At 45.4% G+C, this 266,044-nt stretch overlaps 7 protein-coding genes, 1 non-coding gene and 1 pseudogene across 12 annotated transcripts; 3 read left to right on the top strand and 6 right to left on the bottom strand.

Annotated features, from left to right (window-relative positions):
• The first annotated feature begins 55,381 nt into the window (after nt 1-55,381).
• On the top strand, nt 55,382-128,649 carry DNAJC11 (DnaJ heat shock protein family (Hsp40) member C11). Its single transcript, XM_043994270.1, has 16 exons — nt 55,382-55,513; nt 76,309-76,438; nt 78,890-78,963; nt 88,441-88,542; nt 117,250-117,378; nt 119,239-119,361; nt 120,007-120,080; nt 121,454-121,643; nt 122,780-122,865; nt 123,180-123,296; nt 124,101-124,256; nt 125,027-125,096; nt 125,953-126,010; nt 126,105-126,247; nt 126,674-126,803; nt 127,030-128,649. The coding sequence occupies exons 1-16, from the start codon at nt 55,442-55,444 to the stop codon at nt 127,053-127,055; spliced, it is 1,680 nt and encodes a 559-aa protein (XP_043850205.1). The 5' UTR covers nt 55,382-55,441; the 3' UTR covers nt 127,056-128,649.
• LOC122752151 lies at nt 87,785-87,891 on the bottom strand. Its single transcript, XR_006355947.1, has one exon. It is a non-coding gene; the product is annotated as a U6 spliceosomal RNA (small nuclear RNA).
• A 148-nt stretch (nt 128,650-128,797) lies between the features above and the next one.
• Nucleotides 128,798-143,143, bottom strand: THAP3 (THAP domain containing 3). 2 transcript variants are annotated; one of them, XM_043994271.1, is made up of 5 exons: nt 142,993-143,143; nt 133,913-134,105; nt 131,805-131,867; nt 130,373-130,477; nt 128,798-129,966 (listed from the first exon to the last, which is right to left on the bottom strand). In XM_043994271.1, exons 1-5 carry the CDS (start codon nt 143,064-143,066, stop codon nt 129,676-129,678), a joined length of 726 nt encoding a protein of 241 aa, XP_043850206.1. In that variant the 5' UTR covers nt 143,067-143,143; the 3' UTR covers nt 128,798-129,675. The 2 variants fall into 2 exon arrangements, with proteins under 2 accessions (XP_043850206.1, XP_043850207.1); XM_043994272.1 differs by lacking the exon at nt 131,805-131,867.
• A 10,006-nt stretch (nt 143,144-153,149) lies between these two features.
• PHF13 (PHD finger protein 13) lies at nt 153,150-159,860 on the bottom strand. Its single transcript, XM_043995842.1, has 4 exons — nt 159,471-159,860; nt 156,100-156,201; nt 154,281-154,815; nt 153,150-153,697 (listed from the first exon to the last, which is right to left on the bottom strand). Exons 1-4 carry the CDS (start codon nt 159,507-159,509, stop codon nt 153,471-153,473), a joined length of 903 nt encoding a protein of 300 aa, XP_043851777.1. The 5' UTR covers nt 159,510-159,860; the 3' UTR covers nt 153,150-153,470.
• Nucleotides 159,861-160,712: 852 nt separating this feature from the next.
• KLHL21 (kelch like family member 21) lies at nt 160,713-191,713 on the top strand. 3 transcript variants are annotated; one of them, XM_043996172.1, is made up of 5 exons: nt 160,713-160,763; nt 172,627-173,691; nt 177,999-178,404; nt 187,163-187,235; nt 188,009-191,713. In XM_043996172.1, the coding sequence occupies exons 2-5, from the start codon at nt 172,671-172,673 to the stop codon at nt 188,312-188,314; spliced, it is 1,806 nt and encodes a 601-aa protein (XP_043852107.1). In that variant the 5' UTR covers nt 160,713-160,763; nt 172,627-172,670; the 3' UTR covers nt 188,315-191,713. The 3 variants fall into 3 exon arrangements, with proteins under 3 accessions (XP_043852107.1, XP_043852108.1, XP_043852106.1); XM_043996173.1 differs by lacking the exon at nt 160,713-160,763 and adding an exon at nt 171,849-171,935; XM_043996171.1 differs by lacking the exon at nt 160,713-160,763 and adding an exon at nt 172,268-172,331.
• Nucleotides 191,714-214,044: 22,331 nt separating this feature from the next.
• ZBTB48 (zinc finger and BTB domain containing 48) lies at nt 214,045-226,580 on the bottom strand. 2 transcript variants are annotated; one of them, XM_043990434.1, is made up of 11 exons: nt 226,463-226,580; nt 222,846-223,538; nt 221,936-222,177; nt 219,045-219,156; nt 218,397-218,489; nt 217,767-217,853; nt 217,220-217,374; nt 215,478-215,614; nt 215,130-215,294; nt 214,585-214,673; nt 214,045-214,402 (listed from the first exon to the last, which is right to left on the bottom strand). In XM_043990434.1, the coding sequence occupies exons 2-11, from the start codon at nt 223,536-223,538 to the stop codon at nt 214,106-214,108; spliced, it is 2,070 nt and encodes a 689-aa protein (XP_043846369.1). In that variant the 5' UTR covers nt 226,463-226,580; the 3' UTR covers nt 214,045-214,105. The 2 variants fall into 2 exon arrangements, with proteins under 2 accessions (XP_043846369.1, XP_043846370.1); XM_043990435.1 differs by having other exon boundaries at nt 222,846-223,568.
• Nucleotides 226,581-228,885: 2,305 nt separating this feature from the next.
• TAS1R1 (taste 1 receptor member 1) lies at nt 228,886-238,617 on the bottom strand. The gene is made up of 6 exons (XM_043991163.1): nt 238,433-238,617; nt 236,503-236,809; nt 233,644-234,402; nt 233,149-233,361; nt 232,663-232,783; nt 228,886-229,817 (listed from the first exon to the last, which is right to left on the bottom strand). The coding sequence occupies exons 1-6, from the start codon at nt 238,615-238,617 to the stop codon at nt 228,886-228,888; spliced, it is 2,517 nt and encodes an 838-aa protein (XP_043847098.1).
• Nucleotides 238,618-240,278: 1,661 nt separating this feature from the next.
• NOL9 (nucleolar protein 9) lies at nt 240,279-265,394 on the top strand. Its single transcript, XM_043993854.1, has 12 exons — nt 240,279-241,307; nt 243,900-244,119; nt 245,768-245,895; nt 249,151-249,289; nt 249,428-249,524; nt 250,890-250,987; nt 253,273-253,434; nt 253,545-253,833; nt 256,932-257,043; nt 258,152-258,329; nt 260,977-261,110; nt 261,947-265,394. The coding sequence occupies exons 1-12, from the start codon at nt 240,279-240,281 to the stop codon at nt 262,055-262,057; spliced, it is 2,697 nt and encodes an 898-aa protein (XP_043849789.1). The 3' UTR covers nt 262,058-265,394.
• On the bottom strand, nt 246,674-247,446 carry LOC122746898 (annotated as a pseudogene).
• Nucleotides 265,395-266,044: the final 650 nt, after the last annotated feature.

Consider the following 266,044-nt stretch of genomic DNA (forward strand, 5'->3'; position numbering starts at 1 on the left):
ACTCAAGACAGCTGACCAATAGTTGTGGCGCCGACACGGAATATTTCCTCGAGGCCGGGACGTAGCTTTTGGATTGGGCGTTGCTACAGTGTTTCCCAAGCCGCCCAGACCAATCAAAGGGGGTTCCCGGAGCTCGGGAACGGAGAAGGGAAACCCCGCCCCTCAGCGTGACCGTCACGGGGAAGGCGCGCGCTCATTGGCTGGCTGGGGCTTTTCCCGCGTGCTCCCGGGGCTGAAGGACGTTCCCGGGGAAACCACTCTGGGAGCGTGGGGGTCCCGATGGTGGCGGCAGCGCCGCGCCGCGCCGCGCCGCGTCGCGCCGGGGCGGGGTTCTCCGGAATCCCGCGGCGTGTCGGAGCCAGACCGCCGAGGGCGCGAGCGCGGGCGCGGGCGCAGCCGGGGCACGAGCTCCGGCCTTAGCCCGGCGGGACGTCGTGGGCCAGTGGGCCTGTGGGCTAGCGGGCTCGGCCCGCCGCCAGGAGGCGCTGCCGCGCCACGCTCCTCTGTCCCCCCCCCCCCCTCCCTTCCCCTTCCCCAGGGGCGCTCGTGTCCTAGGCTTGCTAGAGTGTAAGCTCCTCGAGATCAGGCTTGATACTCGATAGATGTGGGGCAGTGACTAGAGCCCCGGCCCTAGGGTCAGGAAGACCTGGATATCCATAACCAACCCAATCACAGCTGCCATTGATTTGGAGCAAAGCGGCATTTTAAAAATGTGCTCGCGTTCCAGTCTCACAGTTACCTCCGGAGGTTTATGATACCCATTTTACAGATGAGGAAACTGGGGCGCAGATGAAGAGACTTGCCCAGGTAGCAAGTGACTGAAGCTGGATTTGAACTGGGGTCCTCCTGACTCCCAGGGCCAGGGCTCTCTCCACTTTCCATTCTGATATGTGGCCCCAGGCGTGTCATTTAACTGAGATTCAGTTTTCTCTCCTCTAAAAGGAGGGGATTGGACTAGATGACCTCTGAGAACCCCTTCTCAGTTCCCCACCTTTTCTAAGGGTCTCCCCTGTGCCCCAATTTTCACTGGCCTCTGGCCTCCAGCCTTCCTTCTGTTGGTCATCCTGTAACCGCATCCTCATCGCCCCCAAATTCCAATGCTCCCTCTTCAACTAGCCTCACACTGTCCCCTCTGTTGTCCTCTGAGCACCCTCCTTTTGTGGTCACCATAGGCTCGCTCCTTCACTTCCCACCCATTCTAGCAGTTACCTTGCACACCTTACTCCCTCCTCACCTCGGACCACATTCTATCACCTGTGGCTCAAAGCCTGCTTCATCCTGGCCCTGTCAGTGGTCCCATAGCAGCCCCTCTGACCCGGATCTATTTGTGGTACCCTCCCCCCCAGCTATGCTTCCTCCAACGTACATCCTCTTACCCCCAAAGGTTTGCCAGTCTTTCCCAAGGCAATTAGCATACTCCAACTTAATTTAGTTCAGGCTTTCCTTGTAACCCAAGGAATAGGTGACTCATAAGCCCCTAACTTACTGTGAGGCAAGAAAACAAAGTAATATATCAGAAAATTTAACGCAGTACACTTAATTTTAAGAGTGAGCCAAGGAAAATGTAGGCATTTACTTTTTTTTTTCAGGGCAATGGGGGTTAAGTGACTTACCCAGGGTCACACAACTAGTAAGTGTCAAGTGTCTGAGGCCAGCTTTGAACTCAGGTACTCCTGAATCCAGGGCTGGTGCTTTATCCACTGCACCACCTAGCCCCCCAGCATTTACTTTTTTTGCGGGGGAGGAGGGGGAGGCAATTGGGGTTAAGTGACTTGCCCATGGTCACACAGCTAGTTAAGTATCAAGTGTCTGAGGCCGGACTTGAACTCAGGTCCTCCTGAATCCAGGGCCAGTGCTCTATCCACTGTGCCACCTAGCTGCCCCCAGCATTTACTTTTTTTTTTTTTTTGGTGAGGCAGTTGGGGTTAAGTGACTTGCCCAGGGTCACACAGCTAGTAAGTGTCAAGTGTCTGAGGCTGAATTTGAACTCAGGTCCTCCTGAATCCAGGGCCAGTGCTCTATCCACTGTGCCACCTAGCTGCCCCCAGCATTTACTTTTAAGAAGGAAAAGCCTCAACTTTCAGAGTTTATAGTGTCCACTCCATCAGTTGCAAATATTTTCCTCAAAAATGAATTACCAAACTATATTGGGAGCTTTAATTATTTTTCTTTATTGCAAGGGAGAGTTTAGTCAAAGAAATGAGGGAAGCCTCTTTCCAAAAGTGATTGTAATATAAAGACAAAAGGCATCGATAAAACATTTTTTAAATGAAGTGGCAACCTAGAAAGGTTAACTTCAATTGCACAGAAGAATCCTGAGAAATAACGCTTAGGGTGGTAAGTGCATCCAGCATGAGGGAAAGAAATGAAAACAGTCACAAACCCTCTCTGAAAATCCTTGCAACCTCAAGTAAAACAGTAAACACAGCAAATGTAGAGAATCCTAACTGCAAGGTGAGATGCCAACATATGGCACTTAAAATCAAAACACCTACCACCTTCAGAGCCACTCAAACATAATGCAGGTGGGCAGGTAATAGAGGGAAGAGAAATGAGGCTGCTGACTCTGATAGTTAGAAAAGGAGGGGAAATTGAATTGAAGCAGTTTTCCATCCCCAACTATGTGGATGTATTTCTTCTCTTGTAACAATGAGAGCAGCTCTTTGTACTGCATATATTTGTTCCCTCCCCACCGTTAGTGAGAGTTAGCTGAATCAGTAAAAAAAAAAAAAAAAAAAAAAAAAAAAAAAAGAGTCCCCTTCTAGAAATTTGGGTGCTAGGGCTATACTGTCAATGTGTATTTAACTTCAAACCATAATGATAAAAAAAAAAACCTCCTTTCTAACAGCAGATCATCTATGGTTTTTCCCCCTAGTCTCCACATGTAGAAATTTCTCAACTTTTCCAGAAATAAAGATGTTCCCCAAAATACTACATAAACTGCCACCCACAAAGCTCTTGTTTTTAGCCTTAATGTTCTTTGAAGAATGAAAGAGATCGTCCAGAAACGATCACATGGAGGTGAATAGTAGTAATGGTTGGATAAAATAAGGTTACATTTATCACCTAAAAAGGTTTTTTAAAGTTCTCTTCTAGTGATCTCTGCAGTAACATTATTATCATCATTATTGATGAGGATCGTAATAAAGTTGTCATTGGATTTATTGCCATAAATTGCAGATTGTCTAAACCAGTCTAACTAAATTGGAAGAAGAGGAAACTGTGAAGTGAACCGATGTGTTGTTTTTTTTCTGGGCTAGAATGTGTTCCAGGCACTATGCTAGGTGCTTATGGGACTAACAAAAAGTACAAACTCCCTCCCCTGACAGGGCGAACAATCCAATAGAGGAGATAATAGCTAACATTTAAATAATGTTTTAAGGTTTCCAAAATGCTTTACAAACATTATCTCATTTGATCCTTACAACAACCGGGGATGGTAGCTGCTATTACTGTCCCCATTTTAAAGATAGGGAAACTGAGAGAGGTTCACTCCATCGCCCAGAGACACAACAGCTACTTTGTGGCTGAGAGGGGATTTAAATTCAGGTCGCCCTGATTCCTATCCCATCGCTCTGTGCACTATGGCGCCCCCTGGCGCCTGTAACGCAAATAATACAACTACAAAATATTTCTCTTCGTAGGTGATCTATGTGACGTGCTATCGTCAAAATAAAATTACCACTTCGAATCATAGATTTCGGGCTGGAAGGAACCTTGGAGATAAAACCCCATCATTTTGATAAATTAGGAAAATGGAGACCAGAAAGAATAAGGGACTTAAGTCCAAGGTCGCATAGATAGTAAACAATATATAGCTAGAAACTGACCCCAGGTCAAGTGGCACAGTGGATTGAGTGTTGGGCCTGGGTTCGAATTTGACTAGCTTTGTGACCCTGGGCAAGTCACTTCACCCTGTGTGCCTCAGTTTCCTCATCTGTAAAATGATCTGGAGAAGGAAATGGCCAAGAAAACCCCAAATGGGGTCACAAAGACTCAACAACAGCCTCCAACTCCAAATCATTTTCCACTGCCTCACTTGACAGACAAAGTTTAGTTGATAATCCTATCGGAATTTTGAGGCTCTGGACTTTAAAAGGCAAGTACAGTCTGTTACTTATTAGAACGCTCTCCCACCTAACCTAGTTTCTGAATAACACAGTCTCCAGGATCTCCTAAGGGTAATCAGGGTAACGAAGGACCTTGAATCCAAGTTATCTGAGGAAAGGTTGAGAATGTTGAGCCTGGAGAAAAGGAGACTCAGGATGAGACAGGGTAACATATTCAAAGAGCTGCCCGGCTGAAGAAGGACTATATTTGTCCAGTTCAGTCCCATAGTACCGTGGGTAGAGGTTGTAAAGAGACTAATCTAAGTTTGATGTCAGGAAAAACTTTCCGTTAAAAGCTGTCCAGAAGTGAAAAGGTTGCCTCAACAGGTAATAGATTCCTCCCCACTAGGGGTCTTCAAGAAGAGTCTGGGAGACTATTTCCCAGGTATGTCATAGTAGAGAATTCCTTTCAGGTATATATTGTAACCATTGAGGTCCCTTCCAACCCAGAAAGGCCTTCAACAATCTAGGGTCACTTACATGACCTCATCTGAAGTCTTAAGTCATCTGAGTAAGACTTTAGTAGAGGAAGACAAATATAAAACATGAAATAACAATAAAAAGAATTGCCATTGAAAAGGTTTTATGAGGGTTTACAAGAAAGAAAGATCACATCTAGTTGGAGGTACCAGGGAAGATTTCATGAAGGTCATGATGGGTGAGTTTTCTTCATCACCCCTCATTGTTTTCATTCCTACAAGGGAGAGTTCCATTAGAAGGAAGATAGGTGGGAACTAGGAAGGAGAAAATGAGGAAAAAGGACCCAACAGAGACCAAAGGAAGAGGATATAAAGGCTTAAAGGTGAAAGTATGCTTAGAGAAAACAAAAAAGACTACTGTGCATTCCCCAATTGAGAAATGGTCAAAGGATATGAACGGGCAGTTTTCAGATGATGAAATTAAAGCTATCTACAGCCATATGAAAAAAATGTTCTCAATCACTACTGATTAGAGAAATGCAAATTAAAACTACTCTGAGGTACAACCTCACATTTATCTGATTGGCTAATATGACCAAAAAAGGAAAATGATAAATGTTGGAGAAGATGTTGGAAAATTGGAACACTAATGGACTGTTAGTAGAGCTGTGAACTTATCCAACCACTCTGGATAGCAATTTGGAACCATGCCCAAAAGGCTCTAAAATTGTGCATACCCTATGACCCAGCAATACCACTACTAGCTCTAGATCCCAAAGAGATAATAAAAATGGGGAAAGGAACCACACGTACGAAAATATTTATAGCTGCTCTCTTTGCAGTGGCAAAGAATTGGAAATTCAGGGGATGCCCATCAGTTGGGGAATGGCTAAACAAGTTGTATTATATGAAGGTAATGGAATACTATTGTGTTGTAAGAAATGATAAGCAGATGGATTTCAGAAAAACCTGCAAAGACTTACATGAATTGATACTGAGTGAAATGAGCAGAACCAAGAGAACATTGTACACAGTATCAACAACATTGTGGGATGATCAACTGAGATAAACTTAACTCTTCTCAGCAAAACAAGACAATGCCAAAAGACTTATGGTGGAAAATACCCTCCACATCCAGAAAAAGAACTGGGGAATCTGAATGCAGATTGAAGCATACTATTTCCACTTTTGTTATTGCTTTTTTTGTGATTGTTCCTGTTTATTCTTTCTTGCATTTTTTTTTCTTTTTCTTCTGATCCTTCCCTTACAACATGACTAATGTAGAAATGTTTAAATTGAGGCATCTAGGTGGCACAGTGGATAGAGCACTGATCCTGGATTCAGGAGTACCTGAGTTCAAATCCGACTTCAGACACTTGACACTTACTAGCTATGTGACCCTGGGCAAGTCACTTAACCCCAATTGCCTTGCCAAAAAAAAAAAAGTTTAAATTGATTGTCATGTATAATCTATATCAGATTGCTTGCTGGCCTTGGGAAGGGGGAGGAAAGGAAGGGTGGGAAAGAAATTTGGAACTCAAAAAATATATATCTTTACATGTAATTAGAAAAAAATAAAAGGGGAAAAAATACAAAATAGGGGCTTAAAAAGTCTGCTCTCAGGCCATGGAAAAGAACTTGGGATTATTCTCCAGGCTGCACCCCAGATTTATTTCCACAGGACTTTCTCTACCATGCCATAGAAACCTCTTCATCCTGGAAGCTCATTCTATCCCTGCTCACTCAATCCATCCATCCTCACTATCTAGCCTTGTGACCTTTCCCTCTGATTAGCTGATTCTTCCCAGCCCCTCCATTTTAAGGACGAGGCCCGGCCAATCCTGTCTTCCTTCCAGATTTCCTTGCCTGCATCCCAGTCAAATACCTTCACTTCACAGACACACAAACACACACACACACACTTTTATGTCTTGCCTTGTCCCATCAGAATGTGACTTCCTTGAAGTCAGCTATTATGTCTGTATTTTCACATAGTAAGCTTGTTGACTTCACTCATTTTTAAGGTCACACTCTGGGCCTCTACTTCCCTCTATGTTTCAGCTTTGTGATTTTGGAGGTCGTAAGGTGGAGAACAGAGAGGAAGATTATTTCCAGCTTTCTTAAAACAAACCATTATGAGCCCTTTTGGTTTCTTTTATTAACATTTGCCAGATATTCTTTGTTATTCCTATCATTGCCTCTTACAAACCTTAATTCACTATCTAATCTACCTTCCTCTTGCCTCCCTCCATTTACCACTTCACTTGAGCATAATGTTATAACTACTCTTGGCAAGAGACAGTCTTTAATTTTGTAAAGACCTATCAGGTCAAGGTAAATATAAACCAAAGATATTTAGGTCTAATGTCCTTGCTCAGCTCATTTGGAATAGAATTCTTCCTATCTCAGAAGCCTAAATTTTCTGGGCCAGCAAATTGTTGATGATATGAAGTCAGTCAACAGCTCTGTTTGCCCAGCACTCCCTTTACCTGCTCCTCTAGTAAAATAGGTCCAAAGGGGGCGGCTAGGTGGCGCAGTGGATAGAGCACCGGCCCTGGATTCAGGAGTTCCTGAGTTCAAATTCGGCCTCAGACACTTGACACTTACTAGCTGTGTGACCCTGGGCAAGTCACTTAACCCCATTGCCCGTGAAAATAAAATAAAATTTAATGAAAAAAAAAAATAGGTCCAAAGACAGTATCTTTTGCTTCTCTCTCAGTTGTGTCAACAAACATGACACTGTCCCCATAATAGAAGTTGCAGAGGTTGTTGTTTAAATCATAATAAAAAAAAAATTTAAACCTTTCAGGGTAATCCAGCAGTTGCCTAAAAATGTAATAGAGTGCATTTATTCTCTAGAGAGCTTAACCAGATGCTCCACATATAAACTAACTCCAATCATTTCTTGATTTTCCCTATAAAATTAGCTCCTTTCTCCTTCAAGATGTTGTTCCTCTAAATTGAGGCAGCTAGGTAGATAGAGCAGGGCCTGGAGTCAGGAACACCTGAGTTCAAAGCCAGCCTCAGACCTGACTAGCTATATGACCCTGGGTAAGTCACCACCTCCGTCAGCCTCAGTTTCCTCAACTGTAAAATGGGGATCACAATACTATCTACTATGAATGGGTTGTTTTAAGGATCAATGAGATAGTATTTGTAAAGCACTGAGCATAAAACCTAGTACACAGTAGGTGCTTAATAAGTGTTCGTTCCCTTATCTGTGACCAGGGTTGTGCTTCAGCCAAATCAAATTGGCTTCTGGGAACAGCTTGTTCATTTTCAGTGTAAACATTCATACCTCAGACATTGCCGAACCAGGAATCAAGGCTTGATTTATTATTCTGTTCATTGTCTAGACTTGAGAAAGTAATGGAGAAAATATTAACAATGCAGATTAAATTTTAAAATTTGTCTTGTCAGTCAGTGAATAAATATTTCTTAAGGGCCTACTATGAGCCAGGCATTATGCCAAGCACTAGACAATTGCATTTTTGTTTGTTTGTTTGTTTGTTTGTTTGTTTGGGGGTGAGGGTGGAGCTGGATGTTAAATATTTACCAGCATACCCCCTGTCTATAACTCAAAGTATTCGCTGCCTATGACAATGAGATCTTGAAAGCATGACCTGAACCCACCTCTCCCAGATTCCCACTTTACCTATGGGCAAAATACCTGAATCCAATGAAAGCTGTATGCTACATTGTCAGCAAATCTGGGGTTTCCAGGAAGGGTGGAAGCTGAAGACAACTGATTTCTGTAATCCATAAGGGGGGCTTACTGAGGCTCCTGAGCTTTCCCATTGTGCCTCTTCCAGAATTGGGGTGGGCAATCAATTTCTTTTTCTTATCCAAATTCTAAGCACAATTTGAACTGTAGAATGGAGCAAAACAGTATGTTTTCATGGCTTTTACATGTTCTCTGCTATGCACATGGTGGGTACTGTTAAGTCATAAGAATAATGTTAACTATAATAATTTTCCCCCTTTGGGAACAAAGCTTGGCTCTCCCTTCTTATTAGAGAGAAGCCCATCTACCTCCATGTTTCACCCTCGGGGAATTAGATTGGGTGCATGGCCACTCTTAGAAAGAGAACTCATTCTTAGAAGTAAATAGCATAATCAAATATGGAGTCTTTGAAAGGGATTTCCCTCATTTATTAGAGGCCAGGCCATGAAAAGGCCTGGAGTTATTGTGAAAGGTCTTATTACTTACTTTTTAAAATTATTGCTATGGTTTTATTATTCCTGTTTATTACTACTATCATTTTATTATTCCTACTTAATAAATGCTTGAGAATAAAGCTTTACTAAGTGCCTAGCCTTTCTGGGAGAGAGTAAAGGCAGTAATCTTGCACAGCCCTCCCTCACTTAAATTCATTTCAGTGCAAGTCATGACAGATGTCACGATCCTCTTCCAGAACCAAGGACAACAAACAACACCAACCACCCTTTCTGGGATTCTTCACCCATTTAAGTTCATTCTCTGAAAAGTTCAACCTGAAATAAGATGAACCCAAAGATTTCTCAAAGGGGAGTCTTCTTCAGTGAGGGTGGAATTCTTTCTTTTTCTTCTTGTCAAACATAATCACTCACAGATAAAGTCAATTTACTCTTTTGCCTTACTACTGGGCTATTTCCTTTCGCTGGCTGACTAACGTTTTCTAGGGCAGGTTGAAATTAATCATTCAGCACCCTGAGATTTTTCAGGCGAGCGGAAAAACTGAAGCTTGGAAGCAACAAAATCCACAGTTCAAGCTGTAACTATGAAGACCTCACATTTGAAAAGATTCGTGTAACTAACTTAGAAAGGACAATTTGGGGGATTTCTCTGAATAGCCCACGATCTCAAATGTTTCCATTATAGAAAGTGGGAGGTTGGTTCATTTGTTACCTAAGTAGAAGCTTTGAGTATTAATTATTCCTGACCTGGCAGCCGATTAGACCCACTAAGTGCCACTCGATGTCAAGGAAATCCACCTCTGGATTCTCCCTAATGCCCTTGGGGACTGTAACGATTGGAATAACGCCACCTGCTGGATACTTACTGTAGAAGAGTTCTGCCCATGAAGGGAAGGTCTTTGAGGGCAAGACCAGGAGTCAGGAAGTGACGCGGGCTAGTGGGAGGAGGAAGGAAGAGACTGGCGCTCAGTCTCGCGCTTTTTTTTCCTGAGGAGGCTGGTGGAGAGCGGAGCTAGAAATGTGCTCTCCCTTTAATAGTTAGGAATCTAGGCCTTTCTCTCTCTCTTTACCAAATTCTTATTCTCCTTAATAAATGCTTAAAAGTCTAACTCTTGCTAAAGCTTATAATTTATTGGCGACCACTCATTAAATAGTTTAGACAGTTTAGCTAGAATTTTAGCCCTTAACAGGACCCCCAAGGAAATACTCCAGGCCTCCTGTTTGAATTTGCTGGCTAGGTAGCTCTAAGGACCCTAAAGCTTTTTCCCTTATTTGGGCATTTTGAGTTTTTATCCTCCTGGACAATGTTTTCCAGACAATAATTTAAACCCACATGCTCTTCCTTCCAGAGCCTGGCGTCATCAATTTTTAATTGGTCAAACGTTTCCCCTTCTCCAAAGAGAATCCCACTTCTGGATCCTCAAGACCAATGGGCAGGAAAGGCTTTTCCCAGGCCCAGCTCAGCATATCCGGCAATGTAAACAGGGCTCCTTCAGAGGAGCAAATCGGGCCAAGGCCCAATGCTTGGGCTGGCCAGCCAGCGTACAAGAACAGATGTCAAGGGATATTGGCTGCAAAGAGTATCCAGAAATAAAGTAAAATTGCCCTGTCCTTTTAAAAATGGAAAATGCCTTGGCAGGGTGATATATTATTTGCCTGGTTGCATTTTCTCTCTGTCTCCGTCAAGGATTGAAAAGTACTGGCACTTCTGCCTTCTCAAGCGGAGCTCAGTGGAACTGGACCACATCTAATGCCTGCGCAATGCAAATGAAGATGGAGACTGTTGTTTCCTTTGGTACGTGTGACTAAATGCTCAGAGGGGATATTTTCCTTCGGAGCCTCGGAGGATGAAGCTTCTTTAAAAATACCTGTTGGCTTCCTGTTTTCCTTGACAACTGAAGTTGTTCCTGAGCTAGAGACTAAAGCTGGGACAGCCATGATGGATGTCTTCCTCCGAGAAAGAGAACAGAGAAGAATACTGGAGCTGTGTTTGCAATGATTGTTAGAGTTCTTCAGGTAATCTAGAGGGCACATTCATGGTGGGCATTTTGCAATGGTCATCTCTGATTCACCTTCCAAAAATCCAAGAGCCACATCTGAGATTTTTATGTGTTGTTTTGGGGGATTTTCCTCTAATGAAATGGATAAGGTGGGGTCAAGGATTGGCACTTCTTTTCTCTGACCAAGAAGAGTTTTTGGCTTAGGAAACTGGTGGAGTTCACTTGTTATAGAAGGATAGAGATACACATTTTATTGATTGGCCCAAGGAAGAAGACTACTTAACCATTAAGTAGTTAATCATTCAGTCCCTATGCCTAGTCTTTCCTGCCAAGACTTATGAGATTTTAACATTGGCAGAGAACTGCCCATCTACATTGATGTTGCTAGAATCTGAGATCCTCTCTGTACCAAGAACACCTCTAAAGCCAGGATCATATACATACCAAATCAGCCCATCTGAGAGCCACCAAAAGTCTTTAGCACCTCTTGATAATGGTTATTTATGGTGGGTTCTTTATAATGATGATCAAGATGATTATAATCATCCTCAGTTAATATTTCTTGAATGCCCAGTTTATTAGGTACTATCTAAAATGAGAAGGAAAAGCAAGACAAAAAATTGCATTTATATAGTATTTAAGGTCAACTTCATTTATTTTTAGTTACTTTAGTAGATCTGTGATTGAATATGTACATGTGGGTGCTACAGATTGGAACCTATCCATATCTTCTCAACCTGTTTGACTTTTGTCTATGTCCTCTAGTAAAGCCTCCACCAATATGGCAGAGACTTATTTAGACCTTGTGACCTATACATAGGATCATCCATCAATTATCCTTCACTGACCACAACCAATACAAATCCTTCTTATCTTCCCTGATATCCTTTATGCCATTTCTCCTGCATAATCCTTCCTTGTCAATGTGCTACTCGTGCCCACCACCTATCTCTCCATGGGCCTTTTGGGTGACCTGAAGCCTTAAGTCTCTTGAGACTGTGGATTTTCTCCTCCCCTTTGAAGAGAATATGTGTTCAAGGTAGGTCTTTCTGTTTCTAAGGATAGTGAACAGAAGATCATTACAAAGAGTGAGTATAGAATAGTTGGAAGAGGCCTAGATTGGGAATCAGGAGGTCAGGATGATTAATAATGATAATGATGACTAACATTTATATAATGCTTTATAGTTTGCAAAGCACTTTTCAAATATTATCTCATTTGGTTCTCACAATAACACTGGAAGCCAAGTGCTATCATTATTTCTGCTGTACAAATGAGAAAACTGAGGCAAACAGAGGTTAACTGACTTGCCCAGGGTCACATAGCTGATGAATGTCTAAAGCTTAATTTGAACTCGGGTCTTCCTGACTCCAGATACAGCTGTGTAATTCATTCTGACCTACCTTTCTGTCTTTAACTTCTAGATTACTAGAAGTATAAAGTATTAACTTTATACAGGACAGTGTACACCAGACCTGGAGTCAGGAGGACCCTGGATAAGTCACTTAACTGTGTCTGCCTCAGTCTCCTCATCTATAAAATGAGCTAGAGAAGGAAATGGCAAACCATTCCAGTATCTTTGCCAAGAAAACCCAAATGGGGACACAGAGAGTCAGACATGACTGAACAACAACAGATTTTTTTCTACCAATGAAGATCAAAACCCTTCTGGTCTTTAGTCATCGTCTCCATGAGTTATCATGGCTTAAAAAGTAATTGATCTGTGGCTAACCTGGTGACCTCATCTCTGAGTCAACTTTTCTGAACCTCTTTTTCTTTATCTATAAATAAGTAAGTTGGAATAAATGACCCTTCCAACTCTAAATCTTTGATACCATGAATCTTCCTGAACTTAAGTAGGCTGATCCTTGAATGAGACACCGACCAACCATTGATCTCCAACTCCATACTTGAAATCTTTCAATTTGATACAACCCACTAGATCTTGTGCCCCTCTGGAATAGCCTGAAATAACCTAAAGCCACCTCCACATCATGAAATAGCATCAGAACAGGGTTTTAGTGGAGGTTTGAAAGTTAATCGTTAGCCATTCATTGAATCCTGAGCACACATTTCTCTGGTCTGGCTATACATAGCCAGCCAAAACCAGAATCTGATTCCTGTGAAAATTCGCCTGTTCCCTGGATAAAGAAATCCTCACCACCTGAGTAAAACCTAATTTTATACATTTTGTAAAATATGTACCAATATGATGTCATGGCAGATCCACATAATAGGATACCTGCACACTTGACTGTCCCTCTATTTTCAGAATGGATACTTTGCTTTGTTTTTCCAAATAAAGTCCTGTAGCTCTGATTACAAATGAAGAAATGACATGCATTAACTTTCCATTCAAAGCAACAAGCATTAGTCATTTATTATGTGATGGATATAAAGACAATAGAGAGATATAGTCCCTCCCCTCCAGGATCCTTTATTCCCCAAGGGAGAGACAACATGTATGTGTGTATGTGTGTATGTGTGTATGTGTGTATGTATGTATGTATGTATGCATGCATGCATGCATGTACGTGTGTGTGTCTGCCTATATGCATGTGGTGTATTGTATATGAATATGTATATGTAAATGTGTGTATACACATGTGCATATACATATATAAATACACGAGTATATGTACATATGTGTAAATAAAAATCATTTGAGGACAAAGTACAAACAACCAGGATGAGAAGATTCCTTAGCAAATAGCATCTGAGATGGCCTAGGAAGAAAGCTAAGGGTGACTTAGTTTATTAGTTCCCATGTCACTTAATTTGGGAACCAGGATCCATAAGGGATCCATGGGTAGAAGATCTTTGAATTTGGTTTTTGGATTTTGGGGGGGGGGGATGGGGAAATGGGGGTTAAGTGACTTGCCCAGGGTCGCACAGCTAGTAAGTGTTAAGTGTCTGAGGCCGGATTTGAACTCGGGTCCTCCTGAATCCAGGACCAATGCTTTATCCACTGCGCCATCTAGCTGCCCCGAATTTGGTTTTTTAAAATATTTTAAACTATATTTCAACATACTGGGTTTCCTTTATAATCCCTTATTTCCTTTATGATTTCTTATTTCATTTTGTGCATTTAGAAACATTAGTCTGCAAAGGGGTCTGTGGGTTTCCTCAAACTGCCAAAGGGATCCATGACACAGAGAAGGCTTTAAAAATCCCTGCCTTAAGTTTTCTGATGAAGAAACCAAAGCTATCTATTCCCATATGAAAAAATGCTCTAAATCTCTAATGATTAGAGAGATGCAAATTAAAACAACTCTGAGGTACCACCTGACACCTATCAGATTGGCTAAAATGACAAAAAAGGAAAATAATAAATGTTGGAGAAGCTGTGGGAAAATTGGAACACTAATCCATTGTTGGTGGAGCTGTGAACTGATCCAACCATTCTGGAGAGCAATTTGGAATTATGCCCAAAGGGCGATAAAGCTGTGCATACCCTTTGACCCAGCAATACCACTTTTGGGTCTTTTTCCCAAAGAGATCATGGAAGGGGGAAAGGGACCCACATGTACAGCTGCTCTTTACGTGGTGGCAAGGAATTGGAAGTTGAGGGGGTGCCCATCAATTGGGGAATGGCTGGACAAGTTGTGGTATATGAATACGATGGAATACTATTGCGCTATAAAAAACGATGAGCAGAAGGAGTTCAGAGAAACCTGGAGGGTCTTGCGTGGGCTGATGATGAGTGAGATGAGCAGAACTAGAAGAACATTGTACACAGTAACATCAACATTGAGTGTTGATCTACTGTGATGGACTATATTCTTCTCACCAATGCAATGGCACAGAAGAGTTCCAGGGAACTCGTGATGGAAGAGGATCTCCAAATCCAGGAAAAAAACAAAAACAAAACTGTGGAGTATAGATGCTGAATGAACCATACTATTTCTTTTGTTTTTGATGCTGTTGGTTTTTTTCTATTTTGAGGTTTTTCATCATTGCTCTGATTTTTTTTCTCTTATAACATGACTAATGCAGAAATAGGATTAATGTTATTATGTGTGTGTATATATATATATATATATATATATATATATGTATATATATATATATATATGTATATATATATATATATATATATATATATATATATATAACCTATATCAGATTACCTGCTGTCTAGAGGAAGGGGGAGGGAGGGGAGGGAGGGGAGGGAGGGAGAAAAATCTGAAATTGTAAAGCTTGTATAAACAAAAGTTGAGAAGTATCTTTACATGTAACGAAAAAAAATTAAATACTTTATTAATTTTTTTTTAAAAATCCCTGCCTTAGAGGATGAAAGGACTCTAAAAGGGTCCCAGATTCAGAGGTGAATTTAGACTTTAATTCAGCCCCTTCAGAGGGGCTTACCCAGAGCCACACAACCACTGAGCATCTGAGGCAGAATCTGAACTGGGCTCTTCCTGAGTCTGAGGCGGGGACTCTCTCCACTATAAGAGAGGACCCTCATTTCCTAGCTTTCTGCAAGGCCTGGGAATCCCGCCTCTGTGGTGTTTCCTACAATCATCTCCTTTTTGTTCACCTCTCCCCCGACTCTAGCTCATCGCTTCTCATCTAACATTGCCCCCTATTTTCTCCCTAACTCAGGTACCTACCAATCTCTATACAATCAAGTCAATCTACCTAAACCACAGTACCACCCATGTGATACAACTCAAAAACTCTCAATAGCTCCCTATTGCCTGCTGAATTCAGTCCAGATACCTTAACTGAGAATTTAAAGTCCTCTATGATCTCATCCCAACCTACTTCTCTGTTTTTATCTTCTAATAATCCTTTATAGGGGCAGCTAGGTGGTGCAGTGGTTAAGAGTACCAGGCCTAGAGTCAAAAAGACCTGAATTCAAATCCAGCCTCAGGTACTTGTTAGCTATGTGACCCTGAGCAAGTCATTTCACCTTGTTTGCCTCAGTTTCCTCATCTGGAAATTGAGCTGGAGAAGGAAATGACAAATCACTCCAGTATCTCTGCCAAGAAAACCTCAAGAGGGGTCACAGAGAGTCAGACATGACTGAACAACAATACTTTAAACAGACCTTAAGCCAAACTGAATAAGATGTGCCTTTGAAAATACTTTTTTCTTCAGCCTGGAATGCCTCCTCTTCCATCTCCACCTGTCCAATTCCCACCCATCTATCAGGGCTGAGCAAAGATGCTGTCTGCTTCATGAATCTTTCTCTAAGCCCTTCAATCACTTGGTTTTTTTTACCTCTCATGGCAGTTATATTCAGCCTTCTATCCCCCACGCACGTATGCCCATCTTGCCTCTTTTAGTACTAATAATGACTGGCATTTACATAGCACTTTTAGTTTTGCAAGGCACTTTACAGACTCTCATTTGATCCTCACAACAACCCTGTGAAGTGGGTGCCACAAATGTGATAATCTCCATTTTACAGATCATAGGTCTAAGAGTCAAAAGGGACCTCAGAGGCCATCAATCCAGCCTCTCACTTTACAGATGAGGAAACTCGGGCGCTGAGAAGTTCAACGACTCGATCATTCCCCAATAAAGAAGTAATCCAAAGATATGAACAAACAGTTCTTTAAAGAACTGCAAACTTTTGACAAGCACAGGAAAGAATACTCTAAAATATTAATAATAAGAAAAGTGTTCATCAAAACAAGACTGAGGTTTTACCACACACTTAACAAATTGTTGATGATAAACAAGAGATGAGAGTATTCAATGTTGGAGGGATTTTGAAAATATGGGTCTGCTAATACATTGTTGGTGAACTTGTGAATCCTGCACAACCATTCTAGAAAGCAATTTGGAATTGTACAAATGAAGTGACTGAAACGTCCAGAGATTCCATTGCTAGGCACATACCCTAAGGTAATCACTGACAAAAAGAATGGTTCCATGTATTTATAACAGCACTTTTGTGGTATCAAAGAATTAGAGACAAAGTAGATGCCTCTTATCTGCAGAATAGCTAAACAAATTGTGGTACAAAAACATAATGGAATGCCACTGTGCTTCTAGAAATGATGAATATGATAAATAAAACGAATCATGGAAAAACTTACATGAACTGATGCAAAGCAAAATTAAAAAGTCAAGAAAACAATATAGCTCATGATTATAACAATGTATACAGGGGGCAGCTAGGTGGCGCATGGATAAAGCACTGGCCCTGGATTCAGGAGGACCTGAGTTCAAATCCAGCCTCAGACACTTACTAGCTGTGGGACCCTGGGCAAGTCACTTAACCTTCATTGCGCCAGGGGGGGAAAAAAACAATGTATACAGAAAGAATGAAAACCACAAAACAATTTAAAAATGAATATTGCAAAATTATAATGAACAAAACAGGCCTTTGTTGTTGTTTAGTCATTTTCAGTCATGTCTAAGTCTTTGTGAATCCCTTTTGGGGTTTTCCAACTCATTTTACACATGGGGAACTGAGGCAAACAGGGTTAAGTGACTTGCTCAAGGTCACTCAGCTGGTAAGTGTTTGATGCTGGATTTGAATTCAGATCTTCCTGACTCCAGGCCCAGAACTCTATTTACTGCATCATCTTGATGCCCTGGAAGACACTTCTTCCCCACTCCTTTGCAGAGGTGGGATGTCTACAAGTGTTGTAAGCTGAATATGTTTTCAGAGTTTTTTAATATATTAATCAATTATGCTGACTTTTTCCCCTCTTTTTTGTCTTTAAAAATGTTATTTGGTCTTTGGGATAGCTCTCTGGAAGGAGAAGGGAATGGATACTAGAATAAGCTATGATAATATAAGAAAAAAAAAGATACTGGGGCAGCTAGGTGGCACAGTGGATAAAGCACTGGCCCTGGATTCAGGAGGACCTGAGTTCAAATCTGGCCTCGGACACTTGACACTTACTAGCTGTGCGACCCTGGGCAAGTCACTTAACCCCCATTGCCCCGCAAAAAAAAAAAAAAAGGAAAAAAATCTGGCCTCAGACACTTGACACTTACTAGCTGTCACTTAATCCTCATTGCCCCACAAAAAAACAAAAAACAAAAAGATACCAATATTTTTTTAATGTTTTTGTTGTTGGTTTGTTTTTCTGGGGTTTTTTTAATGAGGCAATTGGGGTTAAGTGACTTGCCCCACACACCTAGTAAGTGTTAAGTGTCTGAGGCCGAATTTGAACTCAGGTACTCCTGACTTCAGGGCCAGTGCTCTATCCACTGTGCCACCTAGCTGCTGCCCAATATATATATATATATATATATACATACACATACACACACACACACACACATATATATATATGTGTGTGTGTGTATGTATATATATATATATGTATGTATGTATGTATGTATGTATATATAGTTTGTTTGTTTGTTTGTTTTGGCAGGACAATAAGGGTTAAGTGACTTGCCCAGGGTCACACAGCTAGTAAGTGTTAAGTGTCTGAGGCCGGATTTGAACTCAGGTACTCCTGACTCCAGGGCCAGTGCTCTATCCACTGCGCCATCTTGCTGCCCCCCCCAATATATTTTTAAAATATAAATTACAAGGAACAAGGTTGTTTCCAAAGAAAAGATATGAGAAAACACTTCACCCAACATACACATCTTTGCAGAAATAGAGGGTCCAAAGCTCTGGAACACTTCATATATTACTATATTTTCTTGATATATTGGGGTTTTTTACTGATTTTCTTTTCATTTTTCTTTTTTAAAAATCCAATGATACAAAGATGACTTGCTAGGAGGGAGCATGGGAGGAATAATGAGAGAAATGTAGGTGATATAAAAGCAAATTATGTCAATAAGAATTTATTTTTAAAGAAATGATCATATTTAAGTAGTAGGTACCAACGGTAGGATTTGAACCCAAGGCTCTCCAACCAAGATTAGAAAGAAAGCAGAAAGAAGGAAACAATTTTTACAATCAGTGTTTCTGATAAAGGCTTCATTTCTCAAATATATAGAGAACTGAATCAAATTTATAAGAATATAGGTCATAGGGCAGCTAAGTGGTGCAGTGGATAGAGCACTGGCCCTGGAGTCAGGAGTACCTGAGTTCAAATTCGGCCTCAGACACTTGACACATACTAGCTGTGTGACCCTGGGCAAGTCACTTAACCACCATTGCCCCGCAAAAAAAAAAAAAAAAAAAAAGAATACAGGTCATTCCCCAATTGAGAAATGGTCAGAGGATATGAACAGGTACTTTTCAGAGGAAGAAATCAAAACTGTCTATAGTCATATGACAAAATACTCTAAATCACTGTTGATTAGAGAAATGCAAATTAAAACAATTCTGAGGTACCACCTCATACCCATCAGATTGGCTAATATGACAAAAAAGGAAAATGATAAATGTTGGAGAAGGTGTGGGGAAATTGGAACACTAATGCATTGTTGGTGGAATTGTGAATTGATCCAATTATTCTGGAGAGCAATTTGGAATTTTGCCCGAAAGGCTATAAAACTATGGATGTCCTTTGACCCAGCAATACCACTACTAGGTCTATATCCCAAAGAAATCACACACACACACACACACACACAAAACAAACCAAGATGACATCTTTGGGGGCAGCCAGGTGGCGTAGTGGATAGAGCACTGGCCCTGGAGTCAGGAGGACCTGAGTTCAAATCTGGCCTCAGACACTTAACACTTACTAGCTGTGTGACCCTGGGCAAATCACTTAATCCCAATTGCCTCAACCCCCCCAAAAAAAAAAAGAAATCACAAAAAAAAGGGAATGTACCCACATGTACAAAAATATTTATAGCAGCTCTTTTTATGGTGGCAAAGAATTGGAAATTGAGGAGATACCCATCAACTGGGGAATGGCTAAATAAGTTGTGGTATGAAGATATGTGAATATTACAGAATACTATTGTGCTATAAGAAATAATGAGCAGACTGATTTCAGAAAAACCTAGAAAGACTTACTTGAACTGATGCTGAGTGAAGTGAGCAGAACCAGGAGAACATTGTACACAGTAACAGCAACATTGTGCAGTGATCAACAGTGATAGACTTAGCTCTTCTCAGCAGTGCAATGATCCAAGACAATTCCAAAAGACTGATGATGGAAAATGTTCTCTCCACACCCCAAAAAAACAAACAAACTGTGGAGTCTGAATGCAGATCAAAGTATACTATTTTCACTTTATTTTGTTGGTTTTTTGTTTTTTCTTTCTTTTGGTTTATCCTTTTTGTTCTGATTCTTCTTTCATGACATGACTAATATAGAAAAATGTTTAACTATATATACATATATATGTATATAAATATATGTTATATATATATATATATAACCTATACCAGATTTCCTTGCTGTCTTGAGGAAGGGGGGAAGGAGACAGAAAATTTGGAACTCAAAATCTTACAAAAATGAATGTTGAAAACTAAAAAAAAAAAGGAAAAGTACTATTTCTTTTTTTTCCTTTTTTTTTTTTTGGTGGGGCAATAAGAGTTAAATGACTTGCCCAGGGTCACAAGGCTAGTAAGTGTCAAGCGTCTGAGGCCGCATTTGAACTCAGGTACTCCTGAATCCAGGGCCAGTGCTTTATCCATTGCGCCACCTAGCTGCCCCTCAAAATACTATTATAAAAAAGAAGAAAGCTGTCAGAGAGAAGACAATGTTATCCTATGTAAGCCCTTTAAGGGTTAAACAGTGAACTGATTAAAAAATAGAGTTGGGGCAGCTAGGTGGCGCAGTGGATAGAGCACTGGCCCTGGAGTCAGGAGTACCTGAGTTCAAATCCGGCCTCAGACACTTAACACTTACTAGCTGTGTGACCCTGGGCAAGTCACTTAACCCCAATTGCCTCACTTAAAAAACAAAAAAAAAAAAAAATAGAGTATACCTGTACATTTTCTGAAGTAAGTAGGAAAAGGGCCTCCCATCTCACATTTGTGAAACAAATTTAGCAAACCTCCATGTGGATTGGCAGCAGGTAGGGTATAGATAGGACACATACTCTAAGGACTGGGTACTCGTTGGCCAGCCCCCCATTACGTTTATAAAATGAATGAGTTATTAAATATAAGTAATTATTCAGGGATTTTTTTCTTTAAACCAGGAGAACTAAATAGAAATTTGATAGAGAAAAAACTTCCTTACTTTCTATTACATTGTAGACATTTTATCATCTGGAGCTTTTTTTTTTAATGTGTTAGTTCTCTATTCTTATTTAATATTATTATTGATTTCATGATTATCATAAATAATAGTTAACATTTAAATAGCACTTTAAAATTCACAAAACCCTTTCCTCATAACAACTGGATGTAGGCAATAGAAATATGATGATACCCATTTTGCAAATTAAGTCAGGCTCAGAAAACTAAATAATTTATGCAATGTCACACGGCTAGTAATATCAAAACCAAAACTAGAACTAAGTCTTCTACTTACCCAAACTTACTAACCCATACTTGTCTCAAATATGCAACTTTCTGAGGTCCTATGACCTACTATCTTCACCTGGACTCTTTCCAATTTATACTTGTGTTCCTCACCCCTGGATTATAACAGGCTTTCTACCACTTTCTACCACTTCACTGTCCTTACCATGGCCTGGTTTCCCTTAATATGAGCCTCCTTGTTTTTTGCCCCTTCTCTGGCCCAACCTCATGGGACCTCTCATCCTTAGGTAGCGAGTTCTCATGTTCCCTTTTGTCCCCTTGAAAAACCTCCTTTCAAGAAAAGAGCTGACAGATTCATCCTTTGCCTTTTTTCCCCCCATCAAGATAGACTTCCTGAGAAGTATATGTAGTCACCTGGAACCAAGTTTCTCTCTAGGGCAGCTAATTCCCACTCTAAAGGCGCTTCTCCCTTCCATTGGTGCTGTCTAACTGGAACCTTTCCATCATGGCACCAGCAAACTGTCATCACACTATCTAGTGTTTACTTTTAATTTGCTCTGAAACTAGTAGAGATGAGAACAGCTACCAGATGAATTTTAATAATTTGGTAGCCAGTGACTTTTATCAGAGAACTGGAAACCAGCCAAACGACTGTCCTATTATTTCTTGATTATCACAATCTTAATTCAAATTCGGTGCATGTGCTGGAGGGAGAAAGGGAAGGGTTGATTTAGGTTTTTCTTTACTGTACGTGGGCAGCCCTACCTCCGGCTGCTGAGTATTCAGAACACAGATGTGTCAGAAGCTGGAACTGTCACTAAGTGAGTAATACAAACCCTTTTGCGGTGGAAGATATTACTGGATAATCCATTTGCCTTCTAATTTCCAGTCAAGGTTGGGACGGAGGGAGAGGAGAGGGAGAGGAAGTTAAATACTAGAAAGTTTGAGGGGAAAACTTTCTTCATTGTGGTTCCCTTGTAGATGCTCTGAAGAGCTTCCCAAATATGATTTCACCCTGAGTACTTAATAGGCTCAAATGTAAGTTGTGCCGCATGCATCCAGTTATTCTGTCATCGGTATCCAACCCATTACATATATACGGTTGCCATGGCAAGCATCAAAAAGCCAGATAACTTGCATAATTCTGAATGGCTATGATGACAATGTTGGATCCCCCTCCTTTTTAATGTCAGATGCAAAGTTTCATGGCAGACAAAATAGGAGTGAAGATGCAAAATGGTTATTGGGGGAGGGGTGGTTTAATAGGTAATCAGAGTAGAAATAAAAGGGTCTCATTATAGGTTGAGCATATTATGTACTTGAAAAGAAAAACAAGAGCTGTATATAATGAAGACCTACAGTTTCATGTATGATCCTCTCTTGCTCATCCACCATGTATATGGGAATGCCTGTTCTATGTGTTATTTGTTAAGTTCAGAATAAAAATAAAAATAACAATTAAAAAAATTTAAGAGGGATCTTTGGGGATGTTTCTGTGGCTAGCACCCTTTCTGGCACACAGTGGGTACTTAATAAATGCTTGCTGGTTGATTGATTATAACAACAGCAACAACAAAAAAAAAAAACTAGTTGCCTTGGTGTAGTGGAAAGAGCTCTGGATTTAGAGTCAATGATCAGAGTTCAATCTTAGCTTTTTCCCATTTCCTAGCTATATGACCCTGAGCTTCAGTTTCTTAATCTATAAAATGGGGGAAATAATTCCTATCTCACAAGTCAGGCTACAAGCATTTATCAGGCAACCGCCCTGTGCTTCCTGTAGAAGGTGGGATTTTAGCTGAGACTTGAAGAAAGCCAGGAGGCAGAACTGAGAAGGGAGAGCATCCCAGGTATGGGGGACAGCCAGAGAAAATACACCAGAGTCTGGATGCAAGGAACAGCAAGGAGACAAATGTCAAAAGATTGCTCAGTCCATGGTGGGGAGTAGAGCATAGAACTGGAAAGACAGGAGGGGGCAAGATCTGAAGGGCTTTTTTCTTTTTTTGTTGTTTTTTGTTTTTTGGGGCAATGAGTGTCAAGTGTCTGAGGCCAGATTTGAACTAGGGTCCTCCTGAATCCGGGGCCAGTGCTTTATCCACTGCAGCACCACCTAGCTGCCCCTCTAAAGGGCTTTTTATTTTATGTTTGATCCTGGAAGTGATAGGGAGCCACTGGAGTTTATTGAATGGGGATGGTGGAGGGAGTTGACATGGTCACACCCAAGCTGTAGGAAGATTAATTTGACAGCTGAGAAGATGAACTGCCTTGAGGCAGAAAGACCAATCAAAAGGCTATTGCAATGGTCCAGGGATGAAGTGATGAGGATCTGCACCATGGAATGTCTCTATGGGAAATCTATCAGTGCCTCAGTCAATCTAGGATGATCAAATGAGACCATTTACCTTTAAAAAGAATTTTGTGAACTTCAACATGCTACACAGGTATTAGCTATTATTACTATGCTAACTGCCCCTTTGGCTTAGTGACCCTTAATGTCTCAGGATGGGTTCTTTCTGCTAGGGAATAAAATTTTTTTAAAAACCTTGCAATTAGCCAAATTTACAGTTTCAAATGCATAATAACATGATAACTTTTTTGTTCAATGAAAGTAAGCAATAAAACCCACAATGCTTAAAGCCACATAGTGTCCCTTCAAAGACAATCAAATATATCAGACGCGATCATTTGTTCAGACAGATATAGAGGTGCTTTGCAGGGGCGGGGGGGGGGTGTCACAATCTCCTCCCTGCCCCCCCCAATCCAAATAGCTTGAATATACCATAGCTTGTAAGATACGTTCTTAGAATTTAAAGAAAAGCAGAAATGGTCTGGAATTTTAACTAGGCTGTGGGTGCTGAGTCAGCATTTATGTAATAGATCATATTTTCTTCATATCAGCCCTCAGAGGCAAGCCACGGTGCTGTTCTCCTCCAGGTACAGAGAGGGAAATCGTTTGCCCAGGATAACCCAGTGAGTCAGCGGCAGAGACACTAATAGAATTCCTTCCATTTCCACTCCATTGCTCAGGCCCTACTTTCTGCAGGTAAAAATCACTCCAGGTTACAATGAAGAGACTAGGGAAAGGAATGCCTTTCTTCTCAGAGAGCTCTGCTCCACCAGGCTATAAACGAACCAGTGATAAGGCCCCATTCTGCATTCTGGTGGGGACTGCCTGAATTCCAATAAATGTCAGACAGGGGACTCTGGGAGAAACAGCACATTGTCTATAAGGCCAATATTCCTCCTCTAGCCGTGCCATCACCTAGACTTCCATGGCAATCTAGTATCCAGTTGACAATTAAGTTGCACTGAGAAATATGTAATAAGAATCTATTGTAAGAAGGCAGAGGTGAGATTTTGATCAGGGTAGCTCCTGATTCTTCCAAGGAGTTCGTCCAAACAGCAAGATGAGATTATAGGACATAAACCTTTGTTGGAAGGCATATGAGGGGCAATTTCCCATGGAGAGGGTAGAAGTGGCCATTGGCACCTGGCTGAGCAGACCCAGAACTTCTGGTTGGCTTCCTGTGACTCAGGCTGCCTCTGAGATAATTGGCTGCCTGCCACTCAGGGGGACAACCTCCTGGGGAGGCAAATGCTTTTCCATACAAGCTGAGGGACCACTTTGTCCTCCTTCAGACTTTGTTTTCACCTCTTCTTATTCAAAAAATAAGCCTGATTTCATTAAAGGAGAGACCTTGAAAAATGAATAACATCCTATGCAAACCATACTCGTTAAATAATTTTCAAACTGAAAGAAAGAAAATAAAACCCAAAAGCTAAACCTATCCAAAAACAAGTGTGTGTGTGTGTGTGTGTGAGAGAGAGAGAGAGAGAGAGAGAGAGAGAGAGAGAGAGAGAGAGAGAGAGAGTGGGGGGGGGTGCTTTTTGAGGGAGTGATATAAAGGGAGGGAGAGAAAATCCATTCAATTATACACTCTCCCCGCCACGCCTCCCCAGGGAACTGGAAATGGAAGGAAATGGATGCCTTGGGGAGAAGCATGTGGGTGTCTCCTTGCAGGTGATCCCAGGTAAACTGAGAAGAGAAATCCTGAGAACCCACTTTCCCCACCAAAGACAGAGTGGCAACTGAGGCTCTGATAGATTTCCCATAGAGACATTCCATGGAGGAAGCAGATTACATGTGTGCCCACTTAGCCTGGAGGAGAAGTTATTAGATGATTCATGAGCCCCAGACTCCTGTGTAGAGGACGGCAGATTGTAGATTCTCCAGGTGCTGTCATCCTGGCGTATGCCCTTTTAGCCAGAGAAGGGAATCTCTCTGGGCAGTGCCAGCTTTGGTGGGTGGCTCAGAAATAACTCCAAATTTGAGAACTCCCAAGTTTGAGTGTTGGGGGAATGGATTTTTTAGAGAAAGGAGGGAAATGTCCTAATGCCACCTGCTCCTTGGAGAAAGAAAAGGATGGTCTATATATTTTCTGAGCAGTGTCCTACTTGGAGAGCAAAAACAGGGAGTTATTCAACCTAGGCAGGTCCAATAAAAAAGGAGTTGCTTCTTCAGTAGCCCCAAAACATGTGTCTGCCTTCTGAGAGAGTCCAAACCCCAGGGGACTGTTACTTTTGAAGATGGGGTATAGGATCCTATGGGAGGGACTGGGATCCACAAGAGTGTCAAAGGGAAACCCTGAGGGCAAGCCCAAATTCCATTCCCTCCAGATTGGAAATGATGTGGTAGATGATGTGAGTGTTTATGCGTTTCTTATCTGTTTGTTGGCTCCTCTGAGTCCCTTAATTCTTCTGCCTTTTCTTTGGGGTAAAATTAAAATTGTCCTCATTTATTTGCCCTGCTACCTTGAGTGACTATAAAGTAGTTGGGACCCTATTACCCACATTTGGGGAAATCTAGACATGATCCAATGCTAGGTGGCGCTGCAGTGGATAGAGTGCCAGGCCTGGAGTCAGGAAGACAACTTCCTGAGTTCAAATCTGTCCTCAGACACATACTAGCTGTGTGACCAAGGGCAAGTTGCTCTGCCCAGGTTGCCTCAGTTTCCTCATCTGTAAAATGAGCTGGAGAAGGAAAGGCAAACCACTCCAGTATCTCTGTGCACTATCTGCCCTGGACCACAGATTACACCACCATTTGGATGATGTTACTGCCTTCCTTTGAGGAAAAAGGACAATTCTTGGGCATATTTCTCCGAATCCGCTCAGAGGCAACATGAATTCATGGGCAACCCATCCATATCTTGGTTTCAAATAGTTGTGCTAAAGCATGAGGCTACATAGATGGAATCAGAAAACACCAAATGGCTTTTCTTATTCTTTGTTCTTTTCCTCTTAAAGCATTTGGTTAATTCTTTTTATTTCCTTCCTTGCTTGTGGGACAATTACCACCTGACTCCCCCCTTTGATATTATGAGCCTCTTCAACTCTAGCTATCCAGTGGACAGACACATAGTCACACCTTCCCATCTTAGTAGAACCTGCCAGAGTTGGTGTTTCCCTGGCATAATCTTTAAGAAGTCTAGGTCATCTCATGATCAGACATCTAGTAAGACTTGGAGGTTTGATATCAGAATCTAACTAAAGCAATTATACTGTGAAGGAAGCAAAGCACAGTTTCTCATTAGTAATGGCAGGATGCTAAAGCAAAGCACAGACCAATCTGGACCTACAAGTAAGCACTTAAAAACCACCACATGTACAAACCTCTCTTAAGGGCCTTTAACCAGCCCCTCCCAACTGGAGCCCCTGCTGCTGCTACCTTGGGAACCAGTGCAAAACAAAGAAACAAAAACGTGGGAGTTTTGAGAGAATCTTTGAGTTCCAACTGAGGGTGTGAAAAGCAGTGATGGAAGGAAGGAAGGAAGAGAGGGAGGAAAGAATGAAGGGAGGGAGGGAGAGAGGAAGGAGAGGGAGGGAGAGAGGAAGGAGAGAGGGAGGGAGGAGAAGGAGGGAAGGAGGAAGGGAGGAAGGAAGGAAGGAAGGAAGGAAGGAAGGAAGGAAGGAAGGAAGGAAGGAAGGAAGGAAGGAAGGAAGGAAGGGAGGGAGGGAGGGAGGAAGAAAGGAAAGAAGGAAGAAGGAAAAAGGAAGGAAGAAGGGAAGGAGAGGGAGGAGAAAAGGAAGAAAGGAAGGAAGGAAGGGAGGAAAGAAGGAGGAAGGAAGGAAGGAAGGAAGGAAGGAAGGAAGGAAGGAAGGAAGGAAGGAAGGAAGGAAGGAAGGAAGGAAGGTAGGTTCCAGGCACTATGCTAAGCATTGGAGATACAAATACGATCAAAAAGGAAGACAGTCCCTGCCTTCAAAAAGCTTACATTTTAAAGGGGGAAGGCAATACACAAAAGGGAGCTGAAAAGCAAGCAGGTAAGTAGGATGTGATAAACTTCCAGTGGAGGCCAGCCTTCATAGAAATCTTCTTTTCAAAAAATATTCCAAATTTCCACTTTGCTGCCCAAAATTCTATGTTCATTTGAGTTAATAATCATTATCTTTAAAAAATCCAAATGCCTGTGGGTGGGATGTTGGACCATTCATCATTTACACCTTAATATGAATTAGCGTAATCAGCTTGCTCTACCACCTGAGAACGAAGGTCCATTGCCCTGAAATGAGTCTTAGGGCAGCATAATATGGGGACTGGGGACTGACATCCTCTGGAGGGGGAAGAAGGATGTAGATCTGGAAGTGGAAGGACGCCAAAGACAAAACCACCTAGTTCAAAACATTGCCCAGGGCCAGCCCTTTGCCTACCAATGGAGAAAGAAACTTCTTTTCATCCTTTTTCTCCACATTGCTTGGGAGCAGGACAAGCTAGTTTTCTCATTACTATAGTTTACCTACACTTGTAAGTAAGTACATTTTTATGGTCTGACCTGGGAAACTAACTACTAATCACAATATTATTTCGTTTTTGGTTTTTTGTTGTTTTTTTTTTTGAGGGGCAATGGGGGTTAAGTGACTTGCCCAGGGTCACACAGCTAGTACGTGTCAAGTGTCTGAGGCTGGATTTGAACTCAGGTACTCCTGAATCCAGGGCCAGTGCTTTATCCACTGCACCACCTAGCCACCCCCACAATATTATTTCAATGAGCAAAAAGGTTCCACGTTCCAAATAATAAACTTTAAAATAAACTTTGGAGACACAACCTTTCTCCCAGTTGCAGACCACCTGCTTGCCCTCTAGGTCACACACAGCTACTTAGAAGGGGTGTTCTGAAGATCAAATTAGATAATATATGTAAAAAGTGCTTAGTACAGTATCTGGCACATAGTAGGCACTTATTAAATGTATGTTTCCTTCCATCCCTACACACACACACACACACACACACACACACACACACACACCCTAGCCCATGATAGGGATCAGTTTCCTAAACATTAAGCAGCATTTTCTATAAGACATCTGATTTCTGGCAGATAACTGTTAACAGCACCTACAACCCATTGTAAAGATTTCCTCAAGTAAGTTTCCAAGTAGGGAACTCTACTTCCATTGGCTGGAATGGTCTTAGAAGCCACCTGGATTTTTCTTGTCTGTTTCTGAACAACAGAGTCAGAACTAACCCTTCCCTCCCTCTACCCCCACCCCACCCCCAGAAGCATCTTAGTCACCAAGTGAAAATGAACAGGTAACATAAAAAGTTAAGAAGGTGAGAGAACATTATTACTCTTGTCAACAATAAAATCTGCTGCTGATCTTCAGTTGTGAAGACAGGCGCATCAATTATTTATAGAATACAGATTGTTAAATATTAAATACTTGAGCCTGGGACAGTGTGAGGGTAAAACTCAGAGTGTGAACTTGTCAAAATCGTAAAAATGGTATCTCTGCACAAGGGTGGAATGCACCTACATTTATTGCTTCTTTTATTGCACTATAAATTAAGGGGAAAACTTATGGTGTGTCATTTTCAAGTTTTAAGTGATATGCATTATCTTAGTGACAGCATCTGTCTATATTTAACTCTGCTTAGCAAATAGCTACTGGCCCACTCGTCAAGAACTATTAACTATTTATGCTGGGCAAGTAGTGAAATATAATGAATTCATTTATTTTACTCCCCATGTACCACTTAGGGAATAGGTGGGCTAGTTTTTTTAAAAAAATAAATATATGTATATACATTATATATTTGTGCATGTATATATTTATGGGCTAGTAAATTTTTGTAGTTACTTGCAAGTCTGGTTTAACCTTTACCTAAAGATTTATTTTTATGCAGGCAACAATACTTCTTAAAGGCTCCTAAAAGTCTCATTTCGAAGCAACTGATTTTAATATTTACATGATACTGACGTCCTTCTGCTTACCCTTGTTTGCCACTGGCTAAATTTTTCATGCAAATTTTAAAATTTGAATGACCAACTCTTACTCCAGCACATAATGTTAGAAACCAGAATATCCCAACATCCATTCAGTTTGTCCCTGAGGGCTCATAGCCTCAGGGACCTGATTTACCTCCCATAATAAAAGATGTCTTTTGTTTCTCTTCTTACACAGTTTATTTGTTCATCTACTGTTTCTCCCTCAAAAATAAAATAGTAAAATCTTGAACTAAGCCTAAAGACATCTCGAGTCTGGGACCCACTAGTCCCCCCTCTCCAAATACAAACTCTGCCTGCTGGGGTAGGTGGTCGGTCCCCTGCTTGATCTATGGACTTAAGGATATAAATTATGCATGAAATTAGCTCTTTTTCAAATTGCTGCTAGAATTATGAATGTTTGCATTAGCTTTAAGATTTTGGAGTGAATTCTGTAAAAATCTGCACTTTGGTTAGGAGGCAAACTTGCGACTTCATCTTATAACAATTTAAACTTTGATTACATCCTTTCCTACTCAGGCACTCCACAGAGATATTAAACACAGAAGTTAATCTAGCCTGCAGGATGAATAATTAGTCAAAATCATGGAAAAGCCATTGAAACTTAGCAATGAAATCAATATATTGTTTTTATAGTGCACTTTCCCTCTGGGCAGTTCAGAGTATTTCTACCAACATGTATTCATTGCCTTGCCTGTCGGGCCCTGCTGAAATTGAATTCTGGTTGGAATTATTCTATTCATTTTAAAGATAGGAAAACTGAGGTCGGAATATCATAGATTTAGAACCATAAGGAACTCTTGAGATCTCCAAGTCCAATTCTCTCATTATTTTTTTAACAGATGAGGAAACCACGGCATAGAGAGGTTACATGACTTGTCCATGATCAAACGGCTAGTGGAATATGAACTCCACATCCAGGGTTCTGTCCACCATTGCTCGGAGGGGTCAGGTAATCAGGGGAGAAGAAGGAAGAAATATTAGGAAGGAAAAGCAGGAATGAGATGGGGGAAAGCACAAGCACAGAAGAAGCTGAAATGGCATCACTAAGAAGCATTTAAAAGACAACAATTTACTAGGGGGGTGATGATGATGATAATAGCTAGCATTTATACAGTGGCTATTATGTGCCAAGCACTGTGTTAAGCACTTTACAAATATTATCTCACTTGATCCTCAAAACAACCATGGGAGGGAGGTGATATCATCATCCCCATTTTACAAATGAGAAGACTGAGGCAAACAGAGGTTAAGTGACTTGCCCAGTGTCACACAGTTGAGAATGTACCCAAGAAGTTGGAGTTGGTGACTAGGGAAAGGGGAAAATCCAAGAAAGTAATGATGTCCTGGAAACATTGATCCTTGATTTTTTGTTTTGTTTTGTTTTTACAGGGCAATGGGGTTAAGTGACTTGCCCAGGGTCACACAGCTAGTAAGTGTTTAAGTGTCTGAGGCCGGATTTGAACTCAGGAACTCCTGACTCCAGGGCCGGTGCTTTATCCACTGCGCCACCTAGCCGCCCTGATCCTTGATTTTTTAAAAATTGAATTGTCAAGGCCCAGTTTTCTCCAGGGCTGTTCCTGTCCTTGGTGCATTCATTGAAAGCTGCTTCTGTTTCCTAGTAGCTGCTGCGGCTGCTGTTGCCACCTCCCCACCTATTCATGGGCAGGAGTAGTGAGTGGCTACTTCGCTTTTCTTGAGCCAGTCGAGACAGGGAAGGATGTTTTGTTGTAATTGGAATGGGGAAAGAAATTACCTTTAAAATGATTTTTTTAAATGTTTTACAAAACTATTTATGAATAGCCTTTTGTTCCCCAAGGCAGAGAGTACACTTGGGAGCAGACAGGGAAAATGCACAGAAAATGCAAGAGAACAGATTTCCCTAGGATGGAGGCTCAAATATCCAGCACGAATAACACTCACCTACTTCTCTAAAGCTTTCCAAGGAAGGAAGGAAGGAAAGGAAAAGAAAGAAGGAAGGAAGGAAGAAATGTGTAGGGTAATTTTGTCCCAGATCTTTCCCTCCAAGTCATGAACATAATAGATTTGACTTTTTACGTTGTGTGCCCCCCTAAGAAGCATAAAAGAAAGGTTACACTGGCATGCAGCTAAAAAAGAGTTTAATTAATCCCAAAGTGTGTGCTTCATTTGGAAAGTGCATCACAAAAGAATCCTGTGTTTACTGAACTAGATTCTTAGGGCCATTATGTCTCCACCAGTGACAAGATTTTTCTGAGGGAGCGTCCTCCCTTGTGGTCAGGAAGGCATTGCCGTTAAAAATAAGATCTACACAGGGAACAATGATGAAAGATGCTGAAGAGGTAGCCACTCTCCCCTTGGCAGAAGTAATTGGTGCCCTGGCATTTGTGGAAAGATGCCTAACTTTTCATCCTGCAGACTTCTAAGTTCTCCTGTGCTGTCTTTGCCAAGCCTGGCAACTAGCAGGAATGGACCAGGGGGCGGTCCAGAATTCAGCAGCTGAGTGACAGCACTTCTGCCACCCTGGGTCTGAGAGCAACTGCTGCCACACACCCCCATGTCAACAGATCTTGGCCAATCAGAAGCTGGCTTCCTCCCATGATGACAGACCAGTAGAATTGTACTTTTATAAACTGTGACTGATTAATTCAATTAATCACTAATTAATTGATTAATTCAATCCAATAAGCAATTGTTAAGCATCTACTAGGTGTGAGACTCAGTATAAGATGCTGAGAAACAAAGATAAAAATGGAACCATCTCTGCCCTCAAAGAGCTTACATTCTATTGAGGGGAAACAACATGAATACGGATAAGTAAATACAAAATAATTCAAAATACTTTTTTTTTTGGTGGGACAATGAGGGTTAAGTAACTTGCCCAAGCTCACCCAGCTAGTGTCAAGTGTTCTGAGGCTGGATTTGAACTCAAGTCCTCCTGAATCTAGAGCTGGTGCTTTATCTTTTTTTTTTTTTTTTTGCAGGGCAATGAGGATTAAGTGACTTGCCCAGGATTACACAGCTAGTAAGTGTCAAGGGTCTGAGGCCATCTTTGAACCCAGGTCCTCCTGAATCCAGGGCCGGTGCTTTATCCACTGTGCCACCTAGCTGCTCCTGTTCTTCCTTTTAAAGAAAAACAACGTATTTTGCGGCAGCTAGGTGGCACAGTGGATAAAGCACCGGCCCTGGATTCAGGAGGACCTGGGTTCAAAGATGGCCTCAGACCCTTGACACTTACTAGCTGTGTAATCCTGGGCAAGTCACTTAACTCCAGGGAAGATCATGTAGGAGAAAGGAGCTAGGGTTTTTACAAGGTATGAAGGGAGAACATTCCAGAAATGGAAGACACTGTGTGTGCAAAGACTTGGAGGTGGGAGATAAAAACTGGTATTGACAACAACTTAAAATGGCCTATTGAGCTAAAAAGGAAGGCACAGTGGACTGGTGTTTCTGTTGCTAAGATGCATTAGGATTTCATTCTCACTGACATTAGCTTTATTCTAGTTATACAGGAACAGCTTAGAACTGTAGAGAAGGGGTTCATTCATGGGTATCTGAGGACAAGTCCCCAGTTTTTCTAGTGACTGGCCCTGCCCATGAGCAATGACTGTGAGTTTCTGGCCAACACAAAAGAGGAAAGAACTAAAAATACTTATTGGTCACCCTGCCAAAGCTCTACTGTGCTCGGAATGTACCAGACCAACATGATATAGAATTTACTGAGAATAAGAGGAATTTGATAAAATGTTAAGACAGAAGTCCTTTCATTCCCTCAATTTCTTTTTCACTGGGTGGTATCAAGGAAAGGGAAAGGAGCTCCCAATGCTACAAGAGACAGTTCTCAGGGGCAGTTAGGTGGCTCAGTGGGGAAAACACCAGCCCTGGATTCAGGAAGACCTGAGTTCAAATCTGACCTCAGACACTTGACACTAGCTGAATGACCCTGGGCAAGTCACTTAACCTCCATTGCCCGACCAAACAAACTAACAAAGAAATTAAAAGAGATAGTTCTCTAGCTCTTCTCTATATCTCACTCCCCCCATCCCAATCAGGATTGCAGTACCATAAAGCAGTGAGATGGGAACCACCAAAAGCCACAGTGGTTCCTCTTCCCTGCTCCTACTTTCCCACTTCAGCCCTAGAGCTGGTTCATTCTCCTGAAAACTTGAGAGAGGGAGAGTCAAGTCCTTAGTACTTCCTAACCCAGAGGAGCTAAAATCCAAGACACAAGGAAATGGATGGGAGGGAATAAGAAATAGAGGAGAAAGGGAACATAGACGCAGATAAAAAGACATACTCTGCACAAATGAAAAGACACAGAGTAAACAGTCTAGCTAGCCAGCCAGAGAATGTGTGGTAGAGACACTTCTGCACAGATAGGGTCTTAGTTTGCTCTCTAGCATAAAGTACTTAAGTGCATTGGGTAGTAATGTGGAGGTGGGAACTATCTATAAAGGACAAAGAAAAGAAAGATCCTATGACCATATTTTGCCCATAGTTCTTTACTTCCTTCTCTCTGACATTGCCCATGGCACTTTTTTTTTTTTTGGAGGCAATCAGGGTTAAGTGACTTGCCCACGGTCATACAGCTAATAAATATCTGGATCTAGATTTGAACTCAGATCCTCCAGATTCCAGGACCCGCGCTCTATCCACTGCACCATCTAGCTGCCCCACCCATCTCTCCTTGTTGGCATTTGTAGTATGGGTGGTAAAGTATGGCAGTGACATCCAAGGGTTTTTTTATGTTGTTCTCTATATGGTAACAGTAATAAAAAGTCCCCCAGGCACTGAATAATGGGACAGAAGTCCCTTGGACACTTCAATAATGAAAAATGAACCTCCCTGTTCTCAGATACTAAGGGATGGTTTTGTACTAAAAATGGCAGGAGGTTCCGCTTGGTCAGAGGTGGTCCAAATCAAGGTACATATTAGTGCGATTAATAAAAATGTGTCTGTGACATGTGCCCACATTATTCTTGCTGGAATCTCACTAGTACTATATTGGTACTCTACTTTCCTGAAAATTAAAATTCAGTGAATTAACTTTAAAAAAAAAGCTTTAAACGTCAGTGATAACCTAATGGATTTATGCCAGATTGTTAGAATGGGAGGAGGGGAGTAGGAGGGAGGAAGCATCAAAGCTAGATAATATGTATCCATAGTTTCCTGTGGAGACAAGATGCAATAGACAAATCATCAAGCCCCCCAAATAAAGGCTGATAATAGAAACTGTTGCCAACTCAATCTTAACTATGGCTGTAATCTCAGCTCCACTATTATCAAATCTGGAATGGTGCCAGTGCATAATGTATTATAACTATACAGTAAGTTATTCAAATTATGATCATTTCAGTAACCATTTTTTATGAGAAAATAAATTTTAAATAATAGCATTTTAAACTTTTTATGGTTACATTTGTCATGTGACCTGGGACAAGGTATATTTTTGCACTAAAATGGGGCACGTTAATTATCTCCAAAGTAACACTCAGTAACTTAACATAACTGGGATGAAAGAACAGGATGTATAGAGGAGATACTTTTTCTGCCATAAATGCACAGAGATGAACAGACAGGGACAAAAATATAAAGATAAAATAGTAGTCCTGAAGGTCAAAGATCAGTCCCCCCAGGAGACCAGGCAGCAAACTACCTGAGTGACCTTGGCCCAGTTGTTTGGCCTCAGTTTCCTTATTTGTAAAATGGAGAAATGGATTAGATTCCTTATGAGGTCTCGTTCAACCTTAGATCTATGATCTTATGATCCTCACTTGTCTTAAACCCTGAGGTTTTCATCCTGTGGTCCTCTCAAGAGTGAATAGAGTATCTTAAAATGTTATATATGTACCCCTTTGACCTTTGCAGAAAAAAGAAAAAAATGATGAGACTATTTTATTATAATGAAGCCTCTACATTTTGCAGTAGTTCTTCCATGGTAATAAAGCAGAGCACCCCAAAAGTTGGTCACAACTGCTTTCAGAGACACCTGGGGAAGACTTGTATGAAGTGATGCAGAGTGAAGTGAGCAGACCCAGCAGAATCATTTATACAATAATAACTATATTGTAAAGACAAAGAATTTTGAATGACACAGTGATTAAACAGAATTCCAAATGACTCACAATGAAGCATTCTGACCACCTCTTGACAGAGAACTGATAGACTTCAGAATGGAAACTGAAAAATATATTTTGGGCCCTGGCTAATGCGGTTATTTGTTACAAAGGTGTGGGTTTTTTTTTTCTTTTTCAGTGGGGAAGGTTGGGGTGGGAGGTAAGAGAAAATATATTTTTGTCATTTAAAATAATAAATAAAATGTTACAAGGAAGAAAAAATCTGGTCACCCAATTGGTATAATATCACCCAACTGGAAGTGTTGCCAAGACCTCAGGGCATGGAAGGGGCTTCTTCCAGCAGAGTTAGAATAAAATGCTATCCCAGAGGGGAACTAGATAGCCAGAAGACCAGTAACTACATAACATTTTTTGCACCTGCTTAGGGAGAAAGAGAAAAATAGATATCAGGATTTAGTATACACTCATCTACCAGAATTAAGAATTTGAAGTTTAGGGGTAGCTAGGTGGTGCAGTGGATAGAGCACCGGCCCTGGAGTCAGGAGTACCTGAGTTCAAATCCGGCCTCAGACACTTAACAGTTACCAGCTGTGTGACCTTGGGCAAGTCACTTAACCCCAATTGCCTCACTTAAAAAAAAAAAAAGAATTTGAAGTTTAAAGAATCTTAAGCTTAATCATTTCTGCAAGCCTAGCAAGGGCTACACTAAGGAAACAATGAAAAATCACCAACAACACCTGGAACCCCAGAGGGTAATATCCCCAGTGCCTATAACCAGTTGAAGTTCATGCTTTGTGTAAAGATCAAATGTAATTATTGTTTAATAAGCACAGGGTGTATTTATTACACTTCACCACTCTCCAACCTCTTCTTCCATCTATCCCTTCCTCCTCCCACCAAGAAAAGGTTTATATAGGAAGCTTTATACAGACTAATTTAATAGGGGGTGAGATCCAAAGTGTAGTTATTACACACTGAGAATTATAATAGCAAAAACAATATCTATGGCAAGTGATCAAAAACATAGGAAATCTATAGAGAATCTTTGATGAAATACAGTCATTGAAGTAGATGATACTGGCTTATGAAACTAAATATGGAAGGAGTCTCATACGTAGTAGAATTATATATGCTGAAAGAATAAGGAAATTTATATTTTAGCACAAAGCTCATCTCTGCCAGGATAAATGAATCTACCTCAATTCCAGAAGAATACACTCTTTTTTTTCTGAAAAGACCCAAGGATCTATGATCCAGAAAAAAGCTGGGAAAGAAAAGACTTGGGTATTTACTACAGGGAGCTTTTAGCATCAAGCACCTAGAAGAGCTCTCTGTATGTACTTACTGAATGCCTATTGGTTTTGTTGATACTCTAAGCCTTTATATGAAGATGTAATGAGTATAACCAGGGGACACCCTCCTCCCTTCCCCATGACCTCTTGCCAGAGATTACACTCATTACAAGAGAATAGTTAAAACTGGAGGAGATGGGGGTGGGGGAGATTTACAATAGAGAAGGACTGGACACAGAGAGACCAAGTAGCAGACAGTGGCAGTAGTTGAAGTGTCATCTCATAAGAGTCTGGACTAGGATGGGGCAATAGGAATGGGAAGAAGCAGAAGGATGTAAATTACACTCAAGTATAAGCAACAGAACCTAGAAAATGATTGGATGCAAGGAATAAGAGAAAGTGAGGAGTGGATGGAAAGCACCAAGGCTTTCAGCCTTAGGAGACTAACTGAAAAAATAATGTCATTAGCACATACTGTGAAGTCAGTGGGGTTTAGGGAAAAGATGATGCGTCTGATTGGGGCATATTGAGTTAAACGTGGGGGCAGCTAGGTGGTGCATTGGATAAAGCACCAGCCCTGGATTCAGGAGGACCTGAGTTTAAATCTGCCCTCCAACATTTGACACTTACTTGCTGTGTGACCCTTGCCAAGTCACTTAACCCTCATTGCCTTGAGAAAAAAAAATAGTTAAAGGTGTTGACCACTAGAGACATGCAACAGACAGCCGGCAGTTTGGGTCTGGAGTTCTGGGGAGAGATTGACTAGAGGTAGAGCTCTGTATGCCATCTTCATAGAGACAAGGGTTGACACTATGAGAATGGATGAGACTATCAAAGGAGAATGTCTATGGAGGAGAGACAATGAAGGACAGAGGTTTAAAGAGAGTCTGCATTTAGGCAGTGGGAGGAGGAAGTGGAAGGAAGCAAAGGAAGCAAAAAATGCTGTGATCAGAGTCAGAGATGACATTACTATTATAACAAAGAGAATGATTGAGAGGATAGTTTTGAGGTCAGCAGAAAGGAGCTGGAAATGATGTCTTGGTAAATTCATTGATTTCAAAATTCCTGACCAAATCTAAGATGGCAAGTGTCCATATCTGTCTTACATATGAAAATAAACTATGATTCCTTTGTACTTAGAGAGAAATAATGCAACAAGAAACTTTACATAGGCATTATAAGAGCCGCTTCTGATGAATTGGAAGATGCAGTGTATGTATATATTACGTTTTAGAAGTCTCACTTTTGGGGGGAGCTAAGTGGTGCAGGGCACCAGCCCTGGATTCAGGAGGACCTGAGTTCAAATCTGGCCTCAGACACTTGACACTTAGTAGCTGTGTGACTCTGGGCAAGTCACTTAACCCTCATTGCCCCACCAAAAAAAAAAGTCTCACTTTTTAAAAATTGAGCTTATTCTTGGGGATTCTCAAAGTTCTAGGAAACAGATGAAATTAATACAAGGTTTGTTTACCTATTTCCTCAACAAAGTCATTTCATTTTTTTTTTTTTAGTTCTTAGACATTTCAAAAAAGTCAGTAGCTTTTTCCTTCTGAGATACTACTCTTGCTGATATAACTAATGGCTATCCAGCAGAGTAAGAATTCTTAACCCTGCTTGTGTTCTGGAGCCCTTTGGCAGTCTGGACCCCTATTGGTCCTGCCTATAGACCCCTTTTCAGAATGTTTTTAAATGTATACCAAAAAAAACCAACCCAGCTCAGATTATAAAGAAAATGAATTATATCGAAATAAAGATGCCATTTTTCCCCATGCAAGCCCACCAGTCCGTAGAAATCCATCCATAGATACCTTGGGCTAAGAACCCCTGCAATAGAGCATGGAAATCTGTGTGTCTTTTCCCCCCAGTGACCAGGATTTTAACAAGATCTATGAAACTGTTAAGTCATGAGCTGAGCTTTAAAGGACAGGTAGCCCATAAATTGGTTGAAGAATAGGAGTACATTTGTAGAATTACAGAAGCTTGGGTCAGCTGGGTGGCACAGTGGATAAAGCACTAGCCTTGGATTCAGGAGGACCTGAGTTCAAATTTGGCCTCAGACATTTGACACTTACTAGCTGTGTGATCTTTGGCAAGTCACTTAACCCTCATTGCTGTCATGGGAGGATTATGGGCCCCGGTTACCCCAACAATTCTCTGGGGGGTTCAAGGAACTTTTTCCTTGAAACCTCAGGGGTTTTCCCTTGAAATCAAGTAGGCCTCTCCTTGAACTCAATCAAGGACACACACACACTCATCTTACGGAGATAAGCGGCACAGATCGAACTGAGCATACTCCAGGACTATCACCCTACATTCCAGTCATCCTAAGCACCTGGATGAGGTAATCCAGGAGAAGACCACCTGGAACCGCCCGTCAGCAGACTGTTTAGACCCATCAGGACAAAGTTGACACCCACCACCAGATCGCTCACGAGGGATTCCTCCTACCCCAGTGCAACTCGGGAAGACCACCAGCCCCTCACCCAATAAGAGACTCTTACCCACCCCATCTAAACGCTATAAAATGGCACCCCACAAGTTATCTGGGGAGGAAAGCATTTTGTTCTGGCAAAACCTTCCTCCCGGCTGGTTTCTCTTGTACCCCAGTAAACCTGTTCTTTTATTCCTAATTAGGTCTTGTGTGAGAGTGTAATTCTTTACAGAGGAATCCTAAGGACCCACATGCTTTCTTCTATTGGTTTCTCCCCCATATCATTGCCCTGCAAAAAAAAACAATTTTAATTTAAAAGAACAAAAAAGAATTACAGAAGGGAGCAGCTAGGTGGCACAGTGGATAAAGCACCAGCCCTGGATTCCGGAGGACTTGAGTTCAAATTCGGCCTCAGACATTTGACATTTACTAGCTGTGTGACCTTGGGCAAGTCACTTAACCCTCATTGCCCTGCGGGGAGGGGGGGGGAAGAATTACAGAAGCTAAGAATCAGAAGTGACTTCAATGAGCTGTCTAATCCAAGCTGGACCCAACTAAACATCTCTTCTCCAACACCTCTGAGAAATCATCCAGGCTCCACTTGAAAATCCATAGTGAGGATCTACCTACTTCTTCCTAAGGCAACCGCTCTCCTTTTTGATAGTTTTCTTGGGCAGCTCTCCTCCCCTCCTTGAGGAAGGGCCACACTTCCCACCCCCCATGATATTATCAGGATAGGCCATTTCCATTGAGAATTGGCAGCAGTTCTATAACTTAATTTTTGCAATTGGTAGTATTAGAGAGTTACCTGGAATACTGGGAACATAGGTGACTTGACCAGGGTCACAAAGTCAGTATGTGTTGAACACAACTCTTTCTTACTCTACTACATCATGCTGCCCCCCTACTTTATACCAAGTGAAAATATGGCTCTTTGTAATTTCTGCCCGCTCTTCCTTTTTCTGCCCTTTGAAGTTAAGCAGAACAAGTCTAAACCCACTTATAGTCATTTAAATGACTGGAGATGGCTATCATGATTCCTCCTAGGGAATCCTCATCTGCATTTCCTAGCATTTCCAAGATACCACCTCCACCCCCAACTTTCTAACTCCAGCCCCTCTGTATATTTTGTCTTCCCCTGTTAGAATGTTCTGTGAGGGGAGGGACTTACTTGCAGACTTGTATTTGTATCCTCAGTATGTCATGTATTTGTACATATGTCCTCAGATACAATATAAGCTCCCTGAGGGCAAGACTATTTCATTTTAGTCATTGTATCCTCAGAGGCTCAAATGGTGCCAGACACATAATAGGTGCTTAATAAATGCTTTTTCCTTCTTTTATTCTCCATGCTAAACATCCCCATTTCCTTCAACAGCATGAGCAAAGGCATGACCTCAAAGATGAGCAAGGCAAGTTTGGAACACTGAATCAAACTGCCTCATGGGAGGGTCTATACTCAGAAATGCTGAGAGACAGGATTTGAAAGGTAGATTAGGGCCAGGTTGAGCAGAGCCTTGAATGTCAAATTAAGGAATCCAGAATTTATCCCATAGACTGTGGAGATTGGCAGGGCAGGCACTGGAGAAAGCACAATGTAATGAAAGTTGCATTTTATAAAGATCAGCCTGCCAGTGATATGTGGATTAAAATGGGAAAAATCTAGGAATGGGGAGACTGGTTAGGACGCTATTGCAAGTCACCTAAGTAGGAAGACAAGACCAATACACATTTGACAAGTAGCTAAGAGATCAATTGTGTGGTGCAAACTGATTACAGTTTCGAAGAAGGGCGAGATCTGTGTGGGAAGGGGTAGGGAAGGTTTCCACCAATCAACAAGCATTCACTAAATACTGATTATTTGCACGTCACTGTGCTGGGTATCTAGGATATAATGACAAAAGTGAAATATCTTCCCTCAAGGAACTTATTTCCTATTTCAGGAGACTTGTAAAAATACAAATATATAGAAAATAAATAGAATAGAAATAGAATAAATAAATAAATAAATAGAAACTAAAATAAATAAATACATAGAAAATAAATACAGAGTAATTTGAGGGAAAGCACTAGAAGCTGGGAGGGTGGAGCTCAGGAAAGTCTACATATAGAAGGTGGCATCTGAACTGAGGTGTGAAAGGATGTCGAGAAGTGGAGGTGAAGAGTGAGTTCATTCCAGTCACAGGGGATAGTGATTGCAAAGGCATGAACATGGGAAGTGAGATGTTGTGGGTGAGCAGGAGCAAGATCAGTATGGCTGGACCAAGGAGGGCAGGAAGAGGAGGTTAAAAAGTTAAGTTGGACATGGGCCAAATATATAGCTCTGGAAGGTTAAAGAGGTAAATTGGAGCCTACCCATTGCAAAGCCAGAGGATTTTTTCTCTGATCCCAAAGGTAATAGTGAGTCATTGGAGGGGAGCCATTGAGTAGGGAAGCCATAAATAAACAGACCTGTCCTTCAGACAAACCACTTTTGTGGCTGTACAAAGGATGGATTGAAGTGTTGTGGGAAAATAGGGTAGGGGGTTTGGGATAGGAGTAGGGGTTGGGGTTTGGGGTCCTTAGAAATTCCTCTTTAAAGAATTACACCCTCTTGCACACAAAACCAATGGAATAAGATAATAGTTTATTTAGGGGCTGGGGAAGGGAAACCAAGAGAGAAATCCTTGGACTTCTTCTCATGGGGAGAAGGCATGGCACAGAACGTGGCTCTGAGATACTAATCTCTTCGAGCAGGAAACAGGCAGATACTTTTATAGAGGTCCGATGGTGGTCTGATGAGGTGATTGTCTGACTGTGGAAAGTTCCCCTATTGAGGGAGGACCATCCCCGACTGGTGGTGGCTAGGGGAGTTGGGTGAGGGGTGACTGGGGATCTCTCAAATCATCTCTCTTCTCCTCCTGGCACAAAGGCAGCAGCCACACCCAAACTTATCTCCCCAGGGGTGAGGGAGACTGGAATGAAGGGTGATGGTCCCGGAGCTAGCTCAGTCCTGATCAGGTTCCATTTATCTCTTTACGTGTGTCTGTCCTTTGGTTTAGTTTCTCAAGGAGGAGGTTCTTTGATGTACCCCAGAGAACTCCTGGGTGGCCTGGGCCCATAACAGAAGTGGGGAGGAACTTGAGGCAGAGAGACCAATTAGAAGGCCATTGCAACAGGCAAGGTGAGAGTTGATAGAGGCCAATTGTATGATGATGGCTGTGTGAATGGAGGGAAGGAAACAGATGCAAGAGAAGCATAGATGGCAAGATTTGGAAACTGATTGGATGTATAGGGCAAGGGAGAGTGAAGAATTCAAGATAATGCTAATGTTGAAAACCAGGGTGACTTGGAAGTATGGTCTTACCTTTGATAGGAAATGGAAAGTTCAGAGGAGAGGTGGGTTTGGAGGGAAAGATAATAATTTCTGTTTTGGCAGCGTTCAGTTTAAAATTCCTGCAAGCCATCCACTCTGAAATGTCTAATAGACAGTTAGAAATGCACATTTATTCTTTTCCCTGAGATAGTGTCAAAGAAAGCAGTTGTCCCCCCTCCCACAAGACAGAAACCAAGTCAAAGGCATTGAAGGCTAAGAAAACAGTGTTAAAGGCCATTAAAACAGGAAAGAAAAAATAGAGAAAGTCCAAACATCTTCCACCTTTTGTCTACTCAAGGCATTTCAACTTCCCAAATATCCCAAATACCCTTAGAAAAGTGCCCCTAGGGGGCAGCTAAGGTAGCACAGTGGATAAAGCACTGGCCCTGGATTCAGAAGGACCTGAGTTCAAATGCAGCCTCAGACACTTGACACTTACTAGCTGTCTGACCTTGGGCAAGTCACCTAATCCCCATTGCCCCACACACAAAAAAAAGTGCCCCTAGGAGAAATCAGATCAATCGCCATGCCATTAAGTTTCCCTTGAGTCTGCCTGCCACGAGGAAGATTTAGGACTAGCACCATGGTCTTCACTGTGAATGTCAAAGCCAACAAACATCAGATCAAGCAGGTTAGAAGGAAGCTGTATGACATTCAAGGTCAATACACCAATCAGGCTTGGGAGAGGGCCCATGTCCAACTTGCCTGCTTTGGATGTTGCCCACAAAACTGGCATTATCTAAAGAGTGTCTACCTAGCTACTCTACATACAATAACATTTTCCAATATACCTATAAAAAATGTAGACTTATATGACTGGAGCCCAGGAAGGAGACTAGAGCTAAATATATAGCTCTGGAAATTGTTTGCATAGAGATGGTAATTGAACCTCAATGGGGCTTTACCCAGCTCACCTAAGATGAAGAACACCTGTGTGGGAAATCCTAGGGACCTGATTCTGGAAGAAGATATTTTCTGTGTTAGCCTACCGCTTTGTTGGGAATTGCCACTATCCATTGACTTCATAGCCAGAACTGAGTTCATATCTTAATCTACCTAACTGAAGAGCAGTCATTCTCTCTTTCCAATGGCTTCCAGGAGTGAAGCACTTATGTGCTCTCAGTAGGCATACCAAGCAATAAGCTGGGTAGGGAAGAGCTACCTTCCCCTCATCTTAGGCCTTTTGGCCCCAGAAAATTGTCTTGGGATTGTGGTCTTGTTATGTTTGTCCTTTTGAGTTCTAGGTGCATGGAACAGAATCTAAGACATACAAACTCAAACTATCGAGACCTTGGAACCCAAGATTCCAGCCTGGATGTTATAGCCAGCCCAAGGGGAGATGGGGCAGGGGGGAATTGAACTTGGACTTTGGTGGAACTAATGTTGTGTAGGAACTGAGCTAAATCATCAACCTAATCCCCTCCTCTCCTAAAGGTCTAAGGTGGTGTAGAAAGGATTTTGCCCCACCAAGTGCCAGGGTCAGAGGAATGTTTGTTCTTGCCATCTCTGTGAAGCAAATATTCTTTTATAAAAGCTAATTCGACTGTGGTTAAATGGAACTGGGGTGTGCAGACCCCTTAAAATTGGAGGAACACAACTGATAGCAACTTGAGTCAGAGATAGACCTCTGCAAGATACAGACACTGGAAACCCCTGAGAAAGGGATAGAAGTGGCCTTCAGACAATAGGAGCCAAAACAGAACTGAGGAAATCACCAAGTGAGGTAGAATCAAAAGAGCAGAAGGGAAAAGGAGGAAAAGGAAATGGAAAGATGCCAGGACAGAAGAAAGTAGACCTTAAATATTGAGAATGTATTTGGGAGCAAAACTGGAAAAACAAGAGTCAAAAATTTTAGGGACCATCCAGAACAATCCATGCCTAGACAAGAATCCCTATTACAACATATCTGACAAATGACCTTTGCATGAATACCTCTAACGAAGGGGAAGTCACCATCTCCCAAAGCAGCCCTCTCTACCTTTGGAGAGCTCTACTTGTTTTTCATGATATCAAGCCTACATCTGCTTCTTTAACACTTCCACTGACTACTCCCAATTCCATTGGAGACATCATACATATATTTATCTAGAGATATAACCACAGTAATTACTACTTTAGCTGGCAAACCCAAGGAGAGTCCCCAAGCAAAAGTGAGCTTCAGAAAGTACTGTACTCACTGCTGGGTTCTTTTTTAGCAAAACCTACCAGCTTGGATAACAACTCCATCAGCAGTATTATCTTTGAATAGGGTAGACTGAGCTACAAATAAATCGATCCTGAAGAACTGCCCAAACTGAATGCTGAGAAACCAAAATGGCACGGAAAACATTTCTGATGATTAACCTTTGTGATGGGGGACTTGTTCTTTGCATCTCATGCCTGTGGCAACAAAGACATCCAGTTGAACAGACTTTGAGTGACTCTGATGTGTTTCTGGGCACTTATTCTTCAATATTTCCAGTCACTCACCTATCTAGGGAAAATAGAGGGAAAGCTCAGAGCTGGAGTCGCATAAGAAAATGACATCCTCTGTCACACAAATAATAGTGTCTCTTAATATTCCACATATTTAAGACTATTCATTTTTCAATGAACCCAAATAACAATCCAGAAGCCCCAGACACTGTAAAATAATGGGAAAATGTAAAAAAAGGCAAATTAAAAAATACTGGCATACAAAGCAAAAATGAACATGAAAAATCAATCTACTCCCACAGATTACACAGGAAATTCCCAAGGGGACTGGCAGATTTTGGAAGAGAAAAAGAGATTATATTTTATGGGAGTAGATACAATAACCATTCTCTTCCCATAAAGCAAGTGATGGAAGATTGTCTCTGCTCCATAGACACACACTGCACATTTTCGGGATAATGGTAACAGGAAATCAATAGGATCTTTTATATGTGGAAAGACATTATCTGTATGGACTCCCAGCACTAACAAATAGGACCACAGAAGACCTTTACTAAAGTGTTCTACTCACCATTAATCTTGGTGCAAGGACAGCAGGTAACTTTTAAGTCCAAATCTTTGCTTATTTTCCAAATATCATAAATATTTTATTTATTTAGAGAAATAACCTTGTTCAAATCCTTACTTTCTGTTAGGGCCTAAGAGCCTCTAGGTAATTCTCCATTAGAAGTGTCAATCAGTTAATTCAATCAGTTCAATCAGTCAGTCATCTATGAACTTTTCCCTCTCTCTTACTCTTTTGGTTTGTCTCTGATCACGGAGAACCTGAAGCTTTATCAAATAGCAATTTAACTGCTTTGACAAGCTCAGTGGGATTTATGGGATCTCTTGGGTTTTCCACCCATTGATTTGGAATAGAAACAAAGTTAAGATTAGCAAAAACAAAAACAAAAATTTTGCGATATGTAACTTTCTCATAAAGAGCTTTGGTGCCTTGTGATTTCAAAAATTAATTAGATGAGGGCTCTTGGCAGATTTAGGGTCAGATCCAGAGGAACAATCACCCTAGTTTTCCAACTCTACTCTGCTTATTTAACAGAAGGAAGGGGGCAGCTGGATGGCACAGTGGATAGAGCATCAGCCCTGGATTCAGGAGTACCTGAGTTCAAATCTGACCTCAGACACTTAACACTTACTAGCTGTGTGACCCTGGGCAAGTCACTAAACCCCAATTGCCTCACCAAAAAAAAAGGGGGGGGCAGAGGGAAGGTTGCTGGGAAGAATGAAAAGGAAAAGGAGGTGAAGCTCTTTTCGTTGGCTTAGAGCCTACCACAGTTTTAACATTGAGTATTGTGTTTGCAAAGGATTGTAGTGGGAATAGTCTGTCATAGAGAGACAAGCTAGACACTGATAGGATTAGTAGGAATAGAAGATCTTAGATTTCGTGTTGGAAGGGACTTAGAGATCAACGAGTCCCACTTCCTGTGAGTAGAGGGATAGAGTAATATGAAGCAGGAAGAACAAAGCTTAGTTTAGTTGCCATGGAATGTATGTACTTTTAGGGCCCATCATTCGATCAGCTCTGAACAGAACATTAAGGGACTGGATGAACCCACATCTCTCTATTTAAAAGCTGAAAATATCCTGAAATGAAACCTGATGTTGGACAATTCAGCAAAAAATCATAAATGGACCACTCCCTTCCCAAAATAGCATTCTTATCCATATCTGTACCCTTGAAATTGGTCCTTATAAAATCAAAATTCACTTTTGTATGACAATGGGGATGAGAGGGCAACCTTGGGGCCATTCTCAGCACCTTTCAAGTGAGCTGATGAGCTAAGCCATCATTTGGTTCAGACTGACAGTCTCCGGTTGTGATGTTCCCCACTGGAATTTCCTTCCCACCTACAGTCCTATCCCATGGGTGCCATCTGCTTATTTCCAGCAAAATCTCACCTCACCTGTTGACATTTGCAAGCTTATGCCAAAACCAAGAAGGGGCCTGGAGAGTGAGGAAAGTGAAGACCCAAGGTATTTTCAAATCACTCAAGCCTTCATTAGCTGAGCATGCAGAAAGGAAGTAGAAAATTGATCATAGTGTCTTGCACATATGGCATTCTATAAATATTTGTTGAATTGGATGGAACCGAAGTTGGGGAACCAAGTGTATACATATGGGTGTAGGTATAACCACCACCATCTGCCCCCCTCCCTCCACCAAACCCTTCAGTGTGGGCAAGGCTCCATGGCAGACTATAGCAATAGTATTCTTTTAATTATAGAGTTTACATGCATTTTACGAACTGGCATCATAAGAGGCAAGCCTCTCATTTCCATGGAAACCTGCTGTGATGACAAAAGGAGAGAATTTTGACCCAGGTGAGGAAGGAGTGGTAGCTGCAGCCAATGAATATGGAGCAGTGATCTGACTTTCAAGTAAGCTCCCTTCGGTGTAGAGAAGGATGGGAAAAGACAGCAAAGAGAGCTAGCCTTCTCAAAGAGTTATTGCTAGACAGAGGGGTTCTTGGTGTGACCTATGAAAACTCTGGGCTTATAAATCAGGTGAAGTGTGTACTATTACATGCATGGAAAGAGACAACAGGGTCAGGAACCAACTAAGAAGCAGCAGGAGTATAAGCCCTTGAGAAAACAGGAATTAATATCCTGAGCATTTCATGGACAACCCTGTGGGTCTGTGGCTTTGGCCAACTTAAGAGGCATGGCATGACCGTTACTATCACTACAAGACCAGGCACAGTGGGGAATCTGGGGCGTTGCCATGACAATTCCAAACCTTGAAACTTTCATCCTTTTGTATTTTTTTTTTTTTTTTGCAAAGAGCCAGCCGCTCCAACAACACATGAGAAAAATGAGCCCAATAGGTGGGCTGATTCAGGAGAAAGAGGTTGGTTAGATGTAAGACGATTCCTTCTTCTCCACTGAAGGAATGGAATGAATGTCATTCTTTGAGGTTGCCTCCAACTGCCTCTGCACTAGACACAGCTGTTACTTCCATTTCAGTGCCCTTCTGATTAGTGCATATGATAGAAGTGGAAGAGGGAAAGATATTTGCAGGGAATGGAATTCTCTGGGGACAGCTAGGTGGTGCTGCAGTGGATAAAGCACTAGCCCTGGATTCAGGAGGACTTGAGTTCAAATTCATCCTCAAACACTCGACACTTACTAGCTGTGTGACCCTGGGAAAGTCACTTATCCCTCACTGCCCCACAAAAAAAAAAAAAGGAAATTCTCCACTATTCCCCTCTTTCTTCTCATACCAACCGAGATCAAGTCTTGGGAGGGAGCAGGAAGAAACTTTTGTGATATTATTATCGTAATTAAAATTTTTTTCCCATTTACAACATTTCAGCTACACTGAACCAGATAGAAAGTTGACCAAGGTCTCTTTCTCTGGCGGGGGCGCTAAATAAATTTAAAGGACTTTTTGTCTTTGTTTTCTTTTCCTAAGATCCTGGTGTGTGGAAGCTTGTGAAGGTGACAATTTGTCGTTGTTCAGTCTTTCAATCATGTCGGATTCTTTGTGAATCCATCTGGGGTTTTCTTGGCAAAGATATTTGAGTGATTTGCCATTTTCTTCTCCAGTTTATTTTACAGATGAGGAAATGGAGGCAAATAGGGTGAAGTGACTTGCCTGGGATCATACAGCTAGTAAGTATCTGAGGCTGGATTTGAACTCAGGTCTTCTTGACTCCAGGTCCAGACCTTTATCCACTGTGCCACCTATAAACCAGACTTTCAACTTGGGACTAGATTTTACTTTAGATAAACATTTGATTAATATTTTTCATTCCTTGTGCAAAAAAATAGCCATTAAATTTTTCTCTCGTTAATGAGATTCATTGGCTTCTAGATTCAGTATCATGCCTCATGCTGTAACACACTGAGTCTTTTCATTAGTACCTGGGCATTCTATATGACTTTATAGTTGCTGCATTAAATGTTTATGTGACCCTAAAAGCCCATTAAAAAAAAAAAAAGATGATTTAAAAGAACACTACTTTCCTATTGTATATGTTTACAGAGGCATCCTTCCCCTGTTATCACTTATAAATGAGAAGCAGCTTATGGGAAATGGAGTAAAGAAAAGCCAAGCCCACCCAGCATGCATTTCCTTTTTATGGAAGGAAACGATGCATGTTACCACACCTCAAATAAACAGTCAACTTAATTCTACTATCCATAAGGAACCACCTATTGCTGAATGGCTGAGACAGGAATCACGTTTATGAAGCTTTTACACCTATGTAATTCTATGCCTTGAAGTTTTCTTTGTCCATTTCTCTGTTGCTTGAGACCACATGCCTGCCCTCTGCTGGCTAATGGACAATCTGAGCGTTGTGTTTGCTGTTTAAGGGTCTCAAATGTTGTGACCGCTTAACCAGCTCACCTCTTCCCTGTGGATGAGGTACTTATCTGTTCTCTACCTCATCGAGATTGCTTCATGCTGTGAAAGCTTTTGGCCAGACAGTATAACATTTCGAGCTCCCACGGGCCCCTGAAAGTACCTTTGTAAACCACATGTCCAAAGGAAGAAGAAGCTGGGAATATCATACTCAGGTTGTTGGACTGAAAAACCCTCATTAGATGTAAGTCCAATATCCCAATATTACAAAGGCTCTGTTGTCTCATCAATGGGGGGAGGGTCCTCTTTACAATGACTAAAAATGGGCATCCGATAGAATAATAATCTAAATTGTTGGCTAACTTGAATGCTGTCGAATGGCTATCATATGCCAGGAAGGCCCTGTACAAAGCTCTACAAGACCTAGTCCCTCTTCTCAAGGAGATTCCAGTCCAACGGAGGCTCAGCAAGACATAACATATCACAATTACATAAGACAGGCGGTACATGGGGAAAAGCATTACTGGCCTGTAATAGGGAAAGCAGATGATGAAGTTGGTTCAGTTTGGGGAACTCAGTGGGAGACGTCAGTGGATAGTTGAGGGGTAGAAGAATTTGAGTGCCCTATGGGTCAGTATTGAAATGGCCAACTATGGATCCAATAAGGGAGCGGGAAAGGCAAATGAAGGCAGAAGAGGCCCAAGGGCTTTGAAGATTGGAGAAGGGTCAAGGGATACAGAGTGAGATAATTAGATATGCAGGACATCGTGCTCAGAAAAAGTCCCCCCCTAAAACCTTAGAGGTGGAGAAGTCTCAAGTGATGAAAAGATTTAAGATAAACTGGTACTTGTGAAATGAAACAGAGATGAAGGTAATAGGAGTTGATGTTGAAGAACTGAGTCAGAGTTAGCAGACATAAGGAGGAAATGGAGAGACATAATCGGGGTTAGGAGGGTGAGGTATGGGGTTGCTGTTCAGTCATTTCACTCACGTCCGATGCTTCATGACCCCATTTGGGGTTTTGTTGGCAAAGATACAGGGGTAGCTTGTCATTTCCTTCTTCAACTCATTTTTTTTGTTGTTGTTTTTGGGGTTTTTTTTTTTTTTGGTTTGGTTTGGTTTGGTTTTTTAGTGAGGCAGTTGGGGTGAAGTGACTTGCCCAGGGTCACACAGCTAGTAAGTGTTAAGTGTCTGAGGCCAGATCTGAACGAAGGTACTCCTGACTCCAGGGCTGCTGCTCTATCCACTGCGCCACCTAGCTGCCCCTTCAACTCATTTTGCAGATAAGGAAAATGAGACCAAAAGGATTAAGTAACTTGCTCAGGGTCACACAGCTAGTAAGTGTCTGAAGCCAGGATTTGAACTCAGGAAGATAAGTCTTCCTGACTCCAGATCTGGAATTCTATCCACACCTCGATGCCCTGAGGGAGGAGAAGATATTCCATTTTTTTTTATTCCCCCACAAGTTCCAGCAGAGCTGGTTTATTCCCCATAAAATCAGGGATGGAACAGTCATCGCTATTGTTGTAAATCAGCATCTTATATATAGGAAAGTGGAGCTCCTCTTAAAAGAAATCCACCCCACACTAGGAGCCATTTACCATGGACAGATACAGATATGTCAGAAGTCACTTCCAAACAGTAACAGCAATTTTAGCACTCTACCCGACCCCAAATTAAGTGGAAGTTCTCCATAAACATGAGGTCACAGAGTCTTCCTCTGAAAAATGATGTCCTGAGCACAAGTGTATCTTGAGAACTTCTGAAGAGGTCTTATAAAAAACCCAAAGGTCTCCCCATCCAGACCCAACGGGACCAACCAGATTTAGCCACTATGCCCCCTAGTAAATACCTCCTCTCACCTGCTGTGAACTCCCCTTTTATGTTATGCCTTCCCCTGTTAGAAGATTGTAAGCTCTTTGAGGGCAGGGACTGTCTTTCTTTCTGCTTGTGTTAGCATCTCCAGTGCTTTACCCAGTTCCTGGCACAAAGAAAGGGATTAACAATCACTTGTCATCTGACTGACTCAAACACCAAGCACGAACAGTTCAGAGTTCAAAATGAGGTGCTCTGAATGAAGAGAACAGGATGCTCAATGATGACAATTATATAAAGGAAAAACAGCCATAGAAGGCATTAGGTCTCAGAACAATGCGATGACCCATTTTGACTGTAGACAACTGATGGTGAATCAGATCTCCTTCCTCCTGGTGGAGAGGTGGTGGACGATGGAGGTGGGATGAAGTATCTGCTGTCAGATTCGGTCTATGTCTCAGTCTGTTTTGCCTGACTCTATTTCTTTGTTACGAGAGAGAGTTCATTCTGTGGAGGCGGAGGGTGGTATTAAGAAATGACAGCAATGTAGATAAAAGCATCAATAAAACATTTAAAAAAAACCCACTACAGTCTGAGAAATGCATGGCTGTTTATAAACCACATATATCCTCTGGCTTATTTTCAGTCTGAATCAGCCTTAGATAATGCTGTTGTCATCTGGGTTAAACTTGCTAAAGATATGAAGCAAAAAGCCAAGAACAACCCAGAAATGCTAAAGGTTCAGATAACTTAAGACAGAATTTAACAGCAGGGTACCTATAGCTAAGGATTTCTTTTCCCCTGAACCTTTCTTTACAGGGTTATCATAGCTCATGAGGGGATGGAAGGAGACAAGGCAGTGAATGGCAAACAAGTACTAAATTCCTTTCTGGCCTCCGTGACAAGAGAATAATAAAAAGATTATAGGTAATTTCTCCTCCTGAATTATAGAGGAAGTGCATGGATTCAGTGCTGACATAGAAGGGGCCTGGACAGGCTGCTCACCTCTTCTCTCAGTATTGCTGCTATCACTCAGAAGAAGGGGATGAAATGAATGACCTCCAGTGTACTCGCTGAGGGCACGGGAGAAGCTGGGCTAAGCTGTCATTAACGGCTGGCAGCTTCCTGAGCCACTGAAGCGGTCTTGGGAGACCAAATGTTTAGGGGTCATTTTGAATATGAACAGTGGAGATAAATTTTGTTATATACCATTTAAAGATAAGCCAATTCTGTAATAGATTAAAAAAAAAAAAGATTTAGCTTTACTGCTAAGGTACCGATGACTTTTGTGGCTTTGCCCAATGGGAAGACAGCAAATCCTCAAGGCAGGAAGTTAAAATATACAGCAGAGTTCTGTCAGCAGCTCTGCTGTAAGACGGGTGTGTGTGCGTGTGTGTGTGCGTGTGTGCGCGTGTGTGCACGTGTGTGTATGTGTGTGTAACTTGTGTGTTGTATTTCTCTTGTATTTTCGTTATTTCTCCCAATAGACAATAAAGTTCTTAGAAACACAGAACCAAAGAGTAAAAGTCCATAGCAAACACATTTTTCAGGTGTATGATGTGTCTGTCATGCTTTCCACTTGCCACAACAACCATATTCCAAGTAACCATAATCCAAAATACATACTACATCTTGGACTCAAGAGAGGACAAATGTAGAGAACCCTTTGAGCTGCTGTTCACTTTATTCCAGTGACGATAAAAAACAGATCATTCTCAATCACAGAAATTTAGACCTAGGCTTACTAAAATAGGTCGTTTTATTTAGGCAATAATGCCTTATGTTTGTACGGCACTTTAGTTTAGAAAGTATTTTCATGCACATTATTTCATTTGATTCACCCAACATTCCCTCCGAGGGAAATGTTATTCCTTCCACTTTACTGATGAATAAAGTTGTAATTTGATCAAAGTCACAAAAATATAGGTGAGACTAGAATCCAAGGCTTTCTGACTCCATTCAGCAATTCCCAGAGTCAGCTTCCTCCAAAAGAGAGAGAGAGAGAGAGAGAGAGAGAGAGATTACAAAGCACTCCCTTATATGAGCAGGCTGTCGAGTTGTGGCTGACTCTTTGTGAACATGTGGCCCATAGCACACCCATACTGTCGATAGGGTTTTCTTGGCAAAGGTACTGGAGTGGTTTGCCATTTCCTTCCCCCAATGGATTGAGGCAAAGAGGGGTTAACTGACTTGCCCAGAAAGGGCAAGGGTCACCCAGCTAATAAGTGTCTGAGGTCAAATTTGAATTCAGGTCTTCCTGAATCCACTGAGCCACCTAAGCTGCCTCTGTCAGAACATCTACTACAGCCTAATTAATATTCTTAAATCGAAGGAAAAAAGGAATCCAGTTCAACATTGTGGATTTTTTCTTATAAAATTTTTTTCACCATGTAAAATATTCACAAAAAAGCAGAAAATTCCAGCATGTAGTTCAGTCCTTTGAATCTAGTACTTTTGAGGAAGAGGAAAGAGAAAATATATCTAAGTGACTGGAAAACTGGTGGTAGTTATGAAGACTAATGGGGAATGTTGGCAGAGGGGTGCTCTTATATCTAAAGAAACTAGCACTTAATTCATTAGAGTAGACTGGTGGTCTGTTCAGGATTAATTTAATAGTCCTAGACACCCTGTCCAAAATGTACTCAAATGTCTCATGCTAAAGGATCCTAAAAGGGCTGGATTACTGGAAGGGATGTCATATAGGCCCATATGGTGCACATCTGGACAAAAATTAGGAAGTGAAAGAAATCAACTTCTCAAATCTGTAAGCAGGTGGTTGAAGCTTCCCAGGAGGCCGACTTGTGAAGGGCAACTGGGATGGTTGGGAAGTGATGCTTAGTTAAGGAACAACAAACATTCTTGCAAAATGATAAGGTGCTAGAGCAGGTCAGTATGTACCCGGCCAGGCGTCCAGAGCATGGCAGCCCACCTTTCTCTTGATAATTGTGTAATTTCTAAGACACTTAAATAATTCAGATTATTGTAACCAAGACATTTTTAATAATTCACCAAAACGACAGGCACCAGGTTTAAATTAATTAGACTCCACAGCCAAATTATGAGGTAGAAATTTACATGAAAATGACTCTTTGGAATCCAGGGCTGTAGGTAGGGAAAGCCTGCCAGGGACAATTATGCTGGGAAACCAAATGGGCACTACCTCAGCATGCAGGCAGCAAGATAATGACAAGGTGTTCATAAAATATATGGCAGCAATGAAAAACCAAGGCTAGGAGGGCCTTCCTACCCATCCATGGAGGAAAAACCTAGATTAAGTGGCCAAGAGACCTAGAGGAAAAGGGAAGCCTGTGGGGCAGGTTGGGGGCCAAAGCCTGGAGCATCTCTAGAGGTTCCCAGGCAAGTAGTCAGCAGCCCAGGGAAGTCAGCAGGTGGGGACTACAGATGCCTCTTGTTGGGGGTGGGGGATAATTTGGGGCTTTGAATGAGTTCCACAAAAGGTGGGGGCGGCTCTGCCTGTTTGGAAGATCTCCCTGCCTCAGAGGTAGAGGAGAGAAGAGGTTCATTTCTCCCCTCTCTGCTTGGGTGTGAATCATCCAGCTCTGCCCTGGGGGCAAAGCAGGACGAAGGAGGGAGGCTGGGGAGAGTTTGTAAGGGTCTATTCTCCGGGAGGGTTGGAATGATGAGCAGTGTGGGGGGGAGTTAGAAGCCAGAGCAGTGGGTTCAAATCCTATCCCTGTCCCCTGTGTGACCTTGGGCCAGTGCCTTCCTCTCTCTGGACCTCAGTTTCCTCCTCTGTAACATGAAGGGGTGGAGGAGGTGGGGTTGGATGACTTTTAAGGTCTCTTCCTTCCCTAGATCTGGGCCTCAGTTTCTTCCATTGTAAAATGGGGAGGGGGCATTGGCGCAGGCTCCAGACCACCCAGGATGCTTGCGTGCAGCCGGGAGCATCTCGGTCCATGGGTTTGGTAAAAAGCACATCTAGCCTGGGGTCAGGGGGGGGTTGTTTATTAAGTTCGGGGCGGGGGGTGTTACAGGTGATAGGTTACGAGAGCAATGACGGAAAGGGCTGCCAGGACCCCACGGCGGCCAGGTCAGTTAGTCAGCCAGCCCGTGAGTCGCAGGTCATCAACCCTCCCTCAACTCCAAGGCTCCTCCTCCGGTACCCGGCTTCCAGGCGCGAGTGCAATGACGCATGCGCGCTGCTGGGTTTGGTTTGGCAGGCGGGGCGGGGTTTGGAAGGGGAGGTCGGGAGCCCCTCGCGCCTGCGCCTGCGCCGGTGCCTGCACCGCAACTCCGAGGCGCCAGAGGCCGCTGTGGCGAGTAGCGTGCTGCCCCTCCGTGTGGCCCGGGCCCCTCAAGTTCCGGGGCGGGAGGAAGAGGAGGTGTCACGCCTCCCTCTAGTGAGCGGACCTTCCCGTCCGCCGGGGTGAAAGGTCGGGAAGATGGCGACGGCCTTGAGAGAGGAGGAGCTGGACAACGAAGACTATTACTCGCTGCTGAACGTGCGCCGGGAGGTGAGGCCCGCGAGCCGCCGAGCCCGGCAGGGGGGCGAGCAGGGGGCGCCGCGCCGGCCGAGGGCCCCGCCGCCGCCTCCGGGCGCCTGGGAGCGGCCTGAACGGGGAGGCCGCGTGCGGGGGAGCCCTCCATGCCCCACGCCGGCCCTGGGACTCCACGCAGACTGGCCGTGGTCACGCGCCCGGCGGCCCCAGGAGAGCCTTGGGGAGGGGCCTGAGAGCATTGAATGTCTCACCTGGGAATGGGCCTGAGAGCCCCGAATGTCACACCCGGGGAGGGACCTGAGAGCCTGGAATGTCACACCCGGGGAGGGACCTAAGAGCCTTGACTATCACACCTGGGCAGGGACCTGAGAGCTTTGAATGTCACACCTGAGCAGGGACCTGAGAGCCTTAAATGTCACAGCCAGGGAGGGACTTGAGAGCCTTGAATGTCACACCTGGGGCATTGAATGCCTCACCTGGGGAGTGGCCTGAGAGCCATTAATGTCTCACCTGGAGAGGGACCTGAGAGCATTGAATGTCACACTTGGGAGAGGACCTGAGAGCATTGAATGTCACACTTGTGAAGGGACCTGAGAGCATTGAATGAACATCACATCTGGGGAGGGACCTGAAAGCATTGAATGCCTCACCTGGAGAGGTACCAGAGAGTATTGAACGTCACATCTGGGGAGGGACCTGAAAGCATTATCAGTGTCAGACCCGAAGGGATTGTAGATCTGGGCTTCCAGAACTAGAAGGGGCCTGAGAATGTAGAACTATCAGAGCTGAAGGGTCTTTAGAGACCCTCTGGTCTAACACTTTCACTTTTACAGAGGAGGAAGTTAAGGCCCATAGGGGGAAACCGACTTGCACAGGGTCACACTAAGAGTAAGTGCCAGAGCCTGGATGAGGTAGGACGGGCAATGTGATCAACTCCATGTTACAGATGAGAAAAGCAGTGCTCAAAACGTACTAACCCAAGGTCACACATGGAATAAGTGTTGGAACAGGGAAACTGAACCCTGGTCTTGTAACTTCAAGACCAGTGTTGTTATTTTTTTTCCTCTAAAGGCTATTAATGAACATTTCTGAAAACGACTGGATTAGAAGTCATGGGACCTTTGTTTGAATCTGGTTGACTCCTCCGTTTGCTTTACTACCTGTTTGACCTTGGACAAGTCACTTCTCTTGGCCTCAGTTTCCTAATCTGGCAGAGGGTCTGAACTAATCGAGAACCACAAGGGACTTTAGAGGCCATCTAGTCTGACCCCTCTCATTTTTCAGATGAAGAAACTGAGGTCCAGGGAGATGAGTCAGTTTGCTCAAGGTCACCCATATAGTAAGCATCAGAGGATGAATCTGAATCTAGGTCCTCTGACTCTGGAACCAGTATTCCTTCCTTTGTCCCCTGACTTTCTAGGATCCGTCCAGATCTGTCTCCACGATCCTATGTCAGTCTTGATACCTTTTGTACTAATCACAGAAAAACAACCTTTGGCCAAGGGCATGAGGGGGACAGAGGTGACAGAGGTACTATGACTTCTTGTTCTTACTTTATAATGTATTTTTTTTTTTAGTGAGGCAATTGGGGTTAAGTGACTCGCCCAGGGTCACACAGCTAGTAAGTGTTAAGTGTATGAGGTCAGATTTGAACTCAGGTCCTCCTGACTCCAGGGCTGGTGATCTATCAACTGCGCCACCTACCTGCCCCTATAATGTATTGCTTAGCTTTGCTTCTCTGCAGTAATCTTAATTCTATATCCCATGTTTTCTGCCAGTGAAACAAAATCTTGCCAGTATTGGGGACTGTGCACATTGTCCCTTCAAGGCACTTCTGGACACTGTTAGTCTACCAAACCACAGACTGAAGCCTGTTGCTGCTAAGTCCTGTCTCTGACATTCAAACTCTGTGACCTTGGGCAAGTCAGTTTCCTTATTTGTAAAATGAGAACACTGGACTAGGCTCTAGTCTTTAAGTCTATAGTGTCTGTAGTCTCTAGACTAAGGCTATTTCAGCTCTGACATTCTCTGATTCAAATTTATATCAGTACTAAAAATTTCCTCTCCACTAAAACATTTTCTCAGGCACTCTTCTTTTTAGTAAGCATACAACTGTTGAAATAAGTGAAGTCAACATCAAATACTGCTCACTGGAGAAAAAACTACTTGTTCAAGTAACTAAATAGCCACGATTAAACCGTTTACAAATGTAGATGCATCAGTTTAGAGTCTGAAGGAATTGTAGAGATCATCTGGTCTCAGAGCATCATGGTGTACTTGAGGAAACTGAAGCCTGGAGAAGTTTAGTGGCTTACCCAAGGTTTCTCAGTATGTAGCAGTGGTAGCATTCAAACTCAGGCCCTTTGGCTACAAATCTATCACTCTTCTCACTGTACCATGAACAGAGCTATTGGCATTTGGTTAACTTTCCATTATCAATCATATTATCCCTCTTTTTCAATCTTCCTTGGCATTGTTCATCTTCACATCACATGTAGTTATAGATGAAATCTTTTTCAAGGAGGTGCCCTGGTTCCAAGGAAAGCATCTCTGTAGGATATCCCCATTGCATTTAAGCTATTCAAGCTTAAATCCATACTGAGACTTCTGAAACTCCTCTGTTTATGCTTTAGCTGATAACTGTCTTGTCTTAACATAGGAGAGAAGTTGGAAAGCTAACACTTAGATTTTGGGGATCCAGAGGTCATTTCTGAGGTCAGTCAGTCAGTCAACATTTATTAAGCACCTGCATTGTGGCAGACACTGTGCTAGGCACTGGAAGTGTTATTGAGGCTCTAGTCCTGACATGGGTTACCTTTAATGGTTTGGTTATTAACAGGGTTAACCTAAAACCTGATTTAGTTGACAAAAACGTGATATTGACATCTCTCTCTGGGCTGTTTTCAGTCTTGTTTTCTCCAGCTTGATGCTTGGGTAGAACCGTGGGAGAAGAAATTCATTCACATCAGTGCTGTTCAGTTATGTAGTTTCAGAGTTCCAGAGCTGAGTGTGTTCCTCAACTCTTTGAGACATCTCATGTGGAAGCAGTTTGAGAAATGAAACATACAGAAATCACATTTCATTTGAAGCCATTTGTCACATTTCAGATATTCTCTCAAGTTTACAGTCCAATGAATGAAACAGGAGACTAGTCAGACAACCAACCAAATTGTATTTTGAACATTAGCTGCTTATCCTGTAGTCTGTAATGAGCCTTGGCTTCTTTACCTTTCAAATAAGCCTCTGCTCCACAAGGTTGTTGTGAGTCTCAAATGAGAAAATGTGTGGAAAACCCTTTACAAGTTCTACAGCATGATAAGCACGTCAGTTATTATTAACAACTTACTTTCCCTGTGTATCTTAGACTTCCCCTCTTCAGAGTGGAGCCCTCATCAGCACATCTCCCACTGGGGCTGTGATTTATGACTCCCTGGGCATTTCGAGGTGCTCAGGATCTGACTGATCTCAGGAGATGATCCTGTTCCTGTAACTTGGTGAAAGAATTCCTTCATGGTGAATCGCTATGTTGTTGATCTATACAGCTTTATAGAAATTAAGATAGATTTCAGTCCTAATTCTATGCTTCTATAAAAATTCTCCAGTATTCTTACCATGTTTGAAAATCACTTAGCATAGGGGCAGCTAGATGGTGCAGTGGATAAAGCACCAGCCCTGGATTCAGGAAGACCTGAGTTCAAATCTGGTCTCGGACACTTAACACTAGCTGTGTGACCCCGGGCAAGTCACTTGACCCCAGTTGCCTCACCAAAAAAAAAGAAAAAAGAAAATCACTTAGCATAAAATGCAAAGGACAAACTGGATTTCTTGTTTTATGTCATACTTATGTATTGCAGATGCTAAATTTTTTAAGAAAGTTCAGTAAATCATAGACAGTTTGGATTTACCATTAGTTTATCATAGTTTTATTCAATGTAATTCTTTTCTTCTGGGCAAAAAGAAGTTGCCGGTTTGATCCAGTGACGATTCTGCACTTTACTCAACTCTACAGTGATTCCATTTTTTCAACTTTGTACAAGAACAAAGTCTATACTAATGACTACAGTATAAAAGGAAGAATGAATGGACAAAGAATCCTGATGAAAATTTAGAGTGATATACGTATAGATGATGGCCTTGTTTCATACTGGAAGGGGCCCCTGACCAGCTAGTCTAACCCTGTCATTTAACAGATGAGTAAATTCAAGCACAGAGAAGGGAAGGAACTTGCCCTGGGTCATGCTGCTACTAAGTATTCTGAAGCAGGATTCAAAAAACTCCAGAACTCTATCCACTGTGCCATTGAGCTGCCTCTTGTTAAGACATTTCATGGTTGTGGTGGTTGTTCAGTCATGTCTGACTTTTCATGACTCCATGGACTACAGCATGCCAGGCCCTTTTGTCCTCCACTATCTCCTGAAGTCTATCTCCCAAGTTCATGTTCATTGCTTCCATGACGTTATCCATCTCATCCTCTTCTGGCCCCTGCTTCTTTTGCCTTTAATATTTCCCAGCATCGGGGTCTTTTCCAGTGGGTCCTGTCTTCTCATTATGTGGCCAATGTTATTTAAGCTTCAGCTTTAGTATTTGACCTTTCAGTTAGTAGCCTGAATTAATTTCTTTAAGTATTTACTGACTTAATCTCTGTCCAATGGACTCTCTCTTTTTTTTTTTTTTTTTTGGTGAGGCAATTGGGGTTAAGTGACTTGCCCAGGATCACAGAGCTAGTAAGTGTTAAGTGTCTGAGGCCAGATTTGAACTCAGGTACTCCTGACTCCAGGGCCGGTGCTCTATCCACTGTGCCACCTAGCTGCCCCCCAATGGACTCTCAAAAGTCTTATTCAGCACCACAATTCAAAAGCATTGATTCTTCGGTGCTCATCTTTCCTTATAGTCCAACTCTCACAATCATACGTTGCTGCTGGACAAAACTACATAGCTTTGACTATATGGACCTTTGTTGGCAAGGTGATGTTTCTGCTTTTTAGTCTGCTGTACAGATTTGCCATCGCCTTCCTTCCAAGGAGCAAGCATCTTTTAATTTCATGGCTGCAGTCACTGGCTGTTATGATCTTTGAGCCCAAGAATATAAAGTCTGAGGCCGATTCCATTTCTTCTCCCTCTTTTTACCAGGAAGTGATGGGACCAGTTGCCAAGATCTTAGGGTTTTTAAATTTTTTTTAATTTTTATTTTTTGTGGGGCAATGAGGGTTAAGTGACTTGCCCAGGGTCACACAGCTAGTAGGTGTCAAGTGTCTGAGGCTGGATTTGAACTGAGGTCCTCCTGACTCCAGGGCCAGTATTTTATCCACTGCACCACCTAGCTGCCCCCCAAACTGAGTCTTTATTCTGCCTCTTTCTGATGAGTTCCTCAGATTGTTAAGTCACATGTCTTAACAGGTAACTCCAGGGGCAGCTAGGTGGCACAGTAGATAGAGCACCGGCCCTGAATTCAGAAGGACCTGAGTTCAAATCCGGCCTCAGACACTTGACACTTACTAACTGTGTGACCCTGGGCAAGTCACTTAACCCTCACTGCCCCCCCCCCCAAAACAAACAAAAACAAAACAGGTAACTCCAGTGGTCTTAAAGATGAATTGGTAGTGGGTAGCTAGGTGGCGCAGTGGATAGAGTACTGGCCCTGGAGTCAGGAGGACCTGAGTTCAAATCTGGCCTCAGACTCTTAACACTTACTAGCTCTGTGACCCTGGGCAAGTCACTTAACCCCAATTGCCTCACTAAAAAACTTTAAAAAAAAAAAAAAAGAAGAAGAAGATGAATTGGTAGACTTGGAGTCAGGAAGACCTGAATTTCAATCCTGCCCCCAACACTGAGTACCTGTGGGACCCTGGGGAGTCACTTAACTTCTCAGGGCCACGTTTTCCCCATGTGTATGAGGGTGTTGGACTTCATGGACAGCCTGGTCCTTTCTAGATCTCATCCTGTGATCCTGGAGGTGGAGCTTTTTCATTTTAGCAGGGAAGAAACTGAGACTCAGAGAAGTCAGGCCAGCGTCATTTAAGTCACCCGGCCTGGCTCCAAACCAAGGCCTTTTGGTTGTAAATTCACTTTTGTTCATACTGTACAACAGTGTTGTCTCCCCTCATAGGATGGATTCAGGGATTGTGGAGGGGTTTGAAGTACATGATCCCTACGGTTTGATCCAGTGAGGATTCTGCAATGTTATAAAACCTTCTGTAAAGCCTTCGTTAGGGGTCCAGTTATGCAGCTGGGGAAAAGATGAGGCAAGAAGGCATCATCCTTTACTCAACTCTACAGTGGGTCTGATGGCACAGTGCATAAAGAGCTGGCCTGGAGTCAGGAAGTCTCATCTTCCTGAATTCAAATCTGACCTCAGACACTTACTAGCTATGTGACCCTGGGCAAGTCACCTAACCTGGTTTGCTTCACTCCCTTCTGTCAAATGAGCTGGAGAAGGAAATGGCAAACCACTTTAGTCTCTCTAGAGAGAGTGTGTCTGCTGTTAGGAGTTGGATTATTTGTTTCTATTTCTCAGGCAAGGATAACATTCCGTCCCTGTATATTTGGAGAGTTCACACCTTGGAACAGGCTCTCTTCTTTCTGAAAAGTTTTGTTGATGTGCTTTGTGTTTTATTTTCCCTAATACCCCCCCCTCATTTAACCCTCCCTTGTAACAAGGGAAAAGTGATCAGTAAAAGTGACCGGCCATCTAACGGTGCATGACCATTCTGCCACTGTCATCTTCCACTTCTCCTTGGAGGGAAAAGTGTTGGTTCACTATCTGTTCTATGGGACCAGAACTGGTCATTGTGGTTCACCAAAGTTCAGCTGAAAAGGATCTTTTCTGATATGACAGTATCATCTCTATTGTTCTCGCTTGACTTACTTGCTGAGTCAAAAAATTTTTTTGCATATGAACAGTACAGAATGAAATCTCTTAAGTTTGGAGCTCTTCATTAAATAATGAAATTCCAGGTCAAACAGGGCCAGGTTATAAGGTCAAGAGAGTAACCTAAGATTTGGTATGACCAAAGTATCCTCTCCTTTCCATTGTGTCCTTTGAACCATCAGCCTGTTGTTAATAAACTGCCCTTGATATTAGACTTCGTCCTCTTGTGCACCTTCTGGTTTCTTACAGTCATAAAAACCTGGCTCCCCTCCAAAGGGAGGGAAACCTGTATCCCTCATCACCCTCTCCAGTATTGGATGCACCTTCCCTCAATCCTCTGTGTCCCACACTGGGCCAGGAGGTGGGGTAGGCCTGCTTCTTGATCCTCACTGCCATTTCTAGACTCTCCCCCTACCATTCTTACTCATCAGCTGCTCTTTTGAAATTCACTTCCTCCAAATATGTTACCCTATTCAAATCCCGATGGTTGTCCTCTCTCAACTACCTGTATAAAGCTTGTTTCTGCATAGTTATTTGCATGTTATCTCCCCCTTTAGATTGTGCACTTCTATTTTTTGCCTTTCTTTGTATCCCCAGTATTTAGCTTGGCTCATAATAGGCACTTACTAAATGTTTGACTGACTGACTTATTGACCTCCCTGGGTCATTCATTTTCCCTCTTTTCTCTAGGAGTTCACTGGATCAGTCTTATTTTCTATTCCAGTCTTTTCCGTATCTTCTGGGATTCCAATTTCCATGTTAATGTCCCCTCAGATTCCCTTAATTCTCAGTTCATCAACCTCCTCAGCTCTCCTGATCCATACCTTCCCTCCACTTCACCCACACATTGTTGTTCAGTCACAACTCTTCATGACTCCATGCCAGGCCCTTCAGTCCTCCACTATCTCCCTGAGTCTGTCCAAGCTCGTGTTCATTGCTTCGGTGGCCTTGTCTGTCCATTTCATCTTCTGCCCTCCTTTTCTTCTTGCGCTTTGTCTTTCCCACAGCATCAGGGTCTTCTCCATTGACTGTCATCTTATGTGGCCAAAGTATTTAAGCTTCAGCTTCAGTATTTGACCTTCTGGTTAGGAACCTAAATTAATTTATTTAAGTACTGACTCATTTGACCTCCTTACATTCAAGGGACTCTCCAAAGTCTTCTCCAGCATCATAATTTGAAGTGTTGATTCTGTGGTGCTCAGCTTTCCTTACAGTCCAATTCCCACAGCCATACACTGCTACTGGAAGAACCACAGCTTTGACTATATGGACCTTTGTCAGCAAGGTGGTGTCTCTGCTTTTTAGTCAGCTGTCCAGATTTGCCATAGCTTTCCTTCCGTGGAACAAGTGTCTTTTAATTTCATAGCTGCAGTTGCCATCTGCAGTGATCTTTGAGCCCAAGAATATAAAGTCTGACACTGCTTCTACTTCTCCTCCCCCTGTTAGCCAGGAAGTGATGGGAACAGTTGCCAAGATCTTAGTTTTTTTTTTTTGTTTTTTTTTTTTGGTGAGGCAGTTGGGGGTTAAATGACTTGCCCAGGGTCACACAGCTAGTAAGTGTTAAGTATCTGAGGCCAGATTTGAACTCAGGTCCTCCTGACTCCAGGGCGGGTGTTCTATCCACTGTACCACCTAGCTGCCCCAGTTTTCTTTTGATGTTAAGCTTCAAGCCAGCTTTTATAGTCCCCTCTTTCACCTTCATCAAGGGGCTTCTGAGGGCAGTTAGGTGGCACAGTGGATAGAGCACCGGCCCTGGAGTCAGGAGGACCTGAGTTCAAATCTGGCCTCAGACACTTAACACTTACTAGCTGTGTGACCCTGGGCAAGTCACTTAACCCCAATTGCCTCACTTAAAAAAAAAAAAGAGGCTTCTTAATCCCTCTTCACTTTCTCCCATCCCACATGTAGGGATGGTCCAATCTGTGATGTCATCATCACCCACAAGTGTCCCACATAGCCTCTGAAATTCCTGTTTCACAACATATAACCTGTCCTTGCTTCTTTGCTGCACCTCATGCCTCTTAAACAATTCTCTAGCCTCACTATAACTCCCAGGCAGATAGCCCTCCCTTAGGCTGTCACCTCTGCTTTGCTCTCATTTGCTTCAAATCTTTTTTTTTTTTTTTTGTGAGACAATTGGGGTTAAGTGACTTGCCCAGGGTCACACAGCTAGTAAGTGTTAAGTGTCTGAGGCTAGATTCGAACTCAGGTCCCCCTGAATCTAAGGCTGGTGCTCTATCTACTGTGCCACCTAGCTGCCCCCATTTGCTTCAAATCTTGATCTCCGAATTAATCCTTTATGCTGCCCCTGCCCTTGAATCCCATTGTCTTGTCACCGCTTACCCCTCTCCAAACCCAAACCCTGGAATCCTGCTGTGTATTGCTAGAAAAAGTCATAGAACTATATTGGCTGGTGCCTGATACATTGAGGTTATCTAATCTCAGTTAGGCCTGCCCTGCTGCACTCTATCACTCTCCCCACAGCAGCTGTCCCAAGCTCCCTCCCTCTTAGATGACACCAACAAATATTTTACTCAAAAAAATTGAAGCAAACACTTCCAATCACCTCTGTCTCGTGCCCCATTTTCTCTTCTTTTGCGCCAGTCTCAGAAGAGGTGGCCCTTTTCACCAAGGTGAGCCCCTCTCCTTGTACCCTTGATCCTATAGCACTCACTCCTTCAGTTATCCCTGTTCTCTCCCTAATTTTCTGCTTTTCTTTCTCCACTGACTTCTTCCCTTCTGCCCACAAACATTGCATGTTTTTCATCCTTAGCTTTCATTTGACCCTTCCATCTCGCACAGCCTTCAGACCAATCATAAAGCATAGATCCAGCCACTTCCTTTTCCAGAGGCTTCTAAATCTTGAGGATAAAGTATACACTCTCCTGTTTGGCATTTAAAGCCCCACACAATCCAGCCCTACCCAACCTGTCTTTCGGGTCTGTTTTTCCTTCTCAGGGACTCTGAATTCCAGCCCCTCTGGCCTACTTGCTGTCCTGGTACATGACATTCCATCTCCTGCCTCCCTGCATTGGCCATGGGGCCCCCCAATACTTGGAATGTTCTCCTTCCTCTCTACTTTGAGACCCTAACTCCTTAAGGTTCAGCCTAAATGCTGCCACCTCCCAGAGTCCTTTCCTATTTATGCCAGTTGTTCATGTCCCACCACCAATACCAAAAACAACTTTGTGTTTATTTTGTATGGATTTGTATTTAATTTCTTGTGAGCATGTTGTATTTTTATTGAGGGGCTTAGTTTAGATAGTGTGAAGGCACCTTCCAGCTCTGCCTCTGATCTAGTGACCCAGCATAGAAATTCCAAGTTCTCATAGGCTTATTCAGGGAAAACATTGACCTCATATGTGCTGCTGAAGATCAGAAGGAAGGGTATTGGAAATAAGAGAACGGGTTGTCTTCCCCGTGTCTCTAGCCTTGGTTTGTTGTCATGGAAAGATAAAACTTGGTATCCAGGATCCACCCCCATTGGAACCTCTGGCCCAGTAGATATCAGAAAGATGTGCTTGGACAAGAAGATAATGATCAGCCTTAAAATTCAGGTACAACTGGGCTTCTTCAAGTAGTCATCTGTAGCCAGCTGCTTTAGAAGCCATTTATATATCCATCCTATGCAGAGATCATTGGATTTACAGGTGGGATGGGATCTCTAGTTCCTAGTGGAACCCAAACCAGATTAAAGCATAATAGTTAACAGAATAAATAAATTAAATACAATAAATAAATAAAAATACAGTAGAACATAGGAAGTGTTAATATGTGATTTTCTGTGGTAATGTCGTATTTGAGCTTGATACAACTGATTAACATATGGGGAAATTGAGACAGAAAGAGTTGAAATGACTTGTTGAAATGACTTGACTCTTGGAGTAAATAAAGAGTTTAACAAAAAAAAAAGATTAAAAAAAGTTTAACTAGTTTTATTTGTCGAAAGTTTACTGTGCTCAGGTTTCACAGGATGTCCTTTTGTGTTAGTATTTTGAGATTGTGTTGGTTTAGAGCTGGTTCCATCTAGTACAGCCCCTCCCCCTCTTTTCTCTAATAGGGAAACTGTGACCCAGAAAAAGTAGGACTTGCCTAAGACCACACAGGGGCAGAGCTAAGAATCAAACCTAGGTTTCCTGGTTCAAATCTGGTTGCATGTATATTTTTATAATTCTTCAGGTTTCATCTTTCAGGACAGAAGAGTCTTTTAAAAAAAAAAAAAAAACCACCCCTGTTTAGTTTCCTAAGTGTGGCATGAACATTGAATTTCTGAACCATGGGGACATTGGCTGAAGCAGATCATTTTAGGAGAAATACTGTAAAAGGAAGTAGTTCTTACAATGGATAATGCATTTATTGAAGTTTCTCTCAAGTGGTAGTAGAAGACAAAAACACAAATAGGCGTCTATTCCTCCAGAGTTCAGCCGTTACACTTTTACTCTCTTTTTACACTCCTTCCAGTCTCATGGCTTGAAGAGACTAGGCTATCTAGACAGTATCTTTTCAGTTCTTTCTTCTGTAATTTTTGTTTTGGGTTGTTGTTGTTTTTCCCATTTTTTTCCTCTAGTGCTCTCAATTCATTTGTTTGTTTTGTTTCTGTTTTTGTTTTTGTTTTTGTTTTTGTTTTTTTGTGAGGCAATTGGGGTTAAGTGACTTGTCCAGGGTCACACAGCTAGTAAGTGTTAAGTGTCTGAGGTCGGATTTGAACTCAGGTCCTCCTGACTCCAGGGCCGGTGCTCTATCCACTGTGCCACCTAGCTGCCCCTCAATTCATTTGTAAAAACATTTTTAACTCTTTTTCATCTTCTGAGAATTCTAGTTCAATTTGTGCCCATGCTTTATTTTTCTTTGAGATTTCGTCTGAAGCTGTGTTTCACTTATTTTTGTCACCCTGATAGCTTTTTATTCTTTTGGGGGGGGGGGGCAATGAAGATTAAGTGACTTGCCCAAAGTCACACAGCTAGTAAGTATCAAGTGTCTGAAGCCGGATTTGAACTCAGGTCCTCCTGAATCCAGAGCCCGTGCTCTATCCACTGCGCCACCTAGCTGCCCCCAACCCTGATAGCTTTTTATAGTGGGATTCTTTTTGTTTGTTTGCTCATTTTTCCAGCCTACTCCCTGACTTTGGACTTGATGTTAGGACTGGGCTCTGTGCACTTGTGGAGAAAAGGTCTGGGGAGTCCTCTTGCTGTTTCTTGTGGTATTGAATGTTCTATTATTCCTGGCTCTTAGGGACAGTTTGGGGACCTGCAAGCTCTCAGTGCTCCCAGAGTGGTCTGATCCAGGGTACTGTCTCATTGCTGTACCTCTGGTCTGAGCTCTGAACAGGGAAGGGGAAGGGAAGGGCATTTCTGTGAGGCTTCCTCGGTGTCAGGCACTGAGCTAAGTGCCTTTTACAAATAAATATTACCGGGGCAGCTAGGTGGCGCAGTGGATAAAGCACCGGCCCTGGCTTCAGGAGTACCTGAGTTCAAATCCGGCCTCAGACACTTGACACTTACTGGCTGTGTGACCCTGGGCAAGTCACTTAACCCCCATTGCCCCACAAAAAAAAACAAAACAATAAGACAAATAAATTTTACCTCGTTGATCCTCACAACCCTCTTAGATGGGTGCAGTATCCCTGTTTTACAGGAGAGCAGTAGTTGACTGCTGGACTTGGCCACTGCCATCTAGCTGGGAAGCACTTTTGGTTCAGAGTGACAGAACTGCAGGCTTCACTTTGGTCTGGGATTCCTGCCCTGCTTATTCTTTGTAGGCTTTAGATCGGGCTAGAAGCTGGAACCACGTCCTCCTCGTTCTTAGGGGGCCAGGTTAGGTAGCAGCTGCTGGCTTCTGAACTTGCTCCTCTCTCAGTACACCACCCAGGGCCTATCACTGTTCCTTCTCCTAGAACAGCACCCCCTAGAGACAAGTCGTCTTCTTAGTCATCCCCAGATCTGTGACCTGAAACTGGCTAGTGACCAACAAAGCCGCCAGTTGGCATCTGTTCCTGCAACCTGTACGAGGTCACAGTGTCCTGGTATAGATCAGAGACTTGGTATTGCTGAGTGCATACCCCTCCCAGAGTTGGCACTCCATTGCAATCCTGGCCAAACCTCAGTGTCTACTGACCTCTTTATCTGTTTCCCTGTGCTTACCTGGCCAGAAAAATGACTCACCGACTTATTCTTGGATTTCTCCATTCAGTCTGGTGCATTTTTTCTAGATCTCTTTGAATGAGTTTGGGTTGAGGGGAACTCTTCCTGCTACTCTGCCATCTTGGTTCTGCCCTCTTATCTAGGCAATCTCATTCATAAATCTCTCCAAACATTTAAAAAAATCATTTGTGTATCCTATCTGTGCCATCTCTTTGGGTTATGTGTTTGATAAATTTTATTTGCCCTATGCTTACATCAGCCAAATCTCAAAAGTTGATCTTCTTCCTAGTATTTCACTCAATACATGAGTAAATTCCCTTTTTAACATCCTTCTCTTTGGCAGGTGTAATACTTGGAGCAAAACCAAAGTAGCATCTTGTCAGGGAAAGATAGGGGCCCCCTGGGGTAGAGGAAGGACTCTATCCAGGGGGCCCTTTGGGGTATACAGCCACATCGAAAACTAGAAAAAGTAGAATTGTAAAACTTTTGGGGGGGAGCAGGGCAAAGGGGGCTAATTGACTTGCCCAGGATCACACAGCTATTGTCATGTATCTGAAGCTGGATTTGAACTCAGGTTCTCCTGAATCCAGGGCCCGTGCTTTATACGCTGTGCCACCTAGCTGCCCCATAAAACTCTTTTAAAATAACTTTCCATACTATTGTGCATTAAGAAATAGCAAATATAAAGTAGACAGAACTATGATTCGATTTGTATGAACTGATGCAGAAATACACGCTACCAGAAGAATGACTTACAGAATAACTACGACATTGTGAATAAAATGCCACTAAAAGAAAGGCAAATTGTGAGTAATCCACCAATACTCTGAGAGAATATGCCTGCAACATCATAGCAGAAAGGTGGAGGGACATGTTGTATTCCTTGTCAGGAGGGGTCACTCTAGGTCACTGTGTTGGGTTTGGGTTTTTGTTTCTGCTTCATTATTTTTCTTTGTTTTAAGGGAGAGTTCATTATGGGAAAAGGGTTCCCAGAAGTGACTGTGATGTCGAGTTAAAGGCATTGAACAAAATGTGTTTGTAGATATGTAACATTTTATATATTTGTATATAAATAAAATGGGGGGGGCATCAGGGAGCCTAGTGATTGACTGTGCGTCTGTTGTCCTGAGATCCAGGCTAGGAAAAGTTTGTCACTAAATTGGCCCTGGCTACTTTGGATGACCCTCTTGAAAGGGGCTGTGCTCTGCATTGGTGGAAGGAGTAGCACACCAATGAAATTATGGGTCCTTAAAACATCGAAGTTCGCATAAATCAGCAAGAGGATGGGCTACAATCATATTGATCATTGAGAATTATAGAGGTCAAAATGTAGCTCTCAGATCTGCGCTTTAATAGTGATACAACTATACAAATGAACCTGGAGCATTATCTCCAGTCCCAGTATCTTATCTTAGCCCCAGGCCTGCATCTCTAGCAGTCCACTGGACATCTCTACCTGGATGCTTCATTCTTATTTCAGAGTCAACTTATTAGAAACTAAACCCTTCACATAGCTCTCAAATCTGGCGCTCTCCAGTTTACTTTTCTGTGAATGGATGCCACTCTTCTCTCAGACACTGAGGCTTGAGAACTTAGAGACATCTTTGAGTCGTGCTCAAGCAGTCAGTATACGAAGTACCTACTGTGTGACTAGCATTGTGCCAAGGACTGTCTCATATATCCAATAAGTCACTAAATCCTGTGGTGTCTTCTTTCTCTCACATCTACCCCATGATAGTTCCAGGCTCTTCCTTAGAGCAGGCCCTCACGAAATCACAGAATTTTAGAGTTGGGAGGTATCTCAAAGGTCTAGTGCTATCCGTGCCCAGAAGGAGTCCCTCCTACAATGTACTCTGCTGGTGGTCATCAGACCACTGTTTGAAGGCTTCCAGATGCCCACTGTGTAACACTTTAATTACCTGCCTGGCCTGTTTACTAGACTTTCTAGTAAAAAGGCTCCTCTTTTTCCTCTATATCACTTCACTCACACATCCTAAACAAGATATTCCTATCAAGGACCCTTTACTCCAAATCTTTAATGACTTCTCACAGCTTATGATGTAAAGTTCAGACCTCTTGGCTTAATTTTCAAGGCCTCTATATCCTGTCCTTATTCTGCCCATCTATTCCACTTAACCTACTCTGAATATGAATTCATCACTTCATCTGATCTAGTTCCTCTGATCACTAATCAGCCATGCTTTTAGCTGCTTCTGTGCTTCCTCTATTCATGTTGCACCCCCCCCCCTTCTAACTTTTTCTCCACTTATCTAAATCCTATCCCATCCTTCCAAAGCCAGCTTAAGGCTTGTCCTCTTCCATGAAGCCTCAGACTATTCTCGCCCATATTGGTCTCTCTTCTGTTGGCATTGTGACCTGCTGTCATGTTATGTAACTATTTCATATTCCTATATGTTCCTGTTTCTTCAACAGGATTATGCATTTCTTATTGGTAGTCTTGTCCCAACTTTCCCATCTTGTTTTAATGGAATTTAATGTTTTAATCCACGTGTAAGACTTCTTACTAAGGGATGTTAAAGATCATCCTTTTGTAAAACAATTATAATTATTCCCATATTTATTTGCTGTGTAAATCCAGATCTTCATAGTCATTTTGGGACCCCAAAATAAAGGAAGAGTCTATCTATAGGATTCATCAAAGTTCCATTTTCCTTGCTAAAAAATGAAAAGAGTAGCCCTCCCTTTCCTAACTTTGTCCTTATTTCTGTCTAGCAAACACTGATTATCTACCCCGATGGGTCACCGATTCAAAGAACAAAGGCTTTTTACTTTTTTGGGTGCTAATATCAATGGTGGTGTTGGCAGGAATGAACCAGTTTCTGTTGTATAAGCCTCAGGATTGTGATACCTTGGGTAGCTTTCCTGTAAATTTTTTAAAAAATGAAATGCAGCTAAATTTTTATGTTTTAAATGAGACCAATACTTTTCTGAGGCATTTCTAACTCTTCCTTGCCAGGGCAGGCATGACAGAATCATATCCTAAAGTAGACCCATCACTGCAGCTTCCTTGGCTCACCTCCACCCCACTGTGCTGGTCTCTTGGAAATTGGGAGATTCTCAGTACATTCTGGTGTTTACCATTTGGAGATGAGCTGTTTGTGTTGAGTCCTTCATAGGCTTCCCAAAAGCTATTCTAAATGATCATGAGAAAAACTATGTTGTATGTCAACAAGGAAAAAATAGAACTGGAGTAATGTAGGAACCTAGATCCTCTGATGGTGATTGCTCTGGGCTTTTATTCTGCTATGAAATAGCAGAACTCAGTGAGGGGAAGGATGTTACTGAGTCCAGAGCAACTGATTTATGTCTAGTCTTCTTCCCCCACCCCCACCCCCAAATGACTTTTTTAATAGATTCATCTCCATGACTATGACAGATACCATGAAATGACCTTTTCTCTCCATCAGAAACCAGCCCTTACTCAACATCAAAAGCAGCAGTGTTGTGTTGATGTTAACTAGCTATGAAATCTCCCCTTTTTTCATTAAAACGTATGAGCCCTGAGCATCACCCAAAAAAAAAAAAAAAGATTTTTATTAGCTGATGCAGTTTTAAAAATCAGATTAGCGTCGAGCATATGGGCAGTGATGAATCTGCAATGGCAGTCGTTAGGCAAACTTCCCAATATTCAGTAGAATGTGGTTTGCTGGAGCTCAGTTGCTAACGTACAATAATGGAGATATAACTTTAAAGTTTGAGTTTGAAATTATGTGCCCTAAACACATAAAAGTGGAGGCTGTATCACGCCTATTAGGAATTTAAGTGTTGAATGTTCTGATCATATGGTATACCATATCATATGGTACCGAGTCTCAGTCATTTTGAACCAGAGATGGCATGGCCCTGACATGAAGATGCCTGCTGCTCCTGCATTCTCCTGCACATACTGACTTTGTATTATGGATGAAGAGAGAAGCCTAGCAGACTGCCATCATTTAGCTTTAGGTGTAGGTTTCTCCCCATCACATTGATGCTAGAGCTAGGCTGTTTTTCTTACAGGACCTATGGAATCTCAAATCTTAGAGCTGAAAGAGAGCTCTGTATTTGTCTAGTCCAATCTGTACCTGAAAAAATTCCCATTACAGTCTACCTCACCAGTGGCCATCCAGCCAGAAGTTGGATGAAGACCCTCAGGGAGGGGGAATCTCTTCTATTCCCAAGGCAAACCATCCCGCTTTGGGATAGCTCTTATTGTTAGGAAGTTTTGCCTTGTCAGACAGAAACACACCTATGCAATTGACTCCCATTGTTGCTGGCGGCTCTTCTTTCTCATCTCTCTTTCAAGAGATAACTCTTCAGATACTAAAAGACCGCTGTCCTTTCCTCCTTCCCTTGCTTGGTTGCTTGCCTTTAGATGCTGTCCAGTTCTTCAGTCTCCTTCAGCCATAGTTTTATCTGTGTGAAAAGGTAACAACTATGTTGGATGATTATTTGCTTCAAGGGAGCAAATGGAACAAAACTGCCTTAGGGACCAAACCCAAGATTATCCACTTCTTTAAAATGCATCTTGACCACATCTGTATACTGTTGGAGTCAATGCCAGGGACCACTCTTTCCAGATTTCTGCAAATGAAAGTGGCTTTTACTCTTCTGTAATACCTAATCTAAAAATTATAGTAGGTTACTAAACTTTACAATCATGTCACAGAGGACTCATTCTCTGGCAATTTTATAGTGTATAAAGGCTTAATTTATAATAGATTTATTTTCTTGGGAAAATGGAGAGTGATTGAAGGTGATGGTGAAACTTTTCAATTCTTAAATAGAGAATGATGCACCTCTTAATTTTGTCCCAGAGTTTTAGAAAAAAGAATATAACTTAAAACATCATTAGTGACTTATGTATCTCATTACATTTTGAAATGTTGTCAGTATTTTTACGGGAGTGAGAGAGGTTATCATTTATGAAATATTGAACCAATGACCTTAGCTATTCAGTTATGATGAAAGGCCCAATCTAACATTTTATTGAACATGATACTTATGAAAAATGAAACTTCTCATTTCCATTACTTAATCAATAGCACATTAAGCCATTTATTAATTTGATTAAAGAAGGTCATTGCAGAACTGAGTGTCCCACTCCCTTCTTATCTAGTTTAATTTTAATAACCAAGAAATAGCAAGATAGTCTTACACTTACTCCATGGAGCCATGCAAGTCCAGCTAATCTTGTTTGCTGCCTGCATGTGAGAAAGTAAAGAAAAATCACAGTCTGGGAAACAGCAAACCATTTTGAATAGCTTTTAAGATAGAATCAAGGTCTTCTCTCAGTTATCAAATTAGTTAGCTGGTAAAGACACCTTGATCAATATATGTATTTCAAACAATAATTCATAAGAGCAAGCAGAATTTACCTGTATTTCAGTAAATCTATTAATAAGCATATGGTAAGCAAACAAATTATTAATTAAACTAGTGATTAAAGATGTCAGGAAGATATGGACCCAAGATTAAAAAGGAAAACAGGATGGTTTGAACTTTAGAGAGGAGACTATTAAAACTCCAGCAGGGGGGGCAGCTAGATGGCGCAGTGGATAGAGCACCGGCCCTGGAGTCAGGAGGACCTGAGTTCAAATCCGGCCTCAGACACTTGACACTTACTAGCTGTGTGACCCTGGGCAAGTCACTTAACCCTCATTGCCCTGTGCAAGGGGGAAAAAAATCTACTTTGCCACTTGCCAACTGTGTCACTTCAGGCAAGCCATCCTCTCTGGATCTCAGTTTCTTAATCTGTGCAATGAGAGACTTGGGTTTGATGACTCCTCAGATTCAGTCATTTTCCAGTCCTGTCTGCCTCTTTGTGACCCTCCTTCAGGTTTCTTAGTGGTTTGCCATCTCCTTCTCCAGCTCATTTTACAGATGAGGGAAGTGACTGGAGCAGGGTCAGCCAGCTAGTATCTGAGGCCAGATTTGAACTCAGAAACTCCAGGTTTAGCTCTATGCACTACACTATCTAGCTGTCCACATAATCTTAAGTAGGAATGAAAAAATCCTTAGAAATTATAGATAAGGGGCAGCTAGGGGGCGCAGGGGATAGAGCACCAGCCCTGGATTCAGGAGGACCTGAGTTCAAATCCGGCCTCAGACACTTGACACTTACTAGCTCTGTGACCCTGGGCAAGTCACTTGACCCCAATTGCCTTGCCAAAAAGAAAAAAGACAGAAAAAAAAAGAAATTATAGCTAAATTCAGTTTTTAAATGGGGATGGATTAAATATTAAATGTATTTTAACTTCCATTGAGAAGTTGTTGTTCAGTTGTGTGTTCAGTCTTTGTGACTCCATGAACCAAACTGTCCTCAGAGTTTTCTTAGCAAAGATACTAGAGTGGTTCTGCCATTTCCTTCTCCAGTGGATTAAGGCAAGTGGATTGAGATTAAATGACTTGTCCAGGGTCACACAGCTAGTAAATGTCTGAGAACTCAGGTATTTTGACTCCAGGCCCAACACTCTGCTGACCGAGCCATCTAGCTGTCCCACCATTGAGAGGTATAGGTATTCAAATGTATAAATAAGAGCATAAGAGAAAAAATAGTAAAGATCACTCCAGATAAATGAAAAGCCTCCAAGAAATTTTAAAATGAGTATTTCTCTGATAACCTCTGTTTACATTTGTTCCTGTCTCCCGAGTCTCATTTCTTCTTTTGGATCCTTTCTCCAAGCCCTACTGGCCCCAGGGTACAGGCTGTGCCCAGAATAACAGAATGCCAGGTCCCATCCCTTTGCCCAGACAGCCGACATTCTCTCTTCTCTGGCTTGCTGTTGGTGACCCAGAAGTCTGCTTCTGCTGTCACAATTGTCGAGCTGCAGTGTGCGGTGAGACTGTGCCCTTTTAAAATGTTGTTATCAAGGCTCAGGCAGCATCCCCTGTGACAGGTATGAATGGTCTAGGCAGATACCTCATCGTCAGCATTCTCACCAAAAGAGAACCGTGAGAAGACACACACTACAACTTCCCAGGTGGCTCTTCAAAGACTCTTACAAGTTGGATTTTGCTTCTTCCCTTTCCTCTCCTGTATGGTTTCAGACGTCCAACATCCAGCTTTTCCCGTTGGTCCTTTAGACTTATTCGACAGTTTGTTTCATTTTAACCCTTGGTTGCATCCACGTTATGTAAAACGTGCCCTACTCCCTTGGAAGCGGGACTTGGTGAGCAGGGGCTGCTCTTTGCCTTCTCCATAGGGCTGCTTCGATGATAAGGAGAATCCCTTAGCTTCTGTCCTCCAGAGGACTAGAGCAGAAAGGGTCGTGTTTGTGGGATGGAATGTAGAGGGACTTCTACCTCGGGAGTTCTCCTGAGGGGAGACGTGGGAATGGGTGTGAGCTTTCTCATTCCTTTCTATAGATGTCTGGGGATTAAAGGCCTAGTGATCCGCCTCAGGACGGACGGTTTAGTTTGTTTCGTTGCCCCTGCTGGTACATCCCAGTACCAGGGACATATTGGCTTGCCTTCCTTCACCTAACTTAGATACAGAGGCAGCTGATCTCTTTGCTGTTTTCCCTTCAGGCTCAGAGCAGAGACAGGAATTTCTCCTCTCCCTATAACCATGCATCCCATCCAGATGCAGTCACTATTGATGTACATAATTGATCACTTTATTAACCTGTGCAAAAAGCCTTATTACGGTAATAAAGCCTAACTTCATTATACACCATATTTAGGAGAGCTAAATGTGCTGGGGAGCGGCTGACAGGTTCCCATTTCAGGGCTGATTCTGATGATGATAATGTTTAAATAGCATTGATCGTCCTCTAATTGAATTTCTTTTCTTTCCATAGGCCTCTTCTGAAGAGCTAAAAGCTGCCTACCGGCGGCTGTGCATGCTTTACCATCCAGACAAGCACCGAGACCCAGAGCTCAAATCACAAGCCGAGCAACTGTTTAACCTTGTCCACCAGGCTTATGAAGGTCAGTCAGGACCTTGGTTTTGTTAAAGCTGCCCCACTAGCAGATATTGGATTTTTAGAATACTTACATTGAAGAGTGTAGAAGATGAGGGTCCTTGGTGGTGTTTGAAGGTGGCGGTTAGCTGCTTGCCTTCTACTGACTGACTGACTCTGAAAAAGCAATATTTTGCTTTGGAAATCAATATGTGCCCGATAAGTGGAAAATGAGTGCACAAACAGGGTAGGAGGCCAGGTTTTGAATTGTAGGGGGAATCGGCTGCTTTTGAATTGTTTACTACGGTTTTCTTCCAGAGGGAGACACTCAGACGCAGGGCCAGGAAGCTTTTCCATCTAGGCTGGCAAGTGAGGGGATTGAGTTTGTATTTATCTGAAAGAGAATCTACAGATGAACTCCAACCCCTTCAGCTCCATGGCCCCTGGGGGAGGAAACACCTCCCACACAACATGGGGAGCTTGATGATGTCGTGAAGATTCAGTCCTGAGAATGGAAATGGTAGTGAGCCGAGGGGTTTTATCCTTATATATGATTTATGTCACCAAGTGTTTGTTGTGCTGAGTTTTCTTGTGCTGAAGTATTATGCTTGGATTTAGAATTTATCCCAGGCAAACTGGCAATAACTCATGCCAGGAATACATTTAGTGACTTGTGAGAGCCATTCTCCCATAATTAGGCTAAAAAGGAGAGGACGTGTTAGCCTATGAAATAAAGACTTTTCATCGGACAAATAAAAACATATCTTGTATCTCAGTTTATAATTTTGCCCAAAAATTAGATTTTAATGACCAATGAAAGTCAGGCAGTGTTGAGTGATGAATTTGCATAGGCAAGACAATGCAATCTTATCAGACTTAACTGTCCAGTCAGAGGCAGATGTTCAGAATCCATTTATAGGAAGGGCTTGATTGAAACTGCCTTCCTCTGATTACATTCTCTTATCTGTGTGGCTGAATTAATTTTACAGTTGTCTGAATTATTGATATAGTTTGTGTGCAGCATTTTGGAAATTTGGGAGGAGTAACCGAAACAAGAGAGTTAACAGCAAAGCTCGACCGGCTCTTGTAAAACTGCTGCAGCGGCAGCAAGCCTGGCACCCAGTGGTTTAGCCTAAAGGAAGACAAAAGCAAAATGGCGAATAAATGATTCCTTATTAAATCCCAGAGATTAGCTGAAGAAGTTTGGTGCTGATGTTTTTGAATGCTCAGCATTTCTTTCCTCCATTTTATTTTTAAACATGAGCCGAATCATTTGCATCTCCTTCCTTTTTTTTTTTTTAAATTAGGCCTTAAAATGTATGGTGTGGTCTGCAAAAAGTAGTCAGGGTCTTGCATAAAGATTGGCAAGGGCTGGAGTTGGGGCGTGGTGGGGAGGAAGGTCACAGGTGTTATGTGTCAGCTGCAGCTAAGCTGGATTTTGAGCTGACTTCATGCAGCTGTGTTCTTCAAGGGACTGCTCGCTTGTGGGTTGTCCACCCTTCATAGGATCATAAATTTAGAATGAGGAAGAACCTGGGACATCATCTCAGTCACCACCCCTCATTTTACAAATGAGGAAACTGAGCCCCAGAAATCAGTGACTTGCTCAGGTGCCCCTGGCAGTGAGTGGCAAAGGTGGGGTGTGGGCCCAAGCCTTCCACCTCAGTATCCGAGGCTCTCTGTCCTGACCTCTTTTGACTAACTCTCATCCTTCTTGAGAGCAGCCTGTTTTCTCTTATGCTGTTTTCCATAACAGACACAACGGGCACTGTTGTGACAAGTGTTTTGCCTGGCTGACAAAATTATTTACAAATAAATGCTAATGCTACAGAAAAACATGGGCTGTTAAAGGAGAAATTACCCTAACAATTGCAAGTTGGCTCTAGTGCCTGTTCCTCAGACCAAATGGGCATCGTGTTACCCTCCTGGCTCAAGCACCACGTGGAATACCTGACTTGGGCTCCCACCTGACACTTGGTAGCTTTATGACCTGGGCAGGTCGCCTTGAGCTCTCTCAGCCTCAGTTTCCACATCTCTAAAATGGTCATTAGAACTGTGGTCCCCTCTCTCACAGAGTTGCTGTGGCTCTGCAGATTATCCAGGGTTCTGCAGACTTTAAAGCTCTTTGGCAAGGCCAGCTATTAGCATTATAATTAGGTTTCTGTAGAAATTGCATTAACTTTTTTTTTACCTTTGGTATATATAGCTAAACAGATATTTGAGAAAAGTAAAACCGCCTTTTCCTGGTGGTTTGAAAGAACTAATACATCTTTCCCAGGGGACCTGCCACACCCAGGAAGCTTCTTCAGCCCTGATAAAGCTGACTCCATTAGTCAGAGCCACCCACAAGAACACCCTCTATAAATATGTGATAGATTTGTGTTGGGAGACAACAGGAAGAAAGGTGTGTGTGATCCCTGGGAATTCATAGAAGAACATAAATCATGCACTTTGTAAACATATGCCTTTTAATTTGCAGTTCTCAGTGACCCCCAAACCAGGGCCATCTATGATATATATGGGAGAAAAGGACTGGAAATGGAAGGATGGGAGGTAAGAAAAATTGTGTGTGTCATTTCCTAGCCAAAAAGAACGAATTAATAAACTATCCACACAGACTCTATCTTTTTGTTTGTTTGGTTGGTTTGGTTTGGTTTGGTTTTTTTAGTGAGGCAATGGGGGTTAAGTGACTTGCCCAGGGTCACATAGCTAATAAGTGTTAAGTGTCTGAGACCGGATTTGAACTCAGGTACTCCTGACTCCAGGGCTGGTGCTCTATCCACTGTGCCACCTAGCTGCCCCATCACAGACTCTATCTTAAGGAAAAATGCATTTGAGTCAACAAAATTCTAGGCCTTTTGCCCTTCATATTTGTTTAAGATTGAATAGGAGTTTTAAAAATATTTATGGTTAGCATCCGTTAAGTAGCTTTCTGGTACCTTTCGTTCATAAATGGAGTTTGGGGGTTTAGGAAAGCCCGAGTAGGAGTCAGTGAAAACCAAAAAGTATTCAAAAATATCATGGTATATGTTTAATGTGATCGTACAGATAAAACCTATATCAGATTACTTTCGTCTTGGGGAGGGGAGAGGGAATGGAGAGTGGGAGAAAAATTTGGAACTAAAAATCCTATGAAAACAAATGTTGAAAACTATCCTTACATGTAACTGGAAAATAATAAAATAACTTTTATTTTTTAAAAATGCTATTAGATGCCCTTTTTCAACAGCAATGTAGCATTTCATATGATGATCTTTGGGGATGTGGCTGTTTAATGTCTATTCTCACCCTTTTGGTCTCATTACCTAAGCAGCCTTGTTCACTCCCTCCTTGGAGAATAAGGGAGCCATCGGCCATACATCCCAACTCTGACAAGGGGGAGAGAGTAAAGTCCTGTCTCCTTTCCACCATTGCTTAATAGGAATTAGCAGTGCCTTAGGCAGGATTACCTTAATGCAGGTAGGAGTTAAGTCTTAGGCATTTTAACAGAAAATTTCCGCCATAAATGCTTCCCAAATCCCCACATCTCCTTCATCAACCACTGGGAGGAGGGAGGAGAGAGTCTTGGCTTCACTAAATTCTTTATGTCTAATATGCCATTACAAGAACACATCATATTTAAAATACAGGGTGACTGCATCTTTTCACAGCACCATTCAGGTCCCAGGGAACCCATGACCCCTGTTCTGCATCTCCAGCTTCATTGTTAGGTTTTTAATACCAAACAACATTTCTCCAAACTTCCAATTAGAGTAATGGGGCTAAGGTTTTCCTGGCAAAATATTTCCTGGCTTCCCTAGTGCCAACACAAAATGATCTCATCATAACAAATGCACCCAGTAATGACTGTAAAAATATTGGAGAAGTCACAGGTGGTGAATGCACCTTTGAATAAGGCTTCAGATAAATATTTATTACAAAATCTCTTTAAGGAAAAAGCAGGGAGAGCCAGTCGAGCTCGCATCTATCAGGGTTGGCTTGCTTTATGTTTCATATTGATGCTATACCATGGGACAGTGCCTGCGTGGCAAGATAAAAACGCCTTCGGCAGAGAGTCCATGAAGATCCCTCCCCAGGTATTAGCTCTGAGATGTATCAGAGCTTAACATACAATAGGTAAATTGAACCCATTATTTATACTGTAAAGGAAAAGTCTCAGTGAACTCCAGCTCATTTTGTGGCGCCGGTATCCACATTCCTTCAAGGAATTCCTACAGCTGGATGAATTGTTTAATATGAGGACTGTCCCACTTCAGTAATAGCTTTCACTCCAGGGAGGCAGCTGCATTCCCTTCATGCTGTTGCCGGTATTTCGAGCACTATTAAACTTTTCCAGTTGCTGAGGGGTGTTCATTTACTGCATATTTGTTAGGATAAACATATGGGTAGCCAGCGAAGGAGAAGGGTTCTGTTAACATCTTCAGTGTTGGAGATGCTTTTCATCTGAGAATCTCAAAGCATTTTGGGATAGGTCAGTACTACCATTTCCATATTATTAAAAGGATATGCAGTCTGAGCTCCTCCGGACTACACGTTCCACTGGTCCCTGGCTCCTCGGGTAAATTCCCTCTATGCTTCTTGTGGGAGAATTCCTCTTCTCTGGCAGATCGCCATAAGACTGAGAGGCTGCTATTCCCTATTTGTAAAAACAGCTCCTTCCATCTATCTTGTCATCTTGGGCCTAGAATTTAATTAGCAGTGTCTTTGTGGGTGCCTGTTCAGAGAATGAAAGCGGCCCTTTTTCCTGAGTGACTGAAAACCCACTTGGAGCTGCCAGAGTCATCGGGAGAGTGGTTTGAAAAGCAAACACTGTGGGTCAGACTAAAGATTAAATTAACAGTGCTTTGTTTCCCCTCTCAGCTCTTCTGCGATCTAACTGATCCTGAGACCCTGCCCCCAGTCTCTGCTCTTTCCTGGCTTCCCTTCTCACTCTTATCAGAATAATCTTCCTAAAGCAGGGATCTGACCATGTTCCTCCCCTCCTCAGGAACCTTCCCTGGCTCTTGATTACCTCTAAGATAACATACAAACTCCTCACTCTGGCAATGCTCTGGTGGATTTTCTAGACTTGTCCACATCATCCCCCACCTTTGCACTAGATCAGCCAACACGCCATTCCCCACCATCCTTCCCATCCCCTCTCAGATCTCTGTGACTTTGCTCACAGGTTGACCCTCATGCCAGAGATAGCCTAACTCCTCATCTCTTTCTCTTGGAGTCCCCAACCTGGAAATTCCTTCAAGGCTCAAATCAGGTTACATTTCCTTGTGGGAAGCCTTTCCTGATCTCCCTAGTTATCAGTGTTCCCTCTCTCTAGAAATTATTTTATGTTTACTAATCTGTTGACATGTTGTGTGCCCTAGTTGAATGTAAGCCCCTTAAAATTAGGGCCTCTTTTTTTTTTTTTTTGAGGGGGACGGGGGCGGGGTTGTCTTGTATTCCCAATGTCTAGGAGAATGCTTTGCTTGTTGAATTGAGTTCATCTTATTCATATGTTCTTGCCAGATCTTTGAAAGCTAATCTAGCCCAGGAGTGGATAGAATAACTTCTATTTTTTTTTCCCCCAGGGCAATGGGGGTTAAGTGACTTGCCCAGGGTCACACAGCTAGTGTCAAGTGTCTGAGGCCAGATTTGAACTCAGGTACTCCTGAATCCAGGGCTAGTGCTTTATCCACTGTGCCACCTAGCTGCCCCTAGAATAACTTCTATTAAAGATAGAATAATAAGAGAACATATCCCATCCCCCATTCCTCCCATGGGCTTTCCTGGGGAGTTGACATCAATAACTGTGGAATTAATAATCAGCAACTCAGCAGCATCACAGTGACCAGTTGCTGTGTATTTCCTCTCAGTCTATCCCAGTCTATCTCTATGTATCTTTCAGAACTCAGTAGTTGGAGATGTAGAAGGTAAAGCCTTGAGTTGTGTGTCCTTCCAGAGGATGTCCACAGGTGGAGTCTCGGGGGTTCAGGGCCTCCTGGGACCAGGGGGAGCTTGGGAAGGCAGCGAGCAGCCAGCTGCTTTCACCTTGCAGTGAGGCCTGCACAGGTACCAGGTTTCTGTAGCTCCTTTTTTAATCTGACCAGACTCGAAGGGACTGACACCTTTAGAACACTTTCCTCTTCTGCATGTCACAGAGTGTGTCAGAGGAAAAGTCATTTAGAGCTATTCAGTCAAGCCTGCAAAGGTTAAGCAGCTCAAGTTCTTGACAGCAGACTTTGCCCTTCTCTGACCAATGGGAGCAGCCTGGCACTTGCCAGACCCTGGATTTTCTAACAGGATTCAGATAAGAAACTGTAACCCCCAAGGTGCCAAGTGCCTAGGCCAGTGTGCCTGGCTGGGCTGGAGCTGGGGCTGACTGGGAAGCTTTCTTTCTAGCATTCTCTACATAGAGCAGGCAGTTAGACTGTTAATCTCTTTTTGCTAGGGAAAAATAGCTTGATAGTCATAGACCTTACAGAGCATGGTTCCTCATTTGTAAAACAAAGCAAGCAGGCTCCTGGTCCCCAAAGGTCCTCTGCAACTGGAGATCCCATGAGCCCAGGAAATGCATGCTCTCTCTTGCCCTCGGCCAGGAATCAGATCAGGACAGAGAGCAGACCAGATGAGGAGGGGCCGCCCCGATTCATAAGCCCAGAAGGTTCACAAGGCACTCACAGGAAATTCTTTGGGGGTAGTTTTGCTTGCCTTCCAAGAAAACAAGCAGTTTAGGTTTTGTTTCAGCTTCCTTTTCATTTTATTTTTTCCTTTGAAGAGCATAGGATTAGAAGGTCATTTAATCCACTCACCTCCTTTTGCCAAGCAGGAAACTATCAAGTCACAAACTCGAATTAAATATCTACTGAGTGCTAGACACCCTGCTAAGCCCTGGGGGTACGAAGAGAAGCCAAACCAGCCCTTGTTTTCAGGGAACTCATGAGCTCATGGAGTAGACAACGGGTACATATCCCCTGCAGAATAAATGGGAGATCATCTAGGGTAGTAGTGCAAGGAACAGTGACAAGAGGCTTCTGGCAGAAATGGGGACGAGAGGGGAGAGGAGGAAGGAGATGATTCCAAGCATGGTGGGCAGCCAGGGAGTGTGCAGGAGGTCCTGGGGCCCGCGGAGCAGAGAGCAGGAGGCTGCCAGGCTAGGAGGGGTTTGAGAAGCCAAACAGAAGGTTGTGTATTTGGTCCTGGAGGCAATAGGGAGCCTGTATAGGAATGGGAGGGGAAGTTGGTGACATGGTCAGACTTGCCCTTCAGGCAGGTGAGTGGAGGGTGATGAGGAGAGACTTGAGATAGGAAGACCCTCCAGTAGTACAGTAGTTCAGACATGAGCTGATGAGGGTCTGCTCCAGTTGGGGTGGTAATGTCAGAAGAGAGAAGGGAGAGAATGCAAGAGAAGTTAGGAAGGTAGAGACAATAGGACTTAACAACTGATTGGATCCAAAGGGTGAGAGAAAGAGAGGCAAGTGATTTGTCCAAGGTCACACAGATAGTAAAGTGACAGTCTAGATTAGAACCCAGAGCCTTCAACTCCAAACTAGCACTTTTTCCCCTGCCCTACAGAGGAGGGAAATAGATAGAAAAGAGATTGAGAAAATAGGTGGTAAATCTGAAAAATGGTACCTGGTTCTCCTTCAGTCCAAGATCAAGCCACTCTGAGAAAGTGAAACTGCTATAAATAGGAACACATGTCCTTGGTGTTCCTGGGGCTGAGCAGGCTGCAGGATGAGCATTGCTTGCAACATCATTAAATATAATCTAAATAGTATATTTTGTGAGGTCACGAGACTGTCAAGACAATCACAGAGGTTCATTTTGCCATTTAAAATTTGGTCTTGAGGCAGCTAGGTGGCACAGTGGATAAAGCACCGGCCCTGGATTCAGGAGTACCTGAGTTCAAATCCGGCCTCAGACACTTGACACTTACTAGCTGTGTGATCCTGGGCAAGTCACTTAATCCCCATGGCCCCACCAAAAAAAAAAAAAATTGATTTCTAGGTAACAGTTGAAGGAACCCTATCCTCTCTACCTATGTCCTTCTGTCTTTCTATTAGCATAGATATGCTTCAGTACTTCAATGAGGATTTGTGGGGTGTTTTTTTATATATTTTTTTTTTCGGGGCAGCCAGGTGGTACAGCAGATAAAGCACTGGCCCTGGATTCAGAAGGACCTGAGTTCAAATCCAGCCTCAGACACTTGACACTTACCAGCTGTGTGACCCTGGGCAAGTCACTTAACCCCAATTGCCTCATTCCCCCCCCCCCCCAAAAAAAAAACCTAATGAAAGCATAGGTCTGGACTGAAAGGAAACAAAGTGAAATCAAACAAAAAGTAAAATATATTTTCAATGATGTCTTTTTTTGTATTGCCATAGTTTCCCCCAGCATCCCTCTTGCCTCCCCAGAAGCCATTCCATAAAATAGACAATATTTTTAAAAGGCAAAGAAAAAGAGGGGGCGAGGGGTCAGCATAATTGATCGATACATGGGAAAAAGCTGAAAATGTGTGTTAGGGGCAACACTGTGGGCAACCTCTGCAAAGGCGGCTGGGTCTAAGGTGGGAGTTTTTTAAGTTCCAAATTCCCTTCTTCTCCCCAGGCCCTCCCCTACCCACTGAGAAGGCAAGCAGTATGATAATCATTATCCATGTGAAGTCTCACTTCTTTTCTTGAGAAAAGTATCTGTGATGAAGAAGCCAGAGGTAGTCCACAAGCCTTGGACCTTCTCTGGTTTTTATCCCATAGGCCTTGCCTATGACCACATTTGCACTGATGTCTCTGGGTATCAAAAATAGGTTAATTTAATTGCACAGAAATAGAATTTTAGAGTTGGAAAGAACTTTAGTGGCCATCCATACCTGAAGAAGAATCCCTCCCATAGTAGACCAGGGAAGTGGTCCTTCAGCCTCCAGTGAACATCTCCATAGAGACAGAATCTGCTCTCACCTGAGGCAGGCCTCAGGGGTCTTACCAATCATCTTTGTTGGATTGCTGAGGCACAAGATTCCCTTGCCTCCTGGTAGTGAGCTTTGTCTCCCTGCTTGTCATTTTTGATAGTTCTGAGATCTGCTTCATCTTCAAATACAAAGGTGATTTAGCCATTCCCCGCCCCCTGTTGTGTGATCCTAACTTCTTCAATCATAAAAGTATTTTATTATTTTCCAGTTACATGTAAAGATAGTTTTCAACATTTGTTTTTATAAGATCTTGAGTTCCAATTTTTTTTTCCCTGCCTCCCTTCCTTCTCCCCTCCCCAGAACAGCAAGCAATCCAATATAGGTTATATATATACAATCACATTAAACGTATTTCTGCATTAGTCATGTGGTAAAAGAACAAAAGGGGGAAAACCTCAAAAAAGGGGGAGGGGGAAACAACAAAAGTGGAAGCAGCATGGTTCAATCTGCATCCAGATTCCACAGTTCTTTTTTCTGGATGTGGAGAGCATTTTCCATCATGAGTTCTTTGGAATTGTCTTGGATCATTGTATTTCTGAGAAGAGCTAAGTCTATCACAGTTGGGGATCCTAACTTCTTTAAAGCTATCTTATAGTTAGCTATCACTGCCTTTACCCAGAGGAAACGTTAATATATAGCAGGTCAGTTACCAATTGAGAGTGTCACTTTCAGAATTTTCAAAGAGCATTTCTGCTGGTGGTGGCTGAGAGGGAGATGTGGTAGAACTTCTGGGCATGGCCCAGTCAGTTTTTATATAGTTTTGTAAACCTTCTCAGTCTCTTCTGTGTACACACACACACACACACACACACACACACAGTCAAATTTTGGCTTCCTAATCTACCAAGAAACAAACCAGATATTTGTGTGAAGAGGCCATCCTGAATCTAAAAAGTCCAGATCTTTTATTTAAAGTTGTTAGCTGGGGCAGCTAGGTAGCACAGTGGATAAAGCATAGGCCCTGGATTCAGGATGACCTGAGTTCAAATCCAGCCTCAGACACTTGACACTAGCTATATGACCCTGGACAAGTCACTTAACCCTCTGCCCCCCCCCAAGTTGTTAGCTGACCCCACATCCAGAAAAAAAGAACTAGATTCTGAATGCAGATTGAACCATACTGTTTCTACTTTTGTTTTTCTTTTTTGAGGTTTTTCCCTTTTCTTGGATTCTTCTTTCACAACATGACTAATGCAGAAATATGTTTAATGTGATTGTACATATATAACCTATATCAGATTGCTTTCTGTCTTGGGGAAGGGCAGGGGAAGGGAGAGGAAGAAAAATTTGGAACTCAAAATCTTATAAAAACAAATGTTGAAAACTATCTTTACACGTAACTGGAAAAAAAATGCTTTTAAGATTGGGGGGGGAGGGGTGTTGTTGGCCAAGCTGTTGTTCCCACTTTTGGTAGAAATTCACCATCCAGTTGGGCTCAGCCTTTGTTTTTGTCACTTAGTATGAGAAATTTGCAAGCCATTCTGTCATATTATTTTTTAAAACCTGGCCTCTGAAGACAGGCCTTTCTTATACTGCCTGCCTTCATGATTCTTTTTAGAGATCCCTTTTCATTCTGCTGAGCATTAGCACTCTCTCCACTGGAACTTTTTCAGCTCTTCTCGTGGCTTTGATATCTTAGTTGACCACTTTTCTGTCTCCCATTATCTTTCCTTACCAGTCTCCTCTTCTCTTCCACTGTTTCTGAAACCTTCACCTAGATAGCTCTCTTTCATCTAGGAACACCTCATTCTACCCCAGGTTCACTTCTCTCTTCAGTCACTTATTACCTTTGTCACTATGAATAAATGGTTTCATTGGACCCTGTTGTAGTATAGACCTCATACCGGGTTGTTCAGAGATGAAGAAAAAAAAATGGCTAAAAGGCACTTTGCAAGTTTTACAGTGCTGTATTTGAGGGTCAGGTATTAGAGTTTTATGTCCATTTGAATGTAAACATCCATTAATTCCCCCAGGCTCTTCTCTGGTTATCCTGAATTCTTAAATTAACCTAAAACTGACGGGACTCATGAAGAGACTCTCAGCTATTTTTTCCCCCTACTTAATTAGTATTTTATTTTTTTCCCAATTAGATGGGAAAATTGTTTTCAACATTCATTTTTGCAAGGTTTTGAGTCCCAAGTTTTTCTCCCTCCCTTTCCTCCCCCCTCTCCAAGACAGCCAGCAATCTGATATAGGTTATACAGTACCAACATGTTGAACATGTTTCCACATTAGAGTCTCTTGTCTTGTTGTGGGAAGAAGAGTTCATTGATTTGAGATTCCAACCTGGCACCAAGGTTCCCTTCAAAGCCCAAATAAAATTCACCTGTGGATCTCATAGTTGTCCCTAGCATTCCAGGGAGAGACCGGCAGTGACTTCCCTTCTGCATATACTCACTGAGACATTCTTGCTCTCTCTAATTTTTTTTTTTTAATATGGAACGCTTCACAAATTTGCATGTCATCCTTGTGCAGGGACCGTGCTAATCTTCTCTGTATCATTCTAATTTTATTATACGTGCTACTGAAGTGAGCACCTCTATTCATATTTTTGTCTGGGGTTCATTAGGAAATTTTGAACATGATTAGATTTGCTTAAAATTCTTGTGATTTAAGATGGAAGCATCTCACAACATGAGAGAGAAGCTAATAAAATGAAACCAAGGAAAGAAATTCTTTCTGAACTCAAGGGAGAGGAGAAAATCATCACCTTGGGGAAATTTGATATCCCATGAAGTAGCAGCATAGTCAGGGGTATACATCCCCAGACTGGAAGTCAGGACCCTGGATTCTTTTCCTGACTTCACGCTTTCCCTTTGGTCCAACATAAGGCAGGCAGGTCACTGAATCTGAATTTGGTTTCTGAACCCTAAAATGGTTGGGTTGGTACTTTATAACATCTTTTTCACTGAAACATCTTTGGCCTGGTGGTGAAAAAGAAGATGCTATCCTTAGTAAGGGCAGGCCCTTGGGCTTCTTGGAGAAGAGGCACGCTGTTCCTTGCTGCTACAGGGGCGATTATTAGGATGCGGGCACCTTTAATGTCTGAGTCTTTAACAACCTTCTTTCCTCTACTCTGCCCACAGATCGTGGAGAGGAGGCGAACACCTGCTGAAATCAGAGAAGAGTTTGAGCGGTTACAGAGAGAGCGAGAAGAGAGGAGGCTTCAGCAGCGCACCAACCCCAAGGTAAACCATGCATCAGCAGTCCACAGACTGCAGAACAGGGGGCAGTGGCAGTGAGTCGTGTCCTAGCTAAAATGTACAGATGGAGTGGGACAAAGGTCAGCTTGTATTGTCTGTAAAGCATCCCAGAGTAGCTGCCATGGGAGCACTGAGGGGACACAGAGGAAAGGAGCAGCCAGCCCTTTGGCCTTCACAGACTCCATGGGGATACCCCATCCTAAAGCCCTGGTGGTCCCCACTAACCAGGCTTTTCCCTGACCGCCACCAGCCACCTTGCCATGGGACGCTCCTATACTATGGGACCAGAGGCCCTTTGGTATGGGATGAGCAGAGTCTTTGCTTTCTATTGATCACCACTGGGAGGTAGCCACTTAGAGCTGGAATGGAGGAAGGGCAAAGGGGGCAGAAGAAACCCCACTGTTCTTGAATTTCTTATTTTTTCTGAACTTAAACACAAGAAAGAGCATTTCCATACACAGCAGAACACAAAAAGAAGTTTCTTTTAAACCCTTAAGTTTCCATTTCATGCCACTTGCTTTATTAAAGAAGTAGATAAATTCTGCATGTTACTTTTAAAACTGATCTGCTTGGGGCAGCTAGGTGGCACAGTGGATAGAGCACTGGACCTGGATTCAGGAGGACCTGAGTTCAAATCCAGCCTCAGACACATGACATTTACTAGCTGTGTGAACCTGGACAAGTCATTTAACCCCAATTGCCTCACAAAAAACAAAAACAAAAACTGATTTGCTTGTCTATGCTTCCTTCTGAACGGTCCTGTTCACTTTTCTCCATTTTAAAAAATATTTCAGTGATCCTCTTTTTAAGGGGCAATTTGTCACTCCTTTCCCTTTTCCCCCAATTTCCTCTGCCTAATTAACTGAGAGAGAGAGAGCGGGAAGGAAGGGACCCTTGTGACAAATAAGACTAGTTAGGCAGAACAGATCCACACAGTGGCCATGTCCAAAGATGTCTTTCAGTCCACCTTGCATCTATCATGTCTCTGTCAGGAGGTGGGCAGCACGCTTCATCATAGGGCCTCCCTTATGGACCACATGGTTGGTCCCTGCTTTGATCAGAGTCCTTAAATTTTTCAAAGTTGTTTGTGTTTACAATGTTGTTGTCCTTGTATAAACTGATCTGCTTCTGCCTGCTTTGCTCCTTGTCAGTCAGCAACTGCCCTTTGAATCATCTTGTCTTTGTATACCACAGCTGATTCAGTCATTCCCCAGTTGTCCAAAAAACCCCTAACACACCCACTTAGATTTTAGTTCTTTTCTTCTCTCCCACCCTCTCCTACATTTTCAGTTCCTTCTTCAGGATCACAAAATTGGTTTTGCTTGCAATTATTCCCTCCCTAGTTTTATCTCCCCCCCCCCAACATAGCCTTACCACCCCCATTCCCCCAATAGCTACTTGTTTCCCTGTTGAGTTTGATGTATTTCTATACCAGACTGTATGTGTGTGTTCCACCCTCCTTTGTCCACTTCAGATAAAAATGAGGTTCATCTGATTCTCACCCCCTTTCTCCATGCACTCCAAGTATGAGAAATATCAAGTCCCCCTTTCCCTCCTTGCTGAACGGTTATAGCTTTCCTCTTACTCTCTCTTTCTTTTCCCCCTCTTAAAGTGCTCAGAACAGAACCAGTGCACCCTGCTTAGTCTACTAGTATACTCAGATACTAGCTCCCTTAGTATCCTTTGAAGATATTAAGATTCTAGAAGGACATTTGTTTCTCTTCTCCCTGTTAGACTCTTAGCCCTTCACCTCAGTCCAATCTCAGCCCCTTCCAGTTGCACAGATAAATCTCTGCCTCTCTGGGTTTCTCTAGCCTCTTCTGTTTATATTTCAAAGTTCCCACTCAGCTCTGGTCTTCTCAAAAGTCTTCTGTTCCATTAAAGGGCCGTTTTTTCTTTCTTGGTTATAAGCCCGTGTCCTTTGTCCTTTGGAGGATTGCATTCCAGGATCTCATTTTGAGTCAAAGCCACGGCATCTTAGGTGAGCCAGCCTGTAGGCTTCTCCAGACTTTTACAAGTGCTTCTTTCTGGACTTGGGCAGTATTTGTTTCTTTCATGTGGAAGTGTTGGGTTTTGCCTGTGACGTTCTTGGGACTTTTCCTTTTTTTTGGGGGGGGGTGCCTTTCAGGAGGTTGTCAGTGGCTTCTGTCTTCACTTTGCCCTCAGGTTTTAATAGATCTGGACTGGTTCCGTTTATGATTTCTGAAAATAGAGTGCCCAGTCAGAGCCAGTACACATTTGCTAAGCACCTACTCAGTGCCAGCCGCTATGCTGAGTGAGGAGGATATAAAGATGGGTTATAATGGTTCTTTAGCTATCTCTTCTTTGACCTATTCTCCAGTCACTGTTTTTAATATCAGGTAGCTTGTTATTTTGTCAATCTTTTGATTTTAATATTTCTTGCCCTCTCAAGGAATCAATCAGTGGCTTCTCTTTGGTCTATTGTAGTTTGCAAGGAGCCTGTTGCTTGGGTAGGGTTTACCATTTTCTCTTTTAAGTTGCTTATTCTCCTAATTCTTTCCTCTAAAGCTTTTATTTCATTATTTATCTCTTGCTTCATTTCTTCTAGGTGTTCATGTAGCCCTTGTAGAAAGTCCATGTTTTCCTTTGGGTCTCTCCTTGCAGTTGTTATGAAGTTAGATTTACATTTTGATACTGGTTGGTGTTTTCTTTGACTTGCTCATCTCTCGTGCTTTGGTTCCTGAATTGGGACTTCATGCCCCCTGCTGTATTGCTGGGTAGTGTGATTGATCCTGGGGGTCTGCCCTGGGTGCCGTGGGTTCTTGTGCTGATACTTGCCTCCTGTTTAGGGCTCTTTCTGAACTCAAGGGAGTGACAATGACCTCCAAGCTCCTAAGGATCTGAGTGTGCTGCTGCTTACTGCTGCCTGACGCTTCCCAAGGCTAAGGCTTTCTGACCACCTGGGACTTTCTCAGGAGAGCCCTCTGCTCTTGCTGCCTTTGAACAGTCTTGTCCCATCTCTGGTCACTTGGGTACTTACTTTGCTATTGCCCTTGAGTTTCTGACTGACTCTTTGTGCAGTTCTGAGGTGGAAGATACCATTTACTGTGATTTCTCACTGGATTCTGTGATTAACATTTGGTTTGGTGTGAACTTAAGGGCTTGGGAGGGGGGGGGCCTGGCTACCTTCCACTGAAGCCACCGTCCTGGCAGGAAGTCCCAAGCTTCATTTCTGTAGTCCATTTAAAGACAGGATTCCCATTGACAGGACAGCTGGCTGTAGGAGCACGAGTTCCTGAGTTTTTTTCATTTGTCATCAACCAGAGCCCACTCCCTTCATTCATCCAAGTCATTAGTGAAGCATAAGTTATTTAAACACAGTGAAGAAAACCAAGCTCAGGAATCTCATTTTCCGCACTACATTTGATCTTTATATTTCCCTGGCTCTTTTGAAGAGGAAATATGAAATTTCTCTTCCAGCCAGATGATGAGCGATTCCCAGTGTTTGGGGGGTGCTAAAAGTATTGAAAGGCTAATACAGCTTTCCCAGTTCAGTATCCAACTGTGTTCGGTAAGAGAGCACTAGTAATAGCCAGCCAAGGCCTTGTCACTGCTTCCAGGACTGTGTGGCAGGTAGCCCATGCTGTTATATTGAGGAGATTTCACTGTCAGAGGCAGCTGGTGGCACAGTGGATAGGGTGCTGGGACTGGACTCAGGAGGACCAGACTTTAAATCTGGCCTCAGACACTTAATAACTATGTGACCCTGGGCAAGTCACTGAACAACTTCTGTTTGCCTCAATTTCCTCAGCTGTAAAATGGGGATAATAATGACACCCCACAGGGTTGTGGAAAGGATCGAATGAGATAAGATTTACAAAAGGCACTGAGAAAAATACCTGGCATGTAGTAGGTGCAGTATAAATACTTACTCTCATGTTTGCTTCCCTTCCTCGACTTTGGAATCTCACTGAAGGCATCTGTGATCAGTGTTGATTCAGCAATATGTGCTCCTTGAAGGAAGCCACTGTGTCTTATCTAAAATTCAGGCAGGGCCTTGATTGATGTTTATTGATTTGAATTAGAAGGAAAGTTTTCAGCCACATTTGAAGGAAACAAGACTTCTTATTAAATCTCACAAAGAACAAAATGGTGCCCTTGATGGTGGTCAACATTGAAGTCTGACCTTCTATGACTTCTAGAAAGCCCTGACTTCATTTTAGACCTTAAGGCTCCACAAAGGACCATCTATCTATTGGGAATTCTCTTATCAGTTTCTATTTGGTATTTCCTACTACATTTTCCCTTCTACACTTTAGTGAACTTCACCAGTCAGGGTTCAGTTTAGATCCATGTTTTCCTTTTGGTCAGGTGGAAGGAGAATTTTAGCATTTGAGGAGAATTGATAGGGTCGTCAGGGGTTGATTGGAGACACCTGGTCCAGTCACTGACCCCTGACTGAGTAACACTGGGTTTTGCCACTGGATTCACTCCAGTGGTTTCCCTATCCTGTGTCCAGGGTCAGTTCATCTGTAGGAAAACCAGTTTGAACAATCTCTATTCAAAATGTGCTTATTGGAGAATGAGAGAGAGAAGGGGGAGCTGGGAAGAAGCCTGCTTCCTGGCTTTAGGATTTTTGCCATTTAGTCTGGAAGCTTTGCAATGAAAGGGAAAGAGCTGCATTGTAATCCTGAGCCTCTGTGTCCTGTGATAAAATTAGCCATCTGGGTGTTTACAGCAATTGCTTATTGGAATTCTATGGAAATGTGTCTCCAGGCCATGTTCCTGTGGAATGAGGGAGCACAGCTGTGATCATTTCATACAAGAACGCAAGTTATTTTAAAATTTCCAACATTTTACTACTTCCATAAACTGCTTCCAAATAAATAAAACATTTTCTAACCAGAAATGTTGAGTGATAACCAGATGTCGACTATGAGGCACTTTTTTTTTTTTTTTGATCTGGATCTTTTATTCTGTTTTAGAGTTTTGTTTTGATTTTCAAGATGTGCTGAAGGTTTGGAAAGTTTGGGACTTATGGGGAAAGGAATTAGCTTTATGTTAAGGGTTGGGGCCAGAGAGAAATATGCCCCTTTCCTAGGCCCACCATAGGGATTGTCACTGTGCAGTTGCCGGAACCCCAGTCTTCATTCTAATACCAGTGAGGAAGGCAAACAAACCTGGGTTTATGTGCTGTTGGAAGTCACAGCTCTGATGTGATGCTCTTCGCCTCTCTCTCTGATCAAGAGTTCCTGTCATCAGTCAGCACACAAACTTTTTTTTTTTTTTGCAGGGCAGTGGGGGTTAAGTGACTTGCCCAGGGTCACTTAGCTAGTAAGTGCCAAGTGTGCAAGGTAGGATTTGAACTCAGGTTCTCCTGAATCCAGGGCTGGCGGTTTATCCACTGTGCCACCTAGTTGCCCCTCACAAACATTTATTAAGCACCTGTGATATCCCATTGTACCAAGTGCTAGGGACACAAAGAAATGTCAAAGACAGCCCCTGCTCTCAAGGCACTCACAGTCTAATGTGCAAAAATATATGGGGGGGGGGGCAACTAGGTGGCGCAGTGGATAGAGCACCAGCCCTGGAGTCAGGAGGACCTGAGTTCAAATCTGGCCTCAGACACTTGACACTTACTAGCTGTGTGACTTACTAGCAAGTCACTTAACCCCAGTTGCCTCACTAAAAACAAATATATATATATATATCAGATAAAGGAGATCATCCTCAGAGGGAAGGCACTAGCATTATGGGAGATTGGGAAAGGTCTCGTGTAGAAGGTGAGACTTGAAGGAAGCCAGAGAAGCTGGGAGGTAGAGATGAGTTCCAGGCATATGGGACAGCCAGTGAATATGCCCAGGCTGGAGATGGAATTGATCATTCAAGGGGCAGGAGGGAGAGAGTGGGTGTGGGTGGAACCAAACAGAATATTCTGCTTGATCCTGGAGGCAGGAGGGAGCCACTGGAGTTGGCATGGTCAGACTTGGGCATTAAGGTCACTTTGGCAGTTAAGTGGAAGGTGGACTGGAGTGGAGAAGGATGTTATTGTAGTAGTCCTGGTGTAAAGGGATTCAGGGGCCTCCATCAGGGTGGGGGCCATGGCAGAGGAGACAAGGGGACATTTGTGAGAGATGTTATGGAGGTGGAAACAATGGGACTTGGCAACCCATCGGCTGTGGTGAATGAGAGTGAGAAGTTGAGGGGGACGGCTGGTTTGTGAGCCTGGGTGACTCGGGAGGGTGGTTTGGGTGAGAAGATACTGAATTCATTTTTTGTACATGTTGAGTTTAAATGGTAGGCAAGACTTCCGGTTTGAAATGTTTAGTAACCAGCTGGAGGCGTGACACAGGAGATAAGCAGAGAGGTTAGGGCTGGACAAACACATGAGCGATCACCAAGTGAAATAGTGTGGAGGGAGAAGAGAAGGCCCAGGAGAGGGCCTTGGGGGATGCCCACTATTAACAGATGTCACCTAGAGGAAGAGCCAGCAAAGGAGACTCAGAAGGATCAGTCAGAGAGATGGGAGGAGAACCAAAAACCCAGCAAGAAAAGGGGCAGGAGAGGAGAGGAGGAGAAACTCAAAGTGCAGCTTTCAGAGAGCTCAGAGCACACGTACAAACACCAAGTCGAATTAAGTCACGCCTGGACGCTTTCCCCTGCTTTGCTGGGGCTCGAGGACAGGCTCCCTCGCTGCTGACAGACGCTTTTTTTACCCCAATAAAAGAATCTCATCTGTCTGTGATGAGAATTTTAGCTTTTGTCCTTCACCTCTTCAGCATTTTCTATAGTTTGAACCTACAGTCAGATGCCAGCCCCCTGCTAGTAACCCCATCAGCAGATATTTATTTGAGTGACCATCATGCAGATAATGTGTATTCAGCACTTCAGCTGCCACTCCGGGGTCAAGAGAAAGGGCCTGTGTCAGAGGGCTGACAGCAAAAGAATCAACTCAATGTATTTAATAAAGATGACCAGAGAAGTCGATGACAGGTGACTGGAGGACAAAGGAAGATGGGCTTCTTAGTTTAAAATGGATGTTTTCCCATGGGATGGGTTCCCTAATCTAGCACCCACCTAATGTGATGGCTCTCTAGATGCTCATCACCCACCCAAACATGACTGATGAGAGTTCTGTAAACATTCAGATGGATTTTGAAATACACGTGTACACACACACACACACACACACACACACACACACACACACACACACACGGTACCCATGGTTGGTGTTGGAGACCATTAACCAAATGTTCTTGATGAACAGTGCCTTTGCGTCCATGATTTAATCAACTCAAAGCTAAAAGAGCGTTCTTAATAAATTGTCAGGTAAAGAAAAGCCTCGTTTGGCACTTCCCTTGGTTCTAAGATCACTAGCATACAGGGGTCTCTTCTCCATCTTGCCGAAGAAAGATGGAAGGCCAAAGGAAAGCCTTTTCTTCCTTAACTGAATTGAGGTTTCCCCAGCACAGCTGTGTGAGGCAGAATGTAATTCCTTTAATCTTCACATATCAGATTTCTAAGCATTGATCCACTGATTGCTTCTGTTCTTTCTTTTTGTTGGGTCATAGGGGAATAAAACCCTAACTCTGGATTTCTTGCTAGGGGAAATCTAGCTCAGGCTTCTGCAGGGTGAAAACAGAGTATATGGGGTTGTCCTCCATTCTTTAGCTGGGGTTAGGGGGAGAACAGTTGCAGGCAGGTACACAATGTGATTCATTGAAGTAAGATATATAAGACTGGGGTCCAATTTGACAAGTATGGCTGTTCCTCTTGACCTCAGAATACAGAAACGAGATCTATATTTAATTTGCATAATCTATCAGCATTTCTTGCTTTTTTGAGATTAAGATCCTGCCGCAGGGCTGTTTTGCAATATTTTCATTTCATATTGATTATTTTCACTCATTTCTTTTGTTAATACCCATAAATCTCACCACCCTAAGGACAATAGCCACTTAACAATTCCATACAACACGCCTGGGCCCAAGGACAACCTCTGACTTTACTACTGCCTTATATGGAAAAGAATAGTCAGCTTAGGGTTGTTGTTTAATACTCGGTTGTTCATCTCTGAGAGTATCTGCTATTTTATTTTGCTCATTCCATGACATGATGCCTTGTTCCTAGACTGTGACATTAATTTCCTGGGTTATTTAATTTTTTTTTATGCTATTCTCCAAATGTTAGTGCATAAATTGTATTTACCCCCCTGCTGCCTTCTCCTTTTAAAATTGGTACATTTCTGTTGTGGACTCTATGATTTCCTTTTTTTAAAAATCCAATTTCATCTGAAATGCTTTTTAAAATAATATATCTAGGCACACGTTCCATATCAATGCTAAATAATCACCAAAAGTTTACATTAGGATTTATAATTTTTTTATATTGTCATCTGAAGGATCAGGACATTTGTATGGGACAGGTGTGGGGTGGGGGTGAGGGAAGTAGTTATTTGGCAGTTGTGGCTAATTGGTTACCTCTCAGAGGGAGTTGGTGATGATGACTTCAGTCTGGTTCTGTGGGAATGCTTCTGAGGTCATAAAACTGCCTTTGTGAGTTGGCTGACAGGATAATTTTGCAAAAGAAGAAAAGCCGTTTAAACCCATATGTTTGGCAGTTCTCAAAGGCAGCAAGGGGCAATTTACCGTATGCAGAAATGGAAGTCTGTTGGAATTGGAGAAACTAGAAAGTTTTCATGTAAGTGAGAAGGGAGAAAAACGTGGTTAATCAAATGTTTGGGAAATTGCTACTACAGAGAGCCGATTCTGAGGAAAATGAAAAGGAGATCTCCTTTACTCACAAAACACAAAAAAAGGCCCCAAAATAGAATTGGTTTGCCCTTAAAGGATTATTCGCTGAAGAACTATCCCTAACCACGGTGTCAGCTTCACTGTACTGGATTTAAGCACATGGGCCTCTCGACTCCCATGACCCGTCCTGTTCCTCAGCCACTCGTGAGGATTGGGAGGAGGTCATACCCAAAATTTCATCATCAGCCATTATTCTGACAACTCCATGACAGCAACCCTGCAGTTCCTCTCTCATCATAATCCCACTATCTTAAGTCTCTCCTTCACATTCCTCCTAAATCTTTATCCTCACTGAGACCTTTGGTCTCCTACCACCCCTGCTGTGGCCTTTTTCTTTTTACGGTCTAGACTCCATAGTTAACAAGTTCAGGTATGCCTTTCTGTGCCCTGGAATCCCTTTTCCCCCTTGTCCTGCCACCATTCCAGCCCTGCCAGTCCTTAGTCTTGAGTCCTTCCTGGTACTAAGCAGCTGGGTCCATTTATGTTATCTGACCTCACCTGGGCCCTCATGGTACAACAGTCATTTTTTTTTTTTGCACAGTAATTATTTATTCTTTCCCAATTGCCTCTTTTTTTCATACTCTCCTGAGGCTATTCCAAATCCTCACTGCTCTTCTAGCCATAGCTCCAGTCATCCCTCAGCAGATGCCTTTGCCATCCAGCATCAGCTTCCCAGGCTGTGCTGCTCTGGCCTTTAAAACTCTTCTGCAGTTTTACCCACCCCTTACTCCTCTTTGGCAGCTTCTGAGGAAGTGGCAGACCTTCTTTTCTTTTCCTTCTTTTCTTTTCTTTTTCTTTTTTTTTGGTGAGGCAATGAGAGTTAAGTGACTTGCCCAGGGTCACACAGTAAGTGTCAAGTGTCTGCGGCCATATTTGAACTCAGGTCCTCCTGAATCCAGGGCCTAGCTGCCCTCAGACCTTCTTTCTAACTTGTATCCTGGGCCCCGTCCCTGATTTTTAGGGCATCAGTCTTTATCCGAGACTTCTCAGCAGCTTTTGACCAAGTTGGCTGTCTCTTTATCCTAGAGATTCTCTTCTCTTTTGGTTTTCTGATCCGGCTATCTGCTCGTTCATTTCCTACCTACCTGACTACACCTTTTTCAGTCTCTTTTGTTGGTTCATCATTCATTTCCAAGCCCATAAGTAGAAGTATTTGCACTTCCTCCTCTATTTCTCCCACCCAGTAAACTTTAATGACTTCCTATTACCTCCAGGATCAAATATAAACTCTTCTGCTTGGCATTTAATGCCCTTCACCATCTGATTCCCCCCCAGCCTACCTTCCAGTTTTGTTGCATATTACTCCCCTGCACAAACTGGCTTCTTATTGGGGGGGGGGTGTCTCTGTCTCTCAGAATACCAAGTACCAAATTTCCTTCAGGGTTCAAGTCAACCTCTGCCTTTCCTGACTTTACCCCCAACACTCACAGTCTAGCTTCTAGGGCCTCTACTCCCTCTCCCCCTGAAATGTCTTATATCTATTTTAAATATACCTGAACTAGACTGTGTGCTCCTTGAAGGCAGGGATTATTTTCACTTTTGTCTTTGTATTCCAGTCTTACGTAAGACTGGATCAGTAATATTCATCCAGCATCAAAATTCAAAGCATGTGGAAGGATGTGAGGAAAATCACAAGATGAACAAATGTCGAGCCTCATACTTTGTCTTTAAAAAGAGTATTATGGGTTGGTGAGCAGCTCTCTAAATACAGGTTCAAGCCAAAGAGCCCTGGAAGTTTATGGACCAGTCTGGTGAAAAATCTAGAGGGAAGTTGTGCTACATCATCCTTAATCATGGCCTCTCTTGTGCTTTACTCTTCACAAGATGCTCTCCTCAAGACAGTCCCGTGAAGCGTGGGTACTATAAGTATTTTTCCCATAGGCCCATTTTAGAGGTGAGGAGCCTGAGGCTCAGAAAGAGGTTAAGTAAGCATTTAGTGACCCCCAGTAAAGTCCAGATGCTGTAGGTTGTATGTATGTGATTGTGGGTACCACGTTTCTAAAGGGGCCTTTCTCTGTTACATAGGATGCTAACATTTAGTCTCAGATGCTTTTAGTCATATCCTTATGGGCTTTAGCATTTTTAACATAAATTACTTTTTTATGGAAGGCTTTTTCTGCATCTTTTGTTATGCATATTATTGATATGATTTTGTTGTGGGTTTTTTTGGTGTTTTTTTTTTTAAGCAGGGCAATGGGGGTTAAGTGACTTGCCCAGGGTCACACAGCTAGTAAGAGTCTGAGGTTGGATTTGAACTCAGGTACTCCTGAATCCAGGGCCAGTGCTTTATCCACTGCGCCACCTAGCTGCCCCCTGTCGTGTTTTTTATTGACATGATTGTGTTCATAACCATCCTACAGTGCTTGTATAAATCCAACCTGGTTACAATGAATCTGTGTTTGGTATATTTTTACCATAGTCAGAACTAATATAACACACATTTCAAAAACAAATTCCTTCCAATAGGAACATTTTGAGCATAACAAATTTCAAGTTTGCTTCTGTGTGATTTATTCCTTGATAAACAATGAGAGAACTCCGAAAACTACCCCACTTTACAGTAAAGCCCAAGCTACCACCCTTCGGATGCCCACTGCCACAAAGCACACTTGAGGCTTTGGCCAAGATGGAACTCATGCATCTTCTGAGGCAGAAAAGGATCAGTCCCTGCCACTCCTGCCCCCTCCTCCCTTTCTCCACAGCCTCTATCTAAGACTTGGAGGCAGCTGCTTGTGATTAAAGTGGTTCTTATTTCTTAACCACTTAACACTAAAAAAAAAAACCTGTGCTATCATTTTTATTAGACTCTTATCTTTTTTTATGTGTCCCTGACAAAACTTTGGAGGGTTGTGTAACTAGCCTCATTTTCCCTGTAAGTTCCATGGTTTTTAATTGCATGATTTTGCATCATCCTGTGCTTTTGGGTAACACATCTGTCACATTATAGCAGAAGTGACTATACTTTATTTAATATTCTCTATCAGCATGCATTCCTGTTGAAGGAGGAGAGTGGTTTGAGGGAGACCCCTTTTAAATCTTGTCTCTGTCATTTGCATGTTGCTTAACCGAGAACAAGTCACACAATTACCCTATGTCCTGAGAGCTCCCCAAGTTATAAATGAGTCGAGGGAGTTTCTATGCCAGTAGTTGCCCACACCAGCAAAATCCGAAATCCTGATCCTCGCCCCAGTCAAAAAGAATGTTAGTGTATTGGTCAGTAGTTTTATTTCTCGGTCTTAACTCTCTCTATTTTAGCAAATAGTTTAGCACAGGAACAATTTATTCTTTAGGAGTTTAACATAGTTCACTTATAGATCCCGCTGGACAAGGAGCAGTTTTGGGTTCTTTTGTATAGGAGTTCAGTTATAACTTCTCAGCTTCTCTTTCTGAGATTGAATTGTTTATATTCTTTGCTGTTTTGTTAATTTGAAGTTTATCCATTTTTTAATTGTCCATTTTGTTGACAAAAATGAATAAAACCATTACCTTCGGTAAAGCGAATACAAAAGAATAAAAAATAAATCTACAAAAATCATCAGCTTTTAAAAAATATTTTACCAACAAGATTCCTGAAGAGATAGAAATGGGGGTGGGGAGGAATCCATTGCAAAGAAAATGGATAACTCTCTGGGACTTAGCCCACCATGATACACTCAGGATTCACAAATGTAATTACAAAATATTTTTATAGAAAAAAAAAGACCTAACTCTTTTGAAAGATATTCAGTATTCGTGTCTGGGCCAGTGCCAGTACAGTAAAAAAATGACCCTGCTGGCTAAATTTACTCTGCAGAATTAGCATTCAGTCAGTATTTTTTTTTTTTTTAGTGAGGCAATTGGGGTTAAGTGACTTGCCCAGGGTCACATAGCTAGTAAGTGTTGAGTGTCTGAGGCCGGATTTGAACTCAGGTACTCCTGACTCCAGGACCGGTACTCTATCCAATGTGCCACCTAGCTGCCCCCAGTCAGTATTTCTTAAGGACTTTCTCTGTTCCAGGCACCAAGCTATATGCTGGGGATACAAAGAAAATCAAAACCGTCCCTGCCCTCAGGAAGCTTGTCATCCTAATGGAGGAGACTGATGTACACATGTAAATAGAGACTAGACACACCCAGAGCAAACACTAGGTAGGTAATACCAGGAAAGGCCTCCTGAAGGAATATCAAAGGGATGATTTCTAGAACTAGATAAAATAACAACAAAATGCACTTGGAGGATTAAAAGCCTAAGAATATCAAAGGACACTAATGGGAAAAATGTGTCATGGGCCTAACACCATCTATCAGATCTCACACTATGTTATAAAACTATCTGGTGCTAGATAAGAAAAAATAGAGAATGGGGCTGCTAGGTGGTGCAGTGGATAAAGCACCACCCCTGGATTCAGGAGGACCTGAGTTCAAATCCATCTGGCCTCAGACACTTGGCACTTACTAGCTGTGTGACCCTAGGCAAGTCACTTAACCCTCATTGCTCCACACCCAAAAAAAATGGGGGAAAAAAATAGAGAAGACCATCAGTGGAAGAAACTTGTAAGCAGGACTGAAAAACAAATGCACGGCAGGCTGGTACTTGATAATCGGTTGTTGCTGATTCATTAACTGAGACCACAGTAAATAAAGTGGATAAACAGCATGGATGCAAAAAGTCATTACATCTTTTAAAGTTAGAGGATGAAAGGTTATACCTCGCACAAATATGAGTAGGAAAATAATTTGTAGCCAGACCCTGAATGGAAGAAATCAAAAGAGATTACCTCAATAGTCTAAAATTAAAAGCTTTTGCATCATCATCATCATAATGATGATGATAATAGCTAACGTTTATGTAGCAATTTAAGGTTTGTGAAGTGATTTGCTTATATTATCTCATTCAATCTCAAATGAAATCAAGTAGCTAAGATCAGAAGCAAAATATTGGGGGAAATTTCTCGATTAACTATCTCTGATAAAAGTCTGACATCCAGAGTCAGAATTGACCCAGCTCTCTGGACAGCCATTCTGAGGTTGTAGATTATAACAAGAGTTTTCAAGAGATGAAATCTAAACCATCAACAACATAAAAATTTGTTGAAAATTAGTAACAAACAGGAAAATACACATTAAAGCAACCCGAGGATGTCTACCTCACCCACATCAAGTTAGCAGAGATGGTAAAAGATGACAAAGCTCATTATTGGAGACCATATGGGAAAGTAAACTAATTGTGCTAATTCACTGCTGCTAGAGCTGTGAACTGATTCACCCATTCTGGGAAACAGTTTGAAATTATGTAAGAAGAGTTACTGAATTGAACCAAAGATTCCATTAATGGCAATATATCTCCAAGGAGATTATTGACAGCAAGTAAGATGTACCTGCTGTAGTACAGTGAAGAAATCAGAGGGAAAAGAACAGCATGTGAGTCTACAACAATGTTAATGAAGTCAGCCCTGAGAAGCAACAGAAATACAGTGGTTATTGTTAGTAGTATGTATGCTTCAGAGTTAAAGCACACATTCTTTCTGTTGTCAAGACTTGAACTGTCCTTTGTTACCCTTCTCAGGCCAGCCCTTGAACTTGGACCAGGTAGGCCTGTGGCTGCTCAGCATCCTTCCCAAATTGTGGTGCCCTGAATTGAGTATGTAGTCCAGAAGTAACCCTAACAAGGGAGAAACAGCAGGCCTGTAACCTCTCCAGTCCAGGCCACTAGTCCTCTCTTAATGCAGCCCAAGATCGGGTTAATTTTTTGGGCGGCCATATCACAATGCTGACTCATTGAGCTTGTAGTACACCAAAACGCCCTGATCTTTTTCAGATAAACTTCTGCCTAATTCCCCGTGTTGTTCTTGGGAAGTTGACTTTTTGAACCCAAGTATAGGACTTTAAATTTTTCTTTTATTTAATTATTCTTTTTCACTGTAGCCCATTGTTCTAGCCTTTCGCTCTTTTCTTGATTCCAGTCATCTCCAGTATGTTGCCTGACCCTCTCTGCTTTGGGTCATCTGCAGATCTGGTAGGGATGCTGTCTGTGCCTTTATTCAAGTCTTTGGTAAAAACTTTTGGGCATCACGGGGCCAAACACAAGTTCCTGTAGCACTCTGTTAGAAACCTTCCAAGATTAACTCAAACTGATAAATGGCAATATTCTCAATCCACCAGGTCATGCTATTGTTTAACTCATACCTCTTCATCTTTTCCACAAAAATAGCATGACTGGGGCAGCTAGGTGACGCAGTGGATAGAGCACCAGCCCTGGAGTCAGGAGGACCTGAGTTCAAATCCGGCCTCAGACACTTAACACTTACTAGCTGTGTGACCCTGGGCAAGTCACTTAACCCCAATTGCCTCACCAAAAAAAAAGAAAGAAAAATAGCATGACAGACTGTCAGGTGGCTTTGCTAAGATTTACGTGAAGTGTATCTGCAGTATCCCCTAATCTGTCAACCTAATAACTCTGTCCTGTTATGTTCAACATATTCAAAACAGCTCATTTTCTTTCCTCCCCACCCAAATGTCCCTGTTATCTTCTCAGTCACCACCATTCCTCCAGTTACCCAGGATCACAACCTCAGTGTCATCCTCAGCTCCTCACTCTTATTCTTCCCACATATCCAGTCTCTTATCAGGTCTTGTCATTTCTACCTTCAACATCTCTCAGATCATTCCCTCCTTTTCATTCATCCATCTTGCTCTCATTACCTCTTGCCTAGACTATTGCAGTAGTCTGTAGACCATCCTGCACTCAGCTGTCAAGTGACCTTCGTAAAGGGCAGCCAGAGAAGAAAGATAATGTGGTCCATCTTAAGCTGCATTAATAGAACCAAGACGGCTGGAAGGAGGAATCGTGTAGTCCTGCTGAGAACATGTATGGAATGTGTTCCATCATGGGCTCCACTTTGCCAAGTGCATCCAGAGGAAGACCACAGAATCTCAGGAAGCTTGGAGACTATAGAGCTCAGCCCATGGGACTTGTCGGTGAGAAGCATGATGAGAGGAATGGAGACTGACCTGTATGATAAACGATTGAAGGCAATGGAGAGGTTTAGCTGAGAAACGAGAGAGCTTAGGAGGAACATGACGGCTTTATTCAGGCGTCTTCAAGGCTCACAAATGGAAGATTTGTTCTGCTTGGCCCCAGAGAGCAGAGCTGGGAACAGCGGGTGGAAATTGCCAAGGTTATTGCAGTTTTAAGCCTTGTCCCCTCCATCCACCAGAAACTAGTCTTGGGCCAGTACAACTCTGAACTCAAGAAATCTCCAACTTGAGAGGCTGCCAACCAATAGAGAGCGACCTGTTTAGAACCTAACTTGAGGGGCAGCCGGGTGGCACAGTGGATAGAGCACCGGCCCTGGATTCAGGAGGGCCTGAGTTCAAATCTGGTCTCAGACACTTGACGCTTACTAGCTGTGTGACCCTGGGCAAGTCACTTAACCCTCACTGCCCCACAAAAAACCAAACAACAACAACAAAAAAAAACAACCCTAACTTGAACTCTTTGGATGCTGCTGTGTGGAAGCTGGCAGTCAGTACAGCTACATGCATCCATCCTCTGGGGACTGGAGAAGGGACCAAGCCCATCTCTCTTGTTGTGACTTGGTAGAAAACGTACCCCTACACCTTACTGTCATCATGAACATTATAGAGAGAGGAACTTTTCACCTGCTGGGGGTGGAAGTATAATTAAACTGATTCCCACAGCTTGGATGAAATGGAAAGTTTGAAATAGAGGACTCCTGCAGAGCCCATTGAAAAGTGAGTGCCTACCTCAAGAACCAGTGCTTCCAGGCTTTAGATGTGGGTCCTTTTAAGTCAGAAGTTTCTAATCCTTAGGAGGACAGGTGTCTTCCTGCCAGGAGTGAGCTCTCCTTCCAAGTCTCTGGGGCCTGCTCGTAGACTAATCTAGAGATGTTAAGTGAGGATAAGAATATCTAATATGAGACTTTCAGACAAAAAGGAATCTATTAATTACATGAAATAGACCTTTTGAGATGATTGTGAGATGATTTAAAAATGATTGTGTAACATTAGGGGCTTAACTAGGAGCTCCTCTTTATAGAGAAAATTATTTTGTGCTGATCTTGAAGTCCCATTGTTTCCAAATGCAGAGTGGAGAGTTTCCAGACTGCTAGATTGACGAGGAAACCCAAAGCGGCAAATAGCATTCCCCTTTGCTGTGACTTGTAAACCTGTTTCATAAAGATAACAGAATCTCAGAGTTAGAAAAGACCTTCGAGATGCCTCAATCATGTTAGACATGTAGCCGTGAACAGGTCTAAACCTCAGTTTCCTCACTTATAAAAATGGGGGGATGATGCTTATGCTTCTTGGAGGACTGTTGTGTGTGGAGAGCACTGGAAACCTTGTGAGTTGGTGATGCTGCTGCGAGGTCTTAGCCATATCTGAATAGGAATGCTTTCAATAACAGACCTGACAAGTGGGCATCTAGTATGACTGAAAAATCCCAGGGAGGGTGAACTCCCCGACGCCCAAAGCATCGCATTCCACTTTTGGACAGCTCGGGTTATAAGGTAGCCCTTCCTTCTGCCTAACCCAAATCAGCAGCTTTCCTGAACTGCTCCTGGTTCTGCCCCCTGGGATCAAGAATGTTGTGTCTGGGGGCAGCTAGATGGCGCAGTGGATAGAGCACCGGCCCTGGAGTCAGGAATACCTGAGTTCAAATCCGGCCTCAGACACGTAACACTTACTAGCTGTGTGACCCTGGGCAAGTCACTTAACTCCCATTGCCCCATGCAAAAAAACAAAAGAATGTTGTATCTGAAAGTCCCCTCAACAGAGTCGTCCTGTCCTTCGGCCTCCCTCCCTCCTCCTCTTCCTCCTCTGCCTCCACCCCTTAGCTTAGTTGGCCTGAGTTCCACCCCAGCCCATCACTTCTGTCTTCTTTCTTCTCTTCACAGTTTTGACTCTTTAGTTTACCAGCTGAGCCATTGCCCCTCCACCCTTTAACGCTTTGTACCTCGTTCTTCTACTCTATGCCCTTCCAGTCCTCAACTCTGTGTGTTCTAACCATCCACCCCCTCTTCTTCTGGACTCCTAAACGATGCTGAGGGAAATCAAGGCCCTGGGTAGACTAATCGTTGTTGTTCACTCTTCATTCTTGAAGAGGACCGTGACATCGGGGCGACGTCACGACCTGCAGCGAATTGGGTTTAAGTGAGGCAGGGCTATGTCTGAGCTGAGATTTGAACTCAGGTCCTCCTGACTTCAAGGCCAGAACTCTATCCACTGCGCCACCCAGCTGCCCCAGACTGCTCTGTTACGTTTGTGTTATCTAATCTCCACTGTGCCCTTACTGTTGCATGTCTGTCTTTTTATTCATCTCAGTTTGATTCTCTATCACATGCCCCACGGTTGTTCTCCCAAACTTTTCCTTATCTTGAAGCTTTCGTGCCCACCCAACCCCACTCTCTCTCTCAGGGGATGACTTTGCCTCCCGTGCTTTGCTGAGAAAATTCAGGCTCTCTGTAGTGAGCTCCATCATCATCATCACATGCTCTGCTCCATCACTCAAACCTTACTACAGCATCACCTTTGAAGAGGTGGTGGTTCCACAGCTGCAGAATATTGCATGTATTGTCAGATTTTCTTTATCTATTGGTTGGTTTTATTCATGTTTTCCTCTTTTTCTTTAAAAAAATTTGGGGGGGGGCAGCTAGGTGGCGCAGTGGATAGAGCACTGGCCCTGGAGTCAGGAGTTCCTGAGTTCAAATCCGGCCTTAGACACTTAACACTAGCTGTGTGACCCTGGGCAAGTCACTTAATCCTAATTGCCTCACTTAAAAAAAAAAATTGATATATTAGATGACTTTCTGGGAATATATCAATAAATATTTATTTATTCATTTGCAGTTTTTATGTATGTATATAGATACATATTCCGTGCCTCCCCCCACCCCCAATTTTGCTAGGAATCAAAGTCAAGCTCACTGGCCTATAGCTTGCAGAATTAAATCAGTGCAGAGGTTCAGTAAACATACCAATTAATTAATCAACAAGCATATATGTTTCCCTTTTTTAGACCCTTAGGATATAGTACATCTGGGCCTGGTGATTTCAACTAACGGGCAGCCAGGTGATTTCTCACTCTCGCCATTTATCTTGGGTACCAACTCCTGCCCTTTCTAGTTCAAGGGTCACACTCCTTGCTGAAGGCCTGGAGGCCTACATGGCTTTTCTGCTTGCCAAGACTAACCCCTCTGTTTCTGTCCTTGATGCCATTCTCACTGTCTTCATTAGGAAACTTTGTCTCTCATCTTCAGTCTCTTCCTACCTACCGGCTCTTTGCCGGATACGTTGCCAAATCCAGTGAACCTTTTCTTGGTCCTCACTCATCCTTCTAGACTCTTCTTAAAACCTTTGACACTGTCAGCTGCTCTCTCCTCTCTTGCCTTCCATGACGCTGTGCTTGCCTGGTTTTTTCTCCTGCCTGTCCTCCATGCCTGGCAGCCTCTGCATCGCTGCCCACGGTGTTGGCTCCCTAGCTTCCTTCCAGTTCAGCTCAGGGGCCTGCCTGATGATGGTGTTGTCTTTATCCTATTTTCTTTTGCCCCCATGACTCTCCATCTTCTCTTTTTTTTTTTTTTTTTTTTTTTTTGCGGGGCAGTGGGGGTTAATTGACTTGCCCAGGATCACACAGCTAGTAAGTGTCAAGTGTCTGAGGCCAGATTTGAACTCAGGTCCTCCTGAATCCAGGGCCAGTACTTTATCTACTGTGCCACCTAGCTGCCCCGTCCTCATCTTCTCTTAATCTTGTTGTCTCTAATCTCTTGCTCTCCATAGTAGAATATAAACTCCAGAGCAAAGACCATTACCTTTTTTGTTGTTGTAGTGCCTTGCATGCTTTAAAAAAGTTTGTTTTAGTTGAATTTAATTACTTGAAGACATCTGTTACATCACTTCCTAACCTTTTTCTGTTTCTTCAGGCTAATTTTCCTCCTTCCTTCAGCTGTTTTCCTGTAGCCTTCTTGCCATTTGGTATCCCCTTGCTCTCTATATTCCCCCATTTGTCAGTGGGGTGGTCCGAGCAGGTGCCCCCTCCTTCAGGATGTTTTAACTCTCAGGGAAAGCTTGGATTGTCTCAGCAGCTTTTATTTTTGGCTCCCATCCCACCCATTGACTCATCATGTTTTGGGGGCTCTGAGACTCCAGAGCTCTTCCTTAGGAACTGCTGTCTAGCCCACACTTCATTTCTCATCCTGTACCCCCTTGTCTAATGTTTTAAGGTGTGTTGCACTTGACATTAATCCCTACTCAGTTAAGACATGCTCTCCCCCACCCCACTCCTTTGCAGAAATATGAAATGGTGTATGTAATATCTGTTTTTTCTATTTGTCAGTTTTGCTGAATTTTTTCCTCTACTTCCTCCTTTTTTCCTTCCTTAATTCTTTGATATAATTGTTATAAAAGATAAGATTTAGACAAATAAAGATAAAAGATATCAATAAAAATGTGGGTTGTTTTGTTGTGTTTTTTTTTTTAAGTTTCATCTGATTAGTTTTGATCCAGCATTCCAACATTTCAGTATCTTTGGTTTGGTTCTTGTTTCTTGATCATGTTATACATTAGCTCCCCCTCCCCACCCCACTCCCCAAAAAAGCCATGTGTTATCTAGAGATGGGAGGCATCCCACATGGGTCTTCATTTAAGTCATTGATACATACAAAGATAAAGTCCTGGAGCATTCCCCCAGAGGACCTCCTGCCTCCCTCACACTGATATCATGTCTGGTAACTGCTCTTTGAGCACAGTCGTTCAGAATGGACCCTCCTTTATGTCAGGGACTGCTTTGTCTTTTATCTTTGTATCCCTAAGCACCTAGTAGGTGCTTAATAAATGCTGATTGACTGATTGCTGTTGATTCTTAATAGTCACTGATGAGTTTTCAGTTTCAAATCTGCCTGATGATTTAGGCTAAATTTGCTAGCTCTTCCACAAAGATAGTATGAGAGACTGTCAAGTGCTTTACTGAAATCCAAGTATATTTTAGTTATGGAATTCCCCTAATATATCAGTCTAGTAACCCCATCAGGAAAAGAAAATGAGTTAGGTCTGCCATGACTTGTTTTTGTTGAAGGCATATTCAATGTCTCTGTCATTTTGCCCTTCACAGTATGGCTTCAGTCAAACTTTTATGTAGGTGTTACTCTTCACACACTCTACAGTTTGACCAAATTGTCCATCTTACTATTTCTCATATACAACACTCCATCTCCCATCTCCTTGCCTTTGCACTGGCTGTGCCCATTCCCCTGCTGCCCTCCCTCTTCATCTTCAACTCTCAGCTTATGTGCCAGCTTCTACCTGTAGTATATTCTGTCTGGTCCCAACCATCCCCATCCCTCATAATCCCCCCTGATTGTCAGGGGCTGCTTTTATTACTTTGTATCCTAGCACCTAGCACAGTGCTTGGCACATAGTAGGCCAGGGAGTGTATTAAAGAGAAAGTCAATTGATGTTGATTCTTCGTAGTCACCACTTCACTTTCTTAAAGTTCTCAAGCCATCCCTTTAATAACATACTATAGAATTTTACCGGGAATTGAAGTCAGAATCAGTAAACTCTAGGTTTTTTATTAAATTTCATTTTATTTTCCAATATGCACTTTCTCCCACCCCCAATTGAGAAAGCAAGAAAAACAAAACCTCTGTCATGAACATGTTTAATCAAAACAAATTCCCTTATTGGCCATGTTACTTACACACACACACACACACACACACACACACACACACACACACACACACACACACACCCCAGACTTTTAGTTTAAAGATGACATTCTCCACTACTTTTCAAAATTAGGCCATTTTCCCATCTTCGGTGTTGAAGCCATTTTCCCCTTTCTCTACACTTTTTCAGAGATCACGGATAGTGGTTCAGCAATCACATCTGCCAGTTATTGAGCTTTCTTATGTACTTGGTGTCTGGAATTCACTGAGGGCAGCCAGGTTCTCTTGCATTTCTTCATGGTTGGAGCATTGGAAGTACCTCAGGAGCCTCAGTTCCCATCCAGTACAACCCATACCCAAAAGGAATCCCGACTGTCCTGTACCTAATGGTCCTCTGTCTGCAGAAGTCCATTGACAGAGAACTGACCTCCAGAGAGGAGGCCGCCCCTGCCGCATTAGGACAGCTCTCCATGGTAGGAAAGTTTTCCTGATAGCCAGCCTAATTTGGCCTCACTGCTCCTGGTTCTGCCTTCTGTCACCAAGGGGAGAGAGTCTAGTGTCTCCTCCAAATGATAGCTCTTCAAATTGAAATGTTCCTCCTAAGCTTTCTCAGGTTTTCTCATATCCTAGTCTAACATTAACCATTTTCATTCTGTCATTTCCAAGCCAAAGATCTTTTTTTTTTTTTTGGACAAAGAAAACACACAAAACAAGACTTGAGTGCTTCTGCTTTCCTCATGTTATCTTGATCTCGTCTACTCCAAGCCATGGTTCTATCCCTTCTTTGATCTTTCTCTTAACCCCAATGTGAATTTTTTTTTTTAAGTAGCATTTTTGGTGGGGTGGAGCAATGAGGGTTAAGTGACTTGCCCTGGGTCACATGACTAGTAAGTGTCAAGTGTGTGAGACTGGATTTGAATTCAGGTCCTCCTGAATACAGGGCCATTACTTTATCCACTGTGCCACCTAGGTGCCCCCCACCAACATGGATTTTTAAAAGTCTTTTTTATTGTCAATTTCATTAAAAAATGGGGGTCTTGGTCATCATTGCAGTCCTTTGCATTTATTAAAAGTTTCGGTTCATTTTGACTTTTAACACAAAGTCTGAATTAGACATTGTCCCTTTTCTTCTTCACCAGAATTGTTTCTCTTGGTGTTTTCAGAATGCCATTCTTGAGAGCATTCTGCCCCTCTCTTAGTGATTTCCCTTACAGAATTTTAGACCATAGGATCCTATCTGCCCTTTCTCAGAACTCCAGATAATGCTTTTTCTCAGCTAAAGATAATGATATTTTAAAATGACATCGGAAAGTACAAAAATGTTCACCTTCCATTTTCTTTTGCCTTAATCATTAAGTGGAAAAGTGACCAAATAATAGAATAGGCAAGTTCTTGATAACTGCCTTTTTCCTTCATTTGAAGGGACTGCTTGACATCTCCTATGGGATTTAGGAGAGGATAAAGTATGGGCTAAAGAATATCTCTTTTGTGTAATGATTTTTCTTTAATGACCCAAGAAAAAGGTGGAGCACAAAAATAGACTAAGAGTAATCCAGAGACAAGGTGCACTCATTAATAGCACTTTCTTTGTATGGTCAACATATTTATTGAGGGCTTCCTCCATACAAGGTACAGAAGAGTATGAAATTTGGCCTTTTCCTCTTCTTTCTCCCCTATGCCCTTGGACATAGCTTTAAAAAATGCTTTTCATTGGCATTATGAACACCCCTCTCCTCTTCTTAGAGTGTTTTAGCCAAACCTCCTGCTCCTCCAGCTGGGGAGAGAATGCCCTTTCCCCATCTTAGCAGAGTTAGAACACTCTTGATTTGGAGGGTGGAGGAAAAACTAAAGTTGTGGCCCTTGTGTGAAAAGCACTGTGATGGTGTTGTAAGAAACAATGACTGGGGGGCAGCTAGGTGGCGCAGTGGATGGAGCACGGGCCCTGGAGTCAGGAGTACCTGAGTTCAAATCCGGCCTCAGACACATAACACTTACTAGCTGTGTAACTCTGGGCAAGTCACTTAACCCCAATTGCCTCACTAAAAAAAAAAAAAGAAAGAAACAATGACTGGGAAGGGGGGGGGGCAGCTAGGTGGTGTAGTGGATAAAGCACCTGCCCTGGATTCAGGAGGACCTGAGTTCAAATCATAAGATTTCTAGTTTCAGATTTTTCTCCCTCCTCCCCTCCCCCCCCCCCCAGCCCAGGACAGCACATAATCTGATATAGGTTATATATGTACAATCACATTAAAGATATTTCTGAGGAGAATGCTTTCGAACCACTCTCCTTTCTTTGCAGAGGTAGATGTGGCAGACACTGCACAGATGCTGCCAGATGTATGGTGTCAGTCGGTTTTGAGGAATGGTTTTGTTGTTTTTTTTACTGTTATAAGAGGGTGTGGGTGAGGTGCATATTTGGAATGAATTGGACATAAAGCCAAAGGCATCCGTTTTTTCAGTTCCTTTTTTATGGGTAGCTTTTTAGTGTCTTCATCCAGGGTTAGAGGGTCTGTATGGATGTCCAGTCTTTCTGCTGAAGCACGCTGTGGCCCCCCTGTAATTTGGGGGTGTCTGACATCCCGTGAAAGCCCAAGTGGTAGAGCCCCTCCAGCCTTAGCTAGGTCAGACCTTGAGCAGACAGAGGCCATTCCTGGGGTGGTAGCGTGGTAGGACTGTCCTGAGTCTGAGCTCCACTGTCCTAACCCTCTGAGCCCCCAGGGTCACTGCCTCGCTCCCCCCCACCCCCAGATTCTATGGGTATGAAAAGAGGAGTGCCTGTTTTGGTTCCTACCCGATCGCATGCCAGGAGCCCAAACTCAGGGGGTCAGAGAGACTGGTGCAGGTAGAACAACAGTGTCAGCAGGGTTTGACCAAATGCTTTGCCTCCTTCCTTTGGGCTTGCCAAACTTGCCAGTGTGGCAGCCACCATCGTATTTGGAAGGAGAGAATTGTTTGTCTTTCTAACTCTTTCTGCCTGAAAAATGATTTCTGGGATGTTCCAGAAAAAGCCCAGGGTGAGGCTTTCATGATAGCCAGCATTTGAGCCTCAATGGCAGTCAGATCAAAGGCTGTGGAAGCAAGTGTGATCCAGAGGGTAAAACCCGGGTCGAGTCCAGTTTTTGTTTACAAAAGTCCTTGGTCTCATGCTCTTGATCACAGCAGAACTCAGAACTGGTGTTTCTTACCAGACTTTTAGCCACGTGTTATCTTGAAGGTAGAAAGGGAGTTATAGCAATAACTAAAAACCCGCTTTGGGGGAGGGAAGAGAAGGGAATTAGCATTTCTTTTTTTGTTTGTTTTTGCAGGGCAGTGAGGGTTAAGTGACTTGCCCATGGTCACAGGGCTAGTAAATGTCAAATATCGGAGGGCGGATTTGAACTCAGGTCCTCCTGAATCCAGGGGCCAGTGGGTACTTTATCCACTTTGCCACCTAGGTGCCCCCAGCAATTAGCATTTGTTAAGTGTTTACTGCATGCCAGTCACTGTGTAACTAAGCCTTTTATCATTATTGATAAATAATGAGAACAAGATGCTATAAAAATCCCCATTTTCTAGTTGAGGAAACTGAGACAGAGGTAAAATGACTTGCCCAGGGTCACACAGGTAGTAAGTATGTGATAGGATTTGTAATCAAATGCTCCTGACTCCAGGCCCAGCACTCTACTCACTGTACCACCCAGCTGCCTCTGGAGTCAGAATTCATCTAGTTCTGTTCCTGTGATCTGTTCATCTTCAAAAGGTTATTTCCTTGGACCAGATGAAGAGTAGCCAACCGACATCACTCCCCATGTCATTAAAAGGAATCTTCCTGTGCACTCAGTCACTTGTCATTTTCTTAAGCAGATTTATTTGAATTTCAGCATAGTTGTCCCTTGAACCTTAAAACTCTCCTTAGCTCCCCCCAGTATTTCTGTTTCAATTATTTTCCGTAGACTTGGAGCAGCATCAGAGTAGTGCAGTCTCTGAAGCCGCTGGCACCACTGTTTTTCACTGTTATTTTGGCCTTGGCTTTAGGAGCAACTGCATGGTTGAAAGAATGAAGCTTGAGACTTGAGAAATGGTCTTAAGCTAACAGGCCTTCTGGTGACTTGTGTAGTGGTCACTACAAGGCCCATGTAAATCTTTGTTCTGAACAAAGTTTAGAGGCTGATGTTTCTGGCCCGTGGAAGAGGAAATAAAGATCTGTTTAATGCAGAATCCTTAGGTTTATTTTTGTCTCCTAAAGTGAAATCAAACCATTTGGGCTGAAATTACACAAAAACTTCACTCCGGGATCATGTTTCTTCTTAAGTTCCAAAATGAAGGGGAAAAAAGGTGAAGGGGTAAACAATTCACCTACTATGTGCCCCGAACTGTGCAGGATCCCTAGGATGGGGGGAAGGGAGCAAGCATTTATAAAGTGCCTGCTACATGCTGGGCTCTGTGATAAGTGCTTTATAAATATTATCTCATTTGATCCTTACAACCACCCTGGAAAGTAGGTGCTATCACGATCCCCATTTTACAGTTGAAACAGGCCGGCAGAAAAAAGCTTTGCTCAGGGTCACACAGCTAATAAGTGTCTGAGGCCACATCTAAACTCGGAACTTCCTGACCTCATGCCCAGTGCTCTCTGCACTGTGGCACCCCCTAGCGGCCTCAGAGATGCAAACGAGAGGGTCCAGGCTCTCAAGGCTCCTTAAACATGTACATTGATAAGGAAATTTGGTGGTTGGTGGTTGTTGTTGGTTCTTGAAGAGGACCAAACTGACATCACCGTGTTGAGATCAGGCTGATCAGACAGTAACAGCTCGGATGCTCAACCACAGGTCTGACACAAATGGTTCATAAGGACATTTGGAGCGGACACAGCTCTGAATGTGCCCATCTCCCCTTTTTTTGAGCTGCCGCTATTCTGCTTCGCTCTTAGAACACAGAACCTTCTTTGATGTGGGCACACCGTGCAGACTGGTCCTTTGCCAGTATCTCCCATGTCACGGAATCAGTCCCAAAGTTGATAAGGAAATGCAAAACATGTAAGTACTGTGCATATGTGAAGAGTCACCAAGAACTGGGAAGGTCAGGAAAGGCCTTAGTGAGAATTAAGCCTTTATAGTATCTAGGGATTCTGAGAGGTGAGAGTATAGGAACAGTGCAACCCAGACATGGGCAACAAAGACACAGGGAACGGCAAATGGAACAGTGAAAAAGAACCAATGGGGATGCATGTCTTTCCCAGCAGGCTGGACCAGCTCTGTGAAGATAGACATTATTGCATAATCTAGCACAAGAACAAACATGCAGGAAAGTCAAAAGTAGGCTAGAAAAAATTTTGAACAAGTTTATAATGTGTGGGGATTTAGTAATATTTTGTTTTCATAATTTTTTTTCATTAAATTTTCCCAATTATGTATAAAAAAAAATTTTAACAATCTTTTTTAACATTTTGAGTTTCAAATTCTCTCCTTCCCTCTAACCCCTCTCCTTTCCTTGAAAAGGCAAGCAATTTCATTTTGATTATACTTGTGAGGTCATGTAAAACATTTCCATATTAGTCATGTTGCAAAAGAAAACACAAATAAAATAAAACAATAAAAATAAAGTTTTTTAAAAGTATGCTTTGGGTCAGCTAGGTGGCACAGTGGATAAGAGCACCGGCCCTGGAGTCAGGAGTACCTGAGTTCAAATCTGGCCTCAGACACTTAACACTTACTAGCTGTGTGACCCTGGGCAAGTCATTTAACCCCAATTGCCTCACCAAAACAAACAAAAAAAGTATGCTTTAATCTTCATTCAGACACCACTCTCTCTGGAGATGGATAGTATTTTTCATCATGGGTCCTTTGGAATTGTATTGGATCATTGCCTTGATCAGAGTAGCCAGGTCTTTCACAGCTGATCATCGTTACAATATTGCTGTTACTGTGCCCAGTGGTCTCCTGGTTCTGCTCGCTTCACTCTGCATCAGTTCATCTAAGTCTTCCTGGGTTTTTCTAAAGCCATCTGCTTGTTTATTTTGTGGTTTTGTGATCTGTGTACAGGAACAGTCTATTTAAAACCATGTAGTCTGTTTCCCTGACTTACCTAGTCTCCCAGCCCAGGCTGACAAAATTCACATTTTCTCTGAGTGTGTTTTATTTCTTTGGGCAAGTGTACTATCTTTGAAAATAGAACAGTGAATTTTGGAAGTCTTGGAAACTTGGATCAACACAAGGACCAACCACAATTCCAGAGGTCTTGGGATGAAAACGTGTTACCCATCTCCAGGGCAAGGAGACATGACGGGCTCAGAGGGCACACTGAGGCATGGGTTTGTTTTTCCTTCTTTTCCACAAAGCTAGATCACGAATTTGCTTTAACTTTTAAAATTTATATAGATATATTTTTGTTAACAATACCTGTTGGGGCAGCTAGGTGGTGCAGTGGATAGAGCACTGCACCTGGATTCGGGAGGACCTGAGTTCAAATGTGGTCTCAGACGCTTGACACTTACTAGCTGTGTGACCCTGGGCAAGTCACTTAACCCCCACTGTCCTGCCCCGAAAAAACCACCACCAACAACAACCCAATACCTGTTTGTAATGAGTTTTGTTTTTCTTGCTTTCTCAATGAGGGGCATAGGAATGTGGACCTGAAAATAGAATGAAATTTTAATTTTATTTTTAAAATAGGCCAGTGAGTTGTAGTGGAAAGAACCAGGTCTTGGAGTGAGCCCTGGCTTTGAATTGGTCTCTGATGAGACAGTTACTTAGCTATGTTGACCCTTGTCTGGGCAAAGTCTCTTCCCCTTTATGAACCTCAGCTTCCTCGTCTTTGAGACGGGGGTGATAAGACTTAAGGTGGTTGTGAAGAAAAGCCTCTGAAAATCTTCAGGCTCTAAATGTGAGGTATTCTCGAGTTATCCTACACTTTCCTCATCTGTGAAATAAGTTATTCAGCCCTAGGCTCCTGGGCCCAGAGCAGGAAGGGACCTGGGAGTCCTCTGGGCCAACGCTCCCATTTTACAGATGAGGAAAGTGAGGCTGAGAGGTAACTTGTCTGGTGTCACACAGGTAATGTCAGTCCATGCTCACTCAGGCTGTCGTTCTGGCTCCAGATCAGCTTCTCACTCTCTGCTGGTCTCCTCATCTTGAACTGCGACCTCCATGCTTGATGAGCAGTTGGCTCCCCAAGAGATGGTGGAATAGCCGCTAAGAGAACCGTTATCTTCTGGATGTGCACACGAGACACGGCTGTTTTACTTCACCACTTGTCTTTCCCGTCTTCAGGGAACCATCAGCGTTGGAGTAGATGCCACCGACCTCTTTGACCGCTATGATGAGGAATATGAAGATGTTCCTGGGAGTGGCTTTCCTCAAATTGAAATCAACAAAATGCACATTTCCCAGTCCATCGAGGTAAAGTCCAGCATCACCTGTGCTAGTGTGGGGATGGCCTGGGATCCCTTAGGCCCCTGCCCCAGGGAGCTGGAAAGGGGCCCCGGGGTGGGGGCTCATCTTGTTTAGAAATAAAGAGCTGTACTTACCGACCTTACTCTGGATAATGATGGTGAGGATGGTTGCTGACATCTATGTAATACCTACTATATGCCAGGCTCTGGTCTAAGTGCTTTTTACAAGTATTATCTCATTTGCTCCTCACAGCAGCTCTGGGAGGTGGGTGTGGTTATCATCCCCACTTTACACTCAGGAAGCTAAGGCTGACTAAAATTAAGGGACTTGCCCAGGGTCACCCAGCTAGTAAGTGTCTGAGGCCAGATTTGAGCCCGTGAAGATGAGTCTTCCTGACTCAGGTCCAGTGCTCTATCAGCTGCACTATATTGCTCTATATTATTTTTATGCCTAAAAATATTTAAATGTTAAATATTAAGTATTTATAATTTTATGCTTAAAATATATAAAAAACAAAAACCCTCTGGTTACAGCTGAACCTTGTTTGTGATAGTGATTCAGACATTTTAATAGGTGCAAATACTTGGACTCAATCCTTCAAGAAGGACTTACTGTGTGCTAAGCACCGTGGTGGGCACCAGGATACAAAGACTCTTGTCTTGAATCTTGTTCTTTTTTTTTTTTTGGTGAGGCAGTTGGGGTTAAGTGACTTGCCCAGGGTCACACAGCTAGTAAGTGTCTGAGGCCGGATTTGAACTCAGGTACTCCTGAATCCAGGGCCGGTGCTTATCCACTGTGCCATCTAGCTGCCCCCGAATCTTGTTCTTCTAAGGGAAGATCCCCTGTTTGGTCGGGATAAGCCAGTACTAACTTATGCTCAGTAAAATGGCAGAAGGCCGTGGGACTGCTTGATCAGGCATGTCTGGTTATGTCCAGTTGCTGGGCATGGCACTGTTGATTGTCAGCTTGAAGCTAAAAGGGCCCTCCTTCCCCGATGCGGGGCTGACCCCATCACACAGGTCAGAGGGATTATACAGGTCCGAGTCCACAGTGGATGCCCGTGTGCCACAAGTGACCAAGAGAGCTGATTTTAAGATGCAGTCTGGTGTCCCTTGGATGGCCACCAGCCCCTTCTGTCTCTACACTGACTTCTGCCCCAAGCTCACTATAATTCAGTTTCCTAGGCTGTCACTCAGCTAGATGAAGACATGGCCTGTCTCAGTGCGTGGAGGCCTGGCCTGTGACTCAGGAAGGCCAGGGCTCAGGTCTCACTTCCCTTCCATACTGACTGTGTGACTGGGAGGTCACAGAGCCCTGCTCGTACCCCAGGCAGCTCTCCAGAACCACTGGAAACACACAAGCTGCCAATCGGCCTGAGTGTAGGGAGTTTCAGTGCTGGGGATTCCCCACCCCAGCAAAGTCACAGAGCTAGCCTTAGAAGTACAAGTGCAAGAGGGTCATCCAGAAGATGGCTGACCATCAGGCACACCCTGGCACTGATTCCAAGAAGCTTCTGGTCCTCCTAGGGCCATCCAGAAGCCCATGGGGAGGCCTCTGATGCTGGGCAGCCAGCCGTCTGAGGGGGTCCGAGAGGGCCCCCAGGGCGGTCAGATGGAAATGGCGCTGTAGTTTGGCACAGCAAGAGCCTCCCCTGGCCTTGTCAAGTTGGGCTATGAAAAGGTACTCAGGACAAGTTAACTGGGGCCCCGGGCAGTGCACCCCCGAGAAAAGAAGAAAGCTATTTAGGCGATTACACATTGCTGAACTCTGCTGCCCTGGGGGTCATCTGCAGACTGCACCGGGTACTTGGGAGGTATTCTTCAAGCTGCTTCTAGCTTTGGTTCAGGCAGCAGATGTTGTTTGCAGGCACCCCTGACAGCGACAGACACGGCCATCCTCTCTGGAAGCCTCTCAACCCAGAATGGGAATGGAGGAGGCTCCATTAACTTTGCCCTGCGGCGAGTGACCTCCGCAAAGGGATGGGGAGAGGTAAGAGCGGTTGCTTGGCCAGGCCTTCCTTCTGCCCATCACAGACTGTTTGTTGGGTGTAGACCATTCTGATGGCCAGATCAGGGCATACAACAGATTCTCACCTCTGGGAGGTGTCTGGGAAACCACAGGTTCAGCTCAGGCCTGTCGGCCTTGTGGAATCGATTTCTTAAATCCACCCCTAAGATGATACCAAGGTCAAGGTTTAAAAAAAGAAAAGACAAAGGCTAACCCCCAGAAACTCTGAGCTCTGGAATGATGCACATCTTGTTAAGCAAACACCTGGACACTGGCCTTTGTTCCTTATGAACGGCAGAACAAGGGATGACTTGCATGTGCCCTGTCCGAGTTCCCCAGTCCTTCCTACTGACCACAGTGGGCAGCAGCAGCACCTTGAAAGTCACCCAGGCTGGGGACTGAGGGGCAGCCAGAGCGGCCGATGGGGCTAGAGCCGTGCTCTTGCTGAACCGGCCTGTCGCTGGGCTCTCACCCCGGGGCCCTAGAAGCAGCTTCTAGCCCTGGGGTGCGGGGTGGGGCTTCATGCCGGGAGGGTTGAAGCCCCTGGGGGTGGGGGTGTCTGTGTGAGACCTTGGGAACAGCTGCAAGATGAAACATCTCTGACTTGTCGTCTTTCTGTTTAAACAGTTTGAATTTGGAGCTGGAGATCTTCAGGGCCCTTTATTTGGCCTAAAGCTGTTTCGTAACCTTACACCAAGATGGTAAATTTATTCTCATGCATCCTCTTTTGGGCTGCTCCTCGTGGACTTAGATTTGATTCTGATTCCATGTTGCTGTTGCCTCACGCAGCTGCACTAGACGTGTGTCCAATTGAATTGATTGCAGTGCATCAGGGCCCTGTGTTTCATTTGAGATGATTCTGTTAACCAGGAGAATGTGTTTCTCCATTTGTCAGGCCTAAGACAAGAGTTGTTCCATAGTAGGGGAACGTTGTGGTTTTTCTAGCTCTAGCCATGCTTAATTGTCATACCTAGGCCTGAATAGAGAAGCAGCATTCATGGTTCATGGATTGGAATCAGAAGACCTCAGTCAGCTGACCCCCCCACCCTCCACCCACTTTCCTCTTCAGTAAAATGAGGGTGTCTGGCTGTCCCTTCCAGCTTTCCAGTCTGTCTATGATCCCGGGAACTGCCCACCAGGCCCCCCCTTCTTTGCTCTTGCTGTTACCTCCACAACCACACATGTGAGGTCATAAGTTTCCCCATTTTGAGAATAGCCTGTGCAAACTCCGTTTGAAGAAAAAGGCAGAAAACAATATGAACACCTGTACTTTGTACAGAAATAACAGGAGAAAACTGGCATGGGTTCTCTTTCAGGTACGAATGTGTCATTTTTATTTATTCCAAAAGAAAATTCCTCAACTGCAGTATTATTCCTTTTTTCAAATGGGAGACTTTTGAAGCTTTGGGGATGGGGGGAGAGGAGAGGGAAAGAGGAAGGAACAGGGAAAAAGAGGGGGTGTGCATGAAGAGAAAGGGAAGAAGAAACAGGAAGAGGGAGACAGAGATGGAGAGAGGCGTCCAGAGAAGAGAGATGGAGGGAAAGAGAGAGAGAGGAGATGCAAAGATGCCTGCAGAGAAAGAGACAGAGGGAGAGAAAGGGGAGAAGAGAGGCACACAGAGAAAGAGAGGGACTGGGATTTGGAAAGGGGTGGAGGAGGGGAGAGGAGAATGAGAGACTGGTGAGTCAGTTGACAAGCTTTGTGTGCCTCTTTTGATGGCATGAAATACCCCTCTGTGGCCAGAAGGTGGCGCAGGTTTCCTCTTTTAAAAATCTTAACTTGGAAAGAGATGTCAAAGGAAACCATAGACGTGGCTGGGGATTCACATCGACAATTGTAGTGACATACGCCCCTCGTCAGTGACCCATCTGTGTAGTCTGAGGCAGCACCTGCCAGGCTGGGTTGCTGCAGGCCAGCAGGATGACTGACTAAGAACCGACCCTGCGGGCATTGCCTCCTCCTTCCACCCCCGGGGCCTGTGATAAAAGAGGGGCTGATCAGTTCTGGAATCAGGGGAAGAGAGGGTGGGTGAGAGATGCTGTAGCTGATCTCCTCCTGTCACTTCTCCTCCAGCTTTATCACGACCAATTGTGCTCTGCAGTTTTCATCCCGGGGAATCCGGCCCGGCCTGACCACTGTGCTGGCAAGGAACCTGGATAAGAACACCATGGGCTATTTGCAGTGGCGGTGGGGCATCCAGTCAGCCATGAACACAAGCATCGTCCGGGACACGAAGACCAGCCACTTCACCGTGGCCTTTCAGGTAAGCTGCGGAGAAAGGCCGCCTCGTCACGGGCTTCAGTGGGAGGCAGTGGACACTCTTCTCTCCTTGTCCCCTTGTTTGCCTTTTTAAGCCTGGCAGCTGTGCCGGAGGGGAGGATGTTCCTAGCTCTGCGGGTCCTTTCTGGCCAGCCGTGGTCATGCTACACTTCTAGAGCAGTTTGTTTGGATGATCTATTGTGGCGAATGGAAGAATAGTCCCCCAAAGTGGAATGCTACGTAACATCTAAGTGCAGTCCCCTGGAAGAGCCCACGTTCTGGTTTGGAAAGCTTGGTGGGCTTTGCAGCAGCCCAGAGTCAGCGGTGCAGGCCAGACCGGCTCGAGTCCTTTAAAAGCGGCCCGCTCCTAAGGGGCCCAGAGCAGCTGGAGCTTTCCACACAGCAGCCCAGTGAGAGAGGCAGCGTAAGGGTTATCTCCATTCTGCAAATGAGGAAGCCGTCTCAGAGAAGGAAGGTGGCTTCTCCGTGGTCACATGCCTTATAAGGGTTGGAGCTGGGGTCTGAGCCAGGTCTCCTGTCTCCCCGTCCAGAGCTCATTTTCCTAGAGTGCATTGCCAGAATTTTTATCCTAGATGGCGCTAGTCCTGGCAGCTGGCACAGCCTCAGTTTCCCAGGGAACGCACAACACTTTGATCCAACACATTTTGAGCTGCCCGTTGTGTGCAAAGGCACACGGTATGAAATGCTGCAGATCAGATGGGCCGGAGCTTGTGCCCCCTGTGGGGCTCAGTCTAGTAAGGGGTTAATAAGATGATCATCACATTTACAGTGTTACGTGACAAAGGCACCAGAGGAGGTACAATGGATGCCTAACAGGAAAGGTCACTCAGCACCACTTCTCAGGGGAGCTGATACCTGAGTTAGGTTTGGTCCATAGAAAGTGGTAAAAGAGGGGGAGGGGACCTTTTAGGCATGGGGTGAGTGTGAGCTCGGGTCTGGAGCACACTCATGTGGGGCAGACAGTGGTCCAGTTTGGCTGGACCATAGGGTGCTAGAGAGCGGGCCGGGGAGTTTTATAAGGTAAGGCTAGAGAGATGAAGTGGTGCGACACACGTGGCTTTGCCAAGGAGCAGTGCATATGTTTTAACCCCTGCTCTTCCCCACCCTCTCTTTTCAAAGCTCGGAATCCCCCACTCCTTTGCATTGATCAGCTATCAACATAAATTCCAAGATGAAGATCAGACACGTGTGAAGGGTTCTCTCAAGTAAGTCCTGGCCAGGTGGTCCTTGTTTCCAACAAAGAAACATGTAAGTTTAGCGAGATATTTCCTGATCAGATTGGGGGGCAGGTGATATGAGGTACAAAGTTAGTGATTTGTCCAAAGGCGCCAGCTGTAGTTGGCTCTGCTGGTTGAATAAAGTGGGAAAATGTCTGTTATAACCACACCTGTGGATGGGAGGGAGGTCTTGTCCGAGGAAAGGTCAGTCATTGTCTCGCTCCCCCCTGCCCATAATAAATGAAGAAAACAGCACTGAAAAGCCTCTGCCGGTCTCACCCTCCCTGGTTTGATTGCTCTAGGGCAGGTTTCTTTGGGACGGTGGTAGAATATGGAGCAGAGAGGAAGATTTCTAGGCACAGTATTTTAGGAGCTACTGTCAGCGTTGGAGTCCCACAGGGCGTCTCTCTCAAAATCAAGTAAGTTAAATCCTAGCTCTCACCCAAGCCTTTGGTGGGTGGGTAACTGAATGAGCGCTCTAGTGCCATCTCTGTGGAAGGCAGATGAAAAATAAGAGATTGGGGCTGGCCCCTGACCCTTCCTCCTGCTGAGGGCCGGAGCCTGTCCACACTGGCTTCACACCCACAAAGCCATCCGTGCATACTGCAAAAGCTTTCTCAAACCTAGAACTAGTTGTGGCACGTGGCGTTATCAGAAGTGAACCACGGTGTCAAAAGCGTTTCTCTGCTGCCTCACTCTTTGTCCTGACGCTGTCAAAATCCTTCTAATAAATTGGCCTTAGCTGAATTGTTCCCCCACTCCCCCGTCTGGCGGCTCTGATTGCCAAACCCGTGTTTGTCCACCAGGTGGCGCCAGAGCCCCAGAAGTGGACTCTTCCTCTCTAACTTGCCCTGAGATGAACCAACGGAGAGTAAAACGTTGGTCATTCCCACCTCATCCCTTCTTGCCTGCTCTCCCTCCCGCATACTGTGAATGGCACCAATTGAGTTGAATTTCTGTGAGTCAGAACAGAATCCATACTTCCAAGACTTCCTCCCTGGTTCTTGCCATTCCATTGAGAAGAGTCTTATTTGCTTCCCCCTTGAAACCAGCTGGTGCTGATGCCCATCACCTATGTGGCCATCACATGTCCTGTAGAGCAGGAGGCTTGATGGAGGGTCAGAAGAGAGCTTGCCCCAAAGCAAGCCTCCTGTATGACTGAGTGATACTGTCGATCACAGCCCCTTCCTGGGAAACTGAGCCTTCTCCTCCTTGTTTCCTAGGCTGAACAGGGCTAGCCAGACTTATTTCTTCCCCATTCACCTGACGGATCAGCTCCTTCCCAGTGCTGTGTTCTATGCCACCGTGGGACCTTTGGTCATCTACTTTGCCATGCACCGACTAGTCATCAAACCGTACCTTAGGGCTCAGAAGGAGAAGTGAGTTTGTCCTTTTTCCCTAGGACTGCTTTGGCCTAAGAACATACTGCATCTCTGGGGCTGCATGTGCTGAGCTCCCTGTAGGCCTGGGGAATGGGAGTGACCCAAAGTCACTGCCCAAATGCTAGGATGCTACCACATTTGAAGGGGGGAAGGGGAGCCCCAAGGGGAAAGGGGGAGTGGTGAAGATAGGCAGTGACTTTGCTGTAAGAAAAGTACAGCCAGGGGCAGGTAGGTGGAGCAGTGGATAAAGCACCAGCCCTGGATTCAGGAGTACCTGAGTTCAAATCCAGCCTCAGACACTTTACACTTACTAGCTGTGTGACCCTGGGCAAGTCACTTAACCCTCATTGCCCCGCAAAAAAAAAAAGAAAAGAAAAGTACAGCCATGCATCCAAGCTCACATACACGAACTTTAACAAAAGCTGCAATCCTGAGAACATTCACAGTGAGTTGAGTTGCATCTCCTCCTGTACTGTGATTGAGTCTTTCTGCATTGGGAAGGGTTTAGGTGTCTCCCACATTCCAGTGAAGCAGCTGGGTGGCAGCATCACAAGGTTGCATGAATGGGCTGCCCAGCTCTGCCTCACAGATGGGCACGATGCTTCCTGGACAAGCCCACAAGAAGCCAGAGCTAGAATCACTAGAGGGATCTTGCAGAGGGTTTGCTGGGCTCCCGTCTGACAGGGAAGCCAATTCTGTTCACTCCTGTGGAATACCACGTGCCTCATGTGTGGCTTGTGTTTGGTGTTGTTTTTTTTTTTTGTAAGAGAACTGGAGAAGCAGAGAGAGAGCACAGCCACTGACATCCTGCAGAAGAAACAGGAGGCAGAATCTGCTGTGAGTGCCCTGGGACAGGGCGGGAGGCTTCGTGCCCCTGGGGCAGGGCTTGGTCACTTCCCATCCTTCCTCATCATCATGGGCAGTGGGGGCTACGGGGGCCCCCCACATGACTGCCTGGAGCCATGCCCAGTGACCCCTTCCTTAGGACTGAGCTAGAACTTGTCCGGCCAAGTGACTGTATCTGACTGCAGCCCACAGTCTTCCCCTCTCTTAAGGAGGAGGATGTGCACTTCTAAGAGACTTCTCGGGAGCCGAGACTGATGGTGGCATTAGTATGTTGGGTCGCCTTTTAGTGCCACATTCATCTACAGTATTGTAACAACTTCGTACATTTTTTCCTGGCTTCACTCTCTTCATCTTGCGTCAGTCCATACGTCTCCCCAGGCTTCTCTGAATTCCTCACGTGCATCATGTCTTCTCTGTGCCTTTTTACATGAGGAACATGCCACTGTTGGGCAGCCACTGAGCCCCCGACATTGGGGTCTGCCGCTGAGTGTTTATGGCAGCAGGGATGATGGTTTTCCAAAGCCAGGCACGCTTCCTCTCTCCCCTAGGAGCTCAGTGCGATTCTCTAAGGGCGGGTGGCCCTGAGGTCAGCCCTCCAGAAGCACACTCTGCGGAAGGCTCCTGCGGTGTCTCTTGGCCCCGAGGGTGCCACGAAGGCCAGGAAGCTCTCCCATTCCTGGGGCTGAACACTCAGGTTCCCAGCTTGGACTTGTTTGTGGGCAGCTTGTCCACAACAGCCCCCCCCCCCCCAGCCCCCACTAGGTTTTCATTGCTCCTTACTTTGGTTTCCTTTCCATGGTGGGACCCAGTTAGAGTTCTGACTTCCAGCATCTTGGTTCATTGGCAGGTTCGGTTGATGCAGGAATCTGTACGAAGAATCGTCGAGGCTGAAGAGTCCAGAATGGGTAACGGCGCTGCCCACTTCATTGGGGTGGGGAGGACTCTGGGTACTGGGGGGGCAAGGGCACCTTCTGGGCTATAGCTCCGTGCGCTTCTCAGGGCTGATCATCCTCAATGCCTGGTATGGCAAGTTTGTCAATGACAAGAGCGGGAAGAATGAGAAGGTGAAGGTGATCGACGTGACCGTCCCCCTGCAGTGCTTGGTGAAGGACTCCAAACTCATTCTCACAGAAGCCTCCAAGGTACCAGCCAGCCATGCTCAGACGGGGGAGGGGACGGCGGCGGTGGCCGTGAGCCTGACCGCCGGGACACTGTTAAATCCCTCCCAGAGCCTGTGCAGGGACATCTCTGCACCCTTTGGTGGAGGCACCTCCAGAGGTCCTTAAGTAGGTTTGATGACACCAGCCTGGCAGAACTCTGAGCTTCCTCAAGGAGACTCGGGGCTGGTTTTTTGTTTTGTTTTTCCACTTGGCAGAGATGCTGCTGTCAAGAAGGAAGGGCCTGTGTTGGGCTGGAGGCCTAGGATAGGGGATGGCACCTGCAAACCCAGCGCTGGTGTTTTCTGGAAGCTCGCCTTCGAGCTGCGTCTTGTTAAGGCTGCCCTGCTCAGCCTCCAGGCCAGACCTCAAGGGGTCTGTGGGGCTGACTGGTGCTGTCTCCAACCACAGGCCGGGCTTCCTGGGTTCTATGACCCATGTGTGGGTGAAGAGAAGAGTCTAAAGGTGCTCTACCAGTTCCGAGGTGTGCTGCACCAAGTGATGGCTTCAGACAATGAAGCCCTTCGGATACCAAAGCAATGTAAGTCATCCAGCCCACTCTGACCACCTGCCCTCCAGGGGTGGGTGCCCACACGGTTGGCAAAAGAGTATAGTTAGGAGGCCGTGTTCTTGCCCTTCTGGTGATGACTAGATTGACCCCATTATCTGGCAGCCTGTGGCTATGAGCCCCCCCCCCGCCCATTTTGATGGCCCCAGGGGGACCCAACAGTTCCTCCTCAGCCCTGAGCTTGTCTTTCCTCCTGCAGCTCACAGGATCGACACAGACGGATAACCTCGAGGGAGAACAAGGGGTCTGAGTCAAGAAGAAGCTGCAAAACCTCTTTTCCTGGGAATCTGAAAGTTTGGAAACACACAAAACAGAAACCTACAGATGTTTTTATTTTGTATTATTCCTGTAGAAGGTCATTTACCAATTATGTGAAGGGACACATGAACACCCCAGCTTTCATGGGTACTATAGTACTAAGGCAATACTGCCCTTGACCAGAACCACAAAGCTGGCAGATGTCTATTTCCTCGAGGAGCCTGTGGACACGGAGCATGGCCCTACTGGGAAGAGAGCCCCCAGGGGCCAAGAGCCCTGTGTCCTCCTGTCAAGTTCTCCAGCATCTGAGCTGACAGTGGTCCACCAACTCCAAATTTCTGGGTTCTTTCATGAGGTGTATATCACGCCCTCCCCTCACTTCTGGGGGCTTCCTGCAAACCAAATGGAAAACACAGGCCCCGGTGTAGTCCTGATGATCGAGTGAGCATCCATACGAGCTTCCTCCTGACAATCTCCATGTCTTGTGATTACTGAAAAGGGGATTTGGAGATGGTTCTGAATTTCCTGAATGCTTGTTCCCTGAGAACCAATGTATCTGGAAGACATCTATGCCTTTCCCACTGCATTTGTCTTTATGATTGCCTCTCAAACTAATTCCTAGGCCCAGGACTGGGTTTCCTCCCTGTGTAACTAGCATCACCCGCCTCCCCAAACAATGCATGGAAAACTGTGGATCTTTCCCATGTTTTCACCCAATCTTGCTGAGAACTAGAACCTCTGCCCACTTCCTAGATAGGGAGAAGGCCACAGGGAGACAGGGGAAAAACATTAGCTCGGCTGGGGAGAAAACAGGCCCAAGTTGTAGAGAGGTGCCAAAGGGAAGGTCCCCACAGGTGGGAGCAGGGCAGGGCTTCCTGCAGGTGGCCCAGGGTCGTCCCCCTCTGGGGGAGCTGCCAGGACCCCCCACAGGCACATCCCCTTCACTTAAGGCTCAGCTGTCTGGGGGGGGGGGGCTCTACCCTTGAAGACCCTCTTTCTCCACCTGCCTGAGGTGTGGAGGCAGAAGATGGTAGCAACCATGCGACACTTGATCAGTCTTCCAGTCACCCGTAGCAATCAGTCCAGCGAGCAAAGGGCCTGCGGTCTGGGTCATGGGATCGGCCTTGTTCCTGCCCTCCTCAGAGCTGTGGCACTCTCCCAAGCATAATGACCATGTGAGCTGGTGTTTGATTTGCAGTGGTCAGTGCAGGAGAGCAGCCAGGGCCCTGCCTTCTGTCCCCCCACAGCCATTAGAATCCAGCTCTCGGGGGTCTGAGCTTTGGTGTCAGTAATCGGCCGTGATCCCTCCCCCCAATTTAAAAAAAAAAAACACTTCAGGCAGTCTAATTCTGTGACATCCATGCCCATTTTTACACTGTTTCCCAGACCTGGAGCTAAGAATACAAATTGTGCGATCGACTTTGCCGAATGACTGGCCCAAAGCAGCCGCCATCCCCTTTGCTGCACGCGGTTCTTTCGGGTACCAATTGTCTTCATTTTGTTTGAAGCTGGTTGTACAGAAGGCACTGTATTGTCAATAATAAACCCTTTCTGAAAGCTGGAGCTGGGACTCATTTTTCAGAAGCACGGCCAAGGGAAGGGGCTTCAGATCTCATCCCTCCTCTCACTGCACACATGCTCAGTAAGTGTGATCTTGGGTGCCTCCGGCCTCACAGGGGGAACAAATGTTTATGCAAAACCCAGCATGCCTGGGACACAAGGAAGAGGGTGTCATGGTGTTGCAAATCACGCTGTTCTAAAGAACATCAAGTCCCAGGGAGCAATCAACTGTGCTGGGTTGTTTTTTGGTTTTGTTTTGTTTTTTTAATAAACAAGATATTTTTGTCAAAGGTATCTGCCCTGTCCACTGCTTACAAGGTATGAAGTGAAACTGATTCTCTGAGACTTTTTCCATGTCCACAATAGAGCCTGGATGGAGCAAGGAGGGAAACTCAAACTAGCGATTCCTATTTAGCAAAGGATAGAAGCCTGCAGCGTGCACGTAGGAGGCATAGGCACAACCAATCAGACTGGGGAGGGTCAGGAAGCCTGCCCTGGGAAGACGAGTCCAATCTACAGCACTCTACAATAGGACCCGGCTAAACCCCAGATGTGCCTGCTTGGGCAGGAGTGACTTCATAGAGGATGGGGACTCTCCGTCAGCAGAACGGCCTCAGGTACCACCTGAGAAAACCCTGTTCTCTGCATCCTTCCATACTTTCCAAAAGAGACCCAGCTGGTTTCCTCTTCCACCATCACATCGAGTGAATCCCCTTGAATTAAAGCATCCTTGCAGCCTAGCTCACACCATACCCTCATCTGCCTCTTTGTGTTGAAAAGGCAGGAAGGATTAGCAAGAAAACAAACACTGCAATGGAATCAAACCTGATCTATGTTTGGCCTCCTTCCCTTTCCGACCCAACATGGCAGCGAGTGAGGGTTTTTCCCTCCTACTTTACTGCCCCAACACTCCTTTCCTCCGCCTTGTGCTGGGTGCTAGTCTTTCCAAGGTGCTGGCAGGAGCAGGGCCCTGGAAAAAGCCTCGACAGGCCGCTGTCCACCTTACTGAGGAGGGAGCTCCACTGGCTCAGGCCACTGGTCTCTCCTCTTCCCTCTGCAGGGCTTTCTGGCGCCTCTTCCCCTCTTGGAGAGCCTGAAGGCGGCTGGACATCCTTCTCATTGCCATCCTCTGCATCTTTAGCCTCCTGCGGAGCCGCTCATTTTCCTTCAGTGTCAGCACGAGTTTTTTTTTTAAAGCATCTAAGTCCAGGAGGGCATAGCTGTGATCTGAGGCCGGGAGGGGAAGTGGCCCTCTCTGCCCTGGGGAGCTGGTGGGCAGGAGGCGGGAGGCGATTTCTTCTGTCCTGTAGGAGGAGGCCTGGGAACAAAAGCAGAGGAAGGATGAGGTATCAAGGACGGAATTCCCATCCCTGCTTCCCCTAGCTGGCACAAACCTGCCCTTTCTTGGCTTTAGGGAGTGGGCGTTACTTGTGGGATTCCCTAGCAGGTGTTTGGCATCCTCAAAAACTCAGTTGAGAGTGTTTACAAATCAACCGCATCTGCTATTTATGCTGAAAATAATAAACATGGGATAATCATGGGCAAAGCCATTCAAATCTCGGCCTTCCCAGAGAGGACGTTTTGGGGAGACGTGTGCTCTGTTCTTTTTGGCTTCCATGTGGGTAAGAAAAATTTCCACCGTAGCATCCCTAAAAATAGAGAATGAACAGCTTAAGTGTTTCTTCTCTATTTCCAACCAGAGGACCCACAGCCCAACACCCTACCTCGTTTTCAGAAGCCTCAGCATCTGAAGAGAGCTGGTGCTTGTCAAGTGGATTTTCCATCTTCCTTTCTGGGGTATATTCCCCAGCCCCTGCAGCTGAGAAGTCCTAAAAAAACAGCAGCAGCAGAAAATTAGAATAGAAGCCCTTCTGGGTCCCCCATTAGACAGCTCCTGCACCAGCCCAGAGGAACCCTTTCATAGTGGTTTTTTTCTGGGGGATGCAGAGGGGCAGGCGGAGATCAGCCACATTTTTATATCTCGGCTTGAACAACCCACACTTTATATTTTTTTCTTTTAAAATAGAAATACACAAGTTAGAAGCAAATGAAACTTGTGGCCAGTCAGGAATGATGGATGACAAGGGTAAAGATACAATCCTGATTTCCTGGCAGAGAGGTGGTGAGACCACAGGCACACAATGGAATCCACCTGTTTTTGCTTTACTTTTGTTACAAGGGACAGATCTATCATTGTGGGAGGAAAGGGAAAGTCAGTGGAAAGTGATAGATGTTAAAAAAAAAAAACCTAACATCAATAAAAAAATTATTTTTTAAAAAAGAAAAAGGTACGAAAAACCTCTGTCCTCCACTCTCCCTTTATAATTTCTTTGTGAAAGTTCTTGCTTCATGAAAGTAGCCCTTTCCTTAAGAAAACTGCCATGGAGGGCGGCTAGGTGGCACAGTGGATAGAGAACAGCCCTGGATTCAGGAGGACCTGAGTTCAAATCCGACATCAAACACATGACACTTACTAGCTGTGTGACCCTGGGCAAGTCACTTAACCCTCATTGCCCTGCAAAAAGAAAAAAGAAAACCGCCATGGCCACAGATGTGCTGCCCAGCCCACCCTACTACCACCTCAAGAGCAGGCAAACATTTGTCACAAGCTTACTCAGTGCCAGGCAGGGGGTACAAAAAAGGAGAAAATTAATCCCTGCCCTCAGTGGGGTATATTCTCCCTTTAGAACACAACATGTAAATAAGTAAGCCCACACAAGATATATACGGAGTAGGTAGAAGGTCATCTCAGGGGAGCCTCCTTCAGAAGGTGAGATTTGATCTGTGTCTTGCAGGAGGCCAGAAAATCTAAAGGGGGAGAGGAGAGAAGGGCATTCTGGCTTGAGGGGCAGCCAAGGGCAAAAGTATGGAAAGGGGAGATGGAGAGTCTTGTTGAGAAACAGCAAGGAGGCCGGTGTCGCCAGTGTTTTCAAAGGTGATTCAGGGGCAGCTAGATGGCGAAGTGGATAAAGCACCAGCCCTGGATTCAGGAGGACCCAAGTTCAAATCCCGGCTCAGACACTTAACACTTACTAGCTATGTGACCTTGGGCAAGTCACTTAACCCTCATTGCCCAGCAAAAAAAAAGAAAAAAGGTGATTCAGCCAGCTCAGACATCACCTGACAATCCACCCTCCATATAGCTTTGAGATTTACCTTCCCCAGCTGCCCCTGTGCATCGCTCCTCTCGCCAGCAGGGTCTGTGTTCTCCCTAACCAGCTGCAGGGGGTACAAAAACAGACAGTGGTTTTAACAGGGTCTGCCTTTCACTCTGAGCTCAGTGCACTGTGACAAAGCCAAGGACATCAAGACTCAGCCTCACCCCTGATCCCGGGGGGAGCACCCCTACCCTTGAGATGTTCCTAAATTAACCCAAGAGCAGCCACACTGGCTTGGTGGAAGAGACGGCAGCGGCTACGCTATGACACCTTCCTCAGGAAAATAAGGGTATTCAGAGACAGCATCCATCACCTTCCCTGTAACAGCAGGGTAACTAATACTTACTTGATGTGTCTTAATAATTTTATCCACCAAAAGATGAGGCAATGAGAAGAATTACCATTTTGGACCCGTGTCTCACCAACACAGGGAACTCTTTACTAACAATGAAATGATGAAGCCCTGATGGGGGGAAGTGAGCGCTCCGAAATTTAAATTTGTGAAGAAGAGGAAATGCAAGGGGAGCTGTGCGGGAGGTTATGGGGAAAATGTCGAATTTAGAATCCGAGGACCTATATTCCAACCCCCTGCTCTGCTGCTCACTGTTTATGTGACTTTGAGCCTCACTTTCCTCATCTGTAAAATGAGAGGGTCAGAGTATGTGGCCCCTGAGGTTCCTTTCATAGATCTATGATGCTTTGAGAAAGCCAGGGGCAATCTGACAGACTAGATTTGGGGAGAGCAGACATCAACAAAAGTTAGATAAGATGCAACGGGCTGCAAGAGTTAGTCAGAAGAGACGGGAAATGCTCAGAAAAGAAATTCTAGAAACACAAAGAAGCACAATTCTGATGATCCATCCAGGAAATGACTGAAAAACTCCTTGGGGTGGTTACTGCTTTGAGAACAGAACGCTATTGGGGTAAGAAATTCTGTACATCCAATGTGTGCTACACAGGGAAATTCAGTACAGTCTCAGTCATCTGAACTCCATGCATTTGAAACTGGCAAAGACTGGGAGATGCTGGAACGGGGCATGCTTTAACAGCACCCGTAGAAAATGGGTGTCTTGGGTGGACAGTAAATGATTTGGCCTCCATGGGATAGAAGCTCACGTTCAATGGCATCAGCTCGTGTCTGTAGCCGGTTTTAAGGCTTATGATGGCTAAGGAACAGTTGGAGGGGGTGCCTAACTGCAAATAATTCTAATTTCCTTGTTTTAAAAAGGCTTTAAAATCTGACATCTTATCTGATGCCATATTTCCCATCGGTGGTGTTATTATAAATATACACCGGCAAGCAATAAAACTGCCTTTCTTTAAAAATATTTCACAGCCTTTTTTTTCGTTAGGTTGCTCTTCCCCACCCCACCCCCACTTCTCCATACAAACACCCCCCCTCACACATTGCTCCATGAAAACAAATTAATGAAGTCTTATTATGCTTTCTTGACTAAGAATATCTAACATTTGGGGGCAGCTAGGTGGTGCAGCGGATAGAGCACCCACACTGGAGTCAGGAGGACCTCAGTTCAAATCCGACCTGAGACATTTGACACTTAGTAGTTGTGTGACCCTGAGCAAGTCACTTAACCCAGATTGCCTCACACACACCCCCCCAAAAAAAAAAACCAGAATAGCTAACATTGGTAGACTTTACAATTATTATTTCATTTGATCCTCACAACAATCCTAGGGGGTAGGTGCTATTATTATCCCCACCTTACAGGTCACTCTTAGTAAAAGAGGCCTGAGAACAGACTCTGCAGAGCTTGGTGCTTGTCCCACAGAAAGGTCAGAGGGCAAAGGGCTCAGGCCAGGCAGAAGGTGGACCTCCAAGTCAATCCCTGCAGAGTCTCTCTGATAGCATCTTATTGCAAAGCACTCATTACTTTTGAAGTGACCTCTAATTACAGGTTCTTATCAAGCACAGGTCCCTCATTGACTTCATGGCAGCAGTGCCCAGGGTGCCTCTGGCCTGACAGTCAGGTGACTGTTCTGGGCCTGAGTCTGCCTCTCTAGGAGTCCTCCTCACACAAGCTGGGCATCCCCAGGAATTCCCGCTCGGTGCATTTCCCAAACAGAAGAGCAAGGCGAGGTCCCCACCTGTGCTGTCTCCTGGAAAGCAAACACCGTGGGCACCGCGTTCTGCTTCAGGTTCTTGCGGTTGCCGAAGGCGCTGAAGCAGTCCGGCTTGAAATGCTCCGAGCAGATGACCGTGTGCTGCTTGGGTTTGAAGTTGCCTCGGCCGATGTTGAGCACCCATTCCTTCAGCAGCTCGGGGCGGCTGAAGGGGAACCTGAGCAAGGCAGAAAAGGACGTTCCAGAGAAGTCCCTCTCCAGGAGAGGGGGCTTCCATGATCTCTGGAGATTGATTGCTTTGATAGGTTTGAATGCTCAAGCCACATCCAATTTTTTCAAGCCAACATTTTGGAGTTATCCTACATATTGTACCCACAACACCAGGTGCTACCTAAGAACCCAAGCTAAGTGCTTCTGAATCTGCTTCTGAAAGTACCTGGGCAGCTAGGTGGCGCTGCAGTGGCTAAAGCACTGGCCCTGGATTCAGGAGGACCTGAGTTCAAATCTATTCTCAGACACTTGACACTTACTAGCTGTATGATCCTGGGCAAGTCATTTAACCGTCATTGCCCTGCAAATAAATAAATAAAGGAAAAAAGAAAAAGGAAAAAAAAAAAGAATCTACTATGAATAAGAAACATGGGGCTTGATGCCAGACAATAAAGAGACAAAAACTAAACAGTCCCAACTTGCCCTCAAGAGTTTACCATGGACTCCAAGAATGCAGCTTGCATATGAGAAAGTCAATGCAAAATCTACAGAGTAAGTTCAGGAGGGGGGACAGCCAGTCACTGGGGGAGAGTGAGGGAGAGAGGGCAGGAAGGGTCTCCTATAGTACCTGGCTGTGCTTTCAGGGCCTGAGGGGTTCTCTGAGAGGGCAGGAGGCAGGGCATCCTACACCCGGGGGAACCACCTGGGAATTATGGGTGGAGGCCAGAGATGGAAAGCAGGCTCAGAGACCACAGGCAGTTCAGCTGAACTGGAACAGATCCTGCATCAAGGAGAGTAATAGGCAATACACCCGGAGAAGTAAGACAGCCAGGCTGAAGATGTTTATGTTCTCCCAGAAGGAAGAGGAAGCCACCAAAGATCTTTGAGCAGGGACAGCGACATGGTCAAATCTGTTTGGGGAAGATTAATTTAGATGAAGGGGGCAGCTAGGTGGTGCAGTGGATAGAGCACCAACCCTGGAGTCAAGGAGGACCTGAGTTCAAATCTGACCTCAGACACTTAACACTTACTATCTGTGTGACCCTGGGCAAGTCACTTAACCCCCATTGCCTCACTAAAAAAAAAAAAAAATTAGATGAGGGACGGATCAGAGAGAAGAGAAATTGAATGCCGGGATGAGAAACAATAAGGGCCTGAAGCTCAGTGGAGGCTGTATGAGGGAGGAAATGGGATGTGGGGCATGGTGCAGGTGAATCTAAGTGACTTGGAAGTAAGGTGCTTCTGTCAACAGGAATGGAGAAGTTTGGAGGAGGGATGCATTTGGGGAGAAATAAAGTGTTTTCCAATTTGGACACACTGAGTTTGAGCTTCCTACGAGAGATATCCAGAAGGAAATGTCCAGTAAGCCGGTGTTAATGACAGAGTTCAAGAGGACTGGAGAGATAGCCCTGGTAATTACTGCATAGAGGTGATCTTTGACCTCAGAAACTATAGCTTTCACCAAGGAAGAGAAGAGAGAAGATGAATGAGAAAGAGGCCCAGGCCAGAGCCTGAGCGCACACCTCTATAGTGGGTAAGAGGAGTTTAGCCATCCAGACCCTAGGCAGAAAAGCCAAGAGAAATCAGTCACACAGGCAAGGGAGGAGGGTCATCAGGAGGAGCCTCTGTGGGATCAAAAGCTACAGGGAGGGGGCAGCTAGGTGGCGCAGTGAATAGAGCACCGGCCCTGGAGTCAGGAGTACCTGAGTTCAAGTCCAGCCTCAGACACTTGACACTAGCTGTGTGACCCTGAGCAAGTCACTTAACCCCCATTGCCCCAGGGGAAAAAATTTAAAAAAAAAAAATATATATATATATACATACACACACACACACATACCTTTTGGGGGCAGCTAGGTGGCACAGTGGATAAAGCACCAGCCCTGGATTCAGGAGGACCTGAGTTCAAATCTGACCCCAGACACTTAATGGGTACTAGCTATGTGACCCTGGGCAAGTCACTTAACCCTCATTGCCCCACCAAAAATAATAATAATAAAAATATACCGTCTGATAAAGGATGGCTCTCGGGGGTAGCAGAAAGGGAAAGGACACTGGGGAATTTATTAAACAGAAAAACAAAAGATATTGAGCTTGAGCTGTTTCAGTCAAGTGATGGGCTCAGCAGTCATGATACAAGGGGCTGAGAAGTGAGGGTATGAGTGGATAGCTTTTTCCAGAATTTTTGCTGTGAAAGGGAAAAAAAAATTAGATGAGTGTTTAAGAGGTTGGCATGAAGATCTTTTAAGGCAGAGAAAGACCTGGGAATATTCATAAGCAGCAGAAGACAGTAGATAAAGGGGAGATGAGAGAGAAAGGCAAAGATTGGGTAAAGAAGCTCTCAGGATGGGACCAAGAGAACACATGGAAAACAATGTAATGAATGAAGGAATTGGAGTGGGAAGTGAAGAGAAGAGGGAGCTAAGCTCCCAAAGGAAGGGTCCTATTTTCTTTTCATTTTTTTCTAAATCATAAAAGCATTTTATTCTTTTCCAGTTGCATATAAAGACTGTTTTCAACATTTGTTTTTATAAGATTTTGAGTCCCAAGTTTTTCTTTCTCCCTTCCTCCCCTTCCCCCTCCCCAAGACAGCAAGCAATCTGATACGGGTCCTATACATACAATCACATCAAACCTTTCTGCATGAGTCATGTGGTAAAAGAAGAATCAGGGCAAAAGGGAAAACCCTCAAAAAAGAAAAAACCAAAACAAAAGTAGAAAGAGTATGGTTCAATCTGCATTCAGAATCCAGAGTTCTGGAGGCAGCTAGGTGGCACAGTGGATAAAGCACTGGCCCTGGAGTCAGGAGGACCTGAGTTCAAATGCGGCCTCAGACGCTTGACACTTACTAGGTGTGTGACCCTGGGCAAGTCACTTAACCCCCATTGCCCCGAAAAAATAATAATAATAATAATTTTTTTAAAAGACTTTAACTAAAAAAAATTTTTTTAAGAAATTATGTTGCTAAACTACAAAGGAACACCAGTTTAATGATGTGGGAAGTAGATAGAGCTCTCGGTTATGAAGGTGTTATTATCCTTTTGAATTTCATCTTCTATTAATTCATTTTCAAATCAGAGATATATTTTTAAAAAAACATTGTGAGATGTTCTCCAAGTTCAAAGGTGATTTAGACAAAAAAAAAAGAAGTGTCCAGTCCTCCGTGAGCAGGAATGAAGATAGATTGGAGAGTGGGAGTCACCCTGAGTTGGGCTTTGGTAACATAAAATTTGTTACAATACAAGGCAAGAAGAGGTTCAAGGATGGCTGAATGGGAGGTTGTGGTCAAACAGGAGAATTTCAAAGTTTTGGATAATGGGGGCACAATAATTCTGAGTGAGAGTCAGGTCAAGGCTATGATTGACCTGGTATGCATCTGAGATAGAGTGAAAATGGAAGTCACAAGAGATGGAGAGGTTAATGAACTGGGAGGCCAGGGTTTCTGAGGGAACACAGACATGCTAACAAGCCATGAGGGCAGGGGCTGGGGTGAGGAGGAAAAATTCAAGTGAGGGAATGAACTCCTTGGAAAGGGTTCTGAGGTGATAGAGCACAAGCCCTGGAGTCAGGAGGACCTGAGTTCAAATCCAGCCAGAGGATTGTTTTCCCCTCAGCAGAAGTGGGTTTTTTAATATACATATAATTTGAAGTTAAATATTTTCAAGAGGAAACTACATTCTCAGAAAACCTATAATGGCACAGCATACAGAAAGAAATCTGGGAAACGCTTCAACATACTGTTCTCTCAATATCTCCCATAACAAACCTTCCAGTACTGGCCGAGTGGACTCCCTGGACATATCAGGCTTGCTCCCACCTCCACACCTTTTCTCCTACTAATCCCAACACCTGGAATGCCCCCCATTCCACCAGTAAAAACTTTACCCCATCCTCCATGCTCCCAAGTGCCTGCTTCTCCCACAAAGCCTGAAGACCCTCCCTGATTACACCAGGATCTAGCCACACAAGCTAATTCGGGCATCTCTTAGCTGAAATATCAAGTTCATTATGCAAAAACAGAGGTATAGACTCAGAGAGAGCACACACACATTTTTCCAAGAGGCAACAAATCTAGTAGAAAGGACACGCATGGGGGCAGCTAGGTGGCACAGTGGATAGAGCACTGGCCCAGGAGTCAGGAGGACCTGAGTTCAAATCCAGGCTCAGACACTTGACAGTTACTAGCTGTGTGACCTTGAGCAAGCCACTTAACCCCAATTGCCTTACCAAAAAAATAAAACATTTTTTAAAAATTAAAATTAAAAAAAAAAGAAAGGACACGCACAAAGCTTGCCATATGAAGCCACAGGGTCCCTAGAGTTGGGTCTTTCATTTCTGTCTTTCTGAGACGCTAGTTTGCCTCCTTTGAAAAACCAAACAGCTGGACCAGATGAGCTCCAACATTCCCTCCAGACCCAAAGTCCATGGTCTAAGCCAAGGGTTCTTAACCCTTTTTTGGATCGCTGATCCCTCTAACGGTCTGGTGGATCCAAAATAACATCTTGGAATATTTTGATTTTCCTTTAAATTCATAGTTTAAGAAAATGCTCAATTTTAGTTGGAAGCTAGGAAAAATTAAGGTGCATTTCTTTTCCCCTCCTGTACAAGTTCTCAGATTCTCTATCATTTAGGTGAATTCCTAGCCTAACCACAATTCTGAAGGGCTCATGGTGAAACATACAGCACACCCCCACATATGATGGGCTGGGAGGGCAGAAGGTGAGTGCTCAAATGCACACGTGTGTGTGTGTGTGTGTGTGTGTGTACACACATATATATACACATGTATGTGTGTATGTGTGTGTATATATATATGTATATATAAATTTTTCACAGTGCCTATGCAGGAATTTGTTTTGCTTGACTATCCATGTTTGTAACAAATTTTATTTTTCCTGCTTTCTCAACAGGGTTCTGGCATGCAAGGTGGGAGGGGAGAGAATGTGGCCTTGACATTTTTTTTTTTTAAGAAACTGAATTTTTGGGGCGGCTAGGTGGCGCAGTGGATAGAGCACCGGCCCTGGAGTCAGGAGTACCTGAGTTCAAATCCGGGCTCAGACACTTAACACTTACTAGCTGTGTGACCCTGGGCAAGTCACTTAACCCCAATTGCCTCACTAAAAAAAAAAAAAGAAACTGAATTTTTAAAAAACATCTGGTCTAAGCTCTCTGCGTAGAAATAGAATTTCCAGAGCCTGAAACCACATGCCTTGGCACTTAATTATATTCCTGCGGTGTTATTATTCTCTAATTAGTCTAATCTGTATTATGTGAGATGCCCCTCTTATCTCCTCAGCCAGACTGGAAACCCCTGGAAGGCAAGATCTGCACCCCAGCCCTAATAAGCCTTAGCTGGGCACAATGCCTGGCCTGGGCCTGAGAATGATGACTCTAAAGAAATATTTCCAGGATTTAGGCCTGGGTGATTGATCACCTGCTGCAAACTCCTCCTTTTTATAAGGGAGGAAAAATGTGTCCCAGAGAAATGAAAGGGCTTTCCCCAAGATGACAAGAGACAGTAAGGGACAAGGTTAGAGAGGTCAAGCCACCCTGTGCCCTTGTTGCCTGGCTAAGGGCAATCCCTCTTCCCTCCATCACGTGTATCATTTTATACACTGTCCGACAGAGCTCTCCGTTGTAAGGCAAGTGGGCTGTGTGTTTGTAGAGGTGTGGGGGCCAAGGCCAGGTGTGGCACATCAGGGGGACTCTGCAGACAGAGACCCAAAAAAAGAATAATAGAGACAGAGGAAAAGACACTCAGCTATAACAAGAGGCTTGGGTGAAGAGCAAAAGACAAATGGAAAGGAAGAGAGAGAGGCAGACAGAGAAGAGATAGCTGCCAAGGCAGAGAGAGGCAGAAAAGGACAGATACATACAGACCGATGGATAGACATACTTACACACAAGCACAGCCAGAGGTGGGAAGAAAGAAGTCTACAGTCACAAGGAGGTAAGAAATAATTCTTAAATTTCTACAAGGTGGGGGGCAACTAGGTGGCGCAGTGAATTCAAGAGGACCTGAGTTCAAATATGAACTCAGACACTTGACACTTACTAGCTGTGTGACCCTGGGCAAGTCACTTAACTCCAATTGCCTCACCAAAAAAAAAAAATCTACGAGGAGCCAGCCACTGGTTTTGCAGAAAAAAATCAACATACCCTGCCCTCAGGAATCTGGTGGGGGAAACAAGCTGGAGAGGTATAAGCAGACACACATACCTACTGACAAAGTATTAGGAGACCACCCCCCCCCCCCCCCCCCCCCCCGTTTTCCAGAGCTAAGGCCCAGCAAGGAGGCTGTTCCCTGAGCTTGGCAGGACAACAGTCCTTTGCGATCACCCTCTGGATGATCTCACCCTCTGGGCTGGTCACAAAATTTACCAGGTGTTCTCTGAGCTGGACAAGCACTGGACAAACTCAGAAAGTCTCAAAATGAATCCAACCTGTCACATGCTTGCTGCTCCCTCACTGTCAGGGTTACAGTTCACAGGCAGCCAATAGTATAAGTAGTGAGATTTCCCCTCTGGTCCCTGCAACAGGTTTCAATAGTTCCTCCTTGCTTGCAAACCTTTTTCCTCACTTTGAAAATAAAACTTCTATTTGATTCCCAACTCTCCTGTCTCTGGTCTGCTCTGTTTGGCTGCAGCCATTCACAAGTTAGAGGCTGCTTCCACCCAGTTGATACTACAAAAGTAATCACAAAGTAATTTGGGGAGGACTCATGATGGAAAATGCTCTCCACAACAAGAAAAAAGAACTGTGGAATCAGGATGCAGATTGAACCATACTGTTTCCACTTTTTGTTTGTTTGTTTGAGGTTTTTCCCTTTTGTTCTGATTCTTCTTTCACAACATGACTAATGTAGAAATTTGTTTAATGTGATTGTACAAATATAACCCATATCGGATTGCTTTCTGTCTTGGGGCGGGCGGGAGGAAAGGGAGGGAGGGAGAAAAATCTGGAATTAGAAATCTTATAAAAACAAATGTTGAAAACTATCTTTACAAGTAACTGGAAAATAATATAAATACTTTTATGATTTAAAAAAAAGTCATTTGGGGGCATGGAGAAGACATAGCAACTGAGGCCTCCTGTTCTGGGGACAGTGGTTGGGCTGAAGGGAATTAGGGATTTTAAGAGATGGAGGGGAAAAGGGAAGGGGGGAAACTCTGTGAAAAGACATGAAGACATGAGATGTGATATCCCGTGTGAAAGAAAGCAAGAAAAGAATTTTGGCCAGATCATAAAGAGCATAAATAAGAAGAATTCAAAATAAGTCTGGAAAGGTAGGTTATAGCCATTTTGTAAATGAACATGCCCACCTTAAAATGTATCTGTTTCGGAGACAGCTAGGTGGCGCAGTAGATAGAGCACCAGCCCTGGATTCAGGAGGACCTGAGCTCAAATCCGACCTCAGACACTTGACACTTATTAGCTGTGTGACCCTGGGCAAGCCACTTAACTCCAATTGCCTCACACACAAAAAAATGTATCTGTTTCCCAAATTGGTTAGGATGTGTGTTTGATCCTAAGAGGAACAAGGAGCCACCAGAGCAAAAGGAGCAAATCTACGCATTATAAATATCACTTTGACAGCTGGGTAAATTAATGAATTAAAGAAGGAAGACTACAGTGATGAGGCCAATTTGGGAGACTAATCCAACAAGAAGTGAAGAGGCACTGAAGGAAAATGGTGGCCCTGTGAGTGGAGATAAGGGGATGGATGCGAGCCCTAAATTCTTGGTAGAAAATGGTAGCAATTGATAGGAAGCAATCTGAAATTATACAACCAAAGTAACTGAAATGTCCACAGATTCTATCCACACACAGCATAATAGTACTTATAGCAACCCCTTTTGTGGTAGCAAAGAGCTGAAAAAAAGGTAAATAGATGCCCATTCACTGGGGAATGCCTAAAAACACTGAGGTATGTGTATGTAATGCAGTATGACTATGCTGGAAGAAAAGAGGAATGTCACAAATATGGAGAAGCACCCAAAAGAAGCAATTATCAGAGGCAAGAAAATAGCATACACAAAGACTATGGAAATGGAAAGAACCACCACCACCTCGAAACAACCAACAATGTCATGAAATGACAAAGATCAAGCTTGGAGCCAAAAAAGAGTTGTAAAAAAAGACACCTGGGTCAGCCTCCTCCCTCCTTGGCAGAGCTGAGGTCTGCAGGTTTGGAACATTGCATAGCAGAGATTTTTTTTTTCTGATGTTATCCATCATTTTGGCTGATTTCTTTAAAAAAAAAATACTTTCTGGTACAGTGGTTTTCTAGGAGAAAGGAAAAATACCGGGGGAAATGTTAGTGTTGTTTGTTTGTTTAAAAAAAAAGTTATTTTTTAAAAAGATGATGCTATGGAGGTGAAATCAACAAGATCTGGCCACTAAAGGAATCTGGGAGGTGAGGGAGAAAGAAGCGCCCAGAACTACTGGGAGGTTGTGAGCCTGGATGTCTGGAAGAGACAGAAATGAGGCAGACACAAGGGACCCAAAGAGAGAGAGAGAGAGACAGAGAGATAAACAGAGGCAGATGCAGAGAGACAGACGAGACCCGGCCCCCGCCCCGACTGAGCTTCAGAACGCTTGAGGGGCGGGGCCTCAGACCAAGGAGGAGAAGTCCGGGCACGCGCCCCCGGGAGTCTGCAAGTTCAAACACGCGCATGCGTGTGTGTGCCTGTACGCCACCGTGGATGCGTGTTGCTCTGTGTGTGTGTGTGTGTGTGTGTCTGTGTGTGCGTGTGTGTGTGTGTCTGTGTGTGCGTGTGCGTGTGCGTCTGCCAGACCGGCCCGGCCCGGCCCGGCTCCCGAAAAGGGTCCAGGGTGAGGGCCGTCCAAGGCCCCCGCCCCTTCCCCCGCGCCCTGCCCCGCCCCCGCCTCACCGGTGGAAGGTGAGCTGCTTCTTGCGGCTGCTGTAGCGGTTGCAGCACTGCCGGGCCGCGCACGACTTGGGCATCTCCTGCCGCCGCCGCCTCTTCCCTCCCACGGCTGTCGACTGCCCTCAACAAAGATGGCGGCGGTGGGGACGGTGGGGGGCGGGGAGCGTGCGACCTCTGCGGGGGTGGGGGAAAGAGCGGAGAGCGTGCAGCCTCTGGGGGAGGCAGGGGAGGTCGGAGCCCTGGGGCGTTCGCAGCCGGCGCGCCAGCTGGGGGCGGGGCGGCGGCGGGACCCTGCTCTGCCCGGGCTGCGCGCTTCGGCTGCCCCGCTCTGACGGACAGCTCCGCCCCCGGGGGGGAGGGGCGGGAAGGGGGCCGCCGGAGCTGGGGGAAAGTCCGGACCACGGTCCACTTTGCTTGGCCTTCAATGTCCCTCCTTTTTCTGTCCCTGATCACTTTTTATGGGGAAATCATCTTCCTCCTCCTCCTCCCCCTCCCCCCCCGTTCCCCTCCTCTTCTTCCTACTCATCCTCCTCATTTTCCTCCTCTCCTCCCCTCTCTTCCTCCTTCCCCCACCTTTCCTCATCTTTCTCTCTTTTCCTCCTTCCCTCATACTCTTTCTTCCCTCTTCTCCTCCCTACTTCCCCCCTCCTCCCTTTTACTTCCTTTCCTCTCCTTCTCCTACCTACCCCTCCTCCGCATCTGTTTAAGGAAATGCTCATTCCCACCCTCAGACCAACCTGAATGCAAACTCAACCTGTTTGCAAGCATCTAGTGATTTTTTAATATTTGCAAACCAATAACATTTGCATCAAATTACATTTACTTTGTGGTTCTCTAGAATCGGGCTTCTTAATCTCATTCCACTCCGACCGAGACATTTTTACACGATTGCTAATATAAGGGTATATACATAACCTTTTACCGTTGCCAAAATTTTTGCAACCCCCCACATTCAGTTACACGACCCCATGTACGGTCTTGACTCACAGTTTAAGAAGCTTTACTCTAGAAGGAAACCTGGACTCTAGTCTGAAGTCCTGGGTCTCAGCAGTTTATGACCTGGGAGGTGCCTCGAGCTTCTCTCTGGCCTCAGTTTACTCCGCCTGTAAAATGACAAGACTGGATTCTGAAGTCTCTAAAATCCCTCCCAGCTCTGAATCTGTGATCCTAGGAATTCAGTTCCACACATTTTCACTAAGCAGCTTCCCTGAAAGATGGTAGGCAGTTCTTCCAGCTGCACAAAGTAGCAAATGGTAGGAGTTAGGAGAGAAGAGATGGAGAGGGGCAGGGGTGGTAGGTAGCAAAGGCTCCCTGGAGAAATGAGCACCTAGACTCCTCAGCCTTAAAAGGAGGAAGAGGAGCCAGACTGGGGAGCTACTTGGCCTTTTCTCCTTTCTACAGTAAGATGCATTGGAAATAGTGGCCAAGGGGCAGCTAGGTGGTGCAGTGGATAAAGCACCGGCCCTGGATTCAGGAGTACCTGAGTTCAAATCCGACCTCAGACACTTGACACTTACTAGCTGTGTGACCCTGGGCAAGTCACTTAACCCCCATTGCCCCGCAAAAAAAAAAAAGAGAGAGATTGGAAATAGTGGCCAAACCCACTGTCTTCCTTCTCCTTGACCTTCCTACAAGCATTTGACGCTGTTGTTCACCTTCTTCTCCTTGACATTCTCTTCTCTCTAGGTTTTTGGTAGGCTCTCTCCTCCTTCCTGACATCACCCTCATGTGTGGCCACGAAAGTGATTTTCCTGAAGCATGGGTCCAATCGTGTCATGCCTCTACAGTGGCTCCCTATCACCCCCAGGAACAAAAAGAAAATGCTCTTTGGGGCATTCAAATCCCTTCATGCCCTAGCCTCCTCCTACCTTTCCAGTCTTCTTATGCCATACTCCCCAATATGTATTCTTTGATTTGATGACACTGGCCACCTGGCTATTCCACAAACAAAATATTCCATATTTTTTAATAGTATTTTTTTCCAATTACATGTGAAGATCGTTTTCAGCATTTATTTTTGTAAGATTTTGAGTTCCAGATTTTTCTCCCTTCCTCCCTTCCCTTCCCCTCCCCAAGACAATAATATTCAGTCACCATCATATACCACAGCTTGTTCCCCATTTAATGGCAGTCCCCAATTAATGGTCATTCCTTTGATTTCCAATTCTTAGCCACCACAAAAAGAGCTACTAGAAATATTTTTGCACAAATTAAGATCTCATCCTTTACAGGAAGCCTTCCTCAAGCCTTCCTCACTGTAGTGTCTTCCCTCTGCTAATTAATTCCTATTTATCCTGTATATTACTTGTCATTTAGAACATTTTTCCATATACTATAGATAGCTTTAATTTCTTCATCTGAAAGCTATCTGTTCAGGACCTTTGACCATTTTTCATTTGGGGAATGACTTGTATTCTTATAAATTTGATTCAGTTCTGTATATATTTGGAGAAATGAAGCCTTTATCAGAAACACTTGCCATAAAAATTGTTGCCCAGCTTTCTGCTTTCCTTCTAGTCTTGGATGCATTTCTCTTTTTTTGCACAAAACCTTTTTAATGTAATCAAAATGATCCATTTTGCATTTCAAAGGTTCTCTATCTGATCTTTGGTCATCAATTCTTCCCTCCTCCATAGATCTGAGAGGTAAACTATTCCTTCCTTTTCTAGTTTGCCTATGTCTAGATCATGCACTCATTTTGACTTTACTTTGGTATGGGATGTAAGATGTTGGTTTCTACCCTGGTTCTGGCACGCTGTTTTCCAGTTTCCCCAGCAGTTTTTGTCAAATGGTGAGTGCTTATCCCAGAAGGTGGAGTCTTTGGGTTCATCAAACTGTAGATTACTGAAAATACTCCATCCTTGACTCCAGGCATTTTCTTCAACTGTCCCCCAGCCCTTCAGTGCTCTCCCTCACCTTGCCTACTGGCTTCTCTGGCTTTCTTTAACTCCCAACTAAGATCTCTCTTTTTTTTTAAATAACAAACATTTTTATTTATAGTTTTGAGTTCCAAATTTCATCCCTCCTTCCCTCCATCACCCCCGCCCAGGCAGTAAACAATCAGATATAGGTTATACATGTGCAATTATGTAAAATATTTCCATCATAGTCATTTTGTACAAGAAAACTTGAATAAAGGAAAAAAGAATGAAAGTGAAAAATAGCATGCTTCAGTCTGTCTTCAATCAGTATCAGTTCTTTCTTTGGAGGTGGATAGTATCAACAGTCCTTTGGGATTGTCTTGGATCATTGTATTGCTGAGAATAGTCAAGTCATTCACAGTTCTTCATCAAACAATATTGCTCTCTCTGTGCACAATGTTCTCTGGGTTCTGCTCACTTCACTATATATCAGTTCATACAAGTTGTTCCAGGCCTTTCTGAAATCATTCTGCTTGTTATTTCTTATAGCACAATAATATTCAGTCACCATCATATACCACAGCTTGTTCCCCATTTAATGGCAGTCCCCAATTAATGGTCATTCCTTTGATTTCCAATTCTTAGCCACCACAAAAAGAGCTACTAGAAATATTTTTGCACAAATTAAGATCTCATCCTTTACAGGAAGCCTTCCTCAAGCCTTCCTCACTGTAGTGTCTTCCCTCTGCTAATTAATTCCTATTTATCCTGTATATTACTTGTTTGTACATATATGTTTACTTGTTGTCTTCTCCATTAGGTCTGAACTCTCTGAGGGTAGGAACTGTCTTTTTCGTCTTTTTTTTTTTTTTGTGGGGCAATGGGGGTTAAGTGACTTGCCCAGGGTCACACAGCTGGTAAGTGTCAAGTGTCTGAGGCTGAATTTGAACCCAGGTACTCCTGAACATAAGGCCAGTGCTTTATCCACTGCGGCACCTAGCTGCCCCTTTTGCTTCTTTTTGTATCTCCAGTGATTAAACACCTAGTAAGCACTCAATAAACGTATGATTGATTGGTTTATTGGTTGAATGGTAGTATCAGATTTGGAATCAGAGGGCTAAGAGTCAGATCCTGACCCTGTATGACCTTGGGCAAGTAACTTAACCTCTCCTGGCCTCAGCTTTCTCCCATGTAATGAGAGACCATCATAGATTTAAAGCTGGAAGGGCCCTCGAAGGCAGTCTAATCCAAATCCCTCATTTTACAGGTAAGGGAACAAAACTATCATGTATTACATACCTACAAGGTCTCAGGCACTGTCCTAAGTGTTTTGTGAATATTATCTCATTTAGTCATCACAACAACATTGTGAGATAGGTTCCATTATCCCCATTTTACAGTTGAGGAAACTGAGGCAGAGGTCAAGTGACTTTCCCAGGGCCACACAGCTAGTATCTGAGACTGAATTTGGAGTCTTCCAGGTTTAGTGCTCTACCCACTCTGCCTCCTCCTTGCCTGATAAGTCTACAGAGGAGTAAGGTGAGGCCCAAAGAGACATAAGGGCCCTCTCAGCTCTGATCCTTATTCTCAATCATAAAATGAGGGACTTTGATCAGCTTTCTTGGGGGAGGAAGGAACATGAGATTCTTAATTCAAATACAAGAGAGGGTCAAAGAGGCTTCAATCCCTTAGCTAAAGGAATTCTGGAAGCTTCTTAGTTGGGCACAATTTGGGGGCCACAATTGGAATGAATCCAAGGAGCACTTATTAAATACCTAAGATGGGCAGAACACTGTGATAGGCCCTGGGGATACAGGACCCAAAAGAAGACCCCTCCTAAAATCAGTCCCTCCCCTCAAGAAGTTTACACTCTATTCCTTCCATTTTCCAATGAAAGATACTTTCCCTCGGGGCTCCTGGACAAGTGAAGCAGGGCTGGCTTTGACAGGTAATGAATGACTTAAAAGAATTAACTTAATTAAATTTTAAAGTATTTGGTAGGCCCTTATTAGATTACCCAGGGCCATTCTCAAGGTCCACCTTCCTCAGGAAGCCTGTCTTGATTCCCCCCAACTGCTGCCCATCACCCACCCAAATTACCTGTCTATGTTTTGTAAATTCTTATATCTGTCTGCCATGAAAAATGTAAGCTCCATGGGGGGGGGGGGGCAGGGAATGTTTCATTTCTGTGTTTGTATATCTCCTAGCACAGTGCAATAGGCCCCTTATCAATGCTGGCTGATTGGTTGACAATAGGTGCTTAATGATTCTTTGTTGAATCCCATTGATGAGCTTGATTGACCCTCTAGTAGGGGGGTGGGGTGGGGCTCTTGGCCTAGGGCCGATGCTGTACCCATCTTCCCCAGGAGAGTACATTCCTGTCCTGAGCAGCAAGGACCCAGTTCCTAGCCCGGCTGGCCCTCGGCCCCACAGCCACACAGTGCTTCCTTTAGTGTTCTGGGGAAGCTTCTAAAACACCAGAGGAGGCGGGGAGAAATCCTCCAGCCCAGATCTTCAGCACAAAGTAGGAAGACAGCCGGGCGATCCGAGGAAAAGGTCCTCAAAAAGCTAACCCTGACTGGCATTCTTCCCGCCTCCCACCTGCACCTCCTTTCCAGCCACACATGTGGAGGGCGAGTGCTCAATACTTAACATCCTTACACCCCGTCTCAGTGATTGTGAACTCCCCAGCTGCCATCGTTCAAACCCTCTCCTCCACTCCCACGTACTGTTCCCCTCCGCCCCAGGTCCCACTCTGAGGCAGCGCCCCACCCCCTACAATGTTGGCTCCTCGAGTGACAGACCTGTCCAGCCTAGGCCCCCTCTCATTCCGTTGATCCCTACCTCTTGAGGACACAGCTTCCCAGACCACCCTTTCCAGGGCTGGCTGCCCATTTGACTCCCTTATCATGGTAGCTGGATTATACCTTGTTCCCCACGGCCACTTTGGGGCACCCCCTCTTCTGCCATCCCTCAAGTAGCCTCCCCTCCCTTGAGGGTCACTCAGTCCTTCTCTACCCCCCTCCAGATTCCGGAAGCTCTTGTCTACAAGCCTCCAGCACACTCTCCTTGCTTCTTCCATGAGGTCAGTCTTCATGCTAGCATACTTAATACATCTATTGATATTCCTATTACCCTAACCTCCCAATTCCTATTCATCTGCCCACTTCCCTACCCCACCATAGCTACACAGAGGAGGGCATAGCTTTGATCTTGCCATCGCCCACAAACCTTTGCCAACTCTGAGATTCCTTTATCTGCTCAGCATCTGTTGTGATTCTACCTCTCCATACGCAATGCAGCTCAGCATGACCTCCAGCCCCGCTCCCACCCCTCAGTTTCTTTCCTAGGTCATCACACCTGAACTGACTACACTCCCTTCCCCTGCCCAATCTTGACCCCTTGGTGAACCAATTCAACTCTATCCTGCCCTCTTCTCTCTCAAATCCCTTGCCTTTTTTACCTTTGAATCACCAATCTTGCCCTTCTAAACCCCAGCCCTCGATTCCGGCCACGATAGCTTCCACTCACACTTTACACATCCAAAGTAGGAAAAAAAAAATCCACAAAACCACATGGAATGGGTCCAGTTCGGGTTTATGGGCCCTCACTGTGGCAAGGCAATTCTTTCACACCTCCCCCTTGCGGATTCACCATCTGACCTGCCACAGTGCCTTTTCCAAATCTTTTCATTCCTTCTCAAATTTCCCATAGCTCTCCCTGCCCCAGGCTCTCGGCTCTGAGTCTGGAGCCTCATAGTTCACTGAAAAATACCAGAGGCCATTTGCAGAGAGCTCCCATCTTCTCTGTCCCTCATCTCCCCTTGCTCAGAGGCTTTCTGCCCAAATCTCCCTTTTCCCGAGTACCTACCTCAGACTCACCAGTATGGAAGGGACCAAACAGAACGCAGGGCTCTCTCTGTATTCTTGTCTTGTGGGTCACCATTGCCCAATCTGGTCATGACGATGATGATGGTGCTGAGCCTCTCTGTATGCATCTAAAGCATTGTCACCAGGATCTCACAGCCTCTCCAGCTTGGTAGGCTTGGCCAAAGCTTATGGTCTTTGAGCAAACGCCTCCAGGTACCCAGGGTCACCTGGTTATCAGACATGAGGTTATCAGACAAGGGCTTGAGGAAGGCTGGGGTGACTGCAATGAGATTTTTTTTTTTAACCAGAACAGGGAGGAAAAACACCTGAAAATGGTCTACTTCTCTTGGGGTTTGTCTCTGAGAATTTAATTGCAAGGGTGCAAAGGGGTGCTGTGGGCACTTCCCATCCCATCTCCAATGAAGCCAGGGTTCAGTTTTCTGTTAAATACAGTGAGGATTTAAATGTTTGCTATGTATCCCCGAGGACACAGACACAAACCTTAGTCTACTGGAGCAAACTTGAACACAAATAAGTCCATCCTAGATTGGAAGTAACCTTTTTTGTGTTATGGATGTCTTTGGCAGTATGGTGGAATTTACAGACAACCTTCTCAGAATCAGGTTTTAAAATAATTTAAAGAAATATTAATTTTCAGTTAGAAGTTAGTGAAAACTAAGACGTGATTGTTTTCCTGTACTAGTCCACGGACCCCTTGAATTCTAGGACAGAGTAAAGCCCTTTGGGTTAAGGAAGACAAGTTTTCTTTCCTACCACTTACTAATTTTGTGACTGTGGTCAAGTCATTTCACCTCTTTCCATGCCTGTAAATGGAAGTACTTGAGCTTGGATGACCTCTAATGCTCCTAAAATAAATACAGACTTGGGGGGGGGGGAGAATCAGTAGACATCCCAGAGGAGGTAGTACCTATGTTGGGTCCTGAAGGGAGATTGGGGGGACAGCCTGAACTAAGGTGCAACAAACAGGTACAGGAGACAGAATGCCAGGTATAGGGAACACATCCTCCAAGTGCCCAAGGGCAATCTTTTTTCTCAGTGGGAAACACACACCTGAGACTCAATTTGAACTTCAAAGTATCAATATATTTATTTACAAAATATACAGTTTCACAGAAACAGCTTCTCTATACACATAAACTTTATAATTACACAGAACCATGTAAACGATGTTAAGTGTCTGGCCTGGCCAAAGCCCAGGAAGGGCCCCTAACTTCTGGAGACATCCTTCCCCTCAACTCCATCGGCCACCCGCCAGCCAGGAGCCCCTGGATGGGACACACCTCATTTGCATAAAATAAGCCGATTGCAGCCGCCCTAGCTCAATCTAACACAGAAACAAACTCGCCTGGCTTTTCAGACACCACCCGCTGGGGTAGGCCTGTGGAGGGAACAGACTAGGAACCCACTCGACAAAAATCACGAGATGAACATTGCAGGCCTTCCGAAGAGACACTTCCAGACAAAGAACCCTGGTGAACCCCAGTCCCCACTGACCATGGCCGTGGCTCACTGACTGGGGACCCCCAACTTTAGCAGCTCGAGGTTTGCTTTCGAGCGCCCTTAACACTTTGTGGAATAAAAAATGTCAAACAAACAAACAAAAAGAGGATTTTGAAACTTTGGTTATTTCTCTTGGTGCAGAAACTAGACAGGTGGTAGAAGGGGGCAGATCTTTGGCGAATGCCTCTGGAGCGTCTGGTAGATGCTGTGCCCTCCTGGAAGCTGGGCAGTTTCAAAATGCACTTTAAAAAATTCTCTAACCTATTAACTTTGCCCTTGGGATTCTTCACATTGGACCAGGTTTCAGGAACTCAATTTCTTCTTTTTTCTGCTCAAATGGTAAATGAACTTAAAAAAAAAAACAAAACCAAAAAGCCAGCTGGACAAGGGTGTGAAAGACCCCAGACCTTAAAAAGGGGGCTTGGATTCAACAAAACAGGACAACTCTTCCTTGAAAGGAGAGAAAAGCTTGGTCTCAAGCCCCATATCGTGTTTAAAAAAAAAAAAACCCAACCACCCCCAAAAGAACCAACCACACAAACCGGCCACAATGTAAGCCCATAGCACCTGGGTGGGGGAGGCTGGCAGAGCCCAGGTTTGTTTGTTTGTTTGTTTTTGGGGGGGGGGGGGGATAAAAAACTTCTAACTTCAATCCCACTTACCCTTCCCACACTTTCTGAAGAACAACATTCATTCATTTACAAGGAATGGGGTTTTTTGTTGTTTTTTTTTGTTTTTTGTTTTTTTTTTTAATTTTTTATTTTCTTAAAACAAGGCCTTGAACAGCGGCTACATACATTTATTTGTCAACTTAGTCATTAAGGAGAAAAAAGCTCAGGTCCTTCTCGTTAACCAAGTAGCAGAACCAACCAGTGGTTCTGCAGTGGGGATGGCCCTAGAGCAGAGCTCAGCCGGGCTCACACACCTCCATATCCCCTAGACTTCCCATAGCCAAACTCAATCAGGATCTTCCTGCTGTGGACCACATCAGGAGTTTTAAAGCTACAGAGGCTGGGGGAACGGTTAAGAGGACCTTGCACAAATGCCACAGCACGGCAGAGGGAGGGTATTCAGACAACACTCACCAACTGAAGAAAAGTAAGGGCTTTGAGGCTCTGCCCGAAAGCAATCCACCCTGTGTAAGGGGGGCAGACTCCTTGATCTGCCTTTTAAAGGAAACCTCAATCCCTGGCTTTGCTCAGGACTGCTCTCACTTATAAATATGACCACTACTCATCTCCAGTGATAACTGCCTATATTGTGGTACAGGGCAGGTGCTCTTTGGGGGAAGGACCGAGGAGGAAATCTGCCTGCTCCCACCTACTCTGAAGAGAGCACCTCCACTCTGCATCCCAACATGTCCTAAAGACAAGGGGGTGATCAGGCAGGAAATCTGCCAAACTCGGTTTGGCTGGATCGTGCAAAATTTAAAAAAAAGAAAAAGAAAAAGAAAAAGGGGGAAAAAAGAAAAAAATCTTTTTTACATCGTGCAAAATGGGAACTTGTATCAAGGATTCAGGCCCCCTTCATCTTAGAGACCATCCTGGCTCTGCCCCAACAGAAGCAGCCCTGTGCTATTCCTTTAAATACACCAGGAGAACATCTGAGAACTACTGGAGGAAGATCACTGGTCCAGACTCTCCCATAGCAAAACCAGAGGAAGCCACTTGCAACTGACCTAGGATGCCCCCTCTCTCAGGCAGAGACAGCAGGCTGGGGAACTGTTTGCTAAGGAAAGAGCAATGTTAGGCTACCTATACAGACACTTATGGTAAAGACTTATACTCAGGAAGCTTAACACGTATGGCTGTTCACTTATTGAATCCTTGGAAACCAGAGATGTCTTCCTCCCTCTGGGGAGGACTGCCTGCCCCTGTCCCCCCACCCTCACCCCCCAGTCCCACCCCGGCAGTCCAAAGTGGGGGAAAAGACTCACAACCATCACATACCCTCATCTGGAGCTCAACACCCGGGTGCCGAGCCTGCTCTGGCTGCGGAGTGTGGGACCCCAGCAGCAGCTTTGGCCAACAAAGATTCTACGTCGTCACCGGCTATGTACAGTTTGTATGGACCTTGGACAACCTGTCCTTCTGCTTAGGCACCTCGATGTCAGAAGGGCGAAGAGGGCTACAACACGCTCGCTAACAGTTCTGTGCTCAGATTCAGAAAAAGTGACCCCAAAGAACGCCAGCCCTTCCAATCCTTCCTTTGAAGTCAGGCCCCGCGCCAGTCAGTCCAGAAAGAGCTTCCGGGAGCCCATCCGGGAGCGGTTGGAGCGGCGGATGTCAAACTTGGAGTCCCGGCACTTTTGGCAAACAAACACTTCGGGAACGTTGGATTTCCGGATTTTTGCACAGGACAGGTGAATCCAGGTGTGGCACTCGTTACATTCAATCATGGGTCGCCCGGCAAAGGGTTTCATGCAGAAACAGGTGACGAGGTCCCAGGAATCATCATCTGGTTCAAACACAAATTGGTAAGTAAGTGTTGGGGGGGCGTGGGGGGGGGGGTGGAAGGAACCTTCCTGCTCCCTTAGTTAATGGATCTGAAATCTGACTGGCAGGGGCCCAGAGGAGTGAAAACTGTCAAGGAGGCCACCACTTGTATGGTTCTCTCAGCTCAGATAGGGCGGCAGGACCTGACACCTGACACCATCTATCCTAACCGTCCCTCTATCTGTGCTCAGTTTGTTTTCCTCGTTAGAGGCTTAAAAAAAAAGGCATCTCAGAGGAAAGCTTTCCAATTCACACTCACCAAGTCTTGCCTCTTGCTCGGCTCATTCCCTTTACTCATCAGGAAACAGTGGAGAAAGACCTCAAGCCCCATCATTAATAATAACAAATGGTGCTTTAAGGTTAAGGTTCACCAAGCATTTTCCCTGTTCCCTCATCTTATCCTCACAACCACCCTGGAGGCTTGTACTTTTAGGGGAGGGGCTCTTTTGAGTCCCCATTTTACAGATGAGGAAACTGAGGGGGGGGGGCAGCGGCGCGGGGGGGGGGGGGGGGGGGGGGGCAGCGGCGCGGGGCGGGCCACCTACCTGAATCCACCATGATGTCCTCATCATTCCCGGTGCTGTCTTCGTCCCGGAAGACCACTTGCTTGCCCTGCCGTATGACCGTCCGTTTCCCTTCTGTCTGAATCTCCTTGACCTCCTCGGGTGTGGCCGCAGCACAGGAGCCACTGGAGCGGGTGTCAGAATCCCAGCCGGAGCAGGGATCGCTGCTGGCCGTGGGGAGGTCCTGCAGGTCAGGGCTGACCGTCCTCTGGGCATAGGCGTCGGCCGGCTCCAGCTTCAGCAGGCCCCCCATGTACTCCTCCTCCAGGGGCACAGCTGCTTCCCTCCGCTTGCGCTTCTTCTTCTTCTTCAGCTTGTCCGTCTTCTTTCTGTCCATGAGGAAGTTGCTGGGCTTGGCTCTCTGCAGAAGGGAGGGCTGTAAGTGGCCAAAGCACCGGTCGGCCACCGGCAGGGCCACAGACGAGGGCAGGTCGGCAAAGCTGGCATCCCAGCTGTCGCTGTCGATGGTCCCGGCTGTGCTATTGGCGGGACTCGGGCTGCTCCTCAGAGGAGGCTCCTGCAAAAGAAGAAATCAGGCCTGGATGAGCAGGGGCATTTACTAGCTGGGTTACCATGGGCAAGTCACTTAACCTCTGTTGGTCTTAATCCACTGGAGAAGGAAATGCCAAAATATGCCAGTGCTTTTGCCAAGAAAACCCCATACAAGGTCATGAGAGACTGGACAACAACAAAAAATACATCTCCCTACTAGAGGAAAAGCTCCTGGAAGAGAAGATATTTCAAGTTTGTCTTTTTGTCCCTAACACTATACACAGGACTTGACCCAGAGCAAGCTCTTAATGAAGACAGTGACAGCAGCCTTGTGGCTGAAGAGACAAGACTTCATTGGTACAAACACACCTCCCTCAGCCAATGGAGAAAAGAAAGAAAAGAAGTGCAGAGATGGACTTGACCTTGGAAAGAATTGTAATCATCTTGTTTTCAGCCAAATCCATTCAACTCCTACAGATGCCCTAGTTACCCCCTCCTCCAGATAGTTCTGCTTTATTACGGGGTTTGGTTGTGGTGTCAGGGAGAAAGCCCCAGTCTGGAGTTCCAACACCCAGGCTCGATCCTGATTCAGTGGTCTTGGTCTTAGACGAGACCTTCATGGGGCTGGGCCTCAGCTTTCACTTCTGGAAAATGAGGCTGAACTAGAGGGGCTACAAGGTGCCTGTAAAGGTATGACCCTGGCATTGCCTTTGCCAAATTTCAGTCCCTAGAGCCCTAAAAGTGCTACAGCTGTGTGGACATGTGTAAAGATATAGATGTATTGATTGTAATGTATAAGCTATATCAGATTCCTTGCTGTTCTCGGGGTGGGGGGGAGAAATTTGAAACGCAAAAAAAATCTTTACATGTAACTGGAAATTTTATATATATATATATATGTGTGTGTGCATCTTTTTTTTTTTTTAGTGAGGCAATTGGGGTTAAGTGACTTGCCCAGGGTCACACAGCTAGTAAGTGTGTAAAGTGTCTGAGGCCGGATTTGAACTGACTCCAGGGCTGGTGCTCTATGTGTGTGCATCTTAAACACTGTTATATCCCAAAATCATTGAAGTTTAAATAAAGTCCCTCTTATAGAAAGGCTTGTTTGGGTTTTTTTTTTTTTTTTGGAGGAGAGGAGGAGGAGAATAGTCTTGCTTGATAAAAGAGCTTCCTCAAGTGCTTAAAGGCTAGGATGCCTCATGGGGCACTTAAAACAGGAGAAAATCAGAAACTTTTTTCTCAGTTGGCTCGAAAGCCTAACTCAAGTTTTAGGGAGACTTTTACAGTGAAGGAAGGGGCTGGAAATTACCTCCGTTGGATAAGGGATGTAACCAGCATATGCCAAGACGAAGGTACAAAACTTGTTGAAATCCTCCACAGTTCGCCGCCTCTTGTAACTGGGGGAGTATTCCTGTTAAGATAAGAAGGAAGCACAATTAGATACTGTGAATTTCAATCTGGAATGGCAGCCACCAATCCCTCCAATCAGCAGAGAGTTGGAGAAAAGCCTTGATTTCCAAGCAGGCAATCTTTTCCTTTGACTGTTTTGTCAATTAACCCTTCTACCTCCATTCCTCATCTACAAAAGGGGAGTAATTCACACTTAGATTACAATGCTTATTTGGTAGAGAGGAAGCTACCTGGATTTAAGCCCTGACTCTTTCACACACACGGACTGTATGATCCTGGACAGGTCACTTCATCCCCCACACTCTCTAAGACTCTGATGTGCTGAGCAGGTGGTATCCTGGATTGGTAGATGAGTTTCCTCATTTGAGAGTTCCCCTAACCTAAAGAAATCAATCTTGATATGCCAGGCACTATTTGGCCCCTATTCCTAGCCTACATCACACTGTAAAGATTAAATGATCATATCAAGTACATTGCACACCTTAAAGATAAAACACACATATATGTGCACAGAGATCACTTTACACACACACACACACACACACACCCCAGTTACTATTATAGTCTGAAATCCTTCATAGAGTTGGGAGGAACCAAGTCTAGGCCAAGAGAAAATAGTGTTTTTGGATAAAAAGATCCAATTGAAAGGGGACCAGCATCTCCAACATCCTCAGAGACTAGGCAAGATAGATTACAACACTTGCTGTTTGCAACTCTACCCAGAGCATTTAAAATTAGGCTTGCTCGCCTGATTTGGCTATTTTCCACTTTAAATACCTTTCCCTCATTCATTGCTGCTGCAGCAGCTACTACTCACACATCTCTTTAGGGACTAAAAAATAAGCAACTTTCTTATTCTCTCAAGTTGGGGCCACTTCCCAGAGTCATCCCCACGTCTTAAACAATGTCTTAAACTCCTTGCATATTGTAAACCAGTGCCGTAGAAGTGTGAGCACAAGAAACAGCCCACCCCTCAAATATTCCAGTGTTGGCCCAACCCTCTCCCACCTTTGCATGAAGAAGGGCTCCTGACTAGAAAATCCCCTGGGAGGTTTGCCTTCCCACCTTCCTTCTAAGGTCTCTGATTCTGGAAGGGGTAGGCTGCTCTTTCAGCGTAAAAAGCCAGGAGGCAGTAGCTCTCAAGGGCAATTGATTATGGGGTGAAATGCAGCTGCTTCAGCTATTGCACGAAGTCTATCCTGTCCTCCTCCCCAGGACACAAAGCTACTAGCTGAACGCTGCAGGAACACGGTAGCATGGGCATTTCCCGACAAGCCTCACAATTTATGTTATGTATTGCTTCTTTCAGAACTACCGTCCAATCCCTCCGTTTTCAGGCATTCCTAACCATTGGGGCAGCCCAGCCCATCATCTTCAGAAGAACTGGGGGTGCCTGCACTGCCCACCCCTAAGCCTCTAGAAAAATCACCCCGGGCCCTCCCCTCGGAACTTTAAGACGACTGAAAACCGGTCCCGCTAAAACGTAACCAAGGAAAAGTGAGAAGTGCAGAGCCCAAAAAGAACTCAGGCAAAGGTTAAGCTGAATCCCTCTCCCCTGCCCAGTAGTCTGGGGCTCCAGCCTGGCCTGGGCAGAAGGGGGCTCCCCCAAAGACATTCGCTGGAGAAGGATCCTGCGTTCCAGGGCAGGTTCTCCTGAATCTCCCTCAGGTCTTCAGTCTGTGCAAAAGTCGCCCCTCCACAGGATTGCTTCCCCAAAAGAAAATGCAAAACCGCCTCCTCCCTACGCTCCCCCCCAACCTTGACCTGGGCAAATTTCTCTTCATTTTCAACCCCCCCCCCCCCCATTCCGGCAGGCCAAAGCTTGGGAAAAGAGGGGGGGGAGCAGGAGGAGGGAAGGAGCCTTCAGGCTGGGCTGACTGACTCTGGGCAGCTGTGCTTTTAACCACCAGCTAAGGGCAAGCGGAGGGGGGCAGGGAAGCGTTTTTGCGGGAGAAGGGGCCACTGAAGCGGGGCGCCAAGCAGCCCCAAAGGGGCGAGCCTAGCGCGGCCTCGTTCCCCTCCCCCACCGCCCCGGCTGGCCCAGGGATCCCGGGACCCGCCCCCGGGGACCGAGGGGCGGGGAGCAGGGGGAGGGAGTACAGCGACAAGGGGGGGGGAACTCCCGGGACTGGGGAGAAGGGGGCGGGGGGGGGTTCCAAGGGTCCAAATCCACGCAAGGTGGGGGAGGCTAGAAGCTGGAGGGAACCGAGAACCCAGCGGGCGGGCGGGAGAGAAAAGGGATCGAGTCCAGAGAGGGGAGGGGAGGAGAGGAGATGGAGCCCCGGAGGCAAGAGGGAGCAGAGGCTGGGGGGCCGGGGGGGGGGGGGGGGCGCAGGTGATCGAGCCTCCCCGAAGGGGGGAGAGGGGGAGGGGAGTCGAGAGGCAAAAAGGGATCCAATCCCACGATGGGGGGAAGGGGGAAGAGCAGAGTGTAGCGGGAGGGGATCGAGGCCCCCCTCCCTCCTTCCAAAGAGAGAAGGGCTGCGAGTGGCGGGGGGGGGGGGGGAGTTGTCGCCACGAGAGGAAAGAAGGGATCGAGCGGAAGAGGGTGGGGGGCACGAGAGGCAGAGGGGGGGAATCGATCGGGGAAGGGAGGGAACCACGAGAGAGTAGATGGGATGGGGGGGGTGCGGAGAGGGGGCCACGAGGGGGAGGGAAGGGGCCACGAGAGGCAAGAGGGGATCGAGTCAGGGGGAGTGAGGACGCCACAAGAAGCAGGAGGGGATCGAGCGGAGAGGGGGGCGGCTCGAGAGGCAGAAAGGGATCGAGCCCCCACGGTGGGGGGCTCGAGAGGCAGGAGGAGATCGAGCACAGAGAGTGGGTGGGGGGCCCACGAGTGGGAGGCGGCGCAGGAGCCTCCGGAGTGCGGGGCGGGGACGCGATGGAAGGAGACGATCGACTCCGGGGGTGGGGGAGGGGGGGTGGATCCAGACTCCAAGGGGAGTCCTCGGGTGGGGACCTGCGCGGGAGGCGGTCGGGGAGAGAGGGAGATTGGGGAACAGGAATGGTATTGGGACGATCCCCCCAGGAAAGATGCCGAGCCATCAAGGGGGGCGGAGGGCACTGAGGAGGCGAAGAAAAGAGGAAGGGGGTGGGGACGCGGAGGGCCGAGATGGGGGGGGGGGGCGCAGGCAGGCCCCCCAGGGGCGGGGGCGCGGATCAAGGGGGGGCCGAGTTGAGGGGAAAGACCAAAGGAAGGGGACGCGGCCCCGAAGGGACACTGGGAGGGCGGGCCGGGGGCCCATTGCACCCGGCGGCCGCTGCACTCACCTCGGGGTGGAAGGCGGAGGCGCACGAGTCGGCGTCCATGTTCCTCGGGGGCCGGGGGCGGCGAAGGTCCTCGGCGCAGCGTCGGTGGCGGGGGGCTCCGGTTCGGGCCCGGGGGCTTCGGGGTAGAGCTGGGGGGAGATCAGGGGTCCCGCCCTCGGCTGCCGGCGCCCGGCACCGCTGGGTGGGCTCTCGAGGCCGGCGAGGGGGGCGGTGCAGCCCCTGCCGAGGCTCTAGGTCGGCGCGACGCGACAGACAGGGGTGCTGCGGTCGGGAGGCGGCGGCGGCGGAGAACTGGGAGCGGGGAACGGGGAGCGGGGAGCGGGGAGCGGGAACCGGACCGGCTCCCGACCTGACGCCCAGTTCGGCTCGTGTCTCGGGAGGGCGGGCGGGAGTGCCGCTAGACCTGTCGGGAAATGTAGTCTCGGGGGCGGTGGAGCGGCCAGGGACGGGGGGAGGGGGAATGAAAAGGGGGGCGCCAAGGCTTCTGGGAGATGTAGTTCTAGGTCGCGCGTGAGCAGCACACAAAGGCCCGCCAGGAAACTCCAGCCCCCATGAAGCTGTGCGGTGGCCAGCAGCGGCGGAGGTAGAGGCGGAGGGTCTTGACGAAGGCAGGCGTCTGGAGCTGGGGGAGGGGCACTCGGGAGCGGGGGGAGGGGCGGGGGCTCGCGCCGCCGACTCTGCCAGTGGGGGAGGGGCGCCGCGAGACCACCACCCCCCCCCCTCCTCGGAAGTCGGAGTCGGGGCTTATTTCTCCCTTGAGCGGCTGTGGGGCGTGGGGCTCCCCACCTGGGCCTCGGAGGCCAGGATGGAGGCAGGGTCCCCCCTTTCCCCGTTCTTCTCCTAGTGGGGCGGAGGTCCCTCAGTGATTGGGGGACTGGGTCGCCAAAGGGAGTGTGGTGTGGTGACGGGGTTGTTTGTTCTGCACCTTCGATTCGGGGGGGTGGAAAAGCTTTCTGAGTTGGGGGGCGTTCTCCTCTCTGCTCCTCCTGCCGACCTACTCCCCTCTACACACCCCCTTTTTTGGGGGGGAAAGAGGCGGGTCACCCCGCCTCTCCCCCCCCCCCATCGTTTTCTCTCACCCATCCCCCTTTTTTGAGGGGGACTGAAACTGTCCTCCCTCTCTGTTCCCCCCACCCCGCCTCCCCATGGTGTGGGTGGGGTTCCGTGTCTCCTCCCCTGGCGGGGGGGGGGGTGCTGGGTGCTGAGCTCCCCGTGGCCTCGCCCTGCATTTGGTCTTACTCCTCTGGTGTGTGCCGTCTGCAGGTTGCCTTCGGTCTATCCCCGCATTTCCTGGTGAAGTTGTCTTGTTGTTCATTCCTTTGATTGGTTCTGCTCCTCCTCCTCCCTCCTCTCCTCCTCCTCTTCTATCTCTCTCTGTCGCCGTCTCTCTGCCCCATCCCCCCCTTCTCTCCCCGTCCCTCCCTTCTCTCCCTCCCTCTTTCCTCTTCTTTTCTCCTTTTTCTTTCTCTTTCCTTTCTCTCTCTTCCTCCGTCACCTCCTTCTTTCGCTTCTCTGTTTTCTATCCCTCCCTCAGTCCTCTCTTTTTGATGTTTTCTTTCTCACTCCTTCCTTTCCTCTCCTCCCTCCATCACTTCCTTCTCTTCCTTCTCTCTCTCCCTCTCCCCTTTTCTTTCTTTTTCTCCTTTTTCTCTTTTTCATACTGCTGTCACTCTCTTCTCTCTCCCTCCTCTCCTCCCCCTTCTCTTTTCTTTTTCTTTTTTCCCTCTTCCCCTCCCCCCCTCCCAAACTGGTGGTTTAAAGATTGCACTTCTAACATGATATTATTTGAACGACGTTAAGAGCACTTTTTCTTTCTTTCTTTTTTTTTTACACAAAAGTAGCTAGCAGTCACTTCAGGGGAAATACTTCTTTTTTTTTGTTTTGTTTGGTTTTTTTGCGGGGCAATGGGGGTTAAGTGACTTGCCCAGGGTCACACAGCTAGTAAGTGTTAAGTGTCTGAGGCTGGATTTGAACTCGGGTACTCCTGAATCCAGGGCCAGCGCTTTAACCACTGCGCCATCTAGCTGCCCCCGGAAATACTTCTTAATGTGTTTTTGGTTCAGTCCTCTTCCAGGAAGATTTTTACCCAGTTTATATTGGGGCTTTCTTGAATTCATGTGTTTCATTATTTTAAACTTGTGCTTTGCCTGTTCTGCTTGCTGATGGAATGGTTTTCTGAAAATGTTTTAAAATTGCAAAAATTAAGGGTTGAAAGAACTGAACAGTATGTTGTAATTACTGTTTTGGTGGTTTAACTTGATTTTGTTTCCTCTAGTGGGATTCCAGTGTGTCCTGTGGAGTATCTCAGGACATTTTACTTAATTTAAAACTTATTTGGCCTGATAGAATTTACTCCTCCTGGGCCCCAACCAGTTCATTTTCCAGAGGAAAGAATGGAGGCTCAGAGAAATGAAATCACTTTCCTGCTGGATGTAAGCAAGTAGGCCTGCCCTCTTAATATTTTTAGTGACCACTTGGTAGAAGAAATACAGAACCTGCTTACACAATTTACAGGTGGCAGATAATGTTTAAATGACTTTATCACCTCCTGCTGTGGAGAAATAATGTAAAAGAAGCCAGAAGGGTCCGTGTAAAGGGAATCTATGTTAACAAGGACCTAGAACAAGACATTAAATCCTGCTCACAAAGCAGCCTTTTGGAAATACAACAGTAAAACAAAAACAAAAACCCACTAACTGAAGGGCGCAAATGTTTTGAAATGGGAGTGAGTGGTGGGTCCTAGATTGGGTATGTGCAAGATGAGACAATGACCAAAAGGTCAGTGTTATTTTGGGGGTGACAGGCCTCTCTCTGAAGCCTGCTACCTTCCCTTTATGGACAGTGCCTGGTACTTATTTGCAGTTCGTTATTAAAGCTGGTGGACTTGGACTACCAGACGGTTAATAGCTGCTCTCCCTTCTGGGAGGGAGGGTGGCCTCCATCCTGCTCATGCTCAGTACATGAAATGAACAAAAGGGCCTAGCTGATTTGTGCATTTCAGCTGTTGAAACAATGTGTCCAGAAGTACTGCTTGATTCCCCTCCAGCAAGGGGCTAGAGGCCTGCAGGCAGCATCATGCCATCTGCGGGCAGGTTCACCAGCTGCACTCATGGGAAGTAAGCTGCTGCAGTAAAACAGAGCTAAAAGGCACAGGATGGGGTTCTGCCAAGAAGAGTTCACTGGGCCTCAGTTCCCTTATCTTACTTCTGAGGCCCCTTAGGGCTCTGAACCCATGGCTGATGGAGTGAGCTCCTTCTAGCACAGGGTCATTATGAGCAAAGAAACTTTAAATGGAGCCGTCCAGCACCTACTGTGTGCCCGATTGTGCTCAGTGCTGGGTTACAAACGAAAAACCGAAGCAGTCTCTGACATTCTGCTAGAGACTTTGCTTGAGTAAATACAGGACATATAAAAATAATTCCAGGTATTGAGAAGGGGAGACTAAGACCTATGGAAGGAGGTGGGTCCACAGGGGACCCTTGAAGGGAGGCATGGGAGGACAAGAAGCAGGAGAGGGAATATCAAGTCTGGGGGAGGAACCAGTAGATCATTTTGGCTAGAATTAGGGAAATACTCGACCCGCCAGGATTTTCATGCAGAGGTTCCTTTTTGGTTACCTAGACCCTTCTCAGAATACTGTTTATAAATACCTAAAATGAAATGCGTATGATTATAAAGAAAAGGTTATGTTGAAATGCTGCAGTTAGGAAAATATTTTTAAAAAGTCATTTCTGGACCCCAGTGAAGACTTCCTGCTCCATTGTGATCTTCTTTAAGGGTTAAGTGACTTGCCCAGGGTCACACAGCTAGTAAGTGACAAGTATCTGAAGTCATATTTGAACTCAGTTCCTCCTGAATCCAGGGCTGGTGCTTTATCCCCTGCACCACCTAGCTGCCCCCTCCATCTTGATCTTCTAGAGGTAAGGGATATGGATCCTGATCCATTCATGGCAGCCCAGATGATCATAGTTTTAGATCTGGCAGGGGACTTCCCTTTAGTTATGTGACTTGGCAGGAATCTCACAAGCAGTCAGCAGAAAAGCTGTAATTTGCACCCAGGACTTCGGGCTTGGAACATCCTATTCAGTTCTTATTCTTGTCTTCTGTAAATTTACTCCTTGGGAGTCATAGAATCCCAGAATTAGAATTAGCTATCCAAGCTCACGTCCTTCTCTTAAAGATGAGGAAACTGAGGCTCAGACAGGGTAAGCTTTGAAACCAAATCCTCAGATTTGAAATGCGGTGGCATTCCCAGCACTCCTTTAGAATTTCACAGGTTAGTTATGGGTTAGAAAAATCATTGTGGGTTAGGAAAACTCACTAGAATGAGTAGGGAACTATTTTTGTATTCCAATAGTCATGGTTTACCCTTTAATAGTCTTAGCATTTTCTTCACAACGCCCCTATCCACTGAGGCGTGCAAATATTTTAGGTCCCATTTTTCAAATTAGGAAACTGGTATTTACAGACAATTAGTACAGGCATATTCTACAGTCATAAAATCTCAGCTTTGCAAAGGCCCTCAGACTCCTGACAGAACAGGCTACCCACCTCCTGATAGGGCTGATGAACTCTGAGTGCAGATTGAGATGTATTTTGTCTGGACACATGGGTTGTTGAGGGAATTTATTTTGCTTGACTATACATTTTTGTAATAGGTTTGGTTTTTTCCCTTTGCTTTCACAATTGTTGGGGAGCTGGGTGGGATGTGGGAGGAGCAGACTTGACTTCATTGGGGGGGGGGGAGATTTTTTTGTTGTTGTTGTTTTTTGTTTTTGTAGGTCAATGAGGGTTAAGTGACTTGCCCAGGGTCACACAGCTAGTTAAGTGTCAAGTGTCTGAGGCTGGATTTGAACTCAGGTCCTCCTGAATCCAGGGCCAGTGCTTTATCCACTGCGCCACCTAGCTGCCCCGGGGAAGATTTTTAATAAAAAAAAAAAATCAACCTGTGAGCAAGTTAGTATTGCAATTGAACATCTAATCTCTCTGCTCTCATAAAAAAAAATGACCTCAGACCAAGTCAAGTCATACCTGAACAAATATTCTCTCTAACATAGCTGCTACTTGTTTTTTGCAGCCTTTGCCTGAACAGCTCCGATCACCAAAAGCCCCTCCTCTTCCTTGGAGTTCACATCTATTTCTTACCCCTTCCTAGCCATCCTAGTAGGATTCAAATCCAAGTGGCTGACTCCCAGTTCTGCTCTCTGTGTGGGTCCTTTCCCCTTATTAGATTGTGAGCCCCTTGAGAGCATGCATGTCTTTTCTACTTCTATTCCCTGTGCTTTGCACATAGCAAGTATCTAATGAATGCTTCAACCTTTATTTCACTCTCCACAACAAAGGGCTGCAACAGCTTTTTGTACATTCAGTATTCTAGTGCTAATTTTACAAATTAAAAAAAAAATGACACCCTGGAGCTAATGTCTGGGGCATGATAAGAGGCTGCCCAATTTCTTCCAGTGTTTATTATTTAAAGTAAAAAGCAATAATAATAGTTGGCATTTCATGGAGCACTTTAAGAACAGAACACTGTCCTCCCAACAATCTGGGAAGTAGGTAATGCCATTGTTATTTCCATTTAAAAGCTGGGAAAGGGGAAGTTCATCAAGATGCAGTAGATGTTGGGCCCCTAGTGTCTTCTGATTCCCAGCCTGGGAGCTGTTTCTAGAACAGGTTTACATTACTCTCGACTATTGGGGAGGGGGAATAAAAATTCTGAACTTGGTTCCTATTTCCAGACAACTCTAACTCTCTCTCTCTCAATCTCTCTCTCTCTAGATAGATAGATAGATAGATAGATAGCTATCTGGAGGCTAGAATCTTGAGGTTTTTAAAATAGATGAGACCAGATAATAAAGGCTTTGTTGTTTTCATCTTCCTGTCTCCCTCCCCCCCAAATTTCCTCTCTCTCCCAACAAAATAATTGATACGCCGAGTCTTTGGTCTTTCCTTTCTGTGATTTCTCTCTGAAATGTAATACTTTTGTAGAGGTGTAGGACTTCTGAATGAACCAAACTGTCTGTGCACAGACACCAGGAATTTTAAAATTGGAATTCAGGGTGTCCTTGGAATTTCATTCCTGTCTTCTTCATTACAAGTAGCCTGGTTTATATTTTTCATTATCCACATTTTTTGTTTTTTTCCTGTTCTGCAGATAGTTTCTCTGACTTGTCCTTCACGTGTAGCACATTGCCGTTAGACATAAGGGGTGAATGAGCCTACTGTGATTCGGTCCTTAACTGAGTAGTGTCAGCCATTTGCCCAGATACCATGTTTTGGAGTTTGTTTCTTTCCTGTTTTCTTATGAAAACCTTAAATACCCTCCTCCTTCAGTGCTAATTCTCTCATGAACATGTGTGGTGATGTGCTGGTAGTAGGGGAATGACTGTTGTATAGTTGTCTATTGAAACCACTCTTTGTGACCCCATTTGGGGTTTTCTTGCCAAAGATACTGGAGGGGTTTGCTATTTCCTTCTCCACTTCATTTCACGGATGAGGAAATTAAAGTCAACAGGGAGTAAGTGACTTGCACAGGGTCACCCAGCTAGGAAGTGTGTGAGGCCAGTCCTATTTGAACTCAGGTCTTCCTGACTCCAGCCCCTTGCTCTATCCACTGACACCTAACTAGCTGCCAGGGGGAATGATAAAAGCAAGGAAATGTGACTGTAAAAGTATTCTGGAGGGCAGCTAGGTGGTGCAGTGGATAAAACACTGGCCCTAAATTCAGAAGGAAGAGAGTTCAAATCCAGCCTCAGACACTTGACACTTAACAGCTGTGTGACCCTGGGCAAGTCACTTAACCCTCATTGCCCCCCCCCCCAAAGTATTCTGAATACCACAGTTTTGTAGCTATACAAGTTAAGTAGTTGTTTAACTTTGATTGTATGTCAAAACATTTTACCTTCCTAAGTAATGTCTCAGTGTAATCTCCTTGGAAAATTAAGCTGAATTCAATTCAGTTCCATTAAAAGTGCCTCTTAAGGACCTCCTTTGTTCTTGGCCCTAGAAACAGGCCCTGCCCTCAAGAAACTTCCAGTCTACTGCAGTAAGAGGGATTTGCCTGCACACCAAACAAGGAGCAATTTGAAGGGGCAAGAGGGTTCTAAGAAAATTGAAGGAGGGAAAGGATTGCTTCACCTGGGAGAGACATGGAAGGCATCATAATGAAGGGGACAGACAGCTGGGCTGAGAATAGACAGAAATGAGGACCTGTTCCCTAAATGAAGGGAGGTCTGAACACAAGGAGAGAGATGAGAGATGGGAACCTGGAGAAATGCAATTTGGCTGGAACATAAAGGGAAATAATGTGAAGCAAGGCTGGGAAGACAGGCTGGACACACAAAAAATTCTGAAGGGGACAAAGGACAGTTTTATTCCTGCCTTGTTAAAAATGTACGTTTTTTTAAAAAAACACCCCATGGAAGTTCACTTTTTCATATACAATTCTCCCCTTTTTTGTTCTTCCTTGTATCTGGAAATGTTTCTGTTAATTGCTCATTATTGTCAAGTTCATAATCATAAATAAAATTTAAAATAGTTTGGGGTCCTAGTTTTGGCAAGCCTCAAATACCAGGCAAGGCATTTTTTATTCTGGGAGTAATAGAGAGCCACAGACAGTTGTTGAACAGAGGAGTGACGTGGTAGTCACGTGTGAGCGAATGGGGAAGGGACAGACAGGATAGAGTCCACATCCATAGATCTGCCAACCACTTGGACATGGAGGGTGGAAGAGGGGGAAGAGTTGAAGGTGACTAATAGGTTTTTAGCCTGAATAACAGAAAGTGAGTAGAAGGCTTTAGTAATTATTTGCAGAGGATAATTTAAAAATCATTAATAAACTGATTTGTACTATGGGTACTGTATTATCAGGAGGCAGTGGGATTCCCAAGGACATAGAGCTGGCCTCTGAGTCAGAGAGGCCTGAGTTCAAGTGGAAACTGACCCATGGCAGCAGGTAGGGCAGTACTTTCATGGCTTGGCACACTGTTCTTAGCCCACCCGCGTGTACTGGGCCTATAATTCTGGGTGAGTCACTTAACCTCTGAGTGGGCCAGGCAACTCTGACAGTGATAAACTTCAGAGAAGGGACTGATTTGAATGGGTAGGTCCTTTGCCAATGATTTCACAAGCCTGGACTGGTAAACCTGCTAGGGTAAACTAGCCTAGCAGCCCACACATAAGCAAATCAGGTGCTCTGAAAGGAATAACAAGGTGGTCAGAGGCATAGAGCATGCTATGTAATTCCTGAGGCAGATCAGAACTTTACATCTAGTAGACTTGGAGCTATATTCTGGGCATGCCCAAACAGGGAAAAATCTGTGGTCCATGGGGGTTGTGAGAGAAAATCCTGGACCTGGGGTCAGGAAGAGCTGAGTTCAAATCCAGCCTCATACATACTCTTCCAGCTGTGTGACTCTGGGCAAGTCACTTTATCACTCTCTGCTTCAGTTTCTTCATCTGAAAGATAAGAAAGCCAAGGGGCTTATCATGGGGATCATAATAGCCTCTACCTTATACGGTAGTTTTGAGGATCAGATGAGATCCTATTTCTTAGAGCATTTTGCAAACCTTAAAATGCTACATAAATGCCATTATTGTTAGCACCACCACCATTATTGTTCACTTCTGAGGCCATGTTGCTAATATACTCAACTTTGTGTTTTTATAGGAGTGGTCTTATTTTGCCATCTCAGTCTGTCCTCCTCTTTGTCTACAATTAAGGTCAGCTCACAATGGAACCATACACATTTATCATACTTAGCACTCTTCCAGACATATTATCCTAAACAAGTTGCTCATTCCCTTTTTAAAAAAAATTCTTGGGGGCAGCTAGATGGCGCAGTGGTTAAAGCACCGGCCCTGGATTCAGGAGTACCTGAGTTCAAATCCGGCCTCAGACACTTAACACTTACTAGCTGTGTGACCCTGGGCAAGTCACTTAACCCCCATTGCCCTGCAAAAAATAAAAAAATAAAAAAAATTCTTGGGGGGAGGTGATTTTTTTTTATCATTTTGTTTTGTTTCTTAGCTGAATTACTTTGTGCAAATCCAAACATCTTGTCCATAAATAATCAGCAATTGGGCAGGGTGTGCTTCTGTAACTTAACCCCTTTCTCACCAGGCTGAATGTAATGTCAGCACTCTCTTTCAGAGCAAGGGATGGGACACCGTACTAAAAGTTTCTAAGGTTTAATGTAAGGAGGAATATCACCTCTCCCACGTAACTGTGAGAATGGTGTCAGACTCCAAGAGATGCCAGCCTTCTGTACTTTCTTTTTTTTTATTTCTTTTTTTTGGGGGGGAGGCGGGGCAATGGGGGTTAAGTGACTTGCCCAGGGTTACACAGCCAGTAAGTGTCAAGTGTCTGAGGTCGGATTTGAACTCAGGTACTCCTGAATCCAGGGCTGGTGCTTTATCCACTGCGCCACCTAGCCGCCCCCTCTGTACTTTCTTGAAAAGGAGTTTCTGAATTTTTGCTAGTTTTCTTATTGCTTATATTTTCTTACTGCCACACTGACCCTCAGTGGCCTTTGGAGGTCCTTAAATCCCATGATCTTGATTCTTTTTATTAGATGTACTGTGCATTTAGTAACTGGGATGGTGAGAGATGTCTGGGAGGGGAAAGGGTTGACTAGCATTCACTTCTGTGCTTATCAAACAGACAGGCAAGAAGAGAGAGGGTGTTCTATGAGCCACTGTAGTGCACATGAATTTGAAATTCCAGACTCAGCTGATAAGGTTAAAGGGTTAGGGTTAGACCTCCACACTCAGCTACCCCGTCGACTGTGTTTTGGTTTTTACTGCCCAGGCTCTTCATGATGTGGACTATTAGTCATTCAGACTACACAAGGAAGATGAGCTGTTATCCCAGGCAGTTCTAATCCAGCATGACGGTAGTGCTTTCCCCCTAAAAATATCCTACTTCCTGGCTTTCCCTAACTGCCTTTGCACGTTCTTGGACAGCACTGCTCCAAGCTGCTGCTGCTAAGAGCTTTACGAGTAGTCCGTCTATAGGCAACCACAGATTGCATTGCAGTGTACCTGGCTGCTTTACTTGTGTTGGATTCAAACAGGACCCAACACCAAAACAAATTCTCAGGGCAAGATAAAAAAACTTGTTAGGCAAAATGAGGTGTGTCGTGCCACTCATTTTAATCATCAATGGATGGTCACATGCCTTTTCCCAAATGCCAGTTACAATCCAGGAGCTGAGAAATGACAAATTCTTCAATGTGCCAGGCCCATCCCTTTCCTGTAAGATATTAGAATGTAAGCTTCTCCAGGAAAGGGACTATTTATTTTTGTCTTTGTATCCTGGTACCTAGCTGGGAGACCCTTCAAAAATGTTTTTGGACAGGCAGCTGGGTGGTGCAATGGATAAAGCACTGACCTTGGATTCAGGAGGACCTGAGTTCAAATCCTGTCTCAGACACTTGACACTAGCTGTATGACCCTGGGCAAGTCACTTAACCCTTACTACCCCACCCCAAAAATGTTTATTGACTCACAAATGACAGATAATTACTGAGAGTGGGAGATTCTCTAAAAATCAAGGGATTGGACCATGTGATTTCTGAAAGTTCAGAGAGAGGGTTTCTTTTTTTTTTCCTTCTTTATATTCCTCAGCTCCTATCAAAGTAGCCAGCATGCAGCAGGCACTTAATAAATGCCTGTAGATTAAGTATCCAAGAGTAGTGCAACATAAAAATCAAAGGAAATAGTACTGTTTTCAAGTAGAGAATGATTTGTCATTTGTAGATATGCATGATAGCAGAGTCTAGGCCCCCTTTGGACTGATAAAAGGATGGATGCAGCCAAGTGCACATAGTTTTCTCCTGGCCAAGTATGAAAAGGTCAGCCATGCAGCACCCATATATAGGTCCTTGAACTGGCTCACAGCTATAACTGCAAGGAGAAACTGACCTTTTGGTGTCCTGGTTCATCTCTAGGAAACAGGCATGCTAAATTATTTCACAGTAGCACAGAGAGGTTAGGCCCAAGTACTTGGGTTTGGGAATATGGCAATTCTGGTGTTTGAGGGGGAGCAGGGATCCTGGCACTCTATTTCTAGTTTGATATAGCAGCAAGAGATCAATGGGGCAATTTAACATGGGACACTTTAGTGGGGAAGAATTTGACTTAAGACACTTTTTTGTTGTTGTTTGTTTTGTTGTTGTTTTTTTGGTGAGGCAATTGGGGTTCAGTGACTTGCCCAGGGTCATACAGCTAGTAAGTGTTAAGTGTCTGAGGTCATATTTGAACTCAGGTCCTCCTGACTCCAGGGCTGGTGCTCTATCCACTACGCCACCTAGCTGCCCCAAGACACTTTCTTTTTTTATGGTTGTTTTTTTTTTTAGTATAAAGTCGATCTTTAATGCTGGTTTGTTTTGTTTTGGTGGGGCATTGAGGGTTAAGTGACTTGCTCAGGGTCACACAGCTAGTAAGTGTGAAGTGTCCTATGCTGCATTTGAACTCAGGTCCTCCTGAATCCAGGGCCAGTGCTTTATCCACTGCGCCACCTAGCTGCCCCCCCAAGACGATTTCTTAATGCCTGTATATACATGCAATGAAGTCAGAGGTCCTGAGTTGAAATCCCTCCTCAGATATTACCTGTGTGACCTTAACTGAGCTGGACTTCAGTTTCTTCATCTGTAAAATAGGGGGGATTGGAATAGATGGACACCATGGTCCCTTCCAGTTGAAGACTTATGATTCTATAGAAATAGAATAAGATTAATATCATATAATTAATAATATACATAATAAAAAATGTAGGATATGATCCTATAAGTAGCAATAGGGGGAACCTGTTTTCATCAATATCGGGGACTCCTAGAACTACCTGCCATCTGCACCTTGCATAGCCGGTCTGCAGCTTTTTTTATGTTAGCCTTACTGTTGTTGAGGAGGATCAATCGAGCTATTTCTAAAATGCTTAGAGAAGCACAGAGTAGGCGCTACATAATTGCGTATTCCCTTCTTCCTTCTCCTCTCCCCCCGGGCGGTCCCTAGAGTTGATTCTAAAGTGTATACCGTTCACCAAAGCTCTTTCACATACATTCATGACCTCCTTTGCGAGTGAGCCCACACCACCGGGTAGCCGAAGAAGGAATGCATTGCTTTGATTGGCTCCCAGAAGGGACAGCCTGCCGTACAGTACTGGCCTGGAAGCTAGAGAACCCTGTTCTAAAGCTGGCTGCTTCCGTTCCCCTCACGGCGACCTTGGAAAACTCTGGGCCTCAGTGTCTCTGTGAAGGAAGGGGGCGGGGAGGGTGTGGGCTAGATCTCAGAGACGCCTCTGGTAGCTCGTTCTTCCTAGAATCCTCTGACTAAAGACAACCAGTCACCCAGTCAAGTTACTGACTTCTCAGGAAGTTGAGGCGCTGGGGGCGTCCCCTAAGATTCCATCTGGAAATACTTGTGGCCTGAGACTTGGGAAGCCGCGCCCTGCTCTGATCAGTCCAGGTGGTTAGCACTTAATTGTTTGTGTTTATCGAGGAGTGATAGGCCTGGCCGGGGGTGGGGGTGTTTAGTGGGGAAGGGAGTGCTCCCCGCGGAGCTGTCAAATGAGGCATTTAATTCCCCACCGCGCTGGCCCGGGCTTGTGGTTCAGCGAGCTTTGCTCCCCGCGATAGTTTCTTCCCTCTTCCCTACGGACGGTTAATTTAGCGGGGGACGGATCACTGCCCTTGGCACCGTCAGCCCAACTAGGGGTGGAGGGTGGGGAAGCGCTGGGCGGCCCAAGGGAGGAGTCGGCTGATGAGCCAGCGGGGGGGGGGGGGGGGGGGACGCTGAGTCAGGCCGCTCGGAGAGCCAGCCGGGGACGGGCCGGCCCTGCTGCCCAGTATTCCTGGCTCCTCCGTAAGTCCGGGAGGAAGGGGGAGGTTGCATCACGCGGCTCGGGTTACAGCGCAGGACCGGGAGAGGGAGAGTCTCGCGGCCAGCCCGGGAAGGCAGCGGGAGTCTCTCGGAGCGGCCGCGGCCCAGCGGGGAGAGGGTTAAGTGGGCGGGGGCCGCGGGCTGGGAGAGAGACTCTCCGCGGGGCCCTGACGGCCACGTGGGCTGGGCAGCTCGACCGGGGGAGGGAAAGGAAGCAAGGAAGGTATTTATAGCGGCGGCGGCGGCGGCCGAGCTGAGCTGAGCGTCTCTCCCACAGGCATAGGCACCGGCACCGGCCCGCAGACGATTCCCCAGCGAGCCATGGAGAGGCCGGCGCCCCTGGCTGTGCTGCCCTTCTCGGATCCGGCGCACGCCCTGAGTCTGCTCCGGGGGCTGAGCCAGCTGCGCGCCGAGCGCAAGTTCTTGGACGTGACACTGGAGGCGGCGGGCGGGCGCGACTTCCCCGCGCACCGGGCGGTGCTGGCAGCGGCCAGCCCCTACTTCCGCGCCATGTTCGCGGGCCAGCTGCGGGAGAGCCGTGCCGAGCGGGTGCGGCTGCACGGCGTGCCTCCCGACATGCTGCAGCTGCTGCTGGACTTCAGCTACACGGGCCGGGTGGCGGTGAGCGGCGACAACGCCGAGCCGCTGCTGCGCGCCGCCGACCTGCTGCAGTTCCCGGCCGTGAAGGAGGCGTGTGGGGCCTTCCTGCAGCAGCAGCTCGACCTCGCCAACTGCCTGGACATGCAGGACTTCGCCGAGGCCTTCAGCTGCGCGGGGCTGGCGGGCGCGGCGCAGCGCTTCATCCTGCGCCACGTGGGCGAGCTGGGCGCCGAGCAGCTGGAGCGCCTGCCCCTGGCGCGCCTGCTGCGCTACCTGCGAGACGACGGGCTCTGCGTGCCCAAGGAGGAGGCCGCCTACCAGCTGGCGCTGCGCTGGGTGCGGGCCGACCTGCCGCGCCGCGCCGCGCACTGGCCGCAGCTGCTGGAGGCCGTGCGCCTGCCCTTCGTGCGCCGCTTTTACCTGCTGGCGCACGTGGAGGCCGAGCCGCTCGTGGCGCGCTGCCCGCCCTGCCTGCGCCTGCTGCGCGAGGCCCGCGACTTCCAGGCGGCGCGCTACGACCGCCACGACCGCGGGCCCTGCCCCCGCATGCGCCCGCGCCCTTCCACCGGGCTGGCCGAGATCCTCGTGCTCGTGGGCGGCTGCGACCAGGACTGCGACGAGCTGGTCACCGTGGACTGCTACAACCCGCAGACCGGCCAGTGGCGCTACCTGGCCGAGTTCCCGGACCACCTGGGCGGGGGCTATAGCATCGTGGCGCTGGGCAACGACATTTATGTCACGGGTGAGGATCCCGGACAGGAGAGGGGATGATGGGGGGGCGGGGAACTTAGCAGCCGGGCCCAGCTCCCTTAGGCCAGGCGCCGTGTCGGGCAGACCGGCATAATCGGAGTTAGCAGGGGCTCTTAAAGACCTAATGCAGACCCCTCATTTTGATAAAGATGAAACTGAGCCCAGCCCTTGATTTGGCTTATCTAGGGAATGTGGGGGTAGCCACTTCACTCAGGAGCGACTGAGGGCTTGTGCACTCCCCAGCCCTCCCCTAATACGGAATGAAGTCAGTTACCGAAGTCAAAGCAGCCCTGGATTTGTCTAAGTGGAGGAGGGGGAGGACCATCATCCATCCCCCGGGCCTTTCTTGCTTGGTCCGTGTTTGACTCAATTTAGTTAGCTGCCTGATCAGCTGCGAAATTTCTCACTGAGAACAGCTCCCCCAAGTCCCAGTCTCTAATTAAGTTGGACAGACACCACTGGGCCATTTTCTGTTCTCCCTCCTCCCAACGACCTGGTAGGGCCTCTATTGTTGCCCTAATTAACTTAATAGCTAGACTGAGTTTGACATCCAGTGGGACTCTCACCACTGGCTCGCCCAGCCTGGCCTCTCCTGGTTTGGGGACTGACTGATGCCTCATACAGGTTCCCTCCCCTGGGACTCTCGGCAGGAAATTTTTTTCCCAGGGGGTTTGAGTCAGTCACCCTTTATGCATTTGATATATGCTCCCAGTCACATGGTGTTTAGGCTGAAATACCCCTGTGATTGTAAACATAGTCACATGGTCACTGATTTTCTTCCAGTTAACTTGGCTGACAACCCAAGGCAGTGCCGAGTCACTCTGGGTGGGTCCCAGCCAGTCTAGGGTTCTTGGTTCCATTTCTTTGTCTTAATAAATCGTTTTTTTTTCTAAAAGGCCCACAACACACCCTGGCTTTTTATGAGGCCTTGTTCCCGGGCAGCTTTATTAGGCAAAGATATGCTGGGTTGGGTTTGTTGATGGTGTGTTGTTTTTTTAAGGTCTCTTGTTGCAGAGATCTCTACCATCTTTGCCAGTAACACTGCTAAAACCTGAGTCATCTGTCCCTGGTCCAGCCTACATACTCTGTGTCTTGGGGACACAGATTATCAAAAAAAAGTAGTTGGATTTCCAAACCTGTCATATCTAGAGGACTTGGGTTTAATTTGGAAATGAGGGATGCCAGAACTTGGGTCTCTGGTACCCTTGGATCAGCCTTGAACTTTTCAAAATGCAGTTTACTTTCTGAAAGTCTAATTGCTTTCTACTGGCCATCCCTTGGGTCGTTGATGCAATAGTGGAGTGGTTTGACACCACACACGCACACGCGCACGCACTCGTCCTGGAGCTCTATCTTGTCTGTGAGAACTTAGCAGAGTACCTGTTATTTAGTAGGCCCTTAATAACTGTTGATGGATTGGGAGACTCCTTAAATAAAGGTGAAATCATCCCCACTTGTGTGATAAAGAGGAGCCTGCACCGAGCTTCCAGTGCAGGCTCTGTCACTCACTTGACTGTGTGGCTTGGGAAAACCCTCTCTCCTCGTTTTTCTCCTCTGTTTTAAAAAAACCGAGCAGGGAAGGGAGTTGGATCAGAAAGTGTCTTGGATCCCTTCTGACAGGCTGTGCATTTTCTAAGGTTGGTTTGGGAGTTCTAGGAAAAGAACTTGGTGTTCTAAGCCAGGCCTCCTTGTTTGCTGGTGGGATGTGGGCGGGTTCGGCGCAGCTTTCCTCCACGCTGGAAGCATGCAGTGCCCCCGAGTGCATGCATACATACATACATGCACAGAGAGGCCACGGACAAGGTCAGGCACCCTGTCTGCCCCTTCAGTTTGGGGGCAGAGAAATCTCTTCCCCAGAGGTCTGACAGACCCCAGTCCTGCAGACTCTTTTCCTAATATAACAGCTGAGCCAACTAATGCTCATTGTTTAGACAACTGGCCCGGGCCTCTCTCAAGTACAGCTGCCTGGCCGGGATTCCGGGGGAGGAAGAATGCCGGCTTCCAGAATGTCTTTGGGAAACCATTCTCATTCAGAGAACACTGGGAGAGTGTCTGAAGGCTGAACAGTTGTTCCCTCTTGAGGTGGGGAACTGGGCAGCCACAGCAGCAGCATTCCATAGGAAGATGGGGGGGGGTGCCCCACTGGGTCAGCCTCAGGGGCCCTCCAGACAAAGAAGCTTTCTCTAACACTGTTACCCAAGTAGCTGACGAGCTTTAATATCAAGTGAGCAGCTTCTCTCCTCAGACTTAGGGACATTTGCCTGTAAATAGAGCATTGAGACTTTGTCGGCTGTGAATCTTTCTGGTCCTATTTTTAAAAGTTCTTTTCAGTCTATGATGCCTCTTAAGGTAACAGGCTCCGTGCCCATTCCACACGGGACCGTCTGGCCTGCCTCTTGAATGTGGCTCTTGAAGCCTTGGGATTCTTAGAAAAATGGTTCTCCTAGTAACCCCCTGAGGTGGGTTGGTGTTCCAGGTCCCCGGGAGAGATCAAACCTAAGATTTCATTGGTCTGGATGGAGAGAAGGCCTAGTGAGAACCTGTCTCTTCAGCCACTGCAACCCTTAGTCTTAATTACTGGGGGTACAGAGGTTGGCTGACTTTCCCAGGGTCCCACAAGCTGAGCTATCCCAGAGGCAGAACTTAAGTCCAGATCTTAACTGGGCTCTCTAGCCTCTATTGTGTCTCTCAATACAGGTACTGTCCCTTATTTGCCCCCTTTTTACAGATCAGAAAACTGTCTGTGAGAGGTCAGGTTACCTAACACTTACTCTTCATTCACCAGCTGCTGGGCTTTGGAGATGAGAATCCACCTCCAGTTCTTTTAAGCCCCACTTCCCATTACACCACACTGCTTTGAGCTTCCCAGGATTTGGTAAATGAGGTGGTTTTCCTGTGTCTCCGGGGGCATTCGCCTCTTCTCCTTACTAGAAGATGGAGCAGATGGTATCTCAAGATGGGAAGCGGGGTTGGCTTCCTGCCCCAAAGCTTTGAACCATTAGGAATGATGGGAGAGAGAAATGGTTTTCTAGGTGTGCAGACGTTGCTGATTTGTCTAGCTGGATGGAGGCCTGGTTTGAAAACCAGGGAAGCTTCCTTTATTCAGGAAAACAGGTGTAGTCTCTATCTTCTGAATATGAATTTCTCTGGAAACTCTGAGGCGGAATTGCCCCCCCCCCCAGAACTGCTGGGAATCCCTCCTTCCAAGGTCTATGACCTTCAGGGATGACAGGTGTGGTGGAAGCAGGAAGAGCTGAGTTCAAATGCTGTCTCATTCACTTGGTATGTTCTCAGGGACCTCTAAGGCCCCTTCTGGCTTTGACTCGAAATGCCAAGGAAGGGAGATGTCCTTCCGGCACCTTCCCCAGTGCCCAGTGGATGTGTCGCCCCTTCCCCGGGGCCTACAGCTATTTCTGAGCCATGCTTTCCACTCCTAGAACCCCCTTGTTCCTGATACTCAATCCCACGTAGAGGTGTGGGGCAGCAGAAAGGGCACGGGATTTGTAGTCAGGTGATGAGTTCAAATGCAGGTACTGCCCCCTGCCTGAGTGACCCTGGGCAATTCATACCACTCTGTGAGTCTTGGATTTCTCCCACTGGACCAGGCCACCTCTAGGACTCTCTAGAACTAGGATGATCTGCCTGGGCCTCTGTTTCCTTAACCATAAAATGAGGGGCTTGCCTCTGAGGTCTGTCCCGTGAGTCAGTGAACATTTATTATGCACCAACAGTGTGTTGGGCACAGTGCACTACAATTAGGGTTCTAAGTTCTTCCCCAGTGGAGAAATGAATGGAGAAGTGGAGGGAGCTCTGGGTTTTGGGTCAGGGGACTTGGATTTTATTCTCAGTTCTGTCCCTAACTCGCCTCATGACTCTGGGCAGGCTCCTTTCCCTCACCAGCCCTGGGGTGATTTCTCCCTCTCTCCCTCTCTCTTTTTTTCCTGGGGTGATTTCTAAGGTCCCCAACATTCCTAGAATCATAGAGGTAGAGGGGATGTATTGGCCCAGCGCCCCCTCATTTTACAGGTGAGGAAGCAGGCCAGACAGCCAGGTGGGTGTTTGTGGCTCTATATCCTCGGTTTTGGGGAGCCTGAAATGGGCCCCTGGTTCTGGGCAGGAAGGAGGTGGAGGCTGGAAAGTCTTGGAGCATGGAGACTCCACTCAGGTTTTGACTCTGTAAGGTCAAAATAGATTCCCAAGCTGAGAGGAGAGGCCCCAGGGCAGTGAGGGCTAGCTGCCCTCCTGCCTCCTCTCCCCATCTTGGGCCGGCCTCACTGGCTCCTTTGTTCTCCCTCCTAGGAGGCTCAGACGGCTCCCGGCTCTATGACTGTGTCTGGAGGTACAACTCGAGCGTGAATGAGTGGACGGAGGTGTCGCCCATGCTAAAGGCCCGAGAGTACCACAGCTCCACCGTCCTGGACGGGCTACTGTACGTCATCGCCTCGGACAGCACCGAGCGCTATGACCACACCAGCGACACCTGGGAGGCCCTGCAGCCCATGCCCTACCCCATGGACAACTGCTCCACCACCGCCTGCAGGGGCAAGCTCTTCGCCATCGGTTCACTGGCGGGCAAGGACACCATGGTGATCCAGTGCTACGACCCAGACACTGACCTCTGGTCCCTGGTCAACTGCGGCCAGCTGCCACCCTGGTCTTTTGCACCTAAGACGGTGACCCTGAATGGCCTCATGTACTTTGTGAGGTGAGTCTTGCCCCAAACCGTCCGGGCCCTTGGGGGGAAGCTCAAAGGTTGTTGGTCCCTTCTGCTTCTGGCTGCTCCGGGGAGTCCCAGGGGTCAGCTCTGCCTTAGGTTTACGTGCTGTTTCCCTCACAACCCACATTGCACCTGACGGTGTGAAAGGGGTGTTTTAATGAAGTTTTTACTGTTACCTCTTTCCCAAACTCTTGTACTGATCTGAACCTGTCCTTTCCCAAGACCTGGTATAAAAGCCAAGTGATAGAGCTCACATAGGAAGTCATGAGCTTTTTCTTTCTTTTCTTTTCTTTTTTGCAGGGAAATGGGGGTTAAGTGACTTGCCCAGGGTCACACAGCTAGTAAGTGTCAAGTGTCTGAGGCTGGATTTGAACTCGGGTCCCCCTGAATCCAGGGCTGGTGCTCTATCCACTGCACCACCTAGCTGCCCCGCAGTCCCCATTTATAGTTGAGGAAACCAAGGCAGACAGTGCTTATGTGACTTGCCCGGTTTCATAGCTAGTAAGCATCTGAAGCTAGATTAGAGGGACCTGGATGCAAATTCTACGTGTGGGTGACCTTGACCAGGGCCTTGGTTACAGTGGATGGTCTCTAGTTTCTCTGCCAGCTCCAGATAGAGCTGGCAAGCATTTGTGAAGCACCCACTATGTTCCGGACATCACGCTGAGCACTTGCGGTAAAATGGGAGTTCACGGAACTCTGTTCTGATGGGGAAGATGAAGACTTGGCAGCTGTGAACAAACAGGAGAGAGAACGGGGTGAATAGAAGGGACCTCGGAGTGGGAGAAGGGCAGAAAGGGGGAAAGGCTTTGGGAGCAAAGGCTAAAAAGAGAGGAGGAGGAGGAGGAGGAGAGGCGAGCTGGCCAAACCAGCTGCCCGCTGGCGTGTTGACCAAGCCGAAGAGTAGACACAGTAGTTTATGCCCAGAGGACATTTTTTTCTGCTCTTCTCTGGGGTCAGTCTCGATAATTATAGCCACAAAACATTCAGTTTGGGCCTTTTTAAAATCGAGGCATCTATTAAGCACCTGCTGAGGATGAGATGAGAGGCAGCGCTGTGTAAGGGCTGGAGAACTGTCCAGAGTCAGGAAACTGTGGGTCAGGCTTCCCCTGACGACACCCTAGTCAGTCAGCGTTCCCAAGGCGTCTCTCAAGACGGAGCTGTTGGCCATAGGCCCCCATATCAGCCTGCTCACAGCCCGTTCCCTGTCTGGGAGCTGTTGGCAGTCAGCACTGACAGAGGGCGTTTCCTTCCCCAGAATATCCCATACCAAAGAAATCACAGGTCAGGAGGAAAAGGAGATGCCCTCCAGGAGTCTCCATCCTCCTGCCTTTGATAGTGGGCCTCCGTGTTTTGTCTTCAGCGGGGAAATAACTGATCAAGGAAGAGTCTTGGGGGAGAAGAGGTCGGGGGTCCTGGGATTTTCAGCTAGGAGGGGCAGTTCAATGGTCCAGGGTGAAGACCGCAGGGCCCTGAGGCTGGGAGCTAGCTCTGAGCCTGGGGTACCTAAGAAAACCTCCAGAGCCCTAGCAGATTCCAGTTTTAGGGTTCTGGGCTCTCCTGCTTCTGAGTAGATCCCTCACCTAGGATGGGATAGCCAGGCAGTGTCTGTCTGTCTTGTCTTCCACCTAAGTGGCTCCCAGCAGGGTGACTGGTGATCCCTCCAGTGTCCAGAGCCAGCTACCATGGGCATACCCTCATACCCCACTCCCAGGCAGCTCATGGGCATCCTCCCCTCTCCTGATATCTCCTACCTCAGTATGTTTCCTGCGTGCACAGGGCATGGTTGGAAACGGTTATGCTTTCATGTTCATAGGAGGCTTCATGCTGCGACATCTTGGTGGCCCAGTGAATAGAGAGCTGGGCATGGAATCGGGGAGGTCCGATTTTGAATCCTGATTGGGTCATTTACTAGTTGTGTGACCCCCGGGTGAGGGATATCCCCTCGCTTAATCTCAGTTTCCTCATCTGTAAAGTGGGGATAATAATAGACCCTACCTGGCAGTATTGATGTGAACACCAAATGTGATGCCATGTGAAATATCTTGCTAGTCTTCAAGCATTCATAAATGCTGGCTATTATAATTCCTAGCTGTTTATTGTTTGTTTTGTTTTGTTTTTAGTGAGGCAGTTGGGGTTAAGTGACTTGCCCAGGGTCACACAGCTAGTAAGTATTAAATGTCTGAGGCTGGCTTTGAACTCAGATACTCCTGAATCCAGGGCTGGTGCTCTATCCACTGCGCCTCCTAGCTGCCCCCTAGCTGTTTATTGTTAACAGTCAGCAAGTATGTACTGAGCCCCTGCTAAGTAAGCCAGGCACTATTCTAGATGGGGGGGGGGGGGGGAAGGAAGGTGTGGAGGTGTGGGAACAGCAGGAGAGGGGGTAGGCCCCTGCTAGCCCTCCCAGGGTTGGGGGGGGGGGGAGCAAGGGGAAAAGGAAAATTGATCGTTGCCTTTCTGTGTTTTTACACATTTTCCCCTTAACTCTACCTCTCCCTGAGCCCTTCCTTGTACCAAAACAAAACAGTGAAGCCAGAGCACTTGGGGGACGTGTGCCTGTGACAGACCCTTCCATAGTCACTTCTGACGGGGAGGCTGGTCTCCTTATCAGTTCTCCAGGGCCCATCACAGTTTGTTTCCTTTTTTTCCCTTTATCACTTGAAGAGGCCTGGAAATTTTTGTTTGGTTTGGGGGCTTTTTTTGGGAGGGAGGAAGTAGTCAGAGTTGGGTTATCAACAACTTCTTTGGTCTCCTCTTCTCCCTGCCCCCCTTGTATTTGGCTACTTGGAACACAGAGCATGGGGTGCCCACATCCTTGCCAAGGTCCCTCCATACCCACCTTTCATTGCTGCTGCAGTGCCTCCTCTGCCTCAATGCCACCTCTGAGAGGCATCTGAGGAATGCTTGCCCCACTCCTGTCCCCTGGGGTGAAACTGCCGGCCCCCTCTGCCCTCCCCCTCCCCCGACAGCTCCAGGAGATCTCTTCAAATAGAAAGTCAGAGCAGCTATAAATAGGGCTTCTCAGAAAGCTCCCGACTACAGTTACAACCCCTCTTACTTGGAGGGGGGGTGCCCAGGATGGCCACCTGTGAGAATGTTCTGTCCTCTCCCGTCGACCTGAGTGAGGGCAAGAAATCCTCCCGGGGGCCAAGCTCCTGGTTCAGTACCATCAGCACCATGCCTCCACTTGCCTGGCCTGAAGCCTTTGCCAGCTGGGCACCGAGGCAGCTCTTAGACCCATCCAGACTCTGCCTCTCCCCTCCCCTGAACCAGCTAGCTTCCCTAAGGGAGATGGTGCCCAGAGACCAGAGCTAGCTCAGCCGTTGTTTTGTGACTGGGACACGTTGTTTCCATTCAGCTCTAGTGAGGAGTGAGAACAACTCTTACACGTGTGGCGTAGCTGGCCTTGGGCGCTGACTGGCTGTGTGATCCTGGCCAAGGGGCCTGACTCCTCCAGGCCTCAGTTTCCTTATCTGTCCAATTGGGGTAGCAAAAAGTACTTGGGAAACCTTAAATAAAGTGCTGGGTTAAATGGATCCACCAGACACAGATATATGTATTAACCGTCAAAAGGTTAAATGACCTATCTATCTGCCTTGTTTTCCCTCTCTGTGAGACAAGGATAATGATAGCACCCACCTCCCAGGGTTGGTGTGAGGGTCAGATGAGATGATATTTGTAAAGTGCTTTGGAAACCTGAAATTGCTCTATCAGTGTTAGCGTCTGTGTCCCCAAAGTTATATTTGAGCTGGGGGAGAAAGGCAAAGGCTAAAGGAAAGGGGATTTTATTTGGTGTTCTTTCATTCAGTTCAGAATAAGAATAAAGGGGTGGGGGATCAACTGGCTTCTGGGAGCTGGCATCCCCCCCTTCCTTACCTAAGTCCTGCCAGTCCTTGAAGGCCACCTCTGATGTGGGAAGAGAAAGGAAGAAGGTTCGACAACAGGCTCTTGTTAGCTCTGGGAACCCGAAAGGTGGTTTTCCTATTGATCTTTTTGCTTTTTTTCCGCCACACTCATGTCTGAATATGCCAGGCCCACTCACATTCTCTGGTCCCTGGTTTTTCCATCTGTATGTAAAACAGCAGGGTTGGGCTGGGTGACCTCTTTTTAAAATGTGTGTGTGTATATTTAGATGTGAATATACACATCAAAATACACATATTATTCTATACATTATTTCATTATATGTTTAGAACGTTTTAAGAACACAAAAGAGGATTACATATGAACCCATAAATTGCTGTAACATTAGAAGTTTTAAAAAATATTTAATGGGGAGGGAGGAATGAAGGAAAGAAGAGCTGTCGCCTTGTGTCTCTCCTTCCTGTGCCCCATATGAGGTGGGCACAAGGTCTGCAAGACCGCTCTCCTGTCCTTGTCAGAGAGTGGCAGCAGATGCCACCTGCTCCCCTCACCTGTTGTCCTCATGACTGGAAAGAAGGAAGGAATGTGCTGTGGGTAGGGGGCTGGCCTGCCTGTTGATCGACGCTGCTGGCTCCTCCCACCCAGATGAAATCAGGCTCTTCTGGGGAGGGCTCCCAGAAGCCCTTGAGAAGAAATTCATGAACAAAGTCAGACAAGCCTCCTCTTGGTCCCCATCCTGTCCCTGGCTTCTTGGTCACTTGGAATAGTGTAGGATAAAGTTTTGTTGTGTTTTGGTTGTGTCCACCTCTTTGTGAGAGTGATGAGCTCTCATGATTCTATTTGGGGTTTTCTTGGCAAAAATACTGCAGTGATTTGCCATTTCCTTCTCCAGTTTTTTTTACGGAAGAGGAAACTGAGGCAGCCAGGGATAAGTGACTTGCCCAGAGTCACACGGCTAGTGTCTGAGATCAAATTCCAAGCACAGTGCCCCACCTTGCTGCTCCAGGGAAAAGTTTACTTTTGGGAAAAGAGAATACAGTGAGCTGAAAGAGGGCAGGGGAGGAGCAAACATTTATTAAGCACCTACTATGTGCCAGACACAAATATTACCTCATTTGAAAGGAGCCTCCAAAGTGTAGTCTAGCCTGAACAGGCAACTCCTCTACAGTATCCCTGGCAAGTGGTTTAGCCACTTGAAGACCCCTTCAGGGTCGTAGATTTAAGCTGGAAGGACCTTTGAGGTCATCTAGTCTAATCTACTCATTTAACACATGAAGGAATTGAGGTTCAGGGAGAGAGGGAGCGGCTGGCCCAAGGTCACCCAGGGAGTACAGGACAGAGGTTGGATTTGCATTTAAGTCTTGTGATTCCTAACTCCTCCAGTATTCTTTCCTCAGTACTCTTCTGCCTCTGAATGAGAGCCATTGTTTTTGGATGGTTTGAGTCTTTGAGGAACTTTTTCCCCCATGGAAGTTAAACCTGCCTTTCTGGAACTTCAGTTCTTCCCATTTGTGAAATGAAGGGCTTGAACTAGGACTTGGGAGACATATTCTAGCTCTACTATGAGAGGCTCAATTTTCCCATCTATAAATAGAAATAAGATAGAAATAGAAATAGAAAATATATAAATAAATAATATATAATATAAATATATTATTATATTTATTATATAATTTACTTATATAAATATAATATAGAAATAGAAATAGAAAATATATAAATAGAAATAATAGCATCTTCCACACAAGTTGTGGTCACCGATCAAATGAGAGAACATATGTGTGGCCCTTTTGCAAATCCTAAAAGGACTACATGGATACTAGCTGCTAACATTATTGCACTAGATCTGATTCTTCATTCCCCTATATTGTTTCCATTGATGTTTACACTGTTATCACTGCCTAATACCGCCCCCCGCCTTTTTTTTTTTTTTGCTGGGCAATTGGGGTTAAGTGACTTTCCCAGGGTCACACAGCTAGTGTTAAGTGTCTGAGGCCGGATTTGAACTCAGGTCCTCCTGACTCCAGGGCCTGTGCTCTATCCACTGCGCCACCTAGCTGTCCATGCCCCCCCCCCCCCCAACTGAAAAAAGTTAAGCAAAACAGAAACTGACACGGCTTCTTGGATACTGAGAGGAAAGAGAGAAGTCTTCTTTTATCCTTTCTGGTGTGATTTGGTCACAGCCCTCTTTGAGGGGGAGGATTGTTTCATCTGTTTATCTTAGCATTTAGCTGATTCATAATAGTTACTTAAGTGCGGGATTGATTGATGAATGTAGGAATAAAGCACTTTGTGCAGAGCACTGTCCTTTTGGACATTTGTGGTTGTTAGGAGCTGTGTCCTATGTGGAAGTAAAATCTGCCCCTGGAAACCTCAGTTTCCTCATCTAAAAATGAAGGGATTGTACTAGGGAACATCTGAGAATGTCTTCTGGCTCTGGGTCGAGGCAGTTAGCGGATAGAACTCTGGACTTGGGAAACGAGAAGAATCTGAATTCTAATATTTTTGTGTTTATCTTGACATTATTGTGTTCATGATATGTGGTTCAGCTTCTTTGTTTCTGTCTCAGTCTAGACAGGGTTTTCTAAGTTTCTTTAAACTTTTCATACATCATATCTCATAGCAACATATTCCATTACATTCATATAATGGTTTATTCAGTCATTCTCCAATTAATGGTACCTACTTTGCTTCTAGCTTTTTGCTGCCACCAAAAGTACCCTCTGTGAATATTTTGGGAGCAGTTAGGTGGTACAGGGGATAGAGCATCGGCTGTGGAGTCAGGAAAACCTGAGTTCAGATTCAGCCTCAGACACTTACTAGCAGTGACCCTGGGCAGGTCACTTTACCCTATTTGCCTCAGTTTTCTCATCTGTAAAATGAGCTGGAGAAGGAAATGGCAAACCGCTTCAGTATCTTTACCAAGAAAACTCCAAATGGGGTCACAAAGAGTTGGATACAACTGAATAGCAATGACAGACAAGTATTTTAGTATGCGTAGAATCTTTTCCCCATCTTGGAATCTCCATGGTAGGTTAACCTGGATCAGGGTGAAGGGGAATGATTGTAGGTAGTAGTGGGTATATACACACAAAGAATGCATGTACGTATTGTTATGTGTAGACATATGTAATTTTTTTTTTTTTTTGGTGAGGCAGTTGGGGTTAAGTGACTTGCCTAGGGTCACATAGCTAGTAAGTGTTAAGTGTGTGAGGCCAGATTTTAACTCGGGTCCTCCTGACTCCAGGGCCAGTGCTCTATTCACTGCGCCACCTAGCAGCCCCGACATATGTAATTTTATGTGTGTATATACATGTAGTACATATACGTGTGTGTCTGTAGAGAGAAGAGAGGGTAATGATAGCTCTCTTCAGATATTTGAAAGACTGTCCTAGGTGCTTCTCGCCATTTGTTAGCTGCCATATGGTACAGTGGAAAGAGCCTTGACTTTGGAGCTGGAGAACCTGGGTTCAAATCCTGCCACCCCTATGTGTTTGACCGTGGGTTAACCGAACCTCCCCAGGTGGAGCCCGTGGGCCCTTCCACCCTAGAGCTAGGACCCTGAAAGTACACGCATTTGTTCTCCTTGACCCTAGGGGACAGGGGCTAAGTTGTAACAAGGATAATTCAGGCTTTACATCAGGAAGAACTGGCTGACAATAACAACTCTGCAAAAATGGAACAGGGGTGGTATGGGAGCAGGTGCATCCGCCCTCTGTGGGGTCTGTAGGCAGAGGCTGGACAGCCCCTGGTGGAGGTCCCTTTGGGGGATGGGCTGGACCAGATGCAGGGGTGGGCTGGAGCTGGCTCCTATTGGCTTCTTGGAGCCAACTGTTAAATTTTCCGTGTGAACATTTATGCCCCAGGAATGGCAGGTGCTGTGGTAGATCAGGGCTTGATGTATTATTCTTTTCATTGTTCAGACTTAAGAAAACGGTGGAGAAAATACTGTAGAACAAACATGAAAGTTTCCCATAGATACCTGTTGGCTTTTGTTTTGAAGAGCCCTGTCTGCTATGGATGGCTGCTGAGCTCTCCTCCAACTCGGGTTCCTAGACCTTCTATGATATATTAAAGGGGGAGGACTCCTTGCTTGCCCCCCTAGTGGTTTCTATTATTCTAGTCACATTGATTTTGTTTATGCAGAAGCTCACATGATTAAATTTGTCTAGATTATTAAATTAAAATTAAGTTAAATTTTAAATGATCAGAATTGCCTTTCCCCCTCCCCATTATCAGTCTGTTTGGTTGTGAATGTCTAGGCTCTCTCTTGGTGACTCACTGACTTCCTGTCTTAGAATCTTAGCATGGTCCTGTAGAGCAGGTTTAGAGGACTAGCTTTCTCAGGATCCCTGTCCTCCTGAGGTTAAGGGATCTCGAATTTTGCTGAATAGTATCTTGGAAGCCCAGAGCAGGGGCCCTTGTAATGCAGCTTGCCCCTTCCTGGTGGCCCTCTGAGCTTTAATCACTCACCTTCCTCACCTGGGTGACCAGAGCTGAAGGCAAGGCCGCCCAACGTGTTCTGATGAGGACAGAGCACAGCAGAGGCTTGGTCGGATGGATGCCCTGCCTCTCTCTGTGCAGCTTTGTTGGTTGCCATGGAAACAGAGCTGCATCCCGCTGTTCATTAGGAGGCTGGCGCATGGGGGTGTCTCTCTGTCACACAAGGAGGAAAGGGCCTTAGGGCAGTCCAGTCCCCCTCATTTTACAGAGATGAAGCCGTGCCCCGATAAAGGAAGCGATGTGCCCAAGACCACACAGCTAATAAAGGGCAGAGCGGGATTCCCAAGTCCAGTAGGGACTGCAGGTCCCCTCTGGGGTAGGGAGCCCTGTGGGCAGGGCTGGCTTTGTACTAACCGCCCTCTCCGTTTGTGTCTCCCAGAGATGATTCTGCTGAAGTGGATGTGTATAACCCCGTGAAGAATGAATGGGATAAGATCCCTTCTATGAACCAGGTAAACTTGGAAGTGTGGGGTTTTCCTCTGTCCCCCTTAAAAGGATGGATGCACTGGGCACAAAGCCTGTTCTTGTCCTCTGGGACATCCACCCTGGTAGTGGTGAGCCTCTGTGCAGGCCTAGGGGACCAGGCTTTGATAAGGTCGGGATCATGGGGTGGGGGGATGTTGGGGAAGGGTTACTTCACTTTAAAAAAAATGCTTCTGAATTGTTATTTTTTTAAAATCTTTCTTTTTTTCTAAGGAATGTCATTCATTTCTGGAAGCAACCTTTCCCACCCCACCCCACCCCCAAAAAAGGACCCTCCCTCATTAAGCAAAAATACTCGGCCTGCGGCCCTCTCACATAACACAGTGTCTATACAGCATGTCGCCTGGGCACCTCCTTTGGGTGCCTCACATTTTCATAGAGCCCTTTGCCCCCATGACATTCGAGCCTGGATTTTACTTGGATGTGGACGGAGATCTAGGGCCATGAATTAGGGGCTAGAGAGGATTTCAGGGCCCAACAAATGCAAGTTGTCACCATCCCCGGGTGCCTCGTGTTGTATGTCTCCTGTAGGACAGGAGACTGGTCTCATGTCTTTGTGTCCCCCTTTAATTTTGGGGGGGCTGGGGGTTCCCGGTCTGACTGCATCAGGTAGGAACTTCCTCCTCTGTCAGGGCAGATCCGGAGACTTGGTGGAGATCCTGCTGCCAGTGAGTCTGATAGGTGGCTGGCCCAGCCTCCAGGGTGGTGGGCTCGCCCTCACCCCCTCTCTTCTGATCTGTAGGTCCACGTGGGAGGTAGCCTGGCAGTCCTGGGTGGGAAGCTCTACGTGTCTGGTGGCTACGACAATACATTTGAACTCTCAGATGTGGTGGAAGCGTTTGACCCAGAGACTCGAGCGTGGAGCGTGGTGGGGCGCCTCCCGGAGCCCACCTTCTGGCACGGCAGCGTCAGCATCTTCCGACAGTTCATGCCTCAGACCACATCGAATGGGCACGGCTTTGACCTCGACAATGCCAATGACTCGAACCTGAACCGGTCTCGGCCACACCTGCAGAACCAGAACCAGAACCTGAACGAGCTCCGTTAGCGCCGGCTTCCCTGGGCCTCCCTCAGGGATGCAGTTCGGCTCAGCACACGGATCCATGGGCGTTGGGGGGCGGGAAGGGGGGACCCCGGTGACCAGCAGGTATAGGGCGTCCGCATGCATGGCGAGAGGCTGGGCGCGCTTGGGCCACGGAGCCCTCGGAACCACTGGTCACAGTGCCGGCTTTAGCTTTCAGCACCAAGGGAGACACTAGAGCAGAGAGAGGTTTCCAAGGTATTCTTCCTTTTCACTTGTTGGGGGGAGAGGCTCTCCTCCCCGACATCCACCCCTGGCTCCCTGAGGCCTGGATTGCTGCCCACTTCCGCCTCCTAAGGAGCCCCCTGTTGCCATCTTCCTTCTAGGGCTGTGCATGGGTGGTAGGACCTGGCTCTGGGTACCAAGTTGTGGAAATAGGTGGGCATGGTAGGCACAGAGTTTGGGTAGAAAACCCCGGAGTCCTCTGACAAGGGCTCCCCTTCCAGGCACACTTGTGCAGACCCCCTCTGCTTCTCCCTACCCCTCACCCCCATCTCTGTGGTCTTCAGGTATGGAAGCGCCACCCCACGGTTAACTGGCCCAGATGCCTATTTCCTGGGTGCTTGGACCCAGCCAGCTCCAGAGTCTGTGTTTGCTTCACAGACTGACCCAGATGCCCAAATGACCTGTGTGTGTGGTCTCCGCATTCCTACCCCTGACCCACCTTTGGGACCAGCAGGGCAGCAAAGTGGGGGTTTTTTAGGAGCTCATGCTGGTGTAGACCCTTCTTCCTCCTCCTCCCTTCCCCATTCCACGGGTGGGCCAGTGACTCTTGAAAGGATTGCTGCCTGGCTGATTGTGCTCCCTGGGTGTCCCAGCCAAAGCGTCAGGACTAACTCTCCCACACTCCCCACTACGGGCACTTAGTGAGTCGGACCAGCAGCCCTTGAGATTAAAAACATCTTTAAAAGACGTGGCATACCTGCCATCCTCTGTGCTCGCCTCAAGAGGTTAGACTGTTACAGAGGAGCACCCTGGGCAGGAACGTGGATTAGCCTATGACGCAATGACCCCCGTGGGCTGCCAGAGGCCTGTGCTTGACCTCTGGATGTGCTCACTGCTCTTTCACCTATTAGGGGCCCATCTTGGGTCTAGATTCTGGCCCTGGCTGGCCCAAGAGGCCTTCTGACTTCTCATAGACACCGGCTGTGAGCCATGTTGTGGCTGACCAAAGGCAGAAACGTTCCAGCTGACTTTGTGTTGAAAGGCGTTGTACCGCACCATCATCAGTCTAAAGAGGTGAGGAGTTTAGATGTTGGTCACAGGGGCAGCTAGGTGGTGCAGTGAATAGAGCACCGGCCCTGGAGTCAGGAGTACCTGAGTTCAAATTTGGCCTCAGACACTTAACACTTACTAGCTGTGTGACCCTGGGCAAGTCACTTAACCCCAATTGCCTCACTAAAAAAAAAGAAAGATGTTGGTCACAGAAATAGGGCCCCAGCCCCTCTATAGAGTGAAGCCACAGCTCAATCTGACTTGTTCTTGCTTCTGCCCTTTCAAATGCCCAGAGGAGTCGTACGTGTCTCCTTCCCCAAGATGGCTGCCTGGGTGACCCAGAGTGGACCCATTCACTTCCTCGGATGCCTCTTTTGTAAAATGGGGCTTGGATTCGGTCCCGCTTTGAACATTTTCCCATCTTCCAAGAGAAATGTTCCTATAGAGAGCAGCGTTGGCTCTCATAGAGTTTAGAAAGGTATGGGGGAGGCTTTGTGGATAAAGGACTGGCCGAAGAACCAGGAAGACCTAGGTTCAAATCCCACCTCAGTCACCTGCTAGCTGTGTGACCCTGGGCAAGTTACTTTACCCTCTTTGTGCCCTGGGCCATCTGCATGGGGAGGAAAGGGTTTCCTCACCAGGAGCTCTGTTGAAATTCAGTTGGGATTCTTTTTTTTTAATCACATTTTTAAATCCTAGCATCATTTCAAGAGCTATTTTTACCCTTGTCAGGAAACCATGTCCCCCACGATTGCAGGGAATATTAGACCGACAATCGGCCCTTGGGAGTAAAGGCATTTTTTTAAAGTTAGCCTTTATCACACTCAGAAGTCTGGCCGAGCCCCCTCTGAGGGGCTTGAACAGTTGAGCGCTCACCCTTCCTGTTTGGAAGGGACAGAGGGCAGTGTGCTTTGTGTGGTGTCAGGATTCATGGGCCTGATTAAAAACTCTTCCCATGGAGAATGGGGCCTTGAGAAGACAAAGTAGCATCTACAGAGAATGTGAATGGTCCTGCAGTGTAGACAGGGTGCTGGATATGTAATCATAGAGGCCCCAGGTTCCAATCCTGCCCACGCTGGGAAATTCAACTTATGCTTCCACTTTATCTGTAAAATGAGGGGGCTCTGAAACCCCTTCCAGCTCTAAACCTGGGATTCTGAGGTGAGAATTAGAGTGCTTTTCCCCGAGAAGCAGTGACATCTTGGAGAGGCTCCGTCTTCCTTGCCTGTTGGGTAAAATCAGGATGTGTTAGGCATTTTTTGGTATTTCCTGTTCTGAGAAGCCTCGGTTAGGGGTCCACGCCAAGTCAGCCCAACCGTCAGAAGGATCACAGATACAAACAGTTCTGGGTGAGAAAATGCCCAAGAAAGTGAGAGTCCAGGGACAGACGAATTGGGGACAGGAGGGATTTCTCCGTTGTCTTTTACATTCTCTTCCAACCGCCTGCCCCCCTCAGCCTCAGTTTCTGTTGTTGTGAAGATCTGATAAGATCATCCGTACAGGTGCTTGGCAAACCTTAAAGCACTGTGCTAGTTAACTGCTGTTCTTGCTCTGGTGGGGCTCTTGTCAAGAGTTCACCCCAGTTAGGTGGGCAGCTGGCCGGCAGGCTTCCCTCATCTCCCATCAGCTGAGGTCGGGCTGGTGTGGGCACAGGTGAGGATGCTCTTGCCACCCTCTTGTTTCACGCCAGACTAATCCCCCCCCCTTGGGGGCTGCCTCTCCTTTGCCACTGGCTTCTTCCCCTTATCCCAAGCCCCCACTGTAAAGTCACAAACTTGAATCCCTGGCTTTCCCTTAACCCTCTTCCACCTCCTTCCCTTCCTGGATTAGCACTGATGTTAAGCTGGTGGTCTGTGCCTGGTGTGTGTGTGTGTGTGTGTGTGTCCGTACTAAACTGAATTTGCCTTATAGGATGGTGAAAAGTTCTGTGACGAGAATTGAATGTTGAACTCTTAAAGAAAGTGCTCTATATTTATATAGATCCACGAGATTGGCTTACTCCAGGGCTCGCTCCTGTGGAAGGTGCCAGAACCAAAGGGTGAAGTGGGTTTGTGTATTTATTTTGTTTACCGGATCAGACTTCGTCATCCCGCATCGTGGTTAAGGTAGCCGTCCCGTACTTTTTGGAAATAAAGACATTTCCTATATGTTCAGGCTCCTGGTGTTTGTCTTTTTGATTCTCACAGTAGACGTGTGTGCTAGAAAAGTACAGTTGGGTTAATAGGGGGCAGGGCCTTTCAGGCATAAGGGACATGACTGTGGAGGCCCCAGAGACGGGTTGGAGTGTCAAATTTATGAGGAACTAGGAGGCTACTGTGGTGGGGTGCTCACTTAGGGAGATGGAAGAAGACTGGAGTTAGGAAGGGGCCAAGTGATAAAGGGCTTTTGATGCCAGAGGACTTTGTTTGATCCTGGAGTGATTGGGAAGCGACTGGACTTTTGTTTTTTGGAAGTCATTGGAGCTAAGTGACTTGCTCAGGGTCACACAGCAAATGACTCCAAGGCTAGATTTGAACCCAGGTTCTTTTGACTTCAAGGGCTGGTGCTCTTTCTACTGTGCCACCTAGCTGCCTCACCACTGGAGTCTGAATTGGAGAAGTGACAGGTCATACCTGTGCTTTAGGAAATTCACCTTGGCAGCCAAGTGGAGGATGGACTGGAATAGAGAGGGATAAGTCAGGGAGGCCAGTTGGAAAGCTTCTTGAACTCAAGTCCTTGATAATTGGTGGTAGCTTTCAAGCTGGTAAAATTTCCAAATTGGAAGTGTTCCCTGAGTCTTGTCTAATCCAAACCACACCTAAAAAGGAATATGTTGCCACAAATGTGATAAGGAGCCAACTGGTCCTTGAAGACAACACCGCACTCTTCCCCCCTGCCCCCAACAGATGAGCCATCTGAGAACTTACGTGCTGGGTGTGGGGTGTTCAGGGAGGACTAGCACCTCTGGTGTGAGTGCTGCTCATCCACCCAATTCTCCCACCTCACAGCTGCGGCTCCCAGAAGCTGTAGCACGGACAGTAACCACACCCTGGCAGACCTGTCTTGCCAGACAGGCTAAACCAGGTTGAGGGCAACCAGTGAGCCTCAAACCCATCACCGATTTAGGGGGTGTCTACCCCAAGCATGAGACTTCCCCCAGCAGAATGGGTGGGTAAGAACAATTTGTTCCAGTGTCCGTGAAAGCGACTGAAGCAGGTGCTGCGGAGCGCTTAGAGCTTGGTCAGACATGGGAGATGCCAAGGCCATCAGCTGCCACTGGACTTGGATGCCTCTGGAAGAGAGTGACGCTGAGGACTCTGTGCAGCTCTGCCTTAAATGTAATTCACGTATGAGTAGACATCACCTCGTGATGCCATTGGTCCTCTGACAACAAAGGATGGACATGTCAGGCACTGTGCTAAGGTGACATGAAAGCAAGAGATTCTTTGTCATCAAAGCCTACATCCTAAGGGAGGATGCCTGTGTAGGGAAGAAAGCTCGAAAGTGATTTGGTGCAAGAAATATGAAGCCAAAGGCTCCCTTACCACAGCTGGGGACCCGAGCAATGAGACAAAGCTTCAGGCAGGTGGAAGATGGTTTGAGACAGGGTCCAGGAAAAGGGAACTAGCTACTCTCCAAGGCAGCCCACTCTACTTTGGGACAGGTCTGTTAAGAAGGTTGACCTAGGGGCAGCTAGATGGTGCAGTGGATAAAGCACTGGATTCAGGAGGACCTGAGTTCAAATCTAGCCTCAGACACTTGACACTTACTAGCCGTGTGACTGGGCAAGTCACTTAACCCCCATTGCCCTGCAAAAAAATTAATTAATTAAAAATAAATTTAAATTTACAAAATTAAGAAGGTTGACCTAGACTTCCAGGAGCAGAGCCAAGATGGCGGAGGAAAGACATGAAACACACAGAGCTCCTGACACAAACCCACAAAAACAGCAATAAAATAACCCCTGGAGCAGCAAAACCCACAAAAAGACAGGCTAAGAAGAAGGTTGACCTGACGTCAACCCTCAATTTCCCTTTTTGCACCTTTATTCTGCCCGTTACTACTAGTTCCACCTTCTGGGGCCAAGCAAAACAATTCTAATCTTCCTTCAAGGTGACAGTTTTTATTTATATTTCTTTTTAAAGGCAATCAGGGGTGTAGCTAGGTAGTGCAGTGGATAGAGTACTGGCACTGGATTCAGAAGGACCTGAGTTCAAATTTGACCTCAGACACTTGATACTTACCAGCTGTGTGACCCTGGGCAAGTCACTTAACCCTCATTGCCCTGCCAAAAAACCCCCCAAAAAACCCAATAAAGGCAATCAGGGTAAGTGACTTGCCCAGGGTTATGAAACTAGTAAATGTCTGAGGCCTGATTTGAACTTAGGTCCTTAACTTTTTTTTTTTTTTCAGGGCAATGAGGGTTAAGTGACTTGCCCAGGGTCACATAGCTAGTAAGTGTCAAGTGTCTGAGCTCAGATTTGAACTCAGGTCCTCCTGAATCCAGGGCTGGTACTTTATCCACTGTGCCACCTAGCTGCCCCAGTCCTTAACTTTTCAAATAAATACTTGAAGACTATATCACGTCTCTCCAGTTTCCCTAATGCCTTTTTCCCCCCTCAACTAAAAAATCCCTAGTTCATTATTTTATTTATTTATTTATTTTTTATATTTGGCAGGGCAATGAGCCCAGGGTCACACAGCTAGTAAGTGTCAAGTGTCTGAGGCTGGATTTGAACTCAGGTCCTCCTGAATCCAAGACCAGTGCTCTATCTACTCCACCACCTAGCTGCCCATCCCTAGTTCTTTAACCATTTTTTATATAACATGGCCTCAGGGCCCCTCACCATCCTGCTTGCTTTCTTCTGGAGATCAACCAGAATATATCAATGTCTTTCTAAAATGTGATTCCCAGAATTGGCACAACAAGCCCACCTTGCTTCTTTTCACGATTCTTTCATCATGCAATTTTTTTTTTTTTTTTTAGTGAGGCAATTGGGGTTAAGTGACTTGCCCAGGGTGACACAGCTAGCAAGTGTTAAGTGTCTGAGGCCAGATTTGAAAGCAGGTACTCCTGACTCCAGGGCCGATGCTCTATCCACTGCACCACCTAGCTGGCCCTCATCATGCAATTTAAGCAAGATGGGCCATATGACCTTTATCCAAAATGAAAGCCAGCCTGACTTCTGACCTTAATGAAGTCTGACAATGATTTGGCCAAATCTTGGGTGAACCCCTACATTACAAGTATAGGACTGTTGTAATATGAAACTTTAAGTCAATGGGCAGGAGTGTGAGAAGCTGCTTTCAGACAAGTGGTTAGGAAATTAATTAAGTCCTTTGGGGAAAATAGGTGCCTCTTGTGTAGAACGGAACACCTTAGAAAGTGAGATGAGACTTTTTTTGGGGGGGATGTGAAGCAATTGGGGTTAAGTGACTTGCCCAGGGTCACACAGCTAGTATGTGTCAACTGTCTGAGGCAAGATTTGAACTCGGGTCCTCCTGAATCCATGGCTGGTGCTTTATCCACTACACTGCCTAGCTGCCCCTGAGATGAGACTTTTAACTAGGATGGCTAACTGAACAGGAGACAGACTATGTAGGTCCTACATACCTACTCTAACAAAACCTTGAAATTCATATCAGACCAAATATGTGAGCAAGAAATCCGATAAGAGAACCTAGAATTAAATAAAGCATTAGTAAAGAGATAACAGCAATATTTTACAAAGATCTTGTACTAGGACCAGGTAGGATTTATACCCAGAATGCAAGGCTACTTCAGGATTAGGAAAACTATCAGCATAATTGACCATGTTGATAACAAATACAAGAAAAATCATGTGATTATCTCAATAGATGCAAAAAAAATGTTTCTGAAAATATAAAATCCTCAGGAATCTACCTGCCAAAAACAAACCCACAACTATATGAACACAATCACAAAACACTTTTTGCACAGTCCGATGTAAACAATTGGAAAAAATATTAATTGCTCATGGGTAGGGTGAGTCAATAAAATAGAAGTGATAATTCTACCTAAATTAATTTATTTTTCAATGCCACAATAATCAAAATACCAAAAATTATTTTATAGAGCTAGAAAAAATAGTAAAATTCATTTGGAAGAACGAAAGGTCAAGAACCAAGGAAATCAATGAAACAATAATGTGAAGGAAGGTGACAGCATCACCAGATCTCAAACTGTATTGCAAAGCAATAATCATCAAAGCAATCTAATACTGACTAAGAAAAAGAATGGTGAATCAGTGGAATTAGGTTTGGTACATACACAAAACTCAATAGTAAATGACTATAGTAATCTAGTGCTTGATAAATCCAAAAATTCAAGATTTTGGAACAAGAACTTACTATTTGACAAAAATTGCTAGGAAAACTGGAAAGCAGTTTGGCAGAAACTAGATACAAACCAACATCTCACATCATATACCAAGATGAGGTCAAAAATAGATCAATGATTTAGACATAAAGCTTGATAACATAAGCAAATTGGGGAGCATGAAATAGTTTACCTGTCAGATTTATGGATAAGGAAAGAATTCATGACCAACCAAGAAATAGGATCACAGGATCTAAAATGGGATAATTTTGATTACATGAAATTAAAAAGCTTTTGTACCAATAAAACTAATGTATTCAAAATTAGAAGAAAAACAGAAAACTGGTGGGGGGGCATGGAATTACAGCAAGTTTCTATGATAAAGGCCTAATTTCACAAATATATAGAGAAGTGAGTCAAATTGATAAGAACACTAGTCATAAATGGTTAAAGGATGTGAACAGGCAGTTTTCAGAAGAAGAAATCAAAGCTATCTGTAGTCATGAAAAAAAGCTCTCAACCACTATGGATTAGAGAAATGTAAATTAAAACAATTCTGAGGTACCACCTCACATCTATCAGATTGGCTAATATGATAGAAAAAGAAAATAACATATCAGAGGGGACATGAAAAAACTGTAACACTAATGCACTGTTGGTGGAGTTGTGAACTGCTGTGAAGAGCAATTCTGGAAATAGGCCCAAAAGGAATATCCTTTGATCCAGTAATACCACTTGTAGGTTTGTATCCTAAGGAGATTTTTTTAAGGGATCAGGGAAGGACCTACTTATACAAAAATATTTATAGCAACTCTTTTGGTGGTGACAAAAAACTGGAAATTGAGGGAATGCCCATCAATTAGAGAATGGCTAAGCAAGTTGTGGCATATACTTTTTTTTCCTATTCCACAATTTAATTTTTTTCCATAAAAGTATTTTATTTTCCAGTTACATGTAGAGATGGTTTTCAACATTTGTAAGATTTCTAGTTTCAAATGTTTCTTCCTCCCTCCCTCCTCCCCAAGACAGCAAGCAATCTGATATAGGTTATATATGTACAATCACATTAAACATATTTCTTCATTAGTCATGCTGTGAAAGAAGAATCAGAACAAAAGGGGAAAATCCTCAAAAAACAAAAAACAAAAACAAATAGAAATAGTATGGTTCAATCTGCATCTAGATTCCATAGTTTTTTTGTTTTTTTTTTCTGGATTTGGAGAGCATTTTCCATCATGAGTCCTTTGGGACTATTTTGAGCCATTGTATTGCTGAGAAGAGTCAAGTCTATCACAGTTGATCAACACACAATGTTGTTGATACTGTGTATAATGTTCTCCTGTTTCTGCTCATCTCACTCAGCATCAGTTCATGTAAATCCTTCCAGGTTTCTCTGAACTCCTCCTGCTCATTGTTTCTTACAGCACAAGAATATTCCATTACATTCATATACCACAACTTGTTCAGCCATTCCCCAATTGATGGGCATCCCCTCAATTTTCAATTCCTTGCCATGTGGTATATAATTGTATTGGAATACTATTGTGTTATAAGAAATGACAGTTTTACAGTCAATATTTCTGATAAAGGCCTCATTTCTAAAATATATAGGGAACTAAATCAAATTTATAAGAATGTAAGTTATTCCCCAATTGAGAAATGGTTAAAGGATATGAACAGGCAATTTTCTGATGAAGAAATCAAAGCTATCTATTATCATATGAAAAAAATGTTCTAAATCACTATTGATTAGAGAAATGCAAATTAAAACAACTCTGAGGTACCACATCACACCTATTAGACTGGCTAATATGACAAAAAAGGAAAATAATAAATGTTGGAGAAACTGTAGAAAAATTGGAACACTAATGCATTGTTGGTGGAACTGTGAACTGATCCAACCATTCTGTAGAGCAATTTAGAACTATGCCCAAAGGGCTATGGGACTGTTCATACCCTTTGACCCAGTGGTATCACTGCTAGGTCTATATCCCAAAGAGATTATAGAGGAGGGCAAAGAATCCACATGTAAAAAAATATTTATAGCAGCTCTCTTTGTGGTGGCAAAAAACTAGAAATTGAGGGAATGCCCATCAATTGGGGAATGGCTAAACAAGTTGTGGTATATGAATGTAATGGAATACTATTGTGCTGTAAGAAATGATGTGCAGGTGGATTTCAGAGAGACCTGTAAGGACTTATATGAATTGATGCTGAGTGAGATGAGCAGAAGCAGGAGAACATTGTACACAGTAACAGCAACATTGTGTGAGGAACAATGGTGATAGACTTGGCTCCTCTCAGTAGTGCAATGATCCAAAACAACTTCAAAGAACTCATGATAGAAAATGTTCTCAACATCCAGAAAAAAAGAACTGTGGATTATGAATGCAGATTGAACCATACTGCTTCTACTTTGGGGCCATTTTTTTCTTTCTTTTTTGAGGTTTTTCCCTTGTGTTCTGATTCTTCTTTCACAATATGACTAATGCAGGCGGGAGGGAAGAATATAGAAGTTCTCTTTGTGGTGGCAAAGAACTGGAAATCAAGAGAATGCCCATCAGTTGGGAAATGGCTAAACAAGTTGTGGTATATGAATGTAATGGAATACTATTGTGCTATAAGAAAACGATGAGCAGGAGAAGTTTAGAGAAACCTGGAAGGACTTACATGAACTGATGCTGACCGAGATGAGCAGAACCAGGAGAACATTGTACACAGTATCAACATTGTGTGTTGATCAACTGTGATAAACTTGGCTCTTCTCAGCAGTGAAATGATCCAAAACAACTTCAAAGAACTCATGATAGAAAATGTTCTCTACATCCAGAAAAAAGAACTGTGGATTATGAATGCAGATTGAACCATACTGTTTCTATTTTTTGGCTGTTTTTTTCTTTTTTGAGGTTTTCCCCTTGTATTTTGATTCTTCTTTCACAATATGACTAATGCAGAAATATGTTTAATGTGATTGTATACATATAACCTATATCAGATTGCTTTCCGTCTTGGGGAGGGGAAAGGGAAGAGAGGGTGGGAGAAAAATTTGGAACTAGAAATCCTATGAAAACAAATGTTGAAGACTATCTTTACATGTAACTGGAAAATAATAAAATACTTTTATGATTAAAAAAAAGAAATTACAAGCAGGATGCTTTTGGAAAAACCTCAAAAGACATACATGAACTGATACAAAATGAAATGAGCAGAACCAGGAAAAAATTTTACACAATAACAGCAATATTGTATGATGATCAATTGTGAATGACAGCTATTCTCAGCAATACAATGATATAAGACAATTCCAAAGGACTCATAATGAAAAATGCTATCCACCTCTAGAGAAAGAACTGGAGTCTGAATGCAAATCAAAGCATTTTCTTTCTTTCTTTTTTTTTTGCGGGGCAATGAGGGTTAAGTGCCTTGCCCAGGATCACACAGCTAGTAAGTCAAGTGTCTGAGATCAGATTTGAACCCAGGTCCTCCTGAATCCAGGGCCAGTGCTTTATCCACTGCACCACCTAGCTGTCTCAAAGCATACTTAAAAAAAAAAACACAAAAAAAACCTTTTTTTTTTGGTTCAGTAAGCATCTATTAAGCACCTACTATGTGCCAGGTACTGTGCTAAGTGCTGGGAATACAAACAAAAGAAAAGATAATCAATTTCCTTGAAGAGCTCATAGTCTAATGGAGAAGAGAACAAGAAATTATGTACAAACAAAAGCTATCGATAGTATAATAGGGAGTAGTCAACAAAAGGAGGTCACTAGAATTAAGAGGGATTGGAAAAGGCTTCCTATAGAAGGTGAAATTTTAGCTTGGACTTGAAGAAAGTCAGGAGGCAGAGCTGAGGGAAGGTACTCCAGGCATAGGGGGAAGATAGAGAAAATGCCCAGAACTGAGAGGTGGAATGTCTTGTTGGTTACAACAACAAGGAGGACAGTGTCAGAAACCCAGAGGACCAAGGGCAAAACTCACTGGGACCAACTACCACAGCCAAAAGCACAGGAAGGGTCAGAGCCCAGCCCTGGCACAAATCCCTACTTCAGGAACTAAAGCTAGAGGGATGAATAAATTAAGACACCATCTCGAATTAGAAATTATTATAGATCTAGAGATCACCCAAAAGGAAAAATTCTGTAACAACTTCAAATAGTAACTTAAAGGGAAAACATTTATTTCCCATAAAGACTATATGAATAAATGCCTAGAAATAAAAATGAAGCAAGAGAGAAAGAAAGGAAAGAAAAGAAATTAAAACTCTGAAGGGAATAAATTTATATATATATATATATATATATATATATATATACACACACACACACACACACACACACACACATATTTTTTCTTTTTGGTGAGGCAATTGGGGTTAAGTGACTTGCCCAGGGTCACACAGCTAGTAAGTGTTAAGTGTCTGAGGTCATATTTAAACTTGAGTCCTTCTGAATCCAAGGCCAGAGCTCTATCCACTGTTCCACCTAGCTGCCCCAAGAATAAGTTTTAAAAAAAGAAATTATTGGATTATCTAAAAGCCATGATCAAAGAAAAAGTCTAAATATCATATTTCAAGAAATTTTCAAGGAAAACTGCCCTTATATCCTTAAACCATAGGGTAAAATAGAAATTGAAAGAATCCACCAATAATCACCTAAAAGAGATCCCAAAATGAAAACTCCCAGGAATAATCCAGAACTAATTCCAGAACTCCAAGGTCAATGAGAAAATACTTCAAGCAGCCAGAAAGAAACCCTTCAAAGCCTTGGAGCTGGAGTCAGGGTCACAAAAGATTTAGTAGCTACCACATTAAAGGAGTAGAGAACTTGGAACATAATATTCTGGAAGTCAAAAGAGTTGAGATTACAACCAATAATAACCTACCCAGAAAAAAATGAGTATAATCCTTCAAAGGAGAAAATGGATATTTAATAAAATAGAGGACTTCCAAGCATTCCTGATGAAAAGACCAGAGTAATGGGAAATATAATGTCACATAAAAGATGCATACAAGATAAAGCTTTTACTGTACTCTCCACTGGTGGGGAGGGGGGGCTGCTTCTCGGCTCCACTCCTGTTTTCAGCTTCAGAGGGTCCCAGGTGTTTTGGGTTGAGGTGGGGCAGGCTTTAATCTCACCTGGCCTGTTCTCAGGTCCGGAGATAACCTCAGGCCTATTTACTAAGAAACCCACCAGCAAAGCTTTCTGTGGTGTGGTTCTCAGCTTCCGATGAGACTGCTCCCCTGCTCCCCTCCCCCACCTGGGTCACCCGCCACTCAGGATTTCTTCCTGGTTGCCCGATGGGGTGGGACAGTCGAATCCTTCCCCCCAATCCACTGGTACCCCTGGATTTACACCCCGCCCCCAGGCCAGCCGTTCAGTCCAACCGTGGCTTGGTTCCAGAAGACGCTGGTGCTGCAGCCGATTCAGAGGCACTGGGGCTAATTCCTCTGGCGGGTGTCTGGTGGGGTTAGGCTTTGTTCATGGCCCAGCACAGCTCCCTGAAATCTATCTATAGCTGGAGAAAACTCTCAGCCCGTATTTTTGTGTGTTTTTCTGCCCCAAGGGTTCTTTTATTGCTATTTTTGGGGTTATTGTATCAGGAGCCCTGTGAGCTTAATGTCTTTCCTCTGCCATCTTGGCTTTGCCCTCCCAAACTTTTACTGTAAAGAGGAAAATCAGGGTGGGGGGGCAATGCTTGAACCTCACATCTAAATTCAAAGAGGGAATATATATGTGTGTGTATGTGTAATATACACACACATACCTATACATATACATATATATAGTGTATGGGCGTATACACTGACACACATGCAAATACATAATCAATTGGAAGTAGAAATCTATCTTACCCAAGAGAAAATAAGAAAGAAAGGGGAAAAGAAAAAGGGATGGGGGTTGGGGTGATAAAAGTGAGGGCAGATAAAAGAAGGCACTGGTCAGAAGCAAAACAGATTTGAGAGAAGAGGCAGGATAAGAGAGGATAAACAGGGGGCAGCTAGGTGGCACAGTGGATAGAGCACCGCTCCTGGATTCGGGAGGTCCTGAGCTCAAATCCAGCCTCAGACACTTGACACTTACTAGCTATGTGACCCTAGGCAAGTCACTTAACCCCAATTGCCTCACAAAAAGGAAAAAAAAAAGAGGATAAACAGGAAAAAAAAAAACATGGATGGAGAAAACTGCACAGTTAATAATCATAACTGTGAATGTGAGTGGGATGAACTAACCCATAAAACAGGAGATAGTTCACTGGATTAGAAACGAGCAAACAACATGTTGTTTACAAGAAATGCATATGAAACAGAGAGACATACACTGAGTTAAAATAAAAGGCTGGAGCAGAATCTATCAGTTGAAGTAAAAAAAGGTAAGGCAAGGTAGGGATTGCAATCATGATGTAAAACAAAGCAAAAGCAAAAATATACTTAATTCAAAGAGATAAGCAGGGCAAGTACATCTTGCTAAAAGAAACCATAGACAATGAAATAATACCAATACTAACATATATGCACCAAATGGCATAGCATACAAATTCTTAAAGGAAAAGTTAAATGAATTAAAGGAAGAAATAGAGAGTAAAACTATACTAGTGGGGAACCACAACCTTCCCTTATCATAGCTAGATAAATCTAACCATAAAAAAAATAAGGAGTTGAGGGCATAAATGGAATCTTTAAAAAATTATATATGGCTGTGTGACTCTGGGCAAGTCACTTAACCCCAATTGCCTCACTAAAAAAAAAAAAACAAAAAAATTAGATATGATAGATGTCTAGAGAAAACTGAATGAGCATAGAAAAGAATATACCTTTTGCTTAACTGTACATAGCACCTTCAAAAAACTGACCATGTATTAGGATACAAAAATCCTACAACCAAATGCAGAAAAGCAGAAATATTAAATGTACCCTTTTCAGACCACAATGCAATAAAAACTACATTTAATGAAGGGCCATGGGAACATAGTTTCATTGGGAACTAAACAATGTAATTCTAAAGAATGAATGGATCAATAAGATCAGGAGTGAAACAGGGATGCCCATTATCACCTCTATTATTTAATATTTTACTAGAAATGTTAGCTTTAGCAATAAGAGAAGAAAAGGGAATTAAAGGAATTAGAATAGGCAAGGAGGAAACAAAACTATCACTGTTTGCAGATGATATGATGGTATACTTAGAGAATCAACTAAAAAACTACATGAAACAATGAACAACTTTAGCAAAGTTTCAGGATATAAAATAAATCCATACAAATCATTAGCATTTCTATACATGACCAACAAAGTCCAGCAGCAAGAGATAGACAGAGAAATTCTTAACAGTAGACAATATAAAATACTTGGGAGTCTACTTGCCAAGACAAACCCAGGAACTATATGAATACAATTACATAACACTTTTAACACAAATAACATCAGATCTAAATAAATGGAAAAATATCACTTGCTCATGGATAGGCCAAGCTAATATAATAAAAATGACAATTCTACCTAAATTAATTTACTTATTCAGTGTCATACCAATCAGACTACCTAAAAATTATTATATAGAGCTTGGAAAAATAATAACAAAATTCATCTGGAAGAACAAAAGGTCAAGAATATCAAGGGAACTATTGAAAAAAAATACACAGGAAGGTGGGCTAGCTGTACCAAATCCGAAGCTTTACTATAAAGCAGCAGTCATCAAAACTATTTGGTACTGGCTAAGAAATAGAGTGGTGGATCAGTGGAATAGATTAGGCACAAGAGACACAGTAGTAAATGACTATAGTAATCTATTGTTTGAAGAATGAATGAGGGGGCAGTTAGTGGTAGTGTAGTGGATAAAGCACCGGCCCTGGATTCAGGAGGACCTGAGTTCAAATCCGGCCTCAGATACTTGACACTTACTAGCTTTGTGACCCTGGACAAATCATTTAACCCTCATTGTCCTGAAAAAAAAAAAAAGAATGAATGGATCAAAGAACAAATTGTGGGAATAATCAATGCTTTCATTAAAGAGAATGACAACATTCCAAAATTTGTGAGATGTGACAAAAGTAGTACTTAGGGGGAAATTTATACCTCTAAATGCACACATTAATAAAAGAAATCAGATCAATCAATTGGGCATGCAACTAAAAAGAAAAAAAAAACTAGAGAAAGAATAAATTATAATGTCCAATTAAACACCAAATGGGAATCCTGAAAATCAAAGGAGTGATTAACAAAACTGAATGCAAGAAAACCATTGAAACTAATAAATAAAACCAGAAGTTGGTTTTATGAAAAAAATAAACCATTGGTTAATTTGATTTAAAAAAATAAGAAAATTAAATAACCAGTATCAAAAATGAAAAGGTTGAATGCACCACCAATGAAAATGAAATTTTTTTGGAAGATGAAATTAAAGCAATAATCAGGAGTTATTTTGTCCAATTACATGCAAACAAAACTGGCAATCTAAGTAAAATGGATGAATATTTACAAAAACATAAACTGCTGAAGCATGGACCCTAGATTCAGGAGGACCTGAGTTCAAATCTGTCATCAGACACTTGATACTCACTAGCTTTGTGACCCTGGGCACTTAACCCTCATTACCCCGAAAAACAACAACAACAACAAAAAACCACACACACACAAAAACCCCAACCATAAACTGCCCAGATTAATAGAAGAGGAAACAGAATAATTAAATAATACTATCTTGTCAATGAGCTGACTAAGAAAAAAACCCCAGGATCAGATGGACTTGCAAGTGAATGCTACCAAACATTTAAAGAACAATTAATCCCAATACTACATAAACTATTTGAAAAAAATAGGTACAGAAAAAGTCCTATACTTTTTATTACACAAATATGGTTTTGATACCTATACCAGGGAGAACAAAAAAAAGAAAAGAAAAACTTATAGACCAATTTCCTTAAAGAATATTGATCAAAAATTTTAGATTAAAAAAAATTTAGATAAAATATTAGCAAGAAGATTGCAATATACCATAAAGATAATATATTATGACCAGGTTGGATTTATACCAGAATGCAGGATTGGTTAAAAATTAGGAAAACTATCAATATAATTAATTGATCATATCAATAGCAAAACAAAAATAATCATATGATTATATCAATAGATGCAGAAGAAACATTTGACAAAATACAGCACTGATTCCTATTGAAAACACTAGAAAGCATAGGAATCAGTGGAACCTTTACTAAAATGATAAGTAGCATCTTTTAAAATCTAAGAGCAAGCCTTATTTGTAAGTATTATTTGAAGCGTTCCCATTAAGATTAGGAGTAAAGCAAGGATGTCCATTATCACTACTATTATTCAATATTGTAACAGGAATGCTAGTTATAGCAAGAAGACAAGAAAAAGAAATTGAAAGAATAAAAATAGGCAACAAGGAAACAAAACTATCACTCTACAGATGTTATAATGGTATACTTAGAGAATCCTAGAAAATCAACTAAAAAACTAGTTGAAACAATCAACAATCTCGGCAAAGTGGCAAGAAATAAAATAGACCCGTATAAATTATCAGCATTTCCATATACTACCAACAAAACCAAGCAGTAAGAGACAGAAAAAGAAATTCCATTTAAAAGAATGACAAACAAAATAAAATACTTGGGAGTCTACTTGCCAAGACAAAACCTGGGAATTGTAGGAATACAATTACAAAACAGGTCACACAAATAAAGACAGATCTAAACAACTGGAGAAATATTAATTGCTCATGAGTAAACCGAGGCAATATAATAAAAATGACAAATCTAAGTTAATTTACTTATTCAGTGCCATACCAGTCAAACTACCAAAGAATTATTTTATAGAGGTAGAAAAATAGTAATAAAAAGTCATTTGGGGGACAGCTAGGTGGCACAGTGGATAAAGCACTGGACCTAGATTCAGGAGGACATAAGTTCAAATCCAGCCTCAAACACTTGACACTTACTAGCTGTGTGACCCTGGGCAAATCATTTAACCCTTATTGCCCGACCCAAAACAAAACAAAACAAAAAGTCATTTAGAAGAATAAAAGGTCAAGAATATCAAGGGAATCAATGAAAAAATATGAAGGAAGGTGGCCTAACAATTCCAGATCTCAAACTATATTACAAAGCAGTAATCATCAAAACAATCTGGTACCGGCTAAGAAATAGAACAGTGGATCAGTGGAATAGATTATGTAAACAATGCTATTGTTGTTTGATCTTTTCAATGGTGTCCAACTTTTTGTGACCCTATTTGAAGTTGTCTTGGCAAGGAATTGGAGTGGTAAGCCATTTCCTTCTCCAGTTCATTTAACAGATGAGGAAACTGAGACAAACATAGTTTAGTGACCTATCCAGGGTCACACAGCTAGTAAGTGTATGAGGTTGGATTTGAACTCAGGTCTTCGTGACTTCTGATATATACCAGGTTGTAGGACCTAGAGAAGTCACTCAACATCTGTCCTGGGCAGATTTAATTACTGATGAGTGGCCGATCTACATGGCAGGGCAGCATTTCCGTACTAGGAACTGTCCACATCTATAAAATCATAGGTCTGTCTCAAAGGGTAGAAATGGTTTTTCAAAAAGGTCCTCCTCATAAGGACCCTATGAGATTGGTGCTATTATTAATCTCCATTTTACAGACAAAAAAATAGACTCAGAGAGATTAAATGGTCTCACCTGGAGTAATAGAGCTATCAGACAATCAACAAATATTTATCGTGGGCCTGGTGCCTCGACCAGATACCACACCCTCCCCCCCCACCTCCACCCTTTCCCCACCCCACGCACACCTTAAATTAAATCAGATTAGAACTGAGTTGGAACTGGGCTCATGCCTCCTAGAATCCATCCAAGCCTGGTGGGAGAGACAGGATAAACCAAGCACTTTGCATAAAAAAGAAAGAAGCTATCACAGGATCTGGGCCTGAGAGATTTTGAGTGTATAAACTCAGGAGGTTGGAGCAAGCACAAACCAAAGGAAGGATTTAGCTTCCCCAGAGAAGGGAGAGATGGAGGAAAGCCCTCCTCGACTCTGTGAGGCCCCAAAGAGGAAGATCCTGGCTGAGGGAAATCTCAAGAAAACGACTCTTTCCCCCAACTTTCCCTCCCAATGCCCATGTATCCACAGACAGCATAATACAATCTGCTCTTCTCTCACCCAAACATTTCTGGTAAACTGAATTTTGCCTCCACTCCAAAGAAGGCCAGGGGATTTAAAGGTAAGGTGAGTCAAGGAATCCAAACTCCACCTGAGTTTTAAGAATTTTTCCTAAGGTGGGGGTGGGGGGAATGCTGTTTTGGAATCTTTGTGACTGAACTTTTTATCTAAAATCAAGTCCCCCATCGCTGAAGAAAAAGAAACCAAATGGACCTCAGAGGCCATTAAATGCTTCTTAAACTGTGGTAAAAAAAAATTGGCAACAGTAAAAGGTTATATATACCTATATACATGAGGTCACCTAAAAATTCCTCAGGTGAAAAAGGGGTCCCAAGTGGAAAATGTCAAGTTAAACATTGCCCTAAATTACTTTGTATTTACTTCTGAATATACTGGATTATATATATAATATATAATATATATATTATATATTCAGCTCCTTGTTTTGCTTTTGTTTTTGTGTTTTGTGAGGCAATTGGGATTAAGTGACTTGCTCAGACTCACACAGCTAGTGCCAAGTGTCCGAGGCTGGATTTGAACTCAGGTCCTCCTGATTCCAGGGTCAGTGCTTTATCCGCTGCGCCATCTAGCTGCTCCCTTGTTTTCCTTTTGTCTGTAAAACTCTTTACTGTGATTGCCTTGGTTTAAACCCAAGGCAAACATTTAAATGCCTACTATACATCAGGCACTGTGGTAAATACTTGAGGATAAAAAGATTAAAGTGAAATAAATAATCCCTACCCTCTAGGAGTTTACATTCAATCCAGAGAGATCTGCCTTTCACCTAGATGGCTTAAAAGTAATTAAGATTTTGGAGACACCTTGTATAAGTATATACAAAATAATCTAGTTTTTCAGAGTGGTGGGGAGGGAAGGAAGCCACCAGTCCCTGGGGTGTCCCTTCCATTATATGGGGCATGCCTCTTCCAATTCTTTGGTCCATCTCTGCCATATTGGAACCTGTACTCAATCATCTCAAGACCACTGGCATAGACCAGTCCTTGGAAACAGGAAACCTGTGGACATGTCACTATCTATTTAAATTAAGAAGTACCACCTAGGCATACCCAGAACCAGCGAGCAAATAAAAATGCCTTGGTCTTCCCTCCAGCTTGGGACAAAAACTTACTTCTACCTCACAGAATCCTTCATTTTCTTCAACATGAAATTCAAGGGACATTTTCTACACAAAACTTTTCCTGATTCCCCAATCACTATTGCCCTCCTTACCTAAACTACCTGGTATTTATTTTTTTGTTTTTGTTTTTTAGGCAATGGGGGTTAAGTGACATGCCCACAGTCACACAGCTAGTAAGTGTCAAGTGTCTGAGGCCGGATTTGAACTCAGGTACTCCTGAATCCAGGGCCAGTGCTTTAACCACTGCGCCATCTAGCTGCCCTCTACCTGGTATCTATTTAGCATTTATTCTCTATGTGTATAATACTCATGTGCCCACATAGGTGGTATATTTTTTTTTTTTTGCAGGGCAATGGGGGTTAAGTGACTTGCCCAGGGTCACACAGCTAGTAAATGTCAAGTGTCTGAGGCTGGATTTGAACTCAGGTACTCCAGAATCCAGAGCCAGTGTTTTATCCACTGTGCCACCTAGCTGCTCCCTACCCCGATTTCTTTTAAGGGAAAGAGTACCTCCAAGTTTAGACCTACCAGCTTGGCCTGTCCCACCAAACTCTGATTTACATGAATAGAGAAAAGCAAGTAAAACCATTTATCTAAGCAAAATAGCAAAAAGAAATAAGATACATTCTACAGATTAGAATATACCAAAGAATATGGGAGAGAATAAGGTCTTTAGCTGGGAGCAAGATAAAATCTCAACTCAAAACAAGAGGGAGGACCTGAACTTGTCTCTAGGTAGGTGTTCTGGAAATTGGGGACATATTAAGCAGTCAGCTTCCTCTGGCTATCTCCACGTGCCTCTCTGAAGAATGGAGAAACTGGAACCAAATTAGTAAGTCTCTAACACACGTCAGAAGTGTTGTGTTCATTTTGGAACTATGCCCAAAGGGCTATAAAACTGGGCATACCCTCTGACCCAGCAATACCACCACTAGGTGTATATCGCAAAGAGATTTTTTTAAAAAATGGAAAATGGACCTATTTGTACAAAACTATAGCAGTTCTTTTTCTGGTGGCAAAGACTGGAAATTGAGGAGACGTCCTTTAATTGGGTAATGGCTGAACAAGTTGTTGTATATGTTTGATAGACTTAGCTCTTCTCAGCAATACAATGATCCAAGAGAATTTCAAAGGACTCATAGTTAAAACTATCCATCTCCAGAAAAAGAACAGATGGAGTATGAATGCAGATTAAAACACACTATTTTCTTTTTTTTTCTTTCTTTCTTTCTTTTTTTTTTTTGTGGGGCAATGAGGGTTAAGTGACATGCCCAGGGTCACACAGCTAGTAAGCGTCAAGTGTCTGAGGCTGAATTTGAACTCAGGTCCTCCTGAATCCAGGGCCAGTGCTTCATTCACTGTGCCACCTAACTGCCCCTCACTTTTTTCGTGTGTGTTTACTTTCACAATATGACTAATATAGAAATACGTTCTACATGATTGTACATGTATAACTTATATGAAATTGCTTACAGTCTCAGGGAGAGGGAAGGGAAGAAAAGGAGGGAGTGTTTCAATTTTTCCGCAGCTTCTCCAGCATTTATTATTTTCCTTTTTTGTCATACTAGCCAATCTGATAGGCGTGAGGTGGTACCTCAGAGTTGTTTTAATGTGTTTTCTGTAATCAGTAGTGATTTAGAGCATTTTTTCATATGGCGATAGCTTTGATTTCTTCATCTGAAAACTGCCTGTTCATATCCTTTGACCATTTCTCAATTGGGGAATGACTTAGATTCTTATAAATTTGATTTAGTTCCCTATATAATTTGGAAATGAGGCCTTTATCAGAAATACTGGCTGTAAAAATTGTTTCCCAGCTTTCTGCCTCCCTTCTAATTTTGGCTGCATTGCTTGTGTTTGTACAAAAACGTTTTAATTTAATGTAATCAAAATCATCCATTTTGCATTTCATAATATTATCCATCTCTTGTTCAGACATAAATTGTTTTCCTCTTCATAGATCTGAGAGGTAAACTACTCCTTCCTCTCCTAATCTGTCTATGGCATCACCCTTTATGTCTAAATCATGTACCCATTTTGACCTTATTTTGATATACGGTGTAAGATGTTGGTCTATGCTTAGTTTCTGCCGTGCTATCTTCCAGTTCTCCCAGCAGTTTTTGTCAAATACTGAGTTCCTATCCCACTGGAGTCTTTGGGTTTATCAAACAGTAGATTACTCTATTCATTTATTACTGGGTCTCCTGTACCTAACCTATTCCATTGATCCACTATAGCTGCTTCTTGCTTGCAAGCCTTTTTCCTTACTCTGAAAATAAAACTTCTAATTCCTGACTCACCTGTCTCTGGCCTGCTCTGGCCATTCACAGGTTAGAGGCTGGTTCCATCCAGTTGACATCATAATACCCATAAACCAGGTCTATCTGTGAGGTTTTTAATTCCTTCCCTGAGGCTAGGCCTCACCTGGTCAAAGTGACATCAGATACTGGAGGAAGGGTGGTATGGGGCTCCCCAGGATAGGAGCTGCTTGACCACTTTCCAGTTAAGGTCATATCTTTAGAAGGGCCTGGTGAACAGCAACACATTATTGACACATTAGTATCTCTGAATGTTCACACTGCTGACCACATGATGGGGTTGAGTCTGTATATGAAAAGCAGTTTAAAAGAACTATATAAAGATCAGTTACTATTATTACCTAACAGAGACAAATTCTCCCATTTTTGTGGATGGGTAAGCTGAGGTCTATAGAAGTTTCTCACCTTAGAAACCCAAGTCTCTCAGTAGTTCAGTGCTGATCTCCATTGCCCCTTGAGACATTCTTAGGCAGCACCGAATGGTACCCTAAGATCACAGATTTAAGACAGAAGAGAGTTAACAAGCCAACTCCTCCCATCCCCACATTTTTCACATAAGGAAACTGAGGCCCTAAAAGATGGGGTGCTTTGCCCAGGTCACACTGGTAGCAAATGACAGGGCCACTACTTTGAACTCAGGGCCTCTGACTCCAACGCCAGCATTCTTTCCTCTGGACAACTTTGCCCTGATAATTCATAGGGTGCTAGGGCAGAAGGGAACCTTTTGAGGTTAGGTGGTTTAACTGGCTCTTTGTCTGTACAAGTATCTGATTTGGGAGTCGAACTCAAATCTGGTTCGTTCTTTCTTTCTTTTTTTTGTGGGGCAATGAGGGTTAAGTGACTTGCCCAGGGTCACACAGCAAGTAAGTGTCAAGTATCTGAGGCTGGATTTGAACTCAGGTCCTCCTGAATCCAGGGCCGTGCTTTATCCACGGTGCCACCTAGCTGCCCCTGGTTCCTTCTTTTGTACTATACATGGTCTATGCTTAGGTCTTGTTCTCCAATAGGTCTGAGCATCAGGGTGTCCCCCTTGCTTCCTTGGCTTCTGGTCCAGGCTTTTTTCGGAGGTGTTTGATGTGGCCAGAGTTTTATCTGGGACACATATCCCAAGGAAACCTGTGACCACAAACTCTGAATGTGGACTGATTTTTTATTAGATTGCCTGTGATGACACCTCTCCCATCCAGGAGGCAGCCCTGACAACACAAGGGGCCTCTTACCTCCACAAACATCACTGGGGTGGGAGGGGGCTGGGGCTAGGTCCTGCCCCTGCCAGCTAAGACTCCTGGTGATGGTGGTACTATTCATAGGTAACACTACCCTCACCTTAAAAAAGTCTACCCTCTTTAGGGGTTACACCAGAGACCTTTATCAGTTAACAACTTCATCAGTGAATACCTTGGTATTTACTGATAGCCAGATGAGAGCAAGACAAGGCCAAAGGGAATAAACGTGTGGTCTGATGGTAAGGTCTGGGGACTTAAAAACACCTTGTTTTGACATGTATAGAGTGCTGTGACCTTAAGCAAATTATTTAATGCCTCTGTGTTCCTGTTTCCTCTTCTGTAAAAAGTAAGGGTTTCGGGGCAGCTAGGTGGCGCCGTGGATAAAGCACTGGCCTTGGATTCCGGAGGACCTGAGTTCAAATCCAGCCTCAGACACTTAACTGGCTGTGTGACGCTGAGCAAGTCACTTAACCCTCATTGCCCTGAAAAAAAAATTAAATAAAATAAAAAGTAAGGGTTTTACCTGGAAAGACTTACATGTGACCCTGGGCAAGTCCCTTAACCCTCATTGCCCTGAAAAAAAAAACTTACATGAACTGATGCTGAGTGAAATGAGCAGAACCAGGAGAACATTGTACACAGTATCAACAACATGTGTGATGATTGACTGTGATAAACTTAGCTCTTCTCAGCAATACAGTGATCCAAGGCAATTCCAAAGGACTCATGATGGAAAATGCTCTCCACACCCAGAAAAAAAAAAACACTGTGGAATCTCGATGCAGATTGAACCATACTCTTTCTACTTTTTTTTCCTTTTTCTTTTTTGAGGTTTTGCCCTTTTGTTGATTCTTCTTTCACAACATGACTAATGCAGAAATATGTTTAATGTGATTGTACAATATATAACCTATATCAGATTGCTTGCTATCTTGGGGAGGGGAGGAGGGAAGAGAGGGAAGGAGAAAAATTTGGAACTAGAAATCTTATAAAACAAATGTTGAAAACTATCTCTACATGTAACTAGAAAATAATAAAACACTTTTATGGTAATAAAGTTAAAAAATTTAAAAAAGAAAACACAAAATAAAATAAAGTAAAAAAGAAAAAAAGAGTGAGGGTTTTAGATAAGACAGGCACAAATGCCCCTTCCAGCTCCTAACAAGCTGGGATTCTGTGAGGGCGCAAGGGGCCTTGCCCATGAAGCGAGGAGAACCTAAAGGATGAGTGTTGTCTGGTAAAAGGGCCACTTTGAAAATTTTGTACCATTAAAGATCTTGCCATGCTCCCAATAGCCAAGTGGTGGGAGGGTACAAACAGAGTTCTCAAAAGAATGACCAAGGGGGCAGCTAGGTACAGAGACACGTGAGAAGGTGAGCATGCTAAAAGCTGTTGGTCCAAGTGTCCTGGAAAACCATTTGGATGTATGCAAGGTGACTCAAGGATTCAGAGATCTCACCCAAAGAGGTCAAAGACAGAAAGGGGCCACAAATACCAAAATGACCATAGTGGCATTTTTTTTCTTTTTGCAGGGCAGTGGGGGTTAAGTGACATGCCCAGACTCACACAGCTAGTGTCAAGTGTCTGAGGCTGGATTTGAACTCAGGTACTCCTGACTCCAGGGCTGGTGCTCTATCCACTGTGCCACCTAGCTGCCCGTGTAGTGGCATTTTTTGCAACAGCAAAGAAGTGGAAACCAAGCGGATACTTAGCCATTGGGGAACGACTAAGTGAATTATCTTACAACCATAAAGGAGGATTGCTGTACCCTAAGATACAACAAATGGGAGGAATTTGGAAGAGAGACAGTGAAGGAAGAGAAACCGGGAGGACTCAATAGCCAATGACTACAGTGTAAGCAAAGGCCGCCTTCAAACAAGCTGAGGGCGTGTAATTGTAGCCAACATGGCCCTAGAGAATTCAGACACACACCTCCCTCCCTCCCCCCTTCCTCAGGAGGCTGGGGCTGCGGCCATGGAGCATGCATGGCCTGTGCCGACAGCTCAGTAGCTCGTTACTACCCAGAAATGGCTCGGATGTAGACAAAAATCATTCACAAAACTGGTTTATAAGGAGGGTGGCCTGCATTCCAAGGGTGCTAGTTAGAATTCCAACTTGCCCAGCCTGGCCCCCAAGGAGGAAAGGCCTTGCTCTGTCTCTGGGAGGTGGCCTGCTTCTCTGGCAATGACTCTATTTACTGGGAGAACACAGGCAGGCAGCATCACCTGTAGCCCTGTAGACACACCCCAGCCCCAGGTGAGCACCGGCACCTGCTTGGACCTCCAGGTGACTCAGGAAAGGAACACCCTGGGAAGAAGGCAGCAACTGAGTCCAAAGCAACATCTTTATTAGAGGGGGGCTGGGGATTAGGCCGACAGGAAAGGGTGCTATGAGTCACAGTCTTCTGGGATGGTGGCGGTGATGATGAGCGACTGCTCAATGACATCTGTGCTAGAAAAATTCTCATCTGTACAAAGTCTCTGGCCAGGGAGCTGGGAAGTCAGTCCGCCTTGTGTCAGAGACTCTACAATAACCTCAGCAGAGCCCATCTCCAGGTCTGGGGGTGGCTGCAGGGCCACCACGACCATCTTCTCATCCTCGATGACCAGGTTCCGAAGTTTCCTCTGACGGGGATTGTAATTTTCTACTCGGTCATGGATCTCCATGTGCCGGCGCAGGTGGGCCTGCCGTGAAAAGGAGAGCATCAGCTGTCTGCCAAGCACACATGCGCTAGCACACATGGGCATCACGGCTATGGGTGGTGGGGAGGGTCAGGGAATGGAGAGAGGACTCTGCAGGTGACAGGATGCTGAGAAACCAGCACAGCAAAGGTGGGGGCCATGGAGAGTCCCCCCAGGGCTCGTACCTGCCGTGTGAATTTGTAGCCACACTCAGTGCATTCAAACTTCCTCACACCCTTGTGTCTCCGCACGTGCACTCGCAGCTGTTCCACGGCTTGGGGGGTGTGGGGGGGAGAGACAGGGTGCTTTGTAGAGGTCTGGGGCGGCACCCTTCCCAAAGGACATCCCCCCACCCCAGACGCACTTCACCTGCTCATCTGTGCAAGGGGGCCAGGGTAGGGAACCTCCAAGGTCTTTCTCAGCTCGCAATCGCCATCCCTCTGTCAGAGCTGGGGGCCCCTCGAGTCTCACCTCAGCCCTGCTCCCACCCTGTGCTAGAGGACAGGGGGCAGGAGGGAGCCTCCTTGGGGCCTCAGAGGTGGGCAGTGATCAGGGCTGGACAAAAGCCCAGGGTGCCTGCTGTCTGTTACGCCCTGTCCCTCATCTGGCTAGAACCCCACACCTTCTCATTGTCCATGAGGAAATCAAAGGGAAGGCTGCTCCTCTCTCCCCAGCTTTCCCTGCCAAGGGCTCCCCAAGAAAGGGCCATGGGCCTGAGGGCATTAGGCACCTTTGAAAGTTTTCCCACAGATCTGGCAGAAGTGGGGCCGGCCTTCCTGGTGGCGGCTGGCCACGTGTCTCAGCAGCGGCCCCTTCTCCGTGAAGCGCTGCTCACAGAACTCGCAGCTGAAGGGCCGTTCGCCCGTGTGCGTCCGGTGGTGCTTGTCCAGGCTGGCTACGAAGGAAGCGGGAGGGGGGGGACATGGCCTTTGGCTCAGCCCTTCTCTGCCCTCTCCCAGCTCCGGGGGAATCCTTCTAGGGAACCCCCAGTGCTCAGGGCATTAGAGGGGAAGATGGGAGGGTCAGGCTAGAAACAAGGGTTGTGACCAAGGCGTCTGGCTGGCAGAGCCGGGAGTACCTTGTGTGCGGAAGGTTTTGCCACAAAGGTGACACTGGAAGGGCTTTTCCCCAGTGTGTGTGCGCAGGTGCATGTTCAGATTGGCCTTCTGCGTGAAGGCGTGGCTGCAGAACTCACAGACGTATGGCCGCTCATTCCTGTGCAGAAGGGAGACAGGAGGAAGGCAAGGGATCCCATTCAGTCCAAGGGAAGCCTTACCTGAACTCCTCTTGCCATAGCCCAGCCCCGGCATGGAGCAGGGAGGTCAGGGGCCTAGTCCAGAAAGCCAAGCTTGCCTCAAGCCAGAAAAACAAGCACTGGGGACACCAAATGACATCAGAGGGGACTCCTCTGGTTGGGCCTGACATTAGTCAGGAGCCAAGAAGGGCATCGGAAACCCCGAGCGCTGTTCCCTCTGGGTAAACACAGGCCTTGAGAGTGAAAGATGGAGGGGGCAGCTAGATGGCACAGTGGATAGAGCACCAGTCCTGGAGTCGGGAGGACCTGAGTTCAAATCCGGCCTCAGACACTTAACACTTACTGGCTGTGTGACCCTGGGCAAGTCACTTAACCCCAATTACCTCAAAAAAAAAAAAAAGAAAAAAGAAAAAGAGTGAAGGATGGAGCAGGAGAAATCAGCAAGGGAAGGCAAGCAAAGGGCCAACCAGTCAGATTCATTCACTCCTTCACTTAACAAGTGATTATTTATTAAGTACCTACTACGTGCCTAGTGCTGCCAATCCCAAGACAAAACTGGGACAGGCTGTGCTCCCACCAACAGAATGTTGGTCAATGGGAACAGAGGAAGCGGCATCTCAGGGGCTAGGAAGAAAGGCCAGAAGCCCAGCCCTCATGTGGCCTTTGGGTGGAGAGATCCAGGCTGACCCCCAGCACCCCCAGGCCAGGACGGCCCCACCCCCATCCCCTCGGCTGCCCCAGCCTCACTTCCATCAACATGGGGGTCCGACCACAGCTTCTCCAAGGTCCCTCCCAGCTCCAAATCTCAGGATGCTCAGAAAATCCCAGGGCCCCCTGAAACCTAAGTGCTGATAAGCAGCACTTTTTGTGGTAGCAAAGGCCTAGAAACAAAGCAGGTATGCATTGGTGGGGGACAGCTGGACAGGCTAGGTGTGAACACCACCAAAGGTGAGAAAGGACGACTATAAGGAAAAGCAGCAAAGCCAGGGAAACAACACACAGCGTCTACAGCAAGCTAAGTGAGAGACCAGGAAGCCACGAGCCCCCCTTCCCTAAGTGGGTGGGGGTTTGGGTCTGGCCCAGTCCTCTCGATACTAGTCTTTTTTGGGGGGGGGGTCAGTGGGGCTCTCCAGGAGAGGGTGGGAAGGGAGAAGGATGGGGATCAAAAAGTGAAGGAGGCCAATAAAAAGTGTTTGTTTAAAGGCAGGTCCTAGAAGTCTTGGATTTCTCTGATTCTCCATCCTCAGGGGGTGGAGAGTGGCTGAAGGGTGGGCAGCAAGTGGACAAAAGCCAGCGCTTCCTCAGCCTCCCCACAAGCCAGCCTTTATCGTGACACAAGCCCCCAAGGCAGCTCCTCCACCTGCCTCCTGGTTTCTGAATTAGGGTCTACCTCACTTTCCATGGCCCGCGGGCGCCAGGGCAGGTGAGTGCCCAGACCTGGAGAACTGATGGTGGAGCCTGCCAATCCAGCGCCCACAGGGGCCCCTGGGGACTCCTCCCCATCCCAGTCTAGGCAATGATCTCCTCGGATGCTGCCGGGCTGGATCCCGGGGGAGGGGCTGTACCTGTGCTTGGCCTTGATGTGCATCTGGAGCCCGTTGCGGCTGGAGGCTCGGTGCCCGCATTCCTCACACACAAAGAGCTTCTCTCCTCGATGCTTGAAGGCTTCATGTAACTGAAGCTCTGTTCGAGACAGGAAGCATTTGGCGCAGGTGGGACACTGCAGGCAAGAGGGGCAGGGAAATTCATGGCCCGCCTCCTCGACTTACACCCGGGCCTATTGGCTGGGTCTCCTGAGGGACTTCTCTGTCTACACGTGCCATAAGCTCCCTGACCCCAGGACCGGGGAGTTCTGTCTCTGCATCACTGGGCCTGGCAGTGCTCGGCACATACAGCAGGTGCTTAATAAATGCCTGCGGTATGGGCAAAGGGGAGGGTTGGGGTGGGCGTCAAAGACGCTGGCAGCCTGGATCCTTTCCCCTTTGGTTCCTGTCACCTTCATCCCCCGCTGGCTGCCTGGACCCATTGGGCAGAATTGCTAAGTGTGGGGCTAGCTCAATCCCCAGCCCCACCAACTCCCTGGGCACGGAGGCCCCGGCCTGAGGCACTCACCGCGTGGGGCTTGGGGGCCCCGTGCAGCTTGATCATGTGGCTCTGCAAGTCTTTCTTCTGCATGAATTGTTGTGAGCAGGATGAACACTGAAATACAGAGTCTGGGGTCATGGCCCGTCTGCCAAGGGAGGGTTCCCTGGGACTGGTCTGGAGAAAGGCTAGAGGCTGAGCCTGCCCCGCCCGGGATAGGGCCTCAAGACAAAGGCCCCCATGATAGCACCCAAGGACCAGGGCGGGCCCCGGGGGGCCCCTGGAGGACAGCCCGGGGGCCAATGACAGAACAAGGAGCCCACTCACCCAGGGCCATGCCAGGGGCCGATTCTGAGGCCGCGGCTGAGGGGGGAGAAAGCAGGGGCACGGGGGACAGCCCAGAAGGCAGCTGCAGCCAGGACAGAACCACACAGGCATGTCCTAGGACTCGGGTACTGGAAGGGCCTCAGAAGTCATTCAGAGGACGACACTCAAGCTCAGAGAGGGCAGTGACTTGTTCAGGGTCACACAGTCCAGGGCAAGGCCCAAGCCCACAAGGCCTTTCTGGCTGCCAAGGGTGGCAGTGCCCGTCTCCCTGCTGGGGCTTTGTTCCAGAAGTAGGGCCCCTCCCCTTCTTCCAGCCCTGCTTTTGTGGCTGACCTTGTAGGGCATTTCCCCAGTGTGGGACACCATGTGAATACGCAACTCCATCCTCCGCCGGAACGTCTCCTGGCACACTGAGCAAGTAAATACCTGCAAGCGAGAGGGGCTGGCATCAGGGCACGTGTCTTGGGGCCAACAAGCCCAGTCAGGAAAGAGAGTCAGGCAGGAAACAGTCCTGGCCCTGCCTTAGTGAAATTCCCAAAGGCTCAAAGTCTGCTCTGATGCACCTAAGCATAAGGGGAGAGTGCAGCCCTGCCCATAGCCCCGGCCCCTGGGGAAAGGAGGCCTGGTGCCCCTGCCCGCCGCACCGTCACCTTTCCTTCCCAGCAAACCTGCTTTCGCTCCTGTCATGCCCACAGCAGAAGCAGGCTCCTTGGGCAAACAAAAACCTGACCATGGGCCAGGACCTAGCAGCGTGTCCTTGGGCGGGTCCTTTCACTTCCGCAGGCTTTAACTTCTTCTGGACAAAGGTGGCCCTGGCCCGGATGACCTCTAGGGCCCCTCCCGGCTCTGACATTCTACAGGGATTCTCATTCAGGGGAGGACGTTACCCCTGAGGTCCCTTTGGAGATTCGGGGATTCTAAGGAAGCCGTTTTCTGGGGAGCCTGAGCCCAGGCCCAGGACGGAGCGGCCCCCGCTAATACCTGCTCTGAGCGGTTCAGGCAATTGCGAGCTTCGTGCTCCAGGAGATTCTCTTTCCTGAAGTAGCACTTGCCACATTTGGGGCACTCAAAGGGCTTCTCTCCGGTGTGTTTCCTGGAAGGAACAGAAGCCAAGAAGATTTGGGTGCTACAAAGGCTCCCCAGCCCTCACAAGGGAGCCCACCCCCCACCTCCCTTGGCCCCTCCCAGGGGGAAAGCAGGGATGGAAGAGAAACTGGGTGCTGGATGACAGGGCCCATCCCTTCAGGCTGGTGAGGCTCCAGTGGGTCAGGACAAGACCCGCCAGGGGCCCAGGGGGAGGACATTCGCCTGATGACAAACTCACAGCACTGGGCGGTGTGGGGTGAGCCCAACTCTCCCCCACCCTGTCCTGATGCCGGGAGGACCGACAAACATCCTCTCCCACACAGAGCCCAGGATGTTGAGAGAGAGAGGTTGTGTTCGGCCCCTGAATGGCTGAGCAAGCTTTCTGGAGGCGGGGAAGGGGCCCACATCTAATGGAGCCTCTGAGGTACCTGACAAGAGGCTTCCAGGGCAGTGAAGGAGAGTCTGGCCTGGTCTGGTCAGCTATGGCCCACCTCCCCCTCGCCACCGGTCTGCTAGGGTGCTGTCCACAGGGGTGATTTCACTGCCATGGATTTGGGGGGATGGACAACATCCGGCAAATCTTTTACTGGGCAGAAAAGGACACCATTCTTCATTTCTCATCCATGCTAAGAGGGGAAGGGATCCCACAGGTGCCAGAGGGTGGAGCCCTGTGCACAAAGCTCTGAGAAAGGACCCCAAGAGAAAGGTTCTTATCCCATGGCCCATGTACTTGTTTTGGTAAAAAATAGTTTATATGTGGATTTCAATATATTTGGCTATCTCAGAAATTCAGCCCCTGTATTTTTATATTCTTCATTTAAAAACATCATTTTAAGAAGGGGTCCTTAGGCTTTACTGGACACTGCCTAAGGGGTACATGCCACCAAACAGCTTAAGATTCCTTGTCCTAAGAGAAAAAGACGTCACACTGCATCCTGGGCTATGTGGCTTCTTTTCCTGACAGCACGGCATTTTCCAACTTTTTTTCCTATCATATGTGAAGACTTATTTAAGATTTACTTTGCCATCCTATTTATTGTCTTCTAACATATTCCTATTCAGTCCTATGCAACCGCTTACAGAAATCGACTTGGAAAAACTAAGGCATTTAACATCAATAGCAGTCAGCCCATTTCTGCCCTACCTAGTGAGCCCTGAAGAAGGGCCTGGAAACATGGTTTGCACACACACGTATCTGAACTGGGTCATTCTCAGGAGAGGTCAGCTAACAAATCCCTCTGTGACTGTGCAACTTGTCTTCCCAAAAGAGCTACTCCTGGGCCCCCAGATACAACCAGTGACTTGGCAGGCCAGCAACAGCCCCAGCCATGTGGAGGGAAGGAATTCTTAGCCCTTTTTGTGACATGGATCCATTAGCAGACTGGTCCAGCCTATGGGCCCCTTCTCAGCATGTATTTAAGTGACTGAAGGAAATCCTAAATTTTAGAGGTCAATGAAAATAAAGATGTCCCCCCCCCCAATCTTTGTTCATGGACTCCCAAAACAATCTATGGAGCAATCCAAGGAATCCAAGGTAAGAGAATCCTTGCCTTTGAGCCTTTCAGAACTGCTGCCCTCCTGGCCCTGGGCAGAGACCTTCCCCTGGCCCAGCTGAGTACCTGCTCAAGTGTAATGCTGCCCACCTAGGCCAATGATGCCACAGAGGAAGAAAATGGTCCACGTGGGATTTTTTTTTTTAGTGAGGCAATTGGGGTTAAGTGACTTGCCCAGGGTCACACAGCTAGTAAGTGTCAAGTGTCTGAGGCTGAATTTGAACTCAGGTCCTCCTGAATCCAGGGCCAGTGCTTTATCCACTGCACCACCTAGCTGCCCCACATGGGATTCTTAAATGCCACTCCTGGCACAGTGAGACCAACAGAAAAGGAAATGGCCTCAAGCAGGATGCCTTTCCGCGGGTAGCCCTGCACCTGAGAATGGAAGGTGCAGGGGGAGAGACTGAAGGTGGGCCCTGGAGGCAGACCACTTCTAAAGGGGGATCTGACCATCGAGGCAAAGGCTCTGCAGATCCCCAGTATTCTCTCCTTTTAGAAATCATGTTAGCGCTTTTAAGGAGTCTCTGGCTAGGAGGAATACTTTCAGGAGGATCTCGTCATGTCCTGGGCAGAGCTAAGGGGGTTTCTGGTTTTGTAATGAAGTTTCTTCTGCAAACATTTAGTAAAGTTATGCTTTTGGATGGAAATACTTTAAAAACAGGCCAGTGTGGGGCGGCTAGGTGGCACGGGGCGGCTAGGTGGCGCAGTGGAGAAAGAACCGGCCTTGGATTCAGGAGTACCTGAGTTCAAATCCGGCCTCAGACACTTGACTTACTAGCTGTGTGACCCTGGGCAAGTCACTTAACCCCCATTGCCCAGCAAAAAAAACAAAACAAAACAAAACAAAAAAACAGGCCAGTGCTGGTTAACTGTCTCTGAAGCTCCAGAACACAACGCCTCAGATTTACAACCACCCCGGGCACAGAGACTATGAAGTCCCAACATCCTAGTGACTCAGTCACGCTCTGGGCTGCATCCATTTCCAGGGCCCACTCTGGGCATCTTGTGCCAATTAAAAGACCCCTACGAGAGCAGGCTGTGCTAGAGGATGTGAGAGGCCTGTCTGCTGGTGCCTGTAGCTGGCTCCCTCAGTGACCACAGCCAAAGGGCAGGGATGATGGGAACGAAGGAAGGTGTGATGGGCCTTGTCAGAACACATAGATTAGCTCTCTGTTCTGGGTACACAAAGGGCGGGGATGGGGAAGGGGAATTAAAAAACAAAAGCATCTTTACCTGTTGTGGACTTTTAGATAATATTTGCTGAGGAACTTTTTATGACATGTGGGGCATTCAACCGGCACAGCTGTACCTTTTCTGGTCCCGGGGGGCTCAGTGACTGGGGGCCCCAGGCTCAGGGCTGGCTCCAGAGCACCAGGCTTTGGGACTGTGTCTGACTTCCTCGTGGTTCGTACAGTCTCTGTTTCAGAAATGTCATCTCCATCGGCTTCGTCCTCAACTTGGACCACCACTTCCCACTACGGCAGAACAGGCGGTGCAAGGAGGCAGTGTCACCAGATGAAACTGACAAGCATCCTGGGTGGCTCAGGGGCTGTGCCGGCCACTCCGTGCTAGCAGCCCTATCCCCATTCTAAGGCCCAGGCCTCTTGTTAGTCAGGAGCCTCGCCAGAGGGAGCCCCGATCCAGTAGCTAGGCCCTAGCTGGACCCTAGTAAGGGATCTGACCAAGGGGAAGGTGACCTGAAAGCCCATCTCCCCACTTCTGATGGGGTTTGTCCCATGGAGGCCTGCTGCTGCTCAGGATATTTGAGCTACCTTCTCTCCTGGAAGCTGGGCAATGGTGCAAAAAGCTTAGAATTGGAGTCAAAGGCCCCGAGTTTGAATCCCAGTTTGTTCTAGCTATCTCTCTGCGTGACTTTGGGCCTGTCTCCTTATCTGTAAGAGGAGGAGGCTGGATCAGGCTGCCTCTAAGGCTCCTTCCAGATTCCTCCCCTATGATCCTGACTCAGCTGACTGTTGGGGCAGGGAAGGTTCTAATTTCTGGGGCTGGAGTGGAAGGTTTCCAAGTCTGAGCAAGGCCTGCTGTTCTAACCCCAAGTAATAAAGAGATTTTGCCTCTCGGGTCCCCAACATCTCCCTCCCCCTCTCATCCCCTTGGGGAACCACCCCAGCACCCTGGACAGCACCTCATTACTACCAGCCTGCAGCAGGACCCCTCCTGCCTTCAGGGGTCTCTGGGGGTCTTTACAGTCTTGAGGCTCCTTGTCCCCAGGACTGGTTGGGGTGCTGGGCTTCAGGGCTTGCTGGAGTCTCTCATGGGGAGAGGAGGGGCTCTCCCTCTGTCTAGGGGGACTCGGTTTGGCCCCGTGAGGGCTCTGGGGAGAGCAGGGTTGCTGAGCATTAAGGCCTGTGTAGAAAGCCCTGGCCACTTCTTCTTCTTCAGAGTCCGGTGGCCCCTTGAGATGACCATTCACATCCTCAGGGATGGATGTCTCCAAGCTGGCCAGCTCCTGCCCCACCAAGTCCTGTGCCTTGAAGCTTTGGCACAACTCCACGACCTCAGGCACCCGAAGCTCCCTTGCCGCCAGGAGCACCTTATCTCGGTTTCCTGCAGTGAGGGCAAGGTGGCCAGTGTAGAAAAAGTCCAGCAAGAGGCCGAAGATCTCAGCAAAGTCGGCAGGGAGGCTGATGCTACCCACCGTGCCATCACCATAGAGGCTTTGGAAGAAGTGGCTGCAGCAGGCCAGGACGCTCCAGTGGGCCTTGAACACCAGGCCGCCCACATCCAGGGTGGCGTCACAGTATTGGCCCTTCTCACGCTGTTTGTTGAGCTCCTGTAGAACCCGCACACTGTGCTGGACAAAAGAGCCATCCATCATCTGCAGAGAAGAAGGGCAGGAGGGACACCCCTGTCAGAGGGGAAGGAGAACATGGGGGTCACAAGGAAGGGCTGGGGGGGACCTCAGGGATCATCCAGTCCTCCCCTGCACTTAAGAGATAAGAAGATAAGTGGCTTGCCCAAAGCTACAGAGGTACTAAGTAGTAGAGCTGAGATTTGAACTCAGGTCCTTCGATTTTCTAATTCTAGAACCCTTTTCACTACCCCAGGGGTGGTCACCCACCCTGGAACATGAGAGGGACTGTCTTTAGTTCACAAAGACACACCAGAAGCCTCAGGAGGTGTGTGGGTGTCTACTCTGGGCAAGGTGCTGTGGCTACAAAGAAAAAAATAAGATCTCTTTGTCTCCAAAGAAAGAGACACTGCCTGGCTGGGGGTGGGGGATCAGGACAGGGAAGCTGGGGTGAGGGTGGTGAGGTAGGGAGGCTTACAGTATACATCAGAGCGAGCAGGATGTACGGCTAAAGGGCATCTTTAATGGGAGCGTGGCTAGTGGAGGAGGCTACAGGTACAGAAAGGCATGACTAGTGAGGAGTGCAGCTAGCCAGGAAAACAGTTAACTGGACACAGTTAATAAGAAGCATGGTTAAGAGGGAATATGGTCCAATTGGGGGGGGGGGAACCCTTGGTATAAGATTTCTCTGATAAGGGTTTGGTATCCAAGATGTATAAACAATTAACAAATACACCTAAGATTAGTAGCCATTCCCCAAAAGATACATAGTTAAAAGATACAAGCAGTCTTCTTTCAAAAGAAGAACTGCAAAGGAGTCACAACCCTTGAAAAAATGAATGCTTTACCTCACTAATCATAAGAGAAATGTAAATCAAACAACACTGAAGTCTCACCTGACACCCTGTGAACAGGCAAAGATGACAAAAAGCAGCAAGTCAATGTTGGAGTGGTTGTAGAAAGACAGGCATGCTAAAACATGATTGGTGGCATTGTGAAATGGTACAACCATGTTAAAAAACAACTTGGAATAATGGAACTAAAGTGATTAAAACATCCATAACCTTTGACCCAGAGATTCCATTATGGGGCTTACATATGCCAAGGAAACCACTGATAAGAACAAGGTTTTTTTATATGCCAAAATATTTATAGCAGCACTTTTTGTGATATCTAAAAATTAAAAACAAAGTCGAGGCCACTGATTCAGCAATGGCTAAACAAAGTATGGTAAGTGAATATAATGGAAGATGACTGTGCTGTAAGAAATGATGCATGGGATGAATACAGAGAAACCTGGGAAGATCAACATCGACTGATGCAGAGTGAGGTGAGCTGAGTCAAGAAGACCATTTACACAATGTTTAAAAAAAAAAAATCAAGTGATTGTAACACCATTACAAAGACCAGCAGGACTGGAATGAAGAGCTAAGACAACCCCAACACCCACCCCGTGTGTGTGTGTGTGTGTGTAGCACAGGTGCTGCACATTTATCAATTAGCTGATTTTTTTTTCTTAAAAATATTGGGGGGGGGGCAGCTAGATGGTGCAGTGGATAAAGCACCAGCCCTGGATTCAGGAGGACCTGAGTTCAAATCCAGCCTCAGACACTTGACACTAGCTGTGTGACTCTGGGCAAGTCACTTAACCCCCATTGCCTGCAAAATATATATATATATATATATATATATATATATATATATATAGTTGGGGCAGCTTGGTGGTGCAGTGGATAAAGTACCAGCCCTGGAATCAGGAGGACCTGAGTTCAAATCCGACCTCAGACACTTAACACTTACTAGCTGTGTGACCCTGGGCAAGTCACTTAACCCCAACTGCCTCACCCAAAATAAATAAATGAATAAATGAATAAATAAATAAAAATAAAGCTTTATTCTATTTAAAAATGTAAGAACCATTCTCAGCTGGTGTGTGCTGTATAAAAAACAGGCAGTTAGCAGATGGCTGAAGTTTGCTGGGATGCTGGTATAGAGGAAGAGGACAGGGACTTGAAGGACCTGGATGAGGATCCAGGACAGCAGACGGAAGATCGGGAGAGAGGAGTGGCACCAAACCCCAGAGAGAAGCCAGCATCAAGGACAAGGGTGGGATCAACAGTGTTAAAAGGCGCCCAAGAGGACAAGAAGGATGGGGGATGAGAAAAAGCCGCTCAATGAGGAGATCAGTTTGTCCGTGGAAGGGAGGAGAGAAATGGGGTGACAGCTAGTGGGTATAGTGGATAGAGAGCACTGGGTCTAGAATTAGGAAGACCTAAGTTCAAATCTGACCTCAGACACTTCCTAGCTGTGTGACCCTGGGCAAGTCACTTCACCCTGTTTGCCTCAGTTTCCTCATCTGTCAAATGAGCTGGAGAAGGAGCTGTTTGGTCACTCGGTGTGCTAGGGCCCACGGAGTCGTGAAGAGTCGCAAAGGTCTGAACAAGGGTGGATGGGGGAGGGTCTTTTGGAGAAGGGTCAGAGATGAGCATGTTCGTAGTCGGTGGAGAGGTAGAATGATGGAAAAGTTCGTGGGGAGCACAGTTATTGGGGGCAGGGCCACCGGGACCCGCAGGCTGGGTCAGTGGGGAATATGGCCGGTGGGTCCTAATCAATGGCTAATTCCGTTAACAGGAGAGGCTGGAGAGGAGTCCAGCCCCCAGGACGGGTCAACAGTTAATAGGGGCGAAAACGAACAGGGTCCGGCTAATGCGCGGTTAACGCGGAGGGTGGTTCGGAGTCCGGTTAATGGGGAGCGCGGCCAGCGGGGCCCGGTTAACGGGGTGAGGTCGCGGGCGCCGGTCCGGCCGAGCCCCGCTGCCCGGCCCCGCCCCCGCCCCGCCGCCGGCCCCTCTGCGTCTCGCGGCCCGGCTGCGCACAGCTCGACGCTCCCTAGGCGGCGCGCCCCCGCGCCTCTCTCCGCCCCTCCCCGAGAGCGCGCCCCGCCGCCTCACCTGCCCCGGGCCCGGCCCGCTCCGGAGACTCCCCAGCGCCTGCCAAGCTCCCACCGAGGAACTGCCAGAGCCCAGCCGTGCGCAGCCGCGCCGAGGGAAGCCGGGCTCCACCGCCGGATGTGACGTTAGGGCGCACGAGACGGGGGCAGGGCGACGCGCGGCACCGGGGTCAGAGCGGAGCTCACAGCCAGACGCCAATGAAAAGCTGCTGGGTGTGGGAGGTGGAAGGTGGAGGGGGGGGGGGGCGGTCAGCTTTGGAGGGAGCGACCGGATGTTGCTCGACCCCTCAACCACTCAGAGGGTCTCAGAGGCGGCCAATGGGATCCTGCGGGATGAGCGCTCCACCTCCCCGCCTCCCGTGTTGCCTAGGCAACGGCAGAGCGGCGAGCTCGGCCCCGCCCTCAGACGGAGGCGGCCCTGCTTCGCGCGCCGGGCTTGCTGCCCGGCCGCCCCGGGGTCGCCGGGTCAACCCCGCCTTGGCCGGGGGCGGGGCTCCCCAAGAAGCGGAAAGCAGAGCCAGGGTCAAGTCCTTGTTTGCTGCTCTGGCACGTCCTGGGCTAGGCTAGGGTTTTCTCCTTGGGGAGAAAGGAGAGTAGCTCCGTGCCCAGGCTTAGTGCCCAAGAAACCCGGCCCCAGGGCGGGCTCCGCTCCTCCCCAGCCGGAGGACCGCGGGTCAATAACCTCACTCCTCTGCGCCTCGGTTTCCTCCCCTGTAAAATGAAGGGGCTGGACCAGATCATCTCCGAGTGTCCCGGTTCCAAAACTCGGGGTGACTCCCCAGCTGGTGACACTAGCTCTCTGTCCCCTCCCCCCCGGGTCCCCTCTCCAGCCTGGAACGGCGGGTCCTGCATTGGGATTCCAAGGACCTAGATTGAATCTGGGCGTTGCCACGGTGATCTGTGCAAGTCAGTTTCCTCATCAGCCAAAGGATGGACCGGGTGGCTTCTCAGAATCACGGGATCATCGCTGGAGAATTAGGGAAGGACCTCCCAAATCCTGTAATTCCAGCCCCCTCATTTTACTTGGGAGGAAACCTGAAAATAGTTTGCCCAACATGGCACAGGTTGTGAGAGGCAGCGCCAGATTTTAACTGCATCCCGACTCCAAATCCATTGGCCCACTACACCCGTGAGCCTACGGTTCATGTTGCCTTTTTATTCCTTCTGGTAGAGACTTCAGGAAGCTTAGTAGTTATAGGTATTTGTCTCTCTGCTACTTAACTACTTGTGTGACTTTGGATAAGTCACTTTTCCTTTCTGTGCCTCAGTCTCCTCATCTTTAAAATGAAGAGTTTGGACTAGGTTATTCCCTAAAGTCCTTCCTGGTTTTAGATCCTGTGACTTAAAGGGTGGTTTGGTGTGTATCAGGAAGAGCAATGGAGTCTGATCCAATCAGGGTTTGGATCCCCACTCTGCCACTTAGTACTTGTGTAACTTTTTGTTTGTTTTTTTGGTGAGGCATTTGGGATTAAGTGACTTGCCCAGGGTCACACAGCTAGTAATTAAGTGTCTGAGGCCAGATTTTAATTCAGGTCCTCCTGAATCCAGGGCCAGTGCTCTATCCACTTTGCCACCTAGCTGCCCTTAGTACCTGTGTAACTTTTGGCAAATAATTCTCTCGCCTCCGTTTCCTCGATTGTAAAAATGATGGCATTTCTACTGGATGAACTCAAATATCCAGTATCAGCCCTTTTGTTAATCCAGTATCCCCTTCTACACAAGCGCTCTGAGATCCCTTCCAGCTCTAAATTCTAAGACCCTCAAATGGGTGGAGGTTGATAGAAAGGCAGATTTAGACTTAAAATTGGGGAAAAACTTCCAAAGAATTAAAACTATTCAGAATTTGAATGGGCTGCCTCAGGAGGTAGGGAGTTCTTTATTACTCCTTATCTTCTAGCAGAGATTGAAATCCTTGGTTTGTGGGGATTGGACTTTTGTTGTTTTGTGTGTTTTTTTTTTAGGCAATGGGGGTTAAGTGACTTGCCCATGGTCACACAGCTAGTAAGTGTCAAGTGTCTGAGGCCGGATTTGAACTCAGGTACTCCTGAATCCAGGGCCGGTGCTTTAACCACTGCGCCATCTAGCTGCCCCGGGATTGGACTTTTAAATTTTTGAGCTGCTTTCTGACTCCCTTGGAGCTGTTGTGGAGAAGATTGGACTAGCCTCCGAAGTCCCTTACAGCTCAGATTCTATGTCTAGCTACCAAGCCTCAGGAGAGAAGAACATGTCCTGTAGAGACTTCTCATTTCCTCATCCCATTCCCCAACCCTACCCAGCCCACCCATCCATTCACCCACCCACTCATCCACTAATCCCTCCATTCACTCACCCATCCATCCATCCCTCCATCCACCCCTCCATCCACCCCTCCATCCATCCCTCCATCCATCTATCCTCCTTCTTTTCCCTCCCAAGCTGAGACTCTCAGGGGGAGCTGCAGCGCTGTGTGTAGTCTTGGATAGAGGCCTGGAAATACTCAGTGGTGTTGAGGTCTGGACGGCAGAGGATGACATAGCACTTGGGGAGGAAATAGCCACTGAAAACACCACTGAGGCTGCTCATGATGACCAATGCATTGATGGCGGGCAGGTATTTGCCATGGTAGACAGCGGTAGTGGTGGTGAGGCCAATCCAGGAGACAAAGTAGAGGAGCAGGCTGAAGGTGATGCACTTGGCCTCATTGTAGTTCTCAGGCAGATCCTTGCCCACGTAGCTAGAGGTAAAACAGCTGACTGAGAGTAGTACAGTGTAGATATTGCTCAGTATAAAACCTGGAGAGCTTCCCTGGGAACATTCCAGCATCACCAACTCTGGGAAGTGCTTATACTCCTTGGTGGGTACAGGGGTCCACGCCACCAACCATATGATACATATGAGAAGCTGGAGACTTGAGCTCACCACCACAAAGGTCCTGGGCCCGTGGTTCTGCACCCAGGAATGGTAGAAGGTGGGCATCTTGGCTGACAACTTGAAGATGAAGAGCAGCTGGAAGGAGCGTACAGTTAAGCAAGATAGGAAAGCAGCGAAGCCCAGGGCAAAAACCGTCTGCCGAAGTAGGCAGGTGAGGGCCGTTGGCTCCCCGAGGAAGCAGTAGGGGCTGCATCCAGCGCCTGCCAGCGAGCCCAGCATGAGGAAGCACATCCTGCCCCCGGCCGATCTCACCACGGGTGTGTCCAGGTGCCGGGCAAACAGGCCAGCCACCCCTGCCAACAGGAGCAGCAGCAGTGTGTTGGCCCCTATGAGCACCACAGAGACGGGATGGTTCCAGGCCAGGAACTCAACAGTGCGGCTGAAGCAGGTCTGGCTGCCTGCTGGGGACCATTCTTCTTTCCCACAGGGCTGGCAAGTGTACTGGTCTAGAAGGAAGGGAAGGAGGGGCCCTGAGCAGAGCTGCCCTGAGGGAGCCCTGGGAGATCAGGGCCCACCCAGAGCCCCAGGGTTTCCTGTGGAATAGCTTTGGCCACCTGCGGCTTATTAGCTGTTACTAGCTGTGGGCAGAGTGCTGGCCAGGCTGGGGGACAAACAGATCAAAAGGGTTCTGTGCTTGGAATACTGACCCAGCTGTCATCCCAGCAAGCTGTCCTCAGCTTGTCCATTACCTTCAGTAAATCCTTCCTAGCGCTACTCCCCCCCATTCTCCAGGTGCTTCTCTGGGCTCTACATTCTGTGGGCACTGCTGCAGCATGGGGGTTCTCCACTGTCCTTATCACCCATGTAAACAGAGGACAGCAGACTCCTGGCTGAGCTCAGTTTCTTTCAGGGCCCCAGTGTGGCCTCTTTTTCTCATCCGAATGACTAAATTTCATTTGTGTAGATGGCTTTTACCCCTTTGAAAAGGAAGGTGATTTCTATCTTTCCCTCCAATATTTCCACTAACCAAATACCTTCCTGATTTAGGGCTCACTGGTTTCTTTGTCTTCATTTTTTTTTTTTTTGCAGGGCAGTGAGGGTTAAGTGACTTGCCCAGGGTCACACAGCTAGTAAGTGTCAAGTGTCTGAGGCCGGATTTGAACTCAGGTACTCCTGAATCCAGGGCCGGTGCTTTACCACTGTGCCATCTAGCTGCCCCCCCCTCTGTCTTCATTTTTAAGAGCAGAAAGGAATATGCAAGAATATTTCAAGGAAAGGGCATGGAAACTCCAACCTAAAACTGGGCTGAGAAGAATAAGCCATTGTGCTAGTCACTAGCATTAGCACAACGTGTGGCACAAAGCAAACACTTAATAAATGCTTGTTGACTGATTGACTGACTGACCTTGGCCATGTTCTGCTATACAAATCCTCATTGGGTAGTGTGTTTCTGCCTCAAATTTGTCCACTGATTCTATTATTCTATTATTTGTACCTTGGCAGAGGACACAAATCTGTCCTTTGCAGGGCAAATCATAAGTATGGCATCATCAGCTGGCATGTGATCTGGAAATAGGGCCTGTGTATAGACCTCTATGGAGGAATAGGAAGGGGAGCCAACTTTAATGAGGTGGTGGGAACAGGCTAGTACACCTTCAGGAGGTGAGAGAGAAGCAAAGAATGAGCCCAGGTCTGAAGATTTCCTGGTGCTTGGGATTGGGTCTTTCCACCCTATGTTTTAGTCTACTTTGGGACTTTTATTCCATTAGGGGTGCCAAGCTTAGGGATTCTGCCTAATTATGATAATAATTTACATTTATATTGATGTAGGAGGTGAAAAAAGGGTTAACAGAAAAACCTAAGACCCAAGCTCTAATCCAGATATTAACTCCAAAAGGGATTCAGACCCCTGTTAATGGATAACTTACAGGTCAGGGTGCTAGGTTCTCTTACCCATGGAAATCAGTACCCATAAGGAGACCATAAAAGGTCAGGTCAAATAACAATAAGACATAAGACAGGGCTATAGAAATTCTCATGAAAAATGTAGGTGTTTTGAAACTGGCCATGGGAGTCAGAGACATGTGCAGAAAAGGCCAAATTTGTCCCCAGATTCACCTAATGATGTGTTAACCCCAAAAACACACCTCCAAGGAGAAAGGTACCCGCCTCCAGGGTTGTCTTAGGACCCCAGGAACTCCAAATTAGGATAAGCCCTCCCCTGAAACACCCCAAGGTGGAGAATATTATAATGAGAAGGACAGGCCTTCCCCTGTACCTCCCCAAGGTGAAGATTATTATAATGAGACTGATAATCAATTTATCCATACCATAAATATAACTGTCTTTCACTATTCGAGAGATACCTTTCCACTTTTCTGGTTCTCTCCCTGTGATCACCCACAGTATTGCAATAAAACTTGGGAAACTGAGTCACTGAGTCTTGTAATTCTTTTGGGACGACTCATGATCAATTTGACCCCCATTTCTGCCCATATCAATATCATACTACAAATTTTATAAAGCACTTTTGTTGTCTAGTCGTGTCATACTCTTTGTGACCCCATTTGGAGTTTTCTTGTCAGAGATACTGAGGTGGTTTGCCATTTTCTTCTCCAGCTCATTTTACAGCTGAGGAAACTGAGGCAAACAGGGTGAAGTGACTTGTGCAGGGTCACAGAGCTAGGAAGTATCTGAGGCCAGATTTGAACTCAAGATGAGCCTTCCTGACTCCAGGCCCAGCACTCTATCCACTGCACCACCTAGCGGCCCACACAGCATATTACACACTATTTCCTTTGATCCTTACAAGAGCTCAGTTGAAGTAGGTACTTTTCCCCTTCATTTTACAAATTTAGAAACACTGAGCAGGGATTATGTGATTTACCCAGGATTACATAGTGTATACCTGAGGTGGAATTTGAGCGCAGGGCTTCCTAACTGGGAGGCCAGTATTTCTTCATGATGTCTGGTGATGAAATGACCCTGCAGCCTCAGTTCTATCTTTCCTGCAGGGAATAACTGCTTTGCAAACATTTCAGGGTGGGGGCAGCTAGGTGGCGCAATGGATAGAGCACTGGCTTTGAATTCAGGAGGACCTGAGTTCAAATCCAGCCTCAAACACTTGACACTTACTAGCTGTGTGACCCTGGGCAAGTCACTTAATCCCCATTGCCTCACCAAAACAAACCAAAACAAAAAAAAACATTGCAGGGTAATAGAAATGTCTAGGGTTGTCATGCAGGGTGGCGTGGAAGTCTGCTAAGGCTTGGACATGTGGGTCATGGGGCAGCTTTCTAATTTGCAGAGCTGCCAGGTCGCAGGCAGAACTCTGGAAGGTGGCCCACTCACTGCTGCTGTTGAGGAAGGTCCCAGCTGCACAGCGCACACATTCAAAGCAGCAGTGGTGTAGCCCCAGGATCCTTCGTGCCTCTCCTGCCGGACACTCCTCAGAGCACACAGAAGGAGGCACCTGGATAAAAGCACAGGCATCCCAGTTCAGACTGGAGGGGGCCACAACCCAGGGTGGGGGATAGCAGGAGGGACTTTAAAGGGCAATACGGTTTAAGGGCTCAGGAAGCTGGACAAGAGGGACAGATGTCAAAGCCTCACTTACTGGACAGTCTGTCTTTGGATTTCCCCAGTAAGGGTAGATAAGGGTTGTGCCCTCACAAACCTCCTCGGTCAGGCATGCTGGGATTTTTTATTTATAGCTTTGTGGACACTCTCCTACCCTGACATTCCCCAGTCACCCCTAAGTTCTAGGCATTAGATTGCTTTATGAGAGTGACCCAGCCAATGACTAGCCCAGCGTGATGCCCAGAGAGGGATCGTTACCTGATTTTCCCCTCTGTGCCAGCGGATCTTTGTCACATCTATATGCAAGTGAACCGGGTACTGTGTGGAAGCTCCAATGATTTTGAAGGTCCAGTTAGGGCCATTCCAATCCCATGTAACAAAATCGTATCCAGTGACAGGATCGCCATTCTCATCAAAGGACACAGGGTTTCCATGCAGCATGAAATTCACCTTCTTGATCTCCTCCAACAGCTACAAGATATAGACACCATGTACCCCAAACATGAACTGTACAGCGCTTCCCTGAGGTACCCCACCAGAGTAAAGCCAAAGAGACCTAAGTTCAAATTTGGCTTCAGACACTAGATGTATGACCCTGGGCAAGTCACTTAACTTTATTGCCTCCTTAACAGAGAAAGAGAGAGAGAGAGAGAGAGAGAGAGAGAGAGAGAGAGAGAGAGAGAGAGAGAGAGAAAGAGAGAGAGAGAGAGAGAGAGAGAAAGAGAGAGAAAGAAAGAGAAACATTTACTTCACCTGCCAAGGATAGATCCTACTGGCATTGCAGACTCCTGAGGGGCAGCCCAGGAGCTGGTGTAGCCCATGGGCCACAGCATACACAGCAGTATACACATTGTAGGCTGCGTTCATGGAAGATTCACTCAACTCAGAGTCGATCTCCATCATAAAAGACAGTTGTTGATTGCAGATCTGATCGTCCCCATCCTGTGCAGGATTGACTGATGGGTTTGAGGTCTTCTTAGCCTGGGTGTAGGCCTCTTCAAATTCCTTTATTCCAAGGACCTGTCTCTGCTGGATAGCTACCCCAATCACCGTGCCAATCCTTGAAATGCCAGGCACCTGTGTGATGTAAGTGGAGAGGGACCAGGCTTCTGTGGCTAGCCACACCTTGTCAGTCACATTCCTCAGCACCACAGCCTTAAAGAAGATGTGGGCCGTCCTTTTATCACAGAAGACGACCACCACCTGGGCACCAGACTCTTTAAGGGACAGCATCATATTCTTCATGGTGTCATCATCGGCTTCAGCTGACACGGGCACAAAATCCTTGTAGGCAATGCAGATTTCCTGTTCAGTGGTCAAGTCCTCCAGCATCTGCAACCCCTGCGAACCATAGTCATTATCACTGCCGATCACTGAGATCCAAGACCAGCCAAAAGTCTTCAGCAGCACCATGATCATCTGAACCTGGTGCTTGTCACTGGGGATCGTGCGCAGGAAGGAAGGGTAATTCTCCTTATTGCTGAACATCACACTGGTTGTCTCATAACTGATCTGTGGGGAAGGAATTCCAGGGTGTGGCTTCAGTGGATCAAGGACCAAAGATTAAGCACCTGTGTGAGGTGCTTGGGACCCCAAGACAGAAGTAAAACAATCCTGCTCTCAAGTTTACTTTCTAGAGAGGGAGAGAACATGTAACACACACACCAGGAGTACAAGGAATTGGGGGGAAGGAAAAGATCAGGAAAAGCTTCATGAAGAATGGGCCCTTTGAGTCTTTTAAGGAAACTAGGGATTCTGAGAGGCAGAGATGAGGAAACAGTACACTCTAGACACGGAGGACAGCCAGACAAAGGCACAGAAGTGAGAGATGGAGGAGTAGAAGGTCAATTTAACAACTACAGGGTAGATGAAGGTCAGTATTATAATATGCCTGGAAAGGTAGGTTGAACTCAGTTTAAGTACTTTAAATGCCAAGAATGGAAGTTTACATATGAGCCAAAGGAAGCCTCTAGAGTGTGTTGAGAGGCAGTGTGATATAGTGGGTAGAGCACTGGCCTAAAAAGACCTGAGTTCAACTCAGATACATATGAGCAGTGTGGCCCTGAGCAAGTCATTTGCCATAACTGTGCTTCCGTCTCCTTATTTGTAAAGTGAGGTTAGCCTCCAAACTCGTGAAGTAGTCCAGGAGGGAGGCAATGAAGGAGTGTATGAGCACAAAGAAGGGGTCGTGTGGGGACAGGCAGCTATGAAGCACTTGCTATGCACCAATATGGCCAAGTGTGAGATATGAAGAAAGGCAGAGTCAGTCCTTGAACCCAGGGAGGTCAATTTAATTGAGGAGACAATGTGCTAACAGTTATGAACAGACAGAGACAGGATGAACTGGGGCTAACCAAAAGAGGGACACCCCTAACACTAAGAGGAAAAGAAAACACTCCTTGTAGGAGGTGGAATTTTATCTGAGACTGGGAGGAAGCCAAGAAGAACAGGAGGGGGAAGGGAAGAGAGAGCATTTCAGATCTGGACACAGCCAGAGAAGATGCCCTTGAGATGGACTGCCTTGTGGGACAGCAAAGAGGCTGGTCCTCCTGGGTCATAGAGTAAGAAGAATGGAGAGGGAGGAAGGGGCCAGGTTGTGAAAACAAACAGAAAACACGAGGAAGGCAGAATCCAATGAGCATTGTATGTCTGGGCCCGCAAGACTGATCAGTCTGGAGTAACAGTGAGGTTGGGGATCCAGGTTACAGGCAAGATGGCAGTGGTCTTGAGAGAACTATTGAAGCTCAGAAGAGGGGTACATCAGGAAGAAAGAGCTTCAGAAGGAAAGAGTGGCCAATGGTGTCACGCTGCAGAGAGGTTGAGAAGGATGAGAACTGAGAAAAGGCCTGTAGCCTTGGTGGTTAAGAGATCATTGGCAACTTTGAATTTATTTATTTATTTATTTTTTGGTGAGGCAATTGGGGTTAAGTGACTTGCCCAGGATCACACAGCTAGTAAGTGTCGGGTCTGAGGCCGGATTTGAACTCAGGTCCTCCTGAATCCAAGGCCAGTGCTTTATCCACTGTGCCACCTAGCTGCCCCTCATTGGCAACTTTGAAGAAAGTAGTTTCAGCTGAGTGAGGAGGTCAGCATTCGGATCACAGAGTGCAGAAAAGAATGAGAGGAAAGAAGTAGAGGTGATGAGTGTAGACACTTTTTATTGTAGTTTGAGAAAAGGAGAGATAGAGGACAATAATTTGAGATGGTAGAGCTTTTTTAAGGACAGGGGAGATGGGCATTTTTATAGGCAGCAGGGAAGAAATGGGGGAAAGAGAACATTTGGAGGGGAGCAATTCTGGAGCAATCTGCTAGAGGAGAGGAGAAAGGATGGGATTTAGGGTGCATGCGGAAAGGCTGGCCCTGTCAAGGAGAAGGGTCACTTATTCATCAGACATTCATCCCTAACGGAGAGAGTAGGGAATGGTATCAAGGGGTTATGAAATATAAAGAAGGAAAAAGAGGCACTTTGTATAAACCAGCCAAAACCCAATGATTAATAGCCATTGGATAAGCCCCCAAATAACACAGGAATAGGCTGGCACACATCAATGGCTCCCGAAAATCCCTAACTCAGCCCTGGCCTGGCCAGATGTCCCAAAGGTTCCAGCTTACCTGGGGGATCAAGAATGTGCTCAGTAGGGATGCAGATAGAGAGGTCATATCGGTGCTATCTGGCCCAATCACTGCCACTGCCTTGGGGTAATAGTTAAAGAAGGTTTCAGGAACCTTGATATGATTGCTTCTGGGCTGGGAAATAACACTCAGTGCAGCGTACAAATTGGCAGACTTTGAACATGAATCATAGAGTTCGTAGCCCAGAGTGATGTTGGGAAGCAGAGAGCTGGAGTTGTTGATCTCCTCTATGGCATACCTCATGGCCTGGAAGAGGTGGTACCCATGGCCATTGAAGCTCTCGGACCTGTGGGAGAGGTAGGGCCAGAGAAGAAAGGATGGTCGTCAGCACTGTACCTCCAAACTCGAGGCCAAGACCTTTCTCTGTCCTGAGGTGGGGTCATCAAATCTTGTCCTCTGCAGTATGGAATATCTAACATTTATATGCTATGTTAAGGTTTGCAAAGTGCTCTCTGTAGATTATCTCCTTTGATTCAGACCTTCATGTTTCCTTGAAGATCTATGACATAGATGTAACATTACTCCCATTTTCCAGGTAAGAATGTTGAGGCTCAGAGAGGCTATGTAACTTGCCACTAAGTGTCTGGGGCAAGATTTGAGCTTAGTTCTTTCTCCAAGGTAGGTCCTCTATTCACACCACCAGATGTTCTACACTCTTTGGGCACTCAAGTCACTGGTGATGGTGACCCTTTTATTGTGAGAATACTTAATCTACTGAAAGCAGAGGCCAGAGAGAAGGCTGGCATGGGAGTCTGGAAGACCTGGGTCCAAGTCTCACCTCTGACACGTAACCGTGGACAAGTCAGTGAACATCTTACTATTCTAGACTCACACTCTCAGACTATTCATTGCAGAAAAGGCACCTTGTATTGGTGGAGGGAGTTTCCTCATCTGGGAGGTCCTTAGATGAATGAGCTCACAAGACCAGTCACTCTTATCCCATTATTCTCTTTCTACAAACTTGGCTTTTACAAGCCAGGCAGCATGGCCAGAGAGGCAGATTTGGGCACTTGATGTCAGGAAAAGTTCCCTAACTAATCAGATAGTGCAATGGGCTACTTTGGAAGCAGAGTCTTTGTCTGTGGACATCTTCAAGCAGATGCTGGATGACTACTTATTGGGTAGCCTATAGTGCTGGTTCCTTTTTGGGTAGAGGTTGGACTAAATGGCTACTTCGGTCTCTCCCACTCTAAAAGTCTGTAGGAAGGAAGGAAACAAACGGGTACTTTTAAAGCACCCATTATCTGCTAGGCACTGTGCTAAGTGCTTTACAAATATCTCATTTTATTCTCACAACAACCTTGGAAGGTAGGGGCTATTATAATCCCCATTTCACAGATGAGGAAACTGAGACAGACATTAAATGACCCATCCAAGGTTCCATGGCTAATAAGTATCTGAACCCGGATTTGAATTCAGGCTTCCTGACTCCAGGCCCAGCACTCCATGTACTATGGCACCCCTTACCTGTGATTCTGCATGTGGCATCATTTATCAGCATTTTCCTAGGCAGTGTTAAAAGATAAGCCATTACATGTTCTTTTCTCTTGAGGAGTCTAGTTGGAAAGACACTTGAAATGTGGAGCCTAATTGTAATTCAACAGAAAAAAAAGGCCAGAGCAAAATAATAAACTGAGTAAGGGCAGAGGGAAGAGAAAAAAAGAGAGATGGAGACCAGTGAGCATCCCAGGGAGAGATTCCCAAAGGAAGCCTGCGTTGAATGAGCTCTTGGTAGTAGAGAATGGTGTAAATGGGTGGTAAGGAAAAGGGAGGGCGATTCAGATGGAGGTCCTGACTCAGCAAAAGTCCAGAGGCAAGAAATTAGCAAGTTGACTCCAAGTTGAGTTGATGTCTCTGTGGAAGGGAACAGCACTTCTCTGCAGAAAGGTTTACATGATCCCTCACTCACCTCTCACACAGGGTCACCTCAGGTTTGAATCTGACTTCGTTGTAGATAGAGTGGATGGAGAAGAATCCTGCGATGATATAATCCCCGGGCATCTGGAAGTCGGATGGGGTCTCCATTTGCTGGCAGCCGAAAAGGCAGGAAATGAAAAGAGGCAGGTAGACTAGGTGAGGCTTAATAGGCAACATGATGCCCAGATGGAGACTCTAGCTCTTCTTTTCCTCTATGTCAAAAGTGCTCCCATCCTGGAAGCTCAGGACTGTTGAAATAGGTGGAATCTGGAGCCCCCTTTCCCCCCTACCCCATCCTTCTTAATTTTATGCTTAGGAAAGGGGAGGGTCTTAGACGTGATATACAAAACCCAACTCCAGAAGCAAAAATATTTGAGTTACACTTCCTGGCTTGTGGTTCTGCACAGGAACCTGAGGGGTACTCTTGGGGCAAATGAGGACATGAATTGTTCTTACCTCAGTCAGGTGGAACCCATTGCCTCTCATTTGACAATTGTGGATTTAGATCAGGAAGGGTGTGGCAGAGTTTGTGTTGTGCCAGAGTTTTGCTAAATCCTGTGAGGCTGCATTAAAGGAAGCCATCTGTATAATATAGCTGGGGGTTTACCCCATTGTTATATCGGTGCTCCAGCAACAGATCTTTCCCTGATAACCCTCCCAAGGCATATCTCGTGGATTACTCGTTCTGCATCTCTTTATTGCACTTAGATGGGAATGGGAGGAGCTGTGATATTGGCAGCCTGGGGACTTCTTGGAGTGAGAGAGACAGTATATTACAATGGAGAAGACAATAAACTTGGAGTGGGGAAGACTTGGGTTCTAATCTCTAAGAAAGTCACTTAACTTCTCTGTCTCAGTTTTCTCATCTGTAAAATAAAGGGATTGGCTTTAGCCTTGAAGGTCCTTCGGAGCTTTAAATCTATGTTGTTTAGTCATGAACAACTCGGTGACTTCATTTGGGGCTTTCTTGGCAAAGATATGGAGTGGTTTGCCATTTCTTTCTCCAGCTCATTTCACAGATGAAGAAACTGAGGCAAAAAGGGATAAGCAACTTGCCCAGGGTCATACAGCTAGTATGAAACCTGTTATGAACTCAAGAAGATGAGTCTTCCTGACTCCAGGCCCAGCACTCTATCCACTATGCCACCTAGCTGCCCCCAAACTATAATCCTTTGAATTCCTCAACCTGGAGTTAACTTTGGGTCTGTGAACTTAAAAAAAAATGTTTTGATAACCATGTCAATAATTTATTTTTTTTGTATTTCTATGTATTCTATTTCATGCATTTAAAAACCTTATTCTATGAAAGGGTCCATAGGCTTCATGAGGCTGCAAAAGGATCTTTGATCCTCCAAAAGTTAAGAACCCCTGCCTTCACCAGTGTCAGCCATCCATGGTTTGTATAAAAGTTGAGCACTTTTGGTTAAGCATCTGTGTTAGAGGTGATATTTGAACACAGGTCTGCCTTGATTCCAAGGCCCCTAAGTCAAGTATTCTCTTGCACGAATTATCTGTGCTTGTGTCATATTCCCCTACTATACATACCCTAGGCTCCACAACAAGCATTTATTAAGCACCTATTATATACCTAACACCTTTTCCTCTTTGATCCTCACAACCCTGGAGGTGGGTGCTTTTATTATCCCTATTTACAGATGGGGAAACAGACAGACACTGGTCAAGTGCCTTCTTTGTCCAGGGTCTGCCTGCAGCTACAGGCAGGATTTGTATTGGGGTCTTTCGGGCAGCCCAGTCCCCATGCAGTGCACCATGTGACTTTGCCTTGGGGCGATGGGGTGGCCTGGACTGGCTGGGGGCCCCATGGCCTTGGGTGGTGAATGTCCGTCTGTGTTCTGACACGTCCAGTTTCCTCTGGGAGACTTCACCGGGGCCTTCAAGGCCGCGTTTCGATTCGGGGCACAGGGCCTCCCCCAAGTGTCCTACGGGCAGGAGCCCGGGGTCTGTTCCCGTTTTCCATGCCCGCCCCCCTGGACCCCCCGGGTTCCTCCCTTGGGCTAAATGACAAATGTATGCAAACTGAGGCATGCAAACGAGAGCCTGCTTTGGTTCGGCTTGTCCGCGCCGGGGCGGGCGCGAGCGCCAGGTGGGGACCCCTTCCGGAGGCGGGGGAGGGGGAGCGAGGAGAGGGCCTGCGCGGCAGACGCGCTGCGCCGGCCGTCCACGCGAGGGCGCTCGCGGGCCCGGAGCCCCGGCGCTTCCGTTCCCATGACACTCTCCGGCGCGGAGGAGGAAGGAGCTTGGCCAGTTCTCGCGAGAGGCGCCGAGGGAACGGAGCGGCGGGAGCCGGCGGGCGCGGCATGGCCGACGTGATGGTCTACGGCAAGGAGGGCTCCAGCCGCCTGGGCTGGACGCGGCTCCGCCGAGCCCGCTCCCCGCTGGGCGTGGGCCGCCGGGCGCGGCGACGGGCCCGCTCCTTGACTGTTGGGAGCCAGCGGCGGCTGCGGCTGCGGCTGCAGCAGGCCGAGGCCGCCGGCGTGGCCTGGCTCGACGACGAGGAGGCGGCGGAGGCTCTGGTGGTGGGAGCCGACTGGAGCGCCCGGGAGAAGAAGGCGAGGAAGAAGAAGGCGCGGCGGCGGGAGCGCGCCGAGCGCGAGCGCGAGCAGCAGCGGCTGGAGCGCGAGGAGCGCGAGTGGAGGCAGCTGCGGCAGCTGCGCGAGCTGCGGACGCGGCGCGAGCGCGACGAGAACGCGGAGGAGCTCGCGGCGCCCGCGGCCTCGGCCGTGCCCCGGCCCGAGGCGGCCGACGAGTCGGACGGACCCGAGGAGCCACCCCGGGTGCCGGGCCAAAGCGAGCCCTTTCTAGTGCGGGGCAAGGCCGGCCTCCTGCTGCTGCTGAGCCACACGCAGGTCAGCCCCGGGGCTGAGGGGGGCGGGGGCGGGGTGGGGCGACCCTGACCGGAGGGGCACGGGCTCGGCCCGACCCACCGAGACCTCTAGGAAGAACTCCGGCTTTGATTGGCGTGTCGGAAGCAGCTCCCTCCCCCAGAGCTCTGGCACCGCCTCCTCCCTTACGGAAGGGAAATTGACGCTGAGCCCCGGGGGGAGGGGCGCCTGAAGCTAACCCTTTCTGGGAACCCTTAGAGACCCTCGAACTTCCTCTCCCCCCACCCCACCCCACCCCACCCCACCCCACTTCATCTGCCCACCTCGGGAGGGATACGCTGGTTTGAATGGTCATCCCATCAGTCCCGTGCTCCTCCAAGCCACGCCTCCTTAGTTTTGCGATAATTGGTCCTTTCTGGTGCCACCTAGGACTAGGTTTCCCTGGGTGGGCAACAATGTTTTCACCTCTCAGAAATAGAAGAGCTTTTACAAAGAAAACCAGAAGTAAAAGGGATACAAGTTGTAGCTTTAAAGAACAATGGACTTGGAATCATAAGGCCTGGGTTTGGATGCCGGCTTTGCCTTTCTGGGGCTCAGCCTTTATCCCAATGAGAGCGTTGAATTCAATCACTCTTTAAACCCAATGAGTGATGGTGTAACCGAGGCCTTCCAAGGTGGGGTCCTTTATCCAGCTAGGCAGCAGTGTGGGCTGCAGGACCGATGTTTGGGCAGTGATCTTGGAGATTTTAAGTTGGAAGGGACTTTGGTTCAATCAGAGCATTTTTTTAGAGGCGGAAGCCCAAACCTAAGGGCGCTAAGGAACTTGCTTGTTCAAGCTTATACAGCTGATAAGCAGAGCTCAGGTCTTGGTTCAGTACTCTTTATATTACATCATGCTAGTTTCCAGAATTGGGGGAGCCCTTTTAAAACAAGGTTTTCTGATTTTCAGATTCCAAATATATGATCAGAAATTGAAGATACTCTATTTTTACAAGTTTGTTTAGCGTTGGCAATAGCGTGGCCCCGCATTAGCTGGTCGGATTATTAGTGGCTGACTATACTCCCCATTAGTGTGGGTGTTGCTGTTTCCCTACAGGGTGAGGGTTTGCTGGAGACTATCTCTTGTCCTGTCTCATCACAGCCTGATTGGTCTCAGATAAGGACGGAGTCTTCCCAAATGCAGAGGCCTGGTGTGGAAGGCTGGGGAAATAGGAGTGCTCTCTTAGAATCTTAATCTGGTGCTTTAAAAAGTGGGGTGGGGTTTTTTTGGTTTTTGTTTTTATCATCAAACTTAAACAGTTTGATTACTTTTGGTATACCTGGTTTCCTTTATAACCTTTTGTATTTTATGCATTTTAAAACCTTCTGAAAAGGGGTCTCTAGGTTTCACCAGGTAGCCAGAAGGATCTGTCACAGATAAGGGGAGGAACTCCTACCTGCCCTAGAGACTGTAGTAGGCTGCTCTTCCCCGGAAGGGAAAGAAAGAACGCTAGAGTCTTTAGAGTGGGAAGATTTGGAACAAAAGACTAGTTTGGCTACTCACCACCTCTGTGACCTTGGTCATCGAATGGATGGGTCAGTGAATTAAAAGCATTTGTACCAAGCTCTGAGCTGAGTGCTGAGGCAACAGATAGAAAAATTAGGTTTCTCCCAGCTCTCAGAGCTCTCATCTTGTAAAAGAATGTTCGTCTGCAGGGCCCATGGAAAGTCTTGAAGGGTGTGAGGGTGGGTGAGCAGCAAGGCCTAGATCCCATTAAATTAAGTTTTGGGTGTATCAGTAAGTTCTTTGGAGGGAAGGAATGGAGTTCTTGACTTATCTCATCTAAACCCTGTGAGCAGTCCAAGAGCTGACATAAGAAAACCCTTACTAAATGTTGACAAACTACTTTCCCTTCTCTTGCCTTCCTGCCCCTTGGCCAGTCAGGATGGATTCTGGGATGACCTGGAGGAGAGGGCAAGGGAGGAAGAGAAAAGGGAATTGATCCCCATTGGCAATTTTCCATTCCAACAATTATTGCCCAAGCATCAGGCAGACCACGCTGCTGCCTAGCTGGGTAAAGGACCCCATCTTGGAAGGCCTCAGTTACACCATCACTCATTGGGTTTAAAGGGCGATCCAGTTCAATGCTCTCATCCAGACCCAACATTTCTCAAATTATAATGAGGTGACGAGGGATTCTTAACCTCGAGGTAGTCTGATAAAGCATACATACCCCATTTCATGATGTTTGCAATACAGTTATCAGAAAAAGTTTTTAAGTTCACAGACTCTAGATTAAGATGTTCCTGGGGCAGCTAGATGGCGCAGTGGATAGAGCACCGGCCCTGGATTCAGGAGTACCTGAGTTCAAATCTGGCCTCAAGACACTTAACTCTTACTGGGTGTGTGACCCCGGGCAAGTCACTTAACTCCAATTGCCTCACTTAAAAAAAAAAAAAAAGGTGTTCCCAAGTCCCATCCTGCTCCCAAGTCCTTATTTTTTTGTTGCTTGGAAATGAACTCTTCCTTAGATGACATGGTGGTAAATGAGTTCTTTAAAACTTTGTAATTATTAATAGTTGGTTGCCAAATTTGTAATCTTTAAGTATCTTGCTCTTTTCTCTTTCACCTGCTAGTCTTTGACCTTCACTGGGAAGTGTCGGATGACATGTCTGTATGGCCGAGTGCAGATCTTTGGCTTTATCATCAACCAGGGCCATCCACCTTATGAGCTTTATTCTCCCCACACCAACTGTGCCCTAAGTATTGAAGCAATTAGCTACGTTTTGCCAGAGAAAACCCTAAAGGATATGAAGCTGGAAGTCCGGTCTTTAATCAAAGACCATCTTTCTTCAGGTAATTAATCAAAAGATCTGAAATGTTATCACTATTCATTTCTCAAATATAAATTGAGCATGTATATATAGAGATAGATAGATAGATAGATAGATAGATAGATAGATAGATAGATAGATATACAGGGCACTGTGTTAGGCCCTGAGGGATCCAAAGTTAAGTAAGATGCAGTCTCTGCCCTCTTAGTGCTTATGGTGGGGGAGAGGGGCAGGGAGGGTGCCCAGGCTACAGGTACACGCATATGATAAATTCCTTGAAGGCTGCGGTCTGGGTTCAGAGAGGGGGAGAGCTCATTTGCTGAGGAGATGGAGGTGGGCATCATTTCAGCTGGGCCCAAAGGTATTCTAGGTGACGGAGATATATGAAGGAATAGGGATGGGAAACCAGGTTCACAGAATGAGCAATGAGCAGCTTGGCTTGGCCAAAGGGCAGCTTACTAGGAGATGTCCAGCAGGCTTTTAGGCTGGGAAAACAGATGGAAGTCGTATTGTGAAGGGTCTAAGGGAGCAGACTGGCTTTTAATTAATTCAGTAGGCTGTGAGGGTTTTGGAACAGTGTCCAGAATAGGATTTCAGAAAGGTTAATCTGACAGTGAATATAGGATGCATTGGAGAGAAGAGGGAGACAAGGGGGGCCACTTAGAAGGCTGAGGCAGCAGGAGTCAGGTAAGCGTTTATTAAGCACCTACTGTGAACCAAGCACTGGGCTAAATGATAGGAATACGAAGAAAGGTAAAAGACAGTCCTTGCCCTCTGGGAGCTTAATCTTTTTTTGTGGGGCAATGAGGGTTAAGTGACTTGCCCAGGGTCACACAGCTAGTAGGTGGTCAAGTGTCTGAGGCTGGATTTGAACTCAGGTCCTCCTAAATCCAGGGTGGCTGGTGCTTTATCCGCTGTACCACCTAGCTACCCCCGTGAGAGCTTAATCTAATGGAAGAGATACCATGCAAACAACTGTCTACAAATAGGATGTAGACAGGAGAAATTAGAGATGATAAAGAGAAGAAAGGCACTAGCCCAAAGGGGGACTTAAGAAAGACAACCTGGGACACAGTAGAGATAGTGCCAGGTCTGGAGTCAGGAAGACTTGAGTTCAAATTTGAACTCAGACACTAACTAGTGTGACCCTGGGCAAGTCATTTCGCTGTTGTTTGCCTCAATTTCCTCATCTGTAAAATAGGGGTAATAATAACAGTCTTCTGTGTGCTATTGTGAAGATCAAATGAGATATTTATAAAGTGCTTGGCCCATTGCCTGGCACATAGTAGGTGCGTAATAAGCGCTTGTTTCCTTTCTTCATAGAGAAGATGGGATTTAGCTGGGACTTGAAGGAAGCCAGGAGACGGATGGATATAAGGAGGGAGAGTATTCCAGGCATGGGGAGCAGCCATTGAAAAAGCGCAGAGTTGGGAACTGGATTGTCTTGTATGAGGAGCAGCCAGGAGGCCAGTGTCACTGGATCGCAGAGTACATGGGGGTGAGTAAGGTGTGAAAAGCCAGGAATGTAGGAGGGGCCAGGCTGTGCAGGGCTTTGAAAGCCAGAGTACCGCCAGCTACTTTTTACCTCTGAGGGGGTGTCAGTCTGCAGGAGTCCTTGTCATGCCCATGAATTGCAGCTCCTGAAATAATTTGTTTTGTTCTTTTTGCAGCCAATGCAAATAACGTGATCAAGCAGTTTTCTCCCATGTGTTCCATTGTCCTGCTAGAAAGTCTGGAGACCCCTGCCACAGACTTCATCCTGAGCTATCCAGCCTTTTCTCACCTTTTCTCAGGAAAGGTAGTATCCTTCATGTGCTTTGTAGAAGTGTGTCAGGGGCAGCTAGGTAGCACAGTGGATAGAGCACTGGTCCTGGAGTCAGGAGGACCTGAGTTCAAATCTGGCCTCAGACACTTGACACTTAGTAGCTGTGTGACCCCGAGCAAATCACTTAAGCCCAATTGCCTCACCAAAAAAAAAAAAAAAAGTGTGTCCCATCTGGCCTGATGGAGCCAGCCCTACTCAAAGAAAGGCCTGCTGTTTTGTCATGTGGAGGGACTTGCATGTGTGACTGTGTTAGGGAGAGATCTGTGGTGACTCTTGTGACATCACTGATCATTTGAATTAGATGGATGAGACATTCAGTGAATGGTCTGTTAGAGGAGTCTTGGCCTGGTAGCTCTACCTGACTTCTCCTCGGTCTCCTTTGTTGGCTCTTCATCCAAGTCGTACCACTGAGCTGGGGGGTCCCCAGGGCTTGGTCCTGAGCCCTCTTCTGTTCCTTCATTCCTGAGGTTCTTCACTGTCTTTGTCACAGCCCCCTTTGGCAGTCACTCATGAAAGCTTTGGACCCCTTCTCATAATACTGGTTTTAAATACGTGAAATAAAACAGAGAGGATTAAAAAGGAAGCCAGTGATGTTGAAATAGTTAGCCCAATAGTAAAGAAACATTCACATTAAGAAGCCCTGCTCCACTGGGGCAGCTAGATGGCACAGTGGATAGAGCACCGGCCCTGGAGTCAGGAGTACCTGAGTTCAAATCCAGCCTCAGACACTTAACACTTACTAGCTGTGTGACCCTGGGCAAGTCACTTAACCCCAGTTGCCTCACAAAGAAAAAAAAAAAAGACTCCAGAATCTCTTACTTTGCGGTCTCAGTAGCTTCCTTGGACTCAGTTGTCTTTTTTTTTTTTTTTAATCTACAATCTCTTTATTGATTTCCAACTACACAAGAACCAAGCAGCAAAGGGCACATGCTTGGGCCACGGGTACACAGTCGAGGGGGGCGGGTGCTCAGGCAAAGGTGGAGCCGTTCCAGCCCACATTGGCCGCATTCATGTCGTAGTAATTGATGTAGATCCTGTCCCTGGGAATTTTGAGGTGGTTGGTGAGCAGCTCGCAGAGCTGTTTGCTATATGCTGTTCTGGGGCCCGCTGGTCTTGCCGATGCTGTGCAGGCTGCAGAGGGCACATGGGTCCAAGGAGCCCCCGGAGGCCATCAGCTGGGACGCCAAGATGTGCACCGTGATGTACCGGGCAGGTTTGCTGGTGGCCTTGGCCAGCTGCACGGTGAGCTCTCTCAGCAGGGAGTTGGGCACTGTAGAGCGAGGCTCGTTGGTCTGTACCACGAACATGGGCATTTTGGCAGTGGCTCCAGCGGGCGGCGGCGCGGGGAGGAAGGAGCAGGCAGCAGAGAGCATCGGGTGGCTTGAGTCGAGTGAGCCTCTGCACGTTCGCACCCACTGTGCCTCGCTGGGCCCATGCGCCGAGGGGCTCAGTTGTCATTTCTGTGCCCATGACTCTCAGATCTATGGGAGTCACGTCTCTCTGAGCTCCAGTCCTCCATCACTGGTGGCCTCCTGGATACTTTGAACTAGATGTCCCACAGACATTTCAAACTCAGTAGAGAACTCACTCAACCCTGTCACTGTTTGTGGGACTCTGGGACATCCTTGGCTATTGATTTCACACTTCCCCCTCTTCTCCCCTTCTCCCCTTGTCACCTCTAGCCCTGGCTGGCCTCAGTCTCTCCCCACTCTAATCCATCCTTCACTCAGCTGCCAAAGTGATTTTTCAAAAAAGCATGGGCCTAAGTTGCTCCCAGCTCAGTGAACATCAGTGCCTTATTCCCTTTAAGATCAGATATAAAGGGCCTTTAAAGCCCTTCCTGAGCTGGCCCCTCCCTGGCTTTCGGTCCTGGATTTTACTTCTCGCCCCATCAAAATCAGCAAGCTTTTCTTAGCTGTGCATGTGTGCCAGGCAGGGTACGAAGCAATAGGAATACAAATGGAATCCAAAAGAAAGGCAGGCCCTGCCCTAAAAGTTGAGGTGGGAGAGATGAAGGGGAGAACATGACTGACCTGGGCCCTTCCAGGAACAACTGACCATTTAGAGGAAGGGGAAGAAGCACAGGAATGATGAAGAAGCAAGGAGAGGAAAGAAGCAAGTGTGTACGTAGTGCTAAGAGTTTTACAGATGAGATGTATTAGGTTCTCACAATCACCCTGGGAGGTAGGTGCTGTTAATATCCCCATTTTACAGTTGAGGAAACTGAGGCAGACAAGTGAAATGACTTGCTCCAGGTTGCCCAGGTAGTAAGTGTATGAGGGTGGATTTCAACCCCTGATACCAGGCCCAGCATTTTCTCCACTGCAGCACTTTCTTTCAGGGTAAAAAGGCTCATGGAGAAAGAAGTTCAGAGAGTCAGGAGCAGAGCCTGGAGAGGAATGGAGTAAACTTGACTGTCTAATGGCCCTGGCCTTCTTGCCTCCTCTGGGCCTTTACCCTGGTTGCCCCTCCTCACCCCCCACTCCTTTCCTCGTCTCTTGTATGCTTTCCCTCCCCACCTCCACCTGCTGGCTTCCTTCAGGACTCGACTCAACCCCCACCTGCTGTGGAATGCCTTTCACTCTGAGAGTACAATCTTCCATTTGTACGATTTATGTCTTGTATGTAAAATGGGAGTTTTTCCAGGTCAGAGACTTTGTATGCTCAGCACTTAGCATAGTGCCAGGGTAGTTTCTGGGACTCGTTTATTCATTTCTTCTTCTTAGTCCTTTCTTCTGTGTAATATGCTGCCCAAAAGCAGGTGCTGTTAGTTTTTTGGGGGGTTTTTTTGGTTTGTTTTTGTGGGGCAGTGAGGGTTAAGTGAATTGCCCAGGGTCACACAGCTAGTAAGTATCAAGTGTCTGGGGTTGGATTTAAACTCAGGTCCTCCTGAATCCAGTGACCCTTGTGACAGCATTGGGCCTCTTCTTGGGGTCAAGTCTAGCAATTTTTTATCCAATCTCTGGTTTTGTATGTTGGGATATAAATGGGTGTATTACTTTAATTTGCAGAGAGAAAAATTCTTACAAAACAAATTTCATACAGAGTCAGTATGAAGGCCAGACTGTATGTTGAGTAGGAGCAGCAAGATGAGGGAAGAAGTAAAAATGATGACAAGGAAAAAAGTCAAGAAAGGTTGAGAATGCAAATAAGTCATGCTTGTCTCCGCTGATACTTGTCATTTTGCATTTCAGAATCTTTTTAAAAGTTGAAATTGTTCATCTTTAGAAACAGGAGATGTCCTCCTACAGTCTTGAGCAGTTAACGATGTCTTCTGTCGGCATTAAGAAATGTGGAGAAGAAAATGGCTTTCACTTGTCTGAGAGTAGCAGTTCAGTGATAGAAGAGTTAATCACTGCTTGTCGTGGTAAGGAGCTGACGTTAACTGTTACCTTTACCTTCTCCCTAAGCTAATAAGGTTGATTGTAGGCCACCAAAGACTTCAGAAGATTCCTGTGAAAAAGCTTGTCACATTGAGCAGTTTGGTGTGTTTTTTCCCTTCCAGAGGAAATTGATGGTTGCCCCATCATCATGGCCTGTGGACCCAAGTGCATCGGCAAGTCCACCTTTAATAGATACCTGATTAACCGGCTGCTGAACATGTGAGTGGCGCTGGGCCCCGGTTGTTCTCTCCTTCCTGCCCCTCCACTGTACAGCTTGCCCCAAGTCTTGCCTTGTGTAATTTTACTGATGATTCCAAATGCTTTTTTTCTTCTTCGAAAGGATGAACAGTATAACATTTGGGTATTATGAAGACTGCTACATATCAGTTGGCTGTTCACATTCGTTATTTTAATGAGGACTTTCAGGTTAGGTGATGGAGCAGGTGTGATGTGGTGGTCCCAGCTCTGACACTTCTCCCAGTGATGTTGGGCAGGCTCCATGACCCTTCCAGGCCTCCAGTAAAGGGTTGTGCCTTTCTGGCACCTTGTCTATAGATTGAGGATAATTCTCCACCACTGTTGGTCCTGAGAGGGAGAGGTCTGCCTTTTAATGTGTTTCTTCTCCCCCCAACCCCACCCCCAGTGCATCTGGGACCCTTGCCTTTGGAGACTGGGTCCCCCAGTTGAGCATGGGTTCCATTCTCACCTCTTCTTCCTTGTTGTTTATGTCCCTTTACAAAGGTCAGTCTTCCGTAAGGGTCCTGCCCTCAGCACCGGGAGCCTTCTTTTAAGCCTTAGGGACCAGGACAGCATTTGAGCTATTTGGCCCCCTATTATGGCTGGCCTGAGAGGTTTTGAATAGATGCTTGTTTAATGAATGAGGACAGCAGGTATAGTCTTAGGAAGGGTCAAAGCTACAACAGGGTTGTAAGGGAGACTCTTGGATTATATTATATTGACTGTTTTAGTGCCATAGTGTTCTCTGTGTGAGATTCAGGAGGCAAATCTAGAAGGAGAGGAGAGGGACGAAAAGCAAGGGGGAGAGAACTAGAGTGTATTGGCCTTGGTATGTGTGGTCCTCTTCATCTTTTTTTTTTTTTTTTTTTTTTTTAGGCAATGGGGGTTAAGTGACTTGCCCAGGGTCACACAGCTAGTAAGTGTCAAGTGTCTGAGGTCAGATTTGAACTCAGGTCCTCCTGACTCCAGGGCCGGTGCTTTAACCACTTCGCCATCTAGCTGCCCCTCCTCTTCATCTTTATAAGCATACCCCTCTCCTGCTACTCTCAAGTCAGTGTTTTTGGTACCTGACACCAAGGAGTTCATAGACTATTCAGGCATAGACTTATTAAGAATTGAATTAGTCTGGGGCGGCTAGGTGGCGCAGTGGATAGAGCACTGGCCCTGGAATCAGGAGGACCTGAGTTCAAATCCGGCCTCAGACACTTAACACTAGCTGTGTGACCCTGGGCAAGTCACTTAACCCCAATTGCCTCACTAAAAAAAAACCAAACAAACAAAAAAGAACTGAATTAGTCTTCTCAACACAGTAATGATTTTCTTTCTTTCTTTCTTTCTTTCCCCCAGTATTCCCTGTGTCGACTTTTTGGATTGTGACCTAGGACAGACAGAATTCACTCCTCCTGGTTGTGTTTCTTTGTCTAATGTCATAGAGCCTATTTTGGGTATGTATGAGAATCATCATTTACAGTCTTTGTTGCCTGCCAGCCAGCCAGCCCTGCTACTGTCCGTCCACCTCCACCAAACCATTCAGAGGCCTCTGTGCCGGGTCCCTCCTTGCCCTCGTTCCGGCCTGATAGGTATCCTGCTTGTCCCATGCTAGTCTGTACCCACAACTTTCTTCAAGGCCTGGCTCCAACTTCACCTCCAAAAAGCTGTCTCTGATGAAGCCCATCTCCCTACTGTCTTACCACTCCTTTATTCCATTTTCATTCAGAGTTTAGATGGACATTTTGTGTTCTGTTATTTTTACATGTTCACATGTTGCTTTGTTGCTATCTTCGTTGTTTCAGGGATGTGTGTTTTGTCTTCAGCATTTGGTGTGCACCCAAAGCGCTCCTCCCAGGTCTGTTCCTAGAACAGATGATTAACAAACGCAAGCGGAAGAGTAAATGAGAATTTATTTTGGCTGGCCCAGCTCTCCTCGGGCCTGTATTATTGGAGTGGAGGCCATGCTTCCAGGGGTTTAACCACTCTCCAGATAAATGTTCCTGTGCTTTTTGCCTGTTCTCAGCACACAGACTATCCTCCTCACACGCCTGTGATCACACAGCAAACTCATCCCCACGGCATGCTCACAGACACACTTCCTAGGAGGCAGAGCAGCGTCACAAGGGACCTTATGAGACTGTACCTATCTGGTGTCCTGCAGGCTGGTCATCTGACCTCTGTCAAGAGCCTCCGTCCCTTCTTGGGCTAGATAGTCCACTTAGTTTTTGGATAGTGTCTTTAGATGCATCCCCAGCATATTCTAAGTTTGTGAATAGGAAAATGGATATGTTCACCATTTTTTTTTTTTTTCAGTATATCTGCCTCCCTTTCAGAAAGGACATTGACAAAGCTAGTGGCTGTATGGAGAAAAGAGGGTTAGAACCAGACCTTCCAAGCCAAACAGAAGGAATTAGGTTTATTGTTGAGGATCAGAAATGCCTGGAGGCCATGGGATAGTGTCCTCAGCGTCTGAAGAGTTGTTGTAGGGACAGAGGCTTAGACTTGCTTGTTGTGCTTGGTCCCCAAGGAGAACCTAGGACGAATGGGGAAGTGGAGCCATGTGGTTGAGGAAGGTTATAATTTGATGTGTGGACAACTCGATAGTAGTTAGTGCTGCCCAGAAGTGTCACAGCAAAGGCTTTGGGGGTGCTTCAGATCAAGGCCATTTTTGTTAACAAGAGGGGATTGAGGCTTTTCGTGGTCATGTGACATAGAGGAAGAAGCCTGAATTTGAGGTCAAAGAATGTCCCTTAAAGTCTTAGCCCTACTACTTCTACAGGACTCTGATCTGGGATTGAGCTAATGAAATCACTGAACTTGTCTGGGCTGTGCTCTCGCCATTTGTTTTTTTTTTATGGGGGGGGGGGGGCGGCAGTGAGGGTTAAGTGACTTGCCCAGGGTCACACAGCTAGTAAGTGTCAAGTGTCTGAGGCCAGATTTGAACTTGGGTCCTCCTGAATCCAGGGCCAGTGCTCTATCCACTGCGCCACCTAGCTATTCCACTCTTGCCATTTGTAAAGTAGGAAAGTTGGACTGAATAAGGGCCCTCCCAGCTCCGCATCTGTTAGGCTGAAAATTTCATGCCTATGTCAGAGAGGGAGCAGCCAAACCTATGAAATAGAAACAGACTACCAAGCAGGGATTTAGAGGGGAATGATAGACCAAAGACAATGTTCCTTTTGCAGCTGTAGCTTAAGGGTTGAATTTTTCCTGCCTGCCACCTCTCTCTGTTACAAAAAAAAGAAACTACCTTTAGTATCATTTGCCAGTTTCCTGACTGATGGAATGAATTTCAGTTGCTCTTATTTATATGAATTTATCAACTTGGATTATTTTGATTTTAAAACCTTTTCTTAAAAAAACCCCTGGGGCAGCTAAGGTGACACAGTGGATAAAACACCGGCCTTGGATTCAGGAGGACCTGAGTTCAAATCTGGCCTCAAGACACTTGACACTTAAACTTAATAGCTGTGTGACCCTGAGCAAGTCACTTAACCCTCATTGCCCCACAAAAAACCAAAAAACAAACCCCACCCTCCTGTACATAACATAGTCTGCCTATCATGGAGTATATGGAGTCCAGCTGTCTGAGTATCTTTGAGCATAGTATGAATTTTAAAAAAATTTTTTTTGGTGGGTGAATGTGAAGCTATCACTGCAAAACTGATGACTCGTATGTCAGAAAAGGGAGCTTTGTAGTGGAGAGAAGGGTTTGTAATCCTTGTTTTCCTCCTCTTAGGGCCACCATTCACTCATCAAAGGAAAACTCGGAAAATGGTCTTTTATGGTGATTCTTCTTGTGAAGATGACTGTAAGAAGTACACAGAGATTGTGAAGTATGTGTTCAGTGCCTACCAGAGAGAAGCGCCTCTCATTATTAATACAATGGGCTGGGTGAAAGGTAGGTCTGACCGCATCTCTCCCGTCCCCGCGTGCTGCGTCTGGAATTGTGTCACAAGTGATCAGCTGATGCTTTGACTTAATGGAGTTGTTTTGTGCCCTCCCTTCCAGGGGACGGACTTCTACTCCTCATTGACCTTATTCGAATGCTGGCCCCTACTCATGTTGTCCAGTTCAGTTCTGAGCAGTGTCAGGAGATGCCTCTGCTCACCCCGGACTACGTTGCAGGCATGGAAGGTTTGCAGACGAAAGGCAAGACCAGAGTCCGAAACAAGCATCTGGACTGCAGGGAATCAGAGAGTTCAGGGGATCCAGACGAAGGGAGCCAGTTTCCCACGGCGGGACACAAACTGTTGCTTGTGCAGTCTGAGTTTGCTGGTGCTGGAGTTGCTCAGCTAACGTAAGAAAGATGCGGCCTTTCAGGCCTGGTAGTTGGGTCTCTTCTGCAGCGTTTGAGGTTTGCTTGTTAAACTGGTGCCCCTCTCTCCGTAGTACCCAGTGCTTACGTCCCAGTTGTATGTCTTTAGGTAGAAGAATCAACTCTTTTAAAGTAAATTTTTGTTGCTATCTTGATTTTATGTTCCCTTGGTTTCTCAATAAATCCCTCCTGAAGTACCTTCCAGAGAGCCATCCCTTAAAAGAAAGCAGAGGGGGAAAAAGTTGAGTAAAACTAGCCAACATCTCCACCAAATCTAACCTAATGTGCAGTGTTCCACACTCGTAGGCACCCCCGCTGTAAGGGGGAGGAGGGTGCCTTCTGTCTTGGTCATTTTAATTTCACAGAATTCATTTTTGTTCTTTACATTGTTGAAGTCACTGTATGGTTTGGGGTTTTTTCTGGATCTGCTTACGTTGCTTTGTATGCGTTTATCTAAATCTTCTTGTACTTCCTGGTAGTCTTCATATACATTGTTTCTTACAGCACAGTAACATTCTTTTCTATTTAGGTACCACAACGCATTTAACCACTTGCCAGTCATTGGGCATCTGCTTTATTTCTAGCTCTTTGCTACCACAAAGTGCTGCTGTAAATAGTTTTGTAAAAATGGGGCCATTTTGTCATTGACCTCCTTTGGGTCTGTGACAAACCAAAGGGCATGGCCACTTGACCAACTTTTTGAGCATCATTCCATACTGCTTTGGAAGTGATTAAATCAGTTCCTAGCTCCACCAATGGTACAGTTGTGTGCCCATCTTTACACAGCTCCTCTAACGTGGATTCTTCATATCATCCATCACCTTTGCTCATTTTCTGGGCTAAGTCAACAAGCATTTATTAGGTGCCTACTGAGTGCCGGGTCTTAATGTTCTAAGCCCTGGGGATACAAAGAAAGGCCCAAGTTAATCCTTGCCCTCAAGTTCACAATTCAGTTGGAGGGGAGAACATTTAAACAAACAGCTTCAAATGATAAATAGAGGATAAATTGGACATAATCAAGGGTGAGAGGTAAAAGCTCAGACATAGTTTGAATGACTTGAAACATCCTTTCATATCATTGTCAGTTTGCAGGTCTTTTGAGGCAATTGGTGAGGAAGATCTGAATTAATATCCAGCTTCAGACATTTATTAGCTGTGTGACCCTGGGCAAGTCACTTCACCTCTGTCTCAGTTTCCTGAATTGTAAAACGGACAATATACCTTGCAGGGTTGTTGTGAGGATCAAATGAGAGAACATATATAAAATAAAGCACAGTACCTGGCATGTGATAGGCACTTAGTAAATATTTTGATTTTATATAAAGGTGGGCTTTTCCCCCAGTTGACTGCTTCCTTTCTTATTTATTCATTCATTCGTTCCTTTATTTATTTATTTGTTTGTTTATTTATTTTTTGGTGAGGCAATTGGGGTAGGGTCACACAGCTAGTGTTAAGTGTCTGAGGCTGGATTTGAACTCAGGTTCTCCTGACTCCAGGGCCGGTGCTCTATCCATTGTGCCACCTAGCTGCCCTCGCTTCCTTTCTTTTTTAAAAACTTAATTTTTTTTCAATTAAAAATCTATTTTCCTCCTACTTCCTCCTACCTCATTGGGAAAAACGACAACCAGAAGACAAAGAACCTCTCTAACAAATAGACATGGTCAAGCAAAACCAATTCCTGCATTGGCTACATCCCAAACCCCAATATGTCTCAATCTGCATGCTGGTCTGTTACAAGGTGGATAGCACGTTTCTATAATAAATCATCTGGTTGGTTATTGTATGATTAGAGTTCTTGTTTTTCAAGTTGTTTGTCTCTACAGTGTTGTTATTTTGTAGATTGTTCTGGTTCTGCTGACTTCCATTTCTTACAGCACAATAATATTCCATCAAGTTCATATGTCATAACTTGTTAAGCCATTCCCCAGTTAATGAGCCACCCATTTGCATTGATTTCCCACCAACAAAAAAAGTTATTCTAAATGTTTTTATACATATGGGTTCTTTTCCTCTCTCTTTGATCTCTTTGAGGTATAAAACTATCCTTGTGAACTGGACCATTGCACAGCTCCACTAACAGTGCTAACATGTACTAAATTTCTCACTACCCTGCAAACATTTGTCATTTTTTTTCTCAACTTTGCCAACCTAATGGGCATGAGGTGAAAGCTCTCAGTTGCTTTCGTTTGCATTTCTCTAATGATTAGTTTTTTGTAGCATTTTTTCATATGACAGTAGATAGCTTAGATCTCTTGAGAAGTACTTGTTCATATCCTTTATCAGTTGGATAATTGATTTTCTTCTTTTTTTTATATAGTAAACTACATTTATATAGTACTTTAAAGAGAGATTACCATACAGTAAACCCATGAGGTTGATTATTGCAACAACAGTAATAGATAACATTTATATAGTACCTTGTACCTGACAAAGGCCTCATTTCTTTTTTTTTTAGCCAAATCAATATTCTTAATTGATTTTCTTTTTATACATTTGAATGAGTTTCCTGTATATCTTGAAAATGAAATTTTTATTAGAAAAACTTGGTGTAATGCAAAGATTTTTTCCCCCTTACCTGCTTCCCTTTGAGCAGAAATTTCTATTTTAAATAATATTATTCCTTTTATTTTCTTCTATCCTCTATTCCTTATTTGCTTGTGCACTTTAACCCCTCTTCATAGAGCTGAAAGTTTCTAATGTGTTTATGGTATCACCCTTTATGCCCATCATGTAGCCCTTTGGAGCAGTCTTGGTACATGGTGTGAGAAGGCTGCTGCTTTTCTTATCTTAGGTGCATTAGTTCGGTTTGTGTAAGAAGTAGCTTTTTTCAAAGCCATGATTGTCTAAATGCAAAATTCAAAAGCATTTGCTCCCTTTGTTGGGTTGGAACCCTCTGGGCTAGTAGGAAAAGGGCTTTTAATTTGTTTTTTTAAAATTTCTGCGTGTTCCATGATGGGGCTGGTAGACATCTTAAAAATTATAAGCTTCAGAGAAATGTACTGTATACTTGATTCTAAGTGAAAGATTCCTGTGGCGAAATTGTACAGCCTTTGCTTAACTGGTTCTGATTTATTTTTTAGGCAGTGGCATAGTCCTGTTCTTCGTGATATGGCCTTGTTAGGTTACCTTGCCCTGCTGCAGCCACCAGAGGCCAAACCATTTTTTCCACTACACCATCTAGTCCCCTTTCAGGTAATTTGGGAACTTCTGGGGGAAATGGATGTGGATCTCTTTATCCCAACGTGGTCCTGAACAGGAGAATGTTTGGTCTTGGAATTGGGCCCGTGGAGAATTTTCTAATGAAATACTGCAGTTACTATAGTGCCTTCTTTGGGAGGGGTTTGGATTCAACCATTGGTCCTTGTGATGTAGCTTTGCTGGGACTGGGCTACAGGCTCTTCTTCCAGATTTCTCTCCCATAGGTCAGGTCTTTCTGGAGATTTGGGGAAATCTGGAAAGTAGTTTACTGTTGCGTGTTCTTTTTGTTTTTCTTAAAACTTGGGTTTCTAAGAGGTGGTTCAGTTGGGGAGTGATGGGTGATGTTAAAGCCAAGACTTACCTGCTCACAGCCATTGAGTCCAGGACACATTAGGGTTAAGAAGAGGGTTTTTCTCCTTTTGAAACCTAAGTATGAGTAGTTGGCTCCAGTCCAACTACTTTTTAATTTAAAAGTCCAGCATGAGGGGCAGCTAGGTGGCGCAGTGGATAGAGCACCAGCCCTGGAGTCAGGAGTACCTGAGACACTTGACACTTACTAGCTGTGTGACCCTGGGCAAGTCACTTAACCCTCATTGCCCCACAAAAAAAACCCCAAAACCCCCAAAACAAAAAAACAAATAACTACTCATCATATTTAAAAGATAAAAATTCATTTGGTACCTTACGGAAACTTGAAACTCCAGTGCGAAGGTGGGAATGTGTTCATCTTGACTCTGTTCTTATCCCATCACATTACTGTAGAAATGAATGGGAGTTGTAAAAAAAAAAAAAATGGTTTATGTGGTTGGTGCTTCAGGAGATCGAGCAATAGGAGGTGTTTTTACAGCCTCCCAGTTCTTTTAACTAATTCAGAGTGCCCACAAACCCCACCATTCTGTGTTTCCTTCAAGGTAAGAAAGACCTGTGTTTCCCACTGTCATGAAGTTAGCAAGGATGGTTGCTGTTCATTCACTGTTCCTCAGACTACACCCTTAATTATAGCAGGGGCTTGGGAAGGTCTGTCTGTGAGTAGTGGACAGGTTGATTGAAAGAGAAAATTGCTATTTCAGGGTGGAACTAATGGAAGGGCTTTGTTTTCCAGATCCCCTTCAGTTCTGTCGCCCTCCGCGTCATTCACACTGATGTTGCTCCTACTCATACCATGTATACGGTCAATGCCAGCTGGATTGGTCTTTGTAGGATACTGGATGATGTCAAACAGAAAACTGATGGACCAGTTTTTCTTACAGACAATCCAGTCTGTGATTGTGTGGGGTTTGGTAAGTCCACAGTGGTTTCTTTCTGCCTCTCATGATTGAAATGGCCTTGCTTTTGACAAATAATGTGATCTTTTGTGTGTGTGTGAGTGAAATGGCCAAAGCCTGCTAATTATGACTGTACAAGTAGCTCTTAAGTCATGCATAGGGGGAAGTTGCATGTCTCTTGGGGGTCACCATTTGACTCACTCAAAATGCAGAAAGTAAAGGACTTGTTCGTATTGCTTCACTGATAGGAAAAAACGGACCCTTTTCTGATTTTATTGCTGTGTGTGTTGGAGTTAAGTAATTAAGAATTAGTCATTTTTTTTTTTTTAGTGAGGCAATTGGGGTTAAGTGACTTGCCCAGGGTCACACAACTAGTAAGTGTCAAGTGTCTGAGGCCAGATTTGAACTGAGGTCCTCCTGAATCCAGGGCCGGTGCTTTATCCACTGCGCCACCTAGCCGCCCCTAGAATTAGTCATTTTAAAATAAAGACAAACTCTAATAGAAACATTATAGAAAGCACTGGCCCTGGAGTCAGGAGTACCCGAGTTCAAATCCGGCCTCAGACACTTGACACTTACTAGCTGTGTGACCCTGGGCAAGTCACTTAACCCCAATTGCCTCACTAAAAAAAAATTAAAACCAAAACGAAACGTTATAGAAACACCAAATTAGAGATTGGGAGGACTTCAGGCCACCCAGGCCAACTTGCATGTGGAAGAACTTCCCCCTATAACATCCGATCTCTGTTTGAAGACCTTTGAGGGGAGCTGCCCCCTCCTGACAAGGCAGCTGCTCCCACTTTTTTGTGTGAGGAGATTGTTCCTGACACCAGACTGAAGTTTGCAGTTTCTGTCTCTTGTTCCTGCTTGTGCTCCCTGGGGCCAAACAGAACAAGTTCAGTCTTTCCTCCCCACGACAGCCCTTCAGATACTTGAAGACCCTTTGCTGTTCCCCTTGAGTCTTCTCTGGGATAAATGTGCCCAGTTATTTCAGCAGATCCTCATGATGTGGACTTGAGGTCCTGTTTAGATGTCCTCCAGCTTGTCAGTATCCTTAGACTATGATGCCCAGAACTGAATGCAGTATTTCAGATGAAGTCAGATAAGGGCAAAGGACATTCCTGGAAACAGCGAGCCTCCTGATGATCTTAGGAGCCTCTCAGATGATCTCTTAGGTTCTTTGACTACCATATTGATTACATTTCTGAGTTAATTTGAGCCTGCAGTCCTCTAAGACTCCCAGATCCTTTTCAGAACAGCTTCTGTCCATGTCTCTGCCTTGTGTTGTATTTGTGGAATTGGGTTTTTTTTTACCCAATTGCAAGATTCTACATTTATATCTATTTAGTTTCATTTTACTACATTCAGTCCAGTATTCTAGACTGTCTAGACCCCTTTGGATCCTGGCTGTCATCCACTGTAGTAGCTAACCCTCTTGGCTTGGTGGCACATTGGATATACGAGTCATTTCTGCCTTTATCCAGGTAATTGATAAATGTGAAGCAGCATAGGTCCAAGCATAGATCCCGGGGGTCCTCCACTCAAAACTTCCTGGCCCGATGATCTTGAATGATTTGCTTCCACCTTTCCTCTGAGTCTAGTCAGGCACCTGGTCTGAATCTTCCTATTCCTGTTATTCTGATTGATCCACGTCTGCCTTTCCAACTAATGCACAAGAGGAGTGTGAGATGCTCCATCAAATTCTTTGCTGAAATCTAGGTGAGCTAGTAATCCTGTCCAGAAAGGAAGCCAGGTTAATTTGGCACAACTCATTCTCAGTGATGCTGGTTGGCACTGATGCTCAGTACCCATCATCCCTTTAATGATCTGCTCCACAAAATTCTCAGTCACTGGGCTCGGGTCACTGCCCTATCACTGGCAATCTCTGTTGTCTTCTCTTTCTGAGAATGGGTACAACCCTTTACTCATCTTTAGTCCTGTGGTACCTCTCCTCTTGGAAAGGTCACTGCCAGGGCTTCATTAATCACTTGGACCAGTTCTTTCCCCTGGGTCAAGGGTGGGGGAAGGGGAGTGGGGCTTTCTTACCGGCTTTGTCTTGGTCACTAACTCCCCACTGGTCAGGCTTGTTCTGCCACTCTCAGTGTAAAGACCTTCTCTGTTGTTGATGGTCATCGCATCCACTCCACATAAAGTTCCTAACCCTTCTTGGAGTCTCTGTACCTCAATAATAATAATATTCCACATATATATGTGCAGCTCTTGTGTGACCTCAACATCCGGGTTGCCCTCTAGACAGTCTTCAACCTGTTGGTGCCCAGGACTGAACCCAGGGATGAGGCTGACAAGGGCAGCGCCCAGTGGGATCCACTTAGCACATGGCCCTGGTCCTGGAGGCAGGCAGCCACCAAAGACAAGGACTGTTTGTGTCCTCTGCTCTAGGTGGGTTTCCCTTAGTTATTGATGGCTTTGTTTGTCAAGTGTTCCTTTTAAGAGAGAACCAGCTTTGTCCCTGGTTTTAGCCATTTTGGTCTCACAAACAAACAAAATGCTATATATAGTTCATCAATTAAGGGATTCTATTTTCTATTTAAATTGGCTTCCAAAAGTCCATTGTCATTGTTTAAATGAGTGTGCTTTTTTAATGTTTTTTTTAAATGAGTGGAATTGTTGTTGTTGTTATTATTATTATTTTATATTAAAGGAATTATCCGAGGGATCAGCATGGTGAAAAAAGTGTACTACATTCTGACTCCTCTGTCTCATGAAAAGTTAAGACATGTGAATTGTCTGATGATTGGAAATATTACTATTCCTCATTGTGTCTTCAAGAATCAGGTACAGTCCATGAAGGAATTTGCTAATCTACAGTATAACTCACCCCTCTCTCAGTTTTCCCCAGGGTTTAGACCAGGTTAAAGTGGGAGGATGCAAAAGATAATGGGAAGAGATTCTGGGGGTGGGGTTGGCAGATTCCATTCACACAAAATAGAAATGCTATTCTGTCTGATTTGTAATGTCAGTCTCTAAAGTTTGCATTATAGCTTGTGGTCATTAATTTTGGGGGAATAAAAATGGCAGATAGATGAGAGTGGGGTTCTCTAAGGGAAGAGACTACAGAGAGAAATTGTGTGAGATGAGGCAAGAAGCTCCTGCTCTGACGGCAAGTAGCAGGGAATTGGAGAATGAGAACAGACCAGAATCCTAAGAACATGACACCTGCCCTGTTGGGTCATCTGTTGGTTGGTTGAGCCACTCCTCCAGAATGTCAGGGACTGCAGGGGAGCCTCATGCGGCACTGGCATTCTCCAGGTCAGGAAGAACTAGCTTTAGGTTCTGCCTCTGACTAGGACAGGCTGTGTGATGATCATTTCCCTCAGGTGACTCTTGAAGGCTTACAGATGAGTTTCCTGATCTGGGTTGATGTGAATGCCGCCCCCTCTAAAAGAAAGTAGAATGGCTCCTCTCCAGGGTGGGGGCTCTGCTGGGGAAGGCCGTTGTGGTTGCTGCATCACCACTGTGCCCTCTCCAGCTAGGTGTTGCCTCCTGTTAGTGGGGGAGCCGGAGATTGAGGGAGATGGCTTCATCTCTCACAAATGCTGCCCTGCACACTGTAAGACACTGCATCCCATGTGGGTGAATTTTGATCTCTGCTCTCTGTCTTTGTGTTTCAGCCCAAGATTGAGGGGGATATCCCTTATGTTACCTCGGAGTACAATTTTTCTATTTGGGGATCAGGAAAACTCAGAGTCAGAAAACTCCTGCAAAGAAGAGAATACCTTTAATGGCCAATGAACTTTTCACTGAAGAATTAGATGGAGCTTTTGGTTTTAATGAGGGAGGGGGATGCAGAGACTTGATGTGATTTCTCTCTCTGTGCCAGCAGCATCCCGTGGAATGATGTGAACAATTCTCCAGCCACAATATTGTTAATAGTTTACAAACATTTTTGTATTAAAATATTTTCTGAAAATTCTTCTCAAAATTACATGTGATCTGAAATGCAAAGAGCATCCCCTGGCACTGCAGGAAGTTGGGAGACTTGGGTTGAGTCTGAGCTCTGCTTTGGGGACTGCATGACCCTGGACTCAGACTTTTCAACTGGAGAAGGTTGGGGCCATTCCAGACTGTGAAGTTCTGATTTGTGCCAGGTCCTTTCACTGATGACATTGGAGCTCATTGACTTATAATAATGGCTTTTCTTTCTTTGGCACTTTAAAGTTTGCAAAATGCTCTCCTTACTACAACCCTATGAGGGAAATCATGTCTGGAACATTCGGCCAAGTGATTTGCGGAAGGTCTCAGATGGCCCAGTCAGCATCTGAAAAACCAGGTCCTTGACCAATGTTTTTACCCCATCCTGCCTCCCCGTGCAGTTTCTTATTCAGTGAGCTCCTTAATTGAGTTAATACATGGAATAAGGACCAAAAATAGGAGATTTGGGCCAGTAGAGAGGAAAAGAGGAGGACGAGGACGGATGACTTGAATCAGACATCAGGAAGTCCTGGGGTTCCTTTGGCATGAAGATAAACCCATTCCTTGTTGTTTAATGTGATGATTTATATGTACCAGCTACCCATATTGGGTATCAGTCAATCATATTCTGGATTGATTGGAGCTAATATCGCCTCTTAATTATCCTTGACTGCATTGTATTGAACCCCTGTTGTCCTGTACTTAATTAGTTGAAGCAGATAGAATCCTACTGCCATTACAGAGCATAACTCTGCTTTAGTAAGTTGATGGTAGTCATGAATTAGTGTAGTCTGACACCTTGTCACCTTGCAAGATGGGCTCTCCGGATTGAGCTAATGGCTGTGTGGCGGCTCAACAATGTACTTTGGGCCCATTTTCCAGGTCCTATCTGATATTAAGGTCCATGGTCAGCCTTGGATCCCAGTGGCATCCTTTCGAGTGAGGTATCAGAATTAAGGTTTCCATGGAAAGTTTGCTCTCTTGGTGTGGGTTTTTTAACAAGTCTGTGGCTGATCTATTATACTCTTAGAATAAATGTAATTAATGTTTTTTTCATGTTTTAGCAGAAATAGATGGAATAAATTGCCTCCTGATATCTTTTTTAATCCTGTAGTTTGATGCTCATCAGAATCAAGTACAAATCCTGAAAACCTCCCAAGTATCTGTGTGTTGATTTTGCAGATGGTAGAATTATTTATTTTAAAAACTGTATAGAGTCAACCATAAAATTAATTGGAACAATTCAGCAAAGTTGCAGGATATAAAACAAATCCACATGAATTATCAGCATGTGTGTATGTTTTCCTGTATGTTACCAACAAAATCCAGCAAGAGCTCATTGGAAATAACTAGAAGCTATAAAATGTTTGGTAACGTATTACCAACATACATATAGGAATTCTATGAATCCAGCTGTAAAAAACTTTTTGCAGAAATAAAGACAAACCTGAATAGAGGAATGTTAATTGTTCATGGGTAGGTCAAGTCAGTATAAAAATGATACTGCTACCTAAATTAATTTCTTTATTTAGTACTATACCAATTAAACTACCAGAGGATTATTTTATAGAGATAGGGAAAAAATAAACTTCTTGTGGAGGTACAAAAGGCAAGTATATCAAATGTAATAATGAAAGTAGAAGGGAAGGATGCCTTTTGGTGCCAACTCTTAGGCCAAACTACAAAGCCGTTAATCATGAAAATAATTTGATCCCATTTGAAAAATAGGGTGTTCACTGGAATAGATTAGGTGCACTGTACGCAGGTGAAGACTGATTCCCAGAGTGAGGGCTCACTAGTCCCCAAATCTGGGAATTGGACAGCAGCATGGGACAGTAATTTATGCCATGTGCCCAGATAAGCTCCACTGTGACACGTGGCCTATGTTTAAAGATCACAGAATAAATTAGAATGTGTATAGAGGAAGAATTCATAAACAAGTGACCAAGAGGATCACAGAAGATTCAATAGATAATTTTAATTATATAAAACTTAAACTTTTTTGCACAAAGAAGCCTAATGTTAAAATTAGAAAGGAAGAAGATAAATTGGGGGGGGAGGGATCTTAAGCAGATTTTCCCGGCAAAAAGTCTTGTATTCAAGATACATATAAAGCAACTAAGGTAGGGGGTGCTACAGTGCACAGAGTATTGGACCAGGAGTCAGGAAAACCCAGTTTGAATTCAGCCTCTGACTCTGTGACCTTGGGCAAGTTACTGCACCCCTGCCTCACTTCCTTATCTGTAAGATGGAAATAATAGCACCTACCTCGCAGGGTTGTTGCGAGGATTAAATGAGATTAAGATATGTACAATGTTTTGTGAACCATAACATGTTATATGGTGGAGATGTCAAATATATGTATAACCATCTGAAAACATAAATCCTCTTAAATTACTAATAGACAAATGCAAAGTAAAGTAACTGAGGTCACATCTCACCCTTCAGATGGGCAGAGATGATGAGCAAAATGACAAACATCGAGGGGGCTGTCAGAAAACAGGCACTCTAATGCACTGCTGAGAGCTCAGAATTGGTCCTGCTGTTATCAAGCTGCATTTATGCCCTCTGACCCAGTTACCCCTAGTAGGCCTATACCATAATGAGACTGAAGACAGAGGAGAAGGACCTATGTGTACAAAACCAGAGCAGTTCTTTGAGGGGTAGTCCCAAATCAAACTCTATGGAGGTATTCTATTGGGGAATGCTATGCAGAGTAAGGTATATTAATGTAATAGAAGTACTGCGTCACAAGAAAGGACAAAGTGGGCAGTTTGAGAGGAAACTGGGAAGACCTTTGAACTGATGCAGCGTGAAGTGAGCAGAACTAGAACCATTTATGTGATGACATTATTGAGAAAAGCGACTTTGAAAGACTTAAGGATTTTAAGCACTCATTGATAAACCAAGAGTCCAGCAAACTGAAGATGGGACATGTTCCTCGACCATTATGAGAGAAGTGATGAACTTTAAATGTATCAGGCGTGGCTGATGTGGGCATCTGTCTTGTTGGATTAGGCACGTTTATGATGAGGCGTTTTTATTTTAATTTCTTATCTCCTGGAAGGGGCGGAGGGAAAAACCAATGATAAATGCATGTAAACATTTATTTTTTTACAAAATAAAAATGCACAGATTATAAAGGTTCATTGGATAAAATTCTGGTCAACTGAAAGGGACAAGGTAACACTAAGTTAACAGGTTATTGAATAAGGACATTATAACTACATTGTTAGAATTGGGGGGGGGAGGTAAAGCAATGGGGGTTAAGTGACTTGTCCAGGGTCACACAGCTAGTAAATGTTAAGTGTCTGAGGTCGCATTTGAACTCAGGTACTCCTGAATCCAAGGCCGGTGCTTTATCCACTGCGCCACCTAGCTGCCCCTACGTTGTTAGAATTTTAGCTAGGCTTTTGCTCTTTCATTGTGAATCTTGAAAAAAATACTTTTTTTCCATCTTTGTTTGCTATAATTACTAATAACAAACATGGGTCACTGATTGTTCCTTACAGCACAAAACATCAAGTAATGACTGGCCTAACTTCTCTAATATAAGAATAAGGTGTATCTATTAAGTAATTTTTTTTTTTAAACACATCAGGAGTATTGTGTCTACAGTATTGAAACCACCTAAAACACACTTTACTTGACCGCTGATAGCGAATCATCCATGTTAGAGCATCAGAAGCTCAGAAAAGTGGGTTTTGGAAAGCATTGGCCTATACCAGGGGAGATGTTAATGCAAGAAAGGCTACCTTTAGAATCAGTAAGGTCAGGTTCTGTCTGACACAACCAGC

The sequence above is a fragment of the Dromiciops gliroides genome, chromosome 3 (assembly GCF_019393635.1).
Source record: "Dromiciops gliroides isolate mDroGli1 chromosome 3, mDroGli1.pri, whole genome shotgun sequence".
Taxonomy (NCBI): Eukaryota; Metazoa; Chordata; class Mammalia; order Microbiotheria; family Microbiotheriidae; genus Dromiciops; species Dromiciops gliroides.

Excerpts from the sequence above, each read along its gene's own strand:
- PHF13 (XM_043995842.1), bottom strand. The coding sequence starts at position 159,509 with ATGGACGCCGACTCGTGCGCCTCCGCCTTCCACCCCGAG. Across the intron at positions 156,202-159,470 it reads CCTCCGCCTTCCACCCCGAG|GAATACTCCCCCAGTTACAA; the intron begins GTGAGTGCAGCG and ends TTATCTTAACAG. Across the intron at positions 153,698-154,280 it reads GGACATCATGGTGGATTCAG|ATGATGATTCCTGGGACCTC; the intron begins GTAGGTGGCCCG and ends TGTTTGAACCAG.
- DNAJC11 (XM_043994270.1), top strand. The coding sequence starts at position 55,442 with ATGGCGACGGCCTTGAGAGAGGAGGAGCTGGACAACGAAGACTATTAC. Across the intron at positions 88,543-117,249 it reads AGCAGCGCACCAACCCCAAG|GGAACCATCAGCGTTGGAGT; the intron begins GTAAACCATGCA and ends TCCCGTCTTCAG. Across the intron at positions 126,248-126,673 it reads TTCTCACAGAAGCCTCCAAG|GCCGGGCTTCCTGGGTTCTA; the intron begins GTACCAGCCAGC and ends CTCCAACCACAG.
- NOL9 (XM_043993854.1), top strand. The coding sequence starts at position 240,279 with ATGTCCGTCTGTGTTCTGACACGTCCAGTTTCCTCTGGGAGACTTCAC. Across the intron at positions 250,988-253,272 it reads TGTCATAGAGCCTATTTTGG|GGCCACCATTCACTCATCAA; the intron begins GTATGTATGAGA and ends TCCTCCTCTTAG. Across the intron at positions 253,834-256,931 it reads GCTGGAGTTGCTCAGCTAAC|GCAGTGGCATAGTCCTGTTC; the intron begins GTAAGAAAGATG and ends TTTATTTTTTAG.
- ZBTB48 (XM_043990434.1), bottom strand. The coding sequence starts at position 223,538 with ATGATGGATGGCTCTTTTGTCCAGCACAGTGTGCGGGTTCTACAGGAG. Across the intron at positions 222,178-222,845 it reads TGCAGGCTGGTAGTAATGAG|TGGGAAGTGGTGGTCCAAGT; the intron begins GTGCTGTCCAGG and ends GTTCTGCCGTAG. Across the intron at positions 218,490-219,044 it reads GCCTGAACCGCTCAGAGCAG|GTATTTACTTGCTCAGTGTG; the intron begins GTATTAGCGGGG and ends TCTCGCTTGCAG.
- TAS1R1 (XM_043991163.1), bottom strand. The coding sequence starts at position 238,617 with ATGTTGCCTATTAAGCCTCACCTAGTCTACCTGCCTCTTTTCATTTCC. Across the intron at positions 236,810-238,432 it reads GAGGTGACCCTGTGTGAGAG|GTCCGAGAGCTTCAATGGCC; the intron begins GTGAGTGAGGGA and ends CCTCTCCCACAG. Across the intron at positions 229,818-232,662 it reads GACCTTCCTCAACAGCAGCA|ACCAGTACACTTGCCAGCCC; the intron begins GTGAGTGGGCCA and ends CCTTCCTTCTAG.
- THAP3 (XM_043994271.1), bottom strand. The coding sequence starts at position 143,066 with ATGCCCAAGTCGTGCGCGGCCCGGCAGTGCTGCAACCGCTACAGCAGC. Across the intron at positions 131,868-133,912 it reads CTTTCCAGGAGACAGCACAG|CTGGTTAGGGAGAACACAGA; the intron begins GTGGGGACCTCG and ends TACCCCCTGCAG. Across the intron at positions 129,967-130,372 it reads CTGAGGCTTCTGAAAACGAG|GCCTCCTCCTACAGGACAGA; the intron begins GTAGGGTGTTGG and ends TTTTGTTCCCAG.
- KLHL21 (XM_043996172.1), top strand. The coding sequence starts at position 172,671 with ATGGAGAGGCCGGCGCCCCTGGCTGTGCTGCCCTTCTCGGATCCGGCG. Across the intron at positions 178,405-187,162 it reads GGCCTCATGTACTTTGTGAG|AGATGATTCTGCTGAAGTGG; the intron begins GTGAGTCTTGCC and ends TGTGTCTCCCAG. Across the intron at positions 187,236-188,008 it reads AGATCCCTTCTATGAACCAG|GTCCACGTGGGAGGTAGCCT; the intron begins GTAAACTTGGAA and ends TCTGATCTGTAG.